General features: G+C 37.5%; 3 protein-coding genes, 1 non-coding gene and 1 pseudogene across 10 annotated transcripts; 2 read left to right on the top strand and 3 right to left on the bottom strand.

Moving 5' to 3' along the window:
* The first annotated feature begins 2,821 nt into the window (after positions 1 to 2,821).
* On the top strand, positions 2,822 to 25,838 carry NCOA4 (nuclear receptor coactivator 4). 4 transcript variants are annotated; one of them, XM_047703336.1, is made up of 11 exons: positions 2,881 to 2,969; positions 6,106 to 6,235; positions 16,603 to 16,757; positions 17,991 to 18,131; positions 18,313 to 18,401; positions 18,926 to 19,034; positions 19,579 to 19,668; positions 20,203 to 20,349; positions 21,851 to 22,867; positions 23,714 to 23,854; positions 24,241 to 25,838. In XM_047703336.1, the coding sequence occupies exons 3-11, from the start codon at positions 16,617 to 16,619 to the stop codon at positions 24,244 to 24,246; spliced, it is 1,881 nt and encodes a 626-aa protein (XP_047559292.1). In that variant the 5' UTR covers positions 2,881 to 2,969; positions 6,106 to 6,235; positions 16,603 to 16,616; the 3' UTR covers positions 24,247 to 25,838. The 4 variants fall into 4 exon arrangements, with proteins under 4 accessions (XP_047559295.1, XP_047559292.1, XP_047559293.1 ...); XM_047703337.1 differs by having other exon boundaries at positions 2,882 to 2,969; positions 20,206 to 20,349; XM_047703339.1 differs by lacking the exon at positions 6,106 to 6,235 and having other exon boundaries at positions 2,822 to 2,969.
* An 828-nt stretch (positions 25,839 to 26,666) lies between these two features.
* Positions 26,667 to 56,502, bottom strand: LOC125085131 (mitochondrial import inner membrane translocase subunit Tim23). Its single transcript, XM_047703340.1, has 7 exons — positions 56,252 to 56,502; positions 53,909 to 53,967; positions 44,283 to 44,376; positions 43,884 to 43,968; positions 39,682 to 39,740; positions 37,828 to 37,938; positions 26,667 to 27,134 (listed from the first exon to the last, which is right to left on the bottom strand). Exons 1-7 carry the CDS (start codon positions 56,355 to 56,357, stop codon positions 27,019 to 27,021), a joined length of 630 nt encoding a protein of 209 aa, XP_047559296.1. The 5' UTR covers positions 56,358 to 56,502; the 3' UTR covers positions 26,667 to 27,018.
* On the bottom strand, positions 32,870 to 34,165 carry LOC125085132 (signal peptidase complex subunit 1-like; annotated as a pseudogene).
* On the bottom strand, positions 41,190 to 41,393 carry LOC125085364 (small nucleolar RNA SNORA74). Its single transcript, XR_007122890.1, has one exon. It is a non-coding gene; the product is annotated as a small nucleolar RNA SNORA74 (small nucleolar RNA).
* A 62-nt stretch (positions 56,503 to 56,564) lies between the features above and the next one.
* On the top strand, positions 56,565 to 175,655 carry PARG (poly(ADP-ribose) glycohydrolase). 4 transcript variants are annotated; one of them, XM_047703334.1, is made up of 18 exons: positions 56,565 to 56,623; positions 63,833 to 63,899; positions 64,496 to 65,482; positions 66,776 to 66,959; positions 72,173 to 72,295; positions 72,417 to 72,500; positions 77,675 to 77,749; positions 109,557 to 109,649; positions 114,098 to 114,255; positions 124,756 to 124,835; positions 129,012 to 129,072; positions 133,376 to 133,451; positions 138,743 to 138,890; positions 153,314 to 153,392; positions 156,107 to 156,215; positions 165,100 to 165,205; positions 173,759 to 173,887; positions 174,574 to 175,655. In XM_047703334.1, exons 2-18 carry the CDS (start codon positions 63,862 to 63,864, stop codon positions 174,726 to 174,728), a joined length of 2,685 nt encoding a protein of 894 aa, XP_047559290.1. In that variant the 5' UTR covers positions 56,565 to 56,623; positions 63,833 to 63,861; the 3' UTR covers positions 174,729 to 175,655. The 4 variants fall into 4 exon arrangements, with proteins under 4 accessions (XP_047559290.1, XP_047559291.1, XP_047559288.1 ...); XM_047703335.1 differs by having other exon boundaries at positions 56,567 to 56,619; XM_047703332.1 differs by having other exon boundaries at positions 56,579 to 56,773.
* The last annotated feature ends 44,462 nt before the right edge of the window (positions 175,656 to 220,117 follow it).

Below are 220,117 nucleotides of genomic sequence, written 5' to 3'. Positions count from 1 at the left end.
CATGCCAGGGAGAGTTCCCTTCCCATATTCAAGCAGCAGTACCGCTGGCAAATCCTGAGTAGGGAGGGCAAGAAGAGTCAGGCTGGAACAAGCTGACTGGCCCCACAGGAGCCCAGATCTGCTTCTGGGCCTGTCAGAACTTACTGCTGCCTTTCTGTGGATGCAGGGCAGGGTGGAATTTTGGAGTGATGCCAGGGATGGTCTATATGTTGATAGTTCAAGTTCTGTATGTTCAGGTCCAGGTTCCTGAAGATGGCATTTCAGTATTTCCAGCCAAAGAGTGATCTTAAGTTGGTGAGGGTCACCCCAGACAGCTGGAGTGTAGGCTGCTTCCATCACAGAGCTAGTCCTGGGGAGGCCAGGCATTCTATGCCTTCTAACAGGTCTCGCTCTCATCTCAATGACAGCCCTGCTACACCTGTGTGCTAATGACAAAAACCAAGTGCCATAAAATCTTCAGGAGGAGACCTGCAGCCATAAGGTGGCTGAACAGAATCACCCAGAAAGGACTTGTATTGTCAGTTGAATAGGTAATGTAATGTGCTTGTTATGGGCCCAGGGCTTGCAGCCTAAGAGGGCCCAGGCTTTCCCAGGCCAGGCCTCGTTCCTCTTTGGTCTCTAACAATCCATGATTGTGTAACCCTACCTACCAGTAAAAAAAGCTTTTGAACAAACACTTAAATCTGTATATGCTTTTAGTTTATAAATTATTATGCATCAGTTTATAAATGTGTATGTGTTATAAATTATGCAAATACTGAAAGGAGACAAAAATAAATATGAATAAAAGTTATAATGGTTTTATAATGTATACTGCAGTAGATCATTGTATGTCTCCTACTTAGGGAACCACTGCTGCTTCTGTCACTTCTAATGTCTGCAGTCTTCTGCCCTGGTATCCAGATATCTGGAGAACAATACAAAAAAAGCATGTGTCTTCAAGATGAAATCAGATCCCTCATTTTCTTTGAGGTTTTCGTGTTTATCCTTCCTTCCTTTTCTTCAGAAAGCATTCTCCATACTGTGTCCCACATATACCTTTGTGTTTGCTTGAGGTTAGGACAGGATTTTTTTTGTTTGTTTTGTTTTGTTTTCCAAAGTAAGCTCTAGACACAATGTATGGCTTGAACTCATGACCCCAAGAACAAGAGTCCCATATTCTACCAACTGAGCCTGCTAGACACCCTAAAGTTACGGCAGTTTAGATCAGATGGCCTGGGAGAAGCACCTCCATGCCCACAAACATCCTGACGGGGTATTAAAAGGCCGGGGATTCTGCCTTGTAGATGGAAATGGCTTGGGTGCAGGGCTCTAGTATCATTTGCTGCATACAGACCATCCCAAAACATCGGAACTTACGTTTTGTGACAGTGACAGTGTTAATCACCTCTTGCTGTTTCTGTGTTAGAGAATATTTGTTCACTCAACAGCTCTTTACTGAGTGCTTGGGCTAGATAGTGGTCAGAGCCTGGGGCTAAGCAATGAACCAGAGAAACAAGGTCTCTGCTGTCCTGGGGTTTAGAGTCAAATGTGTACGTGACAGATCACAAACAAGCAAACAGTCCTCTGTTGAACAATCTGCGGGCTATCAGTAAAGAGCTTTATTTTTCCTCTGCCCCTGAACCCGACCTGTTTAAACATGCTATGTAGACTAGTTGAGCAATCTAGGCAGGCCCTTTAGTGTTTTGGTCTCAAGATAATTAAAAAGTGCTTTGGTCACTTTTAGTTACACAAAAGTATCAATCCAGAGTCTGTATCTGAACTGGAGAGGGGGATGAGAGAATTAAGGGTCAGGTACGTCTTGGCTGCTTCTGCCAGTGGCAGTGTTTAGGATGATTTTCTTCCTTTTGGGGCTTTTGTGGACTTCTCCAACATGCCTTGCTGTTCCTTCTTCTCAGCTCCCCTTCCACTACATGCTCTGACTGCCTTTTAGCGTCTGTATTTAAACCCATGCTTCCCTTTGCCTTCTGCAGAGATTGCTTTGCCCCTTGCCACTCTTGGGTGGGACCTACTTAAATGGTCTTTCACCTTGCTGGGAAACATAGAGAGCAGATAGCTGAGAACTGGGGACCTCTGTCAAAGCTGAGACAGAAAGATTCCTGTATGAATATCTGGTCACAAATAAACAAAAAAGTTCTGATGTGGGTAATGTCACACTGTGCAAATTTTGAGAAAAGGTACAGAGAGGTGAAATGTGGAGAATGGTACAATGTGGTGCAAACGAACATATGCTTTGGAGTCAGATGATGTGGCTTGGAATCTGGACTCTGACTTTTGTTTACTAAAATTAAAAAAAGAACGTTGTAGCCGAATATACAGGATGTAAATTTTACCACTTTAACCATTTTTAAAGTTTACAGTTGAGTGGAATTACATCCACATTGTTGTGTAACCATCACTACGTCCATCACCGGAACTTTCCATCATCGCAAACTGAAAGTTTATACTCATTATACAATAATTCCTCTCTCCCAGCCTGTGGCAACCACCAACGTGTTTCCGGTCTCTCTAAATCTGACTTGCTCTAGGTACCCTCTGTAAGTGGAATCATACAAGATTTGTCCTTTTTTGAGTCTTCTGACATTTATTTTTGCAAGCATAGGTTAAAGCTAAAATCTATCTTATGAGGACATTTCTTCTGAGAGAATCACTTAGGATAATCCTTGGCACAGAGTGTGCCTGCAATAATCTTGCTTCACTTCATCTGATATTTAGAAAGGGTGGAAAAGGACACGGATATCGAACGCCTCAAAGAGTGCGCGCCTGCGCTCTGTGCTCTCTAGAGGGCGGACAAGGACTTTGCGCTGACCCGATCGAATATCTCGCGAGACTGTCAGACGTGTGGCGTGAGGCGTGGGAGGAAGGTTGTGCTCTCGCGATAACTCTTCCTTTCGGCCCCTTACTTGATCGGGCCGGTCTCTCTCGCACGAAGCTTCCACTCCGATCGCCAGTAGCGGCACTTGGAGCTGGTAAGAACGCAGTGGCTCGTGGGGCCTGCACACCTCCTCTAGCCCTCAGGTCGAGGGCTGTCCGGGGCGCCATGACCGCTTGCTTGCCGGGCATGGGCCTGCCCTACCCGGCCGGTCTTTACCTCAAACCGTCCGGCCCCCCGGGGTGGGGGGTGGGGGGTCACCTTTTCTTGACTGTTGGCTGCTCTGAGCCTGTCCTCTCCTCAGCTCTTGACACTGGCTCTGCCAGGGGATCACCACCTTCTGCCCGCCCGCCTTCTCCCGGCCCCGGGAGTGACAGCAGCAAGGTTTAGCGTGCTCTCGCCAGGGCCTCATGCATGCGAAGAGGTCCCCGTTTTCCTGAACGGGCGCAGAGCATATCCATTCCCAAACTGTTGGGTGAAAACGCGAGGAAGATGATGTTTTTTCGGCCGTCTGTGTGCCAACACAGCGTTACCTACCCTCTCATGTAATGCTCCCCACAATCCCGAGAGGTAGCTTGATTCTCTCTCCTTTTTTACAGAGAAGAGCAAGGTTTGCTCATTCCTTGATTCATCCCACCAGCGATCATTTATTCATTGCCTATGTGTTCAGCCTTTGTTGAGGCCACAGCAATGAAAAAAAAAAAAAGGCACAACGCTTATTTTCGTGAAAGTAAATTCCTGTGCGGGGTAACAGTAATATAAAACAGTCTTACGTGCCATGTGATGTAAGATGGGATGATGCGATCCAGAATGACAGCGGTCAAAGCTGTCAGATGGAAAAAGCAGCTTTTTCACAATACCGTTCTCCGGTGTTTTCTAATCAGGGTAAGGTTCACCATAGCATAACAGTATTTTGGATAGATTTATCTTTCCACCACCCACTTGGTGATCTGGAAATGTGGTTGTAAGGACTCTTGAGTTATTTCCTGGGGTGAGGATGAGATAGGTAATCATGGTTGAGGTGACCATGGCCGTGACATTTCTGAACTTTAAAGACTGTCAGACCCTTTAAGGAAGACTTATGCAAATGCTACAGTGGTGGGGGTGGTGGTGCACGTGCCTTGGGGCTTAGGGAAATTACTTGGTTTGCTCTTTGGAATGTTTGCTAGCTTGCCTATTTGTTAAGAGAAGTGAGATAATATATGTAAGCTCTAGTCCAGTAATATTCCTTACATTTTATTTTTCCTTCCCCCTCTTCTATGGGACTTTTATCCTTGGGTGGGCAGGGAAAATCCTAGGGGTTTAAAGTTTTGTGATATTTTGTGTCTAAATAAACCTCTACAATTACATTATTACTGTTGGACAGGTAGGTATTTAAAAAGTGGAAAAGCACAGTGAGCTATGTAAGGGAAGGAAAATGTGATTCTCAGAGGGGGAGGAGATATCTTATTTTAGAATTACATAGGACACGCCTAGCCACCCGATTTAAATCAGCTTAGCTGTGCCAGAATTTCAGGAACCTGTGGAGGGGCTTCAGAAAACTGCAGGATATTCTGATACATCCCTACCCCCATCTAAAAGTCTCTTGGCTCATGTTTTATAATAATTTCCTTCTGAGAGTAAGGGTTAGCATACTGGAAAACATTCAGAAACAGTCATCATTGCTGCTGGTGTATTTTTAACTCTCAGTGTCTTATTTCAAAGAATTAGTATGTTCCGCTGAATTTTTGGTGAATCAGTGGCACAAATTCTCCTCTAGGTAGGAAGTTCACCATTGTGCTCAGGGACTTTCATAAGTATATGTCAGTGTAGTCACTCAGTAAATATTTGTTGAGTAAATACATAAAATCTTAGTACTGAAGTGATCCCTTTAACATACATTGTGTGGCTAAGGACTTTAGACTCAGACCTGAGATTAAATCTTAGTTCCTCTACCTGGAAGCTTGTGATTATAGGTGATACATATTTAACTTTATCAAGCTTTAGGATCTTTATTTTTATTTTTATTTTCTTTTTAAAGATTTTATTTATTTATCTGACAGAGAGACAGATAACAAGTAGGCAGAGAGGCAGACAGAGAGAGAGGAGGAAGCAGGCTTCCCTCGGAGCAGAGAGCCCGATGCTGTGCTTGATCCCAGATCCTTAGGATCATGACCTGAGCCGAAGGCAGAGGCTTTAACCCACTGAGGCACCCAGGTGCCCGTAGACTCTTTATTTTTAGTGAATTGTGGTGATAATATGTACTTTAAATGTTTGTGGGGACTAAATGGAAAGTTTAAAAATGAAACCCTTGGCACATAGATGTATTAAATACTTACTGAATTCATTCAGAATATATTTATTGAATACCTACTATATAACAGTGAACAAAAAGACAAAGTTCCTTCCTGGGTGAAACTTACCTCCTAATGTGTTTTTCTGAAGTGGGGTCAGAAAATAAATGGTTTCTACATGTCAGATTATTATAAATACTGTGGAATATATTAAGGGGGAGTGTATGAAAGAAAGATTTATTTTGTATAGGATAGTGAGGAATAGCTTCACTGCGAAGACAGCCTAAGGAAGTAGTAGTCAGACACCCTAAGGAAGTGAAGGAGTGGGCATAAGGATATCTGGAGGAAAGTGCAAGGGCCCTGAGGCAGAAGTGTCCTTGGTATGCTGGAGGAACAGCAAGGAGGCATTTGTGGCTGGACTGAGTAAGCAAAGAGGTGAGGAGAGAGGATGGGGAGCAGTCATGAGGTTTCTGTAGGAATACTGGAGAGATACAATGGTGACTTATTAAGTTGATGAGCTACATAATAAAATGTGTTCTTTTATTATCATTCCACCATCATATAACTCTTACCAGAAGTAATAAAAATAGCTACCTATTATACTAATATAGGTATCCTCTGGTTTTTTAAAGCTTGCATTATGCCACTTTGCTTTATGAAAGACCTGCATTTGTGTCTGTTTTCGATAAGTGAAAGAAATCCAAAGTGAAAGAAATCCAAACGGATAAAAGAAATCCATTTTATAAAAAAGGGCAAAAACCAAAAATGATGTTCAGCATTTGTTTTGCTGTTGAGGCAGTATGCAGTATGCGCCCCAGCAGCTAGAGTGGCACCGCCAAGCTCCTTCCCTGGGAGTTACACTCAGCATCTCAACGTCAGGCCACCACAGCTTTGAACTGTGTCTCTGAGGACCAGTGCTTTAATCTCAATTAATTTTGTGCATCTGTTTGACTTTTTCAGTAGCCGGAGCCTCAGACAGTAAAGATTTATCACTGTGCATGATACACAATAGGATGTGCCCCTGGTTCAGAGAGCACTTTTTTAGGCATTGCTGAAATCAGTGAATTTAGTATTTCTGTTTGCATACCAGGTAGGTTGCAAGTCTAAAGTGACTATAATCAGGTATGTATGTATGGATTGTATGTATTGGATTAAGTTCAGTTTCATGGAGGCACTATAGATGTCCATGGCATTTTTGTTACTATTCCTGCTGCTTTTTAGCTTTCTTAAAGCTTTTATCCACAACTTAGAATTTGGCTTTGTTTTCATTGTGGATATGTCTGAATGCTTTGTTTCAGCATAGAACACACAAACAAGGTGAGTGGTCTAGATGATATGGGGGCCAAGTTGAGCACTTTTACTTGAGTAGCTTTAGATAGTGTCTCTAAATAGTGTGCTTGTCAGAGGAGCTGCTGTATAGTTCTCAGCTTGTCTTTGCTTGTTAAATTATAATATTTGGTCATAATTTATAAAAATCACATCAAGTCTACAATACCTCAGAGCCTGACATGGTAATCATCCTCTTTGGGTTAGGTAGATTCACTGGCAAGAGAATAAAATAGTTATTTTTTTAAAACGGTGTTTCAACTTTTTTTTTTTTTTTAATTAAGATTTTATTTATTTGGGCATCTGGGTGGCTTAGTGGGTTAAGCCTCTGCCTTCAGCTCAGGTCATGATCTCAGGGTCCTGGGATCCAGCCCCACATGAGGCTCTCTGCTCAGCAGGGAGCCTGCTCTTCCCCCCTACACCTGCCTGCCTCTCTGCCTGCTTGTGATCTCCGGCTGTCAAATAAATAAATAAAATCTTTAAGAAAAAAAAGATTTTATTTATTTGACAGAGAGAGAGAGAGCGCACCTATGAGGGAGAAGCAGGCTTCCTGCTGAGCAGAGAGCCCTATGTGCAGCTCTATCCCAGAAGCCTGAAATCATGACCTGAGCCTAAGGCAGATGCTTAACCTACTGAGCCACCCAGGCATCCCTAAAATAGTTATTTTGAAGCTGTTCTTTTTTTATTCTGATGTGAATGATTCATTCTAATTCTCTTAGCCATTCTTATCCCAGGTCATCATCCCTGATTTTTGCCTGGCTTGATTATTCACTGGAATCAAGATGTTACTCTCTGGTTCTAGAAGTATGTTTGGGGACACTTGAGACGTACTATTCCTCTTACCCAGTGCCTAGAGTGCTCTACAGATGTGACAGTTTCATTCAGTGAAGGAGTGAACTGACCATATACGTTAAAAGGTTTTTGATTGCCAGTTTGGTTACAGATAAGAAATTAAGTCTTTTAATACAAGTACTGATTTCATAAGAACATAATCTTAGGTGTATTTTGAATTTAATTTTGACATTATTGCTAGTCCCCTGGTCTTGAAAGAAGAAAATATTATATTACTTGTTGACTTCCTGTTGGAAAAACCACAAGATACTTATCATAAAATTAGGGATAAAATGGTATTATTACTGTGATGGTAGATGTTTTCCTATCCTTGACTGTATTATGGGCAGAAGTTTCAAGTTGAAAATCGGGCAGGGCCCCAGTTCTGAAAGCCTACCAAACTTCTGTGATGTTAGCTAGAATTTCTGTGGTACTGCAGAAATCTTAGGAAAAAAAAAAATCCCGAGTTGGCTCAAGTACTTAACTGTGCTCAAGTACAGTTAATATTTCCCCCTTTAACTCACAGACTTCCTGATGTTTGTGAGTCTCTATAGCTGAACTTTGTCAGGTCTGGACCCAGGAAAGATGCTTTATCTCAGTGCCTGTTCTGGGATCATGGTGTCAGTGGCAATACCCTTGCTAGTTTTGTCTTGTTTGAGAGAAAACTAAAGGTAGCATTACACTAGAAACATTTCCACCTCTGAAAAACCTTCCTGAATTAATGCAGGCCTTAAGTGTGACATCAAGTTGATTACCTACGTTTAATGAAGAACTATACTTCATCTGGCTAGTCTGAACTTGAACATTTGCTTATCATTTATTCATCTATCTATTTATCAAACATAGTTAAGTCTTTGTTGAATTTAGGGTCACAGCACTGCACAACTTCAGGGACACCATTCTCTTTATGTCATTGCAATAGAGCATGTAAAGTGAAGAGGGTTGGTAATGCCAAGATACCCTTATCAGGCTATCTGTTCAGCATTAGGGTGTACAAAGCCACATAAAACATGATACCTTCTCCTGGAGGTCTCAAGCTAAGGAGGCAGACATGTAACATGTAATTAGAGTAACATGTTACAGGTGTCATGCTGGAAACCTGTACTGATTAGAGTGGGTCCAGAGGAAGGAGCAGCTAACTCTGTCGGCCCAAACCAGTGAGGAGTGGGGTGCTGGGTCAGGAAAGGCTTCATAGTGGTGGAACTTGAGCATAGTTAGAAAAGAAAAGCATACAGGTAAGGAGAAGGGAACTGGTATTGCTGATGGAGAGCACTGGGAGAGCCAAGCTGGACAAGGTGAATCAGCCTGGATGACTGTGGATAGAATAGCTGTGTAGCAGGTCACAGTGTGGGGCTGCCCTGAGGCGATAGCAGGAGAATTGTGTTGGAGCAAGAAAATAGAGAACTTTATTAACTTTGTAAGAAATTTGGACTTTATCCTATAGGCAAGTAGGGAGTCATTGGAGAGTTATAGTTTATGTTATCTCTAAATGAGATGATCTACTAGGAGTGGATGGTTCTCTTGTTCTGAGACAGCATAGAAATCTTGAAGCAGAAGAGAGGTAAAATAGAAACATTTTATAAAGATGTAAGGGCAAATAATGAAGTTTAAGGAAGTCAAGGGGAACCTACAAAGTAGTTTGAATGCAGAATTCTTCTAGATTTCTTTTTTATTAAGATTTTTTTATTTATTCCAGGCGCCTGGGTGGCTCGGTGGGTTAAAGCCTCTGCCTTCAGCTCAGGTCATGATCCCAGGGTCCTGGGATCGAGCCCCACATCGGGCTCTCTGCTTAGCAGGGAGCCTGCTTCCTCCTCTCACTCTCTCTCTCTCTGCATGCCCCTTTGCCTACTTGTGATCTCTGTCTGTCAAATAAAATAAAATCTTTAAAAAAAAAGATTTTTTTATTTATTCACTTGAGAAAGAAGCAAGAGCATGAGCTGGGAGGAGGAGCAGAGGAAGAAGCACACTCCCCACTGAGCAGGGAGCATGACCGAGGCTTGATCCTAGGACCCCGTGATCATGTCCTGAGCTGAGGGCATATGTAACCCCTGAGAAACCCAGGCACCCCTGGAATTCTTTTGGATTTTTATGATTTTTTTCCTCCACAGTCTTTTTATGTTTATATAATATTGAATAAATCACATCATTATAGTAACAACTAAAGCTGGCATAAGCTGACAGAACAAACACTAACTCTCAGTTACTGTTAACTCAGGAATTCAAGTGAGGGAGAGCTGGAGCATTTAGTGTGTGGAGGCGTTGGTCAGGATCTTTTAGAGAGGGTGTAGAGACTACTGGTTATGTAGGTGATAGCACAGTTTCTACTGTATTTACATTGTGAGTATTTTATAGGGGCATCTAAAAGATGAAAGTTCTTGACATCAGTTATATTTTAATAGAGAATTCCTCCTTTCTAGCCATTTGACTTCAAGTACAAAAGGCCAGAAAATTTAAACTTTCATCATTTAGAAGTATGTCTAATGTTTTATCTTTACAAAATGTGTTATCCAATGAAGAAGAAATTGTTTTCTCCTTATTTCTGGTAATTAATATCTGAAACGGGATCCCAGAAACTTTGTGCATCATAGATAAAACAGAGGCTCCACAGTCTGTTCATCTGAAATCTGAGGATTTCTTAATTGAAGTTGATGGCCGTTAGTGTTTCCTTTGCTTTTTTTCATATGGTTTTGCTTTACTCTTACTATTTACAAAAATAAAACTATTTTTATTTGTCGCAAATATCTTACATTAATAAAATTGATTGAAAGGGAATGACTAGTGCTGTCTAGATTTTGTCTTCTGGCCTGATTGGATATACAGGCTGTAAGGGTTGTTTTTGGAGAAAAGGACACCAAATTAGTCGTACTATGAGCATGATAATCAAACAGGAATACTGTATGCTAGGTACTGTCGTAAACATTTTACATATAATTCATGTAATTCTCATTGAGTTGGCGACAGTAATAATGGACACCTGGAACAAAAGGCGAGGGCTGAACTCCAGCAGTGCTGACAGTGGTTATCTGACAGGCATAAAATACTGGGTAGGAACATTCCAAGAATAACTCGGTAAGCCTTCAGAAGACCCACGGTTGTTATTTCTCTGTAGTGAATAGCAGCAAAATCCTTAAGCCATAGACGTCTTGACGATTTGGAGCGCGGAGCGGGGTGGACAGAGGCTACGAGCTGGAGCAGCAGGGCGGAGGGGAGTTTGGAGAGCGGCCCCTGGTAACCGGCTTCCGGAAGCGGCGGGGCGGGGAGGGAGGAGCCACGCCCAAGCTTTGCTACCCGCTGCGGGGGCCTAGGGTTGTCGGGGGAGGGGAGGTGCCCGAGTGGGCGGAGCCTCTCTGCTCGTCCCCGGCGCCGACGTGCGCGCTCCCAGCCGCGGAGGTCTGAGGCCAGTATCAGGCAGGGTGGGACGTGGCTCGTGGCCTCGGGAACCTTCGGCGCTCCAGTCCTGGTCAAAGCGGCTCCGGTTCGGCAGGCTGGTCGCGCGGCGGAGACCCGCCTGCGAGGTTCGTCGGGCAGCCCAGGGGCGCTGCCGGAGCGCTCGGAGTCTCTTGCCACGCTGGGGTGGGGAAGGGGGCTATGCGGCCCCGGCTGTGCGCATGCGTGCTGAGCGGTGACCCTAGAGGGCTGCGGGTTCAAGGGACCGTACCGCGGCTTCGTAGGGCTACTGTGCTCTTAGAAAGTGTTGGGGAACCTGGAAAGTTGCATGAATCATTGTTGCTTTTAACTAGAAAAGTCTTACTTGGCTTTAGGTGGGGAATTTTGTGGTCGGTTTGCAGTTACTGCTTCGGAAAGTTGTTGTGCTCGGTTGCTGTAGTTAACAAGTATATAGATCCCAGCGAAGTAAACTCTGAAGTGTGAATCTTAAAATATGCTATCGTGATTTCATGGTTACTTATTTTGTGTAAGTCTCTTCAAGTATTAACCTTTATTTGCGAGGTGTAAAAAAAGTTACGGAGAATCAGATCCTGAATTTAAAAAATACTTGTGTTCATAAATAATTAAAAGTGGGTTGAGGCTAGGGTAGGACATATATAGCATTTGAGTGAATGAAGTGTGAAATAAAAAAATAACCCCCCTTTTTTTAAAAAAGTAACGTGTGACGAAGAAATGTCTCAAGGTAATGTGGAATATTAATTATTTTATAATTAATAATTTTTTCCCGGAAAATTTGTACAGTCTAATCTATATTGTCTCATCAAAGATAACCAAATTGGCAGTATTTCAGATTTAGTAATCCATACAACATAGATGTATGCTGTGGATTTTTTCAGGGCGTAGGCTTCTAGCAATGATTTGGATGCCAGGAAATTAAAAAGTGGACTTTTTTTTTTGGAGGAGGAGCAGGTGGGAAGGGTGACAGACAGTGAGACCTGGAAGGTGCAGTTAGAGATGACCTGGCCTAAGCCTTCAGATAGACAAATGGAACTTTGATTGTGATACAGATGTGGGATCAGAATCAAGGTCGCTTGCTGTGTCCTTTATACTTGGCACTGGTATTTGTCAGTGTTCTGATTATTCCGAAACTATCATGACATGCACAGGTACTATTTGTTTTGTTAGCATTATCCAAGGAAGAAGTTCTAAATATAGTCATAATTTCGTTGGGGAGGGTATGTACTATGGTGAGTGCTGTGAATTGTGTAAGACTGATGAATCACAGAGCTGTACCCCTGAAACAAGTAATACATTATATGTTAATAAAAATTGTCATAATTTATTGAGGACTATGAAAATGAACAGAATCTTAGTGGAAGTTATTCCAGTAGCATGCCATTGGAATGTTCATTCTTGGTTGTTTTTGTTTTTGTTTTTTTTGAATGTTAATTTCAAACTTTAGTATTGGCAAATAAAAGTAATTTGTGGGTGATAAGACACTAAAGGAAGAACAAGCTGGTCAGAGAGCATCCAGGACTAGACCTTAGGAACTTTAGTTCTGAACTCAAGCCTGTGGTTTTTAGATGGGTCGTTTAAATTGTCTGGGCCTTAGTGGCTTCATCTGTAAAATGAGAACAGTCTACAAAAGAGATGGCTAAGAGATTTTCAACTTCAAAGTGTGGTTTGTGCTGGTCACTAGAGGGTTATAGCTTTTTGGAAATTTTATGGTTAAACCACATGATAACGATTTAGCTTCATTTGTGGTTAGTTGCTCAATCGTGGTTTCATGATCTTTGGATTTCATAATTAGATTTGTGCAAAGATAGAATATATAGTTTGTAGAACTCTGGGGAGAGCTCTAGGTTTTCCTGGAGCTTTCTTTATTTGAGGGGTGTGTGTGTGTCTCTCTCTCCTCCTTCCTCCTCCCCTCCAAACCTAGTAGGACAGGAATCCTAGAGGCACGAAAGTTTTAGAAGCACTTAAACTTTTGACTTTGTCCAAAAAATGTACATTTAAGACTGTCTTCTGTTGAAGGTGGTGGGGCATGACAGATGGGCTCTAAAGACCCTTATTAACAAGATGACTGCGTTGAAGGATAACATGTGAAAACGTGATAAATATGTGGGGAAAATCAGTTTTGTAACTTAAATCTCATCCTGCCTTCTGTCCATAGCTGATAAAGAGAAAACCCAGTTTGTGTACTTTTGCCATATTTTGTTCCTGTTAGATAGGTTTTTTTTTTCTTTTTTAAGATTTTATTTATTTGACAGAGATCACAAGTAGACAGGCAGGCAGAGAGAGAGAGAGGGAGGGAAGCAGGCTCCCTGCTGAGCAGAGAGCCCGATGCGGGACTCGATCCCAGGACCCTGAGATCATGACCTGAGCCGAAGGCAGCAGCTTAACCCACTGAGCCACCCAGGCACCCCTCCTGTTAGATAGTTTTTATAGTACTTTAGGGATCTAGTAATAACAGCACTTATATGCATTTGACTTTGCCACCTGTGTGATCTAGAGCTCGGGTTTGGCATTGTGAAGTACATTTTAATTTATTATTTATATACTTATTTTTTAAAAAAGATTTTTTTTTTTTTTTTGGTCAGAGGGAGCGCGAGTGCACACAAGCAGGGGGAGCAGCAGGCAGAGGGAGACGCAGGCTCCTTGCTGAGCAAGGAGCCTGATGTGGGACTTGATCTCAGGACTCTGAGATCGTGATCTGAGCTGGAGGCAAACACTTAACCGACTGAGCCACCCAGGTGTCCCAGTACATCTTAATTTAATTTTATTGATTGCATTTTACACTGTGCCAGGCATTATGGCATTCCATACGAATGATGAAGACCTAAGAATGGGAAATTTGGCACAAGTGAAAGTTGGCTAATAATTGGGAAGACAGCTAAATATGCCTTGCATGTAACTTTTAAGTGCAAAGTGAAGCAACTTGTAATGAGGTGACACTCTAGCTCTCCACGTATGAGCCAGCAGTTCACTTGTGTTGCACAGGTATTGTTCAGGATCTCTACAGTGTGCACTAAGTGTACACTAATGCCTATGCTTAAAACAGGTCAGTTTACAGTGTGAAAAAGAAGTTAGCAAAATAGTTACAGCTGGCCTTTTGAGGGTTAAAAAAAAATTCCGCAAAGATTTCTGTCAAATTTAGTTACAGAGGCCCTTCCTTTTTAGAGGTCATTATGGGGAAACAGATTGAGGTAGCGAAATAACAGGGAAGTTACAACGTTTCCTGAATCTTTCAGTTTCTTAGAGGATCTCTAGTTCCTCAGTATGTATTTTTCCCTAAGATTCTCAAAAGAAAGCCTATTAGGTTTCTTCTTCCCATCATTTTATTTAAGGATGGGGGTCATACCACTTTTGTCCCTTCCCAGCTTTTAGCTAGCCATGTGGTCCTGAACCCTAGGCTTGCAGGTACCGTCTAGGCCAGAGGTCACTTGCTTTCAGATGAAGAGTAAACCCTTTGGGGGACTCTACACTGGGTAGGCTGCCGTTCAGCCAAAAGCTGGCTTCTTTGAGAAGGTCTCTGCCTTCAGAACTGACACGAGGTTCTTTCATGCGTTCCCTCAGATGTCTCCTGGTAATCCTCCTCTACTCCCTTTGGGTGATTCTGAACAAATCTAAGTCTTTTCAAGCGGTCACCAAGTATTTGAGTATCGTAATCAAGTCCTCCCAGAGACTTATCTAGGCTAAACAGCTTCCCTTCCTGGAGAAATTTTTCATGGTTTGAAGGTCCCTTTGCCTGTTCTAAAGTGTGTTATTCAGAAAGAAATTTTAAATTTAGTTTAATAAACATGGAACAGCTTAGTCCTGTGACAAACACTCTACTGTTGGTAAATGCAAATGGTGTGTTTTCTCTCGGACCCAGCACAGTGCTAACTCATATAGAGGTTACTTTCAATTAAAAATCTTCATCCTTTTTTTTTTTTAAAGATTTTATTTATTTATTTGAGAGAGAGACAGTGAGAGAGAGCGTGAGTGAGGAGAAGGTCAGAGGGAGAAGCAGACTCCCCATGGAGCTGAGAGCCCGATGTGGGACTCGATCCCGGGACTCCGGGATCATGACCCGAGCCGAAGGCAGTCGTCCAACCAACTGAGCCACCCAGGCGTCCCAAAAATCTTCATCCTTTTAAAAAACATTTTATTCTCTTCCACTTTGTCCTCCCCCATTCAAGTTTTAAAAATTTATATTTTGTTTTATCAAATTTAACAGCTGTGTAGAGATTGTTGTGGAATCTTTTTATCAAAGTCACTTGTTAACTGCAACTGTAATATCTGCTTTCTGTTTTTTGTTTTTTTTTTTTTTTAGATCCATGTAATTAGGAAAAACAGGGGAGTGTGGGGGAAAACATACCTCTAAAAACTTTATAAACTGGCTTCATTCAGTCTTCTATCCTTTTGAGTTGTTCGTAAAAAATAATCTTAGGATTCCATTTAGTTGTACCTGTTTATCTCATATTCACTTGTCCCCAAAGATAGGATATCACCTTGACACAGGACATACTGTTGAGCATCCAGATAAGAGTGTGGCTGCAGGACTACATTGAGTGGCTGGTTTAGTAGAATTGTCCAAGAAGGAAATAACTTTGATGTCATGAGGCTTAGTGAACACCTGCTGGGTTACATTGATTACTGCTTTTTTCTAAGTGTTTAGAAACTATCTCTGATTCTAGATCTATCTAAGATAGACACCATACTTCTTCCAGTGGTTTTTGTCAAGCTTTTGCTTCATTGTTTTTCCAACCATCTTCTGTCTCAGTCTCTTATCATTTTATCATTGCTTGTGTGCTGTTCTTTCCACATCTGTTTCTTATCTCTTGTAAACCTAAGATGATTAGAAAACTCTGTAGTTTCCCATACCAATGCCTGTAAGCACCTCCCTTATATCAGAATCCTTTGAAGTTACTTTGTAAGATTTTTTGAGAGCATCCTACCTATGAAACCATTCCTAAAGCCTTTCTAAATTAAAAAAAAAGCCCCACCTTAAAATAATTTAAAATTTCCATTTTCCCAGTCAATTTAGGTAAATGCCAAATCCGAAGTGTTCTTAATTCTGCTTACCAAGTTAATAGTTTGTAGTTGCTTTTCAAAGTAATTACGGATCCTTCTAGACCTTTCAGAACAAGAACATGTGCCTCCTATGTGTGTACATAGTGTACACAAGAACACTGTAGTGTTCTTTTAACTTCTTGGAGGTCATATGCCATATCAGTTCAGGAAAATTAGTGCTTTTTGTTTTGTTTTTTAGGAATAATCTGTTCACATTTAAAATGTCACTAAAGGGGGCGCCTGGGTGGCTCAGTGGGTTAAGCCGCTGCCTTCGGCTCAGGTCATGATCTCAGGGTCCTGGGATCGAGTCCCGCATCGGGCTCTCTGCTCAGCAGGGAGCCTGCTTCCCTCTCTCTCTCTCTCTGCCTGCCTCTCCGTCTACTTGTGATCTCTCTCTGTCAAATAAATAAATAAAAATTAATGGGACGCCTGGGTGGCTCAGTTGGTTGGACGACTGCCTTCGGCTCAGGTCATGATCCAGGGAATCCCAGGATCGAGCCCCGCATCGGGCTCCCAGCTCCACGGGGAGTCTGCTTCTCTCTTTGACCTTCTCCTCGCTCATGCTCTCTCTCACTGTCTCTCTCTCAAATAAATAAATTAAAAAAAAAATTAAAAAAAAATGTCACTAAAGTACATGCATAGAATTGTAGGGTAGGAATGCAGTAGTGGTGGGGAGGGAAGAAGAGGCAGTATTTATTAAGGGTATACTGTGTGCCAGGTCTGTGTTGGAAGTAATCTAAGTAAGTTAGTAATTGGGAGCTGGTTGGAATGATCATTTGGGGGATGATTGAAAGGTGGTTTTTGGTTGTAATTACAGTGCAATTTAGATTGTTCTTTTTTTTTTTTTTTCTTTCAAAGGAACAGTGAGCAGAATGAGTACCTCACAGGACCAGAGTGGCTGCTCCAGTACTAGAGAGCCCCTTTTGAGGTGTTGTGATGCACGGAGGGACTTGGAGCTTGCTATTGGTGGAGTTCTCCGGGCTGAACAGCAAATTAAAGATAACCTGCAAGAGGTGTGACATGTGCTTTTTTCTTCCCTTGTCTGGACTCTCAGCACAGGGTTAGTTAGAGTATGGCTAAGGGCTTGGCTTCTCTCTGCCAACCAAAAAGTTTCACCTGATGCCTTGCGTGGTATGCCTGAAATGTTGGTACCTTTGATTCCCAAGTGAAATTAAGCAGATGGTAGAAGAGTCTGAAAAACCTTGTACTACCTTAAAGAGTTCAGTTCAGCATGCATTTTTTAATTGCTCTTCTGTGTGGTCCCTGTGCCAAGTACTGCCCTCAGTAAAAAATAACAAAATGAATGAATACCATAATTCCCAGCTATGTGTCCTTGATGCCTGAAGGGTGGTACTTCATCATGTCCCCTGCCATCTTTTAACTTAGTGGTGGCATGGTTTTGGCGGTGGCATGGTTCTGTAAATAACTTTATCTGTTAGATCAAGCCAGAATGAAATCTCTTTGTTCCATTGATCTAGTATTATTCTATTGGTGAGTGGGAAGACCACGTATTACATGACTTTGAAATACAACTTTATTATACAGAAAAAATTTGTTTTAAAATAGTTTCTTACGTGAATTCTCATGGATAATTTATAGCTGTTCTGATTTCTGTCCTGCGGATTTTTATATTTATTCTTTTTTGAATTGCTGTTTATGTTTCCAGAAACATTTAGTTTATAGGTTTACTTAAACTGTCTGTCCTTGTGGTCTTCTCTCTGTTCACAGGTAGTCGCACATCTCTTTACTGAATTGGCCTCTGTAAATAGATTGCTCATTCATAGAATGAGAAAAGAGATAAGGGCTAGCTATTAATACTCCTGTCTTACTCCACTGGCAAATTTGTAAGACTTTAGGTTTTCAACTTGGATGGAAAACTGAGGGGGATCAGCATTACATGATCTATCCTTTTATTTTCTCTTGATTACTTTAGGTCATCCAAATAAACCTGCTAATCTTTGGAGAGAGGGGATATTGAAGGAGCATTTTAGAGCTTATGAATGCTTTTATGGCTGGAATTCTTAAACTGGGTCCATGGTTTTGCTTTGGGGACCATAAATTCCAGAATTAACGGGTAAAATTTTGAGTATATAATATGTATTTTCTGGGGAGATGCTCCATAGATATGATTGGATGACCAAAAGGATTTGTGACCCCGCCCCATAAGTTTAAGAAACCATTCTGTGGGAAACACCATTCTTTGGGCTTTTTAACAGCAGTGAGGTTAATAGGTATATGTTTCCTAGGTCAAAGCCCAGATTCACAGCTGCATAAGCCGTCACCTGGAATGCCTTCGAAGCCGTGAGGTGTGGCTGTATGAGCAGGTAGATCTCCTCTATCAGCTTAAAGAGGAGACACTTCAGCAGCAGACCCAACAGCTCTACTGGGTAAGGAGGCTGCCAGGCTGTAATCAGTTTGAGTATGGTTTCTGGTTTCCAAAGAATGTCTTTCCTATAATGTAGCATTAATAAATATCAGGTATAAGTTTAATTTCAAGTGCTGTTTGTTAACTTGGATATATTTGGTGCTTTTAGTATCACTGGCTACATGGTTCCATTTTTCTTACAGTTACTGGGCCAGTTCAATTGTCTTATTCATCAACTAGAGTGCACCCAAAACAAAGATCTAGCCAATCAAGTTTCTGTGTGCCTGGAGAGGTAAAGATATTTTTTACTTGTTTTGACTTTTGGCTCTTTGATTTGATGTATGTATTTTATTTTTTAAAAGATTTTATTTATTTATTTGAGAGAGATATCAAGAGAGAGCAGGGGTGGGGGACAGTTGGGGTGGGTGGGGAGAGGGAGGAAACAGGCTTTCCGCTGATCAGGGATCCTGACATGGGGTTTGATTCTAAAAGCCCCGAATCATAACCTGAGCCCGAGGCAGATGGTTGACCAGCTGAAGCACCCAGCTTCCCCAACTTCAATGTATTTAAAAAAAAAGTCAATTTCGTGACTTATTGTATGTCTTGGACTTAACCTGACTTCTCTTTTCCTGTGATAAGATCATCTGACTTTATATACTTAATATTATACCTGATGGTACATAGTGAAGTCATCTGCCTTTGATGAGTTTCTTAGAAAAGTAAAGTACAATCATTTCAAATCATTCACACTTTGGCTTTTGTTTTAGATTAAAATCATTATTCCTTAAAAATAGATTTTGTTTATTTTTTTTCCAGACTGGGCAATTTGACCCTCAAACCCGAAGATTCGACTCTCCTACTGTTTGAAGCAGACACAGCTGCTCTGCGTCAGGCCATCACCACGTTTGGATCCCTCAAGACCATTGTGAGTAGTGTTGATCTCAGACAATTCGTAGAGCACTTCTCAGATCTGTGGACTCACAGATGGTCTTGAAAATTTTTACTATGAATAGTGGCTTTCTTGAGCATTTGCTCTGCTTCAGAAGTTTCATGTTCTGATTAAGTTGATAGAGCATTAGGCTGGTAGTTCTTGGAATGTGGAACTGACTCACTTAAAATCTCCAGAATTCATCTTGTATCCTTTTACATAACTTTTGACATATTTCTTATAAAATCTATGACTTGAATGGTCTTTAAAATAAAAAACCAAACACGGTCTCGTTTGGGACTTGTAAAAGTGGTATTACTAGCAGTTCTGGTGAAGAATTCTCTTGTATAGTGAGTTATGTAGTAGAGAATTCTCAGATTTCCTAACTACTTGTGTAGGTCATTGAATTTAGTGTAAAGAATATTCTAGTGAAATGATAATGCTTTGCTTATTACTTTTGAAATTGAGGAATTACAGTTTCACCTTTTTAGGATGAAAGCATAACGTTAATAAATGTGATTAATTTCCTTTCATTTTATAGCAAATTCCTGAGCACCTGATTGCTCATGCTAATTCATCAAATATTGGGCCTTTCCTGGAGAAAAGAGGTTATATCCCATTGCCAGAACAGGTAAAATGTCATTTTTGTTTCTGGTAACTAAGTTATTACTTGGCTTATATGTCTTTTGGCTTTTGAGTAAATCACTTTTATTTATTTACTTTTTGGTACCATTTATTTGCAAAATGGCACCAGTGGAAATGAGTTAATTTATGCAATTAAACACTCCCTTTGAGACCGAATGTCAGATAGAAATTTAGAGGTTTTATAGGTGTTAGGAGAAAAAGTCAATTGTTATCAATTAGTTCATAAGACATATTATCATTAGCTCTCTGATTGGGGTAGTTCTCTCTTAGGGAACCTTCTCTTTATAATTCTTAAGGCAATGTGAATAGGAATGCTAGATGTTTTGAATTGAGAGCAACCCTGGAGATGAGCTATACTTCTTGTTTTATAATTGTGAAGATGGAGGATTAGGGAAGTCATGTGATATGTGCAGGGTCAGTGGGAAGCCAAAATTAGAAAGTGTGGATCTCCTGCTTTTCTGGTGAACCTTCCATGGCATTTGGCATTGCCTCATTAAGCAGCAGAGTATTATGTGATTAGCAGAAGTCAGCATCCAGCACCACGGCTGTCTCTCTCAGTGACTGGCTCCTTGGAAGCAAACCTGCCAGTGGTCGTCAGACTCCTTACATCCCCAGCACCAACCTCCAGGACTGGCTCACCCAAAAGCAGACCTTGGAGAACAGTCAGGTGTGTTGCTGCCTTTAATGTTTCTGAGGTAGACACAGTAGTAGTAGATGGTTTTAGTTTTTAACTTATGGTTTATGTCTTTGTTTGGCTTTTAGTTCTAAGCTGAAAATATTTTTACAACTCTTTATTACAACAGTGACACCTCTTCACTACAGATAGAAAGCTTAGAAAACAGAACCATAAGGAAATACAAACTCATAATCCCAAAATTCAGAGCTAACTACTGTAACACTTGTTTATATACTTCCATTTTTCTATGTGTACATATACTTCAGAAACATGATTCTGTAAATCCTGTTTTGACTGGATTTTTTCCACTAGTAGAGCACAAATATGTTTCTCTTTAATTTCTTCCATAAAATCCTTAATAGCATATAATATTTTATTGATTGGCTATAACTTAAACTCTAGTTTTCTAGGTATAAACAGAGTTCCCCTAAACAGCCAGGAGTTCGTTTGTGCACATTCTTGATTAGTAAAATCCTAGAAATTACATTTCTAGATTATAATTCTGCATACCCTTCAAGACTTTGGATACATATCGCCAGTTTGGCTTTCCAGGAAGTTGGTACCAGTTTATATTCAGAAGAATACACAGCAGAATATTTGAGGGTGCTTCCTTCCCTGAAACTTCTTGAATAGTGACAATCATATTTATAAGTTCCTTTTTTCTCCAAATTTGATATAAAGTAACAGTTTTACTTGTTTTGAAGTTTCTTTGCTTATGGAGGTTGAATATTTTTCATGTTTATTAGCCTTCCTGGATGAGTTCCCTAATCATATCCTTTGTTCATTTTTGTCTTCTTTATTCATAAAGATTTTTTTTTTTTTTAAGATTTTTTATTTATTTATTTGACAGAGAGAAATCACAAGTAGGCAGAGAGGCAGGCAGAGAGAGAGGAGGAAGCAGGTTCCCTGCTGAGCAGAGAGCCCGATGTGGGGCTCGAACCCAGGACCTGGGATCATGACCTGAGCCGAAGGCAGCGGCCCAACCCACTGAGCCACCCAGGCGCCCTATTCATAAAGATTTTTAAAAAAAATATTTTATTTATTTGACAGAGAGAGATCACAAGTAGGCAGAGAGAGAGGGGAAGCAGGCTCCCTGCTGAGCAGAGAACCCGATGTGGGACTCGATCCCAGGACCCTGAGATCATGACCTGAGCTGAAGGCAGAGGCTTAACCCACTGAGCCACCCACGCTCCCTATTCATAAAGATTTATTACGTAGAACTGCCAGTCTTTTCTGTCAAATATGCTACAAGTACTTTCTCCTACTTTGTCTTTACTATTTTTTTTAGTTTTTTTAAAGCTGCAGAAAATTAATTTTTTTGTTATTCACGTATTTAAATATTGCAGTAGAGAAATCCTTTGTCTCTTGGTCTTATCTATGAACATTTAGAAACACTGGGCAGTGTAATACATGTGCAGATAGAACTCTTATCATTGAATTCCAAAGCAGCCATAATGTTCTTTTGAACTAATACTGTGTACTTCTTGTGTAGACTTCTGCCAGAGCCTGCAATTTCTTCAGTAATGTCTGGGGCAACGTAAAGGGCTTAGAAAACTGGCTCTACAAGAGTCAGCAACAAGAGGTTCCTGAAAAACCAACTTCCCAAAAGTGTAACAGCCATTCTACCACCAGTTCTTACTCTGTTGAAATTGAAAAGGTTGGAGACCTGGACCTTCTTGATCAAGATGAGATGGACCTTTCTGATTGGCTGTTGACTCCTCAGGAATCCCATAAACTGGAGAAGCCTGGGAATGGCAGCTGTGAAACCAATGAGAAGTTGAAGCTCCTTTTGCACGTGTTCCAGGAGCCCTATAGTGTGAATGATTGGCTTGTCAAGTCCGATTCCTGTTCCAATTGTCGGGGCAACCAGCCCAAGGGTGTAGAAATTGAAAACCTAGGCAATCTAAAGTGCCTGAATGACCATTCCGAGGCCAAGAAACCCTTGTCTACTCCGAGCCTGATTACGGAGGATTTGCTTATTCAGAACCATCAGGACCCATATAAAGTAGAGGAGGTATGCAAGGCCAACGAGCCCTGTACAAGTTTTGCAGAGTGTGTGTGTGATGAGAACTGTGAGAAGGAAGCTCTGTGTAAATGGCTTCTGAAGAAAGAAGGAAAAGACAAAAATGGTATGCCTGTGGAACCAAATCCTGAGCCTGAGAAGTGTACAGATTCCCTGAGTATGTGGCTCTGTCCTTCCAGAAAAGAGGCAACACAACAAGCTAAGATGTCAAAGGCAGTGGCTCCTTCCAGAATTGCTGATTCCTTCCAAGTCATAAGGAACAGTCCTTTGTCAGAGTGGCTCATCACACCCTCATGCAAAGAAGGTTGTCCCAAAGAAGTGCCTAGTACTGAAGATAGAGCTGGCAAGCAAAAGCTTATGAACCAGGTGGCCACTTCGTGGTGTCCCTTAAACACAGCTGACTGGGTCTTGCCAGGAAAGAAAATGGGAAACCTCAGCCAGTTAACCTCAAGAGAAGACAAGTGGCTACTTCGAAAGAAGGCCAAGGTGAGCACACATCAAAATAACACCATTGGAACTATAGTTAGTAGATTTGTACATTTTTTTTTCTTTTAAAAAGGAAAATTTTACTTGACAGAGAGACAGAACAGGAACACAAGCAGGGGAAGTGGGAGAGGGAAAGCAGGCTTCCCTCGGGGCAGAGAGCCTGATGTGGGACTCGATCCTAGGACCCTGGGATCATGACCTGAGCCGAAAGCAGATGCTTAACCATCTGAGCCACCCAGGGGCCCTGATTTATACTTTTTTTTTTTTTTTTTTTTTTTTTTTTTTTTTTTTTTTAAAGATTTTATTTATTTATTTGACAGAGAGAAATCACAAGTAAACAGAGAGGCAGACAGAGAGGAGGAAGCAGGCTCCCTGCTGAGCAGAAAGCCCGATGTGGGGCTCAAACCCAGGACCTGGGATCATGACCTGAGCCGAAGGTAGCGGCTTAACCCACTGAGCCACCCAGGCGCCCCCCTGATTTATACTTTAATCACAAATCTTGTAAAGGGGCCAGATCCTTAAGTATGTTAAATGTTATTTGGCCTATTAATTTTGATGGAAGATTAGTGATTCACACTGAAATTTTGGTGTATTTTCCAGACCCCCAATTCCCATCCTGCAGGAAACAAAAAAAGGAAAACAAAACCCAGACTGTTTTATTGGCTGTTTATGGAAAAGATTAAACTGTTGTACCATTGTTCTTATTAGAATGGCCAACATTTACAACATTATTACGACATGGCAAAATATTCCTTACAGACACTACACTATTTGGAAGATGAGTTAAGTTGGGTCTCTTGCCTCCCAGCTGTCATGTAGCAACCCACCCTTTTTGTCTTCTTGCAGGAAGTATTACTTAACTCACCCCTACAGGAGGAACGTAACTTTCCCCAAGACCGTTACGGCCTCCCAGCAGTTTGTGACCTCTTTGCCTGCATGCAGCTTAAAGTTGACAAAGAAAAGTGGTTATATCGAACTCCTCTACAGGTGTGTACATTCCACTAGTGTTAAGAAAAAAAAAAACCAAAAACGAGATTTTAGCTGTTTGTAAATGTTTTGTCTTCACTGGGAAGTAACAGGACCCATTGAACTATATTCCTGTTAATGGCACGTATGCTAGGCAAGTGAGAAGTGGCTGGCGGTGGGGGGGATCATAACAGTTTTTCAGGTATTTCAGTTGAACTTGCTTTATGAAATAACTAGGACATACTTGAAAGTGACCCTTCAAGATGATAAAACTGTTGGGAATTTTCAGAGCCTGTGTGGATTTTATTAGCCTATTTAGAAATAAATCCGCTCTAAGGGAGGTTGTGGGAGAGATTTGCTTTTATCCTATAGTGAAGTGACTCTAATCTTTGGGCTTTTCTTTATAGATGTGAAAGAATGGAATACGAGTCAAGCAGCTTTTCTGCAGATTCACACATCCATGGGCCGAGTGACTGTGTGGCTTACAAAATCATTGTATTTCTGGGTCTGACCAGTCAGCTTAGTTCCTTTCCTGTCTAATTTTGAGCTAGTGAAGAGAAATAAGTCATCAAATTATGAGTTACTGTGTAAAAGAAAAAGGCTGTTTGTTGATGCTAAGGTGATTCAGTTCCTTCTTACAGAAGTATTAACTCAGCCCTACACTAGAAATAGCATCTTGGTGGATAGGTCTTTTTCATAAGCCTCTACAGCTCCTTAGATTGGATTGTTACTACAAGTACATTAAAACACTGTAGTTTTAAAAATGAAATAGTTGTATAATCAAGGCGTGTTGATGTATTGGAAAGCTAGTAAGCTTCCCTAAACTTTTGATTGTCCTCCTTTAGATGCTTCCCTTGCTGTGGGTTTTCTTCCGTTGGTGGTGAAAATGATTCTTCTGTTTAATATATAGTGTATTTCACACAAATAGTTAACCTTGCCAATGTAGTGATTTTTTTTCTCTTACCAAAATGTGTATTAACAATCTTGGCCATTTTGGACATTAATTACAAAACATTTTAACTTACATGTCAGATTCTACATTATTTTTCTCTTTTGAAAGATTCAGCTACTGCAAATTTTGTCTTTTTCCCTTTTCTAAATATTATTATTTAAGTATCTAGTGAGCTCTAAAAGAGCTCCATATTGCTTCAAGACTATATTTAGGGTAGTCCTAGCCACTTTCAAAATATTCTGAACTACAGGTCAGAGAGCCCTAGTGCTGACTAATCAATCAAAGAACAAAAGGCAAGACATGTTGGAAATGTACTACTTGAACTATTTGCTAAGGGTTATTGGTGCATCCTGTGTAAGGGGAAGCTGAGCTTGACACCTGGTGCTTTTAACTAGGAATAAATTAATTGTCCTCTCACTGCAAGCATAGCAAACCTATACCTCTGAAAGTATTAGAATGCAGTGACATTTTAGTGAACAGGCTGTTTTGAACACTTGTGCCTTGGGGGTGTTTACTGAAGCTTTATGAAAACTTGATGTCTTCTCAGTATCCTTAAAAGTCATGTCCATGCTTTAAAAGGTTTCTCTGTAGGAAATGCGATTTATAATGTTTTTAAATTCTCTAAGGTGAGATACATAGCTGCTTTCCAGGCTTTTAAACTATTAGCCACTCAGCTTGCCTCTGTGTTATTGTTAATACTTTCCAGGTTTGTGATATGGTCATCTAAAAACCCTTCTGGGGAAACTTCATAGTCCCACAGTCCTTGCCATACAGCTTCATTAGACTTCTTGAACCACAGCTGAAAAGAACCTTCTATTTTTTTTTTTTTTGCCCCCCCCCCCCAATACCACTTAGAACTTTATTAATAAAGATGGCAGGTAAAAACTTAAGGAGCCTTTTCCATTATCTTAGGTTGCAGGAAACTTCGTAGTTTTTTGAGGTTTAAGGATGTATTTCTAATTTTACATTCATCACCATGCTAATGAATATGTAAAACATTCTTTTGCATTGATGCATTTTGTACCCACTCCATTAAAAGCATTAACAGCCATAGTTGTTGCGTGTATTTGTAAGACTACCTTGTCACAAAATGTTCTACCGCGTTAATCATTGGGTAGGAGTACAGCTTAGAAACTTGAACATAAATTGTTTTTATATTCACTTAAATATCAATGTATTTTATGAATCTTAAATTAGTAAAAGGTATATTACTAACTTCATTTTGAGTCTTTTCCTGCAGACTTCAGACCTGCTCTTTTAATTTTTAACCTGCTTTTTATGAAATATATTAAACTCATTTTTAAGAAGAACTAGAGGCCTTTAGCCTCAGAGCTTTCCTATCAAGACTCCTTACTAGGTGCATGCCAAAGGCCCTACTTTTCCTCTTTCCCTTCATAATAATCACCAGTTGTTTAGTATTTATTACATATATGTATAACCTGCAGTGCAATTTTATTTAACTTTATTTCATAGGTGAGAAAACAAACTCAGAAATTAAGTTACTTGCCCTTACCTCCCTTAGCTTTCACAAGACCTTCTTAAACCCTTGTAGCTCGTCCCTTTCCTCTGATTATGTTTTTAATTACCCTCCATGAGATGACGACTCAATGAGTAGAGTTAAGCATGATGGCTGGACAGACTAACACACTACTCTAAGGGCATAATGGTCAATCTCAAGTGTCTTGAGGGGGTTTTGTGTCAACTCTGTTAAAGAAAAATTGTAACCTAGCTGTTAATGGTGCCAAGAAGCCCTTCATTTCAGCACAACCAAGAAAACACGTATTGGCCTAGTCAGGGCGGATAAAAATGCTAAGAGTAACTTTCACTTTATACCCAGAAAAATGCTTTTAAATGGAGATTCACGCTATGTTTACACTTTGGTTCTATTTTCACCTTTTATTGGGAATACAAGGCAACATTACAGTTTCAGATCATTAAATAAACAAATGTGGTGATACCGTATTAGCAATCATGACCTGAATTCTGTGAGTAAGCAGTTTTCCAGTTCGGGGAGTAGGGGAGAACCACATTACTCAGCCTCCAGAGGGTTCTGGCTTCAACTCTGGGTAGAAGGAATGCCAGTCCTGGTCAACCATCCATGATCTTCACCACAGCAAACTGGAATCTCCAATTTTTCAAACGAATTGTAGGAAGAAAGAGTAACTCCAGACTGACATATAAATTGATCGGGATGACTACTAAAGTGTCCTCCACTCCTAAGGTGGCAAAATCTTCAGAGTGACTGTTGGAGTAAGGAGCCTTTCATGTGCTCCCAGTTGTTATACAGTGCATAGAGGCTGGTAAGCGTTAGTCCTGCTAGACCACCTCGTGCTACCCCTCGAAGACCACCTGGAAAACAGAACGGGGGGAATAGCCTTGTATTAGACAGTGTCCTGGCATCAAAGGATTAAGTAACATTATCATGAAATTGAAACACACAATTCATGTTTATAAATATTCCACCTCAAACAATAAAAGTCCTAAAGTAATAGAAACCAAGACCTTTCAAGTGAGAAATTCCCTTAAATCACTTGTTTACTACATATACTGTATTCTCATTCACAACCCTTTCAATTCTCTTTCAATTCATAATTACAGGTAAGATAATAAGCATTAGTAATTTGATCTTTCTCAATCTTACTTGTTCCTATAACACTTCAGACAAGATCTTATGCCTATTATTGAAGTCCCAAACAGTTCAATAATTTCCTCCTAGTCCTACTGTTTAGAACCTCATAGGCGTTGCCAGTTGATTTAAGGCTTTAATATAAACAAGGTGATACCCTCTTTGGGAAGAATATTAACAAACTTTGGACTCTGGACAGGTCCTCTGTTAACTCTGAAGACTCAAGAAGTAGTGGTGATAAGATGGCTATATCATGCTTTGAGTTAAGCGATGAGAAAGCACCACCGGCCGCCGCCACCCCCACTCCTACACTGACGCATCACAATCTTCGACAGCTCATGAGCAATGAGGCACTTAGCATCATCATACTCACTGAAAAACACTGAAGGATTAGACTTAGAACTATTTTTGCACAACGATAGTTTTTCATGTGAAAAAAGATTAGCAATATATATTTCACTTGAAATGAAATATAAAAACAATGCTTTAATCATTGCCTGAAAACCAACCCGAGTCTAACAGGAGGGCTAGGGGGTACTCAAATAAGCTTTTAAGAAATAACCTGATGCTCTCTTACAGTTTTACAAACAAGTAGATAACATAAACTTAAGGTAGCCTATGCTAGACCTATGGATTATTCATTCCAAGTCATGTGTTAGGAAGGCAAAGGTTGAATGGAGCTGTGGTTCAGTGATTACCTTACCAGAGGTCCTTTGGCTATGAGCCAGTAAATTCTGTGAAATTCAGTGACACTGCCAAGTTAGAACACTTCAGACTAGCCGTTTCTGCATCAATGTTCTGCCAGATGCCTTCAACTGATAGATTAAAAGGCCAAACCCTCCAGGAGCCTCTCCAGTCTGAAGATGTCTGATAGCTGACCTATGTAGGTTTCCACCATGAAGTGCCCTAATTATCTCTCTTAAACACACTGAAACAAACTGCAGGCATCATCTATCAACAGCTGTCAAATACGTGGGAGGGAATCAGAAACAAAAAATTCAATGGAAGATCTCTCCTTGAAGGTCACACCATCTCTTTATATCATCTTGCTATATTTAGACTGGGTATGGCAGTTGAATTTGCGGCTGAAGAATGTACACTCAACCGGCTAACTTAAAACAATCTGCCCAATTTAGTAATGATCTACCTCATGTCTTTGACTAGGAAGTCAATAAAAAGTTCTAGGGACTGAGGGTGAACTATAATTAGACCAATTACTAAAATGGAAAAAACAAAACTCTGAAGCACAGGAGAATAAATGCTGCAACACTCTGTGATGAGGGTTCTTTGAACAAGCAGGTTACAAGCAAGGAGTCCTCCATTCTGAATCAACACAAAACAAAGGAAAGGTGGCCTCACTGCTGTTTATCAGCAGAAAAATGATGGAGGGCGAGTAAATGAAAGCACACTAGGTTTGCAGATGTTTTCCTGGGACCAAACACTCAACTTCAGACTAACTCCCCCAGGTCGATTACAGATCCACAAGGCTCTGACCACTGCCCACTGGTTTAAAAATAGTTGTAAACTGTTCCAATTGGTCCTTTGCTTTGAGTGTCCCAAGCATGTAATTCCTACTCAGCCTTTTTTTGAAGGATTTTCACATTAGTTTTAGGCTATCAAATAACAAGCCTCCCTGGGCAGAGGCACTAAGGGGTAACATAATGAAACCGGGAACTCCAAGACTAAGATCTTTGGGACACCACTGGCATATTAACTGTCCCTGGAGAACAATTTATCCCCTAGAAAGCTTTCTATTTTGACCAAAATGAACAAACTCTTCTTTGAAGGTTAGAAAACACTTATTTCCAGCAAGCAGACACATGGGCAGCATCTGATTTACTTTGATCAGCACAGCTGATCCTGACTCAAGGGCAGCCTCTTATCACATACCAACCCATGTTTTAGCTTTAACTTTCCACTAATTCCAGCAGTAAATGTTTGAAGGCCTTGGCTTAAGGCTTTCTGTAACCAATTTATGCCCAACTAAGCACAGGAAGTTGATTAGCAAACATTCCTGCTTTGTACCCAGTAATCAAGTAAGGCCAATGGTCAATCTGTATAAAGGAAAACAAACACAAGACATGCGTTTCAGTTTTACCTTCTATCTTTTGGTCCTTACACAACTCTTCCAGAAAGGGCAAGTATTATCTCTTCTCAACATAGGAAAACGAGGCCCAGATTATTAAAGGACCTTGTTGGTGGGGTATAGAGTTGGTTAGTGGCAGAGCTAACATACTGAACTGACAATTACATTACAGCTGGGACCAGCAAATTTTTCTTAAAGTGGCCAGAAAGTAGACATTTTAGGCTTTCAGGGCCCAAAGGCCATTATGTAGATAGTTACATAACCACTTAAAATGTAACTACAATTGACCCTTGAACAGGGTGGAGTTAGGGGTGCCAACCCCCCACATCCATGCATATCTTCTGATACTCCAAAAACTAATAGCCTACTGGTGACTGGAAGCCTTCCTGAAAACATACACAGTTGATGAACACGTATTTTGTGTGTTCACAAATTATTTATTCTTTATTTATTGCATTCTTACTTATTGCATTCTTAAAGCAAGCTAGAGAGAAGATTAATACAAAAATCACAAAAAAAGTAACAGTACTATACTGAACGGAAAAAAATCATGTATAAGGTGACTCCTGCAGTTCAACCTCACGTTGTTCAAGGGTCAACTGTATTTAAAAATATAAAACACATTCCAGGCAGTGAGCAGACAGGCGTCTGTCTGGCCAGCAGAAGTTGCTGGTCTCCGCAGCCTTAACCTACACACTCACATGGTTACTACAGAATACTATCCACATTTTTTTTGCACTATTTAAATTTAAATTTTGTTAAATTTATTTTTAAAATTGAGGTAAAAGACACATAAAATTGACCATTTTTAACTGTACAGCTCAATAGCATTAAATATATTGGCATCGTGCTACCACCCCCCCATCCATCTCCAGAGAATTTCACGTTGCAAAACTGAAACTATGTGCCCATTAAACAGTAACTCCCCAATCAATGCCTAATTTTTATTATGTTGATAATAGATATTTGCTCACTTAATTATTAATATTTTTAAAAGATTATTTACTTAGTTATTTGAGAGAGAATGAGAGAGAGCATGAGAGGAGGAAGGTCAGAGGGAGAAGCAGACTCCCTGCTCAGCAGGAAGCCCAATATGGGACTTGATCCCAAGACCCTGGGATCACGACCTGAGCTGAAGGTAGTCCCTTAACCAACTGAGCCACCCAGGCGCCCTCACTTTTTTATTTTAGTAAAGTAGTTCACAGGCATAATTTTAAATCAAAATAGTACTAAAAGATTTTAGTGATGCACAATGTGGCACCCAAACCATCCTGTTAATTCCTAGTTCCCAAAGGCAACTACTTTCATTCTTTGCTCTTTACTTCCGTGGTTTTAAATAGCACAACTACCTTGCTATTTCTTGATTTTTCAACCTGACATTTTATCTGACTTCCTACCAGGAAAACTGTGTTAGGCCTTGTAAGAACCATATAAAATGTGCTTATGGTGGGATTTAAGTCACTTACTTTCTATAGGTTTTATCCCATTTACAAGTCAGTGAAGGGAAAATATAGGTTGCCTTCATATAACAAAGTGAAATTCAGACAAGTTCCTCTCTGCATGTAGTGGTGTAGGGATCTAGTGGTAGTCAAGTCAAACCCAGTCTGATTCCAAAGCCCTTTGTCGTTTCACCACACTGAACTGCCACCAGGATAGATTAAAAAAAAAAAAAAAAAAATCTTTTGAAAGGGATAATAACAGTTGAGTTGGGCCTTATGGATGGACTGGATTTCAAATTTATGTGTTTGGTCATATGATATATATAAGGAAGTTATGGGGAAAAGCCTGAAAACATAGGATAGGATTAGAGCATGGAAGACCAGGGTGAAAAATTTAAGTTGAAAAGCATTATGTCACCATCAAAGGTTTTTGGACAGGGAGTACTAGAATTAGAACCATACGCGAGGAAGATTAAACCAGAAATAGTGAACAGATAAAACAAACTGAAGGTAGAAGCCTAAAATCAAAATGGCCAATGAAAAATTTCTGCTACAGAAGTTTGGACTTGTGAGAAAAGGCAAATCAGGTGATGGATGGTGAACCTTATGAATGATGCAATGAGGGGATGATGAAGGAAAGGCGGAAATCAAAGGTGACTGAAGCTCTACAACAGGGGCTGTCTCCTGCCTTTTTTTCCTTTGCTCTCTCTGTTAAAGAGTGGAAGCAGGGTGTGTGGCTCTGGGCAGCAGAGCAGCTGGCTTTCCGGCTTCCCTCACGGCCGCTCCACCAGTCCTCTCCCAGCACTCCCAGTTCTCCCGAGCAACACGACACTCATTACATGATCTTGCATGATCGCAGCCATTAATGACTGCCGATATGACTGTTCTTGTAGGACTTTTTTTTTCACCAGATTCTTAGTCATTTTGGTGGTTGCTTTCCTGTGGTGGTATGGTGGCCCAGATCCCTTTGAGAATCTTAGGTAAGTTTTAGAGAATTTATAAACCCTGACTTAACTAACATCTCTTGTGTAAACTGTACCCAGAACAACAGTGAAAGCTTACCTCTCTGTTATGATAAAGAAGGCTTCTAAGTAAATGGAGATGCTTGTATTCAGAATGTAAGACTGAAAGCCTAGTGAAGTCAAATTCCTTACAGTGGCCTATGAAGTTCCATCTTCTATCTGATTTGGTCCCTTGCCACTTTTATGTCTCTAGATTCTACTACTCCTCCTTCCCCACTGCTTTTTTTTTTTTTTTAAATATTTTATTTATTTATTTGACAGAGAGAGAGAGATCACAAGCAGGCAGAGAGGCAGGCGGGGGGAAGCAGGCTCCCTGCTGAACAGAGAGCCCCATGTGGGGCTCGATCCCAGGACCGAGATCATGACCTGAGCCGAAGGCAGAGAGGCTTTAACCCACCGAGCCACCCAGGTACCCTCTCCCCACCCCCACTGCCTTTTTTTTTTTTTTTTAAAGATTTTATTTATTTGACAGACAGAGATCACAAGTAGGCAGAGAGGCAGGCAGAGAGAGAGGAAGAAGCAGGCTCCCCGCGGAGCAGAGAGCCCGATGCAGGACTCGATCCCAGGACCCTAAGATCATGACCTGAGCCAAAGGCAGTGGCTTAACCCACTGAGCCACCCAGGCGCTCCAGTTTTTATTTTAATCACCTGGTGCTCGTTACCAGTTCACTCCTCACTCCCTGTCACCAGTTTAGCTATTTCACCCATTCCCCAACCCACCTCGGGTCAGTAACCATCAGCTACTCATCATCACTTTTTAATTTACTTGACAGAGAAACACAGTGAGAAAGGGAATGCAAGCAGGGGGAATAGGAGAGGGAGAAGCAGGATTCCTGTTGAGCAGGGAACTGGATACGGGGCTCAATCCCAGGACCCTGGGATCATGACCTGAGCCCAAGGCAGACGTTTAATGACTGACCCACCCAGGCACCCCCTACCATCACTTTTTATTTTTTATTTTTATTTTTTTATAAGACACAGACTTGCACTGAGTTTTAATTGCAAAGAGTAAAACAATTTAACCACTCATAGTGAATTATAAAACTTTGACAGTTAAATTGTACTTTCATTTAAGAGGCATTTATTCATTATTTTGGTAGACCTGAAAGAAACTTTAAATACTTGTGTTTTCTGTTCTCATTTCAGAGGAATATTATGAAGAGGAGGTCTGAAGTATTTATAAATCAAAAGCCAGCTGAGCTGGAAGTGAAATATAAAGAGAACAAAATCTATACGCAGCTGTGCCGAAAGAGCAGCAGTAGGTTTTAGCTCACGTTTTGGGTATGAAAACTGAGCTCTTCTCAAGCAAAATGAAAACAGGTGCAAGAGTAAAGCTAAATCATGAAAAACCTAATTAGTTATTTTTAGCATGCCTCTTAATTTTCCTTTCCCCTAGTTTCTTGTCTTCTGAGCCTGAGTCTTGAATAGGTAACCATTTGAGGGGGTGCCAGCAGTAAATGGGTCATGGAGGAAGTGTCAACGAACACGAAAAAGCAAATCCGGCCGTAACTATATAGACAGTCCACCCAAACTGTTCATCCACGTACCCTTTGATAAATCCAACTATTGCAGGAAAAAAGAATAATTCCCTGAAACATCTGTTCAGCTAGCTCTGGCCCTTGTAATCCATTTGTGTGGGCAGCGAGCTCAGATGCTCCAACATGACTGCCTGAGAAGGCTGGCAGCCAGGACTCCTCGGGGACCGCACATACCGGTATCTGATACCACGGGCAGCTGGAGGAGCTGAGCAGTGGGATGACTGTGGCCCCTTACCATCACTTGTTAAAAAACAGATGGTGAAAAATATTATCTTAGTGTTTTATTTTGCTTTACCCTGGTTGCTTGTGACACTGAATGACTTCTACTGCTTAGTGGTGATTTGTATTTTTCCCTGAAGCACTTTGTCAACCCTACTCCATTTTTTAATTAAATTATTGGTTTAAGTGATCTGTCAAAATATTTTGTATATTATAGCAGCTAGCCCTTTGTCTGTTACATATGTTATGTGCATTTTCATTTATGGGAAGAATACTGCTGCCAGAAATAGAAATAAAGAAGTCGTTAAGGAAGTCCTTTTAGCACATACAGTTTCATTCTGAAGGCCTAGCATTCACTGATAAACATACCTGTTAACAATAACTCTGACGGTATTTGCTTAATATGAAGAAATGTCTTTGTATATCCTTTTACTTTTATTTAGTTTGCTGTTCTAAGACCACCTTCTTAGGGGAGGCACAGAATGAATAGGCAGGGACTTTTTGTGAGGGAACAGGGAGTGCCCATATCTTTTGGTCTCTGATGCCCTGTTCTTGATATCAGATAAATGACCTTTAAAGCCTTTAAAACATTAGTCCTAAGTTTATGAATGATAGTGAAACTAGAGCTGTTCATGTTTCGGTAGAATACTGGTCGTTACTATTTTTTCAAGGTATTATTTGAGAGAGAGAACACAAGCAGGGGGAAGGGCAGAGAGGGAGAAGCAGACTCCCCACTGAGCATGGAGCCCAATGCAGGACTCGATCCCAGGACCCTGGGATCATGACCCGAGCTGAAGGCAGACACCTGAGCCACACAGAAGCCCCAACACTGGTCATTATTAAACAGATTTTCATATGCCATAGAAAAGCAAATAATTTTTCATACCCTTTGAAAATATTTACATAGATCCATTAAACATGTATTAGGTATGAACTAAAATCACCCCCTCAGAATTATTCCTTTTTTGGTCTGACAACTATCCATGTTCTCATGTATTTTTCCTCATGACTTTCTTTCCACTAAAGTAGCTCCATACCTATGTTGAGTCATACTACTTTAATTTTAAACCTTTTAAAAATTTTAATTTCTATTGTTAAAAAATACATTGGGGATTGGAAATGTTTTAGGTTGGCAGTAATCAGCCATTCCCTAAATATAAGCTTCTGTCCTTAGGAGTTTATGCTGGCTCTAGTCCAAGAGTGCCTGAACTCTACTCCAAATCCCTGAATGTACAAGTTGGAAGTTGTATCTGTATTTCTGCCACACAAAATTCGTAATTCTGTGCTGTCTTATTAAGTTCATTCTAAACCAGAAATCAGTAAAATACACTGATCTGCCTTTGTAGACTGATTTTGATGTGTTGAGCTAAATTTAAATTGTTCGGCCAGGAAAGATGAGTCAACATTGGAATTCTAGGTCAGCAGTTATTAACTTCCTCTCTGCTTCATAATTGCAATGGAAGATGAAATCTACTGTCACCTGACACAGAATTAAGGGATAGTCTTTTTTGCTTTTTCTTTACTGAACCAAAACCTTTCTCTTTTATAATTTATGTGGCAGGTATGTCAGACTGTGTTACAAATGCCATTACAGCAGGGAAGTTTTTGACACAGAAAGCTAGTCTCCTACTTCCTTCAAAATCAATCATTCAGCCTTTTCCTTACTATCTTTTAAATATGCATAGTATGTCCCAAGATGATAATCCAGTACATTCTTATACTCCGGGCTGCCCTCAGCACAGGAAATGCTACAGTGGCTTGCCCTGAAGAAGACAGGGACTAGCGGGATGAGCTAAAACTTCAGTGCCCATCCAACCAGTACAGAAACAACTGCCACTCAGCCCCAGGCATTTTCCAGTGTGAATAATGTAAGCGTGGTGTTTTCCATTTATTCAAAAGAAACTGGAATTCCAGATTTTTATGTGGAATCTTGTCTTTAAATATTAATTTGATCTTTTGTAAACCCAGTTCGGGCCAGGTAAACTCTTGCTGAGTGCGCCCCTGTGCCAATTAATGTTTTAAATTCTTCTGTCTGACCCCAAAGATTTTCCGAAAATTATATCTAGATTTTTAACAAGGTTTTTCTTTTTCTTTTTTTTTTTTTTAATTTATTTGACAGACAGATCACAGGTAGGCAGAGAGGCAGGCAGAGAGAGAGAGGAAGAGGAGGCAGGCTCCCTGCTGAGCAGAGAGCCTGATGCGGGACTCGATCCCAGAACCCTGGGATCATGACCTGAGCCGAAGGCAGAGGCTTTAACCACTGAGCCACCCAGGCACCCCCTTAACAAGGTTTTTCTATGCCAAGGTAACATCTATGTGGACATAAAAGGTAGTTGCTGTCTCACTCTACCTGGGAGGTCCATTTATGCAAGTACACACGTGTGATTGTGTTGCAAGTACTGTGAGCTCTTAGGGATAAAATTCCAAATGTGGTCCATTTTCTTTTCTCTCTTTTCCTTCTTATTAAAGATTTATTTATTTATTTTAAAGAGAGAGGGAGAGAGGAAAAAAAGAGGGAGAGAACGTGCACACACGTGCACATGGGGGAAAGGGAGATCATCCCAAGCGGACTCTACCCTGAGCAAGGAGTGATAGTGGGGCTCAGTCCCATGACCCTGGGATAATGACCTGGGCCAACACCAAGAGCTGGATGTTCAACCTACTGAACCACTCAGGTGCCCCTGGTCCATTTTCAATATAGGAAAAAACTCTTACTCTCAGATATATCAGGAAATCTTGGATTTCATGATCCTGTTGGGTCTTGTCTTTTCTTCTAGTAAAAGTGAAGTAAAAATGCCACCTGATATTTGTGATGGAGGAATTACTAAAAAACAGATTTACTCAGTTAATCGTGTCTAATGCATAATAAAACAGAAGTTAATTCTCAAAAGCATGAGTATAGAACATATGTATTTTAAGCTTTTTTTTTTTTTAAGATTTTTAAAAGATTTTTTAAAAAGATTTATTTGACAGACAGAGATCACAAGTAGGCAGAGAAGCAGGCAGAGAGAGAGGAAGGGAAGCAGGCTCCCTGCTGAGCAGAGAGCCCGATTCGGGGCTCGATCTCAGGACCCTGGGATCATGACCTGAGCCGAAGGCAGAGGCTTTAATCCACTGAGCCACCCAGGTGCCTAGTTTAAGCTATTTAATGCAGAAATGTGATGAAAAATTTGGGCCTGTCCCTACTTATATGACCTTTTGAAAAAAGGTCATCTTAATACTGTGCTCATCTATTAAACTGGGGTGTGATGATTATCATTTCAGTTTTAAATAAGTTATAGTAAGTGCTTATAGCTGAAAGTATAATCACAAGTCAGTGAATGTCAGTTTGTTTTCCATCCCAGAGGAGACTGTGATATTTGATCTTCACGCAGGTCATTTTAGTTCAACTCTTAGGGTTCTGATTATTTTTTCTAAGTTGAGCTGTATTTAGTTCCCCCATCATTGAGACATTATTCACAGCAGTCAAAAGTGGAAGCAATCCAACTATCCATTGACAGATGAATGGATAAACAAAATGGGGTAGATACAAAATGGAGATACAAAATGGGGTAGTTTTATTCAGCCTTGAAAAGGAAATACTGAAGATGCTACAACATGGATGAACTTGAGGATATAATGCTACATGTGAAAAGACAGTTATAAGAAGACAAATACTATATGATTTTGCTTACAAAGCTAAAGTACCTCAGAGTTCAGATTTATAGTTAGAAAGTAGAACGGTGGTTGCCAAGGGCTGAAGGAAGGGGAAAATGAGGAGTTTCTGTTTAATGGTTACAGAGTTTCAGTTTCGTAAGATGAAGAGAATTTCTGGAGTTAGATGGTGGTGATATTTCACAATGTATATATTAACAATGTATATATTAACTTAACATTTCTGAGCTTACACTTAAAAAATAGTTCAGATGGTCAATTTTATGTTTTGTATATTTTATCAAAATAAAAAACCAAAATAAAACCCCAAGCCCAAAACAACTATTAGGTTTTAGACAACACTCCATTACACTGCAAAAAACGTGTCAAGTATCCTTTAAAAACTGTGGATACCTAGTTTTTAAAGCATACTTCAAAGTATATTGAGAGAGAGAGCTCTTTCACTCAGTAGTACCTACCTGTACATTTATATAACATGCCTGTCATGGTTCCAGCTGCTATGGTGTTAAGGTCATCTTCTGCACCTCGTGTTTTCTCAATGATGACACCAAATGCACTATAGAGCAAAGCTACAGGGAAAATGGAACTGATCAGTAATAAGAGATTAAATGTCAGTACAGTAATTATATTTAGAGAAATATATCTTATAGACATTATATAAACATAAAGAATATATATATTCTTTATATATGTATATACTATTTGTAACAGGAAAAGCCTGGCACCAAATAAAATGCCCTTTGACTTTCCATATAATGAAATACTGCATACTCCAAAAAAAAAAAAAAAAAAAGGCAAGAAAAACTACATTCACTAGCATGTAAAGCAGGGACATGTGTGTACAACTTGGGAAATGCAAAGAAAATCTTTGGAAGGCTTCCGAAGAAACACGAATAGTAGCTAATTATAAAAAGTACCACTGGGGAGTCCCAGGAGAAATATTTTTAATCTTCACTTATATTTTATTCATAATAGCTATACTTTGGACTTAGAAACAAAAACACATACATTTCTACTGTAAGAAAAAGTTAACTTAAAAAATTTTTGAGGTATGGTTCCAGCCCATGTAAAAAACTGTAACACTAGCACTATTTAGTTTAACAAAATGTTCCCCAAAACTACCTTTCTCCCACACCTGTAAAGATTCCTAGTAATCCTTTTCCTTATATTTTCTCAAAATTATACCATGTTTGACCCATCAATATTACACCAAGCTCTGCCTTACAAATCCTGTTGTGATGTTCTTATACTTCTATAAAGGCTCTTACCATTTCAACTTCTTTAACTGAAACTGAACTTGAGCAGAACATTGTGATTGATCATGTTACACTGGGAACACACAAGGCAACTGGCCATCCCAGTTCACCCACGACTGAGGGTTTCCTGGACCATGAGATCTGCAGTGCTAAACGAAGACAGTCCCTGGACAGACCAGGATGGCTGACTAGGTATATAAGCATCCAAACAGAAACAAAGAAGGGTGACTCTGTATGGGGTGGGAGCAAAGGTGACATGAACAGGATATGGAAGCAGTCATTTCCTAGGAAAAATGTACTGCTTCTAAATCCCGTGGCAAAGCTGGGATATTATTCTCTCACAACAGATGCCTCTTCTGTTTTTTCAATAAGATCCTTGCATTTTCTTTTACTTAATCTGCCACCATTAAAAGATTTTCAGACTTTCCACTAATTTACAAAAACACTCTCAGCTGTTAGAGCGTAGGTACCACAGGTAGTATAATTTTTAAAAGCCATGAGTCATCAAGAGTCAATCATTTATAAACAATATAATATGAAATACTTTGGTCCTAAGTCCTACTAAATGACCCTTTGCTTAGAACTACAAACATCTTTATTATCTACAAAGGCCCTATTGCAACTCTGGAAATTAGATCTGAGAAATCTCCGAGGTAAAGAGAATGCTGAATGGGCTATTAGGAAAACATACGAAGAGGGATGAATTAATCATATCTTTCTACAGAACCAGTGAACCTTTCCTAACATACAAAGGCATTTGACTTGGACCTAAATTATCTGGATTTTCTATCTACTTAAAACATGATTTGGTAACTTGCTTGGACAGGAGAGTATGTAATATTGAAAAAGACTTTTAAAACACTAAAAAATGGTATTAGTATTACTTTGTTATATTGTTCATAGTCTTTTCCTAAGTATTATCTACACTATTCATTACAATAGATTTAACTATAATTTTTAATATCCTGAGGCCAGAATTTTGATTAAATTGTTCGTGATAAACATACATTCCTTCTTTGCATTAATGATTTATTATTAAGAGAGATCTCTACTTACCCAGAGAACCTAGAGTATTAGCCCAAAGTGCCCCTTGCCTAGTCACCATGTTCAAAATCCTACCAGGACAGAAAGAGAAAGAATTTGTGCTTAGAATCACCATTTCTCTAATATGAAAAATCATAACTATAGCTTTTTACAATGTATAAATCCAACAGCCAAAGTTTTCTTAATTTTATTTATTTTTTATTTTTAAAAGATTTTATTTATTGGGGCGCTTGGATAACTCAGTCACTAAGTGTCTGCCTTTGGCTCGGGTCGTGATCCTGGGGTCCTGGGATTGAGCTTCGCCCTCTCCCACTCCCCCTGCTTGTGTTCCCTCTCTCAGTGTCTCTGTCAAAAAAAGGATAAAATCTTAAAAAGAATTTATTTATTTGAGAGACACAGAGAGAGAGGGAGAGAGAGCGCAAGCAGCGGAAAGGGGAGAGGCAGATAGCCCAATGGGGGCTTGATTCCGGGACCCTGGGATCATGACCTGAGCCAAAGGCAGACGCTTAACTGGCCTTAACTGGCCGAGCTACTCAGGTGCCCATAGTTATTTTTAAAAAGATTTATTGACTTATTTTAGAGAGAGAGCAGGAGCAGGGGGGAGGGGCAGAGGGAGATGGAGAGAAGCAGTCAGAACCACTGAGGCAGAGCTTGATTCCAACACACCTTGATCATGACCTGAGCTGAAATCAAGAATCAGATGCCCAACCAACAGGTGCCCTCCAAAGTTCTATTAACTTAATTTTATTTTTTAAGATTTGTATTTATTTGACAGAGACAGTGAGAGAGGGAACATAAGTAGGGGGATTGGGAAAGGGAGAAACAGATTCCCTGTCGGGCAGGGAGCCCAATGTGCGGCTTGATCCCAGGACCGTGGGATTATGACCTGAGCTGAAGGCAGACACTTAATGACTGAGCCACCCAGGCGCCCCCAGTTTTCATTTTCTTTCTTTTTTAAGATTATTTATTTATTTGAGAGAGAGAGATCATAAGCAGGCAGAGAGGCAGGCAGACAGAGACGGGGAGGCAGGTTCCCCGCCGAGCAGAGAGCCTGACCCGGGGCCCGATCCCAGTACTCTGAGACCATGACCCAAGCTGAAGGCAGAGGCCCCACCCACTGAGCCACTGAGGCGCCCCCAATTTTCTTAAATTTAAAACTTACCTCAGTATCTCCTCAGAATTTATTAAGGATGATTATATAAATATAAATAAAAGTTAAACCTCCAACATTTTCAGGCAGTGAGTAAAGAAATTTATTATTTTTAAATATAAGTCAAATACAGAAAGGCTCGAATGACAACCGAGAATGTATTTTATAAAAAAGCTTATAGTAACTGATTTACATTAAAAATACCATTATAATGGACAAATTAGCTTACAATTTTTTTTAGGGAAGAATATACTTTGGATGTTAAATAGGATCAAAGCGTGGGATGCTGTAGAATATAAAGGAGAATTAAAGGGAAATACTCAAAGAGAAGGGAAAAGCTGTCCAACTAGAATGCATGGAGAAAGCATCCTGTGTCTGCTCCCAGGCTAGAGCGAAGCGGCCAGAGTGAACGCTCAGCACACTCTCAAGGAAGCACAGTTCTGCCTTGCACCAGTGCCAGCTGTCACCAGAACAGTGACAGAGGCAACTGGAGGAAGAAGACAGGACATTCCTCTCCCAGCAGTGTAACACCATCACAGGAATGGGTCTATCCGGACAGCTGACTACTGCTGGAAATTATGGAATTACAGTAAGAGTGAAAAAACTTATTTAACGCAATTAAAAACTCATTTAAATTAATGCCCAAATAACAAAAATTTGTATTATTTCTAAAAGGTTTTTAAAAATATTAGTAATGAAGTATATTGCTTCTAATTAATTCTGTTACATACTTCCTAACATTTTAAGTTCAGCATATTGTTGTCATATGTAACACTTTTTTAAAACTAGTAATTTTCATTACTGCACTGCTGGAAGCACTGCAAACTGGTGAAATTGTTTGGCATATGACTGGACAATGTATCTCCACATACTGGGCCCTTACCTACTTTAATCACCTCTCAATAACCCTTCAAGGCTGAAAGCAGAAAAAACTTACCTAAGATCACAAAACAGTAAGTAATGAAACTAGGCTTTGAAGCTACATAGATCTGTCTGGCCCCAAACCTTATCTTCTTTCCATTTTAGAGGCTGTCTCCTATTTTATTAATTTTATTTTTCGAAGATTTTATTTACTTATTTGAGGGAGAGTACAAGAGAGCACAAGAGGGGATGAGGGGTAGAGGTGGGGAGGGAGCCCAAAGCAGGGGTCAATCCCAGGACCCTGAAATCATAAACTGAGCCAAAGGCAGCCACCTAACTGAGCCACCCAGGTGCTCCAGCTGTCTCCTATTTTAAACACTTCCTATTTAGTAAGATCAGAATTGTTATATAAAAATGATATATTTTAAAAATCTTATCTAAAAAATACAAACCGATTTGACTCTCTCCAAAAATTAGTAACTATCACTGTTTTGAGAAACAAAAGTTATCTTTTCCAGGAGACCTTCCACTTTCTTTCCTTTTTTTTTTTTCTTAAGATTTTATTTATTTGACCAAGAGAGATAGCGAGAGAGGTTAACACAACCAGGGGGAATGGAAGAGGGAGAAGCAGGCTTCCTGCTGAGCAGGGAACCCAACAGGGGGCTCGATCTCAGGACCCTGGGACCATGACCTGAGGTGAAGGCAAATGCTTAAGGACTGAGCCACCCAGGCAACCTGACCATCCACTTTCGTATTTAATATGATGTTAGGGACTTGCTTCAAAGTAATATGGGAGAGAAGAATGAGATGGAGCACAATTGGTCCCAATCCTGATTGACTGTTGAGGATGGATTATGGTTCATGGGTCTTCACTGTACTATTCTGTCTACTTTGGTATATTTTCAAAATTTTCTATAACACAAAAAAGTCAAAAATAAAAATTATTAGAATAAGGGACAAATATATTTTTAAAAGATTTTATTTACTTATTTGACAGTGAGAGGGAGAACAAGAGTGAAAGCACCTGAGAGCACAGGCAGGGGAGTGGCAGGCAGAGGAAAAAGGAGAAGCAGGCTCCCCCATGAGCGGGGAACCTATTATGGGGCTCAATCCTAGGGCCCTGGGATCATGACCTTAGCCGAAGGCAGACACTTAACTGACTGTGCCACCCAGGTGCCCCGGAGTAAGGGACAAATATTAATATACATGTAAAAATATTCAAGGATGTGGCTTAGTAAAGCCAAGATCCACATCCTAACAGGAATATGAGAAACTTGACAAGCCTTCAGGATTCCCAACATCTAATTTAGCAAACCTGCTGCCACCTGCTGGCTAAATAACATACAAAGAAAATGGAGCTTAATGTGTCCTAAAGCAAAACCAGGAGCCATAAAGTTATGTAAAACTAAACATCGAATTATTTAGAGAGTATCTACATGGACTGGTCATGTTTATTTCTTAGACAGGGTGAAGACATCTGTACTTTCCTTTCTCCACAAACTTGAATTTCCTGAGAGAAGACTCAGGAACTACTGCTGATTTCTAGGAATTTTGTGATAGATTTTCTTTAGCCTTCTTTCAGAAACGGAGTGTGAACTCAGTAAGTAGTTCAATTCAAATGACAGCATATCCAGCAATCACTCGTACATGCTTATTTCTTTACTACCAAGTCCTGTGGTTTCTGCATGCCCTCGAACAATCCAAATAATGCAGCAACTCAACAACTTGAAAAGCACGCCCTACGGGCCCACAGAATGAAAAGGTAGGTAAGTTAGGTTGGGGTAGCACCAGCTAACTGAGGGACAATGACCAAAAATCACTCCTTTTAGAATGTTAGCCTCATGTTGGCTCAATGGTTTAAGCATCTGCCTTCGGCTCAGGTCACGATCCTGGGGTCCTGCATCGGGTTCCTAGCTCAGTGGGGAGCCTGCTTCTCCCTCTACCCTTTCTCTCAGCTTGTGGTATCTTTCACTCTCACTGAAATAATTAAATAAAATCTTTTAAAAAACAAACAAAACAAACCTTAGCCTCAGTAACCCGATTCCTTAGTTTCTTTTATTTTGATTAAGAAAATAAAAAAAAATCGATCAAAATGGATATCAATCCTCTAAACATGTGTAATCTCAAGATTGTGTTCATCAGGTCAACAAAGTAGAGGTTAATATTCAAACAGCACTACATGAGATGATTACATAAGACTTACTGTACGTTTCTTGGTTTGGACCAGGACATGTTCTGGGTTTCCTTCAATCCTAGCCGTAGACCATTCATTGCTCCAAATGCAGCCCCTAGTGAATCACAGTAAAAAACAACTGCACTTCAGATTCTTTTTTACTTTTATTTAATAGGAAAAAATAAAAAATGTAAATAATGATCATTTACTTATTTACTGTTATTAAAAATTCTATTTTTAAGTAATCTACACACCTAACATGAAACATGAACTTAAAACCCCAAGATCAAGAGTCACATGGTCCACTGAGTCAGCCAGGTTACCCTCAATAATGATTTTTTAAAACCCTGAAACCAGTACTTGAATTGCTTTTGATTTTAAGAACTTTTGCCTACTTGTATTGAGGACAGTGAAAAAAATTATACCCACCTGTCATACAACATCCTCCAATGGTAAAGAAGGCCAGCTCAAATCTGCCCCGAGTTTTATTAGCTCCAGTCGGTAAAATAAACTCATCTGTATCCTAAAGGGGCAATAACAAAAAAAAAAGCTGAGCTCCCCTCAAAACCCAGTACTTAAAAAGTGTTTTTTAATTTGTCAAATTCACAAAAGTAAAACCTGAGATTAACTAAAACTCAACTATACTTAGTCAAGCATAAAGTAAAACTTTCTGCAACAGCAACACCTAAATCAAAGTGAAGTGAAATGAACTAGACATACAGTTACACTCATTAGTTTCAGGGGGCATTCTCATCAGAACTTTGCTTTTCAATTAAGTTTGACCGATTGTGTATGTAATTTGCCTTCCTTAATGATAAATATGATGCAGCATGCAAGAGAGTTTAGGAAGACCAGCTCTAGAGAAAGGTAAACGGAAAGGTAAGAGAACTAACGGTTTATTTGATTGAGATACCACTGTGGAAAAAGAACTCTCATTCTATAGCTACTATTTATCAAGCACAATTTTACTATTATCATAAAAAATAAGCAGAAACTATAAAAGCATAACAGTTTGGATCAATTATGCAAGGACAAAATTACCTTCTTAATTCTTAACAGTTTGGGGAAGTTATCTATTTTATTAATCTTAGACAGCTATAATCTCTTTCTAGTAAATGCATATGCAAATTTGATATGAAACCCATGAAGGCTATCTAAGAATTTTAAGTTGAAAATGCTACTGTAAGAGCACAATATGATTGATTCTATAATACAATACACTCATACAGAACACATTCAATACAGGTTTGCCAAGCTTTCTATACATAAATGGTTAAAATAAGCCATAAGCACACACCGCTGGCAATTTGCTAACAAGCAAACATCACTTTACCAAATATGGAACTTCAGTAAATGCATTCCTGATTAGGAAAACTGCAGCTATGCACTGGTTTTTGATTTCTAGCTTATGCATACATTCTCACCAAAAAGTACACAAATAAGCAAGCGCATCTACTTTCATCACACAGAAACAGTCTGTTGGGCAATAATAAGCCAACTCTGAAGAGATCCCATATCATGATACACATGGTTTCTCAAAAGTTTTGGACCTTTAAATTAATCACTTAGTTTTAAACTGTACTTCTGGCTTGGAATTTTTAGAAATACTATATTTAATGAGGTATATAATTCTTCAACCTAGAAATGGATCGCTAATTACAAACAGGGAATTTTTTTTTAAAGGTCATGATGAACATTAATAAGCAAAGTGCATGTTATCACCAACTCAACTCTTTGCTAGGGTCAACCATAATAAAAGTACTAAGAGGACTGAAGGCAAATGTATATCAGTTCACACACAGAGCCTCTTGAAAACAATTTCATGGTTAGCTGTCATTGGGGCTTAATCTTTTAAATGCAACTAGAATGTACTGTTTCACTTAATTTTTTAAAAAGATTTTACTTGTGTACTTGACAGAGACAGAGATAGTGAAAGAACATGAGTGGTGGTGGGAGAAGGGGGGGGGGGTGGGGAGAGGGAGAAGTAGGCTCCCTTCCGAGCAGAGAGATGGATGCACAGCAGGAATCGATCCCAGGACCCTGGGATCACGACCTGAGCTGAAGGCAGATGCTTAACTGAATGAGCCACCCAAGAGCTCCTTAAATGTACTGCTTCACGTAACAAAAATTTGCAAAGACTTTTTTGAGGGAGGGGACACTGGCCAAATTACATTAATCCTGGGAGAAAATGAAAAGGCTTTTGGTTTCTATAAAAATATGATCAATAGCTTATTATGTTATGAAAAAAACTTTTGCAAGCCAAATTTGAACTGTAAGAGATAAACACTTAACAGGTTGCTCTTGAAGTAAAGATAACACATGCATACAGGGAAGATACACTGAAAAGTTCTCGTGCTGAGGACACTGGGTAACAATCACCAGTACCACTGTTTGCCACACAGAAGAGAAATGCATCCAAAGATGGGCACCACTGTACCTGATAAAATAGTCAGAAGGCCAAGATTATGTGAAATATTTATATTTCAACTGGAGATACTGGATGTTAGAAATATTCAAATTCATCTTGTTTTTATACTGGATGTTCATCTGGCCTAAAAAGCGGAAGATTATCTACCAAATGTAATTTTTAATTTATCAGTGATGATGCAAAGGTGGTGACAACACAAAGCAATAGTCAGAGAAACCACAAATAGTGCCTCAGATAAGAAGTTGTTGACAAAAACCAGTATATGGTGAGTTCACATGTAGTATTTAAGATGTCTCTGTACTTCCGAAGTATGGAAAACTGTTCCATAAAATTCAGTTTTAACTAAGGTAACCTTTAAATTTAGGCTTTCCATGGTTTTTATAACGAGATGAGAAAAACTTTTCAATTCTGAAACCCCTTTTGCATTTGAATGGAAAAGGTCACTACAAATGTTTGTCATTAAGCAAGAATCCCAATTTTTTAAAATTGATGTCTAACCTTACCAAGCCCCACCTAGCACTGCAGGGTCACAATGTTATGTATTTATGTATTTATTTATTATTTTTTATTAACATATAATGTATTATTAGCCCCAGGGGTACAGATCTGTGAATTGCCAGGTTTACACACTTCACAGCATTCACCATATTTTTAAATGGAGTTACAGTACCTTTAAAAGGTTGTACATTCAAACTACATTCAACATTTAAGCAAAACACATGTGACTAGTTTTGAAATTTTGAGTAAAATACTGAGAGAGGTATTCTTGAAATAAAATCAATAAACATACACTGCAGATATTTGACAAACATTTCCTGCAAAAACAAACAAGTCCCAAATCAACTTGCTTCTATTGAAACACAATGAACAAGAAATGCAGGCAATTACTGTCAGTGATTCAAATTGAAACAAAAAGTCCCAACCACTACTCTTAAAAAACCACCCCAAAACCCATCCTATTTACTGATACGTAATTCAAATACCATATAATTCACCTATTTAAAGTGTATAATTCAATGGTTTTTAGCATATTCAGTGTTATACAACAAAGACTATCATCTTTAGAGCATTTTCACTATCCCAAAAAGAACCCCATACCTGTTAGCAGTCATTCTCCATTTCTCCCCTACCCTGAGCAGCTCCTGATCAGTCTGCTTTCTGTCTCTTTGTATTTGCCAATTCTGGACATTTCATGTACATAGAATCATACAATATATGGCCTTTTGTGACTGGCTTCTTTCATGTAATAATAAGTTTACAAGGCTCGACCATGTTCCAGCATGTATCATCACTTCTTCCTTTTTTTCCTGCTAAATATCTCATTGCATGGAGATGCCACATTTTGTTTATTTTTAAGTTGACAGACATTTGGGTTGTGTCTCCCCCCTGGCTATTTAGAATAAACCTGATAAGCGCATTCGTGCACAACCTCTCGTGTGGACATATGTTTCCAATTCTCTTGGATATATATCTGACTAGATTACTGGGTCATATGGTAACTCTATTTTTCACATTTTGAGAAACTGTCCAATTCTCTTGGGTATAAATCTATTGAGCAGAATTAGTGGGTCAAATGGTAACTCTATTTTTAATATTTTGAGAAATTATCAGACTGTTTCCAAAGCAGCTGTTTCAATTTACATTTCCACCAGCAGTGCATGAAGGTCCAATTTCTCCATATCCTCACCAACATCAGTTATTGCATGTTTCTGATAATACCTATAGCAGTGGTGAAGGAGTATCTCACGTCGGTTTTGTGATTTGCATTTCCCTAGTAAGTGACATTAAATATCTTTTATGATTATTGAACATTTCTATATCTGTTTAGGGAAACATCTACTCAAATCCTTTACTCTTTTTTATTCTTAATTTTTAAAGATTTTATTAATTTATTTGTCAGAGAGAGAGAGAGAGAACACAAGCAGGGGGAGTGGAAGACAGGGAGAGGCAGGGTCCTTGCTGAGCAAGGAGCCTGATGCAGTACTTGATCCCAAGACCCTGGGATCATGACCTGAGCTGAAGGAAGATGCTTAAGCTTAACTGACTGAGCCACCCAGGCGTCCCTAAAGCTATAAATTACTGACAGTAACAACTGAGAGAAGGAGTACACACCTGTTAAAGAAGAAGTGTTTTTGCATGTTATGGAAGTTAAACTGGTAAAAATTCTAACTAGATTTATAATTTTAGGATTTTAATTTTAGGATGTTAAATCCTTCAGTAACTAAAAGGAATATAACTACAGAACATACACAAAAGAAAATGAGAAAGAGATTTAAACATTTCACTGAAAAAAATAAATCAACTAAACACAAAAGACAGTAATTCAAAAAATGAAGGACAAAAAAGCTAGAAGACGTATAAAAAACAAACAGCAAAATGACAGAAATCCCTCCTTATCAGTAATCATTTTAAATATAAGTGGATCAAACTGTCTAACCAAAAGACATAAGACTGGCACAATAGATAAAATACCAGGATCCAACTACACTGGGGGTTACTTTCATACCAGAGACACAAAAAGATTCAAACTGAAGTGACAGAGAAAGATATTCTATGCAAATAAAATCCAAGACAGCAGGGTGGCCATACTAATATCAGAAAATATAGACTTTAAATAAATGAAAGATTACAAAGAAAGAGAATATTAATAAATGGTCCAATACAACAAAAAGATTCAATTATAAACATTTATACACCTAGTAACAGGCCATTAAAATATATTAAATATAAAACAGTGGAATGAAAGGGAGAAATAGAAATTTCTACAGTAATAATTGGAGACTTCAATACTCTATTCTCAATAATGATAATAATCATAACCAGACAGAAAATAAGGAAATATGAGCACTTAACACCATAAAACAAAGAACAAACAGATCTAACAAACATCTACAAAACACTCTACCTATCAGTAATATAACAGCATAGACATTTTTCTCCAGTGCATGTGGGACATTTTCCAGGACAAATAATATATTAGGACACAAATCAAGTCTCAATGGATTTTAAAATATACCATACAGACTATCTTCTCCAACCACAAGAGTATGCATTAGAAATCAGTAACAGAAATAAAATAAAAAATTCATAAATTCATGGAAATTAAACAATATACCCATAAACCACCAACAGATCAAAGAAGAAATCATAAGGGAAATTAGAAAATACTTAAGAGATCAATAAAAAAGAAAACATAACATATCAAAACTTATGAGATCCAGTGAAAGTAGTGCTAAGGGGAAAATTCAGAGCTACAAATGCTTATTAAAAATATCAGAAAGATCTCAAATATACAACCTAACTTTGCAACTTAAGGAAACTTGAGGAACTAGAAAAAGAAATATGAGAGTACTATAAAAAATTGCATGCCAACAAATTGGATAACCTTGATGAAATATACAAATTCCTAGAGACATAAAACTCACCAAGAAACAGGAAATCCGAACAGGCCTATAACTGGTGAGAAGTGTGAAATCAGGAATAAAAAATGTCACACCAGGGACACCAGTGTGGCTCAGTTGGTTAAGGGTCCAACTTTTGATTTCAGCTCAGGTCATGATCTCAGGGTTGTGAGATAGAGCCCAACATTGGGCTCTGTGCTAGGCATGGAGCCTGCTAAAATTTCTCTTTCTCCTTCTCTCTCTGCCCCTGCCCCCCTTTAACTCCATGTTCTCTCTCTCTCTAACACAAAACATAAGTCACAATCAAGAAAAGCCCTGGACCTAATGACTTCACTCGTGAAATCTATCCAACATTTAAAGAAGAACTAACGCCAATTCTTTTCAAACTTTTCCAAAAAAATTGAAGTGGAGGTAATATTTGGTATAAGGCCAGGATTACCCTCATACCAAAGCCAGACAAAGACACTACAAGAAAACTACAGACCAATATCCCCTATGAATACTGACGCAAAATCCTCAACGAAATACTAGGAAAACAAACTCAGCAGCATATTAAAAGGATTACACACCATGACCAAGTGGGATTTATTTATGTAATGCAAGATGGCCCAATATATTAAAACTGATCAACATAATACACCACATTAAAAGAAAGAAGGGGGAAAAAAAACCACGATCACCTCAACTACTGCAAAAAAAGTATTTCACAAAATCCAACATACTTTTAAGATAAGAAGAATTCAACAAACTAGGAATAGAAGGAAACTACCTCACATAATAAAAGCCATATATGAAAATCCCACACTGAACATTATATTAAACCATAAAAGATAAAAGTTTTCCCTCCAAAATCAGAAAAAGGTAAGGATACCCATTTCTGCCATTCTTCTTTCGAAACAGCACAAGTCCCCTGATATCTGTAAGTAGAATATTCCTATAAAACCTCCTGTAAGTCAAAATGTCATAAAGCAAAGAAGCAATTATCATCAACTTACATGGAAAAATGTTTTGAGTATTCCTAGACCTAAAATAAAACCTCTCAGTGTTTTCTGATACCTTAAGACACAGCTTGCTATCAAACACGCAAAATAAATGAAGATAAAGCACAGATGCTCACAGATAAGCTGCGATGGCTTGCTGCTGAGATGCTGAGTGCAGATCCCCAGGAAGGAGCTCGATGGTGCCACTATAACAGCTCACTGCAAAACAAATGCTGAATGCTATTTTTGCTTTTTTGGTAAAAGCAAAAATTCTCTTCTGATTTCTTCTGTTCAGCATAAACAGGTACTACATACAGACCTACATAATATAGATCTCTCATGAAGGTGAAATGGAACAATGTGAACTTTCAAAAAGCAGGGGATATTTGTACTAGATGTTCTAGCTACAGCAATTAGGCAAGAAAAAATAAAAGGTATCCAAATTGGAAAGGAAGAAGCTAAATTTTCTTTCTTTGCAGATAAATCTTATATGTAGAAAATCCTAGATATTGCACAAGGAAACCTATTAGATCTACTAAACAAATTCAGCAAAGTAGCAGGATACAAAGTCAACACAAAAAATTAAAAGGATTTCCATATGCTAGTAATGGACAATTTGAAAAGAAATTTTAAAAAGCAATTCCACTTATAATAGCATCAAAAAGAATAGGGGTGCCTGGGTCACTCAGTTGGTTAAGTGTCTGCTTCAGCTCAGTTCATGATCCCAGGATCCTGGGATCAAGCCCCAAAAGGGGCTCCTTGCTCCACAGGGAGCCTGCTTCTCCCTCTTCCTACTGCTCCCCCTAGTTGTGCTCTCCCTCTCATCCCCTCACCCTCTGTTAAATAAAGAAATAAAAAACCGTATCTTTAAATAAAAAAAAGAATACTTAGGAATGAACTTAACCGATGAGGTAAAAGTCTTACAAAATGAAAACCATAAAACCTCTTAAACGCAAACAAAGAAGAAAGGGAAACATAACCCATGTGTGCGGGTTGGAAGACTCAATACTGTTAAGATATCAAAACCATACAAGAGAATCTACAGATTCAATGTAATCCCTATCAAAATACCATGTTTTTGCAAATGGAAACACCTATCCTCTAATTAATATGGAATCTCAATGAGCCCCAAACAGCCAAAACAATCTTGAACAAGAACAATAATCAGGATGTTTAGGTGGCTCAGTTGGTTAAGTGTCTGCTTTTGGCTCAGGTCATGATCCCAGGGTCCTGGGATTGAGTCCTGCATCAGGCTCCTCACTCAGCGGGGAGCTTGCTTCTCCCTCTACCTGCTGCTCCTCCTGCTTGTGCTCTCTGACAAAAATAAAAAAGAAAGAAAGAAAGAAAGAGAACAATAATCACGTTTCCTGATTTCAAAACTTACTACAAGGCTACTGTAATCAAGAGTGTGATACTGACAAAGACAGACAAACAGACCAATGAAACAGAATAGTGAACCTGGAAATAAACCCTCACATATAGTCAAATGATTCTGAACTAGATTGCCAAGACCATTCCATGAGGAAAAAACACTCTTAACAAATGAGGCTCTGAAAACCAGATATCCACATGAACAAGTAAAATTGGATCCTTACCTAACACCTAATAAAAAAATTAAACACCTAATATAAAAATTGAATGGATCTAAATATAAGACCTAAAATCAAAAAAGCTCTTAGAAGAAAACATGGGAGAAAAGCATGACACTGGATTTGGCAATGACTTCTTGGATTTGACACCAAAGCACAGGCAACAACAACAAAAAAAAAGAAAAATAAGGGGCGCCTGGGTGGCTCAGTGGGTTAAAGCCTCTGCCTTTGGCTCAGGTCACAATCTCAGGGTCCTGGGATCGGGCCCCTCATTGGGCTCTCTGCTCGGTGGGAAGTCTGCTTCCCCTCCTCTCTCTGCCTACTTGTGATCTCTCTCCCTCTGTCAAATGAACAAAGAAAATCTTAAAAAACAAAAAAAGAAAAATAAGAACTGGCCTTTGTGAAAATTTAAAAATACTGTGCCTCAAAAGATAGTAATCAGCATAGTAAAAAGGCACCCACAGGATGTGAGAAAATATTTGCAAGTCATGTTACCTGATCAGGGGTTAATATTCAGAATATATAGAGAACTTAAATTCAACAACAATAAAGACTCAATTCAAAAATAGGACAAAGAACTTAAAAATAAGCATTTCTCCAAAGGTATGGCAATGGGCATAAAATGGGCAAAAATCATATGAAAAGGTGTTCAACATTACTAATCATTAGGGTCATGCAACTCAAAACTACAAGGAGCACCACCTCATACCCATTAGAATAGCTATGATCAAAAAACCGCAGAAAACAACAAGTGTTGATGAGGATGCGGAGAAATTGCAAACCTTGTGCAGTTCTTGGGAATGTAAAATGGTATAGTGCTATGGAACACAGTATGGCAGTTCCTCAGATAAATAATAATAAAATTTCCATAAAATCCAGTAATTTCACTTCTGAATATATAACTGAAATTAAAAGGTTCAGGAAGAGACATTTGTATACTAATGTCCAGAGCAACACTACCCCCAATAGCTAAAATATGAAAGCAATCCAAGCGTCCAGGGACAGATGGATAAGCAGAATGGAATATTATTCAATTAAATATTAGTCGGCCTAAAAGGAAGGAAATTCTGACACATGCTATAGCATAAGTGAAACTTGAGAATATTATGTTAAATGAAATAAGCTAATCACAAAAAGACAGATACTATAATTCTACTTTTTTGAGGTACTTAAGAGTATCAAAACCAGAAACAGAAAGCAGAACGGTGGTTGCCATGGGATGGGTGGGTGGAATGAAGTTATTTTTCAACGGGTATAGTTTGTTTTACACGATGAAATGAGTTACAGATATGATAGGTGGTAATTGTTGCACAATATTATAAACGTAGTTAATACTACTGGACAGTACACTTAAAAAAGGGTAAGATAGTAAATTTAATGTTAGTACATTTCACAATTTAAATGGGAAAGGGGAAAAAAACCCAAAACACCTCAAACCCCAAAAACCCTTCAAAGGGAATTAGTTAATTAGTACCAGAGAGATAAAAGTCAAATCCCGAAGTTTCTGAGAAAAGAAAAAGAAAAGAAAAAGGAGTTGGTGCCTCCAGAAATATGTATCACAGATCTAGTTAGCATAAGAACCTGGATTTTTTTTTTTAAAGCAATAAGATAAATCACCAAACTAAGAAATTCATAAAAGGACTAGTCTTAATTTTACCTGAATGAGATACCGTGGATCCACATTTAAATACGGAGACAGAGGATTCATACCAGTCACTAGAGAGAAAACATCACATTGCAATGAAATTTTAAAAAGTTATTTCATTCAGTGTTAATTACGCTGTTTCAGGTGTTCTTCAATTTTTATTTACAGGCTCACTGAATATGAAATTTTCTCCTTTTCTACTTTTCTCCTTATCCTGTCTGGCAGTTTTGTGGCTGTCTCCTCCTGAGGTCCTGAATTTCAAACCAAGTCCTGCACTAGTGGCTCAGGCTCTCATACCAAGAAGATATTGGCAATAATGTGGATCAAATAATCAAAGGAGCAGGAAGCATAGCCGAAGTCAATTATAAAGCTAATTTCCTCTACTTTGCTACAAGGATGCTTGACATCTACACAAATTGCAAAATAAGACTGACAATAGACAAGTGAATTTCATGGGAAAACCAGTGCTTGGGTTGAGTTATATATAAATATTTTAAGGCCGTTCCTTCAAATCTTAGTATTGATAGTTGCTGACAAAGGTGATTTGCTGTGGCAGTGTAGAACACTGTTGGGTCATCACCACAGGAATGGGAGTCAGGACAAAAGAAAATGGAAACTCTTAGAGAGCCAGACTTGAATCCCACTAACTTTGACAATGGGAAAAAAATCTATCAAGGAATATCAACTTTCTCATATTCTGAATTTAATCCTTGAATCCTCTGAATGTCCACAAATCTAAGAAATACCCATGACTCTAGTCCTTTCGTCAACTGAAAGTCCTATTAATTCTATATTCAATATTCATTTCGAACTTTTACTTACCACCATCCTTACTGCTACCATCTTAGTCCAACCATTAAATCTCACCTAGACTACAGTAACAATCTCCTACCTAAATGAACTCCTTAATCTGCTCTAATCCCTTCAATTCACTTCCTATATAGTAACCAAAGTGACTTTTTTTTAGGAAAAGGAAATCAGCCTTAATGGCTTCCATTCACAATTTTAATCAAATCCAAACTCCTTACCAAGGCTTATAAAACATTGCATTAGCAGCCATTACTTGCTCTCCTGATCTCATTATCTCCTACTGCTCCAACTCCCTCTCAATTTTGTAGACACACTGGCCCATCAGATGTTCTTTAAACATGTCAGGTCTGTCCCCCCCCACCCCAGGGCACTTGGACTAACCATTTTCCCTTGTGTACCTCCATGTGCCTATGCGCCCCCACATTTGTATTGTATTCAAGTCACAGCTCAAATGTAAACACCCTCTGGTTGCTTTCCCTGACCTATTTATTCTAAAACAGTGACCTGCTCCCGTCCCCTGATCCTGTTTTGATGCCTTTACATACACTTATTAACTGAAATGTGTTTGTATTACTTGGCAAACTAGGATGTAAACTCCATGAAAGCAGCAATCATCTCTTTTTACCACTGGTAGTCCTGCACCCAGAAAAGTCGTTGGCCCATTCCAGGTGTTCCGTGAATGGTGGTCACCCTCGACCTCTCAATTTACCTTCAAACCTTAATCAAATTAATGTAACAATGCTTTGTCATATTAAGGCAGTGCCCTTTGTGCTCCAAAACTCAGACCTCGGAAGGCTTATTATAAGTATAATGTGTTCCAGATTCAGTTTTGACATAAGTGACACTAGGACTCTTTTGCTCTTGACCAAAGAAGACCTGGAGAAGTAGAACAAGTTATATTCATCCAGCTGAATACCCGCAAAGTCCCAAACATCTGGACGACATTCACAGGATTGAGAGGGCACAGACAGGTGGTATTCATATTTCTGCACTTTTGACCTTGCATATTTCGTTTCCTAAAATTCTTACCTGGCTTCTTTTTTCAAGTCCATAAATGGCCTATATAGTGCAGTTCACTTCTTGGCTCCTCCGCTGGCCCGACTCAGATTTCTTTCTTGCCTACATTCAATATTAAATGTTCTGCCCTGAAGGCTACATAGCAGTTTCGAAACACTGACTTAAAGCTTAAAAGTTATTTATAGCCTATTTGGAATGTATTTACTCGCAGAGGTAGGCTCTCCTCTTAATCTAGAGTCAAACACACAGCTCCACGCACAAGAAATGTGTGGTAGGAAAGATAAGGCACCACACTCGTTTATAAAGGGAAGAAAACATGCAGCATCCCGCGTCCACGTCACCCGGACAGAACTTCTCGGGGATCCATGGCTCCAAAAACTCGAGCGGCAGCGCAAACACCCTAACCCCATCACTGGTACTGAAGATTTTAAGAGCCAGCCGAAAAAAAAACACAGTAAACACACTATACGTCTGGCGGAGTCGCCAAGAACCACTGAGAAATGTTCACAAGGTAGGCCTGATACTTACGCGGGACGCCGGCCAAATCCGCGTGCGAGTAACCTGCCCCGCCGGCTCCAAAAAAGCCGGCCAACCCCCCTGTGGTTTTGTTCCCGCTTCCCCCGCCGCTCTCCATGGTGTCGCAGCAAAGTGCTCGTCTGCTTCTCACCGCCGCCTCAGGCCAGGTTCGTCTGTTCTGCCGTTGCTCCCCAGAAACAGCGGGGAGACCCGCGTTCCCACCGCCTCCTTCACACGGTGACCTTCCGGGAGCCGGTACCCGCTAATCCTTGCACTTCCGTTTTGCGACATTATACGTCCCGGAAAACGGAAGCGCCTGACGGCAGCCTTCCGGTGGTGGGAAAGTGAACCAAGGCAGAATCAAAGCGGCGCATCCTGAGGCAGGTGGGGGTGCCTGTGGAAGAGGGAAGGCAGGCGGCTGGCTAGGGCTTGGCTCGGGAGGCCGGCAGAGCAGCAACTGCAGAGAGAGGCAGCGGCAAAGAGGGAATGGTGCCGGGAGGCGCCGAGGAGGAGGCGCAGTCCGTCCCTCTCAGGGTTAGTGAATGAGGCTCTCCGCCCGGGCCGGCCCGGGGACTCTGCGCTGCGGGTCCCAAGCATGAGTGCGGGCCCCGGCTGTGAGCCCTGCACCAAGCGACCCCGCTGGGGCGCCGCTGCAACTTCTCCGCCGGCCGCCTCGGACGCCCGGAGCTTCCCCAGCAGGCAGAGGCGCGTCCTCGATTCCAAGGACGCTCCCGTGCAGTTCAGGGTCCCACCGTCCTCGTCAGGCTGCGTCCCGGGGCGGGCGGGACCGCACAGAGGCAGCTCCACCTCGCTTGGTACGTGGGGAAATAAAGATCTTTGTCCTTCGCTTTGGCCCGAACCTTTCGGTTTCTGTCTGGGGACCCAGGGACTCCAGTCACCCCTTTCTGGTGTCTTGTGTGCACCACTCTGAGGCCGTCTTGCTGAGCCAATAAGGTCACTAGTAGGGGAATGTGGCCAAATTTTCTCCTTTGGGATTGGTGGTGTGAGAAACCCTGGTGAGCAGTTACTCTCAGGGGGGAAAATGGCAGTAGACTCCACCTGTTTGCTTTTCTCGAGTTTGACTGAGAAATTGCCTTGGTTAAGAAAGTCTAATTGTGTATGTGAAGCTCCAGCCTTTAGATGGAAAAAAGGTACAAAGAAGGTCACAACTTCTCTTGGTTCAGATTTTATATCCGGGGGCTGCAGAGCTGTTAGTATTAGCTGGCATTGTGCTTGTTTCTGGCATACAGGGTTGAACAAGTGTAACTTGGGCACTGTCTTCAGATCCTAAAATCTGTCAGGAGAGATAAACAATTACAAAGTCCACATGCTGACAGGTGAGAGACATACATCATTATGGTAGGAGTCAGGAATCTTAATCCACTCTGTGGGATCAGAGATAATCTCCCAGAAGATGAGGTGCTTATTCTGAGGGCTAAAAAAGGATGAAGAGTTAGCTAGAAAAGAGGAAGTAAGGAAATGTTCCTGAAGTGCAACTGGTGCATACTGTCAACAGAAGAGAGTAGAGAGAGATGGGGCTGCAGGGAGGTAGGAAAGGATCAGATCATACTGGGAAATATAGGCAGTCCTGAGGGTTTTGAATTTTACCTCTAAGGACAGTGAGAAGCTTTTAATGTGTTTTCAGTAGGGAAGCGACTATGTGTATGTGCATGCACCCACATCTTTTTTTTTTTTTTTAAAGGTCTCTGGCTGGTGGGTAGAAAATGAAGAATGGATTGAAAGAGAGAGGAAGAACAGGCCCAAGACTAAAGGAGTTAGTCTAGGTGGGAGATAATGATGGTTTATACTTGGTAGTGTATAGTAGAGAGGGAGAGAAGTGAATGGAATCAGAGAATGGGATCTGTGGGTTTGTACCTGTTAAATTAATTTGTGCTGGAAGTAAAGATTTGGGGATTCTTGGCATAAACGTGATAATTGATGCTTTGGACATACATTCGATCATATAAAGCATATAGAGAAAATAAAGGTGACCTAGGAAAGAAACTTTAGGAACACCATCATCTAAGAGTAGCCTGAAGAGAAGCAGTCAGAAGAGTAGAGTGAAAGCCTGACTTTTGTTGTGTCATGCAGGAAAGAACATTTCAAAAAGGATGCAGTTGTCAACAGTGTAGAAGGCTGGCCAGAGGTCCGTCTTTGGGTGACTGGTGTAAACTTAGTTCTCTCAGGACTTAGAGGCATTGGGGAGTAGATCTCAACTATAAATCGAAGGATGAGCAGGATTTGCTGTATAGATCAAGGAGAGAAAGAAATACGCAGAGGGAATGGTATGTGCAAAGGTGGTAGGAATGGAGCATAAAATGACAGGAGTGACAGGACTTAAGGCCAGGAAGAAGGATAGAACTTACTATGGACAAATTCTAGTGCCATTTCAAGGACTTTGGACTTTATTCTCTGGTTAATAGGAAGCCACTGAAAGCTTTTAAAGAGAGAGATAACATTTGTTTAATATTTTGGAAAAGATGGCTTAGTGGCCTTTGGACTTCTCTACCTGCAGTCCACTGTATAAATTCAGCCACTATACAGAGTAAGAAATCTTTGAACTGGGTAAATATGCCATATTTATTGCAAACATGTTTCATGAAATAATACCTATTATGTAGGACGCGTTCTCACGTTGTTTGTATTTCACTATAAAAAGTTAGTCCTTTAAATATTACTCAGCCATCAGAAAGAATGAAATCTTTTCTTTTCCAATGCTGTCGGATGGAGCTAGAGTGTATTATGCTAAGAAAAATAAGTCAGAGAAAGACAAATGCCATATGATTTCACTCATAAGTGGAAGAAACAAAACATGAACCTAAAGGGTAAGGAGTTAAAAAGGGGGGGAGGCAAATCATAAGAGACTTTTTGAAAAGATTTTATCTGTTTATTTGAGAGCATGAGCAGGGATTGTGGGTGCTGGGGGAGAGGGAGAGGCAGACTCCCCCCTGATCGGGGAGCCAGACATGGGGCTCAGTCCCAGCAACCTGGGATCATGACCTGAGCGGAAGGCAGACGCATAACCGACGGAGCCACCCAGGCGTCCCAGAAGACTCTCAGAGAACAAACTGAGGGTTGTTGGAGGGGAGCTAGGCAGGAAATGGTCTAAATGGGAGTTGAGTATTAAGGAGGGCACTTGTTGGGATGAGCACTGGGTGTTATATGTAAGTGATAAATCACGAAATTCTCCTGAAGCCAATAGTACACCATATGTTTAACTAACTAGAATTTAAATAAAGACTTTTTAAAAAAGTTAGTCCTTTATGTTAACACTGGTTTAGAGATAGTCAAGACTAGACAAGGAGATCAGTTGCAGGAAGTACATGCAGTTGTCCAAAAAGTACCTATTCTTTTGATATTGGTGCTGTTTTGAGGATGGAGAGGAAGGAATGGATTTAAGATTTAGGCTGTAGATTTCAGACAACTTAGTGAAGGAGAGTGGAAGAGAGAGGCGAATTAGAATGACCTCCAAGTACGGTGTCTGACTTCTGCAAGAAGCTAATTTGTAGACCCATTAACTTTATTTGCATATAAAGGTGGAAGAGTTCGTTGCTAGTGGAGGAGGGCAGTCAATTCTCGTGGTTGGATCTTATTTTCTGCAGATTTCTGCAGAAGAGGAACCAAATTAATACTTGGGCTATACTTCAGATCTGTAAATATTTTTGTATACCGGGTACAGGACACCAATTAACAAAATGTGCAAAGTCTAAACAAAAACTATTGTTTCAAATTTGAAATTCTTTTAGGAATTTGGTATTAAAAATTTTAGTATATAGTTCTCTTAGGAGAATAGGTGAGAAAAAGAAATGGATATTCATTCAACATCTTTAAATATGGTATTATGTACCTCTCTGGGCGTATTATATTAGTTGAAATCTGCAGATCTGCATAGGCAGAACTCAGTGCTACTCTTTTCTGCTTTTTATAACTACCTGGAGTTTGTCTCCCTGCTCCAGGCATGGTCTAAATGTAGGTCAGTGGGGGCGATGGTGGTAGCAGTTGGTGAGCAGTTGGTGAGTAACTGGACCCAGTTTGTCCCCCTTCCTCCATGTCATTCCTTCAGCCTCAGTGCTGTCAAAAGCATCTTCTGACCTCTTTCCTCATCTCAAAACTCCACTGTCCATTACGTTGGTCTCACCATACCCTTCCTTCTCATACCTTATCTTGCTCCTGCTGGAGGAAGGGGCCTTTTTGTGGAGGTGGGTTGTTGCTTTGAAATGCAGGTTAGTTCCAAAGCATGTTGTGTCTTTCGCCTGTGTTGGTGGCAGGAAGTAATTGATTTGCTCACTGAATTTTGAAATACACTGGTTACTGAGTGATGTTACTAATTAGATTAAGTGTAAATGGTATGAAATTAGAATAGGCTTGGAGAACTGCTGATCTCATTGAAAAAGAGATTGGGTGGGAGTGTTGGAAGAGAAGACATTTGTTGAATTTCTGCTTTGTGAGACTAGATACTTATTATTTTCTCTCATTAATCTACATAAACCTTAGGTAGATATTTACTGCTAACCCCATATTATAGTTGAGGAAATATTAGAAGCTCAAAGAAGCGAAGTACTAGTAAGTGACTGAGCAAGGATCTCAGTCCAAGATCTTGTTTGACTCCAGATCTTGTATCTTTTTCATCACCTACCACTGCCCTCCTTTTTGTTTGCTGTGATTATTCCTAATAAAAAGACAGAAATTACCAGATAATGTGGAAAGCATAATTTTATCCTCATTTCAGGAATTAGGGGGTAAAATTCTGAAGCAGTCCTGTGGCATGTTGCAAAAGAAACCTTTGAAAGCCAGAAATAGTGGCAATAAAAAGAAATAGGACTCTCAGGAGGACTGAGGAGTATCTTATTATCAGGAAATACTGGTTCCTCAGCTCCTCTCCTCCTTTATCTGTTCACAGGCTTCAGGAATTATAGTAGGAAACTTGAAGCTGAAGAGAGGACACATTCTCAGTGTCAGTTGCCCTCATAGTGCTGGGCATACCATTTAATCCTTATATTTATGGAGAAAGGTGTTTTAAATTCCACCAGTGGCACAAAAAGTGAATTTGGGGCCCTTACTGGTTTATAATTTGAAGATTTTCTACACTTGTGTTTGATGTAATGAAATTAAATGGAGAAAGATGAAACTACAGAAAAAGTCTTGGAATCAAGTGGTTCATCCTTTTCTGATTGAAGCTAGTTTTTTTCTCTGAAGCCTGATTTTCTGTAGAAGTACTAACTTAGTAAAGTCACTGAAATGTGGTGTTTAATAAGAAAATCAAATATAATTACTTTGTTGTGATAGAAACTTTTTAAAATGCTAATCAAAGATTTTTACTAGTTGGAATGTTAGTATTTTATGTAAGGAATGTAAGGAATGAATTATATGGCACTCAAATACAACGATAAAGCTGTTGATTTTCATGTGTTTGGGACAGCATCTGTTATGAGACTTGTTATGCTCATGTTATAGTGTTTGAGGAGAGACATAAGCAAATAAGAATGAGTCTGTGTCTTAAGGGGCTCAGATTCTTACATTGCAGTTTGGGGAATAGTTGAGAATATTTACCATCTTATATTTTCTTATACTAAGGTATTATATACATTTAATCCATAGGCAGTGCAGTTAATTTTGAAAGCATGCTTATTTTTAAATGCTTATGTAAATTGTGGTTTACATTTATTTATGTTGTATCTTCCTCTACTGAGCCATCAGTTCTACTTCTGCTATTGTCTGCTGGTCATTTCTATCTGGTTATTTCTGGCATCTCAATTTTAGTATGTTCGCAATGGATGTAATCATATTTTCCCCAAAATTCAGTTGTCTTTTTTTTTTCTTTTTTTAAATTAAAGGGGCAGGGATATAGACTGCACGCCTTATAGGGAAGAGTGGCAAAGCACCCCCCCTTTTTAGATTTTATTTATTTATTTGTCAGAGAGAGTGCACAAGCGGGGGGCGGGGGGGGGCAGCAGGCAGAGGGAGAAGCAGGCTCCCCGCTGAGCAAGGAGCAGGACTCCATCACAGGACCCTGGGATCATGTCCTGAGCCAAAAGCAGATGCTTAATTGATTGAGCCACCCAGGAGTCCTGGAGAAGCAGACTTCCTGCTGAGCAGGGAGCCCCCCCATGAGGCTTGATCCCAGGACCTTGGGATCATGACCTGAGCCAAAGGCAAATGCTCAACTGACTGAGCCACCCAGGTGTCCCTCCAGTTGTCTTATAGTCTACATTTTAACTTAATGCTGTAACCATCTTTCAAGTCTATCAGACTTAAAGCTTAGTATCACCTTTAACTTCAATCGTTGTGAAATCTGTTATGATTCATTTCTCAACTTTTATTCTCCCTTCTCACAATGACTAGTTTTGGTCCTTCGCCATTAGTTCTCCAACCTAGCTAATGATCATCAGAGTCACTTTTTGAAAAAAAATACAGAGTCCAGCTTCCCTCCTGACTCCATCATCACACATAGAGTGATTCAGTAGGTCTGGGGCCTGGTCCCAGGATCCATTAATTACCAGCCCCCGATGATTCAGAAGGTTTGGGAGCTACTGACCTAGACCGGTAGCTTCATTTCTACCAATAGGCTCTTCCTTCTGGCACCTTTAGATTTGCCCTCAAGGATATGTATCGTGCATGACTGGGCACCTCCTAGATTTGAGTTTCGAAATTATAGTTCTCAGTGTATGCTTTTTTTTTTTAAATAAAGGATTTTATTTATTTATTTGACAGAGAGGGTGAAAGAGCACGAGCAGGGGGAAAGTAGAGGGAGAAGCAGGCTCCCTGCTGAGCAGGGAGGCTGGCAGGACTCTGGGGTTAGGACCTAAGTTGAAGGCCGACAATTAACCATCTGGGCTATCCAGGTGCCCCCATTTGTACCTGTTTTTGTGGGTCATTCAGGAAACTCTCTCATATGGTCCTCATTGACTTTCTAGTCATATTTTCTGTTGCTTTATTTTTAAGTTCTTTATATTTCCCTGGCATTGGTGCCTTTGCTTATGATTTTCCCTTTATGAGAGTATACGTTTATTCTTCAAGGAACAATTCAAGCCCTACTTATCAAATTGTCCCACTTACTCCAGTTCCCTAAAGTAGTTTCTTTGGTGGCCAGAAGCCACCAGAAGTGCACCTTAATTCTTTATCAGGATCTCTTTTAATACTAAAGGTAGTTAAGAACCAACATTTACTGAGCATGTACCAGATTGTGCCTTAAACTTAACACCTTGCATGTGTTGTTTAATTTAAACCTCATAATAAGCCCAGGGGAAATAATATTAATTTGCAATTTTACAAATAAAGAATCTGAGAGACAGAAAAATGATCCCTCACAAAGACACACAGCAATCCAATGGGAGTACTAGGATTTGAATCCAGGTGATTTGATTTCAGAACCTGTACTCTCATCCATTAGGCCATCCCAGCTCTTTCATGAGCCTGTCACTTTCTGCTCAAAGCCAAATGCATTTATATTTCTGTCTTATCTCCCATTGCTTAAGTGTGGAAGGAATGATTAATCTCTGTTTAAATCACAGAACCTAGCACAGTGCCTTACATGAATAAATGGTGCCATAGGTATTTTTATCTTTTTGGTGTGTGTCTTTTCTCTTTTTACAGTTTTCAAACAAAAGACTATTACCAGTTGGATGGACACTAAAGGAATCAAGACAACTGAATCAGAAAGGTATAGAAACATGCCTATATAGAAAAATATGTAACATGATATATGAAGGTTTTATCTTGGTTCATGTCACTTTCTCCTTGCTTTTCCATTTTTTTATCTGTATTTATTTTTTCACTTTATAAATACTAATTTTTAGAGTCCTTCATGTGCTAGGGTCTATCCTGTATACTTGACGTACAGAGATGAAAAGGGAATATAGTCTGTGTGTTTAAGATACAGTATACTGGTGACAGTTGCAAAAACACATGATTATTACATAGTGTGATAAATAGAACAGAAAGGTGGTGGTGGTTAGCAAATAGAACCAAGAATTAGCTTTATCTTTGCAGGAAGGCCTGCCAGGAGGTGAGTGAAGTTTAACATTTAAAGGAATGGCAGGTGTTTCCCAGGCATAGAGTTGGGGAAAGGGCGTTTTAGGCATATGTGCAGTCATGGAGTCATGAAAGAGCACGCTCTGTGTTTAGGATATCACCAGTAGTTTAATTACTGCTGTGACACGGGGAGTGTGGTTGGACAAGTGGTTTTTTTATACCATAAATTCTTTTTATTGTATCGTAATTTCTGTTGTCTCATTAGTTCTTTTTATTCTGTTGTAGTTTGCATAGTAAAGAAAACAACAATACAAGAGTAGAATCCATGATGAGTTCTGTACAAAAAGATAACTTTTACCAACATAATGTGGAAAAATTAGAAAATGTTTCTCAGCTAAGTCTTGATAAATCACCTGTTGAGAAAAGTACACAATATTTGAATCAGCATCAGACTGCAGCTATGTGTAAGTGGCAAAATGAAGGGAAACATACAGAGAGGCTTTTAGAAAGTGAACCTTCGACAGTAACTCTGGTACCAGAGCGATTCAGTAATGCTAACGTTGATCAGTCATCCCGAAATGATGATCACAGCGACACAGATAGTGAGGGAAGTAGAGATAACCAACAATTTTTGACACCTGTAAAGTTAACAAATAAAAAGCAGACCACAGAAGGTGAACAGACCAGAGAAGCCAGAAGCCACCAGAAGTGCAGCAAGTCTTGCCGTCCTGTAGAAGACTGTGCAGGTTGTCAGCAGGAAGAGGTAGATGTGGTGCCAGAGAGTCCCTTGTCAGATGTCGGCTCTGAGGATGTTGGTACTGAACTGAAAAATGCCAACAAACTGAGTAGACAAGAGAGTAGTTTAGGAAATTCTCCTCCCTTTGAGAAAGAAAGTGAACCTGAGTCACCAATGGACGTGGATAATTCCAAAAATAGTTGTCAGGACTCAGAAGCAGATGAAGAGACAAGTCCAGGTTTTGATGAACAAGAAGATAGCAATTCCTCCCAAACAGCAAGTAAACCTTCAAGGTTCCAAGCAAGAGAAGCCGACACTGAATTGAGGAAACGGTCCTCTTCTAAAGAAGGTGAAATTCGATTACATTTTCAATTTGAAGGAGGAGAGACTCGGAGTGGAATGAATGATTTAAATGCCAGACCACCTGGAAGTAATTCTGGCCTGAATGTAGAATGTAGAAATTCAAAGCAACATGGGAAAAAGGATTCTAAAATCACAGATCATTTCATGAGAATGCCCAAAGCAGAGGACAAAAGGTAATTTTTTTCAACAAGACTATCTCCAATAGTGTAATACCTTTTATAATTTTGCAAGGGGGTTTAACAAAGTTATGGTTTACAATAAAGCAAAGAAATAGTTGTGTTTCCTGTTAATTGCTTATGGTAAATTTAAACCTAGATTCAAAAAGACCAAAACAGATAACAAGAAGCTAATGAATATTATTAATTGGAATTTTTTGGTTCCATGATTTTCTTTCTGGAATTTATGGGGATTATCAGAATATAAAAATACTAGGTTGATAGTAGCTTCTGTTTATGTATCAGTTTTTCTAAGTTTTTGTACACTACATTTTCTCTAATGCTCTAATGGGTAGGCAGGTGATACTGTACTCACTTCGCTAATGAGAAAACTGAAATTTGAATTAGAGAATTCACTGAAGTTTTAACTTGTGGGTGGTAATGCTAGAATTTAAATCCTAGTCTGTCTGATTATAAAGCTTACATTTTTACAGTTATCCCATATGGAATCTTCAAGCTTGCTCTCCATAATTTTTGTGATATTTTCTGTCACATGTGCCACAGTAAGTTCACTTTGTTGAAAATTATTCTAGAAACCTGAGAAGTAGCTGATGCTATGAACCATGACTCATTTGGCAGTGTGCATATTCTTACCTGGTCTTTTTTGGGAAGGTGATTTCTTCTGTTTAGAAATTCTTTTTTTTTTTAAGATTTTATTTATTTATTTGACAGAGAGAAATCACAAGTAAGCAGAGAGGCAGGCAGAGAGAGAGGAGGAAGCAGGCTCCCTGCTGAGCAGAAAGCCCTATGTGGGGCTCGAACCCAGGACCTGGTATCATGACCTGAGCCGAAGGCAGTGGCTTAACCCACTGAGCCACCCAGGCGCCCCTGTTTAGAAATTCTTAACACAGACTTGAAAATAAGCTCTTCAGTTTTACTCTAAGGTTTATAATTTTTTCTTTTGATTGTAAGTACCTAGGGGAGAGAGCAAGCCTGGCACACTTTTTTTTTTTTTTTTTAAGATTTTATTTATTTATGTGAGAGAGTGTGTGTGTGCACTCAAGCTAGAGTCAGGGACAGGCACAGGGGGAGGGATAAACAGACTCCCTGCTGAGCAGGGAGCCCAATGCAGGGCTCAGTCCTGGATCCTGGGATTATGACCTGAACTGAACGCAGACAACTGACTGAGCCACCCAGGCACCCCTTGGCATGTTTTAAACAATAACATTCTGGGTAAGTTTTGTACTTGTTTATCCAACAAAACTTTAGCAGTGAGTGATTTGTGACTGAATACATTTGTTTTGACCTTAGAAAAGAACAGTGTGAAATCAAGCATCAAAGAACAGAAAGGAAGATACCTAAATACATTCCACCTCACCTTTCTCCAGATAAGAAATGGCTTGGAACTCCTATTGAGGAGATGAGAAGACTGCCTAGATGTGGGATCCGGCTCCCTCTCTTGAGACCATCTGCTAATCACACAGTAACTGTTCGGGTAGGTATTACTTCTTACCGAAAAAGAGAGAAGACTCTTAAGTCTTGATTTATTATGGTACTTACTAGTGTGAAAAAGAGACCAAGGCATAGAAACTGCTTCTCTTTTCTGGATATATAAAATATTAAGAAGTCTGTAGAGAAATATAATGATAGCTTATTTGATAATAGTACTTAATACACCCATAAGATGAATCATTTTCAGCTGATAAGGAAATTGACTTTCTCAGTTTTGTTTTGGGAGAGGGAGAAGCAGGCTCCCTGCTGAGCAAGGAGCTCGATGTGGTACTCTATCCCAGGATCCTGGGATCATGACTTGAACTGAAGGCAGACAGACACTTAACCAACTAAGCCACCCAGGTGCCCCACAATAGTCCAATTTTAAAAATTTTATTTTATTTTATTTTGTTTTGTTTGTTTATTTTAGATTATACTGATTTATTAGAGAGAGAGAGCGAGAGAGCATGAATAGGGGAGAGAGGGAGAGGAGGCTCCCCGCTGAGCAGGGAGTCCAATGCAGGGCTTGATCCCATTGGGATCATTACCTGAGCCAAAGGCACATCCTTAACTGACTGAGCCATCCAGGTGCCCCAAGATTTTGTTTTTTTAAAGTAATCTCTACACTCAACATGGGGCTTGAACTCATGACCAAGATCAAGAGTCATGTGCTCCACTGACTGAAATAGCCAGGTACCCCTCTTAATCCAATTTTAGATTTCTGTCACTCATTGGGTAGTTTTAAATAGCCACCCCATTTTTTTTGTCTCTGTATTAGATTTCACAGGAACTACTTTAAAAAAATCCCTTTTATTATACAGCTTAGTCTAGGGTTGATTAGATATTTTGAAGTATAGAATTTATCATGGCTAGAGGTGGAAGCAACATTGAACAGGGTAGGGTTTGAGCTGAGCTCTAAAAGATGAGCACAGGAGTGCCTGGATGGCTCAGTAGGTTAAGCGTCTGACTCTTGATTTTGGCTTAAGTCGTGATCTCAGGGTCATGGGATGGAGCCTTGCATTGGGCTCTGTGCTTAGTAGGGAGTCTGCTTGAGATTCTCTCTCTTCCTCCCCACACCCATGCTCACTCATTCTTTCTCTCTCAAATAAGTAAATCTTAAAAAAAAAAAAAGGCAGAAATTAAGGGAGAATTAATAAGTTAAGAGAATTCCAAGACACATACATAATCCTTAGAAGAAGAGGCTGTGTAGTTGAAAATTTTTTTTTTTTAGACATGGAAAATAATTACTAGAGCTTAGAATTTGAATGGAAGATGGTGGAAGACAAGTCTTGAAAAGTGGATTAGGTCCATATTATAGAGGGCTTTAGGTATCAGGAATTGGACTTGAGTCTTTAGGTATTGGAAATTGTTAAAATGTCTGTCCATACAATAGTTATGCTATAGCAGGATTAATCAGACAGTTGTGTGGAAGGAAAGTCGAAGTGAGATACATTGAAAACAGAATTGTAACGTTAGAGCTCAGATAAGAGATGAAAAATACACAAACAATAATTATCAAATTGTGCTGCATGGAAGTGGTTCATGGTTTCTTAGGAAATTTGACTCCTCTGTTACTTCTAAAGTATATTTTTAACTGTGAAAAGCCTATAATAAAGGAACTATCATACTCAAATATGAAAATGCTTAATATATTTTACTCAGCAGATTTTACCAAGAGAACTCATTTTAGTGCAGACCATACCATTGATGTTCCCTTACCACTGCTGTTTAACTGAAGAATTTCCTTAAGCCTCAGAGTAAGTTTGAAAACCTTACTGTCCATCAATAGATGAATGGACAAAGAAGATGTGGTATATATACACAATGGAATATTACTCAGTCCTCAAAAAGAATGAAATCTTCCCATTCACAATGATGTGGGTGGAACTAGAAGGTATTATGCTAAGCAAAATAAGTCCGTCAGAGGGACAAATGCCATATGATTTCACTCACATGAAATTTAAGAAACAAAACAGTTGAATATAGGGAAGGAAAAATAAAATAAGATGAAAATCGAGAGGGAGGCAAATCATAAGAGATGCTAAACTCTAGGAAATATATAGCTTGCTTGAGGGGAGGGTTGGGGGAAGGGGTAATTGGGTGATGGGTATTAAGGAGGATATAGTGAGCGCTGGGTATTATATGCAGCTGATGAATCATTAGACTCTGCCTCTGAAACTATAAAAACAAAAACATCATTTGCAATTATTTAGGCATAGCAGTAGGATTTTCTTAATACTATGTAAGAGATATAAATGTAAATTAAGTAGAAGGTTGATACAAGCTTTAGCTGTCATCCCTAATTTTGTATTTCGTATCTCCTTGTCATTTATTGATGTTGGAACAAATAAAGGTTACTTTAAAAATTATATTTATAAAAATAGTTTTATTTTGTTTATATATGATTTCATATGAGATTTCTTAGGGGAAGAAAGGGATATGGTATTTAAAAGAGTTTGCAAATCACTGAGATAGGGTAATATGGAAATAAAAAAGCATTTAGATGGTTGCTTTGTTTTGGGGTAAAATTGATAGGATGTGGTGAATATTCTTAAATACAGGGTGATAAGGGAAAAGGAGGCACTGATAATGAAGGGAGAATTAAGAAAAGGCTGGATGACTGAGAAAATGTTAATGGTCAAGATTCAGAGAAAAGATTGATTGGGGAGATAAGTGATATTTTGAGTTTACTGCCTTTCTTTGTCTCAGTGTCTGTAAGTAAAACCGAAAGCATCCTATACCATCATTACTTAATCTCTGAAATTACTGTTTGCTTATTTTTAGATATAACCTGTGAATTTTAAAAATCTTTTAAAAGATCTTTTTCTTATTACGAGAGTAATGCAGGGTCATTGTAAACAAACAAAAAAAGGCAGCTATTATATGAAAGTATGTAGCTCAAAACCCATGTCTTTCTTAGTCCTATTTCCAAAGTTTAGTAGTTTGGTGTATTTTCTTCTAAATTCTTTTTTCTGAATACAGCAATCTATACATGTAATTAATAATTATTGGATAAACCTAGTTACATTTCTAAGATGCCACATATTAATAGTTACACATTTTAGAGTAATAAAATAAAGCTGATATTTACTGTTAGAAATGTAGGGCAAACTGGAAGTGCAGGGACATGTTATTTGGTGTTTGTTTATCTTTAAAGACATGATAAAAACATGTAGACACACATTCAGATGCAAACACACAAAGCCTACTTTCATATATATCGTGTGTTCCCATGTGTGTGAACCTGGACTGGTACCTGTTCTGTCACCTCTTATCACATGGAATATTTTTTTTTTTTTAAGATTTTATTTATTTATTTGTCATAGAGAGAGAAGCGAGAGTGAGCACAGGCAGACAGAGTGGCAGGCAGAGGCAGAGGGAGAAGCAGGCTCCCCGCCAAGCAAAGAGCCCGATGTGGGACTCGATCCCAGGACGCCTGGATCATGACCCGAGCCGAAGGCAGCTGCTTAACCAACTGAGCCACCCAGGCGTCCCTCACATGGAATATTTTTAAAAAATCACCTTTGGGGCCTCCAGCTGAGGTTGAAAATACTTTTAGCATAGTTGTTGACTCTTGACTCTTCTTTCTTCCTCAAAATATTCTCGTTCCTTGGCTTCTATGATAACGTATAATCCTAGTTTTCTTCCTACCTCCTTAGCCATGTCTTATGTTCCTTTAGTTTTTCTGGCATATGTGGCCATTAAATCTTGTTAGAGTTTCTCAAGGCTTTAACGTAGGTCCTGTTTTTTTCTCACTTTGTTTCTATGGGTGGTCTCCTCCATGATGAGGGTTTTAACAGCCACCTGTATAGATGGTCTACAACTTTATTTCTCTGGAGTTGCAGACATTCTTTTTCCTTTTTTTTTTTTTTCCTTTTCCGGGACTGGGGGGCAGAGGGAGAGAGAGAATCCTAGAGAGTCTCCACACCCAGAGCAGAGTCTAACTCAGGGCTTGATGTTAAAGCCCTGAGATCATGACCTGAGCTGAAATCAAGAATTGGATGCTTGACCAACTGAGCCACCAAGGCGCTCCTTGAGTTACAGACTTTTTATGAGCTGTGTATTGGACAGTCTTCCTTTCCATAAGCTATTTCCTTTTTGAGGAACGAGCTTCATGTCTTCCTTTTCATAGTGAACTTTATTCTTCGGAGTTCAGCTCAATTGCCACTTCCTCAAGGAAGCCTTCTCTAAGCTTACCAGGTGAGTTGGAATTGTCTAGAGTAGGTTCTCATAAAACCATGAAGCTCTCTCATAACATATTACAGTTCAAATTTTACATTTATGTGATTGTTTATTTGCAGTGAAGAACTAATTTGTGCTACAACATGGATGAACCTTGAAAACATTACATTTAAGAAAAGAGACCAGACACAAAAGGCCACCACATACTGTATGATTCCATTTATACGAAATGTCCAGAATAGGCAAAATGTAAACCTTTCATGTTTCAAATATTCTTTTCTTCAAACATTTGTTTAATGCTTATTATAAGTAGCATATGTGTATGTGTACACATACATAAGTATTTGCATATATATGTATCTACACATACACATACAAAAACATATAAACCAGGCTCTGTCATAAATATTTAGAGTCTACAGTTAATATGGTTATTGTTCTCAAGAAATTTAGAGTCCAGTGGGGAAAGGAAAAACAGATGTTTTCTGGTGTGATAATGATCTAATAAAACAAGAGGGAAGAAACTAATTGTCCTTAAGTTTTTGAAGACTTCTTAGAGGAAATGAAATTTGAACTGCGTGTTGAAGTTCAGAATAGATGTTTAACCAGATAGTGTTTGAGTAAGAGGATGTTAAAAACTGGGAACATCATTTGTATCACTATAGGTAGAGGGGAGCCATTATAGGATTAGGAGCCTGAGAATACTTTAGAAAGATTGAGTTTGTTCTCAAGTAAGGGGTTTATGGAGGGTGAATATCTGGGGGCAGTGGGAGTAAGGGGAGGGATAGAAGGGAAGCAATAATGAGGAACAAGGGCCTAGATGGGATGGAGATGGAATGAGCAAACATGATGAGTTGGAAACTGATCAACTGGAAATAAGGAGCAGGAACAGCTGGAGAGGACTTCTGAGATTTCTTACCGAGGAGCTGGTCTGCATTTTATAGCATTTGCTTTGGCTGCTTTCTTTGGATTATTTTGTAGAAGGTATGCTTAGTTTTGATGCACTTATAGTTTCCTTGTTTCCCTCTCTTTCAGGTAGACCTTTTGCGAGCAGGAGAAGTTCCTAAACCTTTCCCAACACATTTTAAAGATTTGTGGGACAACAAGCATGTTAAGATGCCTTGTTCAGAACAAAACTTGTACCCTGTGGAAGATGAAGTAAGCACAAAACAGATGTTCTTTTAGTCTCTGAAAGACAGTTTTGTATGTGCTTATTTGACTTCTGATTCTATGACCCAGAAGAACTTAGAATAATTTCATTTCTTTCTTTTCCTTAAAGAATGGTGAGCGAACTGCAGGGAGCCGGTGGGAGCTCATTCAGACTGCACTTCTCAACAAATTCACACGACCCCAAAACCTGAAGGTAGTTGTTTTTGCTATTGTTCTTAGAGATGGGCCTTATGTCTCCCTCAAAGACATTTTTTGATCTTTAATAGACTCTATTAAAGGGGAAAGAAGAGTCAAGAGTCAACAACTATGCTAAAAGTATTTTCAACCTCAGCTGGAGGCCCCAAAGGTGATTTTGTAAAAATATTCCATGTGATCAGAGGTGACAGAGGTAACAGGATATTTGTTTGCAAATTGCTTAGTTCTTGAGGAACTTTCTTCTTAAGAGACATTTTTGGTTTCCACTCCATCACTAGTAAATGAGTAGAAGAATCTAGAGTTGTAAATGACTTGCCTGGAGACACACAGAATAGTTTGGAGAACCAGGAATAAGACCTTTGTTTCTTGATTCCCCATCCAGTTTCCTTCAGACCAAGCTTCTCTTTTATTTTTAAAAATTATCGTGTTTCTGAAATGTCCTTAAAAATAAGTCAGGAAAGAATTATGACTTTAACAATATTTGCCAAAAGGGAAATATCATTTCCTAATGATTAAAGTATACATTAAACATTCTGTTTTGTATTGCTGTTAGTATAGCCTTCTAGCAATCTAATTATTTATTAATTTTACATTTTGGCAATAATTTAGTTTTTGATTTTTTAAAATACTTCACTTAAGACTGTAAGAGCAACGATTAGATTCTTTTTCTAATATCTAAAATATGGGTGAGTATAACTGTTTTTTCGCATTGTAGCCATGTAAACTTTTGAAGGTTTTATTAACTATTAACAATAACAGATTTTTCTATGCTTGTGTGAAAAGGGTTTTTTTTTTTTTAAAGGTTTTATTTATTTATTTGACAGAGATAGAGGGAACGCAAGCAGGGGGAGTGGGAGAGGGAGAGCAGGTTTCCCACCGTGCAGGGAGCCTGATGCAGGGCTCAATCCCAGGACCCTGGGATCATGACCTGAGCCAAAGGCAGATGCTTAATGACTAAGGCACCCAGGCACTCCAGGGTTTCATTTTCTTTGCGAGACTTTGTTGTATACAGTTTCCTCAGGTTTTATAGTGTTTCTCCATTTATATTCAGCAAATTTTTCTTAAACTTTCTATACCTTTCTATAGCTCCTGTTTGTCTTTTTTCTCTATGTGGAAAACATTGGATGTTGTACCATAATGTATTTTGAAAATTTCATTTCTCAAGATTTAATTTATTTATTTGACAGACAGAGAGAGATCACAAGTAGGCAGAGAGAGAGAGAGAGAGAGAGAGAGGAGGAAGCAGGCTCCCCTCTGAGCAGAGAGCCTGATGTTGGGCTTGATCCCAGGACCCTGGGATCATGACCTGAGCTGAAGGCAGAGGCTTTAACCCACTGAGCCACCCACGCATCCCCAATTTCACTCCTTAAGGACAGTGTTTCTCAATCTTATAATGTACTCCCTTAAAATGGAAGAAACTCTCAGGGTCCCCCAGAGTTTACTTATTTTTAGTATAATGTTAATTACATATGTACAGGCATCAAACATTAAACATAAACTCTTTATGCTTATAGTTACAGCTATATCCATTTGATTTTTTTTTTTTTGGCATTTTAAGCTTTATGAACCATCATTTGAGTTGTGTTCATTATCACAGTGAAAACAGTTTATACTCAGTATCCCCTTTTTGCACGAAAGTTTTTTTTTTTTTTCAAGATTTTATTTATCTGACACAGAGAGAGTAAAAGTGTGCAGTAGAGGGAGAGGGAGAAGCAGACTCCCAGCTGAGCAGGAAGACCTGTGCGGGACTCAATCCCAGGACCCTGGGATCGTGACCTCAGCCAAAGGCAGACAGCTAACTGACTGAGCCACCCAGGCGCCCTGCACAAAAGTTTTTTAACCACTGATCTGAACCTCAAAATAGTATGCTGAGGACATTAAAAAATACTTTATAAAGAAAAAAATTGTTCACTTTGTTTTTACTATTTACAATCACAAACAGTTGGTGGATGTTAGTAGATGCAAAGATGGCATTTGTATGGTGAACATCAGCTTGCAAATAAATATGATAGCACTTTGGTCCAGGTTCTGTAGAATTTGACAGTTCTGTACTGCAGTATTTCTTAGGATGGCTCAAAATTTTCACCATTTTTATCTGGTTAAAATACTTGCCTTCATTCCTACAATGTGTTGTCTTTTGCCCTTTGTATTCCAAAACCATGAAAGCAGGCCACTCAAGAATACTATTTATACTCCATTTGAGAAACACTGTCTTAGGTCCTACGGCTTTATAAGCAGGATTATTTAAATTTTTCATGTTTCTTCTTTAAGCATAAACACAATAATCATAGTGTTCTAAATTACCTTGTCTGCTCACCTCTTTAGCAATTCCTTAGTGCACCAGTGATTACTTTAAGAAGGGGTAATTGCTTTATTCTGAATTTCCCTTTCTTGTTTATTTTATGGTTGATTCAGCAGAAGAGAGTAATTCATAGAGATTTTTCTTCTGTCTGCTTATGGTAATTGTTTCTTTTGCTGAAAGAACACTATGGGGGAGGGGAACATTAAGTCCCTCTTACTGAGTATAATAATCTTTTGCTGGTTTTTTTTTTGATGTTGAGTTAAGTAGGATTAGAAATGTTAAAAGTTTAAAAAAGGAATAGTGTCTTCAGAAGTCAGTTTACACAATAATATTGCTATAATGTGTCTGATAATTTTCAAAGAATGGACGTCTTTGTGCTTTGTGTGTATTATGAACTATGAATTAAAGGAAATCTCAGTAGTTGGTAGCTAAGAATACAGAATAGTGTCCAGTTTTTCTAATGATAGGAGACCTTGTGGTAGACTACTTTTGAGACTTGAAGACTAAAGTAAAACTAAATATTAGTTAGGAATTAATGCTAATTATAAAATCACATTAAAGAATTAGAGTATAAAGTTAGAATGTAAAATGTTTTTCCTTAACTAACTTTGAGGAATAATTTACATATAAGAACATGCATGCTTTTAAAGGATGTAATTTGATGATGTTTGACATTTGCATATAGCCATGAAACCCCCTCTACAATCAAGGTACAGAGCATTTCTGTCACCTTCAAAGATCCCTCTTATTCCTATCGTTTAATTCCTCTTTCTGCACTGTCTCCAGGCAGTCGTTGATTTGCTCTTTTACTTTTCCTTTTTCTCTTCTCTTTTCTTTTTCTTTTTCTTTCTTTTTAACCATAGATTAGTTTACACTTTACATGAATGGAATCACATAGTATGTATGCTAGTGTGTCTGGCTTCTTTCACTTAGAATGAAAATCTTCAAGATTCGTCTGTGTTGTTGAGTTTATCAGCAGTTTGTTGCAGTGTATGCATTGTTTGTCCTTTTACCTGTTGATAGAAATTGCTATTTAAGACTTTGTATGAGGTTCTGAAATCAGATGTAATTAGAAAAAAAAAATCCTTAAAATCTTCTCTTAATGGAAAATTTTGTATGTAGCTGTAAGAAAAAGAAACACTTTTTCTTACCATATTATTTTATGATTGACGGTTTTCCTTTTTGAAGGAACTTGGATATCCCTTGATTCCAAGTAAATATACATTGTTGGTTTACTTTTTAATCTAGTTGCTTGGTAATTGTTTATATGGCATGAAGTGTTTTTCACGCAGCTCCTTGACAGAGTATTTTTAAAAACTTATTCAATTATGAGGAAATTTGGAAGGTTTACTATAACCTAACAGTGTTTTTTCAACTTACATACACTTCAGTAAAAAAATTGGAGATGTATATTATAAATATAAACAGTTGCTTGTAAATTCTGTTTGTTACATTAGTAATATATACATCATAAAATATAAGCAAAATAGAAATTTAAAGTGATGAGATAAAATGTAATTACAAACACAGTTGACCCTTGAACAACACAGGTTTGAACTGCAGCAGTTTCCTGTGCAGTTTTTTTTGGTAATACGGTACTGTTAATGTATTTTCTTTGTAATTTTATTAATATTTTCTCTTACTTTTGATTGTAAGAATGCAGTTTATCATACATAAAACATGCAAAATATGTTTTAATCGACTATGTTATCAGGCTTTGGTCAACAGTAGGTTATTAGTAGGTAAGTTTTTTGGGGGAGTCAAAGTTATATGCAGATTTTTAATCCTTGTGTTGTTCCTGGGTCAACCATAATAGTTTTTTCTGCATAAGTAGTGGATTGTCTTATGCATACCCCACTCTGGTATTAAATAAAATTCATATGAGTAAGTTTTAAAGATTTTACTGGCTCTGTTCAACGATCTATGAATCAGGCAGGGTCTTATCTAGCAGATGGAAACAGCACTCTAAGATGCTGTACAAAATGAAAGACTTAAAGGCAGAAGGGAGTGGAATCAAGTATGTTACACTAGGGAAAGTGGATTGGTTGTGGCAGTCATTTTCCTTTAGGGGATGGAAGAATTCTTTCAGGCTGATGAACTAACTAGTGCTGACCAGGTGGTTCCTCATTGACTGGTTTAAGATTCCATTTGTGGGAGTAGCTGAAACTGTAATTAAGTCTCTAGTGAAGTATGGCTTAGCATAATTGACTCCATTTGGGGCCTGTTTTGTTTTTATCACCTGTAACCAAGAATAAAGTACTGCTTAGTCAGATGTCACACCAGTAGATGGCGTGCTATTTTGACTTTTCTCTCTGTGTAAATATATAGTTTATATGAACTGCTGGGGGAAGATAACCATTTATATGTCACTTATAAAAACAGCTGATAGTAAAGGAAAAAAGACCATTTTATTCCTTAGGCATCAATCTTTTCTTATTATTGCCATCTCTCCCGTGAAGCCTTTTTAGACATTTTTTCCTAATTTACTCCTCTCATGAAATTTTAATACTGAAAATACACTGTATATTTGCATATATATTGTGAAGCTATTGATAGCCAACAGTCATTATGATATTTAATTTTTTTAATCTTCAAGATCCAGTTTTATCCATTGAGAGTGTATCACCTCTGTTTATAATGCAAGCGTTAGAGTTACAATTTTTTTCCTATTGCTTGACCTTTCTAATCTCATTTTTCTTAAGTGAATAATAAAGTGTGTATTCTGTTTGTTCATAGCTACTTACATGGAGTAGCTAATGGTAGGAGGAAGTTTAATGCTGATTACTGGAAATAGTTCATAAAGAAGAAAGGGTATTTGTAGATAATTTACTTGACTATATCATGAAGTTTTGTTTATGCTTTTTCCATAGGATGCTATTCTGAAATACAATGTGGCATATTCTAAGAAATGGGACTTTACAGCTTTGGTTGATTTCTGGGATAAGGTAAAAGTATGCTTATTCCTTTAACTTATGAAAATAATCTGTGTATAAAAATTTTGAGAAAATACCCATAAATCTGTCATACTAACATAATTATTATCCATTATTTTTGTGAAAAATATTTCCTGTTATATGTATGCTTTGGGAGCTAATTTTGAATTTTGCTTTAATCTCTCATAATGTTCTGTTAAATTTTTATACCATCATCAACATTATTAATGGCTCTATGATATTTTATGATTATTTCATGATTGGAAACATCTAGGCTGCATCCAGTTTTCCTCTGTTCTCATTTACACTGTAGTAACATGTTTATGTATGTTTGTGTAGGTATGTATACACACACACATACATATATATGTGTGTATATATATGTTTTCCCAAATTCAATATTGCTTCCTTGGGTGATTCCCAGAAATTAGGTGGCTAGGTCAAAGGGCACAGAATTATAGCCTTGGGTTTATGCTGTAAAATCATTTTCCATAACAAATTATAGTAATTTAGTATACCATTTTAATGGATAAGAATACTACTTTCATAGTTGTGTTAGAAAAATGAAAGCATGGCAAAAGAGGGAGTGCCACAGATAAATTAAAAAATTTGCATGGAAGGATGCCTAGGTGGTTCAGCTGGTTAAGCCTTTGACTCTTGGTTTTAGCTCAGGTCATGGTCTCAGGATCCTGAGATGGAGCCCTGCTTTGGGCTCCATGCTTAGTATAGAGTCTCTTGTCCCTCTCCTTCTGCTCCTCCCCAACACTCTGTCTCTAGAATAAATAAATAAAATCTTAAAAACAAATAAATAAAATTTTCATGGAAAATGAAAGAAAGATGACATATCATTTGGAAAGTGTAATTAGCACATAAAGCTCCCTGTACGTTATCTTCTGCAGAGTATAAGAGCTTACTATGTTTGCTAAATTTGTTGCCTAAGAAAGTGTTCCTGTAAGATATTCAAGCCTCTTGGAAAAGCAAATTTTGATTAGGATAAAGTAATTTTCTAGTAACTGTGGTGGTATCACTGTGAGAATGAATGATCTCCAGTTTAAATGACTTTAATTCTGAGACTGTTAACAGGTAATTTTACTAATAAAATGTGAGGTTTATAATATAAATTTGAAATTAACTTGCTTTTAAAGCTTGAGATCATTTTTTTCCTGGGTATATCCTTTATCTACTACATTTTTTTCACAGACCAAAAGAAATATGTTCAGCTACTTTTGAGGAAAAGAAGAATAAAGGGAATTGCATTTATTGAAGACATATGTATGAAAAGGAATATAATATTGAATTTAATCCTCAAACACTTTTGTGAAGTATAGATAATCACATTCAATTTAGAGAGGAAAGTAGACTTAGAACTTAAGTAACTTGGTCAACGTTATACAAATATTGAGTGAATTCACCAGCAAAGTATTGGGGGATCTAGATTTGAGCTCAGTTCAATTCCAGCACAAAATATGTTCTTTTTCTTTCTTTCTTTCTTTCTTTCTTTCTTTCTTTCTTTCTTTCTTTCTTTCTTTCTTTTTTTTTTTTAAGTAGGCTCCATGCCCAGCGTGGAGCCCAACTCAGGGCTTGAAGTCACAATCCTAAGATCAAGACCTGAGTTAAGATCAAGAGTCAGACTTAAAGCTTTTTTGTTCTTTTTTTATTATAATGATGTTTATCCCTTAAGAACACTGAACACCCTTACGTATAAGCTATTGTTTTATTAAAGATAGAACTGATTGACAATCTTATCATCAGAAAGCAGGGAGCCCTGAACATGTCCGTAGGTAACTGTAATAATTAAGCAGAGTGGAAGAAATGGATTAATAGAGTCTAGTGGGTCATAGAAGGGGAAAAGAGTTTTATTTTGGGTCATGGGGGAGATATTATAGAGGACGTAGTATTTGGGTGGTTGAGCGTAAAAGGTGTAGAGGAAAAGTAGTTAAAGGAAGTATATCTTGCAAATAGCCTGTTAAATGCATTAACTTCTTTCACTTCGCGCAGTGTTACAAGGTTCATTTGTGTTGTAGCATATGTCAGTACTTTATACCTTTTTATTGCTGAATAATATCCATTGTATAAGTATGCCATATCTTCTTTATCCATTCATCAGTTGATGGACATTTGGGTTGTTTCCACTTTTTGGCTATTATCATTAGTATCGCTGTGAACATTCATGTATAGGTTTTTGTGTGGGTCTGTTTTTTCACTCCTTTCGATATATACCTAGAAATTGCTAGGTTATTTGCTAACTTGTCATTTCATATTTTAAGGAACTGTCAAACTATTGATCCAAGTGGGTGCCTTACTTTACAGTCCTACTGGCATTGCACAAGGATTCCAGTTTTTCTACATCCTTGCTTGTTAATGTGTGTCCTTTTGATTTTAGCCATTCTAGTTGGTATGAAGTATTTCATTGTGGTTTGATTTGCATTTCTCTAATGACTAATGATGTTGAACATCTTTTCATGTGACTGTTGGCTATTTATGTATCTTCTTTTGAGAATTATCCATTCAATTCCTTTACCCTTAAAAAATTTTTTTTTTACTGAGTTTTGTCTTTTAAGTAATAAGTCCCTTATCAGGTATTTGATTTGTAGATACTTTCTCCTATTATATAGGTTGTCTTTTCATTTTCTTGATGGTATCCTTTGAAGCACAAAAATTTTCAATTTCAATAAATTCTAATTTATTTTTTTCTTTTGTTTCTATTTTTGTTGTCATATCTAAGAAGCTATTCTGAGGACAGAAAGACTTACTCCTTTGTTTATTTCTAAGAATTTTATGGTTTTAGTTCTTATACTTAGGTCCTTGTCCCATTTTGAGTTAATTTACATATATGGTATGAATTAGGGGTCCACTTTTACTGTTTTGCAGATATGTATCCATTTTGTGTTAATTTTCATATATTATACAAGGTAGAGATGTGATTTCATTATTTTGTATTGTGGGTATCTGATTGTCCCCGAACCATTTGTTAAAAAGACTCTTATATTCCTATTGACGTTTCTTGGTATTCTTACAAAAACTAGTTGACCATAAACATTTATCTGGCCCATTGATCTATATGTCTGTCTTTATGCCACTATCACACAGTCTTGATTACTAAACTTTGAAGTCATTTTTAAGCTGGGAAGTGTGAGTGCTCCAACTTTGTTCTTTTTCTAGTTTGTTTTGGCCATTATGGATCTTTGGCATTTCCATTTGAATTTTAGGGTCAGCTTATTAGTTACTGCAAGGAGTTAGCTGTGAAGAGTAACTTTTATAATCATATTAATAGAATCTAAAACAGTTTTGCATTTTGAGATAGGACCAGTAATTTCAGAGTTCCTTTATCAAGCTTTTGACTCATATGATGCTCAGTGGCAGGCATAAAATAATAGAAGGCTTATGTCTGTATCAGAATATCCTTGAATCTCTGTATCTCTTAGTCTTATAGAGATAGAATTTTTGATGCAAAGTTGACCAATTAATATCCTCTTTGTCTTAAATTGTAATTTATACATGGTCTGTTTGCATTTTGTAGTTTTCTGGGTTTTAATTGGATACAGTTGTTAATTTTGGTAAAAAGTAATGTTAAATTTGACACTTGACAATGGCAGTAAAACATGCCTTTGGTTAAAATACCTCTGTCACCTTGGTATGAGGTAAAGTAGTCATTTTTTCTCTCTCTTCTTAATGAAACTACTCAGACAGGATCTTGTTTCCCTTTTGTCAGGTGACCTTGCCCAGAAGGGTAATATATAGCAAGTTTTGGTGTGTTTAGTGTAGAACATAAATATGAGATGATTACCAAGGTGCTGATGATAGTTTTACAGTTCTTTAGAGAGAGGAGGCAGTGCGTTTTTGACCTTCTGATTTTTATTTACTTTGTAAAACTACAAATGGTTGGAGGAGTCCCTGTAACTGTACCAAATATTCATTTCTTATTTTCTTAAGTCTTTGCACTTATATCTAGTATTTTATAGTTATATCTAGATACAAAAGTATATTTAAAATGTTTTAGGATATATTACAAAATTGTGTTACATAGCTTTATCATCTTTAATCTTAATGGTTATATAATATTCCATCAAATTGATAGATCATTTTCTCAGCTATTGGAGTGTTAGAGATTTAAAGACATCTGTTTTTGTATAGAGTATATCTAGAGATTCAGAGGTATTCTTCCCTGTGACTCTCTGTTACTCCATTGTCATCAACGTATTTAACAGAAGTCGTTGGATGTTTAATACAGTTGTGTGTTTTTCTGTCCATCAAATCTCCAACGATATTAATATAGATCTTTACCACATCACAGCGCACAAGGATAACATTGCCCAGGCTCACGGTGATTAAAGACATATGTTTTAGTGGGATTGGAGGAAGAAAATGAGATCTATAGTACAAGAGAAGCAATTGTTTGGCTAGGTTTTAAATTATGAATGAATTATATTTGCTTTGCATTATCTATATCCACATTTTAGAGTAGGAGTACTTTAAAAAGGGTTCTTAAATGTTGCTTATTAGCAGTATTTGGAAATTGTTTACTTAAATGTTACATTGAACTCTGCAAGCCTTGCTTTGCTAAGAAAAAAATTAAGTTTAACATTATATCAACTTAATATTTTAACTGCAGAAGTTAAGTTTATTTGGGGGCAGTTAAAATTTATCTCCTTAAAACCTTGTTTTTGGCTAATTCTGTGTGTATTAGATTTTGTAACCAGACCTTCAGAACAGAAGGTGTTAATAACCACGGTCATTTAGCGTCATTCCATGGTATGGTTTTATCTATACACTAATATCTAGTGCAAGAAGTAAGAGACCCAGAATCCTGCTGATCCTGCTATGTGAGCATACTTATTTGAGATGAAAGTGAGTTTTTACTTTTGCTAGAGCCCAGCAAAGATCACAGAGATCTGTTATTTTGTAATTTATACTTAAATATTTAGATGGTAGCCAGTTGAAATGGCCATTACTTAGTGTGTTTTGCATCTTGAGTGTTAATATTGGTTTTCCTCATTGCCAGATGTTGGAAGTGCTAGGAACAAATAGTCTGTGTTTTATGTCTCTCCTGTGCGATGTTCCACAAAATTTAATTCAGGCACTTCTATAATTTGTATTCTAAGTAGATTGTTATTACTAGCATTTTTTCCCCAGGAAAGTTTAACAAAATGTTCTATATATTAAAAAAGGTCCTCTATTAATGCATTTTAGAGATGTTTTAAATAGTTCCCATATTACAACAGCTGTGGCACTATTTCTTCTCATTCTCTGAGTTACCTTGTAAATTCACATGCCACATTAAAGCTCTTATGGTATGTTTAAGAGTGATTACTTCTGTGTCTGTGATTCTGGCTTCTGTGTCTGTACTTGGGTGGTAGTAAAAAATGGATGTTTGCTTTATAAATATTCATTAGACCATACATAATATATTTTGTGTACTTTTTGAGTATATACTTCACAATAAATGTGGATGTTAATTTATTCAGTATAAAGAATTTTAAATTCTAAAACTGACTTATGTAGCAAACTTTTTCAGCAAATGGATTAGTTGTTGAAAGGAAACCTAAAGTTTTAGTGACTATTTTATTTTCATTTCCGTGTTTAGTTTTATGTCTGGAATAGAAAAGATAGAATCGACTAAGCCTCTTATTTCCTCACTTCTGTTGGTTTATATAGGCTGCCATAAATAACAAAATGAGGGGTTTTATTATTTTTATTATTTTTACATCTGTGACTGCTAAAAGTGATTGAGAAATAGGAGTGTGGGAATGAACAGAATTTACAAATAAAAAATGGAAAAACACTTAAAGGAGAAAAGATTTGTTGCTGTGTTTAGGCTAGTAATATATTCTCTTTTGGAAGCCACAGGGTTTTTTTGTTTTTTGTGTTTTTTTTGTTTGTAGTAAATACAGCATGAAGTCTATATACCTCATACATATGCAATAAATTCTTTATTACAATTCAGAGATTATGCATCCTTTACTTTTGCTGTAGTTATTAAAATATTGTATATGTGTCATCCTGTCAACTGGTATCCTGTGACTTCTTAGAGAAAGGTTGGGTGTAACGCCTTTTTCCCTGTAAAGGAGGTTGTGTAAATCCGTCAGTAATGAACTTGCATTTTTTAATGTGCTACTTAACTTTAAAAGGTAAATGGGGATCACACTGAGTTTTGAAGGATGCAAACTAAGTGGAACAAATTACGCCCTAGTTACTTTTTCCTTCAGAGTTCTTCATAAGTAATTAAAAAGTTTGAAGATAGGTACATTAGAATTTATTATCTTCAAAATTGAAGGATATACTGTTATACCTATGTTTAACTAAAATGATATTTTGAACTCATAAACCCTACTTTAAAATTATAATTATTGGGAACTTTAAAAATTATAATTATTGACATAACATTGTAGAAAAATAAATACAAGCTAGTATTAACATAGACTATAGAAAAAGTTCATCTTACATGTATAATGTCATGGCTGGAAGAAGTTGTTAAATTTGATTTATATGTTTATTTGATAAAAAGTTAAAGTGTGTTAAAATTATTAGGCAAAAATCATAGCATAAATCGTTTCTCATTAAATAACCTAAAACATAATAGTACCATGTTTATGGATCACTTTAACATCAATACATCTGTCTTCAAGTGATATCTTGGAGACTTCCTGACTTTCTGGGGCATGACATACTATTAAGGACAGCTTATCTAATAACTGTGCCAGATGTGCTCAGTATTTTTTTCCCTATTAAAAATTTTAGAACAATAATACTAGAGCAGTTTTTCTCTTTTCTCTTAACACAGTATATTCTCCACACCCCCCCTGCCAACAATAAACATTTCATGGAACATTAGTGTTTTCTAGAATAGTTTGGGAAATGGTGATGTAAGGCAACAGGTTGTTGTAATCAGTATTTCAAATCAGGGCATATTTCCTTAACTAATAGCCAGTAAAGATTGCGGCCACAATAGCTCTTATTTATTTGTTTATTTATTTAGTAATGCAGAAGTAAGTTTCTGAATGTATATAAACACATTACTCGTTAGCTTCTGAGTCTAAATGCAATCCTTCATGGCTAATCTGTTTCTGGATCTTTCTTCAAAGCTTAAAAGATTTAAACTGTGGTTATTATATTTGTCACAAAGAGCCTGTAGCAAATTCCTAATCAAATGAAAGCAGCCTTGAATGTTTCATAAGACTACAGCTAATGTCTTTATCTCTCTAGCTTTCAAACCTCTGATTTGGAGTTCAGTGGAAATTTAGCCTTTTTGGACTTCTTCCCCTGATGACTCACAGTCTCTACAAACAATAAGGTCTGCATTGCTTTACAGCTTTTGACTTAATTTAATTCATGAGAACTGTAGGAGCCAAAAGAGAGCTAATCATAGTCACTAAAATGTTGAATTTAAGACTCATATGAAATATGTGGACTTCCCCCCCTAGTTTGGTTAAGGTATGTTTTTGGATCAGAGCATATGTTGAGGGTATCAGATTCATGATTTATTTTAAATAGTGCATATTCTGTAGTACTAATTGCTGCAGTTGGAACTAGGCATCTTGCTTTATAAATTCGTTAAGTTATTATGGATGATAGGTCTCAGTTGAGCCCTCCATGCACTGCGTCATTGATGATGTTAGTGTTTGTTATTTTGTGTTTGTGAAACACTGTCTGTCATATTTGTGTATGTAGAGGACAAGGAGGATGGAAAATATGGATACCCAAACGTGAAAATCCATTAGTGCAATTTCTTCTTTATTCCAATAAGAAATAAACCTAGTATATTAATGTCCTGTAACTCCAACCTTAATTGTTTGGTTCAAATAGCTATGGAAGCCATTACTTTTTTAAAAAATACATTTTATTTATTTATTTGACAGAGAGGGAGAGCATAAGCAGGGGAGTGGCAGGCAGAGGGAGAGGGAGAAGCAGGCTCCCCCAGGAGCAGGGAGCCCGATATGGGGCTCAATGCCAAGACCCTGAGATCATGACCCGAGCTGAAGGCAGTTGCTTGACTACCTGAGGCACCCAGGTGCCCCAGAAGCCATTACTTTTAAATGTTGCTATGGCGTTGATTTTATTATCCAGGAATTTACTCTTTTACGGGGTGATGATAATGCCATGTTTTAATCTTTTTCATGATTGATATTTCTGTTAACTAGTTTGAAGTGTTTTTTGTTTTGTTTTGTTTTTATTTGGTTGGCTATAATGCCTTGATTTATAATTCCTGGTAAATTAATTTACATTTACTTTTATGTTCCTACTGTATTTCTTTTAGATAAGCTGCTAACATTGTTATTTACATGTAAGGTCTCATATTTAACAACCAGTAGGATTTTGTGGTATATAATATCTGAAGATAAAAGGATATTTTAAAAAATGTAAATCTGTTTTTTTTTTTTCAGCAGTCATAACTTTTATTCAAATAAATTTAAAGATTCAGGATGAATGATTTTTGTTTTTCAATTTTTTTTTTTTATTAGCACATAATGTACTATTTGTTTCAGGGGTACAGGTCTGTGATTCATCAGTCTTAAAACAATTCACAGCACTCACCATAGCACATACCCTCCCAATGTCCAGCACCCAGCCACCCCATCTTTCCATTCCAGCAACCATTAGTTTATTTCCTGAGATTAAGAGTTGCTTATGGTTTGTCTCCCTCTCTGGTTTTGTTTTATTTCATTTTTCCATCCCTTCCCCCATGATCCTCTGTCTTGTTTCTCAAATTCCTCGTATCAGTGAGATCATATAATAATTGTCTTTCTCTGATTGACTTATTTTACTTATCATACTATCCTCTAGTTCCATCCACGTTGTTGCAAATTGCAAGATTACAGATTTTTTGATGGCTTCATTATATTCACACACACACACACACACACACACACACACACCACATCTTCTTCATCCATTCATCTCTTGAGGGACATCTAGGCTTTTTTCATAGTTAGGCTATTGTGGACATTGCTGCTATAAGCACTGGGGTGCATTTACCCCTTCGGATCACTACATTCGTTTTTTGGGGGTAAATATGCAGTAGTGCAATTGCTGGGTCGTAGGGTAGTCTATTTTCAACTTTTTGAGGAACCTCCATACTGTTTTCAGAGTGGCTGCACCAGCTTGCCTTCACACCAACAGTGTAGGAGGGTTCCCCTTTCTCCACATCTTCACCAACCCCTGTCATTTTCTGACTTGTTAGTTTTAGCCATTCTGACTGGGGTGAGGTGGTATCTCATTGAGGTTTTGATTTGTATTTCCCTGATGCCGAGTGATGTTGAGTACTTTTTCATGTGTCTATTGGCCATTTGGGTGTCTTCTTTGCTGAAATGTCTGTTCATGTCTTTTGCCCATTTCTTGATTGGATTCTTTGTTCTTTGGGTGTTGAGTTTGATCAGTTCTTTATAGATTTTGGATACTAGCCCTTTATCTGATACGTCATTTGCAAATATTTTCTCGCATTCTGTCTTTTGTCTCTTGGTGTTGTTGACTGTTTCCGTTGCTGTGCAAAAGCTTTTGATATTGATGAATTCCCAGTAGTTCATTTTTTTGCCTTTGCTTCTCTTGCCTCTGGTGATGTTTCTAGGAAGAAGTCGCTGCAGCTGAGGTCAAAGAGGTTGCTGCCTGTGTTCTCAAGGATTTTGATGGGTTTCTGTCTCACATTTAGATCTTTCGTCCATTGTGGGTCTGTTTTTGAGTCTATTTTTGAGTATGGTATAAGGAAATGGTCCAGTTTCATTCTTGTGCATGTGGCTGTCCAATTTTCCCAGCACCATTTGTTGAAGAGACTGTCTTTTGTCCGTTGGACATTTTTTCCTGCTTTGTCAAAGATTAGCTGACCATAGAGTTGAGGTCCATTTCTGAACTCTCTATTCTGTTCCATTGATCTATGTGTCTGTTTTTGTGCCAGTATCATACTGTCTTGATGTTTACAGTATTGTAATAGATCTTGAAGTCCAAATTGTGATGCCACCAGCTTTGGATTTCTTTTTCAACATTCCTCTTGTTATTTGGGGTCTTTTTTGTTTCCATACAAATTTTAGGATTATTTGTTCCATTTCTATGAAAAAAGTTGATGGTATTTTGATAGGGATTGCATTAAATGTGTGGATTGCTCTAGGTAGCATAGACATTTTCACAGTATTTGTTCTTCCAATCCATGAGGGTGGAACATTTTTCCATTTCTTTGTGTCTTCCTCAATTTCCTTCATGAGTACTTAATAGTTCTCTGAGTACAGCTTCTTTGCCTCTTTGGTTAGATTTATTCCTAGGTATCTTACGGTTTTGGGTGCAATTGTAAATGGAATTGACTCCTTAATTTCTCTTTCTTCTGTCTTGGTGCTGGTATATAGAAATGCAACTGATTTTATATCCTGCCACTTTACTGAATTTCTGTATGAGTTCTAGCAGTTTGGGGGTGGAGTCTTTTGGGTTTTCCACATAAGGTATTCTATCATTTGCAAAGAGTGAAAGTTTGACTTCTTCTTTGCTGATTCAGATGCCTTTTATTTCTTTTCGTTGTCTGATTGCTGTTGCTAGGACTTCGAGTACTATGTTGAATAGCGGTGGTGATAGTGGACATCCCTACTGTGTTCTGACTTTAGGGGAATAGCTCTCAGTATTTCCCCCATTGAGAATATTCACTATGGGTTTTTCCATAGATGGTTTTTATGATAGTGTGGTATGTACCCTCTATCCCTACACTGGGAAGAGTTTTAATCAAGAAAGGATACTGTGTCAAATGCTTTTTCTGTATCCATTGAGAGTATCATATGGTTCTTGTTCTTTGTTTTATTAATGTATTGCCTCACATTGATTTGCGGATGTTGAAACAACCTTGCAGCCCAGGAATAAATCCCACTTGGTTGTGGTAAATAATCCTTTTAATGTACTGTTGGTTCGATCCTATTGGCTATATTTTGTTGAGAATTTTTGCATCCATGTTCATTGGGGATATTGGTCTGTAATACTCCTTTTAGATGGGGTCTTTGTCTGGTTTTGGGATCAAGTAATGCTGGCCTCATAAAATGAGTTTGGAAGTTTTCCTTCCATCTCTATTTTTTGGAACAGTTTCAGGAGAATAGGTATTAATTATTCTTTAAATGTTTGGTAGAATTCCCCTGGGAAGCCATCTGGCCCTGGGCTCTTATTTGTTGGGAGATTTTTAATTACGGCTTCAATCTCCTTACTGGTTATGGGTCTGTTCAGGTTTTCTATTTCTTCCTGGTTCAGTTATGGTAGTTTATATGTCTCTAGGAATGCATCCATTTCTTCCAGATTGTCAAATTTGCTGGCATATAATTGCTTACAATATGTTCTTATAATTGTTTGTATTTCTTTGGTATTGGTTCTGATCTCCTCTTTCATTCATGATTTTATTAATTTGGTTCCTTTCTCTTTTCGATAAGTCTGGCCAGGTGTTTATTAATCTTACTAATTCTTTCAAAGAACCAGCTCCTACTTCCATTGATCTGTTATGCTGTTCCTTTGGTTTCTATTTCATTGATTTCTTCTCTGATCTTAATATTTTCTCTTCTCCTGCTGGATTTAGGCTTTATTTAGTGTTCTTTCTCCAGCTTCTTTAGGTGTAGCATTAGATTGATTATTTGAGACCTTTTTTGTTTCTTGAAAAAGGCTTGTATTGCTTTATACTTTCCTCTCAGGACTGCCTTTTCTGTATCCCAATGATTTTGAACAGTTGTGTTTTCATTTTCATTTGTTTCCATGAGGAATGGCAGAATAATTCTTTAATTTCCTGGTTGACTCATTCTTCATTCATTCATTCTTCAGTAGGATGCTCTTTAGCTTCCATGTATTTGAGTTTTTTCCAACTTTCTTCTTGTGATTGAGTTCTAGTTTCAAAGCACTGTGGTCCGAAAATATGCAGGGAATGATCCTAGTCTTTGGTACCGGTTGAGACCTGATTTGTGACCCAAGATGTGATCTATTCTGGAGACTGTTCCATGTGCACTAGAGAAGAATGTGTATTCTGTTGTTTTGGGATGGAATGTGCTGAATATATCTGTGATGTCCATCTGGTTCAATGTGTCATTTAAAGCCTTTATGTCCTTGTTGATCTTTTATTCAGATGATCAGTCCATTTCAGTGAGGGGGGTGTTAAAACCCCTACTATTATTGTATTATTGTCGATGTGTTTCTTTGATGTTGTTATTAATTGGCTGCTCCCATATTAGGGGCATAAATATTTAAAATTGTTAGATCTTCTTGTTGGATATATCCTTTAAGTATGATATATTGTCCTTCCTCATCTCTTATTATAGTCTTTGGTTTAAAATCTAATTTGTCTGATAAAGGGATTGCCACCCCAGCTTCTTTTTGATGTCCATTAGCATGGTAAATGGTTTTCCACCCACTCACTTTAAATCTAGAGGTGTCTTTGGGTCTAAAATGAGTTTCTTGCAGACAGCATATTGGTGGGTCTTGTTTTTTTATCTGTTCTGAATCCCTGTGTCTTCTTATTGGGTCATTTAGCCCATTTACATTCAGGGTTTCTATCAAAAGATATGAATTTAGTACCATTGTATTGCCTGTAAGGTGACTGTTATTGTATATTGTCTCTTTTCCTTTCTGGTCTGTGTTACTTTTAGGGTCTCTTTTGGCTTAGAGGACCTGTTTCATTATTTGCTGTAGGTTTGGTTTGGTGTTTGCAAATTCTTTCAGGCTTTGTTTGTCCAGGAAGCTTTTTATCTCTCCTTCTATTTTCAGTGACAACCTAGCTGGATATAGTATTCTTGGCTGCATATTTTTCTCGCTTAGTGCTCTGAATATTTCATGCCAGTCCTTTCTGGCATGTCAGGTCTCTGTGGATAAGTCTCCTGTCAGTGTAATGTTTCTAGTGTTGTACGTTACAGACTTCTTGTCCCAAGCTGCTTTCAGGATTTTCTCTTTGTCTCTGCGACTTATAAATTTTACCATTAAATGATGGGTGTTGACCTATTTTAATTGATTTTGAGGTGGAGGTTCTCTGTGCCTCCTGGATTTTGATGCCTTTTTCCTTCCCCAAATTAGGGAAGTTCTCTCCTATAATTTGCTCCAATATACCTTCTGGCCCTCTCTCTCTCTCTTCTTCTTCTTCCTTTTTTTTTTTTTTTTTTTTTTTTTTTTATTTGACAGAGAGATATCACAAGCAGGTAGAGAGGCAAGCAGAGAGAGAGAGAGAGGGAGGAGGAAGCAGGCTCCCTGCCTAGCAGAGAGCCCGATGCGGGATTCAATCCCAGGACCCCGAGATCATGACCTGAGCCAAAGGCAGAGGCTTTAACCCACTGAGCCACCCAGGCAGCCCCTCTCTCTCTTCTTTTTCTGGGATCCCAATTATTCTAATATTGTTTCATCTTATGGTGTTGCTTATCTCTCAAATTCTCCCTTCGTGATCCAGTAGTCGTTTATCTGTGTCTCAGCTTCTTTATTCTCCATCCTTTGGTCTTTTATGTCACTAATTCTCTCTTCTGCCTCATTTATTCTAGCAGTTAGAGCCTCCATTTTTTGTTGTACCTTGCTAATAGCCTTTTTGATTGTGACTTGGTTAGATTTAAGTTCTTTCATTTCTCCAGAAAGGGATTCTCTAGTATCATCTATGCTTTTTTCAAGCCCGGCTAGTATCTTTATAATCATCATTCTGAACTCTAGTTCTGACATCTTGCTAATGTCCATATTGATTAGGTCCCTGGCAGGTGGTACTCCCTCTTGTTCTTTTTTTTTGAGGGGAGTTTTCCCATTTTGTCATTTTGTTCAGAGAGGAATAATGAATGAAAGAAGAAAATGCTAAAAGGGTAAACAACGACCCCAGAAAACTATACACTAAAGAAATCAGAAGAGACCTGAAACTGGAGGGGGAAAAGAAAAGAATATGATCAGACTGCTGAATAGAACAGAGCCACACAGTAGATTTTGGGTGTATTTTGGTGAGAAAAAACTGCCTCCCAAAATTTTAAAGAGAAACTTACATTTATGTACACACACACACACACACACACACACACAAATAAGGATAAATATGTTGAAGGGATGGAATATGACTGTAATGATGAAAATTTTAAAAATATTTTAAGAAAGGAATTGATAAGGAGTTGGTTGAAAAAATAAAGAACAAAAAATTTTAAAAAGAGGAGAGAATCTAATCAGGCAGGAGACTAGAACAAAGTCATACACTAGATTTAGGGTATATTTTAGTCTGTTAAGAGAAATCATATCTCAATATTTTAAAGAAAACCTTATATATAGACAAAAAATAAGGTTAAATACAATGAAGGGATAGAATATGAGTATAAAAATGAAAATTAGAAAAGATTTTAAAAAAGGAATTGATTAGATAAGATGTTGGCTGAAAAGGGAAAGAAGAAAAATTTTAAAAATAAAAAAGATAAAGAAAATTTTAAAAACTAACTTTGAAAGGCTAAAGAATCATGAGGAAAAAGCTATGAATTCTATGTGCTGTATTCCCCTTTGCTTCACTGGAGTTTTTCAGTTTTAATTGATCAGTAAACTTGGTCTTGGCTTTTTGTTCTTGCTGATCTTCTGGGGGAGGAGCCGTTGGCAGCACAGACTTCTAAAAGTTCTGATTTTATTCTCTGCTGCTTATCAGTATCACTTGCCGGTAGTTGGCTGATGGAGACTCCCATTACCCCCTCCTCCCCCGTGGTCTGTCTCCCCAAATATCACCTTGGATTCACTTCTTTGTGCATCCTACCTTCCAGAAAGTGATTGCTTTTCTGTTCATAGAATTGCTGCTATCCTTGTCTTCCATCTTCTCTTGAGTTTGTAGGTGTTCAGAATGTTTTGATATCTAGGTGAATTCCTGGGACCAGATGAAATTTATGTCTCCTACTCCTTGTCATCTTGCTGCTTCTCTCTTGTTTTTCAAATTTATATAGTTTCAATATGTAGTCTCTATCAACAATGCAGTAATCTTGGTAATGAGGGTTAAATAGGTCCATTGTCCTCTCGATGCAGGGAGTACTTTATTAGTGCCAGTGTACCATCATAGCTGCATCTAATGAGGACTGAGCTAATAATCTTCTCTGTATTTTACTGTTGGTACTAGTTGTGAAAAGCACATACCCATAACTTATTGCTATGGCAATAACAGGTAATGATTAACTGCATGATACATTCCAGTTCGAAACTGTCTGAGCAATTATTTTTTATTGTGTTAAAGACGTTTTTAGTAAGCTTAGTGGCATAGTAACTTGTTGCCTCAGATGCTCTTTGATTACTTGAAAAACACTGTAAAAAGACATTTTCTCCAACAAGAACTATTTCTAGCATAGTGAAATATAGAATATTTTCAAATGAAGTCCCAGGTGATGCTGTTGGTCTAATCTACCTCAGTCCTGGGAAGCCCAGCTCAGAGGTAAACAAGGTGGTTTAGTCCATTCAGGCTGCTAGTAACAGAATACAATAGACCGGGTGGCTTATAAGCAACAGAAATTTATTTTTCACAGTTCTGGAGGCTGTCAAGTCCAAGGTCAAGGCATTGGCAGATTTGGTATTTAGTAGACTGTTCTTCATGATTCATAGATGTAGGCTGTTTTCTTGCTATATTTTCACAAAGCAGAAGGAGCAATGGAGCTCTCCAAGGTCTCTTTTAAAAAGGCACTAATCCTATACATGACTTGAATAACCTCCCTAAATTTCCACATTCAAATACCTTCACATGGCAGGAATAGGTTTCAACATACGAATTAGGGAGGACACAAGCACTCAGTCTGTAGCATAAAGACCATCTTCCATTGGGAATGGAATGTTAAAAGTGCTTTATATCACATCTCACTAGTTAGCAGCAAATACTCAACTTCTTTCCCCATAGCTGACATCTCTCTTCCTTTGTAGTCCTTTCCTTTTGGCCAGCAGCTTAGCTAGCTTAAGTTGTAGACATTTCAGCTTGGTTCACTTGCAAACTTTTACGCATTCTGGGCTTAGCCCTATCTCCTCCCAAATTTAACCTCCTCTCCAAGGTCCCCTGTGCCCTTGATCTCCTTGAAGTTTGCTGTAACTTCCTACTTGGTTATCTGTGGTAGCGACAGTGGTGGTCCTTGTAATCGGGAGGTTTACTATGTACTAAGTATGGTGTAAGTGGTATGTTTTATCTCATTTAATCATCACAACTACCCCATTAAGTAAACACCATTAATGTTTTCATTTTACAAATAAAGAACTGAAAACCAAGGCTTAGAGAGCTTAAAGTAACTTACTTAAGTGATAAAGTCAGGATTTCAACCCAGGTGCCTCTCACTCCAGTTTTAGCTCTTAAATACTATATATAGTTAGTCGTGGTAGCTCTAAATTCAAGAGTGATTCTGCTTCCCAGGGGACATTTGGTGAAACTTGGAGACATTTTTGGTTCTCACAACTGGGAGGGCAGTGCTATTGGCCTCTGGCAGATAGAGGCAATGGATGCCACTCAATATCCCACATGAACAGGATGACACCCTCCATAACAGAATTATCTACCCCAAAAGGTCAGTAGAGCCAAGATCAAGAAACCTACTCTACTGCAGTTGTTCTCAAGGTATGGTCACTGATTCAGCACACAGCATCACCTGGGAACTTGTTAAGAGTGTAAATTCTGCCCTACCCCTAGACCTACTGAATTAGAAACTGCTGTGGCAAGGCCTAGCCATCTGTGTTTTCACAAGCCCTCAGTTAACTGTGATGTGTATAAAAGTTCTCAAAATGACTGCTCTACTATGCCATCTTGTTCAAACATCTTGTATAGTAGCTGTCCCTTAACTTTTATCTTAGCTGAAGGAGCTTTTCTGAGTGGCAGTTTTTCCTTCACTGAAGAGAAGGAATTGTTTTCCTCCTCAGGCTTCAGTGCTTAATGCCACTACGTTGTTAAAATTGTTTAACTGTATCCCAGATCTGTGAAAACCCAGGGTGATGCTTATAGACCTGAGCTGAAGTGGGTCTCATTTTTTATTTAGGCACCGTGGTCTATGCCATCAGAAGCCAAGTATCTTGACTTACCACTTAAGAGAGTAATGGCATCAAACATACCACCCAAACATAAGGTCAGCTAGAAATGTTTAGGGAAAGGGGCAGAATCATCATAGAAACCAGTTGAATACAGCTAGGGAGGCCCAGTAAGTTCAAAGATTTTAATTACAGGTAGAAGAGAAGCTAAGAAAAATTCTCTGGAAAAAGGTGGCTTAATGGCCTATGGCCTTAGATCTGGCATTTAAACACATTGACTTTGGGAGGGCACATACCAATGTATTTATTCACAGATATTCACAGATAGCCTTTGTTCCTTTGCATCCTTGCCATCTGGTTATGTCCCCTCTTACTTTGTTATCTACCTGTCTTTGACACCTTTTCCTCTCAGCCCTGTTGCTGACATCAGCTTGAGTAACTTTGGTTAATAACCATGTTGGTGACACCAGTCATCAACTAGTGCTGGTCTGACTCAGGTCTGTATGGGAAACCCACTACTGTGTCAACCTCTATGACCGTGTATGATCACAATTTGGACCTGGTTATCCAGGGGCAGTTCCTTCTCTAAAGTCATGAGTTCCGAGCTGCTCCTTTACTGTAGCCTCCTAGTTTTCAATTCTCATATTCCTACTGTACCCTGCTTTTTAAGTCTGCTGCTTCTATGCCTTTTCTTCTGGGCCACTGTTTCCCAGCTTACGTTGCTCAAATACTTTGTAAGAGTTGAATGGTCAAGTTAGTATGCTACATATTATATCCTCTATTGGGAATAGTTCTAAGGAGTCTTACAGTAAAGAACCCTGCTTAGTTTTGGTTAAACATTTTTCCCAAACTTATTTACAAACAGGACCCTTTTCTGTGTGACAACTTATGATTTCCCTTGTAGTTGGTATTCCATGGAACACACCTTGAAAACAGTGTTGGCTCTCTCCTGCCTTTCTCTTCCTGCCCAGCCTGGTAACTGTCATCTATTTTTTCATCTGATTATCATTGATCTTTAGTATCTGCTAGTTCCCAACTCTGATAGCATCTGGCTACCTGTTTCCTTTCCTCTTAACTGAAAAAAAAAGGGAGGGAAGGAGGTGGCGAAAGCAAGAAATAATAAAATTTTTTTGATAGGCTTTACTCAGAGTTCCTGTTGTTGAATCTTAACTTGGCCTTTGGTTCTTTTTGCTGTCTTGAATATATTTTTCCTCATAGATCTTTGGTTGCGAACTCTCACAGTGTTTTCTAATCTTCACATGCACTCTACTGTCCATCTGTTCCTACTTCACCCCTCAGAGAGTTTGGAGACCATCTAAAAGGTAAATTTTTTTAGTTCCTTTATTTTAGGTTTTCATTATTATTTATTCATCTCTTGTTATCTCAGAGGAAAACTAGTTTTTTTTTTTTTTTTTTTAGGAAAACTAGTTTTATTCCAGTCCTTAAATTCAGCAAGTCCAAAAGAGAATTATACTTGAGGATACAGATGTCACTCTATCTTTTTTGGCCTCACTTTTCTCGCAAAGGCCTGGTTAGCTTTTGCTCATCCTTTAGTGTCCAGCCTGTCACTTCTGTTATGGACTTTTCCTTGTTCATCTCCCTTAGTTTTCCTTGAAGGAGGCTGTGATTTAATTTGTTCTTTGTTATGTCCCTTTCACTTAACCTAGTGCCAAGAGCTTTAAATACCACTTAATGCTGAGGCACACTTGGATCTTTATCTTTAGCTCTTTTTCTCTGTCAACTTCTTATATTAAGACACCATAATTTTACTTCCTAAACACTTCTTGAGCCTCACCTCTATTTCTACTATACTGGTCTAATCCGTGCTGACTTTATGACTCAGATGGTATATGGCACCAGTCATCCAGCTGACCCCTGTGTTCAGTGTTGTTCCCTTCAAATCCATCCCTTGTGCTGCTCACACACAGTGAGCTCTCTGAAGCATATATCTTCAAATCTTATGTGGCACCTCATCTATTTTCAACTCTCCTGGGTGATATTTATGGTATTCCGTGGCCTTGCCTCTGCCACTTCTCCAGCATCATTTCTTGCCACTTCCCTGCTCCAAACCTGATATCCTAATGACCATTGCTTATGATTCCCTGGCATGCTGTTTGCTTGCTCTTAATCCACCTCTCCAGACTGAGCAGTCTTTATCTTCTCCAAGAACTATTTCCTCTCTTCCCAGAGAGGACAGTAGTTTTATCTACTAAAAACTCTCAGTGCTGACAGTAGTACCTCCATGAACTTGTTGCATAATACGTGATCTGTCTATGAAATGTCTGCATTCTTTATGAGGCTGAGTTTCTCCAGGGCATCTTAGTGTTTTCTGGCTTATGGCTGCTGCCCAGTAAATGTTTCTTGAACTAAATTCAAGATACTCAAAAAGAGTAGGTTAACACACAAATGTGGATCTTTTTTTTTTTATTTATTTATTTGACAGAGAGAGATCACAAGTAGACAGAGAGGCAGGCAGAGAGAGAGAGAGAGAGGGAAGCAGGCACCCTGCTGAGCAGAGAGCCCGATGGGGGACTCGATCCCAGGACCCTGAGATCATGACCTGAGCCGAAGGCAGCGGCTTAATCCACTGAGCCACCCAGGTGCCCCACAAATGTGGATCTTAAGCCACAGTTTCTTAACAGAAGATTTAGGATGATTTATTTGTGTAAAATGCTACTTGACCATTTGAGATTGTCGGTTGGTATCAGAAAAAGTGAGGCCAGCACACATAACCCTTATGGTTGTTTATAGGACATTTTTACCCTAAAAGGTAGTGAATTTCTAGAGGACAGAAACCTTGCATTGTCTGCCTTTATTCCTCGCAGTGCTGCATGTGATGTCCTAGACAAAGTGAGTGCTCCATAGGTGCTTGAACTAAATAAAGAACAACATACTACTAGAGTTTGGTATCAAGTAGAGGTAGGCTTCTGGGCTCTTCTCTTTCTTGGATTTCCAAGCTCAGCTAATCCACAGTCCAAGGACCCATTTACCTTTTTATTCTCTACATGTAAGAAAAGAATGAATGCCCCAGGTGATACTTAAGCCTGAACACTTAATCTGCTTTATTTGATGTACCTAAATGTTATGGCAGTTGTCAAATATCTTCAGTTTTATATAGGCTATAAAGCCAGTATTATTTTAAAAGGAATATTTGTCCATTTTCAAACTTCTCTGTATTCTAAAATGAATTGCAGTTACCAAAAGTAGCTCAGTGCAGTTGAATTAAATTAGTTGCACTTAAAAATCCCCAAACAAAGAGGTACAGATTTAGTCATATATATTTGTACCATCCAGTTCTACATATGTCTGGAAACTTTTGAATCTTCCATCGACTGCTCTGGTGACTTTCTCTGCAGTGGAGTAGTAGTAGCAAATAGGGCTGGATCTGTATTGTCCAAACAGTAGCCAAAGGCATATGTGGCTATTTAAAGTGAAATAAAATTTGAAATTCAGTTGCTCAGTTACACTCATATTTCAAATACTTAGTTAATACATGTGCTAGGAAATTTTCTTCTGTACTGGATGAGATCATCTCTCAGGTTCCTTCTGTGTTGGACATCTTGCTGGTCTTGCTACCTGAAAGCCGCTGCTGGTCTGGTTTTTTCATAGGGAGCTTCAGAGATTTCTTAACATTATTTGATCACATTTTGATTTTTACTACATTGGCTATTGCCTTGAAATAACTGAGTTGTTGAGTAGAGCTTGGTCAGTTTTTTTTTCAAAAGATATTTTCATTGTGATAGTATTTGTTTTCTACTACTACTATTTTTTTTTTCCAAAGAATCTGCCACCAGGGGGTGCCCTCAAACCTTTTGGGAAAATTGTGTTTTCAGCCTTGTTAATAAGAGTGAAGCGTAGACTAATAATACTGATTTTTTAATTCATGCTGTATAATTTAGGAATTAAATTAAGAATTAGGCACCATAATATGTATGCACATTACTTTGTTTATATGGCAAATTATTTTTCTAGTGGTATGTGAGAGGCTGTCTTTGAACTATCTTAAAAGTTACTTAAAAATAATTTTAAAGTGTTAACTACAGTTCAATAATATTCTCATTAAATTTAAAAGTATAAACTGCAGTAAAAGATTGAAGTTACTACTCACATTTCTTGAATGAATTAAGTTCATCTTACTTCCAGGACTAAAAAACTTACATTACTATTAGCTATTTCTCTGAAATCTTGTCATGTTCAGTTTGATTGCCTGGCTATAAAAGATGGATAATAATGTGATTCTATGGTATTGAAAATATCTGTTGGCTTATATGTAATAGCGTTGTGGTTTGGTGGTGTTTGCTAACGTGATTGATGGATATGGCCATGTAGTCATACGGTAATAGGAATGAGAGATGAGAAAGACCTATCAGAGCATCTTGTGCTAGTGTGGGATTGTTCCCTAAAGGATAATCATTTACCATAACAGTATTGAGAAGTAAATTCTCCTTTGGAGACAGGATAGTGAGGATGTGTTATTATGCTTTGTCCTAAGATAATACTCAGTGCATTTTATTATTAGCATGGAAAAAGATTGTCATTATCAGTAAATACTGTTTAGAGAAGAGCTTCCTTCATGTTTCGTAAACCTATATGATTTTATTTGTGTATAATCTAGTGAAATCTGTGTAGTAGATAGTGTGATAGTTGTTGTTTAGAGGCATAGTTTGTTTAAAGAACTGGGTGAAGATGTTCTTTGTAAATTGCTTGTGTTCCCAGATTAGTTGTTAATTATTTCAGTTTAGGAGTACATAATGGTGGAATTTCCATCTACAAAAACTTGTGAATTTTAAGGCAATGGTGGCTGGTTTTCTGGATGAATAGAGAAACTAGTGCAGAGTTGTGTCATGAGCAACAGAACAGTGATTGGGAGAGGCTAGAAATGGAATTGTGAGGACCATCCAGGAGAGCCCTTTCTCATCTCCTTTCTTATTTCTCTTGCCTGTACTGGCTAATAGGAGCTTGGCTATGGGCATGGATATGTAGAATAAAATTAGAATCCATTGCTTGCACTCTTATTCCTTTTTTTCCTCTGTTGCTGACAACCAATGATGGAGAAGAAGAGGAAATGGCTGTAGCAGCCTGATTTACCCCATATTAAGCAACTATCGAATTACTATAATGGCAGGTACAGGTTATTTCCAGTGTAAGTTTCAAGATAAATACTTTGAAGCCTCTTTTGTACTATCCTTAAATCATTTCAAATGCTTATAATGAGCTGTGATTTTTATCAGTGATTCCCAGATTCAAAGTCCTAGCACTTTGAAAATTCATACGGTAGCTCTTAATAGCTCTTTGAAGAGGAAAACCAAACCAAAGCAAAGATAAGAGAGGGTCAGGGTGGCTTCCCAGCACAGCCCTTTTCCCTGCTACCAACACTGACCCCTGTTAGCACTCAGCCTTTCGTATCACCTTGTTCTCCACGACATTCATTTTGTACCTCTTTTGATGCCTTAAGATAAAAATTTTAGACAGTCTTAATTAGGTGCACAAAATAGTTCACTAATTTCTGAAATATGCTTTCTTAAATATGAAAATGTTAGGCTAGCTATTTCCTGAAAACCAGCTGGGCTTTATTAAAATTTGGGGAACATTCTTATTAAAGCCGTAATTGTCATGGATGATACACATGAGAGATCACCCTGTGGTTGGCCTGTCAGACTTGCATGAGCCTTCAGAAATTAAGGGGGAGTGAGTGAGTTTGTTTTCTTGTAAGCTGTCACATTCTTCTCTTCAAAGTGTCAGCCTGAGTCACGCACAAGTAAATGTTAGAAAGATTCACCTTCTCCAGTTGATTTTTTTACCCTTACATAATTTAGTGCTACAATTGGTTTTTTTCTCTCTAACATTTAATTTTGTAGTCTAAAGACATGCCTGAAGAATAAGTGGGTCTGAAAGATCTTGATAATTCTGACTTGTGTTATTTCTTTTTAATTTTTTAAAGATTTTACATATTTATTTTTAGAGAGAGAGCGGGGAGAGGGGCAGAGGGATAGGGAGAGAGAGTCCCAAGCAGACTCCATGCTGAGCGTAGAGCCCAACACAGGGCTCCATTGCACAGCACCAAGATCACAACCTGAGCCAAAACCAAAGAGTCTGCTGCTTAACTGCCACCTGTCTGCCTCTTTTTTTAATTTTTGAAGTATGAACCTGCCTTTCTGGCTTGAGATCCCATTAAGTTTTAGGTATATTATAGAAAGCTTACCCCATATGCAGTTTAATTTACTTTTCCTTAAAAAGAAAAAAAAAAACAAGGAAAAGAAAAAAGGAAAGAAACTCTAATATTTGCCCTAAGTAGTGGTGATTTTCATAGGAAGTAGAGAGGAGGAGGAGGATGAGCTTTGTAAAATTACCTGTAATAGAAAATTTAAGTTAATTGAACCAGTATTTATTGAGAATGTCACATACGAATATCACTGTTCTAGGCATAGTGAATCAACATAAATTTTGTTTTTAGCATTTATTTATTTATTTATTTATTTGAGAGTGAGTGAGCATATGAAAGAGTGGGCAGAGGGAGAAACGGGCTTCCTGCTCAGCAGGGATGTGGGGCTTGATCCCAGGACCCCATGAACATGACCTGATCTGAAGGCAGATAGATGCCTAACCAATTGAGCCACCCAGTGCCCCCATAAATCTTGTCTTTAAGGAACTTCTAGTAAGCACTCGTAGGCATATCCATAAATAAGTACAGTATAAAGCAGGAAGTCTTAAGTGTCTTGTGAAAAAAAGTACAGATAAATTGGAAGAGGGAAAGTTAACCTTCTAGCTGGCAAATAAAATTGGATAGACTTTGAAACAACATGTTGTTTGAGCAAGACATCAGAAGGTTAGGTAAGTTTTAAAGTTGAGTGGGAAAGATATTGTAGGTGTAACACAAATTGTATCTGTGGCAGCACAGGTAGGTGCTCAAGAAGAGTAAATTGCTGAGTTGCCAGTATGTAAAATGCACAGAAGGTGGTGTGTATGTGTGCTAAAGAAGACTAGACAAGCATCTAAGGCCAGATAGTTGGTTATTAGTTCAAAGAATTATACTGTATTGTAAAGGCAATGAAAAGCCATTGAAAGCTTTCAAGTGGAGCCGGGACACACCAGGGTGTACTTGTGTGGAAACTGAAGGTGGGTAGCAGTAGGGCAGCAGTTAGATTGCTGTAGCGCTCTTAGGGAGATTGGGTGAAGGGCTGAGTCAGGGGAGCTTAGTAGTAGTGATTAAGAGGAGGTAACGAGCATGTTAAGTTCCTGCTGAATCAGTCAGTAGGACCTGGCAGTTAATTGATGTGGGGGTGATGAAGGAAGGAGGAGGCTCAATTCAGAAAGGTGGTGAATTACTGGCCCATTAGATTGTTATTACTATTATTATTACTTTGCATTTGTATGTGGGGCTTTAGAATTCATAAAACACTGTTACCTCTGAGCCTTCATAACTCTGTAAGTTAAACAGAGTTAGAATTATTCTTATTACAGATGAGGAAATAAAGAATTCAGGAATTTTTTGTTAATACAGGGAGTAATTGCAGATCTGCGCCTCTTACTATAGTCTTCCAGTATCTTGGACAGTGCTCCATTCTCTAAAACCTGGCAAGCAAAGGCTTGGCATCTAGTCTTAATTTATGCCATAAAGTGTGAGTGTAGAAAACTGCTTTACCTCTTTTAAGCTGTAGTTTCTTTCTTTAGATGTCCTTATGCTTTCTATTTTTCAGGGATACTTTCAAGGTAAAATGTAATGTTTTTATTTTCATTAACTCTTTATTCAGCAAATAATAGTGAGTACTGAATACTGTGCTTGGTATGGAAATGCAAGATATCAGAGATGCAGTCCCTGCTGTTGCAGTGTTTCATAGATTGGAGGAGAGGAGACAGACATAATTGGATAAGTTACTATAATAAGCTGTAATAAGTGCTGTGGTACAGGTGTGTACATTTGACAATAGAGTCACAGAGGAAGGAGCAATTAGGAAAGTCAGGGAAATGTGAACTAAGTCTTGTCCCATATTTAGTCATTTAACTGTAGTAAAATGTTAAACAAGGCAGAGGGTAAAATATGTATCATCATAATAGCAGCTGTTTGTCGAAACCTTCTAAAGCCAAGGAACCCCAAGGATTGCTAGTAGCTACCAAAATTAGGAAGAGGCTTGGAAAGATTCTTCCTTAGAGCTTTCAGAGGGAGGATAACGCTGCCAGCATCTTGATTTTAGACTTCTAGCCTCCAAAACTATGAGAGAATGAATTTTTGTTGTTTTAAGCCACAGTTTGTGGTACTTCATTATAGCATCCTAAGGAAACTAATGTAGTAGTGACATAAGAATCAAATTGCGGTGACACTGAGAAACATATAGAATTGTTGAATCATTGTATTATACATCTGAAACTGATATAACATTGTTAATTATACTAAAATAAAAACAAAATGAAACAAAGAATCAAATTGATCTGTGGGAAACCAAGAAAACCCAGAAATAGACCCATGATTACAGAATCATTTGATTTTCAACAAAGGTACCAAAGAAATCTAGTGCGAGAAAGAAACGTCTTTTTAACAAATGGCGCTGGAGGAACTGGATATACATATGGGGGGGAAATGAACTTCAGCTCTTCCCACACAGCATACATAGAAAATAATTCTAAATACAAAAGCTAAAACCATGAAGTTTCTGGAAGAAAGTATCTTTGTCATTTAGGGAAAGATTTCATAGGACACGAAAACATTAGCCATAAAAGAAAAAAAATTAATACTCATCATCTAAGTACATTAAGAAAATGAGTAGACAAACTAAAGACACGGATAAAATATTTTCTGAAAGTTTCTCTAACGAGGGACTTGTGTTTAGAATTTATAAATAACTATAATTAAAAATTAAAAAGACAAACAGCCTTATTAAAAAAATGAGCAAAAGAATTTTAAAGACATCACAAAGAAAGGCATACAAATGACCGAGTAGCACATTAAAAAGTACTCAATATCATTTGTCATTGGGGAAATGCCAATGAAAATTGAATGAAATATTAGTACACAAACACTAAAAAGGCTGAAACTAAAATGACCAAGTATAGATAAAGATATGGAACAACCGGAACTATCATATTTTGTTGTTGGGAGTGTGCAGTGGTACTACTACATTGGGGAAAGATCTGGCAGTTCTTTAGAAAGCTAAACATTAATCTACCTTATGATCCATTAATTCATTAATTCTGTTTTTTGTTTTTTATTGTTTGTGTGTGTGTGTGTGTGTGTGTGTGTGTTTAAGAGAGAGGAGGGACTGGAAGGGAGAGAGGGAGAGAGAGAATCTTAAGCAGGCTCCAAGCCCAATGCAGAGCCCAAAGCGGGCTCAATCCCACAACCCTGAGACCGTGACCTCAGCTTAACTGACTGAGCCACCCAGGTGCTCCTAATTCTGTTCCTTTCTATACCCAATAAAAATAAGAGTGTGAGTGCGAGAAAAGTCCTGTATTTATAGAAGAATGTTATAGCATCTTTATCTAATAGCCAAAACCTAGAAATAGACCTGTTGTCTATCAACAGGAGAATGAATAAACAAATTGTGGTGTATTCATACAATGGGATAAAATAATAAAAGGGAACAAAATCACTGATAAAACATAGATATATCTCAAAAACATTGTGTTAAAAAAAAAAAACCTTGCATAAAACAGTGCAGGTCCTTTGTTTCCAATACATAAAGTTTTATAAGAGGCAGAACTAATCTGTAATAGAACAAATTTAGGACAATGGTAGTCCCTTAGGTGTGGGGGCAGGAGTTTCCTGGGAAGGGGCATGAGAGAACTTTTAAGGTTTTTGTTTTGTTTTGTTTTTTAAGATTTTACTTATTTATTTGACAGAGATCTCAAGTAGGCGGAGAGGCAGGCAGAGAGAGAGAAGAGGAAGCAGGCTCCCTGCAGAGCAGAGAGCCTGATGCGGGGCTTGATCCCAGGACCCTGAGATCATGACCTGAGCTGAAGGCAGAGGCTTTAACCCACTGAGCCACCCAGGTGCCACTGTTTTGTTTTGTAAAGATTTTGTTTATTTTCGAGAGAAATAGAGATCACAAGTAGGCAAAGTGGCAGGCAGAGGAAGAAGGAGAAGCAGGCTCCCTGCTGATCAGGGAGCCTGATGGGGGACTCAATTCCAGGACCCTGGACTCATGACGCAAGCCGAAGGCAGACGCTTAACTGACTGAGCCACCCAGGTGCCCAAGAGAACTCTTCAGGTTTTGATGATGTCCTATATCTTGATAAGGGTCTAGGTTTACAGGTATATACATTTGTAAAAAAATTTGTTGAATGGTAATATGCCACTTAAGTATATCACTTAAGATTAGTATATTTCATTGAATTTAAATTTTACCTCAAAAGAAAAAAAATAAATATTAAATTAAATATTAAGCTATCATTGTTAATATGTAGGCTGAAGTGATAAATTTACAGATGTACCCAATTACTTCAAAGTGAATTTAAAAATGGATTGATGGATGGGTAGATATGTGACAAAAGTAAATATAGAAAAATATGATTTAATTATAGAAACTACTGAGTATATGGTATTAGTGTATAGTTATTTTAACTTTGCTGTATTTTTGAAAGTTTCATACAATGTTGAGAAAAATAATTACTATTGATAGGGAATTATACATCTAGTAACATTTATCATTCTGTTACATGGAAAGACATCTATGGCTTTCTCTTAAGGCAGAAAATCAAGTTGCAATAAAATAGTATACCATTTAGTTAAAAAATTAACATAACAAAATTGAGTAGTTATTTTAATTTTAGGATCATAGAATTATGACTTTTTTCCTGTTCAAATTTTGGGGTGTGAGGTACTTTTTTTTGAAAAATTATGTAATAAAATTTAATAGTCTAGACCTTGTATATAAAGGGTTGGTTTTGGGGGGTTTTTTTGAAAATTTTAATTAAAAGAGATTAGTAGTATCTTCAAAGTTTTACTGCGATCTAACTAGGTTTATATCAATAAAAAATGGAATGACTTAAGGTGTTTATTATATTCATTGATTTGTGACTGGTCACTTTTTTAAAGTTCTGAACTATTTGAAGAAGTAGATCAGCAGCAACTTCCTCTTTTAGTAAAATGATGGTAGTTTTCTGATTTTATCAGCTACAGATTTCTCTTACTCTCTCAAGGTTCAGAAGTCATTATTTATTTAATACTTTCTCTATGCCAGACACTGTACTTAGTCATTATGAATATATCTGTAGTAATAGAGCACAGTTCATAGATTTAGTTTTAGTTGGTCAAGTATTCTAAGAAAGAAGAAATAAGTAAACATCTCTTCCTTTGCATGCTTCTAGAGATTTAAAACATTCATAATGTTTTGACATTTGGCATATCAGTTACTCTTTTTAAGTAGTTCATCCATGTTTCTGTCTGCTAAAGGAAGAAAGAAAGATAACCTTTCCACAGTCACTGTGATGAGCTTATAGTATGACCCAGGACAGTGCTTCAGGGTTAGGGCTGACCTATGGGTGGGGGTGGCAGTCACAGAAAGAACATAGGGCTTTCTGCTGTGAGACTCATGAGGTCAGTGATCATGTCTGTTATTGTTTACAGTTCTGTCTTCATTCCTGGTACAGTGTCTGGTACATAATAAATACTCAAAATACTTATTTACTGGTGAGTTGAATTAACAAACAGATTTATAGTTTAAAAAGAAGAGATGAACAAAATGGCATTACAATTTTGAAACTCCTTATGTCAATTCTGAATGAGACATACACTCTGAGACATATATACGCTTTGTGGAACTAGAATAAAAATACAACATACACACACGTATACACATGCAGAAACACCTGCTACATCTAGTTATGTATGCAGACAATCCAATAGAGAGCAGGGCTTTACTTGGGAGAAAATTTAATGAAACTCTCCTTTTATTGTCTTACGTTTATTTTCCTTATAATCATCATTGCCATTATTATAAATAAACATAGTAGATGCTTTATTATAAATAAACACTTATTCTATTCTTCAAGGTTCTTGCTACTCTGGAAGTAAAGAAATGACTTTTTTTTTTTTAAGAAATGACTTATATTTTAAAAACCTTTCATCATTTATATCTTGGTTGGCACTGTATAGGTTAATAATAAATAATAATTTATAAAAGGTAACATTTGCATAAAAATAGTAATATGTGAGAAAGCTGAAGATCATAGTAGCTTTTTAAATTATGCTTTCTATTTTTTTAGAGATTTTATTTATTTATTAGAGAGATGGAGAGAGAGCACAGGTAGGCAGAACAGCAGGCAGAGGGAGAATGAGAAGCAAGCTTGCTGCTGAGCAGGGAGCCCGATGTGGGACTCGATTCCAGGACCCTGGGATCATGACTCGAGCCAGAGGCAGCTGCTTAACTAACTGAGCCACTCAGTTGCCCCATAAATTATGCATTCTATCTCAAACAGTAGTTGGGTTGGTTATGTTCTCGAATGATACTTTTTTATGTTCTCATTTGCGTTTCCAAAGCAGCATTTAGACATAGCTCTGAAGTGTTGACAGTTGTGAAGAAGTCCAGTGCAGTAACATTTTATCAGATAAATAAGTGATATTTTTAAAGCTTGTGACCGTCAGCAAAGCACAGCAGCAACTACTTGGTCTGTCAATTTTAAAAGACAAGGATAGGGGGCTCCTGGGTGGCTCAGTGGGTTAAAAGACAAGGATAGGTATCCAAAAGAGAAGCTGTCAGCCCATTTAGACATATAAAGGTTAAATGTCTTTAGGTTAAAATATTTGGGTAGACATTTCACCCTGTCCATTCTACTAAATGTAGTTAAAACCGTGGATACTATATAAACATAAGAACACTCTGAATGGTAGAGAAAATACTGACCAGCTATGGTCTGTGGGGCCCTAGAAATGTACAGTAGAGGTCTGTCAGGGAACTTGAATTCTCAACTCCACCCAGTGGCACAAGATGCCTTCCCCACTCCTCACAAGTAGGGGGCCTGAGTTTCTACTCCAAACTGGCAGTAACAAGTTAGCTCTTGCCTTCCTCTGTTACAGAAGGAGTGCTAAAACAAGATTTAAATAAGATCCAGAATCTCATAACATAATACCCTAGATACCCAGATTCCAATAAAAGATGACTCATCACCAAGAATCAGGAAGATCTGTGTTGAAATGAGAAGACAGTCTGTGGACCTCAACCCCAAGATAAAACAGCTTTTAGAAATATATGACAAGATTTTCAAGGAGCCATCACAAAAGGCTTCAATGAGCTATTACAAGTCTGCTAAAAATGATGAAAAAATGGTTTCAGTAAAGAAATAGTAGCTATAAAGATAAAAAACCAAATAGAAATTTTAGAACTGAAAAATACAATAACTGAAATTTTTAAAGAAGTGCAATGAATGAGCTCAATGAAGAAATGGGATGACAGAAGAAAGAAATGGTAAACTTGAAAGAGAACAACAGAATTACTCATTTTGAACAATACAAAGAAAATAGACTGGCAAAAAGAAAAAAACCCAAAGAAACAGTCGAAGGACCTTTGGTACTACAATAAAAGATCTAACACTGTCCTAATTTAGAGAGGGAGCTTAAGCATAGGTTGGATGTTAGCGTATTGATATAATGACAAATCTTAGTGTTAGAAATGCTCTATAAAACCAGAGTAGATGTAAATTGTTATTTTTTCTATTTACAGACATACCTTGTGCAGCTTCAGATACACGAATGAAGGTTCCTTAATTCCAATTTATAGCAAAGAAAGTCTGTAGGTTTGTGAAGAGTCTGTATCCTCATTAATCCCTTTCAAGTAGAGAAGTGGGGAGAGTAGTGGAGTAGAGGTGGGAACACTTGGGTTCTAGTTTTGATTTAGTTGCTAATTGACCTTCTCAAGCTAGGATAATCAGGTAACCTCCTTGGCCTCAGTTTTCTTTCCTGTGTAATAATGACAGAATCAGACTGGGTTATAAATGAGACCTCCTTTAGTTCAAATGTAATTTTAAGTTGATAAATGTTTTACTTTAATCCTGACTTAACAATTTCCAAATGGTTAATTGGTTAATTCCAAATTGGTTAATTCCCAAATTAACAGTGTTTTCATTTTCAGTACTTTTTAAGATACATTTTTAGAGAGAAATTAGATCAAAAGACCTAAAGTAATTTCTAAAGCCTGTAGGGATGGGAAATTATAAAAGATAAAAATGGGCTATGAATGTTGTCTTTGTTGTACTTCAGATTATGATGTGGGAATTGTGGTTTTAACCTCCCAACGGTGCCTTAAAATAAAAATTCTATGATCATCAGGAACCTCATTGTTTACTACCCAGTAGGTTAGATTTGAAAAATATACTGTGCTCTGAAATAATTAGTATGTTTTTTATGGTGATTTTTTAAAATTATGAACAATTGAAACTGGATGGGTTCTAGAGTTTCTTAGTGAGTCCTTAGTGGTCTAGCAGTTTTTAGCTGTAACTAAGGGCAGAATGTGCTGGGTTTTTTTATTTGCAAGTGTTTCATTTAATTGTGAAAGTTGACATGAGAGATATTTGATATTTGGGATACTTAATTAGCTTTCAGAGGGTATTCAGGTAGATTAGATACGTTTGAAAGTGAATTTGTAGGGGTGCCTGAGTGCTCAGTCGGTTAAGTATCTGCCTTTGGCTCTGGTCATGATCCCAGGGTCCTCAGTGGGGAGCCTGCTTCTCCCTCTCCCTCTGCTGTTCCCTCTGCTTATGTTCTCTCTGTGAAATAAATAAGTAAAAATCTTTAAAAAAAAAAAGAGTTTTTAAATACCCAAGTTCCACCTTAGTACATGTCTGTTGGTGTACTTTTACATGTGTTTGATGATACTGATAAAGTGCCTTATGGGATTCAGTGAAAAGCAGGTATGTAATTTAATTTCATAACAAATATTTGTTCATTGGTTATTATTCACTAATATATTTGATTGGTTTTCAGGTACTTGAAGAAGCAGAAGCTCAACATTTATATCAGTCCATTTTGCCTGATATGGTGAAAATTGCACTCTGTCTGCCCAATATTTGCACCCAGGTTAGTAGAAATAACTTCTTCCTCAGTAGCGTCCTTGGCACTCACAGTTGAATTTCTTTTTAACTCTAATGGCCAGGGTCAAAGAGAGAGAAGAAAGAGATGGGAAACAGTTTTTACCAAAGAGTGTAAAGATTTTGCTATACTGAAGAAAAGGTTAGAGGCTAGAGGGAATGCTACAAAAGGACATTAAAAATGCAGCATTCAATTTCTGAGCTTCAGTTTACACTATTGAGGTTTGCTTATTCAGAGTTCCTATTCTCGTTTTGTTTAAATAATCTCTGACTTTAAAAAAAAATGTCATTATTCTAAGACATACTAATGGATTTAGAACATTCATCTTCTTCAGAACGGCTCTTCCTTACCTCACAGTGTTGTATTATATAACAAGTGAGCTCATGGTACTTTTATAACTTTTACAAATAAAAGAATCTGGTATTCTTTTTGGGGGGAGTATGTTAATTATAGCTGTATAATAAATTTGCCAAAATTCCGTGGCTTAAAGCAACAAACATTTATTATCTCACAGTCTCTGTCAGGAATTCAGGAACAGCTTTGCTGAGTGGTTCTGGCTCAGGATCTCTTTCGTGGTCGCAGTCGGGGTGTTGGTCAGGGCTGCAGTCCTTCTCTGAAGCTTTCACTGAGGCTGGAGGAGCCGCCTCTAAGTTGGTTTACTCACATGGCTTTGGCAGAAGCCCTCAATTTCTTTCTTGCTTTCTTTCTTTCTTTTTTAAGATTGTATTTATTTATTCATCACGGAGAGAGGGAGATGGAGACAGAGGGAGAAGCAGGCTTCCCAACAGAGTAGGAAGCCTGATAACGGAACTCAGTCCCAGGACACTGGGATCACGACCTGAGCTGAAGGCAGAGGCTTAACCACCTGAGCCACCCAGCACCCAGAAGCCCTCAATTTCTTGCGATGGCCCTCTCCCTAGGCTGATTGACTTGTCCTCATGACATGACATGCTTGCTAACTTCTCCAGAACAAGCCACCTACGGGAGAGAACAGGAAATTGGCAGTGCCTTTTTTGACCTAGTTTTTGAAGGCACCTACTGTCACTCATGCTATTTTTCTGTTGATTACAAATTAGTCACTAAATCTAATCCACACTCAAGGAGATGGTAATTAGACTCTCTTAGAAGGAGGAAATGTCGGAGTTCCTGGGTGGTGCAGTTGGTTGAGTGTGTCTGACTCTTGGTTTCGATCTCAGGGTTTTGAGATCAAGCCCTGTTGTTGGGTTCTGCACTCAGCTCAGGGTCTGCTTGGAATTCTCCCTCCCTCACCCTCTGCCCCTCCCGCTCATGCTCTCTTTCTCTCAATTATAAAATATTTTAAAAAATCTTTTAAAAGGAGGAAATATCAAAGAATTTGTGGACACATTTTCAGATCACCATAAGAGGTTGTTGGTTTGTTCTTTATAATTTTCTTCCTGTGTTCCTCACAACATAGGTTGTGAATTTGCCTCTGTCTCTTGTTTCTAGAGCTAGCCCCCTTGCTGCATGGATGCTAGCCAGGGTTTTGGTAATACTGTTGCTCCACAGAGGCCCTAGGGACATTTTGGGTGGAATAGTTTACACATGTGAGAAATGGTTTCACACATAGTAACTTGTCATTGGGGATACCCGCAAAACCACAGCCATAGTCATTGGAACAATCTAAAAACATAAGCAAATGGTTGAGGGCCATGCCACCTTCAGTTAAGAACCACTGTATGTTTTTTGATGTGCCATATTTGTTAGCATCTTACTGTGATATTTCTCATTTTGTGTAACTTTAATTTCACATCATTAATGCATAGTATCTGAAATAAGTTTTCTTTTGGGCAGGGAAAATACATATTAATTCTCCTTATTTATGTTGGAAGTTTTTTTTGCTTACTTACGTGTCATGTTCATTCTTTATCCTTTTTCTCGTTGCTTTTTTCCTTACCTAGTAAAATCCCTTACTATCTCTTAGGTTGGGCTTAACTTTTATGTCTCCTGCGAAGCCTTCCCTACCTCTCCTAGCCAAAGTTAACCCCTCCTATGACACTCAAATCACACTTAGAACATTATTTTGTGATTTTTGTCTTTATATATCTCCCCCTACTATATTATATTCTTCTTGAAGGGAAATCCTCTTTGTGACCTCAAGTTCCATGTGCTTAATTAAATGGTCTTTTAATTCAACATGTAGTTCATAATTGATAGTATATAGCCTTTAGACATGAATCACTTAATCTTCTCTTCCCCTTGCACTTAGGCAAGAAGAGCATTTCCATATTTTATGTAATGAGATACATATTCAAAAACATCTAAATTTATAAGTTCTAACAAGGCACTTGGTAAAACAAAATTGGACTTGTGGCTCCCCAACACTTTGGCCTGGTTAAAAACAATTTTGTTTTTCTATTCATGTATTAATGGGGAGAACATTTTAAGTCTGGGCTTTCTACTCTACTGAAAAGTAAATCTCTACTGTGAAAGTTAACACTTCACTTTGATATCACAGTGTATCTTTGGCAAGTTAAATTGCATATGTGATTATTTAATGATTTATCACATTAACATTCTCTAGGCCAAACCCAAAAGGTAAATTTTAGATTTATAAAAAGCAAATTAAAGGAAGGAAGCAGATTTTTGAGATTAACTTTTTGAACAATCTTGGTTCGTATTAAATCGGTCTCTTATTTTATCTAGCTGAACACTTAAAAGATTCACACTTTCTAGTTCTCCCCAAATGTTGAGCTTTCAGACATTCCTTCTCCAAGAGAGTAACAAGATGTTTGTGTTTATAGTTCAGTAAGCCTAAAATATCACCATTACTTTTTAAAGTCATTTTTATGGAGAACTTGGTAAATTGCAGTTAGAAGCTCATTTTTTTAAAAAACTAAATAACAGTTTGCTTGAAGTCATTGATACATTGTCACCTTTTCTAAACTCATTGCTGGGTTGTAAATAAGTGTATAGGATGGAAAGAGAAACCCATATGACCTCTCTGTTTCCTCTTTCTTAGAAATGGTAATTGCTAAGGCCTAAAAGGAGAAAATTTTGGATATTATAGTGATTCTTTCCATTTCCCTTGTTAGTTTATCTTTGTATTTTCCCAAGGGAAATAGTTGAAATGCAAATTTAACCTTTTCTTTTTCTTTTTTTCTTTTTTTTTTTTTTTAAAGATTTTATTTATTTATTTGGCAGACAGATCACAAGTAGGCAGAGAGGCAGGCAGAGAGAAAGGAAGGGAAGCAGGCTCCCTGCTGAGCAGAGAGCCCGATGTGGGGCTCGATCCCAGGACCCTGGGATCATGACCTGAGCCGAAGGCAGCGGCTTTAACCCACTGAGCCACCCAGGTGCCCCAACCTTTTCTTTTTCTAGCAAATTCTTATTCTAGCACTGATATCTGTTTTCTGTTACTTAGAAGAAAATTAATTTTTATATTATTGCAGTTTTGATTTGTCTTGCCTGCCTTTCCTCAATTTCATTTTTGGTGTTGATTCCTTAGATATGATCAGGACAGTTGTCTTTGTATACTGGTTTGAAATAAATGCAGGAATCCAGGATTCTTACTTCAGTGTCTTACCGAAAGGTAGAAGGAAAAGCATCTTAAACATTATGTTGGAGCGTTTTAAAAACTTTACAACTGATACATAAACTTGACTTTACCATCATGACTTTGAAAACATATAGTTTAAACATTTAAAATAGAATAAGACCAACTGAACATAATAGTTAGGTCCATGGATTATACTGAAAAGAAGAGGTCAATGAATTTGGATTTGGTACAACTAGAAGACATTTCCATCATAAAAACTTTGAAGGGAAAATGCCCTATGTCTTCCTTGGCTTAAAATGAGTATGTAGGAAATGCCTATCTTCTTACAAGTTACACATAAGTCTGTATACACCAGTCCTATTAATTGCTTTAATAAAATTAGATTTAGGTCTCATAAAGAAATTGTCAAAGTAAAGTGTAATTCAGAATTAGAAGGAAAAGACTTATTTATTGAATTATTTTCCTTAGATCATTTTATTTAGGACTAAGATAGAAAAATTGCTCCATCTGGCAGTTATAAATACAAGTGAAAATAAAATTTAGCATATGTAATAATAGCTAAACTCAGTGTTGCATTTTTTTGTTTCATCTTTTGTTTAAATTTTTCATTACATGGATAATGTGTTTTTATTTCCTACTTGCTAAAGCAATCTTGTTTTCCGCTAATAAGTAACATTTTGTGTTCTCTTCACTATCATTATTATTGATTAGAAATCTGCAGTTTGTCAAACAAGTACACTTTTCCAATCATCCTTGATGAACTGCCCTTGACTTCAACAGTACTGCTGATTTACGGATTCAAGAGTGGCCTGAAATTATTCCTGCCTTAATTTAGCAAATGCAATTTGGTGCCTCTGCTTTTAAAATTGCTAAACTAATTATTGTTCTTCTTGTCTGTATATTTTGTTTCCTCTGTCAGCCAATACCGCTCCTGAAACAGAAGATGAATCATTCCATCACAATGTCACAGGAACAGATTGCCAGTCTTTTAGCTAATGCTTTCTTCTGCACATTTCCACGGCGAAATGCTAAGATGAAATCTGAGTATTCTAGCTACCCAGACATTAACTTCAATCGGTATGTTTTCAGAGAACACCTCTTTAAAAGTGAAATAGAGAAGGGGGGAAGGAACTAATATTTGTCCAGGGATTTGCCATAGGCCAAACATTTTATGTCAAATTATCTAATTTAATCTTTATAATGCAGTGAGTTAAGTGGTATTTTTGCCATTTTGCAGGCCAGATAATTAAAATTCAATGAAAATCTATGTTATTATATGGTTACTCTCCATTATTAACACTAAGAAGGAGTGGAGAAACAATGAAAAATAATGTCATCTGTGTAAAAGAATTTATTTAAAATCCCAGCAAGAGATATCAATTTTATACTATATTCTCTTTGATTTTGTAAATACCAGTTGTGAGGAAAATGTTGTTAACCTAATTCTGAGTCAGTATGTTAAAGCTAAGTATGTTTTAAGAGAATAGTATTTAGTCATTTAGTTCAAACATACAGTGAGCAATTACAGTATTCTCCATAGTTTGTTAAGTGCCTTGAGGGTTACAAGAGAAGGGATGAACCAGTTTCTGACTTCTCTGCCTTTCTTTCATCCACAATTTTATACCTTTTTCAAGCATCAGTTCAAGTATCATTGCTTCTGATATCTCTGATCCTGCCAGGATAGGTTTGCTACTCTTTTGGGTTCCTATGAAGGTATGTGTGTACCTCTGTTACATCAGAGGTATATAGCATTATGATACTTTATTAGAAAGGATATAGTTTAATAAAGGAAACCTTTCTTGAAGAAATAACTTTTGAACTAAGTATGAAGGGGTGAGTAGAAGTTTTACCAAGGAGAAAAGGAGAGATGATTACATTCTGGGCAGGGAGTACGGCATGTACAAAGGCACTGTGGTAAAAAGGACATGATATCCCCAGAGACTGAGAGGAGACCAGTGTGAATGCAGCACAGAGAGAGAGGACAAGTTGCAGAAGGAGATGGGGGCCAGTAGGCAATCCTGCTGTGCCTACTAGGCCTTCCTAAGGCAATAGAAACTCATTAAAGGATTTGGTATGGGAGGAGGAGGAAGCTGATGTATTTGATCAGATTAGCATTTTCTCAAGTTTATTCTGACTACAGTGTGGGTACTGAGTGGAGAAAGGCCATGGTACAATGAGTTTAACCAGTTGGAGAGGCTATTGCAATACACCAGAAAGGAAAGGATGATAGCTGGGATCATGTAGTGGTCATTATGGAGATATGGTGACATTTGAAGGGCAAGTCATTGTGATAGTGACGGACTGGATTGGTGAATGGGTGAAAGGAGGCATCTGGGGTACAACCAGGTATGTGCCTTCAGTGTTCTCTACTTTTCCTACTGTACCACCTACACTACTTTGTTACAGTTGTTTCATGCTTTCAGTGGGGACAGGGATTTTTTTTTTTTTTTTAGATTGATTTATTTGAGAAGAGAGAGAGAGAGAGCTGGGTGAGGGGCAGAGGGTGAGAGAATCTCAAGCAGACTCCCTCTTGAGTGTTGAGCCTAACGTGGTGCTCGATCTCTCACAACACTGAGATTGTGACCTGAGCCGAAATCAAGAGTTGGACATTTGGCTGACTGAGCCACCGAGGCGCCCCATCAGTGGGGACAGGGGTCTTATCTTTCATTAAGTTTTATGCATTATAGGCCTTCAGTAAATCCACATCAAGTGAATGAAAATACGTTTTACAGATGAAGTACTTGAGAAATTGATCAGTGGCAGAGTGCTAGGATGAAAACTTAGACCCTTAGTTCTTAGTCTACTGTTCTTTCTTTTTCTTTTTCTTTTTTTTTTTTTTTAAGATTTTATTTATTTATTTGACAGAGAGATCACAAGCAGGCAGAGAGGCAGGCAGAGAGAGGAGGAAGCAGGCTCCCCGCTGAGCAGAGAGCCCGATGCGGGGCTCGATCCCAGGACTCGGAGATCATGACCTGAGCCGAAGGCAGCGGCTTAACCCACTGAGCCACCCAGGCGCCCCTGTTCTTTATTTTTCAAACTGCATCTTATCCATAGGAATTAGGAAATGTTTGATTTTTAAGCAATATATAATTCAAGTTTTTGCCTTTGATTTCTTTAGTATTTGGGATAGGACTGAGAGAAAACAAAGAACATTGGTATCTATAATTGTAATTGTGTAAAGAACCTGTTTATTAACTATAATTTTTTGGCTTATTTGAGAAATTGTTTAAGAATTTTTTTCTGTGGGACACCTGGGTGGCTCAGTGGGTTAAAACCTCTGCCTTCGGCTCGGGTCGTGATCCCGGGGTCCTGGGATCGAGCCCCACATCGGACTCTCTGCTCAGCGGGGAGACTGCTTCCTCCTCTCTCTCTGCCTGCCTCTCTGCCTACTTGTGATTTCTGTCTATCAAATAAATTAAAAAAAAAAAAAAAGAATTTTTTTCTGTTCATAGTTAAGGGCTATGCATCTCTTGCAGGTTTTTTTTTTTTTTTTTAGTATAGAAAGTAAATGGTCAAATTTTGTATGTAAGTAAACAGTGGAAATTTAATTTTGTAGAAATGTAATTATCTGTTTCCATGAAGAGTATTAGTTATATTAATAATAAGGATCTCTGTAGAGTAAATGGTCTTTCTGTTTATTTGGAATAAATGTTTGATCAGCTCCAGGATCACCAGAGATACTATAAATTTTAAAATTTTAAATTAAAAAAAATTAAAAATGAGTGTTTTTCTGGTTTTGGGTTTTGGTAAGCAGTAGCTCTAATTAATAATGCTTTAGAATTCATTGGGGAGGGTATGTGCTATGATGAGTGCGGTGAATTGTGTAAGGCTGATGATTCACAGACAAATACCCCTGAAGCAAATAATACATTATATGGTAATAAAAATAAATAAATACATAAATACATAAGTAAATATATTCTTACTTAAAAAAATGTTTTAGAATTAGGGTTTCCATGGCCACTTACAGTTTGTTTCTATGGGATGAGTAGTCACTAGTGCTTGTATCTTGATGATCCCTCATATAAACCTTTGATGTCTTAGATCCAAGCTTTCTCAGATTGATTCTTTGATTTAATTATAGACCTCTTAAATTCATTTTTTAGATTAGAACTGTGCATTCTCTTACTAAGCTGAGGTTATATCAGAGAGCCGATCTTTTCCAAAAAAAGTTATTTTTAAAACTGTTAAGGATATTTTCAAACATACTAAAAAGTAAAGAAAACTGTATTGTGAACCCATGTTTATCCATCTTCAGTACTTAACAGAATTTTTTATTTTGCTCTGTTTTCACCTATCCAACCCCACTTAAAAAAATTTTTTTTAAACAAATTGTAGATGTTAAGTTTCACCCATGAAGAATTCAGTATTTAGGGGCACCTGGGTGGCTAAGTTGGTAGAGCATGCTAGTCTTAATCTTGCGATGGTGTGTTTCAGCTCCATGTTGGGTGTAGAGTTTACTTAAAGAAAAAAAAAAATTGGTGTTTAAACTCTTCACAAATCATTTTAGTCTGATATCTTGGTTAAATATTTATAGCCCTTTTCTTAGAAAAGCTAAAAGCTCTCTGGATAACTACAAATATACATACCTTATTGGTTAAAATAAGAAAAAGCACAGAAAGGGAGCAGAAGCTTAAGCATGATTGGAAATAGCAAATGTAGGGGTGGCTCAACTGGTTGAGCTGGAGCATCTGACTCTTGAATTCCACTCAGGTTGTGATCTCAGCCTCCAGGGATCATGCTCCATGCCTGACTCCACACTCAGCGTATAGTCTGCTTATCCCTCTCCCTCTACTCCTCCCCTTGTTCTCTTTCTTTCAAATAAACAAACAAATAAATAAATAAAATCTTTTAAAAAAAGAATTAGCAATTGTAGTCTTTAATAAGGATTAAAAAGTTATATGTAGAATATCTCAATTATGTTAAAATATCTGTGTCTGTTAATTGTCTTTGTGTTCACATTAGTACATGTATGAGCTTGGAAAATGGACTGACAAGAAAATGAATAAAAGTATGATTACCATTGGGTAGTGAGATAAACATATTTAATGCTTTTTTTCATTCTTTTCTATATTTTTGAAATTGTTTATAATAAACATATTACTTTTATAATCAGAAGAAAAATAGTTACAAGTCAATCATCAGAAATGGAGCAGAAGACAAAGTTAATAAAAAGAGTGGATGATTTTTGTGATTTGATTTTGAGGTTGGACTCCTACAAATTTTTTGAGCCTGTCTTAAACAACTAGCTTCTTCCTTCCCTAACTGTAGCCCCATAGACACAGTATCATAACCTCCCCTTCCCCATCACTGTCCATTCAGCATGTAAGAGAAACAAGTCCACAGGGTGCTCTAAAGGCTGGGCCTCTGCTACATTGACAGCATTCTTTTCTCAATAGTAAAATAGACCTCAGGTTTGGAATGGGTGACAGGTAGAAGTAGTCTTGGGAAGCCTTGGCTTTTGTGACTTCGCATTTCCTGCCATAATTACCAGGCTTTATATCAATTACAATGTGTGTTTTATTTATTTTATTTTTAAGATTTTATTATTTGAGATAGAGTGAACGAGTGAGAAAGAGAGCACAAGTAGGGGGAGCACAAGAAGAGGGAGAAGCAGACTCCCCACTGAGCAAGGAGCCTGATCTAGGACTCCATCCATCCCGGTACCCTGGGATCATGACATGAGCCAAAGGCAGACGGTTAACCAACTGAGCCACCCGAGCAACCCCACATGTGTTCATTTTAAAGCATCATTGGTTTTCAGCTAAACTTCTGACAGAGGAATACTGGAACTTCTTGGCAAAGGCGTGTGTTTATCTTTTTCATTGTGCAGGGTCATTTATTCTGAAATTTGAGCTGGTTGGCTCTGAACGTCAGCATGTTAGGTTTGACGGGAAAAGAGGCTGAGCTATTTTTCTTAATGAAGGGAATATGGATTTGAACAATGTAAGCATTTTATGTAAATGAATGTTGATTTCTTTGCTGGGCATGAGAAATTTTTTTTGCATGAGAATAATTCTTAATAACAATACCTAATGTTTATTAAGTACTTGCTATGTATCAGTCACCATGCTGTTATTTTTTTACCTAATATATCAAATTTATAAATTAGGTATTATTTTTTTCATTTTTCAGATGAGAAGATGGAAGCTTAGAGAGGGTAGGTTACTTCCCTAAGTTAGCTGGTATAACTAGGATTCAAACTCAGGATTAAAGTATTCCTCTAGAAGCTGAGTCCCTTAACCATTTCGCTATCTGGCCTCCGTTTGAATAATTATTCAGGTTAATTAGGTTAATACTTCTTACATCATAGCTAATCAGAAACTAAAACTATCCTTAGAAATAATTCTCAGGGGGCGCCTGGGTGGCTCAGTGGGTTAAGCCGCTGCCTTCGGCTCAGGTCATGATCTCAGGGTCCTGGGATCGAGCCCCGCATCGGGCTCTCTGCTCAGCGGGGAGCCTGCTTCCTTCTCTTTCTCTGCCTGCCTCTCTGCCTGCTTGTGATCTCTCTCTGTCAAATAAATAAATAAAATCTTTAAAAAAATAATAATAATTCTCAGTCTGTAAATTGAAAGTCAATTGTCAGTCCAGAGTGACCATGAAAGGATTTAAACTCATAGTATCCCAATAGCATTTTCACCAAATGAGAGCTTAATCTATTGAAAATTTGAATACAAGCATATTCCTGTCTTCTGGTTGATGGATATTCTTTTGGTCACCAGAAGGTTGAAAATTAATTAAGTGCAAGTAAAGCCTGTGGTAGTGTCTTCAATTGTTTTAGGGAATCCTAGCAGCCAGGATGTCAGCACTTGGCTGCACTGAGATGGTATGTATTTAATAAGCCTAAACTAGTAAAAACAAAACAAAACAAAAAAACACGAGGAATGATGACTATATATGATCACTGATTCTGTCTATTGACAGTTTACTTTGATTCTATCAATGGTAGTTTCTAGGTAGGGAAACCTCTATACTGATAGGTTTAGTGAGAGTAAATGCCTTGTCAGCAGAACTGGGACCTGGATACTGTCTTCTGTTCACAGTCAGTGCTCATTTATTATGTCTTACTTCCTCTTAAGCAAAATGCTCTGAGTGTGCTCCAGAAGTGGAAAACAACCAAAAGTTCCCCTTTTTCATGTGACTTATGAAAGATCAAGTACCTAATTTGATGAGCCATTTGATAAACTGATTATGGAGCATTTTGTTGTGGTGGTGTTGTCTTTTTTGCCTAGTTGCTATTTATGATGGTAGTTCTGGCAGTTGGGAGTTGTGTGTGTATGTGAGTGTAGTTAGCCTCAGAAGGGCTATGGCTAGCTAGTTGATTGAATAAGAAAAATGGTTAAGAGTATGTGGTGGGAGGCTGACGTCAATAAATTGAATAAGTCTTCCTGTTTTTATTTATTGTTGTGTTCTTCCAGCTCTGCTTAGTTATGTTAAATACCCCTGACCTTTTCCCCTGCTTGCCTTTCAGGGCCTAAACATTCATATAAAGGCTTCCAATGTGATTAGCATTGATGCTTCTGAGATTGCTTAGAAACTGATGGTCAGAGATTAATTGTGGGTTGCAGCAGTGGTCAGCCCAGGAGGCTTTTACATCTGCCTCTTCCCTGGATTGAAAGTGCTGTTGGGGCCATATGGCAGATTGCTTCAGAGAAGAGCCAAGAATGACTTTGTGGCTAGGTTCCAGATTATCATTTGTATCTATTTTAAAGTGGAGGTTGCAGTGTTTTGAGTTTGATTTACTGTGTACTAATGGGATTAATCCTTAACTTGAAATCACATGAGGGTGTGTGTGTGTGCCTAGAATTCAATTCCAGTAATGTTATCAATATTCTATTCAGGGAAAGATTTTATTAAACTATGATTTTCTTTATATGTAAGGAAAGAAAGACCTCCGTTAATAAGTATCTGACCCTTGATTGACTTATTTCCTTGAAAATAAAAAGTTTTGTTTAGAACAAAAGCGAGGTTGCCTGACTGGCTTTTTCTGTTTGCTTTTTAAAATACTCTCTAATACTCAGTTAAATGCCAAAATGTCCTTCCTATATGCAAAGGGGTTATTGTGGTCTAGTTTATGTGCATGGTCATATGCATACCTGCTGACTCAAAATAGGCCTTTGAATATACACACCCAGCACTTGAAAACCTAAATTAAAAAAGAAAAATTGGGGCGCCTGGGTGGCTCAGTTGGTTGAGCGATTGCCTTTGCCTCAGGTCATGATCCTGGACTTCCAGGATCGAGTCCCGCATCGGGCTCCCAGCTCCTTGGGGAGTCTGCTTCTCCTTCTGACCTTCTCCTCTGTCATGCTCTCTCTCACTCCTTCTCTCTCAAGTAAATAAATAAAATCTTAAAAAAAAAAAAAATTGTTGAGGGCACCTGGGTGGCTCAGTGGGTTAAAGCCTCTGCCTTCAGCTCAGGTCATGATCCAAGGGTCCTGGGATCAAGCCCCACATCTGCTCTCTGCTCAGCAGGGAGCCTGTTTTCTCCCTCCCACCCCTACCACCTCTCTGCCTACTTGTGATCTCTGTCAAATAAATAAATCTTTTTTAAAAAATTGCTGAGAAGTTAAAATATTTCATGGTGCTTGATTATTATAAGGTTTCATTCTCTGAGTCTCTATTTCTGGTTGACTTACTCTCTGTGTGCATTTCTGTTTCTCTTCCTTCCCTCTGTCTCCAGACCCATCTCTGTTAGTCTCTCTCTCTGCCTTCTCAGCCTCATCTTTTTTTTTTTTTTTTAGATTTTATTTATTTATTTGACAGACAGATATCACAAGTAGGCAGAGAGGTGGGGGCGGGGTGCGTAAGCAGGCTCCCTGTTGAGCAGAGAGCCCAATGTGGGGCTCGATCCCAGGACCCTGAGATCATGACCTAAACTGAAGGCAGAGGCTTAACCCACTGAGCCACCTAGGTGCCCCTCAGCCTCATCTTTCTGTCCCTCTTTTTTCTTGGAGCTCGTTTGTCTTCTTCCTCCCCTTAGATGCTGTCTTTCAGATTATATCACTCTGGTGATATTCACTCATGTTGTTAGCTGTGTTTTTATGTAGTTTTCACACCAGGATAATTGATTTCATTTGGGTGGCTATGCATAGTACTTTCAGACTTCACTGTTGTGGAATTTTAGATTTCGTGCAAGGGTTTTATTTATTTATTTATTTATTTTTTAAAGATTTTATTTATTTATTTGACAGAGAGAGATCACAAGTAGACGGAGAGGAAGGCAGAGAGAGAGAGAGAGAGAGAGGGAAGCAGGCTTCTTGCTGAGCAGAGAGCCTGATGTGGGACTCGATCCCAGAACCCTGAGATCATGACCTGAGCCGAAGACAGCGGCTTAACCCACTGAGCCACCCAGGCGCCCCACGTGCAAGGGTTTTAAACCTGCTTCATCTTCCCTGATTTTTTGGTTCCTTCCTGTCTCTTATTCCTCTCACCTCACATCGCACTTCCTGCTCCATCAGGAACATGGGAAAGCATATTTGGTTACATAATGATTTGAAATTGGGCTTAGAGCGACAAATAAACAATACCTTGAGATTCTGCTTGACTTTGTACTGATAAGGTTAGGACCTACAAGATAAACAATGGGTGCTCATTTGTAGTAGGTGATAATAACTGCCATATAATCTTCCAGGAAAGTCAGTATTGCTGGGGTAATAAATCTACAGTCCCAAGAGGCTCTTAGGCTAACTACTTTGTCATTGTGGTTATGAAATACATGAACTTCAATGTGATTTTACAAACAACTGACCACAAATATGAGGCAGGGATGCTTTTTATTTTGGGGAGAATTGTTTCTTAAGGATAACAACTACTTTTTTCCTTACTACACAGTAGTTCTGTGGAAGAGGAACTTTACTTGGATTATGTAGTATATCAGTTCATCTCTAAGAAAAGGTGATGGCTGCCTTTATATTCATACTGTTTCCCTCTACTAAGTAGTAAACCTAGAAAGGGATTTTGCAGTGGATCCCAAGATCCTCATTTAGTAAATCACATTTATTGGATACTGGATGTTTAATTAAACTACCAGGTGGCTTCTTCATTTTGACTATCATTTTGATTTAAATAAACTCTGTCCTGGTTGACATATTACATAAGAAACCAAGCTGAAACCTGTGCTCTCAAAGATCCTTTCTTTCAGCAGGCAGTGGATTTTAAGGGTATTTGTAATAAACATTTTAGAAAAGTAAGTTCTTTTAAATGAGTAAAAATGACCATACAGGGTCTCTTTTTTAAGAGGTAGGGGCAGAGGGAGAGAGAGAATCTTAAGCAGACTCCTTGCCCAGCACAGAGCCAACTCAGGGCTTTATGTCACAACCTGAGATCATGACCTGAGCTGAAATCGAGAGTCGGACACTTAACCAAGCAAGCCACCCAGACACCCCCATACAGGAACTCTTAAACTGTTTTTAAAAATCAGTTCAATTTTATTTTATTTTTTAAGTCAGTTCAATTTTAAATTTGGTTAAAATACTTTTCTGACATTAGTATTCTTTTCAGGAAATAAGTATTCACATAAACTGTTTTCTCAGAAATTGACCCTGAATACAGAATTTCAGATCATTGAAAACAGGATCATTTGAAATCTACATTTCCTTCCCTTTCCCTAATTCATTTCAGTTGCTCAATAGGATTTTCTCATGAAATTAACTTTTCCCTCTCTGCATAGTTACATAAGCTTGCTTTTCTAATAATGAAAAATTGTACCCATTTCGTCACTTATTAAAGTGAACTTTTACTTGAAGGGTTTCTGGTTGTAAAGCCAGAGCATATGACTAGAGGCCGATAAATAATTCCTCGTCATTTATAGCTGCAGAATTTCTTTATAATTTTTAAATGCCTTTGGAAAGCTAGATCTTATGCCTAAAACATGCTTTTGTGTTTGAAATTCTTTAGCGAACTCCCTATTCAGGTCATATGCTTCCAAAGCCCTGCTTTTCTTTCCTGAGGATAAATTGCATTATGTTTTACCATTAACAATGCCACGTCATTTCAAAGAAGACTAAATTAAGTAGTGCAAGTCCAGGTTGCTGGAAGCTAGATGAGTAGGCATTGTTTTGATTACTGTGCAAAGGGTATATCTGTTTAATTACCAAAGATTGGTCAGTCCCTAAATAACTGTGTCATACCTGCTTGTCAGTGTCATAACCACCCATTGCCATCCCTCCCCCAACAAAATTGTGGGGATTTTTTTTTTTTTCAATGCACCATTTTTGTTCATTCATTTAACTACCTAGTAATATTATGAATTATTAGTATTTGCCATTGGGAAAATGATTGAGCGTTAACTCACTGGCCTAATTGACTTTGGGGGGCCAGATGGTGCCTTCTCCCTGGAGGAAGATAGATGAGAGAAGCGTGGTTGCTAGAGAGTGCCATCTGACTCGAACAACTTTTAAGAAGCCTTGGTTCTAGTTGGTTTTAGTCTTCTCCAGATGCCGTTGGAATCTGGTTTTCCAGTTCTCTGTCATTATAGGATTGCCTTCCTTTACTCGGTACCAATATATTTAGTTGTTTGTGAATCATTAAGGCATTTGAGATCACTCTTTTTTATTTTCTTTATTTGGTCTTTTTCAGGTTGTTTGAAGGACGTTCATCAAGGAAACCAGAGAAGCTTAAAACACTCTTCTGCTACTTTAGAAGAGTCACAGAGAAAAGTAAATTCCTTTCATTCTTAATACAGTTTTTATCACTGATGCAGATGGTTCAGATTAAGTGGCAGGTCAGAAACATTTTGTGTTCCAACTACACTTTCCTGCCCAAACCAAATAATTCAGTATTATAATCTAGATTTTATACATGTTACATACATTAAATGCATACTATGAATACATGTGAGTTTTATATACTCTGAAGTTAGACCAGCAGAACATGGTTTGATAGGTTTTCATGAATGAAAAACAGTAAATTAATACTTTGAAAAGAAAGTATATTGACCAGGAAATACATTTTGGGTGTTCTTTACTTAAAGAGGCATTGATTATTAACAAATAGTTTATTTACAGAGGACAACCTATGAGTTGACTTCCTACTCATCCCTCTCTTTTTTTTTCCTCATCCCTTTACACTTTGTAGAATTCTTATAAAACAGTGTTGTACTTAGTGTTTATGTGTTTCTTTTTCTTTTGGACCTTAACCATCTTGTTTTCCGGAAACTAATCATAACCTGAGGCAGTGGTGATAAATGTCTAACCTGTGCTGGAAGTTACTATTACTAGCTAATAATAGATCATTATTGCTACTCTTACCCTAGGAGCTGGGTGACCACAGACAAGTTTCTTAACACCTCTAAGCCTCAGTTTCCTTGTTGGTAGAATAAAAGAATAATGATCAGTTACCTCATAGGATAGTTCTAAATATTAAGTGAGAAGTTAAATGATTAATATATGTTAGCTATTACCAGCAGGTGGCCTTTCCTACAAGTCGATTATAAGGGAAACCAGAACATCTTAAAGTTTGCTTTTGCTAACTAGAGCAGATCAACTCTGGTCAACTGAAATGAGTTCTTTTCAGTTATGGTCATTCAGGTTGTCAGCTTGTCTTAAAGCACATTATTGACTCATTTTAAGGTCAATTTTCTCATATTCTTCCTTTAGTATCTAATTTCACATTATAGTAGACTTAGCATTTTTTTATTTTTGCAGGTATTGCTACTGAACATTTTTTAGAGTTTTGGAAAGGAATCAGTTTTCCGAATGTTGATATTTCATGCTTCTTTGCATGATAAATCATGCTTCTTTGATGGAGGGTTATTTATTTCTTAGCTTATTTATTTCTAGTTTTGATCTCTATACTGAATGAAATAATAAAGGAAATGAAGGCTGATTTGGGTTTATGAGACATAAAGCCAAATTAGAATTTGTAATAATCTGTTAGAAAGATGGGTACATTTTTTGTTATTCTAAATTTGTTTTGCTAAATAGAATGCATTCCATTATTATACCTAAGTAATTCAGAATTTATTTTTCTGTCCTTAGAGTCAAACCAAGTATGTCTTCTCTAAAAGCTAATTTGCCTAAGTTTTAGAATTTTATTTGCTTTGAGGGAAAATGCTAATTTTTTTTCAACTAGAAATTTATAAACCATCATAAGTATTAGGAATTAGGCTGAAAAAGATAAATTATAATTAGACATTTATTTTCGGGCTTTTTCATTGTACATGGTAATTTAGTTTTTTGTGAAATATAGCAACATGTTGTAAGTTTTTAGGATGTAAAGCTACAGGCTTAAGGAGGAAATACTCAGTGGAATAAAAAAGGTTTGCAGGTTAATGATCAATTTAATATAGGAGGCCTGAAGTCTACTTAATAGAAACTACAGAAACCTACTTAAACAATATTTCATCAAATCTAGGACATTGTAGATGATAAAAAGTGTCATTATGTTATGTACAACTAAGAAGGAAAAAATATTCAGGATGGGGAGTCATAGGAGACCTCTTTTACAAAGCTGAGACACCAAGGGTCTGTACCTTCAATCTAAGGATAGATGAGAAATTAACCTGTGCAAAAAAGGGAAAACAAAGAAACTACCAATGTCAACCATGGCACTGGCTAGAGAAGAAACAAAAGAACCTCCCCTGAGAATTTGAACCACAAGCCTCAGGTTTGGAGTCTGAAGTCATATTATCAGTGTGACCCACAAAAGCCTGCAATAGTGGATTTAATTCACACTGATCTCAGGTTGGTGGTGCTCCCAGATGACTGCAGAAGCAGATGCACATCTTCTCTGGAAAAATTCTACTTTAATCTAAACCAGTGGCTATGGCTAGATACCTTCCATTGTGAAAGACATATCCCAGTTTTAGAAGTTAATGTGCCGTTTAGAATTGATAAAATGTAATTCCATCAAGACCAACTTTTCAGTGTTGTCAGATGTTTATTTTATTTTATTTTATTTTTTTATTTGACAGACAGAGATCACAAGTAGGCAGAGAGGCAGGCAGAGAAAGAGAGAGGAGGAAGCAGGCTCTCTGCTGAGCAGAGAGCCCGATGCGGAGCTCAATCCCAGGACCCTGAGATCATGACCTGAGCTGAAGGCAGAGGCTTTAACCCACTGAGCCACCCAGGCGCCCCTCAAATGTTTATTTTATTTTATTTTTTTAAGATTTTATTTATTTGACAGAGATCACAAGTAGACAGAGAGGCAGGCAGAGAGAGAGGAAGGGAAGCAGGCTCCCTGCTTCACAGAGAGCCCGATGTGGGGCTCGATCCCAGGACCCTGGGATCATGACCTGAGCCGAAGGCAGAGGCTTTAACCCGCTGAGCCACCCAGGCGCCCCAAATGTTTATATTTTTAATGAGGATCTTGAAGTTGAAAGATTTTCAAGGGCCTTCTGAATTATTTTTAGTATAGTTTTAGATAAAGTGTCTTATAGATGGAGTATTTAAAAATTGATGATTCATATGCAGTTTGTTTTATGCTTTTATTAAGGGAAATACTTGATTAAAATAACCTATTCTAGCGTAAAAGTTACCTTTTTATGGAAGAAAGGTGATAAGAATGCTAAGTATTTTTGTTTTAATATACCTAAAGAGCCATGTTCTGCCTTTTTTCTGGCTTTGCCAGTGACACTCATTTAGGAATTTCTTTTGGGACCTTTTAGTATATATGAATGACATTTAATATTCTTACTTATCTGTTAAGTTACTGAATGATGATATTGACATTAATTTTTTATTAATGGAATTGCTTCTCTGGTGTTTGAGTTGTTTGATCTTGTGTAAGTTTTAAATATATTATCTATTTGCCTTAGAGAAATTTCTTAAGGAAATCTTAAGCATATTTTATAACCCATATTAATAAAAGTCACCCATTAATGTTCTACTCTAATTATTCCATATGATTTTTGTGTTATTACTGCTTGTGACTGAGAGCAGAGAAATGTGGAATCATCCAGAGGAATGAAATGGTTGTCAAGCTTTCATTGGGTCTCTGCCACCATTATCACTAATAGTTCCTGACATATCTCTCTTTGCTTAATAGATTTTCTCTTTCTTGCTTGCATTATTTTTTTTTTTAACAGAAGAAAACAGAAGTGGCCTGGCCTTTTTAGTTTGTTCTTTGATTTGAATCAAATTACTTTTGGCCTACTGATTTATTTGTTGCCTTTGCCACTAGTTAGGAAAAAAAAAAAGTAAACCGAACAAAAAAGGATCACCTTCCTCTAAAATATACTGCGTTTTGATCCCCTCATATCTATTCCTCCTTAAAAACTATGTCATCTTTCTTCTCTAACCTCTTAGAACCCAGTAATTCCTCCTTCCAGCTAAGATGCCTTGTAAGTAGAGCAATTGCATGTCATCTAAGCCCTGGATTTAGCTTTATCAACTCCGAAGGGCATGCCAACAATTTTCTTTTTTAATCACAGACATTTTATTTTATTGTAAAATGCATAAATGTTTATATATTCACCAATCTTTAGTTGTAAGATTAAGACCTTTCTTTGAGGAGTCTACAGATTAAATTTAGTTTTGTCTTTGTTGTATAAGCTAAACTCATTAATGCACCTTTTTTTTCAATGACTTTTTACAAATGTATTCAGTTTAGAAAACTTTACCAGTAAGTACCATTGTGCTGTTTGTATAGTTCTGTGTTTTAATGAGGGCTTACTATTTTGCAGAAAGAGTTCCTACTATAAGAGTAATATTATTTTAAATCAGTCTTCTGTTGTATTTTAACACTAAGCTTGGTATTTTTCTAATTAGTTTTATAACCATTGTTAGGCCCATTTTTTACTGAATGTATATAATCTTTCCAAAATCAAACTTCTTTTGGGTGTTTTTTTGTTTTGTTTTGTTTTGTTGTTTTTTCTTTTTTTATTGCCTTTGTAGAACCTACTGGCTTGGTGACATTTACAAGACAGAGTCTTGAAGATTTTCCAGAGTGGGAAAGGTAATAATAATAAAAATAATCCGGGAATTTTAGAATTAGAAGGACTCTTTTACTGTAATAGGATTCTATTTTGCAGCTCCTGGAAAGATGGTTTCCCAACCTCTTAATTGCAGTAGTGCTAGGGATATTCCTATAAATGATCCATTGTTAGCACTCATTGTTGGAAAGTTCATGCTGTCTGAATCAAAGTCTGTAAGCCTTTGATTTCTACTCTTCGCCTTATTTTTTTTCTTCTGAAGCAAAGTCCTATTTAGTTTTGTGTGAAGGCACTAATACTAACTAAAACACCAATATTTATTTTTTTAAAGATTTTATTTATTGATTTGAGAGAGAGAGAGAGAGAGTGCTCGCACAAGCATGGGGGAGCCACAGGCAGAGGGAGAGGGAGAAGCAAACTCCCTGCCAAGTGGGGAGCCCAATGTGGGTCTCCATCCAGGGACTCCGGGATCATGACCTGAGCTGAAGGCAGATGTTTAACTGACTGAGCCACCCAGGCGCCCCTAGAACACCAATATTTGATATTCATCCTTACCCTACTCTTTTGGTTACTATATTTGTATTTCATGGCTTTTCGTTCTGGAGGACAAGATCGGGGGAAATTTCTTCGTTAAAATAAAATGTAAATAGTAGTCACCTAGAATTTGTCTGAATGATAAGAATTTTGAAGTTTGGCTGTTCACATATACTATTGGCAGATTTTGTGGAGGTTGCCAATTTACTGGATTTTTTTTTTTAATTATTTACCTGCAAATAACAGAAGAATAATAACCAGTCTGAGTTTATTCAGATTTGTAAGTTCCTTTGTGCCCTGAACTAGTTAATACATTTCCTAATCTAGATCAGATACCCAGAGCACTTAAAGAAGAGTAGATCAACTTTTTCATCATACATGAGGACATGATCAAACATACTAAATGCATATTTTGCATATGCATTTGTGTTAACTCTCAGTTTCACTTTCTCATAATTTTTATAATAGTTTATAATTGTTTCCTTTGGAATTCATGATGAAAGGGACTCACTTTTAAGGGAGTTAACTTGAGGAAGCACTTCTACTTAAGTGGCTTTCTTGTGGTGTTTCTTACTCATCAAAGATGTTTATTTGTGAGGTGAAAGAAAAACAAACTTACTTTAGGAGGCTGACTGCATGGCTGAGACGATTATTAGTAGAGGGAAGTGGGTAAAAGATTAAACAAGTGGAAGATAAAAACAAAAAATTGAGCCAGAAGGAAAGAGAACATGTATAGCATTTTAGAGTCTTGGCATATTAGAGATGAAAGGGACCCCAGGAAATCATCTGGCCTAGCTGTCTACTAAAAATATCAATCACCTCTATAATATCTGTGCCATATGACAGACAGCTTCAGTGATGGGAAACGTACTGTCACCTCAGTGTATCCCAATGTTGGCTGCTCAAGTTATTATCTGATACTTGTATTCAGTAAGAAGCTCTGTACTCTAAAGAATCTCACTGTCCCTTCCATTCCTGGTTTTTCCTTCTGGAGGCACAATAAATAAATCTGATTTTCTTTAACATTCAGTCTTCTTCATGTATCATCATGCTTTCTGACCCATCCCCACTTCTAATAGTGCACACAGGCACATACTAAATTTACTCATTTCTTCTGTTTCACGTGTGATATGGATTCAAAAACTCTTTATTTTTGTTCTTGATACACTCCAGGCCATTGGTCCCTCTAAAATATGGTATCTACACCTGAAAGTAACAGTCTGCTCTTATTTGCCCAGACCAGAGTACAGATTGGTTTTCTTAGCTTTTCTATTAGTATCTGATAGGAATTCAGATGTTTTGTTCATTTCACTTTGGTATAGATTTTATAGATCATGCCAAGGCCTTGTTTTTAATTCAGTTGTAGATCTCTGCTCTGCATCTGACATTAATTTGGCACTAATGTGAAAGGACATCCAGTTGTGCATTACTATTTGGGAGAGAAGGGATAGATCAAACGCCAAGTTTGGCAAGGCTGCTGTTTCAGTGAGATAACTTTGTCCTAAGTAGGATCAAGATATTCCCCTTAACTTTCATAGGCACAATTTAACTTGATAACTTTTTAAACTTTTTTTTTTGTCTCATTGACCTCTTTTTGTTTTAGCTGCTTTTTAAGTAAGTTGGAAAATGTAATTAATCATTCTCCCAGACACCACAGAACCAGAAACATGTATTCATTTAGAGAGGGAGGATAAAGAAGAGAAGAGGATTGGTGGTGTTTCCAAGAGTAAGGGACTAAATAGGTGTCTTGTGGTTAGAGGGTTTTTGGATTTCCAACTTTCTGCCATGTTACAGTTAACCCAGTGATTATGAGTGATTATTTTATATGGCCTTGGATAATCACAGAGTCACAATCATTTGTGTCTTTGATTGTGACGATGTGAAAGATTTGCTGGGCCAATTAGGAAGGTGGAGGATGCTTTTTAAAAAGTGTCTAGCAATTTCATAATTTTAGTGAGAATTGTACTATATTTTCACAGCTTCAGTTATGAAGAATAGTTGATGACAGGATTTCTGTTTTGAAGTAGTAACTGACAAACTAGAGATTTCTGGATCATGCTTCTTTGTCTTTTCAATAGTATCCTTATGGGTGGTCTCCCTTAGCATAAAATGGCTGGGAAAGTAGGATCAAAAAATAAATAAAAAGGAAGTTAAAAAAAGATCAAACTTGTGTCACTACTTTCTAGAAGAGATTTAGAAAGTAATTTTTCTAAAGGTATAGCATACTGGCTAAGAGTTTGGACTGTTAGGCTATCTGGCTTCATATCCTTGTTGCTTTGTTGCTTTCTAGCCTTGGGCAGATTACTGAAGTGCTTTCTGTGCCTGTAAAAAGAGATACTAATAGGGTTATTGTGAGGATTACATGAGTTAATGCAAATGGAGCTCTTAGAGCCTATACTGAATTGCCTTCTGTTTAAGGCTGTCAATCTGTTGGACTGGCTTCCCCAGAAATGTATTTGGACTCATTGAAGTCAGGAAGAAAGTAAATCCTAGTAATAGTGCTTCTCCAGATAAATTATTTTTTAAGATATATAATTGTTTTAAAAAATACATAATTCCCTCCAAAATGAATGCCACCCTTATATAAGTTAGGGATTTGGATCTCATCTGTTATATTCTATCTTAATTTATATTTTTTATTAAGTAATTGGGGAAAATCTGTTACTTGAGAAATACCATCATCAAATACTATTAATAAAATGGAATTAGTTTTTTAATAAAATGTAAACTAGGTTAAACAGTATAAGGGAGGAAAAAGTTTTTTCTTGACCCAGCTAGGGTCCCAGGCTGAGTCTGAAAATTAAAAGGTCAAAGATTAACAGGAAAAAAAGCACACATTTATTTAATATAAGTTTTACATGTCACAAGAAGCTTCTTAAGGAAATGAAGGCCCAAAGAAACAGACCCACATACTTTTATGCTAGGTTCAGTGGAGCATGGAGATGTCTGAGGAATTTGACAGATTAAGAAGTATGAGGTAATTGTAGTTATCCAGGGAAAACTTCACAAGGCCCATTTGTTGGAATTCTTGGGATCCCTTTTTCTTTGGATAAGGTTATTTCTTTCCTCCAAATACAGGGTGGGCATCTTGCACATGAGGTTTTATTACACGTAGGAAGAACTGTGAGTGGGGGAAGAGCTCATAGTGACCCTTCTGCTTCTGCCATTTTCTCAAACTTAATTCAGCCTAAAATATTTGATATCCCATTGTGCCACATTTTGGGGTAGCATGTCAGTGACCTTGGTCAATGAAAGGGAAAGAAAATAATTATGACTTAAAGATACTGGTTTCATTCATCAATTTTATTAATATAAAAATACCATAGATCAGATTTCTGTGGCCTGTGTATTCATCAAAACACCCCCATCACATTCACTCATGTTTACCAAACTAGTGAAAATAGACCCCATCTCAATATCATATATGATTTATTGCCAAATTTTTCTTTAGTTTGCCAACTCTAGCAAAATAGTAATATTGCATAGATCATAATTTATTTTACATATTGAGAAATTTTTCAATTCTTAAAGTAGAGACACTGTTATTTTGTAGGAGAAAAATGGGTTTCAAAACAGTATGTTATCCCATTTTAATTTAAATATGTATATTTAATATTTGAATAAGAAAAAGTTTGGGAGAATCTATATCAAAAATGTTAACCAGGCATCTGTTTCTGACTTTTAAGATTTGGAATGGTTTCAATATTTCTTCTCTAGTTACATATATTTTCACATTTTTCCATAGTGAAATGCTTGTCATTAAAAGTAAAGAACTGTCTTTTTAAATTGTAGATGTGACAAACCCCTGACTCGATTGCATGTCACTTATGAAGGTACCATAGAAGGAAATGGCCAAGGCATGCTACAGGTAGGTGAATCACAACAGTATGTGTGTGTTTGGGACTTACTGTTGTCAAGCTTCTGACAGCAAAGGAAATATGAAAACCTGTTTATTTATCTCCTAAACTGATTTAATGCAAAGAAGCATGATAGCAGAATGGAGAAAAACGCCTAACAGATCATTTTGACAGCCTTGATAATACTGTTATTTGCCAGCGTGCACTGTTTCTTAACGTGCACCTCTTTAAAAAGCCTTTGACAGAATATCTTAAGATCTGGACAACATCAGGCCTCTTAGTTCAGACATTGATGTAGATTGACAGTGGAGGAAGTTCTCAGAGTATGGTCTTGACAAGCCGTCACCAAGCAGTTTTGTTCTTTTTCTTTAAAGGCTTTGCTCTGCCCCAAATGATGACCAGCTTGAAATGTTTTTCTGCCACCAACCTTGTTTAGGTCTTAGGAGGCAGACATCTAAAACTGATTGATAAGAAAGTCCTCTCTCCTGATACCTGATAAAAGGACTTTCTTATCCTTATTTGGTGCTTACATTGGGTCAGAAGCTAGATCAGTTTCCTGAGAACGGACTAACTTGTTTGAATAACTTAATGTGTACTGTAAAATGACTAGACTCATTTGCATTTGGCTAGTTATGAAGTATTTATGCTCTCAGTGCTTAATGAAACTGAGATTCTTTTTAGAATGGCCTTTTAAAAGACATAAACAAAATCTTCAAAGGGGAAAACCATATTTTGTTTTAATCATTCTCTCCCAGTAATTTTTTGATATTATAAACAGAAATACTGTTAACAAACAGATAGCTGAATTAATATTTGTCTGGCACTTAAAATTTTTTAAATTTTGTATTTAATCATTACTTTTTCTTAAACAGTAATTTTGAAATATGCTTAAAATTTGTTTCAAATGAATGTTACTTTTTTCCCACATTTCCATCTTGATGACGTTCTTTTCTACATTAAAGTCTTAGATTTAACTGAGGGAGTCTTAATACACATGAAGTAAACAAAGCTACTGCTACTTAGCGCCACAGGAATGCTGACCTTTCATCAAAATACAATACAGCGAGGAATTATTTAGCAACATTCAAGGTTGAGATTCTTCCCACTTTTCTGGAATATATTATAGATGAAATGCGAAACCTCAGTAGATTAAAAGAATACCATAAAGGCTTCTATTAATTATTCTCCCTACCCATGCCATGTATCCCCAGGAGATCGGGGAATATTGTATTGCAATATTACAAAGCTCCTTGTATAGCATATAAATTACATTATGCTGAATGGCAATAACAACAAAACCTCTCTAAGGATTGTTATCATTTCTCCCTTTTCATCAAGTTATAATTCAGAAACTGAGTAATCTGAACAAGTAGCTTTAAAGTGAGTTGGAACATAGCTAAAAATAAAGAAGCCCTCATATGCTTGTTTTCTGTACTGGAACAAGTTTCTCACCTGTAATAGAGAGACTTTTATTAAGAACTTTTTTAAGTAGTAGAAAGTTTGATTTTCTAAAAGACTCCTGCATTCAGAGGCATATTGAGTTTAGTATAATGTATTTATTCCTATGGATACCTTTCAAGTAATAAATCTTGGCCTTTTATTCAAAGAATGAATAAATGTATGCACATTGAATATATTTCATTTGTCATTACCAAGTTGTACATAGTTGGATAGAACTTATTTTTAAATTTTAGTTATGTACGTTCCAGTAAAAATTAAATTTCGCTGATCTCAAACCTTGTTTCTCATTTGTATTCACAGTTCTGCTATGCTTAGCTAGTCTCTTAATTTTCAAGTGCTGTCCATTTTAGTTTTTTGGTCTCTCATTCCTTCACTTTCTTCCCCATTTGACCTGTTTGAGGCCCTAGTAAGTGCTTATCTAAACTATTCAATAGTCACCTAACCAGCCTCTCTGCTTTTAATTTTACTCCTTTCCAATTCATTTTTTAAACTCTAGCCTGAATTATCTATCTAAAACCCAGTCCCATTGTAACTTTTCTTCCTAGAATTTTTCTAAGAATCTTCAAAATTAAGTAAAACTTTCCTTGACCCCAGAATACCTCATCAGCAGCTGTAATCCTTCACATACTCTACATTGCAGACAGACATCCATAATCTGCTTAACACTGTCTGCATGTAGCTCTGTACAGTTGTTTTTTTCCCATGTCCTTATGCAGTTATTCCCTCTCCCTGAATGTCAGCAAAATCTGGTTTGAATGCCATGTCCCCATGCTCCAGTTATAGTTAATTGTATTATTTGTATTATTTGGGAAGGATCTAATACATTCTAGTAGGTTCTTTAATAATCATCTTATTCTGCTTATGTGCTGGGATCTCATCTAGATTACAGATGCTTTGAAGTCAGGGCTCATGTGATACTCATCTTTGTATCACATGGTTCCCAGCACAATATTTCGTTGATCTTTGTTGAACATTTTAAGCCATAAATCACACAATATATACCTTATACATTGTAAGCAACTAATTCTAATCAATGGACTAGTTCAGTCAAAATTATTTTTCTATATAAGGCAAAGAATTAATCTTTTTTTATTGTTGATTTAGTATGTCAGAGTATAAAATATATATGATTCTCTGTGATAACTCGTTTCCAGAACTTGTCCAGTCATTTTTCAGTGTTTTCAAGTTTTTCTCTAATGAAAGATTATTTTACCTTCTATTAATTTCTGTCTTTTCACATATATTTTTATATATCAAAAGATTCATATTCTTGTTTTGTTCTTTTATAAAACAGACTTCAAACTACCATGTAGTATCATAATTGCTTTAGAGGACACAAACAATGTTAAGAAATCTTATATTTGACAATAGTCTCAAGGTTATGTAAAATAATAGAAAAAATATATATTGGTCTCTACCCCTCGTTCTTTGCAGGGAGCTCCTAAAACCCTAGTAATATCCTAACTGATAAGAGCACTAAGAACATCTTTCATTCTAATATTTGGTCTTTGACCCTGATTCCTGAAACAGAGCTCCTAAGTCCCTTGGAATTTCCTAGGTGATAGGAGTGTCTTTTGTTATAATGAGGTGACTCTTGGTGAACTCATGGATAGCTTCAGGATGGGGGCTGGTCACCAAAAAGATTTAAGCCATGATTAGAGGTTTGGAACTTTCTACCCCACCCCCATCTTCTGGGAAAGGGAGAGGGACTGGAAACTGAGTTAATGATTGTTCATACCTAAGTGATGAAGCTTCCACAAAACTCCCCCAAAAGTACAGGATTCAAAGAGCTTCCAGGTTGGTGAACATGTGGAAGTACTAGGAAAGTTCCTTTCCAGAAAGTCATGGAAGCTCTATGCCTCTTCCCACTTACAATGCCATATGTATCACTTCATTTGTGTATTCATCTATATCCTTTATTATATCCTTTTTAATAAATCAGTAAACATAAGTAAGTATTATCCTGAGTTCTTTGAGCTGCTGTATCAAACCACAGGAGCATGTCATGGGAACCCCAATTTATAGCTGGCCAACTAGAAGTTTAATTGATAACGTGGGTTTGCAATTGGTGTCTGAAGTGTGGCAGTATTGGTGGGACTTAATCCTTAGCCTTGCGGTATGTGATGTGAACTTCTGGTAGATGATGTTAGAACTGAATTGAATTATAGGACACCTCGCTGGTGTTTCAGAATTTCTTGATGTGTGGAAACCTATACATCTGGTGACAGAAGTGTTGTGAGTGTGGTAGTAGTGTAAGAGGAAAGGAGAAACACAGGAGTATTTTTTTCTATATAGTATATAAGCCTTTCTTACATTACTTACTAAATTCTTTTTGCATGTGCATAGCTATGTATGTACACAAGGTGTTGTGTATGTGTGTAATCTTAGGTCCTTGATTAGAATAAGGCAAAGCTGGAAACCATTTCTTACATGTTGCTCCATAGAGCTTAGACTGGTGTTGGACACATTGGAGTGCTTAGTAAATTTAAGACAAACAGTGCTGAGTTTGCTTTCTCTTGAGGATTGTGTAAGTCATTTTTATTAATAGGAGCTTGGGGATCCCATTATAGTAATAGTACTCCACAGAAGGCTTATGCATAATTTTTAACTAAATTAGTAATTTAGTTAAATTAGTAATTTAGTAAATTAGTAATTACTATTAGAAATAGTAATGTAGTTGAATCTTTGTTTTTTTTTTTTTTAAGTTTTTTAAAATTCCAGTTAACATACAGTGTAATATAACTTTCAGGAGTACAATTTAGTGATTCAGCACTTAATTACAATACCCAGTGCATATCACAAGTGTACTCCTTAATCTCTTACCACCTATATAATCTGTTCCCTCTCCCACCTCCCCTCTGGTAACCAGCAGTTTATGCTCTGTAGTTTCTTGGTTTGTGTCTTTCTTGTGCCCCCCTACTTCATGATCATTTGTTTTGTTTCTTAAATTCCACATGAGTGAAATCATATGGTATGTGTCTTTTTAGGACTGATTTATTTCACTTAGCATAATACTCTCTAGCTCCATCTGCATTGTTGCAAATGGCAAGATTTCATTCTTTTTTATGGCTGAGTACTATTCCAGTTTATTTCTACACACACACATACACACACACACCCACTCTTCTCTATGCATTAATCAGTTGATGGACATTTGGGCTCTAAACATGTACTCTGATGTTTATAGCAGCATTATCAACAGTAGCCAAATTATGAATCTTTGTTGTTAAACTAGGTATTCTGTTTTCATTTTTTCCTTAGCTATATTAAAAGAATAGTTTGTAATTTTACACAGTTTGGGATTTGCAGCTGAATTTAGGATGAAATTTCCATCTCTTTATTCTTTCATAGAAGAAAAAGGTTGCCCAAAAAAGGGCAGTTATTAAGTTTCTCAGTTCTTTAGGACAAGTGTTTGATTGCCATATTATGTAAGAAAGAAATAATTATATGAAAGTCATAAGAAACCCATAAATGGAAATTGAATAGTGAATGGTGTAGAAATGATCTTGAAACCTTTCTAAATAAAGTTTCCCTTGATCTGTGGTCCTTGGAGTACATAAAAGGTTTGTAAACAAGAGTCTATATAATTATGTTGAGGCTTTTGCTTAAAAGCTCCATTTTTCAGGTTCCTTCTAAGGTTTTAGAATCCAAAGAAAGAAGCAGAGATACTAACTGCAATGAGATGGAAAGAGTAAAGTAAACCACAACCTATTCTCCCTGGGAAGATTACTAATTTGGGGATTGATTTACATGGGAAATGAAAGGAAGAGGGAGAGTACTTCTTTATCATATATGTAGGTATTTTGGATCATCATTTAACATGCCATATTTTCCCAAATAGGTGGATTTTGCAAACCGTTTTGTTGGAGGTGGTGTAACCGGTGCAGGACTTGTGCAAGAAGAAATCCGCTTTTTAATCAACCCCGAGTTAATTGTTTCACGGCTCTTCACTGAGGTGCTGGATCACAATGAATGTCTTATCATTACAGGTTAGTTTTGGGAAGTCTGTATGATAGAGTAGTTTTCTTCAACTATGAGTATCTATCATGAAGGCTAGAGGCCACCCAGATATTGCTATTCTCTATCATGGGCATTGGTCTCAATATTTTTATTGATTAATTTATTCTTGGTTTTTTGAAATTGTTACAGTTATATTTGCCTGATCTTGAGTAAGACATTTTATTCCCACCTTTTCTTTCTTGGCATTTTTATCTAAGGAACAAGGGTAAGATATATTTATTTACCCTTCCAGTTTGAAATTTTATGATATAATGCCTTAAAAAGAGGATAGTGATATGTCTTTGAGCATGTATTCTATTACTGTTCTTCCATTATGTTTCCATAGTGCTTTGTTATACTTCAATATGAAGACCTATATAAATTTAAAAAATACAGTTACAGTAGTCAGAATCAGTGAAACAGAGAGCTTTTATAGAAGAGAAATAAATCAGTAACCTAATATTAACCCAATTTCTAATCCTAAGAGAAAAAATGTGATGCTCTGAGTGGCTTTTCTTGATTTAAGTTAGTTGGGAGGAGAAGAGAGGGAAATATAGTCAAATTTATACTTGAAGTCTATTGAGATTTAAATTTTTTACTTAAGTTTTTTTTAGCTTAAGATACTACTATGTCACTGTATTTTCTTGTGAATGAGCTACCAAAAAAACTAATGATTAACTTATAGTCCTTAAGAAATTCTTTTTTTTTTTTTTAAATTTTTATTTTTTATAAACATATATTTTTATCCCCAGGGGTACAGGTCTGTGAGTCGCCAGGTTTACACACTTCACAGCACTCACCATAGCACATACCCTCCCCAATATCCATAACCCCACCCCCCCTCTCCCAACCCCCCTCCCCCCATCAACCCTCAGTTTGTTTTGTGAGATTAAGAGTCAATTATGGTTGGTCTCCCTCCCAATCCCATCTTGTTACATTTATTCTTCTCCTACCCCCTTAACCCCCCATGTTGCATCTCCTCTCCCTCATATCAGGGAGATCATATGATAGTTGTCTTTCTCCGATTGACTTATTTCGCTAAGCATGATACCCTCTAGTTCCATCCACGTCGTCCTTAAGAAATTCTTAATCAGCCACCATAGGTGAGTTAAGCCTTTTTTTCAAGTACCTAAAAGAACATTCCCACATATGAGTCATAATTGGTCATTTGCAGCTGATACTTTTTTCTTTCTGCAAAAGAGGATTTCTTATTTCCTTTTTGAATCTGTTGCTGCTTTGAGATTAGTGTAGGAAACTAAACACTCACCTGGGTTGGAGAATTTGGTTAATTGTTATTCTGAAAGATTACAGTGAGAGAAAAACCATCCCCTATGAGTTGAATCAAATTTATACTCAACTAATTTACCTCTAAAGAGGTACATGCCAGAACTGATTCTGAGATCTAAACTTGAAGCCACTGTCATTGCTTCAGATATATTTGCAGGTAACCTTCAGGAAAGTATCTAAATTTTGTTCCTTATATTTTACTTTTAAGATTTTCTCATTGTCTTTGAACAGTTTGATTATGATGTGTTTAGGATCTCTTTGATTTTTATCCTGTTTAGAGTTTATTGAGCTGCTTGAATGTTTAGATAAATTTAGGATATTTTTGACCACTATTTCTTTAAATATTCATTCTGTTCCTTTTTTCGTCTTTTTTTTTAATTTCATAATTTTTTATTGATGGCATTTATCCCATGGTTTAACATGTTAATTATACTGTAATAAACATGGCTTTAATATTAAACTTTTCCTTATTATCCAAAGTCACCACAGTCCATTTCAGTAAATATAAAAATATATGCTTAATACTTTGTACAATACTGGTTTTTGGTCCAAACAAAACTGGATCAGAAAAGCCAATAAATTCACTTTAAGAATCCCCACTTTTTTTTTTAAAGATTTCTAAATGGATTTAGGCAACTTTGAATAATGGGATTTACATAATAAAATCTGAGACAAGACTAAACAAAGAACAAACAAATTTTCTAACACAAAATTAAAATTTCAAGTTCACAGATTTATGTTATGCCAAAAAAGTACAGAAACAAAATTGTATTTACACCAGTTTCATAATAAAATAATGAAAAAGGCAAGACAGGTGATAGGAGAATGAAAATAGAGAAACAGCATATAATTGTGCGTATGTTGGTACACTTGATGATGTCCTATTGATCTCTGAAGCTCTGTTCATTTTTCTTCATTCTCTGTTATTTCTCTACCTCAGACAGGACAGTCTTCACTGACCAATCATCAAGTTTACAGGTTCTTTTTTCTGCTGGCTGTAATCTGTTTTTGAATCCCCCCAATGAGATTTTTTATTTCCGTTACTGTACTTTTCAACTCCAGAATTTCTGTTGGTGGTTCTTCTTCTTCTTCTTCTTCTTCTTTAAAGATTTTATTTATTTATTTGAGAGAGAGAGCGTGCGTGTATGGACGCACAAGTCAGGGGAGGGGCAGAGGGAGAAACACTCCCTGCTGAGCAGGTAGCCCATGATGAAACCATGACCTGAGCAGAAGGCAGGTGCTTATCTGACTGAGCCACCCAGGTGCCCCTGGTTCTTCTTCTTTTTTTTTTTAATAATTTCTCCTTTTTGAGTTTCTCTATTTGTGAGGCATTATTTGCATACTTTAGTTCTTTAGATATAATTTCCTTTAGTTCTTTAAAGATATTTAAAATAGCTAATATAATGTCTTTATTTAGTAAGTCTAATATCTGGGCTTCTCAGGTATAGTTACAGTTGACTACTTTTTTTTTTCCCTGAGTACTTACCTTACTTTCTCTTTTCTTTGCATATCTCAATTTTTTGTTGAAAATTTGACATTTTGGGGCTCCTGGGTGGCTCAGTGGGTTAAAGCCTCTGCCTTCGGCTCAGGTCATGATCCCAGGGTCCTGGGATCGAGCCCCGCATCGGGCTCTCTGCTCAGCAGAGAGTCTGCTTCCTCCTATCTCTCTCTGCCTGCTTCTCTGCCTACTTGTGATCTCTGTCAAATAAATATATAAAATCTTAAAAAAAAAAAAATTTGACATTTTAATAACGTAGCAACTCTCAAAATCAGATTTTCCCCTTCCCCCAGGGTTTGTTTTTGTTGCTGTTTGCTGTTGTTATTTAGTGACTTTCCTAAACTAATTCTGTAAAATCTGTATTCTTTCTCATGTATGGCCATTAATGTCTCTGCTTAGTTATGTTAGTGGTTAGCTAATGATTGGATTAAGATTGGCTTAAATGCTTAGAAACAATAATTCCATCTTTTCTGAAGGGCTCTGTGTACACACTGGGGCTCATCTTCGACACTCTACCAGGCCATTGGTATTTGCTTTCTGCTTTCACTTGGCACTTCATTTCTTGCTTGTACAGAGCCTCAAGGTTAGAGTAGTGAGCTTAGGACATTCTCAGGTCTTTCGTGAGCATGTACACAGCTGTAGTCATACATGTAGACTTCTGGATTCCTAGGGATACTAAGAATTTTTTAAAGCCCCTTATAGATATCTCATTTGTCAGCTTTTCCTTTGAAACTTCTTGGTTAGCCTATTATTTGCCCCAGCTGATGTCTACTGCCTCAGGTAGCCATACTGTTAAGCAATTGCATGTAATTGTTTTCAGCAAAAGCCATGGGGATTAGGCTTTTTACACTGGTTAAGCTCCAAGTCAGGTCAAATAGAGATAGGCTTACCAGTGAGGTCTTCCAGGGAGCCACCAGAAAGGTCAGCTGATGACAGTTTTCTGAGAATGGGGCTTTGAAGGAGCTGCATCACTCTTCTGACTCTGTTCATGGTTTTTACTATGATTAGTAAACTATTGGGTTTTTTTTTATTATTATAGAATAAAGTGTCAATAGAGAAAATCTCAAAAAGATAGGTCAAAGAAGTAAATAAAAGTATAAGCCTGCCATTCACAGACCAAACTATTGGTTTTTAAGGCTACTCTAGAGCTCAGGAGAATGGAATGAGAATAGGGAGAATTAAAATGTGACAAAGCTCATTGTTTTTACCAAAATTCAGCCAATTTTTCTTATATAAACCCTCCTCAGACTGCTGCAAGCCTTTGGTTAATTCCCACAGTTCAGAAAATATTGATTCTTAAAATTTTGCCAGTGTGCTCATTGCTTTTATGGAAGAGAAAATTTTCAGAGGTTTTTATTTAATGATTTTTGCTGATGCATCCTTACCTTTGGTAAGTGCTTGTTGGAGAAAAAAAAAAAAGGCCGTCAACAAGTTATTCCACATTTTTGGAATATCTTCTGTCATAATATCTCTGTGATTCTGCTCTTTTGGGGACATAAATTGTTAATTTTCTAAGTTTATGTAGGAAATTAAGAATGGAATCTCAGGGGCGCCTGGGTGGCTCAGTGGGTTAAGCCTCTGCCTTCAGCTCGGGTCATGATCTCAGGGTCCTGGGATGAGCCCACATCAGGCTCTCTGCTCAGCAGGAGGCCTGCTTCTCCCTTCTCTCTGCCTGCCTCTCTACTTGTGATCTCTCTCTCTCTCTCTCTCTCTCTGTCAAATAAATAAATAAATAAATAAATAAATAAATAAATAAAAAGAATGGAATCTCAGCAAAGAAATTTCCTCTTGGATAGAGCCTCAACTATTTGAAGTCAGTAACTTAAATATTTCATGTAAAATTCTGAGGTTGTGATCCGTATTGTGCCAAAATGTAAAGATCAAACCCTTCTGTTTTCACTGTTGTCTCAACTCACTTATTGGTTACCTGTCTGCAATTATTATTTATTATGTGTACAGATAGGAAGAATGCAGCTGGAAGATATTAGGGGAAAAGAAAGTGCAAGGAATTGCAGAATAAAAAACTTAAATTGTCATAAATCCATTGTTGGGCCAATAGGTACTTTGAATATGAGTCTTACAATGTTTTAGAGAGCTCTGAAGGTCTGGAATGTGGCTGTCTCTAGCGTTTGGGTATTATCAAGTAATGCTTTAAAAGATTTTTAATTTTTAGCAGCTAAGCTCTATTTGAACTAAAGACTCAGAACAGAATATTTCATCGGTTTTAAAGATGAGTTTACATCCTTACAATAAAAAAGTTGGTAGAATGCTGGACATTTAAACTCAAAGCTAATTTGTTTCATTTGCTTTATTTCTTCTTTACTAGGAAAATAGTAGGTCTCTCATCATCTCCCATTAGTGTCACTGTAAATAAAAGATGTAATTTTCCTCAAAATAGTAAAAGGAAAACATTAGAATTTTTTTGTTTTTTTAAAGATAACTTGTCCCCAGTCTAAAAAAAAAGATCATCATGCTGGAGTTATATCTGTTCTCTGCTTTACCTATAGCTATTGTAAAATGAACGGAAAATTGCAAATCCACGATTCACCTTCACATCTATAATTACTTGAGGCTAGGAACATCCGGGGTGACTTTTAACTCAGCATTTCCCCCCCACATCCACTTAACTCTATTATAGTGCCTTCTAATTAATATCTGTGATGTATGTTCCCTTAATGGAAAAGGCCATTTCATCATCTATTTGATGCTGGATTTCTGCCATCTCTCTTCTTAGGAGACTCTTAACTGTGCACTGCAATCTATCTGCCTGATCAATTCCATTCCTTCAATGATTCATCTAGGCTCAGTGAGCTAATGGCTGTGACGGTGCCGCCTGAATCTGTAGAAGAGTTTGAGAAATTAGAAATAAATTAAATTTATCATCATTGTGGGGCATCTGGTTGGTATCAGACTTTGAAATGAATATGAAACAGGTCATGAAACAGGCAAATACTTTTATCCAGATAGTGTTATCCCTCTCTTTACTGTGATCCTCCCTGGAGGCAGCCTTGAGTTAAAACCTTTCAGTAAATATAGATAGAGAGAAAGAAACTCCAATCTTACCTACCCTCTTTTCCCCCCTTTTTCTTTTTTTTTAAGATTTTATTTATTTATTTGACAGAGAGATCACAAGTAGGCAGAGCAGCAGACAGAGAGAGGGGAAGCAGGCTCCCTACTGAGGAGAGAGCCCGATGCAGGGCTCAATCCCAGGACCTTGAAATCATGACCTGAGCTGAAGGCAGAGGCTGAACGCACTGAGCCACCCAGGCGCTGTTTTTTCCCCCTTTTTATATTTTCTCATGTTCTTCTATATCATCCATCAGATAGCTTTAATACCAAAGGGTGTTACCGTGGTTTTAGGAGTTTGTTTCAGTGAGTTGAGTACGTAAAGCTGACGCCTAGACATGAAACTTACTGAGCAGAATGTTAGTACATTTAACATAAAACCTGCCCTCTAGTGAATCAAATCATCCCAGACATCACAGATCATTATATCTTTTGTGAATGTCAGTAGATCTGATAGAAAGTAGAAAGGTGAACAGACACTGTGCTTATGGTATTGATGCTTTTTATAGAGCAACACTAGAAGCCCATGACTTCAAAAACAACCCATTGTCAACTAAATGATACCAGCTCACTGGGAAATCCAAATTCATTTGGAGTTTAGCTTTTTTTAAATCATGGCAATGGAAGTCAAAAGTGTTCTATCTCCTGAGTAATCATTGCTGTATGAGTGTTACTAATAAAAGCAGAGTAGGTGGGTTTGCTTTTATACAAACCTTATTTCCAAGCGTACACCCGTTGGTACATAGGGTTTTTTTACTCTCCAAATATTTTTTCCTCAGTTCATCATAAACTTACATTACTAATAAGAGATAAATAAGAACATTTCTTATTGCTACATCTAAAAACTCATTAATCTGTCACAAACTTATGCAAAGATTTTAATGGGTTCCTTCTAGCTTTTTCCTTAAGTAAAAATTTGTCTTTGAGCATGAAGTCTAAATAGCTTATACCTACAGAGAGCTATCACAAAGGTCATTCAATCTTCTCTTGTTTGCTACTATCACTATTAACCTTTGTGTTTTCATCATAGTTTATTAATATATTTGAATTTAAAACAAGGGTATCTGTTTTTCAGAACAGACAATTGACATAATTTGAAAGGTGTCTACTCTGAAAACCCAGGATTTAATTTGTTTAGAACAAAATTATCTGTATGTGCATCTTTAATTTCCCATACCTAAAAGAAATTAATCTCATTTCTTTTAGGAAAGAAGGCTTTTCATCCTAATCTAAAATAGAAATATGATAATTGATATTTTGTATTTTCCAGCCACTTTTTTTTGAAAAGACAGGTATTTGTTTTCATAGTTAAGAGATCAGAATAATTTGGTTCTGTTTTATTTTTTATAAATAAGGAAAATGAAGCTTGTCCACTGCTGGGCAGAAAATAGAAAGGAACAGCACCATTCTTGTCTTATTTCCAGTCAGGTCAGTGGAACAGGTTGCTTTTAAACCTCACATAAATGAAATCATGTATCTTTGGTTTCTGTACCTCCTTACAAAGTAGAGTCTGATGACACCAATACTAACTGCTTTATGGTTTTGAAGACTTTAAAAAAATTTTTTAATATGGTTTTCCAAGCAATTCTAAGAAGTAAACAGATAGGAATTACTAACAACCCTCGTTTTCAAATAATAAAAAGAAGTCCACTGAGAGATTTGGTTACCTAAGGATTCACTTTGGGTCCCTCATGTCTCCTAATCTCAGTATGGAGCTCTTTTTACAAGGCTGTCTTTGTAAATATGAATATTTTTCTATGTGTCAGTTACATAGTACTTTCAGATTAAGTCTTTCTGGAATTATAATTTTAACCTCAGTTAATACAGTGCTCTTTCTGTTTTGCTTCCTAATTACTGTGTTATGCAGCAAGTACTTAACTGCTTCTGTAGTCCTTTTTTTGTTCTTTTTTTAAGTAGGCTCAGCACCGATGTGGAGCTTGAACTCATGACCCTGAGATCAAGAGTTGCATGCTCCACCAGCCATGCCTGCCTGTCACCCCTTGTGTCTGTATTCCTGCATTACAAAATGCTAATGTAGGCATACATGTTAATGACTTACAAACCCTTTCTTGAGAGCTGGCAGTCTAATGAGAGAGTTAGATTACATTTTTATTTTATTTTATTTTATTTTTTTTAAAGATTTTATTTATTTTTATTTGTTAGAGAGAGAGAGGGAGAGAGCAAGCACAGGCAGACAGAATGGCAGGCAGAGGCAGAGGCAGAGGGAGAAGCAGGCTCCCTGATGAGCAAGGAGCCCGATGTGGGACTCGATCCCAGGACGCTGGGATCATGACCTGAGCCAAAGGCAGCTGCTTAACCAACTGAGCCACCCAGGCGTCCCTAGATTACATTTTTAAAACAGCTTTATTGAGGTATAATTGACATAAAAACTATACTTAAAGTGCACAGGTAGGTACATTACTTTTTGACATGTGGCTACATACATGAATCCATCTTTTGCCCATGTATTAATTGGGTTATTTTTTATTGTTGAGTTTTGAAAATGCTTTATGTATTTTGGATACAGGTCTTTTATCAGATGCGGTATATCTTTTTATCTTATGTGGTATATCTTTTCAGATCTTACAGTGACTTGTTTTGATTACTGTTTAATAATATATTACTTTATAATAATTCTCAAAATCAGATAGTGTGAGTCCTCCAGCTTTGTTCTTCAAAGTTGTTTCAGTGAATTTCAGAAGCAGTTTGTCAGTATCTACAAAAAAGCTTACTGGAATTTTAATTAAGACTGCTTTGAATCTATAGATCAGTTTGGGGAGAATTGACATCTTAACAGTATTTAGTCCCTGACACGTGAATGAGATCTGTTTATTGAGGTCGTCTTTAATTTCTCTCAGTGTTATACTTTTCACTGTACACTTCTTTTGTATTTGCTCAGGTTTATCCCTGTTTCATATTTTTTGTTGCTATTGTAAATGTATTTTTAAAATTCAAGTTTGTGATTGTTCATTGCTACGGTGTAGAAATATAACTGACTTTCAGGTTGCAATTTAATATTCTAAGTGCTTTCCTGATATGTGCAGAGTACTGTGGAGGACAGATAAGGGACCACCAGTGCTACTTATGGTGTCAAGGAAGGCTTACACAAGAAACAGCGTGAATTCTGTAGTTATTTTCATAATTTATAGCTGAGTATCTTATCCAAGATTCTAGATGAATTTATAGGAATTAAGCTATAAGTTATTTTAAATTTTTGAGAAAGTTATTTCTGAGAAGCAATATGCTGTGTAATAGACTGGAACCTGAAAACTAGTATTGAGTTTAAATCTTTTGTTTTTATTATGGAAAATTTTAATCATACATGAAAATAGAATAATATTTTTCATAGTGTTTTAAGTATTTATATTGTATAGATATTTTTATATTTGTATGTACGTAACTAGGATACTGTTTTAAATGATAACAGAGTTATCAAAATCAGGAAATTTAACATTAATAAAGTACTGTAGTTAATCCCTAGTCAGTATTTTCATTTTGTCAATTCTCCAAATTATATTCTTTATAGCTTTTCCCCCCTAGTCTACTCCAATCCAGGATCACACCTTGAGTACAGTTGTCATGTATCCTTTAAACTAGGACAGTTTCTCTCCTTTCCTTTTATTGGTTTACCTTGATACTTTTATTTTTTAATTTAATTTGATTTTTTCAGTTTTCCAAGATTCGTGGTTTATGTACCACACCCAGTGCTCCATGCAATACATGCCCTCCTTAATACCCACTACCAGTCTTGATATTTTTAAAGCATATAGACCAATTACTTGATAAATTATCTCTCATTTGGGGTTTGCCCAATCTTTCTTTGTAACTAGAGTCAGTTTGGGGGGGGGGTATTAGAGATAGAGAGAGAGCACAAGTGGGGTGAGGAGCAGAGGGAGAAGCAGACTCCCTGCTCAGCAGGGAGCCCTGTGCACAGCTTAATCCTGGGACTCTGGGACCATGACCTGAGTCAAAGGCAGACGTTTAACCAACTAAGCTACCCAGGTGCCCCCAGTTTATTCATTTTGATAGAAATCCCACTAAAGTGTTGTGTCCTGCTCTAGAGTATCTTTTGAGGTGAAGAGTAATACAATACTGCTTTGTCCTAGTGTTTGTGATAGAGCATCGTGATTTGCTTAAGGAGGGATCTGCCAAATTTCTCCACTTTCAGGTTAGTCTTTCCCTTTGTAGTTAATCTGTAGGTATGTATTTCACATACTTTGGAAACTATAAATATCCTGTCCTCATCAAACATTCACCCACTAATTTTAGCACCCATTTTTTCCCCAAGATTTTATTTATTTATTTGACAGAGAGAGAGCACAAGCAGGGAGAGCAGCAGGGAGAGGGAGAAGCAGATTAACTGCCAGGCAGGGAGCCCGATATGAGGCTCGATCCCAGGACCCTAGGATCATGACCTGGGCAAAGGCAGATGCTTACCCCACTGAGCCACCCAGGTTCCCCTTAGCACCCATTTTCTTAACTCCGTTATTCCTTCTGCATTTAATAGTTGGCACTGTACTGTAAGGAAGGATTTTCCATTCTCTTATTTATGTATATTTATTAGTATTTATATAGACACATGGATTCTTATTTTATTGAGTGTGTTATAATCTATTACTGTCATCTGTTTTGATGCTATGGTGTTCGAGATTTTGTCAGTGTTAGCTGTTATGTTCCTTTGACATGTGCCCACTATTTTTTAATGCACTTCCCCTTTTTTTGGCTTTAAAAGATGTTCTGAGCTCATCTTGTGTATTCCCTGCCTCAGCTCTAGATTCCTCATCTCTCCAAGGAGTCCTGGATTTGAAGTAATTTTTAGAAACATTTGAGGGGTGCTTGGGTGACTCAGTCAGTTAAGCATCTGACTCTTGATTTTGGCTCACATCATGATCTCAGGGTCCTGGGATTAAGCCCCATGGCAGGCTCCCCACCCAGCAGGTCGTCTGCTTGTCTTCCTCTCCCCTTCTCCCTCCCCTCACTCACACACTCTCTCTCTTTAGAAAGAGTTCAGCTGACATCCTTGTCAACATTTAGTGTTGTCATTCTTTTTGATTTTAGTCATTCTGTCGGGTATATAGTGGTATCTCACTGTGGTTTTAATTTGCATTCCTCTTATGACTGGTGATATTCAGCTGTATTTCATGTAGTCAGTAGCTAATTGTTTATCTTCCTCTGTGATGTTTATGTTTAAGTCTTGCTTATTTTTCCAAATTGGATTGTTTGTATATTTGCATTATTGACTTCTAGGAGTTCTTCAATATTTTGAACACAAGCCTTTTGTCAGATGTTTGTTTTCTAAATATTTTTCCTCCAGTCTTGCCTAAGCATTTTCCTAAAAGTGTTTTAGTATTGATCTAATCTAGTCTTTTTAAAATTGTGTTAAGATTACTGCTTTCTTTATCCTGTCTAAATCTTTATGTACCCCCAATGTTATTCTCCTATGTTTTCTTCCAGATGTCTTATAGTTTTAGGTTTTGTGTTAATGCCTTTATTTTATCTCAGAGTAGTTGTTGTTCTTAGTGTGAGGTAGCAATTGAAGTTTATGGGGTTTTTTTCCTATATGAATATCTAATTGTTCCAGCAACATATTTTGGAAAGACTATCCCTTCCTTCCTCAGTGGATTATTATTTTTTTTTACGATTTTATTTATTTATTTGACAGAGAGAGATCACAAGTAGGCAGAGAGGCAGGCAGAGAGAGGAGGAAGCAGGTTCCCTGTTGAGCAGAGAGCCTGATGAGGGGCTCGATCCCAGGACCCTGAGATCATGACCTGAGCTACCCAGGTGCCGCCCCTCAGTGGATTATTTTAGCACCATTGTCATAAGTCAGTTGACCTTACAAGTGGTGGATTTATCTGTGAGTTCTGTTTAGTTCCATTGATCTCTTTTGTCTTTCCTTAGGTCACAACCAAGTAAATATTGAATTCAGGTAGTTAAATCCTCCAGTTTTGTTGTTCTTTTTTCAAAAATGTTTTGGTTGTTTTAGGTTCTTTGCATTTCCATAGAAATTTTAGAATCACATTCTCAATTACTATTTTTTTAAAAAATATGCTAGAAATACTGACAGGATTGAGGGATATTCGTGATTACAATACTGAGAAATACCATATTGAGTGTTCTAACCCCTGAGCATGGTCTGTCTTGCCAATTTAAATCTTTCTCTCAGTGGTGCCTGCTACATCTTTTTTTGCACTTACTCCTAACTATTTTACTGTTTTTGATGCTATAGTTAATGGATTTTTGAAAGTTTTATTTTCCCATTGTTTGCTGCTATTATATAGACATGCCTAATAATACTACATTTATTTATGAGATTTCCTTCCATTTCTTTTTCTTCTTTTCTTTTCCTGGCGATTCCTTAGAATTTGCTGCATAAACAGTCATGACATCTGCAAATAGGGATAGTCTTACTTTTTTATACTGTTTATGACTTTTTTTGCTTTTTTTTTTTTTTTTTTTGCCTTATTATGGTGGCTAGGACTTCACTACAGTGTTGAATTAGGTGGAATATTTTCATCACTATGTATGAAGTTATTTGTAAGTTTTTATGTAGTGGTCCTTAATCAGATTGAGGAAGTTCCTTTTTTTGATTCTCAGTTTTGTTGAGAGAATTATGGTAGGTATTGAATTTTATCTTTTTTGCAACTTTTGATATGATTATGTGGGATTCTTTAATAGTCTGATGAATTTCATTAATTTTTCAAATGTGAAATCAAAGTAAAAGCATAATTGTTATCTTTCTGATGAATTGACCCTTTAATTATGAAGTGTTCCTCTTTACCCTTCATAATACTCCTTGACTTCAAGTCTGTTTTATCCAATATTAATATAACTGCTCTCACTTTCTTATTAGTGTTTTCAAGTTTGTTTCTTTTAATTTATAGATTCGTCTCTTTTTTCTGCTTATAATTTTTTGTAAGCAGCCCAGACTATTGGTCCTATAGAGTTTCCCATGGTCTGAATGTTGCTGATTACATCTTTATGGTGGTATTTGACATGTTTCTCTTTTGTCTGTCTATAAATTAATAGTGAAGTGTAGAGGCCATTTGCAGCCTTATTCAGTACATTTAGTAATCTTCATGTATAAAAGCTTAAGTTGTTTAAGTAACATGTAAGACGTTAACTTGACCCCCCAAATTAAATTAATTTGCTTTTGGATGAAGTGACAGTTCATAATTAGCATGTCATGATTTGATTGTGTGTTCTTTTTATTTTTGTTAAATATGTTTTCTGTATTTTTTTTTTTTAAGTTTGTTTAAGTAATCTTTATACCCAAGGTGGGGCATGACCCTGAGATCAAGAGTCACATGCTCTACTAACTGAGCCAGCCAGGCACCCCTGTTTTTTATTTTTATAAATCTATATTTTTTCTGAAATACTGGACATTCTAGTGTCATTTTTTCCATGAATATTAAGTCTTTGTCACAGATATCTTCAATATTGAACCTTTACTGTATGAGTAGTCATTTTAATAAATAATGTTCCAGCTGTCTGAAAAAGTCAGTCTGCTTGCATTTTATTTACCATCAAAATTAGGGCAATTGCACTTAAAAATCACTAATCTTAGTTGTCAATGTTGTCTTGTTTATTCTTTTTTTAAATTTCTGATATGTGAAAAGTATTATCTTGCTCAGGGTTTTCAGCTTTTCATTTTACTGTTTTGTCTGAGAGGTTAAGTAATTACTGAGTTGAACATAGGAATTGGAATGATTTTATTTAGTTAAGCAGTAGGATAATTTTGGCACCATCCCTCCTGGTATGTCCAGGTTTGATGAAGTAGATATCTCTGGGGACACTTTACGGTGCCCTTAAATAAGTTAAATAAATTACTTAAATACTGAATTACTTAAGAAAAAACTTAAAAAAAAAAAAAAGTAGAAATCTTTGTTATGTGGCAAACTTGGTGCATTTTCTCATCAGATGAATTTTAATTATGCTTTTTTCCCCTTGCCCTTCTCATGTCACAATATTCTGGTTTACAAAGCCCTTTGAAGTCACTTGCATGTTAATAGGCAAGTCCTAGATTTAATTGTAATGATACTTTTCTTAGCAGGGAATGTCTATAGTAAAATTGCTTTCTCAACAATACAAACTAAGTATTACCATGAGATTACTGATACTGAAGACATTGGCCCTTAAAACAGTCTGTGTACTCCTCCTGAAAGACATTGATATGAAAGAGCATATTTTGTTTTCTCTGTTGAGACATATATCTCTATATGATAAACACTGCAGTGGCTTTTATACGTGTCATTTTTTTCCTGATAGAAAATAATAGGTCATTAAGACCAGTTAGGTTTTTTCCAGTTGACATTTGCCAACAGATATTTTCAGAAATGAGGATTAAGTTTATTAACAAAGCCCCTTTAGGGGGCGCCACTCGATTAAGCGTCAGCTTTTAGCTCAGGTCTGATCTGCAGGGGGAGCTGGGATTGGCCATGTCGGGCTTCCTGCTCAGTGAGAAGTCTGTTTCTGCCCCTCCTCCCACTCTAAAGACCCTTTAGAACATGCAACTTTTAAGAAAAATCCTTTTGAAAAATAATAGCAGATTATTTGTTTCAGGTACAGAACAGTACAGTGAATACACAGGCTATGCTGAAACGTATCGTTGGGCCCGAAGCCATGAAGATGGGAGTGAAAGGTGAGTTCATTTCTGACTTGATCAAGTATTGCCTGACCAAAAGCTAAGGAATGTGGGTTTGACCTAGTACATTCTGTCTCCTATCCACTCTTACTTCAGAAATGTAACTGCGGTCTTGAGTTCAGTATTAAAGATACATTAGTAGTTAAACTGGTATTACCATCTCCATATACAAAAGGGAATAACAGAGAAACAAAAGCCCAAAGTCTAAACCAAAAATAAGGACGGAACTCTTGTTCTTTACCTGTTAGCTACCAGATGTAAGCAGTCAATGGAGGTTAACTTCCAAGGCCAAACTTACCTAGAATAGGCTCTTAATGAGCTTAAAGCCTTTAACCAGCTTATTTATCCTTAATTTTTCTGTAAGATTAAGTAGGTGGGGACACATGTTGGGACACTTTGCCTAATGCTGCAGAATGGTTAACAGCAGGACCTGGAATAAACTTTGCTGAAGTCTCTTCCTGAAATTGGTTTACCAGGGTAAACTTTTATAGAAATGGTGCCTGAGTAATATTCCATTGTATATATGTACCACATTTTCTTTTTTTTTATTAATATATAATGTATTATTTGTCTTAGGGGTACAGGTCTGTGATTCATTAGTCTTACACAATTCACAGTGTTCACCATAGCACATACCCTCCTCACCCCCGTTCCACCACCCCCCTCCACTCCAGCTACCCTCCGTTTGTTTCCTGAGATTAAGAGTCTCTTATGGTTTGTCTTCCTCTCTGGTTTTTGTCTTGTTTCATTTTTCCCTCCCTTCCCCTATGATCCTCTGTCTTGTTTCTCAAATCCCTCATCTCAGTGAAATCTATGATAATTCTTTCTCTGATTAACTTATTTTGCTTATCATAATACCCTCTAGTTCCATCCACTTTGTTGCAAATGGTAAAATTTCGGGGGTTTTTTGGTGGCTGCATTATATTCCTTTATACACAGACACACCCCCCCCCACATCTTCTTTACCCATTCATCTACCGATGGACATCTAGGTTCTTTACATAGTTTGGCTATTGTGTACCACATCTTCTTATCCATTCATTAGTCAGTGGACTAATTTGGGCTCTTTCTATAATTTGGCTATTGTTGATGATGCTGCTTAAACATCAGGGTGCACATATCCCCCGTATAGTCCACTATATACACATATAATATTGGAATAATGGAATATTGGAATAATGAAATATTACTCAGCCATAAAAGAGAATGAAATCTTAACATTTGCAATGACATGGATCAAGCTATAGAGAATATGATGCTAAGTGAAGTAAGTCAGAGAAAGACAAATACCATATGATTTCACTCACCTGGAATTTAAGAAACAACAGATGAACATGGGCAGGGAAGAGAGAGAGGCAAACCAGAAAACAGATGTGGTTTTTTTTTAAGATTTTATTTATTTATTTCAGAGAGCACAAGCAAGGGGAGAGGCATGCAGAAGGAGAGACAGACTCCCCACTGAGAAGGAAGCCCAATGTAGGGCTTGATTCTAGGACCCTGAGATCATGACCTGAGCTAAAGGCAGATGCTTTAACTAACTGAGCCACCCAGGTGTCCCAGAAAACAGACTCTTAACTATGGAGCACAAAATGAGGATTACTGGAGGGGAGGGAATGGATGGGTTAGGCAGATGATGGGGATTAAGGAGCGCACTTGTGATGAGCGTAGAGTGTTGTTTGTAAGTAGTGAATCCCTAAATTCTACACCTGAAACTAATATTACAATTAAAATTTGGAGAAAGAAGAAACAAAAAGAAATGATGCCTGAAAGCTCTTGGGGGGGGGTGTAAGCGTGCATGCTCATTAATGAAAAAGCCATTGCATTGGAATCAGCCATTGCCCATCTATCCATGCCAACTTATTCTTTGTAATATGTCAGTTCCAGCCCCAGGTCTCTTTCCTTTTGTTTTGGTTAAAGTATTTGGTTGTAACAACTACCTATGTGGATATTTAATTCCTGATTATTATTTACAGGCTAACATGAAGGTTTTGGTTGCCTTTCTTCAGTGTGAAAAGTTGCTTGGCATGTCAATTTATGCAATCTGTAAAGGCAGTATTAGAATATTTGGAATTTCACGTTTCCAAAGTCATCTCATCCAGTCCTTCCTATTTCCACAGGCAGTGTGTTACTGTCTGCTTTACTTCTTTGTCTTTTTAAAAATAGTTGCACACCATCAGCAATTGAGCACAGTAGGTAGAATGTTGTACTGAATCAAAACACATTTTTTGTTACACTTCTTGGGATTATGTTTTGGATGATAGAAGGTGATATTATAAAACCCAACACCCAAAGAGCAGGTCTCTGAAAGCAAAGGAATAATGAGCACTTTTTTTGGCTTTTGTCAAAATACAAATGCCGTGTTTTCCGTATTAGAGGAAAACTGAGAATGACGTTCCTTTTGTTTGCCTCCAAATCCTTTAACTTCTGAGACTTACTGTAAATGATGTATGTTTACACTATGCCATATTTGTCATCTTGTGATAATTTTTCGTTTTACTATTTAATGCCTAATAGTCCATAATGTGTATGCCTTGAAATCTAAAAATGTTGCTTTCTGCCCTCTTGTTTTGCTGAGACCCATAGCTACTGGTTTGTTGGTTTGTTTTTAATATTTTAGCCCTGCCAAACTCTCAGAAATCCCACCTCCCAAGAGTTATATTTTGTGAGTGTCTTTCCCCACTCATCATCTTCCCCCTTCCCTCCTGCCTCAGGGATGCCTGGCAGCGGCGTGGCACCGAAATCGTTGCCATCGATGCCCTTCACTTCAGACGCTACCTCGACCAGTTTGTGCCTGAGAAAATCAGACGAGAGCTTAACAAGGCCAGTAACCTCATTTCTTACTTCATCTGGCAGCTGTCATCTATTTACTGCCATTTTATTAATGCTGAAATTAATGCTTTCTGGTAATTCTTGCAATGTCAGTATGTCTGCCCACAGCTCTCCTGATTTAATGGGTCTGTCAGCTTGTACAAGATGTACTTTCCATTTCATAATTGCTTGATTACTGATGCCAGAGAGACTGTTGCTTGATATTAAGCCCCACACATGCATTTAGCCCATCAAATACTTTTACTTGGTTTGGAACATTATTATTGTAAAACCGTATAGAAATGAATGAGCGCTAAAAGATTTTTTTCACACATTTCACTGACGTCTCTACAAGGTAAGCCATCAGGGTCCATACAGATAAACCATAAGTTAAGTTCTATTATAGGTAAGGTCCACATGTAAATTGTTTATTGATTAGGTAATTTGGCATATTTATGACAGAATCTGTGATTTTCTGTGATGCTTAGTGCTGTCTACTATAATCGTTTTTCTAATTATATTACAGAAATATAAAAATGAGCCATACCTATTGCTCAGATTTTCACTACTATTAACCATAGTAAATAAACTCTTTAACATACAGTAGAGTGCTGATGCTGTTTTTTAGATTTAGGGCTTTACCAAAACAGTTGATAATTTCTTTAGATCTTTTACAGCCAAGAAGATAGTCATATTTGATTATGAGATTGTTTATTAAGATAATTGCATGGACTTTTGATGACAGCAGACTGGGTGTACCATTGCAAGGGAATTGGGAGTGCCCTTAGATGGGCACATTTGACATTATGTATACCCTCAGCTTCCCCTGGTCTCACCACAGAAATGGTTTCTCTTGTGGTGCTCTGCATATCCTAGCACAAACGCCTTGCCTTTCGTATAGTTAGTAAAATGAACAACCAAATAATCCAAAGAGGCTTTTACTTCTTTCAGAACTTGGTATATATTTTGGGTATAATTATATATATAATCTTATATTCTGATCTACTTGAGAATCTAATGGTTGATTGTGTTTTCTTATACATATCTATTAGTTTATTTTAATTATTTTAATGTTTAGAGTTCTCAAAGAGAGCTCCTAAAAATTTTGAAGAGTAAATGCACTATTTTCCAAAGTTGAACTTGAGAGATATCACTTATATATTTTTAAGTAATTCCACAGAAAAGCTATGCAGAAAGGCTGTTCTGTGGCATATCAACAGGTATTATTTGTCTCTTTTACCTGACTCTGAAAATTAGAGATTCTGTGACAGAGAATATCTTTTATTATTAGATACATTTTAAATGTAAGCCTTTCACTGTTCAAACTCTTACCTTAAAGAAATTATTTCCAAGTACATGTTTTTATTATATAGCATACCAACTAGAATGAGATTTATCTTTAGATTTTTACCTGATGTTTCTTCTTTATTAAACACCTATTATATGAATTTGTCACATGGTCATGGTTTGATACTAGACGATATTTAGGTAGGCAGTAGGTAGTTTGGAGAGAAATGTATGAAAAGGGAATGTGTTTAATCATACTCATTCAGTAACACAAATTTAAAGGTTCTTTTTCTTATGGATAAAATTTATATTCCCATAAATACTTTTCTGTAGGAGCTAGATCATTCAGTTTTAGAAATTATCTGCAAATAACGATCTTTTTAAATTACATTCTTGGGCATAAATAAATCTTTAATTTTTAAACTGCCCATGGCCTATTGACGTCTTCATTTACTGATATAGCCCTAACCTCAGTTTACCTATCCTCAAAGCCACCAGAAAGTTTAAAGATGTGAAACCTTGGTTTATGGGAATAGGTTAGTTGTAAGCATTGGAAGACATTTATTTGTAGAATGTAGAGTCCTTAGGAAACCTACCTTGTACACAAAGAGTAAGTCTTTAAATAACAACAAAGTTTTATTTTATTCAAGCCAGTCAGTGATAAGCACCCTGCCTTGCTTCTGAAATTTTCTCAAAAATATTTGTTAAATGTGTTAGTCGGTGATTAATGAAACTTTTTAGATACTACTAACACAGTTTTTTAAAGTAAACTTTTTAGGTATATGTTATCTTAAATCACTTAAAATGTTACAGATTTATAGATATTTCCCAAATGTTCTTTAAGTGCTAGATAAAGCCCAGTAAGTCCAGTGTTGATTCAGGTATGGAATAGATGAAACCATATGAAGCAGATGGATTGATAGTTATGTACTTTTCTGTTTCAAGCTGCCATCATTTATATTAATATGCATTAAATTTAACTTATAGTTTATAAGAGATTCTTTTCTGTCAAATGCAGGTTGAAGTTTTCTTAAATTATGTAAGTAACAACAATAAAAGTAATAGCTAGGGGCGCCTGGGTGGCTAGGTGGGTTAAAGCCTCTGCCTTTGGCTCAGGTCATGATCCCAGGGTCCTGGGATCGAGCCCCACATCGGGCTCTCTGCTCAGTGGGAAGCCTGCCTCCTCCTCTCTCTCTCTCTCTCTCTCTCCGCCTACTTGTGATCTCTGTCTGTCAAATAAATAAATAAAATCTTAAAAAAAAAAAGTAATAGCTAACATTAAATGATATGCTTATGATGTAAATGCTTATGATAGTTAGAGGCACTCTACTTGGCACTTCACCACTCAGGGAGATGTAGATAGTCTTCTTGTCTCCACTTTAGAGATCATGGACCAAGCCTTAAGAAGTTGAATAGCTTGCCCCACGTCACACATATGGGCAGTGATGAATTCAGGACTTGAATTCAGGTTCCCCTTGCTTCAAGTCACTTTTTAAAAAATGTAACTTCTCCCAGATAGAGATTACTGTAACTCGGTCTGTCTTTCCAGACTTTTTAACCTGTTTCAGTCTTAAATCATTAAGAATATTCCCTGCATTTTGTTAACAATCTCCTATAAGCATATATGCTTTGGTTACCTCTTTTCTTTTAATCATAGTCCTATACTGTGAGCAGGTCTCCAGTTGATTGCTTTTCTTAATATCCTATTTTGTTTGATACACTTTTTTAAGGAAATTTGAGGACTCCCCCCCCCCCAGCCTATTTATTAAATTCCTATAAGACAAGGAAATACCATAGGTGTAGAGTAGCCCATCAGCATATGGGCTAATATTGAGAAAGCACCTAGCTCAGGGCCTGGCACCATGAGAAGCCACTTGACAAATGTATGTTCTTTCATTCATGGCCAAATTCCAAAACATTTGCTTTTATAGCTGAGAATTAGTTTCCTAATTCTTTCTTTGAAAAAGCAAAAGGCAATAAATGATTTTGTTAAATGTCATCAACAACTTAGAGAACTAATCCAAATCCAAATAACTTTGGGTCTAAATAAAAGCATTCCATCATTTATTGGTTACATTTACCTATTTAAATAGAGTATGAATTTTAGTACAGCAACAGGGAGTATTACATAAACTGACAGCACAACTTGGAGAGAATTTAAGTTAAATATTTCTATCTCACTGTTTTGTAAACTTGGATTTAAAGCAGAAGTCTATATTAAAATGCTTTTAGAGATGACTTACAAATTCTACTTTTTTCATGCCAGAGAGAAAGTGAATAGGAATAGAAAAACTCATTTTTTCTAGGAAGTAAGAGAGCATAAGACCAGTTTTCACCATCAGAATTCATTGTGGATCTCTGAACTCTAGGGGCTTGTTTGCTACTTTTAGGTATTAGTCATCAGATAATAATTGAAAGGGCAATCCCACAAAGTGTTTTATTCTCTCTGGAAACAGTCTGCTCTGTCCAGGTTTCACCTGTCCTATTAGACCCACATCGTGACCTGCAAACAGAGTTGGTTTTTAAAAGGAAGAATTGGTCACCTTTTATCTAACTGGTATTGTGAAGCAATGTTTAATCCTGTGAGAGATCAGCTGGGTGACATTCTAGAGGAGAATTATCTTTGCAGTTGGGAAGATTTATGACTCCAGCTTGCAAAAGTGGCAAATAGCTCAGCAAGGGAAGAAAGAAATCATCTGTGAAAAGTTGTATTTAACCATGTTAGACTCATTCAAGTAAGATTAAGTAATGAATATATTTCATAGAGGCTTCTGGATCAGAAATTGATTAAGCAAACTGACCATCTCAACATGAAATCACCATTTACCCTTGTTAAATTGATTTCTTGATGTTTTTGGTATTACCCATTAACAAATTTGGAAAGAGGTTGTTATTAAACCAGAGTTTGATTCAATAATAGCTGCTGGTATTTCTTTTCTAAGAAGTTTAACACATAGAGTAGCTGATATAGCTCAGTTGTGAGAGTGTTAAAATGGAGGAGGAATTCAACATCTGATCATTTATATTTTCTTAAAGTACAGTTGACTCTTGAACAACTTGGAGATCAGGGATGCCAATTGTCTGCATGGTCAGAAATCTACGTGTAACTTTGAACTCCCCCAGAACTTAACTATTAATAGCCCACTATTGACTGGAAGCGTTACTGACAACATAAACAGTTGATTAACACATAGTTTGTATGTTTTATGTATTATATATACTATATTCTTAAGCTAAATAAATGTTAAGAAAATCATAAGAGAAAATACATTTACTATACTGTATTTATCCAGAAAAACCCCTGCATTTAAGTGGACCATGCAGTTCAAACCCATTGTGATCAAGGGTCAACTATGTGTCACTACTTTTCAGGAATATTAGCCCAAAATGTGTCATTTTTAGTGAATTTTGCCTTCAGTCTCTGAATATGTAGAATCAGAATAACAATAGGTATACCTAATCCAATCTTTGATTTCACACACAAGGAAACTAAGGTCTGCATAATTCTTTCATTTTAAACAAAAGCAAAATCAGTTTACTAATGTTGCAGTTATTTTATTTATTTTATTTTATTTTTTTTTTAAGATTTTATTTATTTATTTGACAGAGAGATCACAAGCAGGCAGAGAGGCAGGCAGAGAGAGAGGAGGAAGCAGGCTCCCTGCTGAGCAGAGAGCCCGATGCGGGGCTCGATCCCAGGACTCCGAGATCATGACCTGAGCCGAAGGCAGCGGCTTAACCCACTGAGCCACCCAGGCGCCCCTGTTGCAGTTATTTTAAAGAGAAAAAAGTCACCCATGATTCTACCTTTCAAAAAGTTGTTTTCACTGTTATAGGTCGTTCCACATGAATATTTAGTTTCATAAAAATGTGTTTAAAAGTTATCTATAACTTTGTATTTTACCTGTTTATCAATATATTGTAAATATTTTTCATATTTCCTAATATCTTCATAATATGTTTAATGTCCATAAAACTGGTAGGATTGATGGTAGGATGATTAAACTACTATTTTTGAACAATTAGGTGTTTCTAAGTTTCTCTCATTATCCATAATGTAGTAATAAACCTCTTTGTTATTTAATCAAATAACAAAAGAAATTTGCAAAATTGTTATTATTTAATCTAAGGATAATTTTTTTTTTTGAAATATCCAAGATATTTTTTTTAAGATTTTATTTATTTATTAGATCACAAGTAGACAGAGAGGCAGACAGAGAGAGGGAGGGAGAAGCAGGCCCCCTGCTGAGAAGAGAGCCCAGTGTGGGGCTTGATCCCAGGACCCTAAGGTCATGACCTGATTCGAAGGCAGAGGCTTAACCCACTGAGCCACCCAGGTGCCCCGATAATATTTTTTTTTAAGTAGGCTCCACACCCAGCGTGGGGCTTGAAGTCACAACCCTGAGATCAAGAGTCACAGGCTCTATCAACTGAGCCAGCCAGGTGCCCCTCTAAGGATATTTTAAGACTCTTGATTAATATTACTTTATTCTCTTCCAAAAGATTCTTTTTTTTAAAAAATCCTCAAGCAGATGCCGTGCTGAGTGCAGAACCTCAATCTCAGGACCCCGAGATCATGACCTGAGCTGACATCAAAAGCCAGCCAGTCAACTGACTGAGGCACACAGGTGCCCCTTTTCCAAAAGATTATTAAGGATTTTTTTTTAATGTTATGTTTGTTTTTAAGAAATCATAGTATTCTAAGATCTCAGAAAATCAGTATTGGTACCACCTATGTTTAAGTTAGACAAGTGGTGGTAGGTTGTCTTCAAGTAAACAACTCTTTAGGAACAATAATTGTTAAATTATTAATCTAGCAAACAGTATAAACTGTTTATATTATAATGAAAGATAGTTTAATTATATCTATTGGGCCTGCTAACCTTGGTGTTGAAGCCTAAGTTCTTACTTCAGTGTGCATGTGTTCATGTGTGTGTGTGCCTCGGTGTTTGTGACCAATATTTCCGGGAGTACCTGGGTCCTGAGTATTTCCTGGGTCCTCTTCTGGGCCTGTAGGTTTTTACAACTGTTTTTTTTTTTCTTTGTTTTATTTTTCACTTTCTTTGCTTCTGTCCTACATTTCTGTCTTTATCTCATTATTTCCCAGCTAGGCTCTAGTTTGTAACTCTAGATACCAGTGTTTTCTTCCTGTCTCTTGCTTTTCAAAGCTCCCCTTTGTACCTTCAGGACTCCAAAAATACCTTTATCTTCCCTTTCTTCTTCCCTTCCCATCAAAATTCATTCTGAGAGATAACTGTTCATTGGTATCCTCTTCTTACTGTCCAAGATCTGAATGATTCCCCTTTTCCCTTTAAAGTTGTTTATTAGTAAAAAAATAATAATAACTCTGGAGAATGTCAGGTCAGGATGTGACGATACTAGTTTGAGCTGGCTTTTTCTTCTTAATGCTCTGATTAATCTCCTCAGGTGCTCTGGCTGTGAGTGTGGGGGAAAAATGTTATTTGTTGCCAGCATGGAGCTCTTGAGAACTCCTAGTACCTTTTCCCATGAAGTAAGAACTTGGTAACCCTTTTGAGGTCTCTATCCATATCTGAACTTTATTTTTTAATAAAGGGTCCCATTGCTGTTGTAAAAGGAAATAATTCCTGATTAGTGACCGTGTTCTGGTCTCCAGCATTTGAGGGATCCCTCTCCTTACTGTAGGAGGGAGAAACATAGGTTGTCTCTCTAAAGAGGACTCAGAGGAGCTTGCTGCCTGTCTCTTATTTCTGACCTTAGAAATGCTTGGTTTAAACAGAATAAAATTTGTATTTAATGATTATAAACAGTTATTCTTTATACCCAGTTACTTTATAGTTGTTGTATATCATTTAATTTCTGGTTAACTTTTTAAAGTTTGGATTCGTTTTGATCAAAACACCAAATGCAATTAATGTCAGTTTTATAGTTTGTTTTTGTTATGGCCATTTTTCAAGGTAGTTGTGGAGGGGTTTTTTTGTGTGGTTTGTTTTTTTGTTTGTTTGTTTTAGTACAGTTGATTAGTCCTTTAGATTGGATTTTTCTCCTAATAATATAAATATTTCAAGTTCTCTGTTAGGCTCTAGTTTCACCAAGCTATGTTTGCTCATTAAAGATGTCAGCCCAGATACAGAGATGGCAGTAGGAAGAGACTAAAGCCATTCTGACAGTATAAAAGAGAGGCAGCCCCAACAGGAGGCTAAGATATCATCTTCTTCGTGTAGGCCTGTTAAGGAAAATTTGATAACAAACCAAGTGGCAAAGTTATGTCTATTCTGACAGAGTTTGTTCTCTCCCTTGTTGGCATAAAGACAGAAACTCTATATTTTTTAAGAACCTGATGAAAAAAAATTGAGCTCTTTGATATTTTTGATCTGAAAGAGACTTTCAGAAGCTCCATGCATCTGATTACACAGGTAATTTGTGAGTTCTACTGTAAGCTCTGTATCACAGCGTTGAATAATGGTCTCGTACCAACTTATAATTAATATCTGTCAGGATTTACAGCCCAGGAGGGGGTGGAAGGAATAGCCTTGTTAATCTATCCAGACAGTGTGTAAAATAAATTTTTATACCTTTGTGGAAGCTTCAGAAAGCAATTTACTATATTCTATGTGTGGGTTTCATGGAAGCATCTTTCTTTATCCTTGGTTTTTCTCTGGGAACATTTGTCACACTTCATTCTTTTTATTTTATTTACTATATACATAAGCTGTATTTTAGGCTTTGTTTGGTACTCAAGAGAACCCAGGGGAGATTTGCTTTGCTGTTATATTAAACTTTTTAATATAGTCTGATAGTTTCAGAGAACTAAGAACCCTTAGGAGGCAGAAAAACCAACCGGGCTAACAGTACAGAATGGAAAACAGAAACTCTGGGACCTTAAACTGCAGTCTTCTCATATAAAAAATTAGCTGTTCCTCTAATTAATACTTAGCCAGCATCCTTAGGATATATTTTACTTTTCTCAGGTGACTAGCAAATTTTAAAATATTCTGGCTTAAAACAGAGCTATGAAACAAGAGAATCTTAGAGCTGGAGGGGATCTTAAAGGTTATTGTATAACCAGATGTAGGAATCGCTTTTATATATACAGTTGTTTGCTCATTATCAAGCATTTCAGTGGCAGGAAGCACATTTAAAAGCTAATCACAGTTACTAATCTAGTCCCAATAATTCAAAGTGAGCACTGAAGAAGCATAATGGAAAAAAGGGGGTGATCAGAAGCCTTCAAATAAAGAAATGTGTTAAGTGCCTTTCCTCCCTTTAGTTCCTGGTAGTTTGTAATTTGGATCCCATCAGTTCTTGAATATCCCTGATATATCCATTTATATTTGTTTGATTAAGATAAAGAAACTGAGACCTGTATTAGTTTAAAGGCTTTGATTTGTCTAGCATCAAAAGAAATAAATACTAGAATTGATCATTTCTTACTCTCTTCTTGTATAATCCCAGGATTTTATGCTTTTCCCTCTACCTTGGCCCCAAAAGAGAGAAAGAAAGGAGGGAGAGAAGGGAGAGAGAAAGGGAATGGAACATAAACTTGATAATAGCTACTGATCCTAGTACATCTTCCAGAAATACTGTTAGTGTCTAATCACTCACATGTGATGTTTCTTTCATCCTGCAGGCTTACTGTGGATTTCTCCGTCCTGGAGTTTCTTCAGAGAATCTTTCTGCAGTGGCCACGGGAAACTGGGGCTGCGGTGCCTTTGGTGGTGACGCTAGATTAAAAGGTGAGTAAATAAGTTGTTTTAAGAAGGCTAATAGCATTGTGACTAGGGAGAAAAGTTAGTCCTTCAAACTGGGATTTCTAAGGTTCTATTGTAATAAGAGACCACAAAGATCAAAGAGAAGAGAAAAACAATATTTGACATGATCCTCTTTTTTTCCTTATCATGTTTAAAGGAATTCTTATTTTTATTTACTATTTTCCTGCAGAAGTCACTTATCTATCTCTTTGATCTATCAGACACAGTATTTAGTTGAATAGAGATACGGAAGAGTCCAAAATGACTATGAAGTTTCAAACCAAAGCACCCATTAAGCTCCCTCCTTGGCAGAAGTGATTTTGATGGACAGAACTATTTTGTTGACTCATGCATTCACCAAACTTAAGAGGCATCTGTTGTGGTAGACTGAGAGTACAAAAGTGAGTAAGATGTAGTCCTTGCTTTGAAATTCACAGTATATGGGAGAGGCATAGACAAATGTAGTATAGTAGTGAGTAAAGGTACACATGTGTGGGAGTATAGCTTAGGAGAGCTGCATGAATAACATATTTGAGGAACCGTTTGGATACCCAAGAAGGATAAACATTTCTTGCATTTTATTGTTTATGGTAAAAATATCACAAAATCTGATCAACAAAATTATTGGCCGTTTAGCAAATTATGACATTTTCTTAATTCTCAAAAGTGCTAGTTACAGGGACGCCTAGGTGGCTCAGTTGGTTGGACGACTGCCTTCGGCTCAGGTCATGATCCCGGGGTCCCGGGATCAAGTCCCGCATCGGGCTCCCAGCTCCACGGGGAGTCTGCTTCTCTCTCTGACCTTCTCCTCGCTCATGCTCTCTCTCACTGTCTCTCTTTCAAATAAATAAATAAAATCTTTAAAAAAAAAAAAAGTGCTAGTTACAGAAAATAGTATTATATCATTACTTAGGAAGGTTACTGTTCTGTGTCAGCCTGACTGGTCTGATACCAGCTAGGTGTGCTGCAGTATAATCCTGCCATTACCTCCTGGAGTTAGTACAAATCCAACAGGTTAAGGGCAGAGTCCTCCATAAAACCACCCCTACTTCAGACTCTAGCCACAAGTATAGGGCAGGGTGTCCCCAGGCTACCTATACCTCTGACCACCTGCCTATTAATCTAAGGTTCTTACAACCCCCTTTGGGTTTGATAATTCACTGGAATAACTCAGAGAGCTCAGGAAGGTGCTACTACAGTTTTATGGTAACAGGTGAGTGAGATCTGGGAGGGAATACAGAGTTTCCATGCCTTCTCTCTGTGGTGTCAGGGTACATCACCCTCCTCACACATTAATGTGTTTGTTAACCTGGAGGCTCCACTGACCTTTGATGTCCGAAAGTTTTCACTGGAGCTTCATTATGTAGGCATCGTTGATTAAATCATTGGCCACATCATTGAACTCAATTTCAGCCCTCCTTCCACTCCCTGGAGGTCAATGGCTGAAAATCCCAAACTTAGAGCTCTCTCAGGGCCCTCCCAGAGTCACTTCCTTAGCATAACAAAGACAGTATCACTTTAAAAATTCCAGAGGTTTTTGAAATTTTTTGTTACACTACAGTTATTAAAGTAACAAGAAAACAAAGCAAACATAAAACAAGCAGCTAGACTTGATAGCCAACCTAGATACAGATAAAATCTGTTTCGCTGGGAATAAAATAGTTAAGTCTGTCATAATTTATGAGTGTTACTTTTGTAAAAGTGACACATTTACTATTTTTTTAATCCAGAAAAATATTATGAAGTATGTAAAAATCATCAGAATTCATTGTTAGCATTTGGTGACCATCCTTTCAGAAGACATTCCTATGTAACAATCTGTGTAACCATTTGACATTAATAACATCACACCATACTGTCTATGCTCTAAACTCTTCTTTTTGAAAACCCTACAGTCTAATGGATTTCTTTCAACACCAACAAATGTAAATGTACTGTCAACATTTTTAATAGCTACATAGCATTCTGTTGTACGTACCTCTGTGTACCATAAATTATTTCACTGGTTCTCCCATTTATATACAGTTGGTTTATTTTATCTCATATTATAAGCAATACTGCAAAATATAAATATATGTTACATATCATTATTTTTGTAGAATTAATTCCTATAAGTGAGATCAATGACTCAAAGGACATATATATCTTTATATTTTGATTACTTGTTGCAAACTGTCCTTCTGAAAAGCCGTGTCAATTTATACTATCTTCCTTATATAAGAAACTTTACCAATATGGGATTTTGTCAACTTTTAAAATTTCTCTGAGGTTTAACATTTTTCATACATATACTACTGCCCATTTTTATTTGCTTTGTGAATTGCTTTTTCACTCTTCTGTTCACTTAGCTCTTTGGGAATAGTTTTGACTTTTCATTGACTATTAATAACTCTTTGTATATTAAAAAAATGTTAATTATCATGTTGCAGGTATTTTTCTCAGTTTTTTTCATTTATTTCAGCCTACTAGGTTGTTGTCATGTGGAGTTAATTTTTATGTGTTCACATATTTGTGGCATGTTTAGAAAAATCTTTTCTATTTCTTCATTCTAAAGATTTTCTTACCCATACTTTTTTCATATTCAGAAACAAAAACTACATGTTATTATTTTCAGTGTTTTGAAAATCTATAGAAGAAAGAATTTCTGACTTTATGAAATCCTTTATCATCCTCAGTTTGTTTGAGAAACCTGTTTTTCGCTCTAGGCTTATTGATCTTATGACAGACACTTTTTTTCTGTTTTTCCCTTAAGTAAAATTAATGAGTAGATTCATATCATCAATCCAAAAAACCAGGTCTGCCATAAGCCTTGGTCATTTGTGATGGACAATTTGAGAAGCTTTATAAATGAGTTTGTTTCCTTTCTTTTCCTTATGGCATAAAAAATCTTTTTCTCAGATTATAGTTTTGTTTCCCCTGGTGAGTATCAAGCATAGCATTCAAAGATTTTCATTATGTATTTCATTTTCTCAAGTATTGAGACTTAAACTTTAGAGTGACTTTTTGACAACTCCCTCCTCTTCATGAATTTGAATAATCATCTAAAAATTGAAGTAGTTATTTATTCTTTAGTGGGGAATTATTTGCTAATATTGATTTTGGAAAGAAAGATATTGCGGTACATCTATGTAATGAAATATTATGCAGACATTTTAACTGTTGCAGAAATACAACTGCTGACATGGAAATATGTTTTTGGAATACTGCCAAAGCAGGGGAAATGCATAGTATATGCATGATATAAAGCATTTTAAAAATTAAATTATGAATAAAATAAGTATCACACAAATTTGTAACCCTGGATGAATTATTTAACCTTTTGATACCCATCTTGCCTTATTTTCAAAATGGAGATGATACTAATATGTCCCGTATCTAGTTTTTGTAAGGATTAACTGAGTTAATTCTTGTAAATCTTAAGTTTGTGCTTTTGAAGCTGCTAGAACCATTCAGCATGCTGTAAGAACTCCGTGTTAGCAATTTTTACTAAAATCATATGCTGATGGCCTCAAACCACACCTGTGATATGAGTATCCATCATTTTACTCATTTTTAGTTTGGTTCATTTGTTGCAGGAGGACACTATGAATTGTTTTTTGGTGTTATTTATATGTATTTGAATTTTCCTCATAGCTTAGCATTGATGCCAAAAAGAAAATTAAAATCAAGCTCCCTGCAGGTTAATTTAAGTGATTATTTTGGCACCTAGTTGTGCTAGAAGTTAGAATTTGATGCTTTTATATCATACTTGGACTTAGTCCATATACCCTATTAGATTTGTGATTTATTCTCCTCTAACTTGGGATGCAAGAGAATTCACCTAAATTCTGAGACTTAATTCTTTAGATTTGCAAAGGTCTTGGAGATATAGATAGTGAGGTCTGAAGACAGTTCTGTTTAAAATGATCTTTTGTTAGTGATTACTGATATATATATAGTGAAGATTTATTTATATTTTTGGAAATTTCACTTGTATATTTATAGCCTAACAGTGCAAGGAAAAAAATTATAGCAGGGATTATGGAATTCTCCGCTCTAAAAGAGTCTTTAGGGATCATCTGATCCAACTGCTTCATAGCATAGCTGGGAAAAATGCAGGCAAGAGAGTTAAGTGACTTGGCCAAAGTCATGGTTCTAGAGAGCTAGCAGATGGTTGAGGACTGAACTCCGGTCTCCTGTATCCAGTCCCAACCTGCCTGACACATGCTAATGTTGCAGCCCAAATAGAAATGGATGTGAAATAAAAAATGTAATGTAAATTGGTTTCTCTTACTACGATCCAGCCTCTTTTTGGTAGCTATGTCCAAGCTTACCTCTAAGAGCCTATCCATAGGAACAAGATGGCCTGTGAAGCTTTTTTAAAATATATTCTATAGGGTGATACATTTTGGATGTTTTTATTCAGACTTCATTTTCATAAGTGGCAAATGACCCGTGATCTTGTATTTATGTATATAAGGAGGAAATAGAACTGAAAGGACTTTTCTTTGGGTTTCTCTTTTTTTAATAGGAAATACTTAAAGCCAAATTTTCATTCAAACTAAAAGGTAAGAAATGGTACTTCTTGATAGAGGAAAGTGACAATTTGTTTTTCCTTTTTTATATGTAGTTTAGGTTAATTAGGAACCTTTTAAAAGAGTGTACTGAAGCTTTAATATATGCATAAGTTGGTTGAACAGTTTTAATTAAAACTTACCTCTATTTTGAGATTAATTACTTTCAACACTGTAAGATTAATGAGGCCTAGTCATGGTACCTCACATGTTGTAGATATTCAATAAATATTAGTTTGGAAATTAGGTAATACTTTGGTATTTTAGAATCTCACATGTATTATGTCTTAGATGATTTTCCAAATTTGGGGATAGTCAACTATATCAAATTTACTAGTCCAACTTAAATATATTTTTCTTTCTTAAATAATTTTTAAAAACTTTTTATTTGAACATAATTTCAAATATACAAAAAGTTATAAAAGGAGAAACGACTGTGTGTGTGTGTGTGTGGACATGCATATATAAATACACACATGGACAATTTTTCTGAACACTTTGAGCTCAAGTTATATACATTACACCTGTTTTCCTACATACTTCCAGTATGTGCTTCCTAAGAATAAAATATTCTCTTATATAAACACCTTATAATTATTAAACTCATAAATGTATATTGATAGAATAGTTTTATCTACTCTATCATCTATGTTCCAGTTTTGTCATGTACTGTAACAAAACCATTTATAGCCTTCTTGCCCTCCAATACACGGTCCAGGGTCAGGTATTGCCTTTAGTTACGTCTTTTAGCCTCCTTTTGAATTTGGAGTATTTCCATAGCTTTTTTTTTTTTTTAATCTTTTATGACATTGACATGTATTTAAAAAACACTGTGTTCCTTGAGTTTGTCTGCTGTTTCCTCATAATTAGGTTGAGGTTATACATTCTTAGAGTACTGCATAGATAATAGTATTTAGAGGCACTTGATGGCTATCTGACCTCATTGATGGTGTTAATTTTGATTATGCAATCAAGGTGTTGTCTGATTTCTCCACTGTATAGATAGTTTTTCCCTGCCTTGTAGCTAATAAGCCATCTGGAAAGATACTTTAAGACAAAATTTCCGTTAGATTTGGCATCCTTTAGTGATTTTTGCCTGATTCAGTCTTTACCATGATGGCTGCAAAAGAGGATTATCCTGTGCTATCTCTCCCTCTACCTTACTGATTTAGTCTTTGACTTTCTCCTATGAGTAAGAGCCCCTCCTTCTTTTTTTCTATTATATGTTATCAGTGAGAAGAATCATTATCATTATCAAGAATTCATATTTTTTCAGTGGTTTGTAATTTATTACTGTATTTAATATTTTGGTGCTGAGCTTGTCCAGAGTTGACTAGTGGGCTCTCCTTCAAACTGGCTCCTATATCCTGAGCACTTTCTCTGCTTTCTGGCATAACAAAATATCCTGGGCTTATCTTGTACCTATCCTATTCTAACTGTGGAATCAGGCATTTCCCTGAGGAATCTAGCTCCTTTAAAGGGGGAATGGTATTAGAAACCAAGATCTGGGCACTACATGTGCTCGCTGCTGCTGGGGTGTCTTCTTTTAAAGCACATTAGCAGACAAAGCTAAGAATACACACACACACACAAACACAAATGTATGTATTTTACAAGTCTCTGAGTATACACTAGTGCCTTCCATTTCAATCCATCCCTGTTATTTTTTTCTTCCCCCATTCAGGCTTGTGTGTCCCCTCTTCTGTGTCCCCCAGCTCCCAACAGTATCAACACCTTTACTCATTTGCTCAATCCTGAAATATATTTAAAAATAGTTTCAAAATTGTTTTGCCTGAACTACTGTGGTAAGCAAACCTAGTAAAAAGAATTGGGGATTTGTTTGTAATTCTTTTCTCCTTGCCCAAGACTGACAGTATATTACTCATATATTATGCTCATAAGTTACTTGGGTTAGTTCTTTTTTCTTTCATCTTTTTGTTTTTCCTTTTCCCTTCAGTGTAGTTATGTTATTCTTTTGAAATAAAATTAGGCTAATTTGTTATTGTTTGCATTTAATTATAGTTTCCTCTCCATTCCCATTCTTACTTCTATTTTTTGAATATATAGAGTATCAACATGCTCTCAAAATAAGGGGTGCCTGGGTGGCTCAGTGGGTTAAAGCCTCTGCCTTTGGCTCAGGTCATTATCCCAGGGTCGTGTGATCAAGCCCCGCATCTTGGGCTTTCTGCTCAGGAGGGAGCCTGCTTCCTTCTCTCTCTCTCTCTGCCTGCCTCTCTGCCTACTTGTGATCTCTGTCAAATAAATAAATAAAAATCTTTAAAAAATAAAATTAAAAAAAAAAACCATGCTCTCAAACTCAGAACTATACTGAAGTTATTCTCCATAATGTTTTAGTTTTATTCCCATCTCCCTTTTTATGAAGTAAAAGATATTATACCTTTGTTGTTTTTTTCAGTTTATATCTATGTTCAGTTTTATTGTTACTTAAATTTGTTGACTTTTCTCCAAAGAAGACATACAAATGGCCAATAGACATATAAAAAGATACTCAACATAAACCTCATCATCAGGGAAATGAAAATCAAAACCATAATAAGATATCATTTTATACCTATCAGAATGGCTAAAGTCAAAAACTCAAGAAACAAGTGTTGGCAAGAGTGTGAAATAAAAGAAACACTCTTGGCACTTTGGTGGGAATGAAAAGTGGTGCAGCCACTGTAGAAAATAATATGGAGGTTCCTCAAAAAATTAAAAATAGAACTACCTTACGATCCAATAATCATACTATGAAAACACTAATTCAAAGGGATATATGTACCCCTATGCTTATTGCAGTGTTATTTATAATAGCCAAACTATGGAAACAGCCCAAATGTCCATCGAAAGATGAATGGCTGAAGATGTGGTATATATATTCCACATACGTGTGTATGTATGTATAATATTACTCAGCCATAAAAAAGAATGAAATCTTGCCATTTGCAACAACATGAAAAGAGCTAGAGAGTGTAATGCTAAGCAAAATAAGCTAGTCAAGAAAGACACTATATCATTTCACTCATGTGGAATTTAAGAAACAAAACAAATGAACAAAGGGGAAAAAAAGAGACTCTTAACTATAGAGAACAGATGGTTAGCATAGGGCAGGTGAATGGGGGGGGTAAAACAGATGAAAGGGATTGAGAGTCCACTTATCTTGATGAACATTGAGTAATATATGGAACTGATGAATCACTATATTGTGCACTGTATATTAAATACACTGGAATTAAAATAATAAAGTCTTCAAAAATTTTTTAAAAATGAAAAATGAAATAATGTCCATTTAGATTAAGAGTATGAAGGAACTTAATTTTTGGAAACATACTTCAGGCTCCATGATTTGTAACTTTGATTTCTGGGGACAGTGGTTCACAATGATTTTCTCATTCCAGCATACCAGATTTACTATTCAATGTTTTCAGTAACAATGACTCCATGCTGCAGTGATTGGGTGGAGGTGGGAGTACAGGAAGGATGCAGGTGTACGCTCTAAGTCATTTTGAGAATGCTTGCTGTAGGGTTAATGAGAGCATTAGAACCTCCCAAGTGCATTATTCATGAAAAATCATAGAGACTCCTATGATACAAAAGACTGGTGACTATGTAATAAAACAAAATAATCAAATCAAGCAAGCAAAGAAGTTTAGTTCCAAATTGATATAAGTGAAAGAAAATAGCTCCTTAGTGCCTTGACTGTGCTGCCTCGGATGCATCTTCCTTTATTTTCCCAGAAAGGTGCTTGTGTGGAATTCTGTGGCTTAATGATATTCTCAGAGCATGTCTGAAAAGTCACACAATTAGATGATTTATACCCATCTGTATTTGCCATTTCTAATAACACTTATATTTGGTTTATAAATCTGTAATCCAGAATAAAGCTGTGGCACACCAGCTGTAATTTAGCTGGTTGAAAGAACTGAAGGTGTCTTAATGGGAAGTGTCATAATATAGCTGTGTGTTTTTTTTCTCTTTGCTACAGCCTTAATACAGATACTGGCAGCTGCTGTAGCTGAGCGTGATGTGGTTTATTTCACCTTTGGGGACTCAGAATTGATGAGAGACATTTACAGCATGCACACTTTCCTTACTGAAAGGAAACTAACTGTTGGTAAGTAGGAAATAGACTTGACACTTGGTATCTAGGTAAGACTGTCCACCATCTTGGTGGACAATCAAACACTTGCTGAAACTGGATGGATTATGGTGGATAAGAAATGAAAGCATGACTTTGAGAAGGGTGGACAGAGTCTTAGTTGGGCAACATCTGCAGAATCTTTTTTCTGACAAAGTTTTATCTGCTATCTTGAATGGGTATGTCAGCTTATTAAAGTCAGGCCAAGAAGCTGGAGTTTAATATACATTTTTACATTTATGCATATAGAAAACTAAAAGAGGGATGGCATAGGAGGATAAGTTCAAGTCTAAGAGGCCTCACTCTGAGTCATATTTATCAGACATAACAGCATATTCATTTGTTGTATTTCAGCTGGATGTGAAAGGCCTTGGTATCCTGGGAGCTGAATGTAGAAATAAAGTTGCCACAGACTCCTAAAATGATAGATGGCTGATGTACCATGTATAGCCCGTTGTTGTCATGAACTAATAAGTAGTTTCTTTACGATACTTAAAAAAATTTTTTTAACTTTATGTCAGAAAAGCCTTCCAGGAATATGACATTCATGCTTTATTTTCAAAAGCCAAAAGTGAGCACATGTTAACATGTGGAGTGTTCTTTAGTAATTTTATACATCTGTATACCTTAATGTGGATATTGGTCTGGCCTTTACTCTCCAGGAGAAGTATTTAAGCTGTTGCTCCGGTATTACAATGAAGAATGCAGAAACTGTTCCACCCCCGGACCAGACATCAAACTTTATCCATTCATATACCATGCTGTTGAGTCCTGTGCAGAGACCACCAACCAGCCAGGACAAAGGACCGGGGCCTGAGGAGCTGAGTAAATAGAACCTCCTTCCACCTCTCACCAGAAGCGTCCTGTTGGACTTGTCAGGTGTAATATACAAATTGACTTAACTTAATATAAATGTGTATATAATCCAGTTTGTGGGCAAGGATGCAATCCCTTCCACACACCGGCACTTGTCAGTTTGTATATGTAAGCCCCCTCCATCCTCACATACACAGGCTTAAATATATTTTGTTTGCCTTTTTTTTCTATTTCAGTCTTCATCCTTCAGTTTTTCTTTCCTTGCCCCTCAGATTTTCTGTGAAATCCCATGAAGGGTTATGCTCAGCCTGTCAGGTCTCTTTTTTGATGCCTGTATATTATGCACATTGCCTCTGCAGCTAGCAGATGCCAGGGAAGAAGTTGAAAACCAAGAAGTTTTTAACTGGGTTTGCTAAAGATTTCCCTGTAAGCCTTTCACCCCCAACCCTTGTTACGATTGTGTTTGAGTTTTTGAATTTTGAAAATGAAGAGTTGAGGATTTTTTTCATACATGTTACATAATACACATCCCCTAGGTTAAAACAATTTTGTAATTCAGACAGAATAATATCCAGTTATAGTTCTTTTGCGACATCACCTTGATCTACAGTGGTTTGTCAGTCCTTTCTTCCCTGATCAATTTTTATTAATACCGTTTTTGGAAACTGACTAAGATGGAAGGAAATGTACAATAAAAGAGTTTCCCAAATGGTGTTTTAAAAAAAAGAAAAGATACCAGAGAGTTGCAGGATTTTTCTTTTCTTGAGTATTTTTTTCTTTTCAAATTAAAATTATTGTTTGTTCTATGGTGCTTGAGGCATATTCATATAACCAAAGTTTAGGAACTGGGAACTTACGCTGATTTTTACATATTGAAGTTTCTCTTGTATTCAAAGGTTATAGTTAATAAATTTCCATTAACAAATCATTTCTCAGAAACTCCCATATCATCCATATTTTATATATAAATATAAACATATGTTCTTTTAAGTGTGTCTGTGTGCAAGCACATAAAATCAAATAAAACTAGAGTTATGGAAAATGATTAGGTTTAGGCTTAATCAAGGGCTCTGTTTAGAATCATTTATTTATAATAAACTCTCATCAAACATATAATAATGTCTTTTGGAGGTTAAAAATGAAAGCTGTTGCTGCATTGAGAGTGGAGTTTAATTGTGAAGCATTTATTCATATTTCTAAAATAATCCTTAGCTATACTGTTGAAGCTCTAGTTTATAGTCAGCTGTCAGAAAATGCTATTGGAGGTCAAATCCTACTAATAAGAAATTTTGGTAGATGATCCAAACTCCTGGTGTCAGTGTTGGCAGGAAAAAAAGGGACCATGGCCAATGTCTGCATCTCTTTATTTGTGTAGAGATTGAGAGGTTAATGGAATTTGGCACCTGATGATATCCACTTGTCATTGACCAAGTTCTTTACCATAGTGACTACAATTTTTTTTTTTATATAGAGAGACTTTTATTTTTATTGCTTTTAAAAGATAACTTCATAGCAAAAATAATAACAATGTATTATGGTTTTTGTTTTGGTTTTTTTTTTTCTTTTTTTTAATAATTTTTTTTATTTTTTATAAACATATATTTTTATCCCCAGGGGTACGGGTCTGCGAATCGCCAGGTTTACACACTTCACAGCACTCACCATAGCACATACCCTCCCCAATATCCATAACCCCACCCCCCTCTCCCAACCCCCTCCCCCCATCAACCCTCAGTTTGTTTTGTGAGATTAAGAATCACTTATGGTTTGTCTCCCTCCCAATCCCATCTTGTTTCATTTACTCTTCTCCTACCCCCTCAACCCCCCATGTTGCATCTCCTCTCCCTCATATCAGGGAGATCATATGATAGTTGTCTTTCTCCGATTGACTTATTTCGCTAAGCATGATACCCTCTAGTTCCATCCACGTCGTCGCAAATGGCAAGATTTCATTTCTTTTGATGGCTGCATAGTATTCCATTGTGTATATATACCACATCTTCTTTATCCATTCGTCTGTAGATGGACATCTAGGTTCTTTCCATAGTTTGGCTATTGTAGACATTGCTGCTATAAACATTCGGGTGCACGTGCCCCTTCGGATCACTATGTTTGTATCTTTAGGGTAAATACCCAGCAGTGCAATTGCTGGGTCATAGGGTAGTTCTATTTTCAACTTTTTGAGGAACCTCCATGCTGTTTTCCAGAGTGGTTGCACCAGCTTGCATTCCCACCAACAGTGTAGGAGGGTTCCCCTTTCTCCGCATCCTCGCCAGCATCTGTCATTTCCTGACTTGTTAATTTTAGCCATTGTGACTGGTGTGAGGTGATATCTCATGGTGGTTTTGATTTGTATTTCCCTGATGCCGAGTGATATGGAGCACTTTTTCATGTGTCTGTTGGCCATCTGGATGTCTTCTTTGCAGAAATGTCTGTTCATGTCCTCTGCCCATTTCTTGATTGGATTATTTGTTCTTTGGGTGTTGAGTTTCAGGATATAAAATCAATGCACAGAAATCAGTTGCATTTCTCTACACCAACAACAAGACAGAAGAAAGAGAAATTAAGGAGTCCATCCCATTTACAATTGCACTCAAAACTGTAAGATACCTAGGAATAAACCTAACCAAAGAGACTAAGAATCTATACTCAGAAAACTATAAAGTACTCATGAAAGAAATTGAGGAAGACACAAAGAAATGGAAAAATGTTCCATGCTCCTGGATTGGAAGAATAAATATTGTGAAAATGTCTATGCTACCTAAAGCAATCTACACATTTAATGCAGTTCCTATCAAAGTACCATCCATTTTTTTCAAAGAAATGGAACAAATAATCCTAAAATTTATATGGAACCAGAAAAGACCTCGAATAGCCAAAGGAATATTGAAAAAGAAAGCCAAAGTTGGTGGCATCACAATTCCGGACTTCAAGCTCTATTACAAAGCTGTCATCATCAAGACTGCATGGTACTGGCACAAAAACAGACACATAGATCAATGGAACAGAACAGAGAGCCCAGAAATAGACCCTCAACTCTATGGTCAACTCATCTTCGACAAAGCAGGAAAGAATGTCCAATGGAAAAAAGATAGCCTCTTCAATAAATGGTGTTGGGAAAATTGGACAGCCACATGCAGAAAAATGAAATTGGATCATTTCCTTACACCACACACGAAAATAGACTCAAAATGGATGAAGGATCTCAATGTGAGAAAGGAATCCATCAAAATCCTTGAGGAGAACACAGGCAGCAACCTCTTCGACCTCAGCCGCAGCAACATCTTCCTAGGAACATCGCCAAAGGCAAGGGAAGCAAGGGCAAAAATGAACTATTGGGATTTTATCAAGATCAAAAGCTTTTGCACAGCAAAGGAAACAGTGAACAAAACCAAAAGACAACTGACAGAATGGGAGAAGATATTTGCAAATGACATATCAGATAAAGGGCTAGTGTCCAAAATCTATAAAGAACTTAGTGACTACGATTTTTAATCATCTCTCTAAATCCAAGGTGTCTGGGTTTATTTCTACTTAATATTAAAGTCTTTTCCTTCCATCCCAACCCATTCTAAGCTTTGGTTAAGCATTCATGGTTCTACTTCATATCTTTTTTCTGTTTCCATATCTTTTCCACTTACCCGGCCCCGAGACTAAGTGAACAGTTCTTTAAAACATGACATGAACAATATAAGATCTTTTGTGTGGTAGAGAAATCATTAAATCCAGGTAAGGAGACCACCCAGCCTAATATTCCAGAACACAGAAGCTAAGACCTAACTGTTGGTACTGAAGAGGCTTAGTGACTGGGCCATCTACCTGAGTACCTCTCTCATTTGAGAGTTTTCCAAGAATAAAAACGCCTACTTTGTCCCAGTACATTCCAGGATTGGGACAGTTTAATCAGATGGAATGTAAAGAGAAATAATGTCCATCTTTTGAGGCAGTAGGAATGCCCTCTGTAAAAATAGGGAAAAAATCAGACATCTAATTAACGGTTGTCTGTTCTAAAACATTTAACAGCATCTTTTTATTCCCTTCCATTAGGGGTTTATTGTTTCATTTGATGTTGTTTACCCTTCCCTCCTTTGATCTGTTGAGGCATGAAGCAATATTTTAGTTTAGAATTCATAGGTGATTAATTAGCTCACTTGGTTTACACTTTCCGTCTAGCTCACTCAAATGCCATAACAGTTGAAGGAAGCAATGCGGAGTAATAGAAAGGATATGAGATTTTAAATCAGACAAACTAGGTTCAAGTGCTAGCCACATTCCTTGCTAATTCTCTAAATAAACTGAATTTCTGAGCCTTATTTAGCTCATCTAGAAAACAGGCTATTAGCACTTATTAGGAAATACTATATATAAAGAAGTGCTTATAGGGTCTGGAACATAGTTGGTGCTCAATAAATGTCAGCTGTTATAATTGACCAGGAAACATTTATGGAGCATCTATTGTATATTAGGTACTATACTAGTAGCTCTGCATATTTTAGCCCACTTTTCCAATGGGCTAACCAATGCCCAGACATGAGGGAATACCATCTGAACCTCCAGAAGTTCATTGTGAGAGGGGGCTTACTCTGTCATTGCTGGAGGAGATCACATAGAACAAAGACTCTGACACTGTTGTTCTCCACTAAGTTCCTACTATAAGTTATTCTTCATAATGAATAACTGATTATCAGTGGGGTATATTAAAATATCTCTGGGAGAATTATTTTTTTTCTTGCTGGTTGAAGGGACATTAAAGGCAGGCAGACCCAAATTGGTACTTAAAGGGGAGATTAAAAAGGAGATCTAACCAGGCTTCATGACTGCCATTCTGGGTATTTAACAAATATTTATTGCTTTGGAAACCAAATATTGATTAAGCTGTCCCAATGCAAGAATATGATGGAGCAAAGAAGTAGCTGGGTTGCATTCTTTAAAACTTCAACGGGAAGAGAAGCAGTTGTGTATAGATTCTCACCTGTTTGTTTGTTTGTCTATTTCCTGTCTTTTCCAATCTGTGTGGCTGCATGTTCATGACTTTTTCCTGATGTAAGGAAAACCTGAATCCTAGTATGTCTGCTGTAAAGTTAATACAATTTAGAAGGCCTGTACTTTCTTCGTTTAACCTTGTGGATCTGCCCTAATCCTTTGTTTTTGGAAGTAAGAGAAAGACCAGCCATTGCTGGCACTTGAGTTCAGTTATTTAATCCTGTTCTTCTTTGGGGGCTGAAAAGGGGTCCCAGTTGATATGTACTGAAACAAACTACTAAAATCCACTGACCACTGCTGTTCTTTGTGCCTGTGACAGAATGCCCTCTGTCTCTCCTCATCGAATTCCCACACAGATCTGCTAAGCCTCCAGAGCAGAAAGTTTCCCATACAAGACAACCAAAACTGCTATGTTCACCTGATAGTTGGTTTTGTTTTTCCTGACTATTTATTTTAAAAGTAGGACTACCATCTCATGATGATTTTGAACTTGGGGATAAGGAGAGGTCTGTGCTAGTGTTTACATGATTTTTTGTAGGACTAGAATAAAGGAATTCTGATCCCAACCTCTTTTTTTCTCAAGTAATCTATGCCACTTTTGAGATGTTCATATGCATGCTCTCATTTTCAATCTACAGAGTGTGTCCTAGGCATTTGGTGAAAGTTTTTACATGTAGATTTGTTATTCCACATCATGTGTTAAGCATGTAGAGATGGTCACTGTCACAAGGAACTTTCCAAAAATAAGGAGAATTCTGGCTGTATTAGTTTTTCATCCTGGCCAGGTTCCTAAGACCATGTTTCCTGGTATTCATTCCCTTTTCCTAATTTCCATCTTCCAAGAGAGCTCAAAACAGGGACAGGGAAGATGTCTTGAAGGTTCTGAGGACCACTATCCTTCCATCCATTCACATATTCATTGACACAGGTATCTTCTGTGGGTATCCACTGAACTTTCTGCTCAGGGATACAAAGATGAATGACTTGTCCTCTGTACTCAGATTTAAACAGAGAGGGTAAGTGATCTAAAACTCCATAAATAGTATTTTCTTTTCACTACTCTGTTCTTATTGAACCTAGAAAAAAATAATTAAATTTTTATGTTGTCAATTTGGAAACTTGAATAGACAGTTGCACCATATCAGTTCACCACAATGTTGAACTCCTTGACACAATTTCCTCTGTTGGAGATTTGTGTAAGCAAATGGGCTGACTTAAAAAGTAACATTAAGATGGGCTACCTTCATGCCCTTTCTTGACTTAATATAGGAGCTGGCATCCAGTGGCTGCCATCTTGATTCCTGCCATGTTGATTCCCCTGGTTCTTAGATGGTTCCTGGATTCTGAGAAAGTAGCACTGGAAGCTAAAAAGTAGATTTCCTAATGGAAATGTACTTTTCCTTGTAGTGAGTCCATGTAGGGTAGGTAAAACGTCAGCTTTTATTTTAGCTGAAATTATATTGCCTCCATTTGAATACTGCATATTTAATCTATGAAGAATGAAGAAAATCAGCTTAACAACTGAATCTTACTTCATACCAAAATATTTCAAAATATGATGACATCGAGGATAAAACAACAAAAGGGGTCCTTGTGGTAAAGTGGTAGAGACCATCATGTCAGAATGTTGTATTTTCTGTTAAGGTTTGTAACAGTAACCTATAAACTTATTTAAAAAAAGTGATCTTGAACACTTGTGACACATTTTCATCATGATCTTGACCTCATAGAGTATCATTTATTCTACAGATACCATATTTTGTTAATTATAAAATGAACTTTTTCCACATTTTGGTATTTGAAATTCAAATACTTCTAAAAATTGATGCTGTGCCATCTGTGCCATAATTTAATTTTTTTTTTTTTAAGATTCTTTTTTTTTACTGGGGCTCTTGGCTGGCTCAGTCAGTCAAGTCTGTGCCTTTGACTCAGGTCATGATCCCGGGGTCCTGGGATTGAACCCCACATCAGGCTCTCTGCCCAGTGGAGAGCCTACTTCTCTCTCTGCCTGCTGCCCCCATCCCCCCACCCCCTGCTTGTGTGTGCGCTCTCTCTCTCCATGTCAAATCTTTTTTTAAGAGATTTTATTTATTTATTTTAGAGAGAGAGAGAGAGAGTGTGAAGTGGAAGGGGCACAAGGAGAGGGAAAGAGAGAATCTCAAGCAGACTACACTGAGCACAGAGCCCTGTGCGGGACTTGATTTCATGACCCCAAGGAATCATGACCTGAGCTGAAATCAGGAGTCTGATGCTCAACTGACGGAGCTGCCCAGGTGCCCTTGTGGTACTTTTAAAAATAATACATAAAGATATTTTATCATCTGTGGCATTTATATTTGAGGAAACATGGCAGTTTGAATGCCAGCTCTGTGCTGGTCACTTTTAAGCTTTGGAGCTGTAATTAGGACCAAAACAGACTAAGTTGGAGAGTGCAGACAAGAGCCTGTAATACAGTTTAGACTGGATGCTCAGGCAATGTTTTTCTTTTTAAGGAGAACTGCAGAATACACAAAAATAAAATAGAGTAATGAGCTTCTATGCATACATCATCCATCTTCAACATTACCATTTCATAGCTAATCTCATTTGCTCTAAAACAGACGTAAGAATCTAAAAGGTGGAAGAGAAGGCAGACTGGCTATAACAGTATTAGTAATACAGCCCTTAGTACAGGGCTAAGGCAGTCCTGGAATCAAGGAACAATCCAGTGGTGAGTTCCCTGGAATTTCTTATTCCCTCATATATTCCATATTGATTATAGGAGAAGGCAGCAACCTGGACGTTTTTAGTGCAGGTAAAGGGGCAAGAAAAGCCTGCTCTCTCTAGCTAAAGGATCAGGAAAGAGGCAGCCTAACAAGACTGAAAACTTTTATGTAATAACTGCTCTACTCTAGCCAAACACCACAGAAAAAACTAAGCCAACACCAGCAACAATAATGTGTAGAACTTAGACTTCCATCCTTTCCAGGTTATAACAAAGTGCCTCAATTATGTTGGGTTGTATCCAGGTTCTTTCCCCTTTTCTTTTAGGTGCCTTTCCCCCTTCACGTTACGTGGATCAAATAGCCTCACAGAGTTAGGACTTTTCATCATGGCTTCACAGATCTGAGGCCACTCACACACTTCATCCACCATCCTGCATTGTCAGTGGAGAATACATGGGGAAGGGTAATGAGGTGTTCCCCTTCCAAGCCAGAACTGTCACCATAGCTTATGATGGAACCTGAACTCCAACTCCAGCAGTGCAAAAGAAGCTGCCTCCTCTTGTATGTCATTCAAAGCAGAGAGGAGAACCTGAACTTCATCTTCACCTAGCTATAATGAGGCAGTGTCTCATTACATTATAAGAAGGATCTTGGCCCCCATCTGAAGTAGTAACAGAGGCCAGCTACAATAGATACCAGAGAGGAATGCTAAAACAAGATTTAATGAGATCCAGAATCTCATGATGTCCAAAATGTTCAACTTTCGGTGAACTCTATCACTTACCATTCCAAGGTCCAGGAAGACCTCAAATTGAATGGTAAAAGACAACTGCAGCACTAAAATCATACAGATTTTAGAGTTTTCTGGTAAAGCGGTGCCTGAGTAGCTCAGTTGGTTCAGCGTCTGACTCTTGATTTCAGCTCAAGTCATGATCCCAGGGTCATGAGACTGAGCTCTGCATCAGGCTCTGCACTCAGCACAAAGTCTGCTTGAGATCCTCTGACTCTGCCCCTCCCCCTGTTCATACTGTCTTTCTAAAATAAATAAGATAAATCTTTAGAATTTTCTGGTAAGGATTTTGAGCAGCTGTCTTAAAAATGCTCTAACAAATTAATATAAATGCTCTTGATATAAGTGAAAAAGTATCAGCAAGGAAATAGAAAGTTGCAACAAGGAAATAGAAGATATAAGAAAAACCAAATGGAAATTCTAGAACCAAAAAATAAATTAAAAAAAAACACTCCATGGACAAGCTCAGCAGCAGAATAGAAGGAAGAATCAGTGAATTTGATGATATAGCTGTAGAAATTAGCCAATCTGAACAACAGAAAATAGACCAAAAATAATAGAGCCTCAGGGACATTTGAGACTATAACAAATGATCTAACGTTCGTGACATTGGAGTTCCAGAAAGAGAAGAGGAAGAAGGTGGGGGCTGAAAAAATTTTTTGAAGAAATAATTTCTGTAAACATCCCAAGTTTGCTATAGATCCACAAGCTCAGTGAACTCCAAACAGGATTAAACCCCAAATCCACACCAAAACACGTCATAGTCTGAATGTCTGAAATGCCTGAAAACCAAAGGAAAAAATTCTTGAAAACAGCAACAAATGACACTTAGTGTTGACATACACAATTCAAATGACAATGAATTTCTCACAAGGCACAACAAAAGCCAGAAGGAAGTTGCACAACACTTTTAAGTACTGAAAGAAAGGAACTGTCAGTGCAGAATTCTATATCCAACAAAAATATGCTACAGTAATGAAGGAGAAACCAAGACATTCTCAGATGAAGGTAAACTAAGAGAATTTATTTCCAGCAGATCTGCTGTCAAAAAATGACTAAAGGAAGTTCTTGAAACAAAAGGGAAATGATAAAAGAAGGATCTTGGAACATCAGGAAGGAAGAACAGAAAGTAAAAATATGGATAAGTAGAACACACTTTTCTTTCTTTTTTTTTTTTTAGAACACACTTTTCTTAAGTTTTCTCAGGTTTGTTAAAGCAAAACAAAAAACCAGCCATTGTGATTTTCAATGTAGGTAGAATAATTAAGACAATTGGGGCGCCAGGGTGGCTCAAATGGTTAAGTGTCTGTCTTCAGCTCAGGTCATAATCTCTGGGTCATAGGATCCAGCCTGGCATCCAGCTCCCTGCTCACTGGGGAATCTGCTTCTCCCTCTTCCTCTCCCTCAGCTCATGCTCTATTTCTCTGTCTCATACGAATAAATAAAATCTAAAAAAAAAAAAAAAAAAAAAAAGACAATTAGAAATGGAAGGGTAAAGAAGTATAAAGTTCTATAGTTACCTCAAACTGGTAAAATGGTGACACCAATAAACACCAAAAACCAATAAAATAAAAATAAAATGACAAAATAAATTTATAATGTAATACCAGAGCAACTACTCTAAAGACTAGATGAAAAAGACCACTCAGGAGCGCCTGGGTGGCTCAGTGGGTTAAGCCTCTGCCTTCCGCTCAGGTCATGATCTCAGGGTTCTGGGATGGAGCCCCGCATGGAGCTCTCTGCTCAGCAGGGAGCCTGCTTCTCCCCACCTCTCTCTGCCTGCCTCTCTGCCTACTTGCAATCTCTGTCAAATAAATAAATAAAATCTTTAAAAAAAAAGACCACTCAATAACAGTATGGATATATCAAAATGGAATTTAAAAAAAAAAAAAGTTCCATTAACCTACAGATAGGCAGGAAAAGGGGAAAAAAAAAAAGTTAAACATAGAGAACTACCAGAAAATAAAAACAAAAAAATAATGGCAGACTTAAAACACTAATACGTCATGTTACATTAACTATAAAGGCATTAAATATAAACAAGATTGGCATAGTGGTTAAAAAAGTATATGACGCAACAGTATGAATGATGTGCTGTCTATAAGAAACTCGCTTCACATATTATGATACAGGTAGGTTGAAAGTTAAAAGGATGGAATATAAGACACACCTTGCAAACAATCAAAAGAAAGCACATGTGGCTATATTAATAGCAAAGTTGACTTTAGAGGAAAGAATATTAGGGACAGAGCGGGCTATTACATAATGATAAAAATGCCAGTCCACCAAGAAGACTGCAATCCTGAACATTTATGCAAAAATGTATGAAAAAGGGGCACCTGGGTGGCTCAGTCGGTTTGGCATCTGCCTTCAACTCAGGTCATGATCTCCAGGTCATGGAATTGAGCCCCATATTGGACTCTGCACTCATTAGGGAGTCTGCTTGGGATTCTCTCCCTTTCCTTCTGTCCACCCACAGCCCTCCCCAGCTCTCTTTCTCATAAATATTTTTTTTTAAAAAGAAATTAAGAGAAATTGACAAGTCTACAATATAGTCAGTGACTTTGGCAGTTGATACAACAATCTGAACGAAAATCAGCAGAGAATCCAACTGCATTATTCCATCAATCAAGATTTAAATTACACAGATAGAACATCTTTTCAAGTGCCTGTGGAACATATACAAAGAACATTCCTAGGCCATAAATCAAACCTCAAGAAGTTTAAAAGTACTGATCAGAGAAAATGTGTCCTCTGATGCAATGAAATCAATTAGAAATCAATAACAAAGATCAAAGGAAAAATTCCAAACACTTAGAAACTAAACACACTTCTATATGATCCATAGATTCAGGTCTCAAGGGAAATTGAAAAAGAAAAATATAAATATGTTGCACTGAATGAAAAAAATGTATCAAAATTTGTGGGACACATCTAAAGCAGTACTGGTATGAAATTCAAGTCACTAAATGCATACATTAGGAAAAGGGAAAGATCTCAAATCAATCTAAGCTCCAAGAAATTAAGGGAAAACAACTTAAACTCAAGCAGAATGCAAAAATTAATAGAGCAGAATTGAACTATGAGAACAAAAATCAATAGAGAAACTCAGAGGAAACAGAGCTGGTTTTTTGAAATGATCATTAAAATTGACAATCCTCTCACAAAATTGAAAATGAAGAAAACTCAAATTACTAATATGAAGAATGAAATAAGGGCTATTACTACAGATCCAGCAGACATTAAGAGGTTAATAATAATAGGATACTGCAAACAATCTACACATATATTTGACAACTTAGCTTAAATGGAACAGTTCCTCAAAAAATACAAACTACTAGAACACATCAGTAATAATGAAATACATCATTTGAAGAACTATATTAACTATTAAGGGAATTGAATTTATTTTATACCTCTAACAAAGCAATCAAGTTCCAGATGGTTTCACTAGAGAATTCTACCAGCTGTTTAAGGACAAATTAACACCATGCCTAAGGGGGCTTGGGTGGCTCAGTTGTTAAGCATCCGCCTGTGGTTCAGTTCATGATCCCGGGGTCCTAGGATTGAGCCTCCCATTGGACTGCCTGCTCAGCAGGAAGCCTCCCTTCCTTCTCCCACTCCCCTTGCTTATGTTCCTGTTCTCACTATCTTCCTCTCTGTCAAATAAATAAATAAAATCTTAAAAAAAATGCCTATACAATATCTTCCTGGAAGTAGAGGTGGGAAACTCCCCAATTCATTTTATTACCTTGATACAAAAACAGTAAAAACACAAACAGAATTACAAACCAATATTCTTCATGAATATAGGTGCAAAAATTCTCCAAAGTATTAGCAAATGGAATTCAGCCATAAAAAATTAGACCATGACCAGGTGAGATTTATCCCAGGTTTGCAAGCCTGGTTTAATTAATCAATCACATGAACAGGCTAAAGAAGAAAAGTCATTTGGTCACATTAATAGATGCATGAAAAGCATTGGACAAAACCCAAGACACATTCCAGATGAACATTCTCAATACAGGGGAACTTAATACAACAACAAAAATATACAGTTAATAGTGTACGTAATGTTGAGGAACTTTCTTGCTAAGATCAGGAACAAGGCAAGGATCTCTCTCAATGCTTGTATTCCACATCATACTGGAAGTTCTAGCTAACACAATGTGGCAGTAAATATATATATATATATATTTGATTAGTTCCCAATAACACGATTATCTATGTAGAAAATCCCAAAGAAATGACAGAACAACCAACCTCTCTCTCTCTCTCACACACACACAGACACACACACGCACACACAGAGAGAGAGAGAGAGAGAGAAAACCTGGAACTAAAAAACTTGCAGGGTAGATTGAAGGATAGAAAGTTAATATACAGATTGCAGGATAGAATATTAATATACAAATATCAGTTGCTTTGCTATATACCAGCAATAAAAATTGGAATGTGAAATTAAGACCATACCATTTCTACTAGCAACCCCAAAATGAAATACTTAGGTTTAAGTCTCAAAGTATGTACAACATCTGAGGAAAACTACAGAACTTGGATGAAATAAAGACAATCTAAATAAAAGGAGAGATATTCCATGTTCATGGATAAGAAGACTGCATTTAAGATGACATAACTTGATCTATAGATTCAATAGAATCTCAATCAAAATCCCAGCCAAGTTATTTTTGGATATAGACAAACTGATTCTAAAGTTTATATGGAAAGGCAGAAGACTAAGAGTAACTAACACATGTAACAACAAGAAGAACAGTATCAGCGGACTGACATTACCTGATTTTAAGTTTTAATATAAGTACAGTAAGCAAAACAGTGGCGTACTGGCGAAAGAATAGACTAATAGCACTAATAACACTGTATTTGTGGCCAATGCCTTGTATCCAAAAACGGCACCAGATCCACTATCCGCTACCTGGCCAACCTGCATTTGTAAACCTCTAACACCTCACTCACTCTGTGCTACTATTTTAACTGAAATAGTGTGACATTACAAGTTGTGTGTCATCTGCAAGTTGGAAAGGCAGAAACACAAAGCACCAACTGCCTCCGTGCAAAACCAGTGTGTTGACGGTGGCTTCTTTAAGAATAGGAGTCATCTCAATATGAGTCAGAATATGTGTTGAATGCCTTGGAGGCCTGCATGGTTCTAGAAAGAAACTGAAGCTAGCCCTACTAGATCTGCTTTTTCTGGGCTCTGCCAGTACAGTCCCTCATATCTGTGAATTCCTGAAAAACTACTTTCTAAAACAAGACACGAAACTCAACAAGAAAATGGGCTTCCACCTAACCACTCTCCATGGGACAGGCTTGGGTAGTATCTCTTTGGAAGACTCACTCTCAAGCATGATTAGAGACCTCCTGAATTCAATGGCCCTCAAGGGGCACTTCTTCAGGCCCTGGCCTTCGAGATTCCACCTGAACTAATGCTCCTGTCACCAGAGCATTTGCTTCTACACTCCCCAGACACTTTCCCAAGCTATGGACCAGGTGGAAACAATGAAGATTTTTTATGTTGGAAAGACATTTTAAATGTAAAATAATTAGAAGCAGAGGACAGATTGAGATCTAAAGTAAGTGGAATTAGAGTCCCAGAAAAGATTTGGGAAAACGGAGCAAAGGCAATATTTGATGACTTTTCTAAGACCGATAAAATACCTAAACACATCAGAGTGAAACTGCCAAATAAAAAAAGACTAAAAACAGATCTTAAAACAGGAAGACAGAAAAGAGTGATACTCTGTAAGAAATAAAATTAATGAAATAACATAATTTATAATAATTACAAAAAGTTTGGTATATTGATTTTTATTCATTTCAAGTAATTATAATCATATAATAATGAGTAAAATAAGTGAATAAAAATTTATGAAATAATATCTATAAATGCTTAAAAAGTAACAAATAAGCTGACCATCTTCCAAGAATGAAAATAGACATTTTGAGATAAAACAAAAATTAGGAGTTTCTGTTATCATGCTCTTACTAAATCAAATTCTTAAAGGATAAACTTTAGGAAGAGTGATAAACAAAACAGTAATGTATATGTAAGTATGGTTTTAAAAATTGTTTGTATAACAAGAACAACATTAATGCCTAATTTGTGATGTTAAAACAAGGATGAAAGTAAAAATACTGGATAACAATAGCATGGAATTTTGGAGGAAAGTGATCAGAAATAATGTTCTGATATTCTTATATTTTTCAAGTGATGTTATGACATTGTTACACATTAATGTTTAATATGCATGTTAAAAATTTCATGAGTAAAATATGGAAATATCAATGGAAACATAAGTGTATATATTCTAAATGATTTAGTGACCCTAAATAGCCAATAGGTCAAAGAAGAAATCAAATGGAAAATCAGAAAATATTTAGCACTGGATAAAAATCAAGGCACAACATACCAAAACTTACAATATGCAACTAAAACAGTGCTTAAAGACAAATCTGTATCTGTAAATGTCTATACTACAGGGTGGGGAGTATTGGGGGGGAAGATCTCAAGTCAGTAATCTAACCCTCAACCTTAAGATACTGGAGAAAATAGGAGGAAAAATTAGAGCAGGAAAAATGTAGTAATAGAAAAACAAAAATCTGAAACAAAAATCTGGCTCTTTGTAAAGATCAGTGTAACTGGTGACAAGGGAAAAAGAGAAGCCTCAATTTACTAGAATCAGAAATGAAAGTGTGACAGTACTACCAACCTTAGAGATGTAAGAAGGATTATAAAAGAATGCTATGAGCAACTATTTGCCAACAAACTGAAAAGGGGGATGTGTTTTGGAGTGTGGGGGCACGCAAACTACTTAAAGACACAAACTACTGAAACTGACTCTAGCTAGAAACCAACCATCTGAATAGACCTATAGTAAGTAAAAGGATTAAATGAATACTTATGTAAAAGTAACCACCGGGACTCGGGACTTGTGGGTGGCTCAGTCGGTTGAATGTCTGACTCTTGATTTCGGCTCAGGTCGTCATCTTGGGAATGTGGGATTGGGCTCTGAACTCGGCGCAGTCTGCTTTTCCCTCTCCCCCTGCTCCTCTCCTTGCATGCACTCTCTCAAATAAATAAATAAAATCTTAAAAAGAAAACAAACAAACCCCTAACAGCAAAGATAAGCCCATGTTCATGGATCAAAAGACTCAATATTGTTAAGATAGCAGTACCCCCAAACTGATCTATAGATTCAGTGTAATCCCTATCAGAATCTCAGCTGACTTCTTTATACAAATTGATGAGCTGATTCTAATTCACATGGCATTTCAAGGGAATCAGAATAGCCAAAATAATCCTGAAAAATCATGAGTAAAGTCAGGGATCTCACATTTCCAGTTTTAAAACTTACTAACACCAAAACAGATATATAGATCAATGTAATGGATAGGGAGTCCAGAAATAATCTTATACATCTGTGGTCAACCAATTCTTTGCAAGGGTGCCAACACCATTCGGCGGGGAAATACAGCCTTTTCAACAATGGTCATGGGACAACATGTAAAAGAATGAAGTTAGAACCTTACCTCACACAATAAATATAAATTCACTCAAAGTGGATGAAAGACCTAAACATAAAAGTGAAAACTATGAAACTGTGAGAAGAAAATATAGAAATAACTCCTAATGATCTTGCAGTTCCTCAAAAAAGTAAACATTGCTTTGTCATTTGATCCAGCAATTCTACTTTGGTGTTTAGACACAAAAGAATTGAAAGCGGGCACTTGAGCAGATATTTGTACAATAGAGTTCATAGTAGCATTATTCAAAATAGCCAAAAGGTGGAAATAACCCAATGTTTAAGAGATGAGTTGATCAACAAAATGTATATGCATACATTGGAATATTGTCTAACTTTTAAAAATAAGGAAATTGTGATGTATGCTTATAGTGTGGATTATCCTTGAAGACATTATGCTAAGTGGAACAAGCCAGATAAAAAGAACAAGTATTATATGATTCTACTTATATGAGGAATGTAGTGTAGTCAAATGCATGTAGACAGAAAGTAGAAATGTTTACCAGGGACTAGGGGTGGGGGGAAGAAAGAGTTATTGTTTAATGCGGACAGTTTCAGTTTGGAATGATGAAAAAGTTTGCAGGTGGATTGTGGTGATGGTGCACAACAATGTGAATGTACTTAATGCCACTGAAACATACACTTAAAAAGGTTGAAATAATGTATATTTTACTACAATAAAAAAGTAAGAATAAAAAAATTCTTCATGACCTTGGATTTGATGAAGGATTCTTAAATATGACCCCAAAAGTACAAACTGTAAAAGAAAAATACAGGTTGAACATCATCAAGATTTAAAACTTCTGAGTTTCAAAAGACACTATCGAAAAAGTGAAAAGACAACTCATTGAATGGAAGAAAATTTTTGCAAATCATATCTGATAAGGGAATTTATATCTAGAATATACAAATAACTCTTACAACACAATAATAACAAGAAAAATGATCCAGTTAAAAAATGGGCAAAGGATTTGAGTGACATTTCTCCCAAGAAGATAAAAAAATGGCAAACAAGCACATGAAACAATGCTCAACATCATTAGTCATCAAGAAAGTGCAAATCAAAACCACAATAAGATACCACTTCACACCCAGTAGGGTGGCTAGAATTGAAAAGTCACATAACAATGGTTGGTGAGGCTGTGGAGAAATTGGAACCCTGACACTCCGCTGCTAGTAATGTAAAAATAGGCCAGCTACTGTGGAACACAGTCTGTCAGTTCCTCAAACAATTAAACAGAAGGTCACTGTATGACACAGGATTCTATTCTGGGGAATAGACGAAGAGAAGTAAAAACACATGTTCACACAGTAACTTGTACATGAATATTTATAGCAGCATTATTTACAATAGTCCCATCATCCATCAATGAATGACTAGATTAACACAATGTAGTATATTCCATACAATTAAATATTATTGGCCATAAAAAGAAATGAAGTGGTGATATTGCTACATAATGATATATGGAAACATTATGTCAAGTGAAAGAAATCACAGAAGACCACTAATATTCCATTAATGAGAAGATCCAAAATAGGAATATCTGTAAGGACAGAAGGTCACTTAGTTGTTGCTTAGGGCTGAGGACAAGGAATGGAAAAATAACAGGATGATAGCAATACTTGGTTTCTTCTTGAGGTGATAAAAATGTTCTCAAATTGTGGTGATAGTTGCACTTATCTGTGAATACTGTAGCAACCACTGAATGTACAATTTAAATGGGGGAATTACATGGTATGTGAATTACATATCATTGAGGCCACTTAAAATTTTTAAATTCTGAAATACTGTCTTAGCAGATCAAAGAGCTCTATAAAGGGAAAGGACATTACAGTGTATGGGACTCTTTCCTCCCCATCCCCTCTCATATAATACTAACGAAAATCCCCCAGACATATTGTAGAAAATAACAAACTGATTATAAATTGTAGATATGCAAAAAAAACCTGGAATATACAAAACAAAGATGAAGAAAAATGAAGTTGGAGGAATTAACTACTCAATTTCAAAAGTTATTATAACATTACAGGAATCAAAGTTTGATACTATAATAAAGATCAAGAAATAGACCAATGGAACAGTCTAGATAGCCAGAAATAGACCCTTAATTTATATGATAATTTGAGATTCAACAAAGTTGACTGAAAGGTCCAATGGGAAAAAGAAAGTTTTTCAACAAACATTACTGGAATAATTGGCTACTCATTATGGGGGAAAAAAATGAACATTAACCCTTATCTCATGACATATATAATGCTTCATTTAAGATGGATAAAACCATGAAGCTTTGTTTTTATTTATTTATATATATTTTAAAGATTTTCTTTTTTTTTTTTAAGATTATTTATTACAGAGAGAGAGTGATTGGGGGACAGGGGCAGAGGGAGAGAGCAAGAGAATCCTTAAGCAGACTCCCCACTGAGTACAGACCCCCCCCCCCAAACACACCATGCAGGACTCAGTCCCAGGACGCTGAGATCATGACCTGAGCCAAAACCAAGAGTTGGTCACCCAACCAACTGAGCCATCCTAGGCCCCCCAAAGATTTTCTTTTTAAGTAATCTGTGTACAAAATGTGGGGCTTGAACTCAATCCCGAGATCAGGGGCCTCTACTGACCAGGGGCCCCCAAACCATGAAAATTTTATTTTTTTTATTTTTATATATTTTTCAAGATTTTATTTATTATTTGACAGAGAGAGAGAGATCACAAGTAGGCAGAGAGGCAGGCGGGGTTGGGGGGGAAGCAGGCTTCCTGTTGAGGAGAAAGCCCAATGTGGGGCTTGATCCCAGGACCCTGAGACCATGACCTGAGCCAAAGGCAAAGGCTTAACCCACTGAGCCACCCAGACACCCCCCTGCCACAAAGCTTTTAAAGGGAAACTTAGAATATCTCCATGACTTTCATGTAGGTAAAAATAGCCTAGGTAGGTCGAGGAAATATTAAGCATACCAGATAAAATCTACTAGACTACCAAAATTGAAAGTTTATGCTCTTCAGAAGACACATAAAAAATGAATAGGTAAGCCACAGACTAGAAATAAATATTTATAAACTTGTATCTGACAAAGAAATAGTATCAAAATATATGAATTCTGACAACTCAATAGAAATAACTCAGTAAAATTGGGCAAATTTTTGAATTTCACCTAAGAAGAAGTGCAAATGGTTAAAATTAAAAAGACTGACCAAAAAAAAAAAAAAAAAAAAGACTGACAACATTAAATATTGGCAAGGCTGCAGATCAATAGAATCCACCAACATTGGTGGGAGTGTAAACTTATACAACTACTTTGGGTAAAGGTGTTCCAGTTTCTTATAAAGCTCAAGATAACCTTATGGCTCATCAATTCTACTCCTCCCATTTACTCAGTAGAAAAAAACACATATATACAAAAATACCTGCGCAAGAATATTCAGCAGCTTTTCCCTAATACTCTTAAATTGGAAACAACCCTAAAGTTCATGAGCAGAAGAATAAATAATCTCTGCCATATTCATACAACAGAACACTACTCAGAAATAAAAATGAATTACTGATAAAAAATAACATGGATAAATCTCAAAAACATGCTGAGTGAAATAAACCTACAAAAAAGAGGGCATACCCTATGGTTCCGTTATAGGAAATTCTAAAACAGGCAAAACTGGTCCATGGTGAAGAATCAGGACAACGTTGTCTGTGAGTAAAGGGATTGGGGATTTACCATAGGGGGCATAAGAAAACCATCTAGAATGATGGTGATATCTATATCTTCATAATACTTTGGGTTACAGAGATGTATGCAATTATTAAGATTTAGCAAATGTATACCAAATATTTGTACATTTTATTTAATGTGTATTTTACATTAAAATTATAAAGAAATTTTTAGCTCTATTTAATGATATACATGATAAAGTACTTAAGGAGAAATGTAGTGATGTGGACAATTTTGAAATTCATCAAAAATAAAATGAATTAATGGATGGGTAATTTCATCAATATGTAATAGTTAAGAATTATAAAATGTTAATTGTAGAATTTAAGTGATAAATATATGATTGTTGGCTGGAAAATTAAGCTTTTCTGTATATTTTAACATCCTCAAAAAAAAAAAAATGCTAGAGAAAAAGAGGAAGAATGACTTCTGAAGCCTGGATGGTAAAAAGAAAAAATTAACAAGAGAGGGAAATGTAGGATGTTGGAAGACAAAAGAGCCTGAAAGTCAAAGGTTTATGAAATTTGCCTTCACACGTATATCCTTCCCCCAATCCATCTATTAAGGAAAATACACTTAGCTACATTGACATTATACAATGTACAAGAATGTACATTAATACATGCTTGAGATACATTCCTACATTCTTGAGGTAGGAATCTTGTAATCTACTCTTGTGGAATTCATATACGTATGCAGTTTTCACCTATACAAAGCTACAATGAGAAGAAAATAGATAAGGAGAATCAGAATATTTCAGCTACTGAAAACCTCTCTAAAACACCTTACCGGGGTGCCCAGGTGGCTCTGTCACTTAAGCATCTGCCTTCAGCTCAGGTCATGATCCCAGGGTTCTGGGACTGAGCCACCCATCAGGGTAGCTGCTTCTCCCTTTCCCTTTGCCCCTCCCCACCTGGTCGTGTTCTCTCTGCCTTTCTCAAATAAATACAATCTTTTGAAAAAAAGAATTTTTAAAACTGTTAATTCTAGTATAGTTAACCTACAATTAGATTAGTTTCTGGTGTGCGATACAGTGATATAACAATTCTATACATAACTCAGTACTCATCATGTAAGTGCACTGTTAATCCCCTTCACATATTTCACCCTTCCCCCCATCCACCTCCCCTCTGTTTGTTGGTTAATCTCTTTTTTTCCTTTGTTTCTTAAATTCTACATATGAATGAAATCATATAATATTTGTCTTTCTCTCACTGACTTATTTTACTTAGCATTATACCCCCTAGACCCATCCATGTTGTTGTCAATGTCAAGATTTCATTCTTTCTATGGCTGAGAAATATTCCATTGTGTATATATCATATCTTCTTTATCCATTCATCTATCGATCACCCCTTGGGTTGTTTCCATATTTTTGCTGTTGTAAATAATGCTGCAATAAACATAGGGGTATATATATCCGTCTGAATTAGTGTTTTTCATATTCTTTGGGTAAATAATGAATGACTGGATCATATGGTAAATTCTATTTTTAAATTTTTAAGGCACCTCCATACTATTTTCCACAGTGGCCACACCAGTTTTCCATTCCCACCAACAATGCACAAAGTTTCCTTTTTCTCCACATTTTCACCATACTTGTCATTTGTTGTGTTTTTGATTTTAGCTGTTCAAGACAATTGTGAGGTGATACCTCATTGTGGTTTTAATCTGCATTTCTTTTATGATTAGTGATGTTAGATATCTTTTCATGTATCTGTTGGCCATCTGGATGTCTTATTTGGAGAAATGTCTATTCATGTCTTCTGCCTATTTTTAATTGGATGATGATGATTATTATTATTATTTTGGTGTTGAGTTGTATAAGTTCTTTTATTATTTATTTATTTATTTTATTTATTTGGGACTAACCCTTTACTGGATATGTCACTTGCAAATATCTTCTCCCATTCAGTAGGCTGTCTAGTTTTGTGATTGTTTCCTTTGCCATGCAGAAGCTTTTTATTTTGATGTAGTCCTAATAGTTTATTTTTGCTTTTATTTCCATTGCCTCAGGAAACATATCTAGAAGGATGCTGCTATGACCAATGTCAGAGAAATTACTGCCTGTCCTCCTTTCTAGGATTTTTATGGTTTCGAGTCTCACATTTAGGTCTCACATTTAATTTATTTTGAATTTATTTTTGTGTATGGTGTGAAAAAGTGATCCAGTTCTATTCTTTTGCATGTAGCTTTCCAGTTTTCCCATTTGTTGAAGAGACTGTCTTTTCCCCACTGCATATTCTTGCCTCCCTTACCATAGATTATTGACCATATAATCGTTAATTTATTTCTGGGCTCTCTGTTCTGTTGACCAATGTGTCTATTTTTATTCCAGTACAATACTGGGTTTTTAAAAAGGATTTTATTTATTTGAGAGAAAGAAAGAGAGAGAGAAAAATGTGAACACGAGCAGGGGGAGGTGCAGAGGGACAAGAAGACTCCCCACTGAGTGGGGAACAGGACATGGGGCTCCATCCCAAGATCCTGAGATCATGACCTAGCCAAAGGCAGATGCTTAACCAACTGAGCCACCCAGGTGCCCCCAGTAACATATTGTTTTGATTACCACTTTGTAGTATACCTTGATATCAGGAATATCTGGGATTGTGATACTTAAGTTTTGCTCTTCTTTTTCAAGATTGCTTTGGATATTCAAAGTCTTTTGTGGTTCCATACAAATTTTAGGATTATTTGTTCTGGTTCTGTAAAAAATGCTGTTGATATTTTGATAGGGATTGCATTAAATCTGTAGATTGTTTTGGGTGGTATGGATATTTTAACAATATTTGTTCTTCCAATCCATAAACATGGAATACCTTTCCATTTGTTTGTGTTGTCTTCAATTTCTTTCATCAATGTTTTATAGTTTTTAGAGTACAGGGATTTTACCTCCTTGGTTAAGCTTATAAATTGGTATTTTATTATTTTTGGTGCAATTGTAAGTGGAGTTGTTTTTTTGTTTTTCTTTCTGCTAGTTCACTATTTATATGCAGAAATGCTACTGACTTCTGTATGAGTTTGTATTCTGCCACCTTATTTAATTCCTTTATCAGTTCTGGTAGTTTTTTGGTAAAGTCTTTTGGGTTTTCTGTATATATTATCATGTTATCTGCAAATAATGAAGGGTTGAGTTCTTCCTTACCACTTTGGATGCCTTTTATTTTATTTTATATTTTGATGTCCAGTTGCTGTGGCTAGGACTTCCAGTACTACGTTGAATTAAAGTGGTGAGAATGGACATCTTTGTCTTGTTTCTGACCTTAGGGGGAAACTCTCAGTTTTTCCCCATTGAGTATGATGTTCACTGTGGGTTTTTCATATATAGCCTTTATTATATTAGGTATGTTCCCTCTAAGCCTTCTTTGTTGAGAGGTTTTATCATGAATGGATGTTTGTATTTTGAATGAATGTACTTTATCAAATGCTTTTTATGCATCGATCGAGATAATCATATGGTTTTTAGCCTTTCTCTGATTGCTATGATGTATCACATTGATTGATTTATGAATACTGAACCACCCATGTGTATCCAGGAATAAATCCCACTTGATTGTGGTAAATGATTTTTTTAATGTACTGGTGGATTCAGTTTGTTAATATTTTGTTGATTTTTGCATCTAAGTTCATCAGAGATACTGTAGTTCTCTTTTCTTGTAGTGTCTTTATCTATTTTGGTATCAGGGTAATGCTGGACTCATAGAATGAATTTGGAAGCTTTCCTTCCTTTTCTATTTTTTGGAATAGTTGAGAAGAATAGGTATTAGCTCTTCTCTAAATGATTGGTAGAATTTTTCTGTGAAGCCATCTGGTCCTGGACTTTTGTTTGTTGGGAGTTTTTTGATTACGGAGTCAATTTCCTTGCTGGTAATTGGTCTGTTCAGATTTTCTGCTTCTTTCCAAGTCCAGTTTTGGAGGTCTTAAGTTTCTAGGAATTTATCCATTTCTTCTAGGTTGTCCAGTTGGTCAGTATATAATTTTTCATAATATTCTCTTATAATCCTTTGTATTTCTGTGGTGTCAGCTGTTATTTTTCCTTTTTCAATTCTGATTTTGTTTATTTGAGCTCTGTCTCTGTCTCTGACTTTCTCTTTTCTTTTATGAGTCTGGCTAAAGTTTTCAATTTTGTTGCTCTTTTCAAAGAACCAGCTCTTGGTTTCATTGATCTATTGGTTGTTGTTGTTGTTTGGTTTCTATTTCATTTTTTTAAAAAGATTTTATTTATTTATTTGACAGAGATCACAAGGAGGCAGAGAGGCAGGCAGAGAGAGAGGGGGAAACAGGCTCCCTGTTGAGCAGAGAGCCCGATGCGGGGCTCAATCCCAGGAACCTGGGATCATGATCTGAGCCAAAGGCAGAGGCCTTAACCCACTGAGCCACTCAAGCACCCCTTCTATTCCATTTCTGCTCTAATATTTATTATTTCCTTCCTTCTACTGGTTTTGGGTTTTATTTGTTCTTTTTCTAGCTCCTTTAGATGTAAGGTTAGGTTGTTTGTGATTTTTCTTGCTTCTTGATGTAGGCCTATATTGCTATAAATGTCCCTCTTAGAACAGCTTTCGTAGCATCCTAAAGATTTTGGACCATTGTATTTTCATTTTCATTTCTCTCCATGTATTTTTTTAATATCCTATTTGATTTCTTGGTTTACCCACTCATTGTTTAGTGGCATGTTATTTAGCCTCCATGTATTTGTGTGCTTTTCAGATTTTTTCATGTTGTTGATTTCTAGTTTCATAATGTTGTGGTTAGAAAAGATGTATAGTATGACTTCAATCTTCTTGAATTTGTTGAGATTTATTCTGTGATGTAACATATGATCTATTCTGTTCCATGAATGTTCCATATACACTTAAAAGAATGTGTATTCCACTGGTTTAGGATCGAACCTCCTGAATATATCTGATAGATCCATCTGGTCCCATGTGTCATTCAAAGTCACGTTTCCTTTCTGATTTTACTTGGATGATCTATTTGTTGATTAAAGTGGGGTGTTAAGTTCCCCCTACTATTATTGTATTATCACCAATTACTTCCTTCCGGTTTATTCTTAGCTGCTTTATTTATTTGCTCCATTTTGGGTGCATAGATATTTGCAATTGTTCTATCTTTTTGTTGGATTGTTCCCTTTATGATTATGTAGTATCCTTCTCTGTCACTTGTTACACTCTTTGTTTTAAAGTTTATTTTGTCCAAGGTATTGCTACCCTGGCTTTCTTTCACTTCATATACATGATAAATGCCTTTCTGTCCTTCACTTTCAATCTACATGTGTCTTCAGGTCTGAAATGAGTCTCTTGTAGGGAGCATATAGATAAGTCTTGCTTTTATTCATTCTCTCACCCTGTGACTTTTGATTGGAGCATTTAGTCCATTTACATCCAAAGTAATTATTATATGTATGTACTTACTGCCATTTTCTCACTTATTTTATGGTTGTTTTTATAGTTTTGCTCTGTTCTTTTCTTCTCTTCCTATCTTTTCCCATGATTTGCTGGCTTTCTGTAATGATATAACTAAGAACACTTAAAATTTAAGAAAGTAAAAAAAGATCATAGAGAAGATGGTTTAAATAGAAGACAGGCCAAAAAATGCCAAGTACACATATTAGGAATCCTTGAAGGAGAAAAACAACAACAAAAGTGGAACAGAACTAATATTTGAAGCTATAATCCAAGAAAACTTTCCAGAGATAAATTAAAGCTTGAATTAACATATGGAAAAGGCCCACCAGGTACCATATAAAATTGACTTACAATGATCTTCTCCAAGTTAAATTTTAGTAAACGTGTTAGACTTTAAAATGAGATGTTTTTAGAGCCTCCAGGTCTGGAAAGAACAAGCAACTTTTGAGAGCAAGAGAATTAGAGTCATATCAGATCTCCCAAAAGAAAACATACAAAGCAAGTTATGAATGGAGCAGTATTTAAAAATAAACTCAGAGTTCACCTAAGTCACAAAAAGATAGACCACCCTAAATGTAAGTGAGCAAACAGAAACAACTTTCTATCTAGCCAGTCTGTTTTTCAAGAATTAATGCTATAGAGAAATAGTTTTAAATATGCAACAACTCAGGCTTATAGGCACATGGGTACTTGGTTTATAGGCAAAGGGAAAAAAGTTGTTTTTTGAGTAAGTGGTCCTTGGAATAGATACATGGAAAAAAACTAATCTTAACCCTTACCTTATATTATACAGAAAGAATCAATTTAAGGTGGATTTTAAGTACCAATATGAAAGCCAAAATTATGAAGGCTTTAGAATTCAGGAAAAGACAGTATCTTTTTGACCTCAGATTAGAAGAAAACTTCTTTAAAAAGCAACAAACATAATGAAAGAGAATGAAAGTTGAATTACAGTTAAGTTATAGGCTTATCTATATCAAAAGACACCTATTACATGTGAAAGAACAAGCCCCTGAATAGATGTTTGCAGCACATATTGTCAACAAAGACACAGACTATGAAACAAATCAGTAAGAGAAAGACTGACAAACTCCAGTAGAAAAACGAGCAAAAAACTCCCTACAGGCAATAAAGGGGAAATAAAAATGGCCAATAAACTTAAGGAAAAGTGCTAAACACCATTAGTCATCAGGGAAATGGAAACTAAAACCACCACGAGATATCATTACACATCCATTACATTGGCTATTCAGAAGAAAAAAAAAACTAACTGTACCAATTGCTGGCAAGAATGTCCAATAAGGGATACTCTCCTTCACTGGTGAGAGTGTAAATTGTTACAGTCACTTCATAAAGTGAGTTTGGTGTTTTCTAGTAAAGTGGAAGCTAGCATACCTCATGACCAACATTCTACTCCTAAGTATTTACTCAACAGATTTGCAAGCACATACACCTGGGAGGTAGATTTAGCTAAAGGAATATCCATAGCACGGTTATTTGTGTTGCCTCTAAGTAATAAAATGCTTCAGTGCCCGTAAATAATAAAATAAATTGTATACTCATACAATGGCAATAGTAATCATCATCATCATCATCATCCAGAGCAATAATTTAGGAACGATACCTACACAAAACAACTTGGATGAATTTTTTTTTTAAGTTAAGTTTCTTGAGGTATAAAATTCACCCTAAAAGGTTTTAGAGGTGAATGTTTTGACAAATGTAAATAATTGTGTAACTGCCACCATAATCAAGAGAATATTAGAAGGATATATAGAATATTTTAGTGACCCCAAAAGTTCTCCCTAACCCCTTGAAGTCAATCCCCTAATTTCACTGCAGCCCCTGGAAAACCCTAATCTGACTTCTGCTCCTATAGTTTTACTTTTTCCAGAAAGAGATGTAATCCTTTGTTATAGAGCCTTTTTTATCTGACATCTTTGACTCAGTATGTTCTTGAGGTTCATCCATGTTGTGGCATGTGTACCAGTACTCATTCCTTCTTATTCATGAGTAGTAGTCCCTTGTTTGGAGGTACCATATTTGTATATTCATTCTGTAGTTGGTGAAACTGGGTTGTTTCCCAGGTCGGTGGTTATGAGTAAGGTTCCTATAAACATTTAGATTTTGTGTGGATATGTGTTTTCATTTCTCTTGGGCATATCCCTTAGGAATGTGATCACTGGTTTCTATAGTAAATGTGTGCTCAACTTTATAAAAAAACACCATACTGTTTTCCAAAGTGTCTGTGCTAGTTTGTCCTCCTACCAGCAATATCTGAGAGTGGGATTTGCTCTGCATACTTACCAACACTTGGTTATGTCAGGATTCTTAATTTTAGCCATACTACTTCGTATTATTATTGAATTTTGAGAATTCTTTATGTATTCTGGATATAAGTTTTTTTTTTAATCAGATATGTATTTTGGAAATATTTCCTTCCAGTTGGTGGCTTGTTTTTTTTTTTTTTTTAAGATTTTATTTATTTATTTGACAGAGATCACAAGTAGGCAGAGAGGCAGGCAGAGAGAGAGGAAGGGAAGCAAGCTCCCTGCTGAGTAGAGAGCCCGACTCGGGGCTCGATCCCAGGACCCTGGGATCATGAACTGAGCCGAAGGCAGTGGCCCAACCCACTGAGCAATCCAGGTGCCCCATCCTTAATAGCACTTTTGAAGACCAGTTTTAAGATGTAACAGAATCCAATTTATTAAAAATACTTTAATAGTTTGTGTTATTTCTATCCTATCTAGGAATATTTTGTCTTACCAACATTTACAAGGTTTTTTTCCTATGTTTTCTTCTAAAAGTTTTGGAATTTTAGGTTTTACACAAAGGTCTATAATCCATTTCAAGCTAATTTTTATACGTAGGGTGAATGAAGTAAGGTTCTTTTTTTGTATGTAGATATTAATTTCTTTCAATCACTTGTTGAAAAGACTTCTCTTTCCTCATTGAATTACCTTGGTCACTTCGTCAACAATTGGTGAAGGTTTGTGACTCTATATCTATATTCTGTTCTTACAAACATTATGTTGAATGAAAGAAACCAGGCACAAATTACACACAAGTTATGAATATTTGTATCTGTATCAATTTCAAAAATAAACAAAACTATTGTCACATATTTCAGGAGTACATACTTATTGTTAAAAACTATAAAGAAAAGTGAGAAAGTTGTTATCATAAAAGCTAGAATGGCAGTATTTAGAGGTGAAGGGAGAGTGATGATTGAGAAGAGGTCCTGTACATATAGGCTTCTCCTATATGTACAGGACCACGTGTGCGTGGTATCTCACTGTGGTGGTTTTGATTTGCAGTTCTCTAATGACCAGTGATGTTGAATATCTATTTAGGTGCTTACCGTCCCTTCATATGTCTGCTTGAAAAAATATTCAATATTCAAATGTTTTGCCCATTTTTAAAGTAGAAAAATTTTTATATTGAGTTGTCAGAGTTGGTTTTTCTTTTTAATATTTCAATTTTCAGTCTGTCTTTAGCTATATGACATACATATAGCTATATGTAGCTATATATAGTCTGTTGGTCATCTTTTCCATTTTTTAATGGTGTTCTTTGAGGTGTAAAATTGAAATTGTTTTTATTAAGTTCAGTTTATCAGTTTTCTTTTATCATTTATACTTCTGGTGTTGTACCTAAGAAATAATTGCTTAACCCAAGATCGCAAAGATTTACTCCTGTGTATTCTTCCAAGAATTTTGTCATTTACATTTAGTTCTGTGATCCATTTTGAGTTAATTTTTGCTTGTGGTGTGAAGTAGGGGAGTCAACTTCACTTTTTTGCATGTTGATACCCTGTTGTCTAAGTGCCAGTTACTGAAAAGGAAGGGTTTTAATTGGATTGAAAATCTTTTGTGGCTGCCACACCTTGTAAGAGCCACCCAGAGACTGCATGGGTCTTTCAAGCCTTTCTTCACAATTTGGTTCCAGCTTGCCTTTTCTGATTTAATGGTCTTTTAAGTGTTTTAACTTCTTTTAACAGTCCTTAGTCCATTTGCACATGTTTCTTCAAATTCAAATCGGTCCCCTTACTCTTTCCTAAATACCATCTTTCTCTATATTTTTGTTTGATCTTGATAAGGACATTCACTTTTTGCCTTTCAACATTTATCTCCCTTCTAAACCCAGGAACAAGAATTGTCTCTGCAAAGCTTTCCCTAACCCTCCTGAGCCTGATTCCATTACTTCGTTCCAAGTCTCTGTAACAAGTATCATCTGAGTACTTTTCAGTTCGGTAAAACCTTTCTCTCCTTCTCTCTCTCTTTTTCTCCCTGTTGTCACTGACGCTAACAAACAAATAAACAAAAACCTCTTAGACTTAATCCTGCATTTGCTTGATTTGTCTCCCCTGCCGGAGAGCAACCTCCTTAGAGCGGATCTGTGTGCCCCATTGTTTCTCTCCCAGGGTTTAGCACAGCATATTTAGCAGGGAAAAAGTGATAGATGTATGCTTATCGATTTATTATTACTAGTATCTCAAGGAACCAAGCAAATGGGTAAGTTTGCATTTATGTGAAATATTCATTCATCTGTGCGTGAAAACTGTGTTCTGGGAAAACTATAAACTCAGTGTCTGTAAAGAGATTGTCTTCAGTGTATGTAGAAGCTGGATATGTAAAATCTATGCTGAAGCCTTTTGCAAAGTGAATTCTTAGAGTGAACCAATCATTATTAGATATGATTATATATATTTTACAAATTTTAAATGATTTAATGGTCACTTTTCAATAACATCTTTTTCCATGTGGTTCTTGTCTGTTGTTCTGTTTTGGTGAATTTTCTGAAGGCTAGACGAACTGGCAGCAAACTGGCAGGCTCTCAGGGACAGAATTCTGAGTGACAGTGCAGTGCACTCCAGGAAGACAGGGGTGCGGAGGGATCGTCAGCAATAAGTCTGACCTAGATTTGAATCCCAGCCCTGCAACATCCCAGCTGTGAGGCCTTAACCATATTCACTGAGCCTCAGGTTCCTCATTTGAAATAAGGGCTAATGACAGCTATCTTGTAGGGCTATGGAATTAAATTAAAGGTGAACAGTGTGGAGCATTCATTTAGTGACAGCATTTAGTGGGTGCTTATACTAGAAGCAACCCCCCTGCCTTTTTAGCCAGTTGTACACATTGCAGAATGATTTTGTTCTACCTACTAATGCTCTGCTTTTTACTTCTCACACACTTTACCCTCCAATTAGCAGTCCCAATGGCCCAAGGACTTTTACTACAATAAGTCACTTTCAAATGCCAGGACAAGTTTATCTCTAAAAGTGGAAGCTGTCTGAATTATCCATGCTCGATCTGACACACTGTCTTATTCCACACATAGAGGACAGTTAAGAAATCAATAACCATTATAATAGAGAGTAGGACAAATGTCTTCCTCCATTTTAAAAGCCCCATGGCTGGGGCGCCTGGGTGGCTCAGTGGGTTGAGCCTCTGCCTTAAGCGGGTCATTATCTCGGGGTCCTGGGATCAAGCCCCACTTTGGACTCTTTGCTTAGTGGGGAGCCTGCTTCTACTTCTCTCTGCCGCCTCTCTGCCTACTTGTGATGTCTCTGTCAAATAAATAAATAAAATCTTAAAAAAAAAAAAAAGCACTGTGGCTTTCTCTGGCTCATCATTGAGGAGATCCAATCGGTTGGAAGATGAAGGAAAGCCTGGTCCTGCATAGGGATGGTAATCACAAGATCATGGGCAACGATTCAACATCTAGTTGATCTGGCTCATTGATTGGCCATCCTTATCAGAACACCAGACTTTGAGTCCTGAGCTAGAACTAAGTTTCAGCCGAAGTGAGGCAAGTATTCTCTATATACTTTGGCTTTTCATGAGGTTGTATAAAAGATTAAACAGTTGCTACTTTGCCTCTAAGAATAATTAATTTGCAGTCCCTTGGCACCGTGTTTCAGTCTAATACCATTTAGAGGAATTGAAATTTCCCTGCCTTTATTGCCTTCAGGGGAAAAAAGAAGTCCTTGGATAGAAATTTTCTTTTCTGTTTCGCTTGAAATTCATGGACATTCATTCTCTCTGAGCAAACCTGGAGGGCACTAGTCTGTTCTGATTCCCCCCCCCCCTGAAAATATATTTTCACTGTGAACAAGGTCATCAGTACCTCTAATGTGCATTGAACACTCTGCCATTGATTAAACATCAGTATGGTGCCTGGGGAATGTTCTCCCTCCTTGCTTGATTTCCATCCTTAAGAAACAAAAAAAACATAAATTCCTTCGTATGGGGGATAAGTATCTTCAAAATCATCTTCTAGCCTATGTTTCCAATTTGGCTTCATCTATCTCTCTTAGGCTACCCTTTCATCCTGCCCCTTCTTTTCGTTGGAATTTCCTTCCTCTCTTTTCAAACCAGTAAGTTCCATTCATCTTTGCAGAGCCAGCTCCAAAGTGACTTTCTTGGGGAAGTCTTCTCTAAACTCTCTCAGGCAGAGTCAGCCCTTCTCCCAACAGCATGATACCCACAGCCCCTCACTATACAGGGCAGTGCTTCTAAAACGTTGCCGTTAGTATAAAAATGCCGATTCTCATTCTAGAGACAAAGACTGTGTGTTTCTAACCACCTCTCAGGAGACACTGATGCTGCTGACCCCTGGCAACACTTTGGTAAGAATATAGAATTCTCAGCACAAGGTTTTGTTCTTGTTTGTGTGTATCTGTCTGTCTCCTCTTTCTGCTTTAGCAAGACAGTGACTGGCTATTTCATCTCTGAGTGCCCAGCACTGACTGAACGCAGAGCCAACAGCAAAACCCTGAATATTTTTTGAATAGTGGTGACTCCTCCCCTGTCATACTTACTAACATCAGCTTCCCCTCTGCCATCTTTATAATCATTACATAGGCTTTTAAGTTGCTGCACTTTTTCTTCCTTATTGCAGGTATTTTAATTTTTGGTGTTTTTATTTTTAGGGCTGATGTGGGCTATTGATTGCTTTTTAACTGAGGAAATAGATACTTAAAGAAAAGTTACAAACCGCGTGATCCTTCAGCTTTTATTAAGAGAAAGGGGTTGCAACTTCTCTTGCTGAGTGTCTTGGGGATTCCAGTGCTCAATCTCACTTCGTACACTTCATGTCTTGTGAGTGTGGCTAAGATCCAGTGAAGGTGGGCTTGGATTTCATCGTCATTAGGTTCCAGTGAACTAATGAGTATCCTAGTTTTACACGTACTCTGAGGTTGGTGGAAGAAGGATAAAGTTTGTGAAGGATGAGTGGCCCTCATGCATCCCATCCCAGGATAGTTTGGGGTTCCCTTTGCAGGCTGAGCACTCAGGAATGAAAAGGGTCTCCTTTTTTTCAAACAGGTCAGCTCCCTAAGCCATTGTCTTTTTCCTTTTCTCACTGGCTTGTCTTTTTCTTTCTTTCTTTCTTTCTTTCTTTCTTTCTTTCTTTCTTTCTTTCTTTCTTTCTTTTCTTCTTCTTCTTCTTCTTCTTCTTCTTCTTCTTCTTCTTCTTCTTCTTCTTCTTTTTACATATATACTTTTGTAGTCTGATAGGTGCAATGGATTGTAACAAGCAAAACTAAATTATATAATAAAGTGATACTATCTATACACGGAGATGACTTACAATGAGGATTTGAGGTGATATAGTTCTGAACAACTTTAAAATATCAATCAGCTGTAGGATGTCCCACCTGGAAAGAAATAGTAGAGATAATCTTGTCTAACCCTATCATCAAGTAGGGAAATTGACCCCAGAAAAACCGGGCAGAGAGAGCATGTAAGCCAGGACCAGAAAAGAGGATCCCTGAACCTGAAAGGAAGTGCCAGCTACCTGTAATACACTTCCTGTATCTGGGGGACTCTGGAGGCCCTTTTGGCCTCTGCAAGCTTCTTTTTCTTCCTTCCTTCCTTCCTTCCTTCCTTCCTTCCTTCCTCCCTCTCTCTCTCTCTTTCCTTCCTTCCTTCCTTCCTTCCTGCCTTCCTGCCTTCCTTCTTTTCTCTCTTTCTTGGTTCCAGGTGCATCACTATTTACTCAAGGTTTCTGTTATTCTTCCTCTTGACTCATATTATACTAGCTTTAACTTTTCTTATCTCTGACTTCCAGCCCTGCACTTGCCATCAGACATGACTTATGCTGGGTCACAATTTCCTGTTTACTTATCTGTTTCTACGGCACAGACTGTAAGCCTCTTGAGGAGGGATCATAAGATGCTCACTGTCCCCAGTACAGTATCTCTGGCACACAGTGCAGTCTCAGGAAAGTGAAAATTCACTTGTCAGGAAAAGGAGAGCCTTAATGCATTCAGTTGGCACTCACTTTTTGCATGCAGACCTCTTTGATACTCACTGACTAATGTCTGGCTGCAGACTTAGCTCACCTCTTTCGAGGAGGACGTTATTAAGCTCTGACCCAGAGATTAGTTTATTAAATCCTGTTAAATCCTGTTTTCCTTTTTTGGGTCTCTTTCATCATGACTCAAGTTATCTTGTAAAGTGGTGCTAGTGTTCAGAAGCAGCTAAGTTACAGTATTCTTTCTGCGAATACTCAGAAACAGCCAAGGAAACTATAATTTATCAAAGCCAAAGCCATTGTACATCTGTTGCCCATTTACAACAGAAGTGTTCAGATATTTTTTTTCAAAGATTTATATATTTATATATTTGTATATAAATATAGAGATTTATATAGATTTTATAGATTTATAGATTAATTTTAGGGAGAGTGTGTGTGTGTGCATGCACCCAAGGGAACATGGAGGAGAGGTACAGAGGGTGAGAGAGAGAGAATCCCAAGCCGACTCCCCACTGAGCGTGGAGCTCAATGCAGGGCTCCATCTCATGATCCTGAGATTAAACCTGAGCTAGAACCAAGAGTCGGACACTTAGCCAACTGTGACACCCAGGTGCCTCCAGAAGTGTTCAGATCTTAATGACTAAAAGTAGTATCTTACCAAGTGTTTATCCTACTCCCTAGGCCCACCAATTATTGTCCCATTGGGTCGTTTTATCACACAATTTACACACTGGAGATTGCGAGTTGACCAGATGACTTGGTGGCAGATCTGTGGTGTGCGTTTCAGTCCTCAGTCACCCCCTGGATCATGGTTTTTCCTCTATCATAAAGCGATAACACACTGACTGTGGCAAAGGAGTGGGCTTCTAACAGTTTGGAGGTGATGAGTTTGGCATCTCCTAAACTACCAAGGAATAAAGAGCACAGTTCATCGGTCTCCCAGAGGTTTGTTTCTTCAGCTATGCCATCACCAAGGGGATTGCGCACCTCTAGCAGCGCCTGGTCCATTTCTCTAAGTTGGGGTCTGGTGCACTATATGACCATGGAAAGATGATAAGCCAAAGAGAAGGAATAGAGCTGGCCAAATTACTTAACAGTAACAAAAACTTAAAAAATGTATATACTAAAGGGGCGCCAGGGTGGCTCAGTCAGTTGGGCGTCTGCCTTCAGCTCAGGTCATGATCTTGGGGTCTGGGGATTAAGCCCCGTATGGGGCTCCTTGCTCAAAAGGGAGTCTGCTTCTCCCTCTCCCTCTGCACCACCCCCCCACTGGTGATTCTCTCTCTTTCCCTTTCTCTCAAATAAGTAAAATCTTTTAAAAAAATGTATATACTAAAAATACATTGCAAACCATCCTGAGAAGACATGGTCTGTCTGTGAATCACACAGAGGCAAGTCCCTTATAGTTCATATTCCTGCAGGATCTTCCATAAATGTCATAGTAGAAAACACTCCTCAGTAGCACTTGGGAGAAAAAAATTGCCTTCCGGAAAGAAGAAAAAGAAAAGATACTCCCAAAGATTGGAGTTCCTGAACATATAGTCATATCTTTTCTGAAGAAAAGAGCTGAAGGATTCTTGATGTTACAGAGAGGAACGCTTCTCAAATTTAATGTGTGTATCACTTGGGGATGTTGTTTAAAGATTTATTTATTATTTTAGAGAGAGAGTGTGTGTGCACACACGCAGTGGGAGGAAGGGGCAGAGGAAGAGGGAGAGAGAAAATCTCAAGCAGACTCCCTACTGAGCATGGAGCCCACCCTGGGGCTTGATATCACAATGCTGACATTATGACCTGAGTTGAAATCAAGAGGCAGATGCTTAACTGACTGAGCCACCCAGGTGTCGCAGGGTTGCCTGCTCTTTTTTCTTTTTCCTTCTTTCCTTTCTTTCTTTCTTTCTTTCTTTCTTTCTTTCTTTCTTTCTTTCTTCCTTCCTTTCTTTCTTTTTCTTTCTTTCTCTTTCTGAGGGCCAGAGAGAGAGAGAGAGCATGTGAGCAGGCGGAGGGTAAGAGGAAGAGAATCCCAGGCAGGCTCCACACCCAGTGTAGAACCCGATGTGGGGTCCAATATCACAACCCTGAGATCATGACCTGAGCCAAATCAAGAGTTGGTCTCTCAACCTAATGAGCCACCCAGGTGCCCCCGCCCCCAGGAATACCTGATATAGATCCTGATAGATCCTGATTCAGCATGATGCTGATGCCTCTGGTTTGTAGACCCCTAACCTGAAGAGCAAGGGCATGACAATGATGGAACCCAATTCCTAGAAGATGTTGAGCACTCCTGTTCCTTGGTCTCTGAGCTCGAAACTTAAGGCCTGTTCCCTAAGGTTTCCTTTAAGGTTAGCAGAGACCCTCTTTCTAGCTGTAATTCACAGTGTGAAGAATGACAAATATCTCCTTCCCCCTCCCCAGTCAACCACTGAGAATATGTTGAAAACTCTTTTGGGCGGTGGAGTTTAAATAATGACACGATGTTTCTATGTGACTATGTTTCAATAGCTCATTTCTTCCTTATGAAATCAATCTGACCCCAACCAAAAATAGCATTGATTATTCCCTAAGGCCATTCTCGAGTTCACATGCTTCATGTAATACAAGAGACTATCCCAATTTTTTAAAAAAAGATTTTATTTATTTATTTGACAGACAGAGATAACAAGTAGGCAGAGAGGCAGGCAGAGAGAAAGGGAGAAGCAGGCTCCCTGCAGAGCAGAGAGCCTGATGCCGGGCTCGATCCCAGGACCCCGAGATCATGACCTGAGCCAAAAGTAGAGGCTTAACCCACTGAGCCACCCAGGTGCCCCAAGACTATCCCAATCTTATGAACTAACCTCAGCCTACACTTTCTCCTTGCTTCCACTGGAAGTTAACTATACCGCTATAATTTCTAAGTCACTGTGCTTAGAGTTGCCTAAATATTTTTCAGGAAAACAAAAAATGGATTAATAAGAATTGGGAAATGAGGGCTGGCTAGAACAGTTGGTGAAGCACGCAACTCTTGATGTTGGGGTTGTGAGTTCAAGCCCCTTGTTGGGTGTAGAGATTACTTTAAAAAAATCTAAAAAAAAAAAAAAAGGAGTCAGAAAGCTAGGTTTCTTAACTTCTCTTATAATGTAAAAGCAAGTAAAGCAAATGGCACTCACATTCATAATTTGTAGATTCATTGGAATTCAGGGCTCAGGGATAAGGCTGAATCTGGCATGCCCGGATTAGGGTGATTTGTTCAATGCTGCAATGTTTAAGATGAGCCAGGAAAATTTGCTACATAATGAGAAGTACTTTTGATATTCTTAAGTAAAAAGAGATTCTGTGAGTTAAGAAAACAATATAACAACTGTGTTAAAAGTTTGAAAACTAAGGAAGAAAGGAAGGAAAACACTAAATGATAAACTCAACTGAGTGAGAGAGTTTGAGTGGGAGAATATGAATGTTTTCCTCTTACCTTTTTCTGGTGCTTTTAAATGTTTCTATAATGAGCAGGTATTGGCATTGCAATTTAAAAAAATCTTGGCTCTAAAAAACAACTCAGTTAAGAGTTTCTGCTTTATCTGATTTGTTAATCACCTCAGTGTTTTTTCCTTTCCTTTTATTTGTTAAGTCTCTGTCCTGTTTTCTCTGAATATTCGTGGCTGCAGGCTCTTACTGAACCTGCTGAGAATGACCTATATTCTGAAACCACCTCAGAACCATCAATAAAGCAGGGATTGCCTGTGTCTCTCCTCTTAAGCTCACAGTAGTTCTCCAAGGGCAGTGAGGGAACAAAACTCTCGTGGCCTCAAGTGATAATAAGGCCCAGCTCTGCAAAAAACAGGGTTTCCTGAACGATGGTAATCCCCTTCCTGAGAGGCATGAGCAGTCTTGGGCACACCTGAGGACCTGGACTACACCCTTGGCTCTTTCTCCCTCAGGCCCCACCACCAAACTATCCCACCTACGGGTTACAGAGCTAAGGGAGCCTTCCCCAGGCGGGGCTGGGACACTGGCAGTTCATACAGGCTTCCACTGAGGGGCTCCCTCCTTGCCTCTGGCTTGTTTCCTACCAGTCCTTCCACCAGCCCTCAGAATGACTTTCTAAAATAAAATCTAACCATATCCCCTACTTAAACCCTGAAGCGGCTCCACAGAGCTTTGTGTTTTGTTTTCATTTTAGTGAAGTATAGTTAACACAATGTTGTATTAGTTTCAGGTGTACAACGTAGTGAATGGACAGTTCTAGGCATCACCCCATACTTACATGGTAAGTGTAGTTAACCATCTGTTACTACACAACGTATTACAGTATTATTGACTCTATTCCCCATGCTATACTGTGGACTCGAATGTTAGGTAGAACATTTGAGGCCCTTCATTGGGCCTGGTTGATGTCTCCATTCCATTGGATGCTGGGTCACCGAGAGCCACCCTGCCCCCTCCTCTCGCCCCTCCCCAGACTTGTCTGACCCTTGCTTGCCCTCCAGACCTTTGCCCACAACATACCCCTTCCGCTTCACTCCATTCTTTCCTTCCTGTCCTGGAAACCTCTGATGCATCTGTCTTCTTCCCCAGGCCCAAAGTGGGCAAGCTTGGGGATCAGGCTGCCTGGCCCTGCCTTGAGGGTTCTCATACACAAGGGCTCATATGGTGTGTGGGATTTCAAGCTGCCTGTCTCCATTTTAAGGGAAACTCGGGTCCCTCTTAAGAGAATTGTGTCTTTCTTACAGAGCAGGCAGTGTCTTCCCGCATCAGGGGCCTGGGCTGGATCTTCCCGGATACTCCCCGAGAAAGCCCATTTCAACACATGGTCGGCGGCTTCCTGCCCCCACCTCTGAACACGCTGCGGGCTCCAGCTCAGGGCGAGTGGGGGGCGAGGTGAGGGGCGAGTGGTGGGCGAGGTGCCTGGTGAGGCTCAGGCAGGCGCGCGATCTGAGGCTGATGAGGGGAGCGCTTGCAGTAACTGCGGCTCGCAGGCTCAGAGCCTCCTGGGAGGCGGCGTCCTAGCCCGACGCTCTTGGCTGGGGTGAAGCTCGGACGCCGACGAGCCCGACGCGCGAAAGCGGGTTAAGGTCTTTTCAGCTGGTACGTAGACGTAGGGACACCGCGGGGTGCAAGGCTCCGGAGGTCCGAGCGCACTGCGGGGCGTCACCAGCAGGGGGGGCCCGAGGCCGGCCCCAGAGAGCAGCCCCTCGGCCGCGCGGAGTTCCCGTCCAGGTTCCCGCAGCTCCGCTCGCTTGCTGTGTCTGTGGATCGCGTCCCTGTACTCACACGTGGGGAGAGGATGTCTGCCCCCAACCTGCCTTTGCAGCCTCCCCTCCTTCCTCTACCTCTTCCCAAACCGGCGCTCTAGGAAAGGACCCCTCATCCCTTAAACATCCAGGCAAGGTCGCGTATTGGGGCTTTCCTTCCCGCGGCTTCTGCCCGCGTTCACCCCGTACACAGCCTGTAAAAGTCTTACTCATGGTTCAGGGCTCCAGCCCAAAGGCCCTCTCACTTCCCCACCCCTGCTCACCCTACCCATTGAGGGCTTCCCCGAGCTCCCAGTTCCACTAACTGATACCGCCGAGCCCGCCCGAGGCCCCACGAAGGCAGCATCCAAGTGCTCCTCTGGGGCAACAGTGGTTCACCAGCGGATGCCTGCCACGCGTAGTCCACACCGGAGTGGCAAGAAGGGAAGACGCTGGTGGTGGTGGTGATCGGCCACTTGCTCCCCCCCCCCCCCCCCCCCCCCCCCCCCCCCCCCCCCCGCCTCTGGACTCTCAAGGAGGGGACTGCCTCAGGACTCCTCAGAGGAACGCTTCACTTACTGAAGACGACACAGAGAGGAGTAGCCTCTGACGCGGACCCTGCCTGGAGAGAGAACAAGGCCTGGATTGTTGCTTCTTTCATTCCAGTGCCTGGCTGTGACCTCCCCTGGGGTCTTGCTGGGGGAGGTGGGAGGCCTCAGCTCTGCCAGGGAGGAGGCTGCGGAAGGTTGGAGGCTGTACTTGCATCTGAACCCTGCTGCTCCGAACAGAACCCGGAGTCGCTGCCCTCTCCGTGTCTGCTCCCCCTGGCCAGGCAGAGTGTAAAGCATCAGCGGGAGACAGACTTGAAGCAGAGGCTTGGCAGCCGGGCTTCCATCTTCCAGGGATGAAGACTGGCCTGTCCTCAGGAGGTTGGGAGCCAAGGCCCCATGCCACAGGCAGTGGAAACCTGTGGGAGGCAGCTATGACTGTGTGGAACGAGTCAAAGTGTTTCTGGGGCCTTCCTGTGCTGACCCCTCCAGGCTTGTGCCCAGACTAATGTTACATCACAGCTTTATCAGAGAAGGCCTGTTCTCCACTCTGGGCACATGCAGATAATTTTTAACGCTTTATGTTTTGGAACAACTTGTTTTTCTTTTCTTTTCTTTTCTTTTTTTTTTAAGATTGTATTATTTATTTGACAGAGAGAGGCACAGCAAGAGAGAGAACACAAGCAGGGGCAGTGGGAGAGGAAGAAGCAGGCTTCCTGCTGAGCAGGGACCCCCCCCATGCAATGGGGGGCTCGATCCCAGGACCCTGAGATCATGACCCAAGCTGAGCCAAAGGCAGACGCTTAACAACTGAGCCACCCAGGTGCTCCTACAACTTGTTTTTCCTAAGGTGGTAAAAGTTCCCCTTTTAATTTTAATTTAAACTTTAAAAAGGAAAAAGTTTTCCTTTTTTGGGTAATGAAATGTTCACGAATTGATTGCGATGATGCCTTATTCCCAACTCTGGGAATATACTAAGAATCATTTTAAATTGGTGAATTGTATGGTATACAAATTATATCTCAATCAAGCTAGCGCAGAAATAAAGCCACACAAATACGTCCAATTGAGTTTTGACAAACGTGCAGAAGTAATTCAATGGAGGAAGTGAGATAGGGAAACTGAAGGGACCCCATGAAGCACTGCGTTTGCTCCTTTTCCTGCTTCTACTTTGCTGGGACCTGCACCCTTGCCTTACACCTGCCTTATAGGATAGATTGTGTATGTCCTCCTCGTCAAGGTCAAGGAGTTAATGATTTCTTTGGAGTCCTGTAGCATTATAGATAACACCAAAGGAGTGGCTGGGCAAGGTTGTCATGCCCAGACCACCAACTCTAGACACCTCGATGCCAAAACCCCCAGTTCCAGGCATGAGTGACTTATGGAGGACACCTGAGCACTTGTCCTTATTTTGACCAGTTCCTGGATGCTTGAGAGGGCACCTATACCAAGACACCATCTCAGTAAACCTTCCAAACCCCAACCAAAGATGAGACTCTCTCTCCTTCTCTTTCTGAGTCTCCCAGACTCGGTCGGTTATACTCTGTTACTGATGCCATTCAATAAACTGCTCTCACTTTCTCGCAGTTTGGGTTTGATTTCTACTCTGTGCAAAGCCAAGGACCCTCTTGACTAGTCCTGTGGGAACCCTTCTGGGTTCTCAGACCTGGCCAGGCTATATCAGAAGGATTGCGTTTTCAACAAATTATGCTGGAGCAATTGCCTTTCTATAGGCAAAACAAACAAACAAACAAACAAGAATCTCAAACCTGTCTCACACCTTACACACAAGTTAACTCAAAATAGATGATGAGCTTAAATATAATTATAAAAATAAAAGACTTTTTGGGGAAAAAAAGAAACACTTTAGAATCCAGGGCTAGGCAAAAAAATTCTTAGACTGGAAGCCAAAAATATGAACCATAAAATTAAAAAATTGGACTCTACCAGAATTGAAAACTTTTGTCCAGCGTAAGACCCTGTTACGAAGATGAAAAGACAAGCTGTAGACTGGGAGAAATATTTGCAAATCACAGGGCTGACCAATGACTAGTATCTAGACTATAAAAAGAACTCTCAAAGCTCAATTGTTAAGAAAAAAAAAGCATCCAATTAGAAAAGGGAAAAAAGACACAATTCACTGATGATGAGTGAATTGACAAGCAAGCACTGAAAAGATGTTCATTAGCCATCAGGGAAATGCAAAGTAAAGCCATAATATCATTACAGAGCCATTGGAAAGGCTAAAATTTAAAAAAAAATAGTGACCTCATCAAATGTAGTTACGGGCATCATGAGGGATTGTATTGTATGTTGTATCTTGACTGTATCATTGTCAGTATCCTGGTTGTGATATTGTACTATAGGTTTGCAAGTTATTACCACTAGGAGAAACTGGGTAAAGAGTACACAGGATCTCTCTGAATTATTTCTTACAACTATAAGTGAATTTGCAAGTATCTCAAAATAAGAAGTTTAAGACTAAAAATGTCTCCTATCCATATCTCTGAATTTAATCAATTTGCCTTAGTACAATCATGTGCATAGATTAAGCTTAATTTGAACATATCTTAAAATTAAAGGATGATAGACTGGTTCGAAGCTATTGGGACCTGAATTAATGAAGCTTTCTTTCATGCATAGGTCACTACCCCCCAAGCACTAAAGGGAGAGAGTTTGGAGAAGTAGGAGGTTGGACTCCTTTGGGGCTGAGGCTTGTCCAGAGAAGTCCTCAACAGCCTGGTGCCTTCTGGGTTGGGCCCTCTCTAGCGGAGGGTGTGAAGCATGTGAAAGATAGACTGGCTCATAGAAAGAGCCAAGATGAAGAGGGAGGAGGCCCGGCCTCTGCCCCTGGCCGTGTTCTGTGATCCTGGGCAAATATCAGAATCTCAGTGGGTTCTCAGCTGTCAGCTCCATTAAATGGGTATTGAGACTAGAACTGGCAGTGTCAGAGTTCTACTCTGATATTTCTTCATTGATACACAGATACACTCTGCCTTCACCTATGTAGTTGTTTATAAGTGACCTCTGCAAATGTCAGTTTTTTGGTCTCTTAAATATAAAGATTGAGATGACATCTAACCCACCTCTCTGTTGAGAGCAGTAATCACAGTGGCAAACAAAGCAAACAGTGTGAGGTCTGGCCAGAGGCCACAGAGAATGACTCATATTGAAATTAAAAAAAAATATATATGGTACTGTAGGAAGCACCAAAAAAAATTATATTATTATATACTTGCAGTCATTAAAGTGAGGTTTATAAATATCTGAACACATGGAGAATGCTTTAGTTATCCTAAGTAAGTGAAGTATGATCTCAACTGTATGTGTAAAAAATACGTTTAAAAAGGTGAGGATAGAGGCACCTGGGTGGCTCAGTTGGTTAAGCAACTGCCTTCAGCTCAGGTCATGATCCCAGGGTCCTGGGATGGAGCCCTGTATCGGGCTCCCTGCTCCGCAGCTGGAAGCCTGCTTTTCCCTCTCCCACTCCCCCTGCTTGTGTTCCCTCTCTTGCTGTGTCTCTCTCTGTCAAATAAATAAATCTTAAAAAAAAAAAAGTGAGGATTAAACTCTGCCCAAAAGCTAACAGTATTTGCCTTGTGCTGATGACCTGTCCCTTTTGATAGCTCTCTTCAAAATAATTATATAATGAGATGGGAGAGGAAAAGAACAAAAGAAATGTACTCAAACTGTAAGCAGACTTTAGTGGGGAGCTAACAGAGAGGGTAAAATGGGGCCATTCCTACCCTGCATGAGGATAGAAAGAGCTCTGCCCTAGGAGAAGATGGAATTGAGAGAAAACCCTGGAGTTCTGAGTGGTTCTCAAATCAAGGAATGGGGCCACCAACGATAGCACTGCATTCATTTTCTCAGGCCACCATAACAAAGTATCACAGAATGGAGGCTTAAACAGCAGAAATGTACTTATTTTTTCACAGTTCTGGAGGCCAGAAATCCAAGATCAAGTTGTCATCTGGGTTGATTTCTTCTGAGGCTTCTTTCCTTGGCTTGAAGATAGCTGTTTTCTCCCTCTGTTCTTACATGATGTTCCGTGTGTGTGCACAGATGACTGTGTTCAAATTTTCTCTTCGTACACGGACACCAGCCATATTGGATTAGAACCCATTTTAACTTGATTACCTCTTTGGCAAATTTATCTCCAAATCAGATTACATTACAAGGTACTGGGGATTAGGACACCAAAGTATTAATTTTGGCCAGGGGAGGGGGGATACAATTCAAGCCATGACAAGCATAAATTACCATATGACTAAAGCATCTGTAGACAAAGTTAAAAGACAAGTGACAGAGGAAGAGAAAGAAATATTTGCAACATTTAAAACCTGCAAAGAATTCTTATTCAGAATATATATACAGAGCTTATTGAATCAATAAAAATGGTAAACAATCCAATAGAAAAATGGACAAAACATGAATAGGAAATTCATAGGAAAGGAATACAAAATTATCAACATACAAGAAGATTTTCAACCTTACTCATCAGTTTCATGCAAACTAAAACAAAGTGCTATTTTTTCATCTATCAGATTGGCACAAATTAAAAATACTGATAATAACAAGTCTTGTTAGGAAGGAAGTTAGTAAGGAAGTAGGAACTCTCAAATACTAATGGGAAACATAAATAAGAATGGTGTTACTGAAGACAGGACCTATTAAAAGGTAAAATATGCATATCTTTTCATCTAATGTTAAACTTGTAGGAACCAATGTTACCAAAAAAGTTGCACATATGCTAAAGGATATATGTAAAAGGACTTTTATTTCTGTAAATGTCAAAAACAAAGTAAATATTGGGGTTCCTTGGTGGCTCAGTCGGTTAAGCATCTGACTCTTGATTTCAGCTCAGGTCATGGTCTTGTCATGATCTCAGGGTCGTGAGATGCAGCCCCACGTGGGGCTCCCTCTCAGTGGGGAGTCTGCTTCTCTCCTTTTCCCTCTCCCTCAATTCCTCCTCCGCATGCATGCTCTCTCTCCCTCTCTCTCTAAAATGAATAAATATATCTTTAAAAAAAAACAATCTAAATGTTCATTCAATGGGAGAGAAGTTAAATACAACCATTATACACGCCTACGTTGAATGCAATATATCCATTAAAATGAACGAGGTGGTCCCACACATACTGAGATTAAAACAAAGATCTTTAAGACAAGAGGAAAAAAAGAAGTAAATTGCAGAACTATAGTCTCATGGATCTATTTAATGTTTTTGTAAATGTGTATTTGTATAGTAGTCATAGTACACAATTTTGTAAAAATGTTTACCAAACTGTGGCCATGCCTCAAAGCTTCTCAGTCTTCTGAGAATGGCAGCTATCCTCATGGGAGCCTTGATTGCTCCAATGTTTGCTTTAATCAGTGTAATTAGCAGAACATCAGTTAGGCTGGAAGACCTGGCAGCCCTGCAGTCTTCCACAGCAGTGCCTTCTGTTCTTGGCTGCCCCACCCAGCCCCTTTGGTGACTCAGCTTCCCTCCATAGCATGGTTCTCTCTCCCTCCATGGCTCTTTGTTTTTCTCTCATGAACTCTAAAGACCACTGTGGGCAATGGGGAAACTGTGGAGACCTTTGATTTCATGGGGTTTTGTTCCTGCCTGTTGCTCTACATCACACTCTTTCTTTCTTTCTTTCTTTCTTTTTTAAGATTTTATTTATTTATTTGATAGAGAGAGATCAGTAGGCAGAGAGGCAAGCAGAGAGAGATGGAGAAGCAGGCTTCTTGCTTGCGGAGCAGAGAGCCCGATGTGAGGCTCCATCCCAGGACCCTGAGATCATGATCCGAGCCAAAGGCAGAGGCTTTAACCCACTGAGCCACCCAGGTACCCCCACACTCTTTCTTAAGTAGCTTATTGGTAGATCCAACCTGTAAATTTTCTGTTACTCTCCCCAACCTGCATCTCCTTCTGTTTCCCAGTTTACTCAGAGGTTCCATTCCCTGCCCCCAACACCTCACCAAAGCCAGAAATCAGTGAGTTATCATTGCCTCCACCACTCAAGCTTCATTAACTACTAAGCCCTGCAGAGCTGATTCCTAAATGTTTCTCACATCTGTATCCTTTTCTCTCTCTCTCTACGGCCAGCGCATTATTGTCTCTCACCTGGATATATTTTCACTCTCACTTTTTACCACTCTATCCTCCTTCCAGTTGCCAGAGAAAGCTTTGTAAAAATAAAATCCGACATGTCCTTCACAGCTTAAAATGTTGGTGGTGTCCCATGGCATACTGGAG

Source organism: Lutra lutra, chromosome 14, assembly GCF_902655055.1.
Source record: "Lutra lutra chromosome 14, mLutLut1.2, whole genome shotgun sequence".
NCBI lineage: Eukaryota > Metazoa > Chordata > Mammalia > Carnivora > Mustelidae > Lutra > Lutra lutra.
Note: the sequence above shows the minus strand (reverse complement) of the source record. Positions and strands in the feature narration are given on the sequence as shown.

Coding starts and splice junctions, on each gene's coding strand:
- NCOA4 (XM_047703339.1), top strand. CDS start 16,617: ATGAGTACCTCACAGGACCAGAGTGGCTGCTCCAGTACTAGAGAGCCC. Junction 16,758..17,990: donor TTAAAGATAACCTGCAAGAG/GTGTGACATGTG, acceptor TATGTTTCCTAG/GTCAAAGCCCAGATTCACAG. Junction 19,035..19,578: donor TTGGATCCCTCAAGACCATT/GTGAGTAGTGTT, acceptor TTCATTTTATAG/CAAATTCCTGAGCACCTGAT.
- LOC125085131 (XM_047703340.1), bottom strand. CDS start 56,357: ATGGAGAGCGGCGGGGGAAGCGGGAACAAAACCACAGGGGGGTTGGCC. Junction 43,969..44,282: donor TGGAGGATGTTGTATGACAG/GTGGGTATAATT, acceptor GTGATTCACTAG/GGGCTGCATTTGGAGCAATG. Junction 37,939..39,681: donor TAATACTCTAGGTTCTCTGG/GTAAGTAGAGAT, acceptor TTTTCCCTGTAG/CTTTGCTCTATAGTGCATTT.
- PARG (XM_047703331.1), top strand. CDS start 56,835: ATGAGTGCGGGCCCCGGCTGTGAGCCCTGCACCAAGCGACCCCGCTGG. Junction 72,296..72,416: donor TGTACCCTGTGGAAGATGAA/GTAAGCACAAAA, acceptor TTTTCCTTAAAG/AATGGTGAGCGAACTGCAGG. Junction 124,836..129,011: donor TAGAAGAGTCACAGAGAAAA/GTAAATTCCTTT, acceptor TTGCCTTTGTAG/AACCTACTGGCTTGGTGACA.